The sequence below is a fragment of the Neomonachus schauinslandi genome, chromosome 12 (assembly GCF_002201575.2).
Source record: "Neomonachus schauinslandi chromosome 12, ASM220157v2, whole genome shotgun sequence".
Taxonomy (NCBI): Eukaryota; Metazoa; Chordata; class Mammalia; order Carnivora; family Phocidae; genus Neomonachus; species Neomonachus schauinslandi.
The window spans coordinates 64,500,264-64,788,621 of record NC_058414.1 but is presented as its reverse complement, the minus strand read 5'-3'; the positions used below and the strand labels follow the sequence as shown (position 1 = coordinate 64,788,621).

The following is a 288,358-nucleotide window of genomic DNA, read 5'->3' as shown; positions in this document are numbered from 1 at the left end:
CTGTTTTCAGAAAGATCGGGTTTTCCTTTTAGAAGCTGCAGCCTGCCTGCAGCATGTGGAAAGGAAGGTACGGGAGGCTCAGAGGCGGGCCTGGGCCAGGAGAGAGAAGGAAATGACAACAGCCCTGAATACTGATGCTGCTGATGGTGGTGGTGGTGGTGGTGGACAAGAACATCAGGAAGAGGGGCTGCCGTAGGGGCTTTATACTTACTAATGCAGTTACGTGCCCCACCAACCTCTGGGGAGGTGCCCTATCACCCCCATTTTCCGGGAGAAGAGCATGAGGAACAAAGAGTTTAAGACCTACCTTAAGTGAGACACTTGTTAAAAGGGCGCATGAAATGCAGACACAGAAAAACTGCTGAGAAGTCAGAGAAGATATTACGTCCAGCACAGAGCGGTAACGCTTGGATAGCTTTAGTGAAGTAACATTTACATACCATAAACTCCACCCATGGCAAATGCACAATCCAGTGATTTTTAGGAAATTTATAGTAGCGTGATCATCACCACAACCCAGTTTTAGAAGGCTTCCATCCTCCCTGAAAGTTTCCTGGTGCCCATCTGCAGTCAACCCAGCCCCAACCACTGATCCACTTCCTGTCCCTAAATATTTAAGCTTTCACATTTTAAGTCAAAATACACTTTATCATTTTTTGATTCATTATTTTTCTTTCCACTGAAGACACTCAGAGGGCCTCAAGCTACTTGAGGAGAATCAGGCCGCTTTATTTTTAGGTTGTACAACTTTATACCATATGCTATTTCCCTCCCACCTCTTTTTCCTTACTGAGAATGATTTAGCCTGCTTTTCGGCATTAACAGTTTATTTAGGATTATATTTATGATACAGTCAAGCCCATATCAAATTAGCACGATCTAAAGTCAAATACAATTATCTCTTTGAGATGTTTCTCTGCACACACACAAAATACTTTATTTCAACAAGGATTTTGTGTTTATTTTAAGGGGGGGGTCATTACTAAGGGGAAATTATAATTTGCCCCACAGAAGTACGAACACTAGTGTGCTTGAGTGTCTCAAACCCTGCTAATATTTTCCCTCCACATTCACAACCGCAATAGCCATACCTCCCAGCATCGGAGGACAGAAATAATTTTATTCAAACAGCCATTGCATAAGAGAACTTGCCAAATCCACTAGGCTCCCATGAGACCCAATTTTTCTATTGTAAAATGAGGCCCAGAGATAATGAAGCCTGCCTCTTCTCTCCTTGCAGAGTTCTGCGCTGCACCAGACTACGCGAGGGAAGGGATTTTCTCCAGGCTGCTCCGGCATCGATCTGCAGCCCAGCAGGTGCATCAGCCTCCCCGGGGAAGGTTCACTTTATCCTCTTTATGGAACCTCCTTCCATGGGGCCTTTGCTTAGCGTTCTTGCCCTTCCCGCATCCCAGGCTCACCCTCATGATCAGGGAGGTAGATCAGTTGGAGCTCCCAAGCACCTTCTTCACTCAGTAGTCCCAGCAAGAGTCAGGGGCACAGAGGGGCTTCGGGGCCTTACATCCCTAATCCTGTCTTCTACTCCACATGCAGCCGCTCCATGGCTGAAACCATACCTGCCCCAGCCTCTACCCCACCCCCAGCTCTCCAGCTGCAAGAGGTCACCCACACGCTTTCTTCAACCTCACCGACACCAAGTGGTCTTCCTCTGGCTCTCCTCCTTCCCCATCCAGCCCATACCCCACGGTCCAGCACTTCTAGTGAAGCCAAGGAAAATCAGCCAGGCTGAGCCTTGGTCCCCACAGTGGTCATACTGCTCTCTGTGGCTTCTTTACAAGTGGCTCTCGAGGGGACAGTCATTTGGCAATGACTGTCTGCAGACATCTCTGGTTGTCACATCTGGAGGAGGAGGATGCTCCTGGCATCTAGTGGGTAGACGCCAGGGAAGTCACTAAACACCAGCCCCCACAACCAAGAATTATCTGACTCAACATGTCAGAATGTGGATCTTTAATAACCTCAAAATGAAAGGTCTTTTTTTAAGTCAGAATTGCCAAGGTTGAGAGACACCGCTCTAAAGCGCATCCTTTTTCACATGTGAGGGCGGATTTCACTGATGAGTTGACGGTGAAGTTTTTTATCGTAAAAACTGATGTGTGTTTTGAAGAAGCCTCTAAGAGAGACATGTGACAAATGTCTTTGACTCCAGGTATCCACACTGGTGCAGGGTCTGGACGTGGGCCGGGTCTGTAACCGTTCACCTGGTGAAAGCCATGAGAGATGAAGGCCAGAGTCCTGGGGGCCTGGAAACACAAACCACTGAGGAACCAGTAGCAAACGCCACCCTCTGCCCATCCAGGGGCTGCGTGGCAGAGAAAACAGCGCTTAGGCAACGCGGGCAGCGAAGCAGTGACTGATCTAGGGTCAAAAAACGTCTAGGGCTGTGGATTTCAACGGTGCTTTGCACAGTGGAAGCTTCTCACCCAAAGAAGCCCTTTCAGTGGCTTTTCCTATTGGCTTCCCTGTGAGATTTCATTTCAGGACAGGTTCCGTCAGCTACAAGAGTTTTAAAAGCATGGTGAGGGCCTCTAGATCAGGGTGTATCAGTCACGATTCTTGATGGCAAGAAACAGAAACCAACACCGATGGACTGAAGCAGAAAAGTACTTCATTAAAAGGATATGAAGAAGCTAAGGCTGGACAATCAGGAACGAGGGGCAGGTGTGAGAACCCTACTGCCACAATCCCAAACTCCTGATGTTGCAGCCTGTGTGGCCAACAGAACCACCCGGGGACACCAGTAGCCACACTCTCTGCTGTCCCCGGGACACGATCCTGTGTAAACTGTCCCCAGGGCCGGAGTGAGCTCTTCATGTCCCTGAGCTGTCCGTGCCCCTGGCTCCCCACTCAGAGATTAGGATGGACCCCCCCGCCCCGACCTGCAGAGCGCAGGCCCTAACTGCAAAGGATGCTGGGAAGGTGAACCTCTGCATTTCCAGCTTCCCCCATGGCTGGTGGACTCTGCTGCCCACCAAGTCTTGTAAGGAAGGAAATATTCCAAGCACAGAAGGGGTGGGGTGGGAGGGATCCAAAAGAATGACAGTGGGATAAAAGCGCTCTGAGTCCTCAAGAGAGTAAGATGCATTGACAAGAGGGAGAAAAGGGCCAAGCATTATTTACATTTTTCTGTATGTTTTAAATGTTTCACATCAAAACTAAAGGCCCTGACTTGGACCCCAAAAACAAACGACACAGTTTGACTTTGAACTACACAAAAGACCCAGGTCATGGCACCTGACGTTGACTTTGACAGCCCCCAGGCCATTTGAAGACCCAATTATAGGAAAAGAAATTACTCATTTTCACCTGGGCTGCTTTTAGGTGAAATCAGATGCCAGGTACCATTGGGCTGGGCTGAAACAACTTCAGAGGAGAACTTACAAATCATTAGTTAGAAGGAAGTACACAGCCAACTGCAAACAGGTCCTCCCAACTCGACTTACTCACTTACAGTGGAAGAAGAAAGAAGCAATTAACACGAAAGATAAAGATCTATTTAAAATGATGGGTATATTTATAACTCACACACACCCAGACACTCTGTGGGTGGAGCCATGTACAGACATATGTCTGTGGTCAGACTCACAGGAATCCACGGACACGTGAGAAGCAAGTAAGATTTATAAAAATGAGACTCTATAAATGATGTTTGAACTATTAAAGATAATTCCCAGGTCTCTGATCTCAAATTTGAGCTGCAATAAAATGCAACTCACTGCTAGGGTTGTTATGCACAAATAAAATTAATTTTAAATTTAAACATTTATAATTTAGGGTCACTACTTTTTTGGGGAGGGATTGGTTTGGTTTTTAAGCCAGTGGCATGTCTTTAGATTCTTCCACTGAGTTCACTCATATTTGTATATCTACTCATACAAGGACAATCTGGGGCACCTGGCTGGCTCAGTCAGGAGAGCATGTGACTCGGGATCTCAGGGTTGTGGGTTCAAGCTCCAAGTTGAGTGTAGACATTAGTAAAAGAAATAAAGAAACTTAAAAAAAAATTAAAAAAGGACGATCTGAGGTCTAGCTTATTGATTTATCAGAGAATTGACTTATCCTTGAAAAATACGAACCACGAAGAAAGGCAAAATGAAGTTACATTATTCAGAGCGAGACTATAAGTTGGAAGGAAACTAGATGGAGGACTTCAAGTGTCCAGAGAGAGGCTCACAGAGGTTCTGGCTGGCTGGTTTTTACTTAAACCAGGAAAGATTCGGCAAAATGGGCCTAAACTAGAAGTCAATGATATACAGTAAGTGGAGGATGCTAATAAGGATGGTTAAACACTAAAATGAGTAACAGAACAAAACTGAAACTTCATGCTCTGGGGATTTTAAAAATAAGGAATCAAAGTACCTAAGATTTGACCTAACAAAGAATGCATAGGACCTCTATGGAGAAATACGTGAAGATCTTTCAAATGTTCCAAAAGAAGACTTAAATAAAGGAAAAAATACAGATATTCAAAGAAAGAGCAAGTTAATATTGCAATGATGTCAAATTTTCTCAACTTCATCTGTAAAGTTAATGCAATTCCAATCAAAATTCCAACAGGATGTTTGAGATGTGCACTCACTCTAAAATTTACAGTTAGGGAAATCTTGAAGTAGAAGAACAAAGGACACTCCCCCGACCAGATGCCACGGTATTAACATTATGGGAAAGACACAGATGCACACAAATGGACCATGAGAGTGATGAACACATATAAGGGTGGCGTCCCAAATCAGGGGCCAAAAGATAACTTGTGTGTAGGTGGTATTAGGAAAATTGAAAATAACGAAAGTGGGTCCCCACCTTGTCCCTACACAAAGGTATTCTCCAGATAGGTCAAAACTATAAATGTAGAAGTGAAGAGGAAGATGTAGGTGTGAACTCGGGGTGAGATGGATTTGTGAAGCAGCCTCCAGAAGGGAAACTGGCAGACTCGACCACGTCAAGATGAAGAATTTCTGTTGCATAAGGGCACAGAAACACTGTCCTTGAGACAAAGTGAACAGAGGGTAATGGGCGGGGAGAAGAGCTTTCTGCAATCTCTGGGGATCAGCATCTAGAATGTGCACAAACACTTCCAAACAACTAAAAATAATAATAATAAAATATTTAAATTTGATTTTAAAGTTTACAAAATGAGCAAAAGTTGAGAAAAGGTGTTCCCCAAAGAGGAAACCCTAATGGCTGAAAAGGATGTGAAGGACACGCTGGCCTCACCAGTAACAGGGAGCCCAAGGCAGCCTCGTGTGTCACTGCTGGGGGATGGGTGAGCATACGTGGTATCTGTCCTTGCACATGGCTGGTGACGAAGCAGCCGTCAGGAGTGAAGAGCTAGCTGGCAACCATAAAAACATGAGGTGTTTGCAGGTTAAAGGCACTCCATTTTTCAAAGATATGTCTAAGGACATTGATTTAACACTTTGCACTGGGGATCTATGGAAGGGGATGAAAGGGGATGGGGATGAAGATGAAAATACATTTTTAAAATAAAACCAAACAGAAGTGGGGCCTAGCACTGATGGGTGACACAGGGTGCCATACACTGAAAAGTATAGGAAGGACTCAAATCTCCACAGCTGGGTTCAAAAGAATATATACAAAATTTCATTTGTCTGTGATGACTTAGGCAGAGTCTTATGGAAAGTGCTCCTTCAAGGTTCTTTCCTGGCCCGGGGTCCTGTGATTTGCAGATATTGTCATGAACTATCCAAAGTTCACCTCTCATTGCAAATCCTGGCATAGGGTATGTTACATTTGGCTTTAGATAAAAAGTGCTAAAGTTCCATCCAAAACACATACTTTAAATATAAAAATCAGAGGACACCAAGTACTTCTCAAGGACAGTGTTGAAAGTACAGTGCTGACAGACTGCTCCAGCCAAAATAATGAAGCGCAAAACGGAATTCTCAAAGTTCCTCCCCAGATGGGGCTGGGGCAAAGGGTTGTTCCTGTAGGATGGTGGGCCCTTTTTCCTATTACAAAGTGATTATTCTAGTGTAGGCTCCAGTATAATGACCCCGTGATTAAGGGGCAAGGAAGACGGGGAATATGGAGTAAAAAGGGAGTCAGCATAAAAATATCCTGTATTTTATCAGCTTGGAAACAGGTGTGAAAACAGCCCACCCAGATCTGCACGGACATTTCTCCAAAGAAGATCTACAAAAGGCAGTAAACACATGAGAAGATGCTCAACATTATCATTAGTCATTAGGGAAACTCAAACCCCTAATAAGATACCACTTCACGCCCACCAGTATGGCTATAATCAAAAAGAGAAAAAGAAAAAGAGAAAAAAAAGGGAAAACAAATGTTAGGGAGGATGTGGAGAAATAGGAGACCTCATATATTCCTGGGGGGAATATAAAATGGTGCAGCCATTCTGGAAAACAGTGTAGCAGTTCCTCAAAATGTTAAACATAGAATTACCACGTGACTCAGCAACTCCAACTCCACGCCTACGTACATACCCAAGGGAAATTAAAACATACGTCCACACAAAAACTTGCACATGAACGTTCACAGCAGTATTATTCATAGTAGCCACAAAGGCGACACCACCCGATTGTCCATCAGCTGACAACTGAATAAAGAAAATGTGGTATATCCATATCATGGAATGGTATTCAGCCATTAAAAAAAAGAAATATACATACCACAACATGGACGAACATCGAAACATGCTAAGTAAAAGAAGCCAGACATAAAAGGCCACATATTATGTAATCCCATTTATATGACGTGTCCAGAATACCCAAATCCATAGAGACAGAAAGCAGCTTGGTGGTTGCCACGTGCTGGTGCGGGGGCAAGAGGGGGAGTGATTGCTAATGTGTATAGAGTTTCCTTTTGGGGTGATGAAAATGTTCTAGTTACAATGATGAGGTTGCACAACTTTGTGAATCTACCAAAACCCATCAAATTGTACGTTTTAGGAGAGTGAATTGTATGGTATGTAAATTATATTGCAATTTTTAAAAAATTCAGCACCCCGAAAGCCCCACATTCCTGACTTCACCAGATGATAAATGGGATGATTTCTTCAGTATTAGCTGCGACCCACTCCACGAGTATCCCCCCAATTAAACTTGTCTCTTCATGCTTTCCAGAGACAAAAAGCCTAGGAAATCTTCAAGCTGATGGATTCTCTGCCTTTGAGTATAAAAGGCTTTGGGCTCCAAGTAATTCTTCCTCGCTTTGAAGTTTTGCTCCATGCGCACCAACCATATGACTTTGAGTGAGTTTACTCAAATTCTTTAAGCTAAGTTTCCTTATGTGCAAGGTGGGATACTTTACCTACCTCACTGGGATGGTGTGAAGATAAAAGGTTCAGCCACCACACCTGGGGTAAAATAGAGTCAGTAAACATCAGCGGTGGTTTCTTCTTCCCACAAATCCCTGAGTGTTACGGCGCTGAAAGTAGGTGGTACTACAGTCTCGGAGTGCAGATGACACCACACAGGTTCCCCTCCAGAGGGGACCCTATGCCAACAGGGGAGCCCACAGCTACAGTGCTTCACAATACAAGCCAAGGACAGCTGAACTTGCGTGGACTTCATGGTGGTCCCTCTGAATCTCACCTTTCCCCAGCACTTCTAAAGGGCACTAAATTTGAAAGGGCAGACACACTTGAGTGTCACCATCACTTGCAGCCAAGGGTAAGCAAGGAACTCGGCAAAGTGGAGCTGCTCTCTTGGCAGGGTGGGTAAAAAGTTTCAGGTCACTGCTGCATTTCAGGAGAAAACCAAGGATTGGCAAGTTGCAAAGAGAGACGTTCGAGGATCCCAGCCCCTAAGAGCTGGTCCATGCTGACTGAGGCTGGCAAGAAAGCCATCCCTCTTGTCCAGCAGACTGTCACTCCAGGACTCTCATACAGCATTCTCTAGCATTTAAACTGTTAAACAAGTACCCTGAATCATCACCTGTCCAGGAAAAACCCAGAGATGCAGACTCCTCACAAGGAGCCAAGAAGGAATCCCTGGGCGATTTTTCTTGCATCATTGTGTCCCCAAAAGTCATATGCTGAAGTCCTAACCCCCATTATGTGACTGCATTTGGAGACAGGGTCTCTAAAGAGGTAATGAAGGTAAAATAATCCCATCAGATTGGCCCCAATCCAATATGACTGGTGTCCTTATAAGAAGAGGAAATTTGGTTGGGGCGCCTGGGTGGCTCAGTCAGTTAAGCGTCCGACTCTTGATCTCAACTCAGGTCTTAATCTCATGGTCATTAGTTTGAGCGCCACGTTAGGCACCTGGGTGTGGAGCCCACTTAAAAAAAAAGAAGAAGAAAGAAGGAGAAGGAGAAGAAGAAGAAAAGGAAATTTGGACACACAGAGGTACAGAGGGATGACCATTTGAACACAAAGAGAAGACAGGTCCATCTATAAACCAAGGAGGAAGGTCTCAGAAAAACAAAAACTAACAAACAAAAACCCTATCAGCACCTTAATTCTGGACCTGCAGCCTCCAGAAGTGTGAGAAAATAAATTTCTGTTGTTTAGGCCACCCAGCCTGTGGTACTTTGTTAGGACAGCCGTAGCAAACGAATACACATCTTACCCATAGGAACAAGCGCTTTTCCTTCTCAGAATTGAAGGGCATTTGGCAGAAATAGTGATCATTTTCCCTCTCTCGAAAAAGCCTCAGGATTGGAAGAGACTTTTGTGATTTAGAAGAAATGTATACATTTAAAAACATAACCTTTACCAATACAATCCATCAATAAAAATACCACAGCTGTTTGATGAAGGAAAGCACTGCATTTGAAATCAGGGTTTATGGGTGATCTTGCAGTCATCTCTCACTCTCCAACCCATTTATTTCTGTTTTTTCCCCAAGATGTTTTGGTTTTATTAATCAGCCTGTCGTTCCCATCTAGCAAGTAGTAGTTCCCATCACCTAGTTTATTTCTATACCTTGCTTTGGTAGATCAGTGACAAGCAATGCCTGATACTCATAGATTTGATAAATGGTTGCAAATGGTAACATTTTAAACAACCATCTTATAATCTCAGAAGCTCTTCAATTAAATTTACCCCAAAGTTTAAAGGACAGAAGCAACTTCTCTTTCTAAATTGAAACTCTAGCGATATTTAAGAACTACTTGCATTTTTATTAGAAATGTTGGAAGCATTAACAGTAACATAATTGAAGTCTTGCCTGGCATTTAACTGAGTTCAGCACCTGTGTAGAGCAATACAACAGTCTCTTGTGCAGTTTCACGTGTAGGGACATGTATTTAACATTAACAAAAATTAAACCTGAAAATTAAATTAAATTCAGACCAGTTAAAAGAGAAAGTGCAGAGTTACACATTTGGGGAGGTACTTCACAAGGTACTTTATCTAGTCCAGTGCACTTGCTTAAATCCCTCCCAGCTTACTGTTATTCATGAAATGTCATAAGCAGCCCATCTATGTCACTGAGAAAATGCTGACTAGTATGGGTCTTCAGTCAACAACAACAAAAAAAGCTCATTACTTCTTCACCTCTTTTATTTCTAAAAGTTGCAAGAGATTTTTTGGGGGGGTGGGTGTTTTGGGACAATGAGCCCCCGACCTTATAACTAGTTACAACGTTTGAGTCAATATTCTAGAGAAAAATAATAGTAGGTCAGTACCAACCTACAGTTACTGCCAATGCAATATATGCAATATACATATACGGCAAAATGCAATATATGCAATATACATATACGGCAAAATGCAATATATGAAATATACATATATGGCAAAAATTGCCTTAAAAGGCTACAGAAATAATATCACGTGGGCTCAGGGGCCCCGGTACCAGCAGTTTTCAAAATACCATAGATGTTCTCCTAACCAACCTCTACTCGGGAGACCCAGCAGACTATCCTCAGTCCCTTCGGAAAACATGCTGAGGGATGGATGCCCGTGACACACCCAGGACTCCTGGCCAGATCAACTGTGCATCATGTGCTCACCCAGGCTCAGCTGTATCTGTCCCCAGGTTTGTTTATGTCAGTTGTACATGTGACTGTGGTCTCCTAAAGTGTGACATCAACAGATGAAATAGTGGGCAGAAAGAGAAGTGGTTTCTAAGAAAACTAAGACAAATGCTTGGGAAGCTTCTAAAAGCAAGTTGTTCAAAGAAACTGTTGTCATAATAGGTGTGGGCAGGACAATTGTAAAAGACTGAAAAGTCGTAAAATTACAGTATCCTGCACTCAGATTGCTTTGCGAATATCCTTGCTCCACTCTGAAGAAATAAGGACAAGCTACACACACAGATAACATCATAGATCAACAAACTTACAAAATATCATGACCTAGGGAACTCAAACCAGGTTGGTTAGACTGTGCTCTAGTCTAGTATGCAGGTATGCAGGCTGGGGCGATGCATAAATACAAGTACATGCAAAAGCATTAGTGAGCTCAGAGTAGTTTTTATCATTAAACTTTGGGGACTAATTGCTTGGGTTATAGTCCAAACTCAGCCACTTAAAAGTTGTGTGACCTTGGGGAAAATTATTCCGCTTCTCTGAGCCATCTCTCCGTATCTGTACAAGAGGGTTACTGGTGATACCCACTTGTGAAGCTACTAGGCTCTGGAACTCAGCCACAGGAATGATCCGTGTTAATTATCATTGTTTCTGTTCTTAGTGTAACTACTACCTCCATGAAGACACTGAAAGTACAACCACCATTGGGTGGTGGGAGGGATGTGCAGAATTTTACTGGGTTTTTTTGTTTGTTTGTTTGTTTTAAATGAGTCCTCAACTTATAAATGACTGGGAACCACTTCGTGAAGACCTGACCAGTAAAGCAACAAGTAGCCTGACAAGCAGAGACTGCCCACTCAGTGAGGACGGCCAGATGAGCCATGGCCTGATGCTGATCATTGGTACTTTGAGGCCACCAAAATGTTTACTTTTTCACCATTTAAGAAAATGAAGACTGCAAAAAATGTTAAGTCAGACTGAATTTGCTTATCGAAAATACATTCTGAAGAAGTTTGTTTTTTTCTTCTAACAGGATATTGGAGCAATATTTAAAAAAAGAAAAACAAGAATCCATCCGAGACCTCCTGCTTTAAAAGACACGGTGCTTTTAGCACAAGCTAAGAAAGACAAAGTACAGATGTTACCTACCAACTTTTGGGGGAGCAAACAGGATTTGGATCCCTGGAACACGATAAAACCATGCTCCAATGGACTCTAAGAAACAAACTGAGGGTTCTAGAGGGGAGGGGGGTATGGGGATGGGTTAGCCCGGTGATGGGTATTAAGGAGGGCATGTTCCGCATGCAGCACTGGGTGTTATACGCAAACAATGACTCATGGAACACTACATCAAAAACTAATGATGTACCGTATGGTGACTAACATAACATATTAAAATTAAATTAAAAAAAAAAAAACGCACTCCAAGTGCACGCAGCCTTAAATGCGGCAACATGAACAACGCTCTCTTGGCCGTGGCACTGCATTTCAGGAGCTTACGGTGGCCTCTAGATAAAAGAACTGAAGGCCCAGCACAACAGCTTAATTAGGTAATGGCTGAGCCAAAATAGAATTCGCAGGAAACAGGACTGTTGGAAACAAATGTTAAAGCAACAGAGGTAGGGAGCTGTGCTCGGGGAAGAAAACCCAGGGTTTCTTTACCCAACAGTTTGGTAGGAGAATTCAAGACCTTTCTTTACAATGAAACATCTACTCCGAGCATAGCTCCCCAGGGTTCCTCTCCAGCTGTCTGGCAGCTGTCGATTGAAATACCGCAGCAAGAGCTGCGGTCCAGACCACGCCTGCGTACAGGCACAAGCCTCTGGGTCAGGAAGCTTCCGGGGTCCCTAAATATTTGTTGAGGACTACACATCTGGAGGTGGGGCGGGGCATTTCTGTGGCATCTGCTGGATGTTTCAATGCCAGCCATCACTGGTGTGCAATTTCCACTCAACTGCACATCACTACACCCAGACCGGGGTGTCTACGACGAGCACATCAAATTCTAGTGGAATGCATCATTTTGTTATTGGCAAAAATCGTTATTAAGGAATTCTGAGATAAAATCTTGTGTAAAGTAGGATAATTTTGAGATAAAAATAACACACTGCAAATAACACCTACCTCAATACGATTCCCTACTGTGGGGCACTGTTCGTGGAAACCTGCTGTGCTCCCTGCCCGAATATTTCAGATTATAAGCCTGGGCGGCGAGCCAGCCTGGACCCCTGAGGGGGGCTGCTGACTTTCACCCTGATGGCCACCATGCGCTTATTGCTGAAACCCCACCCTCCTCTCCACATTAGCTCCCTCCCAACCACCTGACTTGGTCCTAGCCCCACATCCTTCCCCTATATGAGAACTTCATATACCTCCGGAGCCCAGCACACAGGTATCAGATCCCTGTGCTTAAGCTTCACCTCCTCCCTCAGAGCCCATGGCACGCTGGTAAGTACCAGTGGATGTGTCCCCTTGACAGATTGTGAGCTCCTTGACCACAGGGGGGGCTCTCCCTATGTCCCCCCCTGGGGGGGGGGGGGACAAGGAGGGGGTGCTCAATCAATGTTGAATTAAATTCACTTAAATATCTTTTAATAGAAATAGGTACCCCAGGGACGCCTGGGTGGCTCAGTCGGTTAAGCGTCTGCCTTCAGTTCAGGTAATGATCCCAGGGTCCTGGGATCAAGTCCCACATCGGGCTCCTTGCTCAGCACGGAGCCTGCTTCTCCCTCTCTCTCCCTCTGCTTGTGCTCTGTCAAATAAATAAAATCTTTAAAAAAAAAAAAGAAATACGTACCCCAAACCCCCCAAATATGCCCTTGTTACATATATAATTGATACTAAAAAGAAAGTGGCCCCATCAGACACCTGGTTTGCACAGAGGACAGACCACAAGGCCTCTTCCTCCATTCACTATGGACGGAGACCCTCCCATCCAGAAGGAGCACTGTGGACCTGTCCACAGGAATAGGCAAGAATAGAGGGAGGGGTGAGGCCGGCAAGTTGCATCATGTCAACGCAATGCAGAGGCGTGCGGGCTAGCCCAGCATTCCTTAACCACCTCTGAGCCTGCCTTCTAGGAATCCACATGGTTAATCCCCCCCAACATCCAGAACACAGGCATGGCTTTGCAGTCTTTGCAGCTAAAGGATGTTCTCATCACCACCCACTCCCCCTTCTCCCCATCACTATCCTCTGTAGTCTTGACTCTGCGACTCAACTTTCTCAAACTGTACCCTCTTCCCAACTTCCAGGACCTGCTCCGTGTGCCTCCCCCAACTCCAGCAGCTAGAACAGCCTGGTAACAGGTAAGTCACCAACCTTTGCTTCTAATCCTCTGTGGCCTCCTCCTGTTAAAATAAGAGCCCTAGAGGCCCCACCCATCTGGCCCTGCCTCCCCCTCCCCCTGTTCTCCCCCCAGCTCCCCGCCACCCACCATTCCCAGAACTCTGGCTTTCTGTCTAGAACAAGCACTCTCAGGGCCTTTGCACTTGCTGGTTCCTCTAGTGAGTACTCTTCCCCCAGCTTTTTCTATGCCTGGATCCTTCTCATCCATCAGCTTTAGCTGAGGCCTTCCTTGACCCCCATCCCCCTCAGCAGGCTTCTCTTCAACTCGCCTCCATCCTCCTCAGCATTCACCACTATCTGTAATTATCTATTAGGTATTGACTTGTCCATCTCCCCACCTAACATGAGAGCAGGGACTGTGTCTTGTTATTAGGAGTCTGATGCAGAACCTGGTACCTAGTGAGAGCTCAAAAAGTATCTGTTGAAGGAATAGTAATAGAGAAATGAATATCCCCTGGGAGAAGCAATACCATCAAACCTCCCAAATCAGATCCCAAATGGGGCCATCTTGTACGACAAACTAACATCTCTCCCTGTGATAAAACAAAGCCTGCCTCGTGCACACACCAGTTCTTCCCTTCAGTCACACTATCTTCTCTTACTAACCAACAGCAGTCTTATTACCGACCACCTTTCCCTCTGGAAACCACCCAGAACGCCTTGGCTCACAAAACCGGAACTCTACCTTGAAGTTGAGCCAAGGTCACAGACTCACATTTGAGGGGTCGGGTACAGAGGCCCTGACGCCCTCTGGATGGCTCCACCTCTGGCCATCAGCCCTGTCCTTCAGAGTAACAAAAACAGGAAGGAAGCCTGACTGAGCCCTAGGAGTCTAGGTGAAGCCCTGGTGCCTGGCCACCCTAAGGTCCAAGACAGGGAGGAAACAGCAGGTGGGCCAAGGGTCAGTCAAAGGACACGGTGTTTGGGAAGAGACACTTCCACTCCCTGACCTAAAATCAGACAAAGCCTGGCTTCAAATCCTGACCCCAATCCACATTTCTGAAGGCCACACAGATGCTATTTCATCACTCTGAGCCTCAGTTTCCACAGTTTTCAGTTATTTCTGCTTTAAGAAGATTCTGGCCATTTTGCCTCAGATGTTATGTCTGGCTGCATCTACCCACCTTTCAATCACCCAGGATAAGCTCATTATTCGGAGGGGAAAAATGCAACTTGAAATCAGTCACACTCAGTGACTCCCCCCCCGCCAAAAAAATCTGGATTTCTCAGACTATTCTGAGACTGAGCCACCCAAGCTGATTCATATTTACTTAACTCAAGTTAAATAACAGGCCAAGCTGGCTCCTGCATTTAGCATATGCATGTACCCAGCAGCTACTCCATACATAGTTTTCAATGAATGAATCAAACGACACGATGGCTTGTGTCCACATGGATCCTACTAATCAAGTCTGATCAACCAAAATCCCATTTCTCACAATCAGTACTAATTCACGTTGTGCTTTGGTACCGCAGACAGACATGTGGCAAGAAAACAGATTTAGAGCATTACAAGGCGGAAGACTTTGACAGGTTCCCTTCTGATAGAGGCCATGGGGAAATGTGCAAGTGGGATATTAAACGTCTTTATTTTTTTTGGAGATTGTCAAAGTCAGCTCCTCCAGGGCTTATGCTTCCATAAACCAAAGGGACTTTTCAAAATAGAACAGCTACTCAGCAAAAAGCAAAAATTAAAAATTAATCTTCATTCCATATGTGGGCTGTTACCAAATTTTGCAGGGATGCTTAGCAGAAGCATTCCTCTTTTTGTTTTGCCTCATAAACACTGAACAAGAAAACATTGCCTATGACTGAGATTTGGCAAAGGAATCCGATGAAAACCGTCAGCTCTGTGCCACAGGGTGATGTCCTTGAGGGCGTCTGGTCATTGTATGATTAGCAAGTTTTCTGCTGTCCTGCCTCAGTCTTCACGCAAAACTCGGCTTCTCGTAGCTCATACATGCTCATCCACCCAGCAGCAGCCTCACAGGGCAAGAAAGGACTCTAACCCTGAGGATCCCACCCCAGCACCCTTTGGTCGAAGAAAACGTACCTATAAAGCAAACCCACGGAAAGGAAAATGAAGAGCCAGCTAGCTATTCCCTTTACAAAAGAAGTTATTTCTTTTTTTTCTTTTCTTTCATTTTTTCAAGGGTTTTTTTTTTTTTCTTTCTTTCATTAGTCACATTTAACAGATGGAAAAACTGAGACTTGGAAAGGTTAAGGAATTTCACCGATTTTATACAGAAAAGGTGGAGCCAAGGTTTTTTGTTTTTGTTTTTTTTAATGCCTTTACAATGGATTTCTTTTCTTAAAATGTGACTAGCACACAAATTGGCAAGTGCCCTTGACTGGGCAGGGGGTGCGATGCCTCAACAAGAGGGAGGGTAAAGGTAGTGTGCTTACAAAACACAGCGTGCCTGTAAAGAGCACTGGACTAAAGTGAGAAAGTCTGGGTCCTCGTCCCAGCTGGGTCACTAATGAGCTATGGGACGGATGCAAGTCACTTCACTTCTTTGGTTTTGGTCTCCTCTCCCAGAGATGGAGAATCATTAATAAAAAACAAGCATTACCTACTTCCCGAGTTAATGGGGAAACCAAATGAATATGGAAGTATCAGAAAATACCAAGAAGACCTGTATTACGTATACACATGTAGGAAAATAAGAACCACCTAGAAAATTACCAGCATCCATTCTTGCTCAAACTACATGCATTTCCTCTTACTAATAAAGGGATCAATTGGAATGCGAGAGATTTTTGTGAATCAGGATGAACACACAGCTCTTGGGGAATGTGCACTGCTGTTCTGAGGACATGTGACCCCTCAGGAACAGGCAGCCATGTTTGGGTGTCCTGGGACAGTCACACAGACATGGATCCACTCCAGCTCTACAGGGGATCAAGCCCTAAGCCTATTACTGTATGTTGACCGGACACTAATAAGATGCTAGGAGTGCCCAGAACACTCTGAACACATTGTGAACAGGCAAAAGAAACCACTATGCCACAGGACAACATAGGTAGCCAAGTGTGAGAAACGTGCTGGAGATATAGGTCACCTTCCTGGTTACTTACAGGTGTCTCCTTCCCCATCCTACCAGGTCCGGATAAGTTCTTCTAGCACCCTCGCCGGAGGACAGCCGTTAAATGTCTTCAACAAATCACCGTCCCTCCAGGAAATCCAAAGAGGAAAATACCAGGACAAATCCTAACGCCACGCTGGCTGAGAGTTGCTAGTGCTCTCCTCAGTGCGCCCTTGGCTGACCCAAGTCTACACTGCAGAGTAGAGCCCACTCTGAGGCCAACCGGCCCCTGCTCTCTCTCCCATTTCCTACCCGTCACATTCATCTGTTCTAGAAGTGGAATAAGTCCCTCAAACTCTGGCCAGAAAGAGCATCGTGAGGTCGAACAACTGCAGGGATGACCAGAACGATCGAAGAAAACATAGTACCTGGAAAGACCTGCGTGGATTTACAGACCTTGTCGGAAAAGCCAGTGCGGGAGGAGGGGCCTTACAGAGCAAACCACAGGGACAGCTGATTGCCCAACAGATAGTACAATGGGGCTCAAACTTCAGTGCGTATTGCAACCACCCAGAGGGTGTGTGAAAACACAGAAACCCAGGGTTTCTGAGTCAGTAGCTGACGCTGATGCTGGTCCAGACACCATACTTGAAAAATCACTGTCACGGTAAATGGGCAAGAGCTGCCCGGTCTGTCATTCTCCCTGGGGCAACTTCAGATCCTGATTCATCCCCCTTCACCTCCCAAACGGAGCCTCAAGAAAACTCAGGATAGGAATTAAACAGCCATCCCTCCTTCTCCCGTCCCCCTGCCTTTCCCATACACACACCTATGCTGCTAATGGATGAGGAGAACAATTATCAACCCATTCCTGATAAATACCACCCAGCGCTGGTCTAGTTCTCACCTGTGTACAAGGTGATTTTGCAAAAGGAGTGAGCTACATACAGTGCAAAACGGAGGACACAGCCATGCAGGAGGAGTGCTCAGGAGCTCTCCCGGTCCAGTTCTCTGCCCTGCTGCATGATCCCTCGGTCCTGGGATGACAGTGCCACGGGGACGGTGCCAGGGAAATGGTGTGACCTGGTTTCCTCCTCACTCATTTATCCTGATGCACTGCGACTGCCCGCTGAGGATACACTTCATGTCACTGAACTGTTGCCCTACCAGGCTCGCTGACAAGCCAGTGCAAAGGAAAAGTAGCTGGTGGCCACAAACATACTACATGTCTGGCGGGTGGCAGGGCACGATCCCTCAAGACCAGGATCAGAGGATTTCTGACGGAGAGGAGACCACTAAAAATATTTCTTTCCTTCCCAAAGCTGATTACATGATACACTACACTATTTTACTAACAGCAGGAGTTACTGCTACAATCATATTGTTTTGTTTTATGGGGGGGGGGGGCAGTTAACGGAAGTTCCTACAGAGAGCGGTGTTGTGAATAATGTAAACATGCTGGGGTAAGAGCCCTTCCTACAAGTCTCTTCCCCTGGGGTTCAAATGGGAAAATCTGGCCAATATTCACCACATGTCAGCCTGACCTTTCCTGGCTACGGGACAAGAAAGGTTACATACATCTGGGGCTGCAGTTGTGGGCCTGAACACCAACTTCAGGCTAAATAAGGAAAAAGAATGAGGAGTGATTCATTCACAGCATTTTGGTGAATATACACAGTGTATAGTGTTTGCAAATAATTGGCCTTTCAGATGATTTTGTGCACACAAATGGGCATATTTGGTGAGACAAATGTCACTCTCCCTCTCATTAAAAAAAAAAAAAAAATCCAACTAGCTCTTTCTCATATGCAAAACTGTGCAATAGTTCCCAGGCCTCTGAGCGCCTGATCTGGTATAAACCCCACGAAGTCTTCTGAGTCAAACAACATTCTCCAAAGCAGTAACACCAACGTAATCTCCACTTAACCCCAAAATTATGAACTGACCTCAGATATACCACGTTCAAGATATGGGCCATAAGCCCAAATGGCTGTATTCAGAACATTCTACAGCACGAGAGCTCAGCCACAGGTGACAGTATCGGCTGGGGCCTCAAGAACACTGATTGGATAATCTTGCCCTCTCCCTACCCCCCCCCCAAAAAGTCCACTCATTTGCATGCACAGATGAGGCCATGCAAGAAGTGCCCTCACACCCCAGGCCCCCGGGGGGTCCCCGCCCTCACCTGTTTTCCAAGAGTGTCATGCACACCACTTCTCGCACCCCAGGGTTGTTAGCCTTCTCCACTGAGCAGCCCTGCAGGTTCCAAGTGGCCAGCCTCAGCACTGGCCGCCCATCCCTTGTGCCTCCGAAGGCCTCCACGGAAGGGCGGGTGGAGATGATCTGGGTGGGCCCCCCTGGTGGTAGGTCTAGGTCCTCACTCTGCAGGCTTAGTGAGGTAGGGCTGGGGTGAGGCTTGGCGGTGAAGGTCAGGCCTCCATTGGTGTGGGTAGACGGGGGCCTGGACCTCTCTGCAAACAGCTGGTGCCGGATCCTGTCGAGGACGGCAGCATTGATACCGCCCATCCTCACTAGGTCCTCCACGCTGCGGAAGGGCCCATGCTCGCGGCGGTAGTCCACAATGCTGACAGCCATCTTCTCCGTGAGGCCTCGAACGCTCATCAGCTGAGCCGGGGTGGCCGTGTTGATGTTGACACGCGGGGTGAGGGGCACGGCCGTGGCAAGGTGGTGAGGCTGCTGCTCCGCCAGCAAGTCTCGCCGCAGGGAGCTGGGAGAGTGCTGCGCAGAGCTGCCCTTGCTGCCCACGCAGATCTCAAACTTGACCTGCTCCAGTTTGGTGGCACCCACGCCGCTGACCAGTGCCAGGTCCTCCACCTTTTTGAAGCCACCGATGTACTCCCGGTACTCCACGATGCTGCGTGCCACTGCACGGGTCACACCAGGCAGGGTCATCAGCTCCTCCTCGGTGGCCGTGTTGATGTTGAGCCGCTCCTGATTCACCAGGATGTTGCTGAAGTTGCAGGCAGCGCTGAACTTGCGGTTATGGGACAGGTCCGAGGGGTCCCGCGGTATGGAGCGGTGGCAGCCCAGCGTGCTCCCCATGCTGGCCAGGGTCAGTGGCCCGGGAAGGCCTCACCCCCACAGAAGAACTCTCTGGCTAGGGAGGAAGCCCAACAACCTTACTGGCACAGAAGGAGGGAAGGTTCAGGATGCAGGGAATGAAACGGTTACCAAAGACAAACGCTAAATCTCCATGCCCAGGGTGTCCAAAAGTACCTTTCACTTGGCCACCTGGAAAACAAATTAATAAGCACACAAATCGATTGAATCAGGTAATCAGTTTGCATTGCACTCCCTAACTAGAGCAGGAGTTTTAACCAGGAGTCCCAGGCTGATGGCCCGTCCGTGAACTCCTGAACAGGCACGAGGCTGGCCCATATGGATTTTCCTCTGGAGAGATGTGGTTTTTGTCACACTAGGGTCCAAAAAGGCTATGAGCTGCTTCTCTTGCAAAGAGACCTATCCTCATCAGCCCACATCTCTGGTCTCTGCCTCTCTCACTTCTCGCAGCCATGAGGCCATCCCCCCTTAGGTCGCCCCCACCTGGGCCCGGGCAGAAGGGAGAGAGCATCCCCCACGCCCACCCCGCCTCCTGACAGTCAGCACCACCTGCAACTTGGGAATCCCGCCCTTACTAGGGCAGGTACCGAGAAGCGGTTTTATCGACCCCCACCAGACCCGCCGCCGGTCCCCGCGCCCCACCTCTCCGCTGCTCCCCCGGGGCGTCCTTCCACCTGAGGCTCTGAAGCCTGAGCCCAACCCAGGACTGCGCGGGCCCCCCGCCTCCAATCCTGGTGCCCGCGCGTGTGCGGGTCAGTGGCTGGGCCTCCTCGGGCCGCGCGTCCCGGCTCTTTCTGCGGGAGAAACTCTCAGAGTCGCTCTCCCAGAGCCGGCAGGAGCTGCAGGGCTGCGCGGAGGCGGCAGCGGCGGCGAAATCCGGCCGCCGTGGCTGCACCAAGTCTTGAGGCTGCACCAGGACTTGCGGCGTCGCCGCAGTTGCGTTGATCGAGGCGAAAAGTCCTGCGCCCGACTCGGACGCGGGATCCGCCAGGACCGCGTCGGTGCCCAGCACCAGAGCCACAGCTCCAGCTCGCCGTCCGTGTCAAAGCCAAAGTCCTGGCCGCGCCGCCCGCGCCTCCGCCGGCACCACGGCCACGCCTCCCCCCGCGCGGCAACTCCCCCCGGGACTCCAGAGGGAACGTGGGGGCGGGGCCCGAGCGCCAGACCAGAGCCCAAGAGAGCGGAACCCGAGAGCGCTGGGGCGGGGCCCTGGAGTGCGGGGGCGGGGCCCTGGAGTGCGGGGGCGGGGCCAGAACGCGAGAGGGTGGAGTGCCGAGCCGGGGAGTGTGAGAGGCGGGGCCCTGCTGCGAGGGGGCGGACAGAGCGCGTGGGGGTGGAGATGGAATGCGGGAGCGCAGGGGCGGGGCCACGGCGGGAGGGAGTGGGCCCCGGGGACGCGGAGGCGGGATTTAGGGACCGAATGGGCGGGGCGGATGCTCCGGCGGCAGCGGCGGGTCACACGGAGGTTGCCCTGGGTCCTGCAGTTCCTGAGTGGAGGTTGCTACCAGAGACCCAGGGCTGGATATGCGGGATGGAGGGTGTTTAGTCTTGCCCGAGGCGAGACCTGCCAAGCTGCTTTACGGCAAGAAGAGCCCCAAAGAAGAGAGGGGCGCCCAAGACGCAAACACTACCAGGCCACCAGCCTGAGTTTACATCATCTTTGGGGCGTGGGGCAGGATCTGGGCACTCCTTGTGGCGAAGGAGACCCTGCATGTCAGGGGCCTCGCTCAGTTCTGCATTCATGCATTCAAGCTGAGAACGTTCCCGGGGGGGGCGGGGGGAGCTGAATGGGATCTTTTTAACTTCTGCTCCCCACTTTCCACCTCCTCTTTTCTTCCACTGGAGAATTACCTTTGCACTGCTCACAGAGAGATGTCCTCAAACAATGTTAGTAACGCACCGTGCTGCTAGGAGAGGGCATGCACCACAGATTATTTAGAGATGTGTTCGAAGACGTCACTTAATAGGGTTGCTTGTTTGAATGTATAGCACTCTGAGTAAATAGCGATATGTTTCTCTAAGTATTAAATCTAATCATTAAGGAGACTGAAAATGCTAGTTGGAAATGGAGATTGCTTACCAAAATTCAAAACAGTTTTTGGATCATACCACTAAATGATAATTTAGTTAAAGATTAAAGAGCCTGCTGAATTACAGCGGATACACGTAGCTAGAGTATTCGATTAAACAAACCACGAGGTGATAGTTTTGAATACTTTGACCCTGGACATTTAGTGTCCTCTGAAGTTTCATCCCCCAACCAATGTGACCAATGCTCCTGCTTTAAATTCCCAGGGCTAGGTCAGCAAAAACAGTAACTCTTAGGGAAGGCAGAAAGTACTCCAGATGTGAAATGAGAGGCAGCCAAAGCTTGGCAAAATGCTATTGCCTTTCTGAGGCACATTCCCCTACTGTGCATACTAGTCAGGACTTAATTGCAAGTGACAGATATCCAAGTTACACTAGCGTAAACAAAAAAAGAGGGGTGTCCGTGTTGTTGTGTGCAAAAGTTAAGGAATGGAGCTTATGTCAAGCATGGCTGCATCCAGCTCAAATGATGCCATCAGGACCTGGTCTGACTCCCTCCTTCTATCCCCTCCACTTACCACCCCACCCCGCAACTCCAGTACTAAACTACATCATGCCACTCATTTCCTCCTGTGATCCTGTTGCGATACGAGAAAAAATGTTCAGGAAAAGCACAAAAATCCCTTGGAGAGGAGGAAAGTCTTTGTTGAGCAGAATGCCTTGATGAGCCTTTGTGGCTGTGGACAGACAGCCTGGGGGCATGACCAGTTGGAATAGAAGTAGAGAAATCACATATTTTCTTACACAAACTAGGACACTTTACAGGGTAAAAGGAACACTATAACGTCACTGGCACAGCAGGCCTAACCTGGTTAATCTAAGCATATGTTAACCTGGTTCATCTAAACATATGTGCCCCCCTTGGTAGAAATGAAGCCAAGAGCTGGCAAAACCTCTGTGCATTGAAACAAACAAAACCACAACAACATGATCAAATTTAAAATGACTGGCCATACCAAATGTTGATGAGGATATAGAGCAATTGAAACTCATACATTGATGGTAGGAGTGTGAGACAGTCTAACCACTTTGGAAATCAGTCTGGCAGTTTCCTAAAAAGTTAAACACTCATCTACCATATGACCCAACCACTCCACTCTTAGGTTTTTACCAAAGAGAAATGAGAGCACGAAACCCAGAGACCTGTACATGAATGTTCTAGGAGCTTTGTTAAAGCCAAAAACCAGAAACAACCCAAATCCACCAGTAGATGAGTAGATAAACAAGTAGTGGTATATGCATATGATGTAATACTACCCAGCAATAAGGACAAACTATTAATACACATATTATTGAAGAATCTTGAAATCATCATACTGAACGAAAGAAGCCAGGCAAAAAAATGAGAGAACATATTGCTTGATTCCATTTATACAAAACTCTAGAAAATACAAGCTAATCTATATGCAGAGAAAGCAGATCAGCACTTGCTTGGGGTTGTGATGGATGAAGGAGTGGATGAAAAGGGCATAAGGAAACTGGGGGGGCGGTGATGGAAATGTTGTTGAAGAGGTCATGTTTTCAGGAGTGTGTGCATGTCAAAACAGAGAATTGAACCCTTTAAATATGTGCAGTTTAGTGTTCTTCAATTATGCCTCAACAAAGTTGAAAAAAAACCTTCAAAAGATAAAAAGGACTGCTCTTTGAACTAGAAGAGGAAGAAAAAGAAGAAGAGGAGGATGAGGAAGAGAAGAAGGAAGAAGGCAGGATTATTTTGGGAGGAGGAGTAGATGAGGTGTAAGGAAGGTGAGGAGGAGGGAGGTGAAGGGGAGCAAAGAGACCCAGGAAGAAGTTGAGTCTGGAGGGAACAGAAGAAAAGACCAGTGAACATGCCCAGTTAGGGATGGGGCGCAGGAGAGGGGATACCAGAGACTTTAAGACTAATGTCATGTCTGACAGTCTGTTTTATCTGCTGTGCTCTTCTCTGATGTAACCCCCACGCTTACCACCCTGCATCTTTAATAAGAAAGGTAATGGCTTTGAATGAGTGCTGTTCAGGAGAAGTCAGGTAGGGGAGCTGAGCCTCTCTGGGTAGATACGGGATAGCGAGAAGGGAGCAGCTGAAATATGCAAGATGAGAGAAAGATCCAGGATTCACGGGAACAAAATCCCAGTCAGAGTGACCTGGCGACATGTCTGCCTTTCACGAATCCCCACTGAGATTGGGAACTTGGCTGGGGGCCCTGCTACCCAGGGGATGGAAGTTGGAGCGGTGTCATGTGACCATCCAAGGACAGGGAGCTAGGGCCTGGCTGACATCTGTGTTACAGGAGTCTGGCAGAGGGCAAGGGTCCCATCATTCCTGCCGAGCGCCACAGCCTGTGGCCACTGGTCCTTACAACAGAGATCTCACCTGGGGCCTTGGTCAGAGGGACAGAGTGATGGAGGTCACTGTCCTGCTTCTTAGTTGGTTTCAAAGGTAAAAGGTGGTTCGGGGAAGAGAGAGGTGGTGGAAGGGAAGAAGGGAAAGCAGTTTTCGATGTTCAGTTTCAACATCCATGGCTCTGGAGATATGGTGATGAGGAAAACACATGATTTCTCTATTCCCAGAGCTGAGAGGCCAGCACAATGCAGACATTAAATCAGTAAGAGCAGAGCATGTTAGAATAAAGGAAAGGGGAAGAAGATACAGCTGTAAATTAAAAATAACTGAGTGTAGGGGACTTCCTTGGGAGGTAAGGATGACAACTGACAGATGAATAAGGAAAGATGCCCCAACCCCCAAGACCTCAGTCCCTGCAGAGAGGCCCCATTTTCCTAGTCAACAAGGGGTTTGGCCAGGCTGCTGACAGCTACAACAGCACCAACACTTGTGCAATGACAGAACTAGATTCTGTCCTGAGTATCTGAGATGTGACCTCAACAGTAGGTTTGTCACTCTCCACCACAGCAGGCTTCTGTGCTCCCAAACTGATGAAACACAAGGCATTGGCAGTTCACTTGAACTTTCTAAATCAGACCCTGCCCCCCGAGAGTCATGGCTTTTGATGGCCCAGAATGACCACAGATGGACCCCATGGACAGTGGCAATGGAAACACCTTCAGCCTTCAAATTTCTTCTGCTGCTCTGCGTGCAGACCCTCGGCCGTGAACCTCACCATTAGGAGCATTCTCACCGGGTTCTCTAAATGAGTCTGTTGCGCTGCTATACAGCAGGGAGTGGAAGACTGTGACATGGGTGATCCCCAGCCATGTTTCCCAGAACTCTCATCCCTGTGTGATCCCTTCCCGTGTTGACTCTGGGCTTGGCCATGTGACTTGCTATGACCAGTGGGACATTAACAAGAGGCAAGCAAGGATTTGATAAGCATTTGCCCATTGGGTCCTGTCCCCCTGGAATGTTTCCTCTTAGACTCTAACTGCCATGCTATAGGGAAGTTCTGGCTCTCCTGTTGTGGGAAGGGGCACCCCAGGCCACAATCAGCACTAAGGCCTCACATGGGTGAGAGAGACCTTCTAGGACCTTCCAGCCTTGCCCAGCCACCAGCTAGATGAACCCACAGGAGCAAGCTGAGGAGAGACCACAAGGAGCAGAGAAAACTACCTAGCTGAGCCCAGCCAACCTACAGGATCATGAGAGAGAATACACTGTTTTAGGCTTATAAATACTGCAAAGGTTGCCTCCGAGCAATATTGATCATACAGGTGTGATCCTCAGGCCTTATTTTTCCAGCAAGAAAAGCCAATGTCATAGCTCCAAATGTAATCCCCTTTACAATTCGTTGACATCTGTCCCATTCTCAGAGTGGTCTCACCAGGCTTCGATTTCCCTCAAAGAAAGTGGTTTGAAGGCTTTTTTTCAATTGGATCACAAGAGAGTTTCGAAGCATTTAGGCTGCTCTCTTTTGAAGTGGTAGATGAGCATCTCATGACAGCTGTAGCAATACAGCAAGCTGGGTTTTTAAACTGTTGTATTTAAACACAATAAATAAGCATTTTTGTTGTGTTTTTTTCTATAGCTCCATTTCCCCTCCCCCCCAGCCATGGAAGACAAGCTGGAGAAGAGCAGGGAAGAGAAGTCCCTGAGTGCCCCAGTCCCATCTCTGGCGTTCCCCCAGGTGGGGCAGAGGGACCAGCCTGCAGTGAGGCCAGGGGCCCCTCCTCCTGTCCCTTGGGTGGCCCCATGGCATCCTTCATGCACAGCAGTTATCTCGGAGACTGCTTTTGAAGGCTATGGAGGTGCCAGGCGTCCTCTCGTCTGAACCCTGTGAACGAAGGCTGGACAGTCAGGCACCTCTGAGCTGTTTGCGTCCAACACCTGGACCATCTCCCACACTATCTCGATGGGCTCCATGGAGCTCATGATCTTCATGCTCCACGTAAAGTAGAGGGAGCATGCCTGCCCTCCTGACATGCTTTCTTGTTTCTATCACTGTTTTGGCTACCTGAGGTTTGGTCTTCTCCACGTGTGGCTTCATGCCAGTTCTTTCTGGCTGACCTCAAACACAGGTGCAGATGAAGGTGAAGGAACTTTCCCTTCCCAATGACCCCTTGCTGGCCCCGGCTGTGGCCAGAGGGAGAGGATGGGGTCACACCATCAGACAAATTCTGGTGGTCAGGCATCTATCTCAACTGCCAATGTGGAAGGTGTTTCCTTTGGAGGATACAACCGGGGGGAAGCTGATTCCATCTGGGACTCCATCACTGCTTCTGGTGTGTGGGTGCTGGGGAGGCTACAGGGCCACGCTGGGGGCTGTGCTGGGGTGGTCTTCCTCTCCAGGCCAGGCAGGGGACTAGCAGACGCTTTGGCTGAGCTGCTGGCCTTCAGTCCTAACTCCGGGTCCTCCTCAAGCTACTGATTTTTCTGTCTTGCAGCTCTGACTATTCTCAGAGTAGGAAGTAAAGGTGGAAGTGGCAGGCTCATTGAGATTCCACTGCTTTGGGTTGGCAGAGACGCGATGCCGTACCTTGCAGGATGAGTATAAAGGGCAGCTGTTAGTGGGATCAGCCAAAGGCTGGGCCTTCAGAGTGATGGCGTAGCCCACCAGCTCAGATCTCTTATAGGGCAGAAGCACATAGATTACCATCACTTCATCATTCTTCTGGCCCATCTGTGAGTCCTGGATCCTTTCCCGTGTGTAGCCCATGGACACCATCAACACAGTCTGCCCAGGCTCCTTGTGGTAAGGGAGTGGCTCTATGTAAGGCATTAGTTCCTTCCCGTGGTCCATGTCTGTCCACAGAACCTTCATAATCTCCTCTAAAGTACCTCCCTTGATGGGATTGAGGACGAAGAATTTCTTGAGGTTTTCACACTCCATGGACATGTAGAAGGGAATATTGTATATTCTGTTCAGTACTCATTCTCACAATAAAGAAAAAAATTAGAAAAATAAAAGAGATTTTAAAAATGAGAAAAATGGAAAAGAATAAAGAAAAAAGTTAGGAAAATAAATGAAATTAACAAAATGAAAAAAGAATAAAGAAAAATGAGAAAAGTAAAAGGTTAAGAAAACAGGAAAAAAATAAAAGGGGAAATGTAGCAGAAAAAATTTAGATTAGAAAATTGTAAATAAAGGAATAAAGAAAAAATAAGAAAGATAAAAAATAGAGGGAAAAATATTTTTTTAAAAATAAGCAAAATAGACAAAAAGCCAAACAAAGAGGAAAATACTTAACTTTGGTGAAAGTCCCTCAGGTGACCAAAAGCCAGCTTCCTGAACTAGAAGGACCAAAAATCTAGGCTGAGCCAGGGACTTATATAGGTGCTTAGAATTCCATAACAGTGGCTCCTAATGAAATCATAGCAAGAAATGGACCTACCACAGCCAGAGATACTCCACAGTGGCTTTCTAACTTTTTTGTCTCAAGAACTCTTTACTATTAAAAAAAAAAAAAAAAAAGCCACTTTTGTTTATGTGGATTATAGCAATAGATATTTGTCTTATTAGAAACTAAAACCTGTAGAATGCTTCAGTGGCTTTTTCACTTCTGGTTTGAAAAGCTATAAAAAATTTTCAGTTTTTAAAAAACTCAATGTCTACACTTAAAATAGTCAATTCTTTTTTTTCTTTAAACTCCAATTGATTGGTCTCAAAATAATACCACTTAACTGACATCGTAATATTCTACAGAAATGTTCTTTTGCATGTAATTTTTTTGTCTGGTTTTGGTATTAGGGTAATGCTGCTCTCACAGAAGCAGTTAAAGGAGTATTCTTTCCACTTCTACCTTCTGGAAGAAACTGTAGAAAATTGATACCTTTTCTTCCTTAAATAACTGGTAGAACGCATCCATGAATCCATCTGGGGCTGGTGCTCTTGCTTTGGAAGGTAATGGAGACTGATTCTTCTTTGATAGAGGCCTATTCAGATGGTCTGTTGTGTAAGCTTTTTTTTTTTTTTCAAAATGACATTTTTAAAGAGAATTAATACAAACATTTCCATGACGGTAAACTAAATAAAAAAGATTGTGAAAAAACGTTTCCCTGTTGAGGTTCCATTTGTCTGTTTGCAAATATGCTCAGTCTATTTGCCACCAGGTCACTGACTGCGGGAGCTTATTTCTTCCGGTGAGATACATAGATACTAGAGGAGACAGTTTCTAATCAATTTCACATGCAAACCTGCAACCGCTTTGGTTTTACTAAAAGGCTTAGCATCAGCCCCCACAATAGAGCTCAATACAAGTTAAAAACAGACACCTCCATTCACAACTTCCAGGGAATTCAGAAGTGCTGTATCTCCTTCCTTCACTGGACTTGGCCTTCTCCCAGAGAAGTGGCTTGAAAGGCAGGAATGAAACTTTGGCAGCACCGGTTTGCGTTTCTTTGCATCAGATTTCTCCTTTAACGCTCATAGTCTACCGGCTGAGACATTGTTTCATTGCATGGCTGACAAGTGAAGGCCTTTGTCATTTCCCAGACATGGTAAAGGCCTCTCCGACTGGCGTTTTATTTCTTACGGAGCATTTGGCTGGAGGTTATTGTAGCAAAGTCCCAACAGAACGAGGTGGCTTCATTAACAGTACCACAACGGAGGACATTTACCATCAGAAGCACTGTGTTGCCCTCCCCTTTTCCCCATCATTATTGCTATTATAGAAAATAATATTCATTAACCTTTCAAGGATGTGATTATCATCATCACATTTGGGAACTCTCACTCCCATTTGCTTCAATCGTTTCCTCTTGAAAGCAACATTTCCAGTTTGTTTCAGACTTCCCTTTTTCACAGAACAGTTTATTCTTTTCTTGTTTATTAAATTTGAGGGTTGGTAACTTTCTTCTTGGTAGAGCCTATTACTTGGGTTTCTGAATGCCTAATTAGGAGCCTTCTCCTTAGCACAGGATACTCCAAAATCAGAACAGGCAATGAGGCAACTATTCCTATCTTAAGATAAATCATGCCCTTGGACCCTATACTTCTGGGGGTGGGTTGAAGGCTCCTTCCGCCAGGCCCTGGGCCAGGAGGAGGGAGCACGGCTGGCTGGAGCTAGGGGAAAAGGCTCTCGTGCACACAGGCAGCAGGGAGACCTCACCTGTTCCTCCTCCTCTTCAGGTTCACCTGGCTGCAGCTGGTCCCCCCTGTTGACCCCCTGCCAGGTTCAACCTCACCATGCACTTTCCTGGTTCTCACCTTGTCTTCTCTTTCTGATGCTTTTTTTGGGGGAGGGGGCACATTTCTCCTAAATATTGGAAAAGTAAGTCCTGGTAAGTTGGTCCCTGACCTCACAGCCCCACTTCCAGTAATAATTTCCTTAAGAAATAACCTCAAAGGCCTTAAAGAGCATCCCCCAAAGTGTGATCCAGTGGTGGTGAGGAAGAGGAATTGAGGAGGTCCCAGACACATCATTAAATATATTGAACCCCTCAAAGGGGAATCTCTCCCTTTTCATTTCTCTGACCATCACTGCAGCTGTGTTGGGGAGAAACTCTCAGTTTGGGGCCACCATGACCAGAATATGTTCTCACATTTGTTCATCTCATAAAGAAAATGCTGACCTCAGGCTCAGAATTTTGGCAGGCACCAGGATCTAGCTAGAATTCAATTATATTGTTTTCCATTTTGGGGGGGTTTGTTTTGTGGCTATCTTGTATTTATAGCAAAAGATACAACTGTTCATATAGTCCATAAATTCCCATGCCCAGATGGTGCTCAGAGATGGAAATAGACCATGGAGGTATACAGGAAAGGCTGCCCAGTGAAGGCTGTGTTTTAAAGGCAGTGATTCCTAACCTCACAGCACCTAGGAATCCCAGAGTAGTTGTCAAAATCCCAATGCCCAGGCCCTTCCCCAGACCAATTCCATCAGAAACTCTGAGCATGGGATCTAAGTAAGGGTATTTGTTAAGCCTCCAGATGACTCCAGTGTTCAGCTTAGAGACAGTGTTTCCAACTGATGTTAAGTCTGAGCATAAATGAGACTAAACCTTTTCTCCACACCAGAGCAGCAGGATCAACGTCTGGAACACGAATAACCAGGGCCGACCACAGTCCTAACATCTCAGTCCAAAAAACTATGGAATTTTAGAGCTGGAGGGAATCTGAGAGCACAGAGTCTAGATCTTCATTTTATCTTTGAGGACTTGAAAGGCCAAGGAGCTTGCTGGGAATTACCCCCTAGGACCCCAGAGTAGGGCTCCTTTCCCAACATCATGCTGCCTCTCTGGTGGCTATAAGGGCCTCATTTGTGGATTGATCTGGAAGAAACTACAATCTTTTTTGAGGAATAAGGTAGAGACACAAGAAGTTGGAAATTCGGCTTCCAGAAAGTACATAGGGAAGACATTATACAGAGAGCCCAAGAGGTACCATGGACATTCTTCAAAGTATGTTCCATAGTAGGAAATTGCCAGGTTAAAGAAATTGAAATGAGTCTCATCATTGCAGGACTTCTCAGGGCTTTCAATTTACTAACATGTATAGGGAATCTCTGGAAGGAAAGAGTACAGGCAGCACTTACTTGCTTTTTTATGTGGAACATCTCACAGAACTAGCATTTCTGGGAGAAATATTAGGTGGGCACAATTTCCTAAAGCTCTTTCCCTCTTACCCTGCTTTCTTTGTCTTAGAAGCACTTATCACTTAAACAATATTTGTTTATTGTCTGTCTCTTCCTCACTAAAATATAAGCTCCTTGAGGAAAGGGAATTTGACTCCACTGCTGTATCCCAAGTACCTCCAACGGTGCCTAGGCCTTAATCAATATCTGTGAAAAGGAATTAACCGATAGTCTCTTGAAACATCAGTAGCCATGACTGGTTACCTAGTGGGATTCCTCCTATTCGTGGTTGTAGGTCTCTCACCACCACGTTAGGCTGAATTTGGGAGTCTGTATGCTGCGGGGACCCTCCCAGGACTGAGCAGCCCTGGTTGGCACCTGGGTGAATGGCCAGGCTCTGGCACTGATGAACTTCGGAATCTTGGATAACTCAATTGACTTCTCTGGGTTCCATTTTCCTTATCAGTAAGGTGAGTGGACTGGATTAGACAATCTCCAAACATCCTTCTCAGTTATTGTATGACAAGTGGCTAAATTAAAATATCTGACATAATTGAGGATTTTTCTATTTCTCCTTGGAGTTCTATCAGTTTTTGCTTCATGTAGTTTGAAGCTGTTATCAGGCCCATAAATATTTAAGATTGTTATATCCTCCTGATGAATTAACCATTTTATCATTACGAAGTAACCTCCTTTGTCCTTGGTAATTCTCTGCCCTGGAATCTACTTTGTATGATATTAATATATCTGCCCCAGCTTTTTGTATATTAGTGTCACCATGGTACATCCTTTTCCATCATTCTACTTTTAACCTATTTGTGTCTTTCTACTTAAAGTGGCTTTCTTGTATAGATAGCCTGTAGTTGCTTCTTGCTTTTTTTACCCAATCTCTCAATCTCTGCCTTCAAATTGAAACATTTAGACCTCATAAATTTAATGTGATTATTGATATTATTAGTTTTTTTTAAATAAGTTCTACACCCAAAGTGGAGCTGGAATCCACCACCCCGAGATCACGATTCATGTGTTCTATGCACTGAGCCAGCCAGGTGTCCCAATACGATTAGGTTTAAATTGACCATCTTATGAAACCAGAGAAAGAGACAAACCATAAGAGACTCTTAATCTCAGGAAACAAACTGAGGGTTGCTGGAGTGGAGGGGGCTGGGAGGGATGGGGGTGGCTGGGTGATGGACATTGGGGAGGGTATGTGCTATGGTGAGCGCTGTGAATTGTGTAAGACTGATGAATCACAGACCTGTACCTCTGAAACAAATAATACATTATATGTTAATAAAAAAAAAAAAAAGAAGATAGTAGGAAGGGAAAAATGAAGGGGGGAAATTGGAGGGGGAGACGAACTATGAGAGGGTATGGACTCTGAGAAACAAACTGAGGGTTCTAGAGGGGAGAGGGGTGGGGGTATGGGTTAGTCCGGTGATGGGTATTAAAGAGGGCACGTTCTGCATGGAGCACTGGGTGTTATACGCAAACAATGAATCATGGAACAGTACATCAAAAATTAATTATGTAATGCATGGGGACTAACATAACAATAAAATAAAATTAAAAAAAATAAATTGACCATCTTATTGTTTGTTTTCTGTTTGTTCTATTTAGTCCTTTTTCCCCTTTTCCTCTTTTTCTGCCTACTTTTGAACTGATCACATTTTTGTAATAGCTTTTTTGACATATAATTCATATACCATACACTTCACTCATCGAAAGTGTACAATTCAGTGATTTGTAGTGTATACACAAAAGTGTGTAACAGTTACGGAACATTTTGATCACCACAAAAAGAAACGTCACGCCTTTTAGCTATCACCCCCAAATCCTCCCACTCCTACCCTTTCCCCAGCCCTAGAGAGTCACTAAGCTACTTCCTGTCTCTATAGATTTGCCTATTCCAGATATTTCATATAAATGGAGTCACATAGTATGGTCTCTTGTGACTGGCTTCTTTCACTTAGCATAGTGTTTTCAAGATTCGTTCATGTTGTAGCGTGTATTAGTACTTCATGCATTTCCACGGATGAGTTCCACTGTATGGACATGCCACATTTTTTGTTTATCCATTCGTCCACTGATGGACATTTGGGTTGTTTCTACCTTTTGGTTATTATGAGTAATATTGCTGCGAACATTCATGTTGGGTGCACACATATTTTTCATTTCTCCCGAGCATAAACCTAGGCATGGCATTGCTGGGTCATATGGTAACTCCGTGTCTAACAATCTGAGTCCTGCCAGACTGTCCCAAAGTGGCTGTCCCAATTTACATTTCTGCTAGCGGTGCATCAGGGTTTTTAATTCACCGAATTCTCTCCAACGTTTGTTAGCATTTGCCTTTTTGCCTACAGCCATCCTGGTGGGTGTGAAGTTCTTATGTCATTGTGGTTTTGATTGCATTTCCCTGATGACTAATGATGGGGAGCATCTTTTCAAGAGCTCACTGGCCATTTGTATGTCTTCTTTGGTGAACTGATTACTGTTGTGATTTCATTTTCTTTCTTTTATGGCTTACTTGCTGTAAGTCTCTGTATTGTTATTTTAGTGGTTGTTTTGGGCTTACAGCATACATCCTTATGACTACATTTGTGTGATCTTGTGTCACTTCATGTATATTCAAGAACCTTAGCAAAGTGCACTTTGATTTTTCCGCCCCTGGCTTCTGGCCGGCTGTCGTCACATCTCTGGTTAAATTACAGGCTCTCCTCTTGTAGCACCCCGGGACTCTGCTACCTTGAGGGAGTAAAACTTGTCGTGGGAAGCTAGAGGAGGGAAAGTAAATGGGTTCGCTTTTTAGCACTTTGCCCTGTTCCTAGAGGGCAGGCCCAAGTCCAGCTGTGAGGATCACCAGAGAGAACATCAAGAGAGGCCTGGCCTCAGATGCAGGGAAGAGGAGAGGAGATCTCAGAACAGTAGATATCCTGAGGAATCCCTGAGGCACACTGGCCACATTCCTGATTCTCCTACAGGTCTCCCTGGCTGCATTCCTCGGCATCCAACCATTGGGTTCATAACTAATACCTTTGTCAGTTGTAGTGATTCCATGTGAGTCAGGTAAGGGCAACAGAGAGTCATGGGCTTGGTGACAGAGAGAGCAGGACTCAAATATCAGCTCTACCACTTACAGAGAGACCCAGGGACAAGATACAAAACTCTCATGAGCTTCAGTTGCTTCACCTAAAAAAGGGGGGGGGGGGGGGGATTCTTACTTCATAATGTTGCTAAAAGGATTAAAGGAGGCGATGTGGGTAAAAATGGCCAGCATGTGACATTACAAGTGCTCCATTAATATTTTATCCCTTCTATATACCTCACCATCTACGTGAGCCAATTATATTCTACTTTTTTTATATTTCTCAAGCATTCATAATTCAGGGACTACATCGCGCTTGCGAATCTTTTTCCTTTCCATACTCTGAAAATTCTAGTGAGTTCAAATGTTTTTATGGAATTGTCACAAACTCCCTACTTTTCAATGTGTATGACTACCATTTATTGGGCTGACTCAATGCCAGGGATGTGCTGGGCTCCCTGCATGCCTCATTTCCAAAGCTAATTATCAACCCCATAGGATGGGCAGAGTTTCTCAACCTTGGTGCCGTTAACATTTGGGGCCTGATAATTCTTAGTTGTGTGGGCTGTCTTGGGCCTTGTAGAATACACAGCAGCATCCCTGGGCTCTACCCTCTAGATGCCAGGAGCACCCCCGCAGTTGTGACAGTCAAAAATATCTGCAGACATTACCATACATCTTCTGGGGGACAAAAATCTCTCCCAGGTGAGAACCACTGGTACGGAATTGGTGTCCTTCCCATCTACCTGTGAGGAAGCCACGGTTCAGAGTGGTCAAGAGCTTTGCTCAGAGTCACATTGCTACCAAGTAGTGGAGGCAGGATTCAGATGAGTCCAGTTGCTCCTAAGCCCTGCATTACGGTGACTTGAGAATGTATTCTTATCCGTAAAGAGAGCCTCAAATACCTTTGACATCCCAGCCTCAGCTCTGTCTTCCGTGCTGCAGACGCCTGAACTCTGAACTCTCTTCTCTGAAAACCAAGAAGAGGCCCCCAAAGAAGGATTAGATAGTCCTTGTTCACAGACAGGGCTCAGAGGGCCAAGTGCAACATATTGCATGTAGCTAGCCCCTGAGTATGCTTTTCCTTGACATCAGGGGTGTTATGATTCGAATCATGTCCCCCAAAAGATATGTTGAAGTCCTAACCCTTGGTACCATTGAATGTCATCTTATTTGGAAATGGGGTCATTGGTGATGTAATCAAGTTTAAATGAAGTCATCAGGGTAGACCCCTAATCCCACAGGCCTGGCGTCCTTGTGAGGAGAAGAACACCTGGGCACAGACTAGGGGGAAGAGGGCCATGTGGGGCTGGAGGCAGAGATCTGAGTTACACTCCCACAAGCCAAGAAAGCTGGAAGAAGCCGGAAGAGCCAAGGAAGCAACCTCCCCTAGAAGTTTTGTAGGAACACAGCCCTGGGGCACCTTGATTTCAGACTTCCAGCCTCCAGGCTGACGAGACAATACATTTCTATCGTTTAACACCACCTGGTTTACGATACATTTGACCCTTGCACAACATGGGTTTGAGCTGCAAGGGTCCAATGATAAGCGGATTTTTTTCAATAAATACGGTACAGTACTGTAATGTATTTTCCCTTCCTTATGATTTTCTTCATACCATTTTTTCCTCTAGCTTCCCTACTGTTAGAATACAGTATATAGGGAGCAAGATGGCAGAGAAGTAGGAGACCTGGATTTCATCTTGTCTCAGGAATTCAGCTGGATAGGGATCAAACCATTCTGAACACCTACAAACTCAACAGGAGATCGAAGAAAAGAAGAGCAACAACTCTCTCATCAGAAAAGCGACCACTTTCTGGAAGGTAGGGCGTGCGGAGAAGTGAAACCGAGGCGATATTCGGGAGGATAGACGGCGGGGGAGGGCCCTCCAGCGGCCGCTTCTGGCAAGTGATAGAGCCGCGGAGCACAAAATCGGAACTTTCAAAAGTCTGCTCCGCTGAGGGACGTCACTCTGGTGGCTAAGCAGGGGGTGGAACCCTCCGCGACAGTGTGGTCTCAGGACCCTCGGGGTCACAGAAAGACCGGGGGTGCCTGAGTGCGGCAGAGCTCCCAGGTATCGGAGCAGGGAAGCCGGCTGCAGAGGCGGAGCCCAGGCGCGGGCTCTCAGCTCGGGGTTGCCATAAACCGTGATCCGCGGCACAGTCGGGCCCCTGCTCCTCCAGCAGGGACCCAACAAGCGGCAGATCCGGGGAGACTCCCCTTCCTCCCCCGGGAGGAGCCGCGGGGGAGTGCGCCGCAGGGATCTGCTGGGTTTGGAGACTCCACCCGGGATCGGGTGCCAGAGATAGAAACGCACAGTCACAGGCCCGGTGAGCACGGAGTGCAGCCAGAGACCGGGAGACGGGAGTGACTGACGGCTTTTCTCTGGGGGCTCACTGAGAAGCGGGGCCCGAGTTCTTGGCTCCTCCGGGGCAGAGATTGGGAGGCCGCCATTTTCACTCTCCGCCTCCAAAGCTGTACGGAAAGCTCGCAGGGAACAAAAGCCCCGGAGAGCAAACCCGAGCAGATTACTTAGCCGGGAGGGGGCAAGGGCGGGGCAATTCTGCCTCCGGCAGAGACATTTGGAAACCACGGCAACAGGCCCCTCCCCAGAAGATCAGCGAGAACAGCCAGCCAAGACCAAGTTTACCGATCAATGAGAACGGCAGAACTCCAGCGCTAGGGGAATACTGCACATAGAATCCATGGCTTTTTTACCATGATTCTGTAGTCTTTCAAAGTTAATTTTTTTTTGAATTTTTCTTTTTCCCCTTTTCAACCAACATCTTATCAATCCCTTTTTTTAAAAAAAATTTTTATTTTTCATTTTTAGAGTCATATTTTATCCCTTCATAGTAGTTACCCGTATTTTTGGCATATATATATAAGTTGTTCTCTCTTTAAAATTTTGAGATAGTTTCTTCTAACAGATCAAAATATACCCTAAATCTCTAGTGTATGGTTTCTACTCCCCTGCCTGATCACATTCTCACCTTTTTCTTTTTTTTTTTAAATCCTCTTCTTTCTTTTTTCAAACAACTTCTTAGCAATTCCTTTTATAAAATTTTTTATAATTTCGATCTTTTCAGTCATATTCCATCCCTTCATCATATCAACCCTTCTTTGTGTACATATATAAGTTTTTCTTTCTTTAAAATTTTGGGAGGCACTTTCTTCTAACAGACCAAAATACACCCAAAATCTAGTGTATGGCACTGATCTATATACCAGCCTGATTATATTTGATCATATTCTGGTTTTCTTTTGTTTTGTTCTGTTTTTGTTTGTTTTTATCTTTATCCTTTTCTTTTTTTTTTTTCTTTTTCCTTTTTTTTCTCTTTCCCTTTCTTGTCCCACTGCTTCAGGTCTTTTCTGATTTGTTTAGAGTATATTTTCTGGGGACGTTGTTACCCTGTTAGCATTTTGTTCTCTCATTCATCTATTCTACTCTGGACAAAATGACAAGACGGAAAAAATCACCTCAACAAAAAGAACAAGAGGTAGTACCGACTGCCAGGGACCTACTCAATATGGACATTAGTACAATGACAGATCTAGAGTTCAGAATCATCACTTTAAAGATACTAGCTGGGGTTGAAAAAAGCATGGAAGTTATTAGAGAAACACTTTCTGGAGAAGTAAAAGAACTAAAATCTAACCAAGTCAAAATCAAAAAGGCTATTTATTAATGAGGTGCAATCAAATATGGGGGCGCTAACTGCTAGGATAAATGAGGCAAAAGAGAGAATCAGTGATATAGAAGACCAAATGATGGAAAATAAAGAAGCTGAGAAAAAGAGAGATAAACAACTACTGGATCACGAGGGCAGAATTCGAGAGATAAGCGATACCATAAGATGAAACAACATTAGAATAATTGGGATCCCAGAAGGAGAAGAAAGAGAGAGAGGGGCAGAAGGTATAATGGAGCAAATTATAGCAGAGAACTTCCCTAATTTGGGGAAGGAAACAGGCATCAAAATCCAGGAAGCACAGAGAACCCCTCTCAAAATCAATAAAAATAGGTCAACACCCGACGTCTAATAGTAAAACTTACGAGTCTCAGAGATAAAGAGAAAATCCTGAAAGCAACTCGGGAGAAGAGATATGTAACCTACAAGGGTAGAAACATTAGATTGGCAACAGACCTATCCACAGAGACCTGGCAGGCCAGAAAGGACTGGCAGGATATATTCAGAGAACTAAATGAGAAAAATATGCAGCCAAGAATACTATATCCAGCTAGGCTGTCATTGAAAATTGAAGGAGAGATAAAAAGCTTCCAGGACAAACAAAAACTAAAGGAATTTGCAAACACGAAACCAGCCCTACAAGAAATCTTGAAAGGGGTCCTCTAAGCAAAGAGAGACCCTAAAAGCAACATAGACCAGAAAGGAACACAGACAATATACAGTAACAGTCACCTTACAGGCAATACAATGGCACTAAATTCATATCTTTCAATAGTTACCCTGAATGTAAATGGGCTAAATGCCCCAATCAAAAGACACAGGCTATCAGATTGGATTAAAAAACAAGACCCATCGATATGCTGTCTGCAAGAGACTCATTTTAGACCCAAAGACACCCCCAGATTGAAAGTGAGGGGGTGGAAAACCATTTACCATGCTAATGGACACCAAAAGAAAGCTGGGGTGGCAATCCTTATATCAGACAAATTAGATTTTAAACCAAAGACTGTAATAAGAGATGAGGAAGGACACTATATCCTACTTAAAGGGTCTATCCAACAAGAAGATCTAACAATTGTAAATATCTATGCCCCTAACATGGGAGCAGCCAATTATATAAGGCAATTAATAACAAAAGCAAAGAAACACATTGACAACAATACAATAATAGTGGGGGACTTTAACACCCCCCTCACTGAAATGGACAGATCGTTTAAGCAAAAGATCAACAAGGAAATAAAGGCTTTAAATGACACACTGGACCAAATGGACTTCACAGACATATTCAGAACATTCCATCCCAAAGCAACGGAATACACATTCTTCTCTAGTGCCCATGGAACATTCTCCAGAATCGATCACATCCTAGGTCATAAATCAGGTCTCAACCGGTACCAAAAGATTGAGATCATTCCCTGCCTATTTTCAGACCACAATGCTTTGAAACTAGAACTCAATCACAAGAGGAAAGTCAGAAAGAACTCACATACATGGAGGCTAAAGAGCATCCTACTAAAGAACGAAGGGGTCAACCAGGAAATTAAAGAAGAATTTAAAAACTTCATGGAAACCAATGAAAATGAAAACACAACTGTTCAAAATCTTTGGGATGCAGCAAAGGCAGTCCTAAGAGGAAAGTATATAGCAATACAAGCCTTTCTCAAGAAACAAGAAAGGTCTCAAGTACACAACCTAACCCTACACCTAAAGGAGCTGGAGAAAGAACAGCAAATAAAGCCTAAACCCAGCAGGAGAAGAGAAATAATCAAGATCAGAGCAGAAATCAATGAAATAGAAACTAAAAGAACAGTAGAACAGATCAACGAAAGTAGGAGCTGGTTCTTTGAAAGAATTAACAAGATTGATAAACCCCTGGCCAGACTTATCAAAAAGAAAAGAGAAATGACTCAAATCAACAAAATCATGAATGAAAGAGGAGAGATCACAACCAACACCAAAGAAATATAAACAATTATAAGAACATATTATGAGCAACTCTATGCCAGCAAATTAGATAACCTGGAAGAAATGGATGCATTCCTAGAGGTGTATCAACTACCAAAACTGAACCAGGAAGAAATAGAAAACCTGAACAGACCTATAACCACTAAGGAAATTGAAGCAGTCATCAAAAATCTCCCAAAAAACCAAAGCCCAGGGCCAGATGGCTTCCCAGGGGAATTCTACCAAACATTTAAAGAAGAATTAATACCTATTCTTCTGAAACTGTCCAAAAAATAGAAATGGAAGGAAAACTTCCAAACTCATTTTATGAGGCCACCATTACCTTGATCCCAAAACCAGACAAAGACACCATCAAAAAGGAGAATTACAGACCAATATCCTTGATGAACATGGATGCAAAAATTCTCACCAAAATACTAGCCAGTAGGATCCAACAGTACATTAAAAGGATTATTCACCACGACCAAGTGGGATTTATCCCTGGGCTGCAAGTTTGGTTCAACATCCACAAACCAATCAACGTGATACAATACATTAACAAAAGAAAGAACAGGAACCATATTATCCTCTCAATAGATGCAGAAAAAGCATTTGACAAAGTATAGCATCCTTTCTTGATCAAAACTCCTCAGAGTATAGGCATGGAGGGTACATACCCCAATATCATAAAAGCCATCTATGAAAAACCTACAGCAAGTATCATTCTCAATGGGGAAAAACTGAGAGCTTTCCCCCTAAGGTCAGGAACGCAGCAGGGATGTCCACTATCACCACTGCTATTCAACATAGTATTAGAAGTCCTAGCCACAGCAATCAGACAACAAAAAGAAATCAAAGGCATCCAAATCGGCAAAGAAGAAGTCAAACTCTCACTCTTTGCAGATGATATGATACTTTTTGTGGAAAACCCCAAAGACTCCACCCCAAAACTGATAGAACTCATACAGGAATTCAGTAAAGTGGCAGGATATAAAATCAATGCACAGAAATCAGTGGCATTCCTATACACCAACAACAAGACAGAAGAAAGAGAAATTAAGGAGTCGATCCCATTTACAATTGCACCCAAAACCATAAGATACCTAGGAATAAATCTAACCAAAGAGGCAAAGGATCTGTACTCAGAAAACTATAAAATACTCATGAAAGAAATTGAGGAAGACACAAAGAAATGGAAAAACGTTCCATGCTCATGGATTGGAAGAACAAATATTTTGAAGATGTCAATGCTACCTAGAGCAATCTACACATTCAATGCAGTCCCCATCAAAATACCATCCACTTTTTTCAAAGAAATGGAACAAATAATCCTAAAATTTGTATGGAACCAGAAAAGACACCGAATAGCCAGAGGAATGTTGAAAAAGAAAAGCAAAGCTGGCGGCATCACAATTCCGGACTTCCAGCCCTATTACAAAGCTGTCATCATCAAGACAGTATGGTACTGGCACAAAAACAGACCCATAGATCAATGGAACAGAATAGAGAGCCCAGAAATGGACCCTCAACTCTATGGTCAACTCATCTTCGACAAAGCAGGAAAGAATGTCCAATGGAAAAAAGACAGTCTCTTCAACAAATGGTATTAGGAAAACTGGATAGCCACATGCAGAAGAATGAAACTGGATCATTTCCTTACACCACACACAAAAATAGACTCCAAATGGTTGAAAGACCTCAATGTGAGACAGGAGTCCATCAAAATCCTAAAGGAGAACACAGGCAGCAACCTCTTCGACCTCAGCCGCAGCAACTTCTTCCTAAAAACATCACCAAAGGCAAGGGAAGCAAGGGCAACTATTGGGACTTCATCAAGATAAAAAGCTTTTGCACAGCAAAAGAAACAGTCAACAAAACCAAAAGACAACGGACAGAATGGGAGAAGATATTTGCAAATGACATATCAGATAAAGGGCTAGTATCCAAAATCTATAAAGAACTTATCAAACTCAACACCCAAAGAACAAAGAATCCAATCAAGAAATGGGCAGAAAACATGAACAGACATTTTTCCAAAGAAGACATCCAAATGGCCAACAGACACATGAAAAAGTGCTCAACATCGCTTGGCATCAGGGAAATCCAAATCAAAACCTCAGTGAGATACCACCTCACACCAGTCAGAATGGCTAAAATTAACAAGTCAGGAAATGACAGATGTTGGCGGGGATGCAGAGAAAGGGGAACCCTCCTACACTGTTGGTGGGAAGGCAAGCTGGTGTAGCCACTCTGGAAAACAGTATGGAGGTTCCTCAAAAAGTTGAAAATAGAGCTACCATACGATCCAGCAATTGCACTACTGGGTATTTACCCCAAAGATACAAAAGTAGGGATCCGAAGGGGTACGTGCACGCTGATGTTTATAGCAGCAATGTCCACAATAGCCAAACTGTGGAAAGAGCCAAGATGTGCATCGACAGATGAATGGATAAAGAAGATGTGGTATATATATACAATGGAATATTATGCAGCCATCAAAAGGAATGAGATCTTGTCATTTGCAACGACGTGGATGGAACTGGAGGGTATTATGTTGAATGAAATAAGTCAAACAGAGAAAGACATGTATCACATGACCTCACTGATATGAAGAATTCTTAATCTCAGGAAACAAACTGAGGGTTGCTGGAGTGGGGGGTGGGGTGGGAGGGATGGGCTGACTGGGTGATAGACACTGGGGAGGGTATGTGCTCTGGTAAGTGCTGTGAATTGTGCAAGACTGTTGAATCTCAGATCTGTACCTCTGAAACAAATAATGCAATATATGTTAAGAAAAAAAAAAGAAGAAGATAGCAGGAGGGGAAGAATGAAAGGGGGAAATCGGAAGGGTAGACAAACCATGAGAGACGATGGACTCTGAAAAAACTGAGGGTTCTAGAGGGGAGGGGGGGAGGATGGGTTAGCCCGGTGATAGGTATTAAAGAGGGCACGTTCTGCATGGAGCACTGGGTGTTATGCACAAACAATGAATCATGGAACACTACATCTAAAACTAATGATGTAATGTATGGGGATTAACATAACAATAAAAAATTTAAAAAAAAAAGAATACAGTATATAATACATGTAGCACACAAAATATGTGTTCATCGACTATTTACATTATCAGTAAGGCTTTTGGTCAACAGTAGGGTATTAGTAGTTGAGTTTTGGGGGAGTCCAAAGTTATATGGGATTTCCAACTGCATGGGGGGCTAGTGCCCTTAACCCTTATGATGTTCAAGCACCGATGGTACTTGGCTACGGCGCCCCCCCAGGAGAGTACTCCCCAGGTTCTCTGGCAGCCCTGAGCACCCCATATTTTGATATGACAGTGCTCCCCAGTCAGTTATAATACCTGGCCATTAATCAGAGTATAAAAGACATTTAACTTCCCTACAACAAACCCACAAGTTAGATGGTGCCTCCTACTTACCACATGGCTGAGATAACGATCTGGCGGTGAAATGACAGCTCAGGGACCTTCCTAGATAGCAGCTGCCCACTCAGATGCCTGCACATGGTGTGTCAGCGGCCTGGGCGTGCCGTGTCAGTGCCTTATCTTTCTTAGTAACAGGAGGTACCCTATGGTCCCAAGATAAGGGGGCGAAACTTCATAGAATCTGACTCAATGGCCTTAATTACCACAGGTCACAAAGAAACACAGAAGGAAATGAAACCCAGAGAACTATGAGTATGATACAGACAGGAAATGACCAAAGGTAGCTAAGAGAATTTAAAATCTAAATCCAAAGCAATTTATTCTGGACGAGTAAACAAATCATTGCAAACAGTCTCATATGAAGTCTGAGATTCTTCAAGGCTAAATCAGCCCTTGGAGGTCAGGTGCATCCCAAATAGGCCTCTCGTCTTTCCCAGCCCAAACCCTGTGGGATGTTCCATGTTTAAAGGAACACACCGACAAGCAAAATTTGGAAAGGGTTCTGTACTTTAATATCTCTCTCTGGAAAGTTCATAAGGCCCATTAGCATATTAAAGACAGAGAAATTCTGCTGGAAAGACATCCATTCAACTCCTTTTGGGGGAGGAAGCAGAATACTCTCTGGACTACTGATGTGTTCTAGCCCATTCACTTTACAGAATTTGAGGCTGAGGCCCAGAGAAATTAGCTGCTTTTTCAAAGGTCACACAGACAGAAAGTGACCTTGGATGACTCGAATAGGGTCTTCAGATTCCAAATCTGGCGCTCTATGTTTTCATTTCCCCATCAATTAGTTTATTAATAAACATTTGCGTGCTACCACGTGGTGAGGCAGGAATATAAAAATGAATAAGGTAGACCTTGCCTTGCATGTAATTTACTATTTCTGGAGTGAATGAGCAGCAGAAAAACAAATAATGGAAAGATTGTGGGGACAGGGAGGGGAGGGAGAGAATGGCTGGCTTCGGGATGAATATAGAACCTGTCAGGCTCGAGGTTTCCCCGCAGGTTAGTGTTGTTCTGGTTAGTCCCAGCACCGAGACCTGCCATCCTTGGCACCCACAGCCTCTACCAAGGCGGGGGGGCAGAGCCCTGCTGACAGGGCTGCCCTGGGGGCTGCCCGCTAACTTGGCAAAGCTGATTGGGTCAGGGGGACCAGCTCACAAGCCTGTCAGACAGGGACAACGTGCTTCCTCCGCCCCACCATGAGCCATCGGAGCCCTCAAAACTGGAACAGGGCCGGGGGCGGCGGGGGGCTACAGAGAAGAGGCGGTGATCAACATCTGAGGGACGGCGTGAGGTCCCAGCTCCCTGAGGGGTCCTGGGCAGAGCCGGGGGTGAGGAGGCAAGCAGCAGGGGAGAGCGCAGCGGAGCCGGGAGAAGGGGCTGGACAGCGGGCAGTGGCCTCCCTTCCACGGCTGCCCTGCACTGGTGGGGGTGGGGGGGCCGGCTCCATCACAGCCCCTGTGGCTGCATTTCTGAGAGCCCCCCCTTCCTTGGCGCCCCCACCCGCCCTACCTGAGCTAGAGGCTCTGCGCTTGCTTAGTAAAAGTGCCCAACTCCTTTTTTCAGTCATGGTCAAATACACATAACATACAATTTACCATCTTAGCCATTCTAAACGTAGTTCAAGTGACATTAAGCACATTCACACTGTTGTGCCACCATCAGCACCACCCACCTCCAGAAGGCTCCTCATCTGGCGCAGCTGCAAGGCCATCCTCCCCTTCCCCCAGCGCCTGGCAACCACCATGCTGTTTTCCGCCTCTATACGTTTGACGGCTCTCAAAACCTCACATAAGAGGAATCATACAGTATTTGTCCTTTGAGGACTTATTTCATTTCATATGATATCTTCAGGCTTCATGCATGTGGCACCATGGGTCAGAACTTCCTTTTTAAGGCTGAATAATATTCCACTGTATGAATAGATCACATTTTCTTACCCATTCATCCACTGATGGACACTAGGATGCTTCCAACGTTTTGGCCATTCGAGTGATGCTGCTATGAACATAGGCATATGGCTATCTCTGAGACCCTGTTTTCAATTCTTGGGGTGTTGAGACCCCTGGCAGGGGTACAGGAAGAAGTGGGGCTACCTAGGGCAGAGGTGGTACGTAGTCAACTGAGGTCCAAGAAGGTGAGGGGAGGAGAGCTTGTATCCTGGCACCTAGCTTTGGGTTTGCTACCCTCCCAGCCTCCACCACGTGAGCCTCCCTTCAGGCAGAGACAGATCAGCCTGAGGCACAATTCTCAGGCACTCCCCCTTTTCCCTCTCTTCTCCATGCTTTTCAAACAGGCTTTCTAGAATGGAAGCTCCAAGAGGGCAATGATTGCCCCATTCTATTCACTCACCCATTCTAGCACCTGTTGAGTGCCCGATACAAGGCACACTTCAAGCAAATGACATTGAGAAGTCATTAACACTTTAAAGCGAATTAAATTGCTGTGTTCTTTTCTCTGTCCTCCCCTATAAACTTCCAGCCCCTTAGTTTCGTTTTTGCTTTGTCAAGCAAAGTCTATAGTTTACATTAGGGTTCACTGTTGGTATTGCATGGGTCTGGACGAAGGTATAATAACATGCATCCACCGTTATAGTATCTTATCCCGCGGTGCCCATCACAATCACCTGCAGAGGGTTCTGAAAAATATTTTAGGTTTGGGTTCCACCTCGGAGATCCCTGTTTGAAGGGAGACCCAGGAACCTGTACCTTTAAAAAGCCTTAATGATTATGATGGGCAGCACCATTTGGAACCATGACATTAAAAACAGAATTTCAGACACCCAAAGAGATGGGAGGATGGTCCTATCATGACACCTTGAGGGTGCTGCCTGCTTGGCCTTCCTACCTGTCTTGTCCCATAGCTCCATCTGAAGGCCTGATGAGACCAGACCTTTATAATTCGTTGCTAATTGGACACCTCCACCTGGCATCTCAAATGTCACTTCTCCCAAGCGAAACCCGTAATGATCCTAATGCCCACCCAGAAACAGACTCCACTCTGACCTTTTGACTTTGGAAGTTGGCTGTTCCAATCTTCCTCCTGCTCAGGACAAGACTCTTGAAGTCAACCTTAACTTCTCTGAGATACATCTAATCTATCAGCAATGTGCCTTGACATTTAAAATAAATCCAGGATCTGACCACTTTCACCCCCTCCACTTCCACTGCTATAACAGGTCTCTCTGCTTCTGCCCTCGCCCCTTCCTGTCTGTCCTCAACCATAAGCCAGAATTGGCCTATAAAAATGAAGTCAGATCACGTCTTCCTCAGCTCACAACCCTCTACTGACTCCCATCTTACTCAGAGGAAAAGCTAAAGTCCTTACAGCAGCCTATAAGGTCCCTCACAAATCCTTGTGGTCCTTACTTCACCCCCAGGTCTCTCATTTCACTTGCTATTTGCCTCCCTGGCCCTTCCAGGCACATGGGCCCCTTGAAGTTCCTGGAACAGGTGGATAACTCTACCCCAGGGCCTTTGCATTGCTGTTTGCTCCTCCTGGAATGCACTCCCTCCAGAGAGCCACTGGGCTGGCTTCCTCATACCCTGAAAATTTTCACAGGACACAGACTAAAATTTCAAATTTCTTGCCCCTTTGCCAGCACTGCTATCTTTATTTTCCTCCTGAGGACTTAGCTCTGGTTATACTACTGCTGACTTGCTTGTTTATTTCTATCTGGGGCTCCTCCCACTAGACGCCAGAGCCACAAGGCAGAGCTACCCGTCTGCTCTGTCCCCCGAGGAGCCTGGGAGCCCAGAACGGGGCCTGGTGCACAGTGGCTCTCATCCTCCGTTGCCCCTCCTTTCCTCTCAGCCTCTGGCTCACATCCCATCTGCCTTCCATGTGCAGAGGCCTCCCCCTTTTAACCCTCTCTCGTAGCTCCTCTACTTGGTCTCCACTCCCCAGAGGATCTCTTCCCTGCTGGGTGTCTTCCCAGCTGCCAAAAGCTTCTTTCTAAGGGGCAAATCTGCAGCAATCTCTCAGTGACACCCCTTAACTTTCAGGACACTGTTCAAACTCCCTGCTTCAAACACAAGGTCCCCACCAATGGGGCCCAGCCTGTCTCTACAGCCAAACCTCTAAGCCCTGTCCATCTCTGTGCATCTTCAGCTCTGTAGGCTGTCTTTCCTCTCCTGCCTTTGCACGTGCTGTTCCTTCTGCCTGTTATGCCCTCCTCCCACCCTGAACCCTGCCCCTCCTATGCTATGCACAGCAAGCCCCAAGTTAGCCTTCAAGTTCTAGCTGATGGAATCACCCTGCAGAAAGCCTTCTAAGAACCCCAGTCATAGCTACAACCCCTTCCACAGCCCCTCAGCTCCCCGAGTGTACTTGAGCAGCACCGCCCTGGATTTACCTGTCTGTCTCTGTGATTAGTGCAAGTTCTCCACACGCCTGGTCCTCACACTGGGTCTGGCACTGAACAGGGGCTCTGCGTATCTTTCCTGCATGAGAAAGTCTCCAGAAATGTGAAAACACGGCCCAAATCAGCGATAATGGTGCAAATGTCCATGACACTTTTGCCAGTTAATTGAACTCACTATTCGCTGGTTTAAAGAATGTTCCAGAATACATCATTGCAGGTATACCTAAAAACTAGGACAGAGGTGATAAATGACCTCTCAGGGTATCTGTGTAGCTCAAACTGGACTGGCTAAACAGTCTCCCCATAGTTTTACCATTCCTCCGTGCGTGTGTGTGTGTGTGTGTATACACATTTACATATAAATATGTTATATACACATGCATCTCTATGGAAATATTCTCCGGCGCACGGCTGTCAAGCTACCCTCTAATCACCTCCCCCCATCTGGCTGAACCTCCTGCATTCACGCAGGTGAAGGGATAAACCGTCAAAACTAATAGTCACTTTTTCCTAAAGTCTCTAGAACTTAAGTCTTTACCAGGACGTATGCTTCTAATTGTAGGGCCTTGTTACAAAATCCTTTCATGTTAATTTTAGTCCGCTTTATTCTGTAATCATAGAAGACCCCCGAGCAAGGTTTTCGTGAAAAAATTCTGATATGCTGAAGACAGTAATGACATCTGTCACATTAACTCTTTTTAACCTTTCCAGACCATCTGTGTGATTGCAGCTAATGATTTAATTTAACGTCTATGAGCATGTTGTTCATTCATTCATTCATGTAGAGGCCCTGCTGCTTGTCCAACAACTGCTCACGGGGTGGATGCAAGGGCAAGTCCAAGCAGACAAATAAAAGAGATGTTTAACTAATGATACATGCTGTAAGGGAAATAAAATGTGCCAGTGTACCAGAGCGCTGGAATGAGGGCGTTACTGCAGGTCACACGGACCTGAGCACCTCTCTGCAGAGGTGACATTCGAAATGAAACCCGATGACCAGAGGAGCCAGCCACACAGCAGGGATTGAAGGGGAGGAAGCAAGGGCAAAGCGGCGGGGACACGGGATGGGACATGGTCCTTGCCAACACAGACGCCCCCCACTCCTGCAGCCTTGACAGGTGCCCCCCTCCCCGCCCCGCCTCTGCACTCTGCTCGTTTGTTTGAGCAGCTCTCTCGGTGTCCCCAAGACTCAGCTCCGTGGGCTGGGCCTAGATGTGGCCCGCCCTTTCACCCTTGTATCCAGTCACAATGTTTGGCGAACAGGTGGACTTCGATAGATGTTTGTGGCCTTGTTGAGTAGCAGTGACTTGCCCACAGAGCTGACAGTGGCCAGTCATAGGATAGAGGTTCACAGTGCTGTGTTGGAGAAAAGAATTCCCAGAGCCGGGAGAAGTGTCTTTTAATTTTTGGATTATCTGTCAGTGATTCTCAGGGGGGGAAATAACATACACAGGAACTATCAGGAAGGAGGGGAGAAACAGTGGCAGCGATATGAAGCATGGCCGAAAACGGGATTTCAGGACTTTGCTGTTCATATCATCAGGTCTTAGTTCCAGAAGCCATTACCATCCATGGCTAGAAGGGCTCTGCGTGCTGGGCACAGTGAGGCAGGCTCCAGAGCCTCCCACCCTCTTAAGTGTGGCCAGAGCCCGACATCATGCTCATGCTGCAGGCAAGATGGAGCAGCTGGGGGAGCGTGACTCAGCCCAGAGGGAACCCAGTGTGCCCGCAGGTGCAGTCAATGTCCAAGGGGCAGCCACACCCCCAAAGGGCTCTGCGAACACTGACCACTTGTGCACTTTGCCTCTGACTACGCAGGCACCTAAAGAAAATACTATAAATATAATTACTTGTGATCTAGAATCCCACAAGTTGGCTCATGTAGGCAGTTAGGTTTGTGTCAAGAACAAGTACCCTTGTGGTATTTCTAGAAGGTTGAGCTCTGGAGATGTGAGTCAGACCTGCTATCAAAAACCTTTGGTTAAAAGTAATAATTGATAACATTTATCGAGTGCTGTCTATGTGCCAGATACTGAGCCAAGTGCCTTATCTTGGTTAATTCTCCCAGCTAACTTATGAGGCTGGTATTATTATTAACCTCATTTTACAGAACAGGCAAAATGAAGCTGGGAGGTTAAAAAGCTGGCCACGGTCTCTCAGTGTTGAGGGGCATTTGTCCTCAGGCCAGGGAGTCGATATCTCTATAGCAAGGGTCCATCCTGTTACCAGGATCTGTACTTTTCTAATCCTATTTGCAAAAGTGAAACAAAAGTGAGAAGTATCTGTACATGTAATGTTAACCTGTAGTGCTCACTGCTGAAAGTGAGGTCCTTTTCCATCAGGGGCGAGCTGTACACTCTTCTTATCAGATCCTTCCCTCCCAGTGCCTCTTCCTTTGAACATCATGGCCCAGCTTCATATCTGTGAACCTTACTCCAATGATGAGGCCAAGATCTCTTTCCAGGATCTCTCCGTGGAAGGCAGTATGAGAAAATCAGCAAGTTCACGGGCACTGGAGATTTTCAAACAGGGGCAGGACAAGACCTTGTCGGGGTGTTCTGGAAGGGAATTGGCAACAGGAGTGACATCCATGTTCTCTGAGATCCCTCCCATAGGAAAGCTCTGACGGCTCACACAAGCAAGGGCCATTACTGTTGATAAAACCAACCGGCTGGTACTGCTTTTAGACTCAGTGAACCTAGGAAGTGGTATTCATTATTATTCACTATTGCAGTAAGCCCAAATCCTGAAGCTTCTGTGGCTGCAACCTTGTCTATTGGGAACCTATGGCCTACAGCACCAGAAGTTAAGCCTACACCTTTATTAATCAGGCGAGTGGAGGCAGCATGAAACTCCAAGACAGGAGAAAATAGATAATGCTGGATTCTTTGCATGGTTGTGCCCTACTCGAACCAGGCTGGGCTTCCTTCTCTTTACCCTAACCCCACGTTGTCATTAACAAGGCCCCTTGTTTACATCACGTTGGGAGCAAACACTGTACCTCTACCTATATTAGGTCATTAAGAAAGTTGTGATGAGCGAGTCGGGGCTCAGTTGTGTCAAGTGACTTACCGAGTGGCAGAGCAAATTTCCAGCAGAGCCTAAATTTGAACCATGCTCTCCTGGCTTAGGAACTCTTTCCACCACACCACAGCCAGCTCTGACGCCCGCGGAAGCAGGGAGGGTACAGCCCCCTGGGGACCTACTGAGCAGCCCCCATGGCGGAAATGGATGTTCTCTTGCCCTTGACCCAGACAGGAGATCTCCTACATAGACGTCTCAGGTCTCAGACTCTGGGCAACCCCTCCCAGCAACCCCCTGACCCCAGACCCTGTGATGTCTTTGGAAGGCCAGTGCCTGGATGAGAGGAACCGGCCAGGGGCGTCCAGACACCTGCAGGCAGGCAAAGAAAAGGGAGAGAAGCAAGAGGCTCACATTGCTCAACTCTCTGTGTTGGCAGGCACTACACTAGACATTTTATTTTTAAAGTTCACTTTGTAGTCAAGTAACACGTACATGCAGAAAAGTATGCAGACCGTAAGTGTAGGTCTTCATGAAGTTTATGTATGCAATATATCCTTCTTGATGTCAAGCTGCTTTCTCTCTCAATGCTGGTAGTGACATTCACCCTAACTGTTGTGTTTAGTGTGTCCGCTCTTGCCGCTGTGCAGTACTTCACTGGATGACTCTACCATAATTTATTTACCATTATCTGTCGGTGGACATTTGGGACATTGCATGGTCGTTGTGACTTGTGCTACGAACATGTGGACATTCTCATATACGTCTTTTGGCAGCTATGTGCACGCATCTCTCTTGGGTATGTGGCTGCAAGTGGAATTGCTGGGTCCCATAACATATGTACACTTAACTGTGTAAGAAACGGCCAAATAGTTTGCCAACATGGATGAACTGACTCCCACTCCCACCTGCGGTGGATGGGTGTTCTGCTTCCTCCTCGTCCTTGCCCATACGTGGCATATTGGCACCAGGCACTTTGATTGATGTATCATCTAGGGGCAGTTGGGGCGATGGTTAAAGAGCGTGGACCCTGGAGCCACACAGCCCGGCTTCTCTTGGCCCCTCCCTTTTACTAGCTGTGGGACCTTGGCCAACTTCCCTAACCGCTCTATGCCTCAGCTTTCTCACTTGTTAAATGGGAATAATAACAATAGTCCCATCCTCTCAGGGCTTTGTGCTCTAATCACAGTGCTTGTGGTGAGTTTACCATTGCACTCATGTTGGCTCTCACAGTCTTTCCGAGTAGACATCACAAGGTTTCCGCAGTGGTCTTTAGGGGGTCCCTGGAAAGGCGCTACCCCTCAGCCTCTGTCATTGGCCATAGCCGGGGGCCCCATGGGGCACTTGTCTCTGTGCTCAATGCTTGGGGAGGAGGATTCCCACACCTGGGGAGTGGAAAAGACCAGGGACCAGGGGGTGGGACAGGGGAGTGGGACAGGAGAAGGGAGGGGGGCACAGAGGAGATGGGTCTCTCTTATCAAAGTGTCTCCCAAAGAAGAAAGGGCCGAAGGAGACTCCATGGCTCGTACTGACAGCTGCCTTTTGGGCTTTTCTCACAACTTTTCTAGCTCCTTCCCCATACACACAGTTAATTGCTTTGGAAGAGCTCGTGGTTATTTAGAGAACAGAAAGAGGGAGAAATGTCTAAAATATTCAGAAGAATGTGGAGAAATTGAATCGCTGCAGCGATTGGTCTGATGGGCTACGCTTTTTAAGTAAATGAAAGCCTAATCAATATTTCTTTTTATTTCTTTTTAAGAAATGATTGTTTCCTACTCCCATTTAGTTCCGTCTTATGAGTTTTGCCAGAAGAGATGTTCTCCCATTTTTAAACCAAGCACTGCTGTGAATCATGCCCCATTAAAAATGAAAGTTTGTACTCACGGCAACTGACAGCGCTGGGAAATAGAAACAGTCCTCTATTAAAACTGCATGAGACTAACGGTGCCCCTCAAAAAAGTTTTTGAAAGAAAATGAGTCCTGCCATTTGTTGGGGCCGAAACATACACTAAAGGCTCCCTTCTTGGAGTCACAGCCAACTGAAAGAGAAGTGGGAGGAAGGACTGGGTGAATCCGTTAGACCCTTGGAACTGCCATTTCCACATCTGTGACGAGGGAGGATTAGACCAGGTCTCCAGTGATCATGTCTAGCTGCACCACTTGGAGATTCTAGAAGTAACTTGGCCATTGGAGAACACCTGCCTAACTTTCTCTCCTGATTTCCTTTCAACACTCTCCTTCTTGGTCCAATCCCCCCATCTCCAGCATCAGAACCCCCAGCACTGCTCCAGCCTCACCTCTTTGCTGTTCCACGGTGGAGGGGTTGACTCCTAAAATGCTGAGTGACTCTAGCAGATCCCAGCAGGACAGCAACAGAGACCTCAGCCTCACCCCCAGACCCAAATCCATCCCTGAAAAGCTGATGCCCTTCTCTCTCTTCAAGACTCCTTTTCAATCCTAAAACTGAAATGCCCAGGAAGGAAACAATTCTTTTCAAAAATTTAAGAGTAAAATAAAGTCCAGTCCAGAGACCAGTCCATCTGCACCTCTCGCGTCCAGGAGAGAAACCCGACGCTCAGGTGCTTAAAATGGTTTCACCAAGGTCACACAGCTGTTAATGACAGCACAGGGACTAAACCCCAGGTTTTCTTGCTTACACAGTGGTATTTTTATTAGCCAGAAAAGGGGGAAAGGAACAACCATCGTTGAGGAACCATTATGTGCCATGAATCTTGAATGACCTAGGAAGAATGATATCATTGTCCCCATTTTACAGATGGGAAAACTGAGGCTCACAATAACTTCCCCAAATTGTTCTTGGTGGCAGGAGAATGTAACACTTTCCTACTTCGAAAACCTTGCTTTACCCTTCCTACGCTGTCACTTTTAATTCAAAGAAGAATTTTTCCCCTGGAAATTTTCTTAGTAGGAAAACTTGAACTTTTTTTTAAAAAAATAGATCTTGGACTAGCAGGTTAGATCTCAAGGCAGCCCAAGTGCAAGGTGAACCACTTAGTGACAAATAACTTGTTTTGGGGGCAGGAGGGTGGAGCCAGAGAGCTGACAGAAGGCCACACGTGGGCTACAATGTGACCCCTCCTGAGACCCCGAAAACTTCAATGTCTCTTCAACTCATGAAATACTTGAGTGTGTGGAGATTTCTTAATGGAAAATGGTGAAGGATGGCCAGAACTGGAGGTAGGTCATGTGGGAAGGAGACTAAGGAGAAAACCCCAGAGAAATCACAGGGAGGGCCCAGCTCCCACAAAGCCTGGGCATTAATTAGGTTTCAGGTCAAATTCTCCCAGGAGTGGGGGTAGGGAGTGGGTGACCACCTGACATCTGATTCCCCTGGTCTGAGGCTGGTGACCCCAAGGAAACGTGTCATCTAGGCCAAATGCCACCTGAAATCTTGGCTCTTGGTTAGGCTTTCTCGGGGGCCAAGGGAGGGGTGGGACTTTGTGTCTTGCTTAGTGGTCACAGCCCCCTCCCGCATGAACACACACGCACACGCACAGCATCAAGCCCACCTAAGGGAGTGTTCACTGAATTTCCTTGCCAGCGACAGGATTTTTACAGGACAGCACGTGTGTATTAGCCTTAGCTTTTGTTTAAAGCACCAACTCACAGCTCTGATTCGGGGAATATTTATTGCGTGCAACTATGTGAAATGCAGAGGATGACTATGTCCAGTGGCTCTGAGGCAGGGAGTGCTCTCCCGTGGGGCAGGAGACCCAGTGACAAATCGCAGTCTGATGGCCACCCAGGAGCCTGTGCTGGGCAGAGTGAGCATGAGGGCGTGGGGGGCGAATGGTGCCTGAGGGCCTCAGGGGCCAAAGACAAGGAATCACTTATCAGGAACAGCGGCAGGAGGGCAGGACTTATCCAGGTGGGAAAACTGAGACCTTGGTTTGAATGTACACACAATTATGAGGCCAGAATCAACTAGAAAAACCGAAAGACAATCAGCAGGGGCCAAAGAAAGACATAACCTGTTCTCGAGAGAGCTGCGGGAGGGCTTCTGCTTCCCACATCATCATCATCATCGTCATTAGCGTTAACTTACCCTTACCATCAGCGGTCCACAGCCATCCACACCCGAGGCAGCTTCCCAGCAGCCCCAGATCTCTGATCTAATTTTACCCTGGAGAAATGTGGATTTAGAAGGAAATGTACAGAAGCCTCCCTTGGGAGAAGGAGGCTGGTGGAAGCCAGGAACTCCAGGCCCCTGGAGAGCACACGAGGTAAAAGGGGAGGGTTTCACGTGGGCAAACCCACAAAAGGCCCCGTGTGTTTGAGTGACAGTATTTTAGGCCACCGCCCAGCGACTGTATTTACCCGGCTCTGGGGAGAGTGACACAAGTCTCTGGAATGTGTACCTTATTTCTGTCCTGCCTGGGTTTGTAGCCATAAAATGAGGTCTCTGCCTTCAGAGCAGAAAGGGCTAATTAGTCTGATTGATCTGGGCAGGAGCCCTGACTGCGTTTCCCTTGGGCTGGCAGCGTTTAGGCCCTATTTAGGTGGTGTCCCAGGAAGGCCCACTGGGTGTCTGGAGCAACATGCCCCAGTGTGGGATTGTGTCTGTGCAGAGAGGTGTGTTCGCAGCTGTACAAGGGTGTGCAGGAAAGGAATGACCACGGTGCTACGACTCAGGCCCAAGGGTGGCTGGAAGAGGAGACAGCACGCATGAATGTGAAAATCAGCCCTTTGTCCTGGGCCAGCAAGACACCAGCCTTCCCCACTCCTTTCTGATGGCAGGCTGTCCCTCAGTGTGTCCTTCACTGATGCCTAGAGGCTTCTCCCCTGAGACGCATCATCAACACAAATTGACCTACGGGTTCAATCCAGTCCCAATTCAGATCCCAGCAGAATGAAATCTTCTGCTCTGTGAAAGACCCTGACGACACTAAGACAAGCCACAGACTGGGAGAAACTATTTGCAAAAGACAGGACTGATAAAACACTACCCAAGATATACCAAGAACTCCTAAAATCCAACAATACAAACAACCCAATTAAAAAATGGGCAAAAAGAAGATACCGAAGAAAATATTTTATACACACGGCAAATAAGCATAAAAAGAGATGCTGAACATAATATTCAAATTAAAATGACATGGGATACACCACTACCTATAAAAATGGCTAAAATCCCAAACACCAAATGGTGGCGAGGATGTGGAACACCATCAAATACCAGTGGGGATGCAAAATGACATAGCCACTTTAGAAGACAGTTGGCAGCTTCCTGTAAAACTGTTTAGTTAGAAACACTCTTACCATATGATCCAGCAATCATGCTTCTTGGTATTTACCCAAGGGAGTTGAAAACTTATGTCCACACAAAAATCTGCATATGGATGATTATGGCAGTTTTATTCATGATTGTCAAAACTTGAAAGCAACTGAGATGTCCTTCAGTAGGTGAATGGATCCATGAGCACGGCTACATTTGGACAATGGAATATTATTCAGCACTAGAAATAAACGAGCTATCAAGCCATGAAAAGGCACGGGCAACCCTTAAATGCATATTACTAAGTGAAAGATGCCAATCTGCAAAGTCTACATACTGCATGATTCCAACGATATGACATTCTGGAAAAAGCAAAACTGTGGAGACAGTAAAAAGATCAGTGGTTGCCAAGGGCTGGGGAGAGGGGGAGATGAATAGTCGGAGCACAGAGGATTTTTAGGGCAATGAAACTACTCTGTATGATACTGTAATGGTGAATATATGCCATTATATGTTTGTCAAAATCCCATAGAATGTACAGGAGTGAACAGTAATGTGAATCATGCACTTTGGGTGATGAAGATGTGCCAGTGTTGGTCCATCAGTTGTAACAAACATACCACCTCGGTGTGGGATGATGCTGATGTGGGAGCCCTATGCAAGTGTGGGGTCAGGGGATACGCAGGAAATCTCTGATGCTTCCACTCAATTTTGCTGTGCGGCTAAAAGTGTTCTTAGGGCGCCTGGGTGGCTCAGATGGTTAAGCGTCTGCCTTCGGCTTAGGTCATGATCCCAGGGTCCTGGGATCGAGTCCCACATCGGGCTCCCGGCTCAGCGGGGAGCCTGCTTCTCCCTCTCCCTCTCTCTCTCTCTCTGTCTCTTATGAATAAATAAATAAAATCTTTAAAAAAAAATAAAACTGTTCTTAAAAATGTCTATCAAATACTCAAAGAAACAAAGTAGAATTCTTACTCTCTCAAACCACAGAGGCAACTACTACCTAGACCGCAGAGGCAGGAACCTGCTCAAAAGAAACTGGGCGGAACTGTAAATAAGAAAGAAAAGTATGGTGAAAACCATGTTCCCCTAGTTTTATAGATGTTAAGAATGCACCTTATTGTGTTTTCTGTGATGGAAGAGTTTCATATAGTATCATAATCCCAGTTAAATTTAAATTGTGGCATCTTTAAAGACTGATCGTTCAGAATTTAAAGAAAAGGGAATTAAATACTCGTAAATACTACGAGCTCTTTATTTATTTATTTACTTACTTGCTTACTTGAGAGAGAGAGAGCGAGCACGTGTATGAGTGGGGGAAGAGGGGCTGAGGGAGAGGGAGAGAGAGAATCTTAAGCAGGCTCCATGCCCAGCATGGAGCCCAATGTGGGGCTTGATCTCACGACCCTGAGATCATGACCTGAGCCAAAATCAAGAGTCACATGTTTAACCCACTGAGCCACTCAGGTGCCCCCTCCAAGCTCTTTAAAAGCCATTATAGCTTTTCAAACCAGAAATAAAAAGGCCACTGACACATCCCACAGGTTTTCATATCTAATAAGGTAAATACTGATTGCTATGATCTACATGAACAAAAAAGCTCTTTGGGTTCCACCTACTTTGTTTTAAGATTAGAAGTTTCTGGATTCCCAAAAGTGAGAAAACCACTGTGGAGTATCCCTGGCGGTGAAAGGTGCATTTCTTGCTATGACTCCTAAGGAGCCATTGTTACTTAATTCCGAGCATCTATAAAAGTCTCTGGCTGGGCCTAGGTTTTTGGTCCTTCTAGTTTAGGAAGCTGGCTTTGCTCACCTGAGGGACTTTCACCAAAGTTAACTTTTTTTCCTTCTTCAATTTTTGTCTGTAAAAGAAAACTGTTTAGGGGCGCCTGTGTGGCTCAGATGGTTAAGCGTCTGCCTTCAGCTCAGGTCATAATCCCAGAGTCCTGGGATCGAGTCCCATGTTGGGCTCCCAGCTCAGTGGAGAGTCTGCTTCTCCCTCTCCCTCTGCCTCTGCCTCTCCCCGTTCATGCTCTCTCTCTGTATCTCTCTGTCTCAAATGAATAAATAAAATCTTTTTAAAAAAAAAAGAAAACTGTTTCTCTACTCACAACCCTGTTGACACCAGATGTGTGCGTTTTTCACACCAAGCAACTCTCCAATTTTCTGCAGACACCGACTGAATGTCCTATAATTTAATTCAATTCTGACACTACCCAGAATTAGTGCAGACCCCACAGATTAAAGGGCTGGGTCCCATAAGACTGACTCCCCTTCAGATGCCAATTGCAAGTAGTTAAGTCGTTAGTTCACCCTCACTTCTAATGTGGCTGCAAATTGGTGGTTTCCACCACCCCATCCTGGGGCTGATCCTTTGCTATAATAGCCCACAGAACTCTGGGAAACACTTTGCTTGGTATTACTGGTTAATTAGAAAGGATCCAAACTGACAGTCAGATGAAGAGCTACACATGACAACATGGAGGGCCCCCAAGCTCAGGAGCTTCTGTTCCGGAGTTTCGTGGTGTTCCACCCTCTTGGCACCTGGGCGCATTCACCAACTCAGAAGCTCTGACCCCTTCACTTAGGGCTTTTTATGGACGTTCCATTATAGGTAAGTTTGATTAAATCCTTAGTCATTGGTGATTAATCCCTAGTCCCTTTTCTCTCCTTGGAAATTGGGGGACGAGGGGGGTTGCGAAGCAGAGAAGTGGCTGAAAGAAGTTCCAACCAATCATGTGGTCGGTTTCTCTGGCAATCTGCCCCCATTCTAAAGCTACCGAGGGGCTCCAAGCCACCGCTCATCTCATTAACATAAACTCCTGTCTGGTTTTGAAGGGGCTTATTATGAATAACAAAAGATGTTCCTTTCACCCTTACCACTCTGGAAATAGTTAGGGTTTTAGAAGCTCTGCCCCAGGGACTGGGGATGAAGACAAAATATATATTTCTTCATATATCACAATATCACAGTATATGGTGCTTGTCATTTTTTCTTCGTCTTCCTCTACTTTTTACCCTTTTTCTATTTTTGTCTTTTTCTTTTTAAATTTTTAATTTTCTCATTTTTTCTTTTTATTTTAGTTTTAAATTTTTTTTCTTTCTTTACTTTTAGTCTTTTCCCAGTGTTGCTTTTTTGCTTTATTCCTTATCACCTTTTGCTTTTTCTCATTTTCAATTTTTTTCTTTATTATTTTAATCCTTTTCACTTTTTGCTTAGTTCTCATTTTCTAATATTCTTTTTTTCTCATTTCTCTCTCCCTCTTCTTTTCATTCCTTTTTTCTTTTTTTATGTAGTAAGTTAGTGTTGTTAGCACTAAGTCCCACACACTGCAGGGCCTCTTGACCATCTCTGCTGAGGAGGAGGCCATGTAGGGCGAATGCTGGTCTCTCAAGGCCATTGGCAAAAATCATGACACTCATACCATATCTCCAGAGCCATGGATGTTGAAACTGAACATCGAAAACTGCTTTCCCTTCTTCCCTTCCACCACCTCTCTCTTCCCCTGAACCACCTTTTACCTTTGAAACCAACTAAGAAGCAGGACAGTGACCTCCATCACTCTGTCCCTCTGACCAAGGCCCCAGGTGAGATCTCTGTTGTAAGGACCAGTGGCCACAGGCTGTGGTGCTCGGCAGGAATGATGGGACCCTTGCCCTCTGCCAGACTCCTGTAACACAGATGTCAGCCAGGCCCTAGCTCCCTGTCCTTGGATGGTCACATGACACCGCTCCAACTTCCATCCCCTGGGTAGCAGGGCCCCCAGCCAAGTTCCCAATCTCAGTGGGGATTCGTGAAAGGCAGACATGTCGCCAGGTCACTCTGACTGGGATTTTGTTCCCGTGAATCCTGGATCTTTCTCTCATCTTGCATATTTCAGCTGCTCCCTTCTCGCTATCCCGTATCTACCCAGAGAGGCTCAGCTCCCCTACCTGACTTCTCCTGAACAGCACTCATTCAAAGCCATTACCTTTCTTATTAAAGATGCAGGGTGGTAAGCGTGGGGGTTACATCAGAGAAGAGCACAGCAGATAAAACAGACTGTCAGACATGACATTAGTCTTAAAGTCTCTGGTATCCCCTCTCCTGGGCCCCATCCCTAACTGGGCATGTTCACTGGTCTTTTCTTCTGTTCCCTCCAGACTCAACTTCTTCCTGGGTCTCTTTGCTCCCCTTCAACCCCCTCCTCCTCACCCTGGCTCACCTACTCCAACCACCCCTCATCAACTTAAAACAAAAAAACCCTCTCTCTTTAAGGGCATTCCTTTTTAAATTATTTTAGGAAGTTTTCTAACTTTATTGAGGTATAATTGAAGTATGCTAAACTGGTTTGTGGCTACAACAAATAAGATCCCAGGAACATTCACATAGAAGTCTTTGGGTTTCACACTCTCATTTCTTGTCGTAAATACCTAAGGGCAGAATGACTGGCTTGTATGGTATGAATGTGTAACTCTTTAGGAAACTGCCAAACTGATTTCCAAAGTGGTCATCCCACCTTACACTCCCCCCAGCCACGTATGAGTGTTTCAATTGCTTCACGTCCTCACCAACATTTAGGTATGGTCAATCATTTTCAATTTAGTCATGTTGTTGTGGTTTTGTTTGTTTGTTTGTTTGTTTCAATGCACAGCGGTTTTGCTACCTTTTGGCTTCATTCCTACCAGGGGGAGCACATGCTTAGGTTTCCAGAGAACAAAACCAGGTTATATCTGTTGCACCGGTGAAGTGAATAGTGTCCCTCTACAGTGTCCTGGTTTGGATAATAAAATATGTGGTTTCTCTCCTTCTAATCTTGTTGGTCATGCCCCCAGGCTGTCCATCCACAGCCACAAAGGCTCATCCAGGCATTGTGGTCAACAAAGACTTTCCGTCCTCTGTAAGGGAATTTCTTGCTTTTCTTTTTATTTTCTTTTTTTTAAAGATTTTATTTATTTATTTGAGAGAAAGAGAGAACTAGCGGGGGGGAGGGGCAGAGGGAGAAGCAGACTCCCCACTGAGCAGGGAGCCCACCTAGTGGGGCTCTATCCCAGGACCCCAGGGTCATGACCTAAGGCAGATACTTAACCAACTGAGCCACCCAGGTGCCCCCTTTCTTGCTTTTCTTAAAACAATGTTTTTCTTATCACAGAAGGATTATGGGAAGCAAGGAGTGGCATAATGTAGAGATATCCAAATAAGGTCAAAACGTATCCACAGAGAAACCTGCACGCTAATGTTTACCGCAGCTTTATTCTTAATTGCCACTATGTGGAAGTAACCAAGATGTCCTTCAGTAGGTGAATAAACAAACTGTAGCATATCCAGACAATGCAATCGTACTCGTCAATAAACAGAAATGAACTATCAGGGGCACGTGGGTGGCTCAGTCGTTAAGCTGACCTTTGGCTCAGGTCATGATCCCAGGGTCCTGGGATTGAGCCCCGCATTGGGCTCCCTGCTCAGCAGGAAGCCTGCTTCTCCCTCTCCCACTCCCCCTGCTTGTTTGTGTTCCCTCTCTCGCTGTGTCTCTCTCTGTCAAATAAATAAATAAATAAACAAACAAATAAATAAATAAATCTAAAAGAAAAAAAAGAAATGAACTATCAGCCACTAAAAACCTGGGGGAGCCTTAAATGCATACTGCTTAGTGAAAGAAACCAGTCTGACAGGCTTGGTAGTGTATGATTCCAGTTACATGGCATTCTGGAAAAGGCAAAACCCTAGAGACAGAAGATCAGTGATTGTCAGGGGTGAGGGGTGGTGAGGGGAGGGATGAAGAGGTGGAGCAGAGGAGTTTCAGGGCCGTATAAACTATTCTGCATGATACTATAATGGTGGATACACGACCTTATGCATTTGTCAAGATCTATGGGAGTATAAGAACACAAAGAGTTAACCCTATATAAACCATGGACTTCAGTTAATTATAGTGTATCGATTCGGGTTCATCAATTTTAATGGTATACCTCACTCATTCACCATGTTCACAATAGGGGAAGCAGAGAGGTGGGCCTTGGCGGTTGGGGCGGGGGGGAAGGAAGAGGTACATGCGAACTCGGTATGTATTTTCTGTTCAATATCTATGCAAACCTAAGACTTCTCTAAAAAATAAATCTAGTATTAAAGAAAAATCCCAGTAGACGTTTTGCAGAAATTGATAAGCTAATTCTAAAATTTAGTGGAAATACAAAGAACCTAGATTTGCCAGGACACTGGTAAAGCAAATTAAAGTTGGAGGGCTTACCACTGCCTGAGTCCCAGGCTGAACGTAAAGCTACAAGCACCAGGACAGTGTGGTGTTGGCGTAGGTAGCCGGGCACACGAGCAGAAGAGGACAAGGCGCATGGAGGTGGACCCCCAGACGCAGTCAGTGAACCCACATGGGGAGAGGAGCATCTTTTTAACAGCTCGTACTGAAGCAACTGGACATACCCGTAGAAACAAAGAACCTTGACCCGTACTTCCTACCACACACACACAAGCCCTCCAAGATGTGGGATGGATCGTAACATAAGAGCCAAAGCTAGAAAGCTTCTGGAAGAAAACATAGCAGAATAAAGTTTTTAAGACGGGACAGAAAAGCACTGATTTTAATAAAAGAAACAATGAGTAAATTGTCTTTCATCAAAATTAAAGACTTTTTATGAAGAAACACTCTTAGGAAAATGAAAAACAAGCCTCAGGCTAGAGGAAAATATTTTATAATTATATGTAAAATATATGTATATATTTTATGCCTGTATGCATATGCCTATTCACGTGTATACACATGAACACACACAGGCGATCTGGCGAAGGACTCATATCCAGAGTATACAGCCAGGTCCACCAAGTGATGATCAAGTGAAAAACAAGACAAGAAGCCTGTTGCTGGGAAGGGACCATCCTCATGGTGTCCTCATGGCATGCATCCTGCCCGTCCATCACGGCAGGGCCTGTTGGCCCCTTCCTGTCTGAAAATGAAGTCTCAGGCCACTGATTGGTAAGGGTCCTTTCTGCTCTGACCCCGCAGTAACCCCATGGTTGGGGATCCAACTGTCCTGTACAATAACAGGATGGAGAGGGGGTTGTCTTCCCATCAATTCTTTCCACTTCAGGGCTGTGCATCCTGCTCGTGAAGTTACTTGCTTAATACAGTTTCCAGAATAAACCTTTGCTCAGATCCCGCATTACATGACCTAATAACAACAAAAATAGCTACTCTAATAAAGGGTTCTCTCCTGACCTCAAATCAACTCTGAATATCAGGTGTAATGAGTCACACTTTATGGATTGGAAAAAATGAGGTTCAGAGAGGTTAGGCCACTTGCTCATGATCACACAGCAAATACTGGCAGAGCCACCCTCCAAACTCAGGTTTTTCTAACCCCCAGAGCTTTCTATACTCCCAATAAGAGAGCAGTGTTTATTTGCTTTTAAAGAGTTATACTCCTTTAATGCAGAGACTGCCTTTCAGGAGGGCCTGCAGAGGTGAATGAGTCTAAGATTCACGACATCTCCAATTCCTTGACACATGGGAAAACAGCATGAAACCAGTGAGGTGGAGGTGGGTGAGGACTTCATACCTACTCAGAGCACTTCTCTGAAGCTTGAAGCAATTCTAAATACAGTTCTTCTGAAACTACCAATAATTAGGATACCTAACACTATTGCATACGATGTTTGAGCACCCCAGTAATCCCATGAAATAGATATGACCTTGCAAAGTTCTCACAACCTCAGGAGGTGGGTCCTATTGGTACCCACACTTGGCAGATAAGGTAGCTGAAACGTGAAGTGGTTGAGGCCTTGCCCATGGTAGCTGCCTGGTGGGTGCGGGAGTGGATGGGTTCCCGAATCCCGTCCCGTTATTCCATTTTACTCCCGGTTTAGCCCCATCACCATCTCATTTATGTGTTTGTTTTCTGTGCTCTTTTTCCCATCCTGTTAGACTTGACTGTCATAAGGGTAGGGAGCTAACACTTTTTTTTTTTTTAGTTTACTTATGTATTTATTTGAGAGAGAGTGACGGAGAGAGAGAGAGAGAGAGAGCAGGCCGGCGGGGGAGGGGCAGAGGGCGAGAGAGAGAAGCAGGCTCCTCACTCAGCAGGGAGCCCGACATGGAACTCGATCCCAGGACCTCGGGGTCATGACCTGAGCTGAAAGCAGACACTTAACCCACTGAGCCTCCCAGGTGTCCCAGGAACTAACCCCTCTTTTTCACATCTGTAAACCTAGCTGCTTGAGACACGATAGGTGCTCCAGCCCTAGTTTTTGAATAAATGAACAGGAAGCATTACATTGCCTCCTCTTAGGTTCTGGGTTCATCTCTTCTAACAGGAAAAGGAGGAGCCTAATTCATAGGAACCTAGCAGATCACTGAGCCCGGGTTTCCATGGGAGGTGACGTGTTTCCAGAACTTGGTGGAGAGTTCTAGGTGAGTTTGTGGAGATGAGGGGAAGCTCATCTTCCCTTCCTTTTGTCTCCTGCTGGTCCCACCCCAGTTCTTTTGCCAGGTTCCTGCAGTGCTGGTCAGGATGGCGACACCCCTCACCCCCCGCCATCACCAGGGCATAACCCCCAGTGGGCCAACCACCATTTTCCTTCCCAGAGAAAATCTGTGAAGCTGTCCCTGCTCTTCTTTCCACGTGTGGCCTGTGCTGTGAAGGTAACAGGGAAGGGGCCCAAGCTGAGACAGAGAGAGGCCCAGAGCTCATTTGTTTGTTTTTAAAGTGAAAGTAAAAATGGGGGCACCTGGGTGGCTCAGTTGGTTAAACGTCTGCCTTCAGCTCAGGTCATGATCCCAGGGTCCTGGGATCGAGCCCCACATCGGGCTCCTTGCTCAGCGGGGAGCCTGCTTCTCCCTCTCCCCACCCCCACTCTCTCTCTTTCTCTCAGATACATAAATAAAATCTTTTAAAATAATAAAAAATAATAATAAAGTGAAAGTAACAATGTTCTGCTTCCAGGGCTGTCACCAAGGGCTGTGATTAGCTGGTAATAGACAGCAAGGTGTGTAAATAAAATCAATTTTAAACACTATTCACCATTCAGTGTTCAAAAAATTCCAGAATGTGTGCTTGAGGGAAGAGCTCAAAACTCATTCAGGGTCACTGGCAATGAATTATAACTCACATTTTCAAAATGTTAATGTCTCACTTATTATCATGCTGAGGAGAATAATCAGGTTCTGCCTTTATGTATCCACTTTGTCTCAGTCGTTTGTCTGTGAAATCTGTTTGCTTTTGTATGCGAAGAATTCCTTGGTTTTATTGAAAATACATTCGCATCGCACAGGAGATTTCCTGTGGCGGTCCATTCCCTTGGTGGCCCCAGTGAGCCGTGGCCCCTGACCGTCCTTCCCCGGTACTCATGCCCCTGTGTGGTCCTGTCCCTTGAACGTGGGCTAGATTTGTGACTCACTCTAACCACGGCAGCGATGCTGTGCCATTTGTGGGACCAAGCTGTAAAGAGACCCAGCAGGTTCTGCTGTTGTGCTTCGGGAGCCCTGGGCCGCCATCTAAGAAGTCCCGTTAGCCACATATAGAGGGAGGGTCCGTGAGACATGGAGAGAGAGAGGAGTCCAGCTGTCTTGTGTCGGAGTTGAACCTAGCTGCCAGGCAACCCACTGGCTCCGTGTGTCACCAGAGTGAGCCCCTGGCCAGCCCAGCAGAGGAGTCACACAGCTGAACCCAGCCCAGATTGTACAATCAGGATAAAACAGTGCTTGCTTTATGACACTAATTTTTGGGGTAGCTTATTAGGCGTCAGTTGATCATCAAAACACTTTCTGAAAGCAAAGCTCCTCAATCTTGGCTGCACATCACAACCTTGCGGAAATCCAAAAGTGCCATGCCCCAAGGTCCCAGCCCACCCAAGACTTTGATTTGACTGGTCTCGGATGAAACAGCGTTTTACGTATATAGTTTAAAATTTTATTTTTAAAATCAATGCACAGGATGAATGGATAAAAGAGATGTGGTACAGTGAAATATTATTCAGTCATAAAAAGCAATGAAATCCTTATCCATGCCACAGTGGGGAGGAACCTCCCAAACAGGCTCCGTGAGAGGAGCCGGTTACAAAAGACTGCAAATTGGGTGATTCCATGTACACAAAACACCCAGGACAGGTGGAGCCGTAGAGACGGAAAGCAGATTGGTGGTTGCCAGGGACTGGGATTGGGAGAAATGGGGAGTGATCACTCCGTGGGGCGGCGAAAATGTTTTGAAACTAGGCAGAGGTGGTGGTTGCCCAACGTTATGAAAGTACTAAATGTCACTACATCGTTCATTTCGAAATGAACATTATAAAGGTTAATTTTATGTTATGTGAATTTCACTTTGATAAAAAAAGAAAAATAGAAGAGGGAGACAGAGAGGATGTTGGAGTAAAGAGCAGGGGAGGGACTGGGCCACTCTTGCTGGCCTGCGAGGGGCAGGACGGTGCTGCCAGCCAAGGATCGGGAGTGGCCTCCCCGTGCCATCGGGGAAAGACGAGGAAGCGGATGCCCCCCTGGCACCTCCAAAAAGGAATGCAACCCTGCCAGCACCTCGACTGTAGCCCAGAGAGACCAGTGTTGGAACTGTAACCCACAGGACTACAATATGATACATGTGTAATGTCTTAAGGCACAGAACACGAGCACACATCCACACACACACACGCGCGCGCGCGCGCACATAGCACGCACACTAACATTAGCTTTTGTTTCTTGAAAAAAATTTCCTTTTTGGATGTATCAGTTCTAAGTTTTCCCATATATATAGTGTCATGTAATCACCACAGAATACAGAACAGTTCCACCACACCCCAAACTCCCTGTGCTCGCCCTCTGCAGTCACGCATTCACCACCCCTGCTCCCTGGCAACCACTGATTCATTCCCCAGTGCTATATTTTTTTCCTTTTCCAGAACATCCTTGCCTTTTTCCAAATCTCAGGGGGGAAGCATTCCTCTTATGGTGGGCGTCTCTTGATTGTCCTTTCCCTCATCATTTGATATTTCTCTTGTTCCTCATCTCCTGAGTAGCTTCAGATTATATCCTAGTCATTTTGAATATTACATTATGAGAATCTATGTCTTGTTTAAATCCTGAAGAGAATGCTGGATTTTGTTTTGTTTTATTTTAGCAGGCAGCTGGATCTGGCTAAGCTGCAGCCTCAAGTCTTGACCCGCCTTCTGTGGACTGTGGTTCCAATGTCAGTTCAGTTTTCAAAGACCTTTGAAACAAGAGTTTCAAAGACCTTGCAGATCTGTGTGGATCTGCTCTCTGTCACCAGTGGCCATTTTGGGGGCCCAGGTGATGCTCTAACCCACAGTTCAGTTCTCAAAGCACACAGAGCATAGACATAAGCCCAGGAGTTCATATGGGGCTTTTCTCTTAAGTTCTGTCCTTTCTGAGATCATTCTGACACTCTCACTCCCTGTGGCCCTCTGGTCAGAGAGCTGGGGCGTTAGCTTCCCTGCTATCCTGGGCACTCCCCGGAGCGTGTCTGAGTATGGGGCCATGCAATGGAAGGCAGGGAGAGAAAAAGAGCAATGGGATTTTGTCCTACCCCCTGAGAACATAGCTTCTGTGGTCAGAAGGAAGATTTTCCTCTCTTAGAGCTTTAGGTACCTTCTTGGTTATTGTCACCACTGCTACTGCTGCTCTGGGCTTAGCTGGGGGTCCAGGTGGGAGGATGGGAGGAACCAACCAGGGGCTTTCCTTTCTCTGACACCCAGGAGGCCCTTTACCCGCTCCTTGGGCCAGAAAGCGAGGGTTCCTTTCACAGCGTTTTCTGTTTGTATCTGGTATGTGTTTCCAATTTTCAGGCTGCCTCTGAGTTGAGAGGCCAGATGGTCCCAGAGGAGAGAAAAGGGGAGACTCAAATCGGGTTTGGTGGCACTTCAAATTCTGATCTCCTTCCCCAACCCACCTGCTCCTGTTCCCTTTCATTTGTCCTCAGATAGCTGCTCCATGGATTTATCGTTGCATTCAATGGGAGAGGCATGGTGGACTATGCTTATTCCATCTTGCTTAGAACAAGAACCGCAATATATATATTTTTTCGAAGATTTCTTTATTTTAGAGAGAGAGCGTGCATGCACATGTGGTGGTTGGGGCAGAGGGAGAGAGAGAATCTCAAGCAGACTCCCTGCTGTGCATGGACCCCCCCCCCCCCCGCAACGTGGGGCTGGATCTCACAACCACCCCCCAAATATATTTTTTAATCTAATTCTATAAACAATAAAGAAACCTTGCTTAAACAGCAGGCACCATGCCCCAAACTAATTGCCAAGATTGCCTCTTCTAGGTGCATTCTTCCTGCTGCCTTGGGCCCTCTGGCCACCTCAGGGGTAGGCTGAGGCAGGCTCTGCCCTGATAGGGTGCTCCTTAGGCATCAATTCCCTCTTCTGTAAAATGGGGGTAACTATGGTGCCCACTTTGTCGTGCCGCCAGGACGAGATTATGGAGGCAGCACGCTTTGCCCAGTGCAGGCACACAAGCAGCACTCAGCAAATAACCATTTTTATTTGTTTCTCCTAGATGCGTGGGCTCCGCTGAACCAGCACATAGAGTTCCCCTTGAATCTCCAAGGACTGGCAGGTCTCTGGGACCAGACTCCATTTTTCGTGATAATTGGATGCTTGTTATCACCTAACATCTGACTTGACAGCTATTTAACACTTCACCGAGAAAAAAACAAGCAGCTGTGTCTTGGTGGCAGTCAGATGGCCAACACATCAAAATGAGTAGGCACGACCTGTACTTTACCTACAGTCAAGTTTTAGAGACCTCATCTTCTTTAAACAATTCCATTCGAATGTTTTTCTCTCAATTTCTGTGAAGAGGCAGGGAAAAAAGAGAAGATGTATTTTCCTCTAGCATTTTAACTTAATGTGTGAGGTCACACTTAAAAGCAGCTTCCACACATTTGGCAACAGTTCAGGGACAGTCTGGGCAATGGCGAGGGGTAATGGCCCCACCTCAGAGGTGGGGGCCACCAGCCTACCCCTGAGGTGGGAGCCAGCGACTGGGGTAGTAATATTCCGCTGCCTTCACAGAGAAACCCAGCAGGGACCGTGGCAGGAGAGAAGGAAGAGGGGAGTGTGGAAGGGAACAGAGCCAGGCAATGGCACTGCAGGGACCCCATTGCTTTGGACTTGTCCACAGTCTCTGTGCTGTTAGCCCTCCCTGGAAACCTCAGGCACATGGGTCTAGAAATGAACCACAGCCAAAGGAATATCACAGCCAGACTGATGGAGATGTGGAATTAGGGAGGGTGTTGACATCAGATGAATCTGTTCTTAGTAGTTACTGCTCTTGTCTGAGCCTTGAGTTCTTTACGTGCAGAGCAGGGAAACGAACAGCCACCTCTTATAACTTGGCAGAGATTAAATGAGATAATGTGTATGGCACAGCCGTGGGGACTCGGTGCCCATGGGACCTTGGTAGTGGTGCTTTCTTTTTATTTTTTTTTATTTTTTATTTTTTTTTATTTTTTTTTAAAGATTTTATTTATTTGACAGAGAGAGACACAGCGAGAGAGGGAACACAAGCAGGGGGAGTGCGAGAGGGAGAGGGAGAAGCAGGCTTCCCGCCGAGCAGGGAGCCCGATGTGGGACTCGATCCCAGGACCCTGGGATCATGACCTGAGCCGAAGGCAGACGCTTAACCGACTGAGCCACCCAGGCGCCCGGTGCTTTCTTTTTAGAGTACAGATGTCCGATGGGACCAATCTGCCTCCAAGATCTAAGAGAGATGATCCCAAATCCCCACCCTGCCTACTACCAAAGGGGGGCTTCCAGCGAAGCCCTGGGCATCAAGTTTCTTGCTTCCACTCCATTGTACTTTCCTCATTTTTAAAATCTAACCCCTAGGTGAAACTGAGCTCCAGACTCTCTCTCTCCAGCTCTCTCATCATCCCTCAAGGCCCCGTGTGTGGTCCAGTAGGACTGATGCCTTGGGGATACGGAGGAGATTTACATTATAAAAACGCAGTAGTACAAAACAGCCTACGGACAGCCTGGTTTGTTGGGGGTTTTTGTCCTTCAGACATTTCTGCCCATCCTCCTCTCCCCTTTCCCCCCCCATCCCGTCTGGTCCCCCTAGCACACTGCTCCTACCCTGAAGGGCTCCCACCACCTCCCTGTGGCCGTCTCCCAATTTAGACCCAGGGCTCTCCCACACCTAAAGTCTCATTGAGTTATTTTCCCAAAGACATGGGGCTCTTTTCCAAAGGCCTCTGGGACCAGCTGGTAGAACACAATCCATCTGTTTTGCTCTGCGATGTCCCCTCTGCCAGGGTGGTGGCATCAGCAGTCTCTCCCTCTCCTGGAGCGCAGGGACTATGTTCACCTCCGTTACTGCCGTCTCCCCAGTGCCCTGCACCGCTCCCCGCACCAAACATACCCCGGATAAACACAACCTAATTGGCTGATGGCATAAATCATTTTGTGATGCAAATTAGATAACCAGTCTTTGAGAACAGTGACACTCCTGTCACCACCACCATTACAGGTCATGGGATGTTACTCCCAATTTGGGCCACACTGAACTGATCCGGATTTGAATGCCAGTTCACTCATGGCTCAGTGTTTGACCTTGGGCAAGTCACTTCAACCTGACTCTCCATTTCGTGACCTTTAAACCAGGAGTGATGATCGCTATACTCAGAGCCAAATTCACCGTGAAGGTAATGAAGCTAAACGGGTAGGTAGCCCTCACTTCTAAATAAATATCTGCTTTTGTATCTGATTTTTGTGTTGGCAAGTCTGTGCTCATTTTCTAAAAAGGCTCCCCAAATTGTATGCAAGTTGGGCAACATGAGCCTGGCTCTTGGTCGGTGTTGTGAGAATGTGAGATGCGCGACGAGCTCGCTCTGGAGAGCTCCAGGAACGAAAGGAAGACTTGTGACCTGGGGGGGTGGGGGGGGGAGGGGGGGGAGGGTGGGAGATGGATGGCAGGGCGCCCCCCCGGGGGGGGGGGGGGGGGAAGAGGTGGGAGGTTGGAATATGTCTCACAGGCACCCCTCCCCCACTGAAGGCCCCACAAACTTGGGCAAACTTCCCTGAATCGAGCTTCTCCCAGGCAGAGACTGACCCGTCCTTTTCTGGCGGTGTCAGGAAAGGAAACTTGGGACTCAAGCAGGTGACCTGGCAGCATTCCACTAGCCTCTGCCAGGCTCCCCTTGCTCAAACCCCTGTCCATTCCCCTGTGGATGACATGGTGGCGTCAAAGGGGAGAAAGCGTTCCAGCCGCGGCCCCCCACACCTTCCCCAACCCAGCAAAGTCCCTGTTGCGGACCCTTGAGACATGGCCCTACCGTTATTTATTCCTGCATTCTGTTTCCTGACCCACAGGTCCACAGAATCAGACTGTGGATTAATCACCATCCTTTGTTCATGACATGCTATTGTCGATGGTCCATATCTGACCTCTTGTTGCTTCCTCAGGCTTTTTGTTTTACTTTTTAATGTAATAAGGACTGAAAAACCATCACTCAAAACCAAAGCTAGAACCATGACAGAAACCTACAGCTTACTCTGTGTGCCCCACCCCACCTGTACTTTCAAACACCGAAGTCCAACCCCATCATACCACACCTGGTTCGAGGCCTCTGCTGTCCTTCTCACTACCTCAGCGCCACCGTGGGGAAGCTGGCTGAGGGGTGGCAGGGCAGGGCTGGGCCAGGTCCAGTCAGCCAGACCAGACAAGTCTCCCTTCTCTTGGAGGAAGGCGAATGGCAAGGGTTGTGCATCCAGAAATTTCTATTCGCCTCTGATGAACCCAAGAGCCCCCCCTCAGGACTGTTAACTGTGTCTGACATCAAGTAGGGGCAATGGCTGGATGGAACAAGGCCCAGGAATTCTGTGTTCCCTGGAAAGTTAGCCATAGACATTAGTCTTCCCTGTAAGCGCAGGAGTTGCTCCCTCGGGAGCTTGCTCTGAGAGAGCTCATGGCCAACAGCCCTTGATGGTGACCCCCAGCCACCTGACCTAACTGGAGGCACAGCGACCACAAGCCGGACGAGCCACATTCCCTCTAATCCTCCCCCTTTCCCTCTCCACCCCAAGACATATTAATTCCTTTAGAATAAATCAAAATGGGAAGAAAGGCTTACCCAAGTAGAACTTACCTGCTTGAAAATCCCTCAGATTTCTTCTATTTTGGAAAACCTTGTTTTCCCCTCCTTCAGTACTGCCTATATTAAAAGCCTTCTCTTGATAACAAAGAGCTTTCGTTAATCTTCAACCCTGGGTAGATTTCCTATACAAGGGCAAAAAGAAGCAGATCAGTGTGGTTCATCTAATTGAGACTTTTTATAAAAGTCTCTGTGTGGCAAAAAGCAGCAGATCAGTGTGGTTCATTTAATTGAGACTTTATAAAAGTCTCTGTGTGGTCCATTTCGGTTTAGGCATGGAACAATTCAGTAGTGATATGGCATATTGCTGCAACCAGGGCAGACTTGAGGTCAAAATACAAGAAGCACCACAAAATCAATTATTTCCTCTCCAAAGGGCTTTTTCCAGGTTGTTCTCAGGCAAGAAGTTTTTACCAGCACAAGTCTAAAAACAAGAAAATTCCTCCCAGAGACATAGCATGACTCAGACAGATAGGGCAGTCAGATTAGGTGAGCATCACAGAGCAGGGGGCCGTCTCAGGGTTCTGGGCAGCCCACATCTCAACATGTACATCTGCACAGACCCGTGCAGTAGCATGTAGTGACCAGGAGAGCGGGGTTCCTGAACAGAGGGCCTAGAAACATGAACTTTGAGCAGTTGTAGCCAGAGAGAAAGAGACCCCTTTCCTATTCTAGTTGAAGCCCTCGCAGAAGGGGTGAGCCATCCAGGGCAGACTGGAGGGCGACAAGGAAGTGTGTGGGTACAGAAGATCAATAGAGAATGAAAGAAGACACTGTCAACCAGAAGGGGCTGAAACATTTCCCACAGCTCCATCTGGCTACGGTTTCACCAGCCATTAGTGTGATGGCCTTGGAAGTGAATATGGGAGATACGCCCTATATTTATTTGTCCTTGGTGCCTTCTCACTGAAGTTAATGATTCAATAGTTTACTCTGTAGCATGTGATTGGCTACAGGAGTGTAACTTAATCAGGGCTATTCTATATACAGATTTGCCTAACCTGAAAGCCCACTCCTCCCCTGGGCAGCAAAGTCTCTGGCCTGTAATGGGTAGATGGGAAGTTGGGTCATCCGTGGGTGACATGAGAATGCAGATGACATGAGCATTGAGTGCCTACCTGTTGGCTTCATCTGGGTTTTGTTCTGGAGCCAGGATGCTCCCAGGCACTCCAGACAAACCGAGACCACTGCGGCTTCTGCATGGCTGTGAGCAAAAGGGAGAGGTGGATTTTGAACTACAGATGACTTATTTTCCAGGTCAACTTTGGGATGCCAGTAATTTCATTCCCAGGACCATCTGCCTAGAGCAGAGGAGGGCGGCTTGCTGTGGGGGAGGGGAGCTGTGCCCCATCTGTAGAGGAAGGTCCTGCAGACAGCTGACAGTCTGCGTGTGGGAATATTTACGGCACCTGCACAAGTGAATGCCCATTTGTATTTGTATTCAAGAAAACGATAGTAATAGATGCTCAATTAAACGCTAGTGGTGTCAGAGCATGAGGCTCATGTCGAGTAAGTAACCTCAAGCTAATGGGCCTTATCGGTGCAGAAGGACAGCAGTAGCAACCACAGAAAGGTGGGTGGTGAGGGCTCCAAGATGGGGGAAGAAATACAGTATTTTTGTTAGAGCTGCATTCTCATGTGAACAGTTAATGAATGTGACGCAGACCTGTGAATAGGATATGACTGAAAAGCAAACTGGTTGATAGAAGAACAGTGTGGAGAATTTTGTAAAAGAATTTTTAAATTAATGTTTGTATTCGTTCCCTATTGCTGCTATAACAAATTACCGCAAGTGCAATTGCTTAAACCAACACCAGTTTATCTTAGTTTTGGAAGTCAGACGTCTGAGATGGTTCTTAAAATCATGGGGTGATCGGGGCTGCATTCCTTCTGGAGGCTTGAGGGTAGAATTTGTTTCCTTATCTTTTCCAGTTTCTAGAGATGGGCTTGTGGCCCTTTCCTCCATCTTCAAAGACAGCAGGGTGCTGTCTTCAAGTTTCAATCAATCTCTCTCTCTCTCTCTCTGTACACACACACGCACACACCCCTCTGCTTCCAACACTACACCTCTGCCTAACCCTTACAATGACTCTTATAATTACAATAGGTCCACCCAGATAATCCAAAATAATCTCTCCACTTCGAGATGCTTACCTTCCTTGCATCTGCAAAGTCTCTCTTACCACGTAAGGTAACATATTCCCAGGTTCAGGGAATTAGGATGTGAACAACAGTGGGGGCCGAGGGCTTTATTCTCTCTCCCATGATGTTGTAAAGGGTGAGTCTTAAAAAAGAACTTATTTTGTAATAATTCTAGATTCAGAGAAAAGTTGTCAAGGTAGCACAGACTACTAAGTCTTTTAAAAACATTTTTTTCATCTCTGTTTAGTCAGGGTGTACAAATGTTTTTGCATTGAAAAACAGTCGAAAACAAATGAGCCATCTGTGAAAGTGCTTCGTGTTCTTTGGGAAAAGAAAATGCTGTTTCGTGCAAGGCGTTTGTGACACCCTGGCTGCCTTCCAAGGAAAACCACACCGTGTTCCTTGATGGGAGCTGCCAGCTTGCTCCACCCCTGGGACTTCCTGGGGCCCAGACCTACCGGCCCATGCAGACCAGTAAAGTCAAGACGACTTCTCTCTACCTGTTGGGAAACACATTCCACTCCGTAAGTCCTTCTTTGTGTTACCTCCTTCCTGTTTCCCTCAATTGTTGCCTTAGATGCTTCTGGGCCTTTGCCACCTATAAGTGGCTGGGCAGGTGGTACCTGGGATCCTTTGCCAGGTAGCTCTGCTGAGTCATCTGTGCCTGTGTGGTGAGCCCGCCGTCCTCGGGGATGCTTCCTGGGAGTCTTAGGGACACTGAGCTCCCTTCCCCGGCTCCAGCCTAAGAATTGTCCCTCCCATTTGCCACAGGTTCTGGCTCTGGAACAGAGCTAACCCCGATGGTGATTTGAGGCTACTGATAGGCACGATGGCTTCCAAACCCAGGTGTGCATCAGAATCACCTGTCGTGCTTGGCAAGAAATACACTGCAAAATGACTCTGGAATGGCCTGTTGCACGAGAAAGCAAGGAATTACTCAGAGTGGTGAGAACATATCCAAAGGACACAGGCACGAGATCGAAGGCTAAGTCTGGGACAATTTGAGCATCGCAAGAAATAGTGACAGTGATGTCTTATAAGCCACTGAATAAAAAAGAAGCCACTAGTCCAGACTCATATAATTAGCTAAACAAGTAAATAACTAAGAGAAGGCTCTTGTCCCATGACAGAGATTCACCCACTGAAATGCTGCCTCCGTAGATCTAGAGTGGAGCCCAGCACTTCCAGGCAGAGCAGTTATAGAAGGGCCTGAAGTATCTGTCGTGTCATCCATTCCCTCGTCCTCTATTGAAACCCAGCGTGTGCTGGGTGATGTACGAGATGGGATGCCAAAGGGGAAACACTTCCTGGCCTCCTGGAGCTCACGGGGGAGCTGCTACTTAGACATTTAAACAGCCGCCCCGGAGGTGGGCTCTGGGGTCTCGGAGCCTGGAAGAATGCAGACGTTGCTGGGTTGGGGCGGGGCGGGGGGGTGGGGGAGAAAAGGGCATTCACGACCCAGGGCAAAGCAAAAGCGTGGAGGAGGGCAGGGCACGAGGGTGATCTTGGCACGCAGGCCATGAGCGCAGTGCAGGTTTGCCACACCGCGAGCCGTGAGCTATGCGCACAGACTGCCGAGCGCGCGCCACGAGCGGGCAGTGGCCCGGGCGTGTTCTGTCACGGAGCCACGTAATCACCACCACCGTCACACTTCACACAGAAGGAAACGGGACGGCGAGACCAAGGGACTTTCCGAAGGTCACAGTGCTGGTACTCTAGAGCACAGGCTTTTAACTCTGGGCTGGGCTTTCGGTCCTTGCTTTTGCACTGAGCGGCAGGCTTGGCCTCAGCCGGGAACTCGGTAGACATGCAGAACCTCCGGAAACCTGCACTTCAACTTGATCCCCAGGACAGTCGTAAGCACCTTGAGGCCTGAGAAGTGCCAGTGTAGGTAGGTCTCTCTGGTGTCTGCTAGAAGCATGGACTGAGATGGGGACAGTGGGTGGGGAGTTAGCAAGACCAGGTCGAGGTCTGTCATGGTGCTCTCATGCGGAGGGAGGGGACCCGGTGGCTAAAGCGGTCTTCTCCACCACGTGGGCTTTCTCTCCGCATCTTGACTATAAGATCCTTAGGAAGGGCCTGTGGTGCTGTCTCCGGCAGATCTAGCATGGCGATGTCCATCCGTGTGCTCTGTGGACGGATCACTCACTCCAGACCTGGAGCCACGAGATTGCCCACAGCGTCACACGCTTTCTGCAATTCCGACTCCTCCATCTAAGTGCTGACCTCACCTCCGCAGGGATCTCTGCCCTTCTGCTGGCCTGTCCAGACACATCCTGGGTTGCGGCCTCAGTCACTCCAGTGGCAGGTGCGAACCACGCGGGTGAGGCTGGCTGGCAGGAGGGAAGTCCGCACGGGAGCCCACACAGTGACAGGCCATCCACTCCCTGCAGATGGCTGGGATGTCACTCATCACCAGATAAAGAAAACCCCATGGCCACTGTTCCTGTCCTCATTTTGGGGAAAGAAAAAAAAAAAAGATATCCCAAAGTAGCATTAACCACCACAGAATTGAGGATTTTCTGTTCTGGGGAGTTTAGTGCAACCAAGAAGTCTACATAAGAATTTATGTCAAATGATGGGTATATTTTCTCTGAGTTTCCACGATCATTGGCAACTTCCACATTATTAAGAACTCAGTCTTCACCCCCAAGTGACCTGGATCCGGGCTTTTGTTCTTGGTTGCGGTACTGTTGGTGTTTTTGCCCATCAGTGTGCCCAGATGGATGCTGCTCTGCATTTCTTTTCCCGAGTTAGGATTTAAACCCTGAGGATTTGAGTGCGAACTAAAATGTATTTCCATTAAAGGCATTTCTATTGCCACAGGAGAAATACCACCAAGTCATTCTGATATCCCCATGGACTCAATCATAATTAATATTAATAATAATTACTAACACTTATTGATGTTCCCTCCCTAAAAATTTCTGTTGTCATTAACTTGCCCCAAATTCCCTAGGAAACAGGAGGGACCTGGCTCTTTCCCTTTAGTGCCCTTTTGTGTGTCTTTTCTCCCTTGAGTGCAGGGACTGTGTTTTTTATCTTGGAATCCCACTGGCTAAGCGGTCAGTGCCATGAATGGACACTCAGGCTGGTTTCAGTGGCAGACACCTGCATCTAGGAAAGGACTGGAACAAGCAGAGAGAGCGCTCTGGGGTAAGGTGGCATGACCCCCGGCCCATCCACACACTCCTTCTGTTATATGGACAGAGGGGGAGCCAGTGGAAGGGAAGGAAATCACTGGAAATTAGGAGATGGACGTGGTAATTTTGCAGAATAATGGATGATCAGGTTTCACGGTAAGCCCCAGTCCTACCATACCACTGAAAAGCTGAGCATCTCCAATCAAGAGAGTCAGGTGACATCCCGGGGGCAAGACATGCTCAGACGAGGGGGGGAGGGTTGTGCATGATGGGCCATGACTGGGGGGGAGGGGGTTAGCTGTGCCCTGGCCCGATTCATCCATATTCTGAACCCCCTGCCCAGCCTTGACCACTGGGGCCCTACCCCTGGGCCACCTGGCCAACTTGTCTGTCCCATCCTTTCCCTTCTTCCTGGCGCACCTCTTCTCAATCACCCAAGTCTATGAGCAATATCAGTCTTCAGTCTCCAGTGCCCCTTTCCCTCTTAGCGACCCCATTAGACGTCCACCACCTTGGAGCCCAGAGAACCTATTCTTGGCCTCTCTGTGGCTCATGCTCTTTCCCTGTAAATGGGATAAATTTTAACTGGAAGAATATGTTGAAGGCATTTTGCTTAGTGCCTCAGAACATTACACAGCCAAGCCTAGCATCCTTCTTGTGTGATTATGCATACTCTGCCTGCTCAGCATCAGCCACAGGCAAGGACACCAAGGGCGGCGGGAACCTCCTGAAGGTTGGGGGGTTCACGAAGAGCTTGGGGTTCAGGAACACAGAGCCACAGTGAGTGGGTGGAGGAAATAGCATCTGGGCCTTCCTGGGTCAGGGTGCCCTCTGCCTTTGGGGAAAAAAAGCCTGTTTAATTTGGGGAAGATCCCCAAAAAAGCAGGTTCCAGAACAAGGGAGGCGGGGTGCAAGAGCCCAAGCAAGTGCCCACCAGCCAAACTGCCTCCTACGGTGGAGTGGAGACAAGGTTCCCCAGGTGCTGGGGTGCCAAGGACATCCATCCGGCCTCTCCATGCCTCGCCTCTGACGGGAAAAAGTAGCATCCCTCTGTATTCTTTAAGGTCTTGTGACAAAAATTAAAACAAACTGCGATACACAAGAACTTACTGTTTGGCACCTACTATGAGTGAAGAATTAAATCCTTAGCTCCAGAGTTAAAATGCAGGACCTGGTGCGCCGAGGAGATATTCCACCACCTCCTGCAGAAATTGAAACCTCAGCCCTGTGTCGTAACAGTCAGTCGGGAAAGGAAAGGTCAGTATGTTCCAAGGAGACGAAGCAGGGCGCCGGGGCATTGTTAGTGCCGGGTGAGACCCGTCACGCGTGGACATGGCACAGCCTTCCCAACCCCCCGTGCTGGGGGCTTCGCCACACCGTGGGACTCTTGTCTCAGAAGGACAAGACAAAGTGTTCTGGCCGTAAGCCTTGCCAGGTGGGAATGGCCTTTACCGTGTGAGCTGTGTCTATGACGGCACGGGGTTTTTTTGTTTTTTTGTTTTTTAAAGATTTTATTTATTTATTTGACAGAGAGAGACACAGCGAGAGAGGGAACACAAGCAGGGGGAGTGAGAGGGAGAAGCAGGCCTCCCGCGGAGCAGGGAGCCCAATGCGGAACTCGATCCCAGGACCCTGGGAACATGACCTGAGCCGAAGGCAGACGCTTAACTACTAAGCCACCCAGGCGCCCCATGAGCTTCTTATAATCAAGGGAAAACGCCAGAATGTCATGGGCAGAGCCTCAGGAAATAAAGGTATGAAGCCAAAACAGGAGCAAAGTGTTCACACTTCACATGCAGTTAACATTCTTACTTAGAATAAAGTCACGGTCAAACAATAATTTGGGATCCCTCGCCCTTGACCGAAGTGGTTTCTCAAGTCTCCCTTTAGATTTTTTTTTTTTAAGATTTTATTTATTTATTTGAGAGAGAGAATGAGAGACAGAGAGCACGAGAGGGAAGAGGGTCAGAGGGAGAAGCAGACCCCCCCACCGAGCAGGGAGCCCGATGTGGGACTCGATCCCGGGACTCCAGGATCATGAACCTGAGCCGAAGGCAGTCGCTTAATCAACTGAGCCACCCAGGCGCCCTGACAGCATGGGGTTTTAAGGAATCTGCCCAGAGCCTGTTTTGTCTTGCATGGTTTTACAATGATCTTCACATGTTCTTTAGGGTCTGAAGTCCTCTCTGGGCACTGGAAAAGCTAAGGGGGTGTGGGCTGGGTTGTTAACAGTATTTCTGAAGGGAGATTCCTCAGCACTTGGTAGTTGACAGGTGGGCTCCCAGGAACCAGCCACTTATTGTTGGAAACACAGACCTGGGCCTTGAAGGCCACTTGGCGTTGGAGAAGACCCCTCCAATGACACCATGGTGCATGGGCCTTATTGCAGTCCCAGATTTCAAAGAAGAGTCTAGGCACCGACAGCTTTCATGTCATCAGATCAAAGGACGTGGGAGGAAGAGAAGGGGAATCCCATTTACAGAGGGCTTTATGGGCTAGATGCTGTAAATCTGTCTGTATGCTTCATTGGAACAGCTTGAGATAGGGTTTATAATGCCCATTTCAGAGATAACGAAACTGAGCCTTACTCTGATGAAGTGAACCGGCCCAGTGTCTGAGGGCTTGTGGCCAGATCCACCAGACTCCAAAACCCCTACCCTTTACACTACATCACAATGGCTCCTGTACACAAGGGTTCCCCGTCAAGGGACCCCACAGGGGTTGGCTAACAATCCACCATCACATGGCGGGGGGGTATGGTCAACCAGTTGTCCAACCCTGCAAACTTTGTGCCTAACCCTGGAGGTGGTCCAGTTGATATGTCCAAGTCCCAACCCCTGGTACCTGTGAATGTGACCTTGTTTGGCAGTAGGGTCTTGGCAGGGTAATTAAGTAAAGGATCTTGAAATGAGATCGTTCTGGATTTAGAGTGAGCCCGCAATCCAATTATAGGTGCCCTTATAAGAGAAAGGAAAGAGAGATCTGACACAGAGACAAAAGAAGCCGGCCACATGAAGATGGTGTCAGAGACGGGAGTGACTTGGCTACAAGCTAGGGAATGCCTTGCCAGCAGCCACCGGAAGGTTAAGAAAGGCATGGCAGACATTCTCCCTCAGAGCCTCCAAGAGGAATCAACCCTACTCACCTTGATTTCAGACTTGTAGCCTCCAGCACTGTGAGACGATCAATTTCTATTGTTGTAAGCCATACAGGTTGCTGTAACTTGTGATGGCAGCCCCAGGACAGTGACACAGGCCTGATCTCCGTGGTAAGAGTCGTATAAGCCATTTGTTATGTAATGTGCAGCCTGTGTGTTCCAGGCACCGAGCTGAACATGCACCAGCTCCACTGAGCCTCTCACTCACTCTGTAAGGTGGGTGCCGTTATTATGACGTTCAGTATCTGGAAAGAAACAGACACTTTGATAAGTCATCAGGTCCCAACTGATCTGGTGCCTAGTGGCTCAAACTCTGACCCAGGCAGTCAAGCCCCACACCCCACACCCTCAGACAGTGATGAGTCGGTTTGGGGGGGGGGGGGGCGGTGGCGGTGGTGCGTAATGCCTGCCCAGGGCACAGAGGGCTGGGAGGCTCAGCCCTGGTCCGAAGGTTCATACAGGCTTACAGTGGGTCTAAGACCTCCACAGGACCACCGGCAGCATCTGAGCCTTCCCCTCTGCCCCCTCCCCACTTAGTAGACCAGGGAGGTGCAGTACTTTCCCTAAGGAACACGCATCTGCCTGGCAGTCAGCGAGAGAGCCCAGCACATCTGGCTCCTCGTTCTTGTGTCTTGGAAATGCCCAGGGAGTGGGCTTTCCTCCTTTGCCACAGCTGAAAGGGCTCCAGACCAAGGTGCTGCTCGTGCCCTTCCCTGCCAGGTTCATCTGCAGAGGATTTATATGAGCAGAAGAGCCCTTAAATATAATCTACAAGTCCACCAGCCCTTAGAGTGATTCCCAAATCCCAAAGGCTCAGAAAACCTTTGGCAATTTTAACTTGGTAGCAAAAACCCGACCTAAATTCATACGCAACTCTTCATCATCTATATCTATCCCCCTCGGTGTGAATATTTCACTGCAGAAATATTAGCGTGATTCATTTCAGGGTGCCTTCCCCAGATGCTACCAGGTACTATGTAATACAGGACATCATTATAATTCCTTTATAAAATCCAAATTATAATTTCTGATTTTGAAACATATCTGCCCCAAGAATTGCATATTAGAGATTGGGGTCCTCTTCTATTTTCTCCAAGCCTGTCCTCTGCCTAAGAAGGATTAGATGAGTGAGGAACAGAGAGCAAACCCAGGCTCCTACTTCCAATGGAGGGGGTGAGTGTGGAAATGTTTGATGCTTGAAAAAAGGTTTAATTTGAATTTAAGGTAGCATTAGGAAGGAAGGTAGAAATTTTCAAGTCAGGGAAGCCTGGGTGCAAACTGAAGGTTAAAAGTTCATAACCCTTTTGCACCTAAGCAATAACAGTTGTAAAACATCTATAAAATGGGAACAATTGCAACTACTATGCAGGACGGTGTGGGTGGGAGTATTAAAAGAGCACGTGCAAGGAAACCACAATAACTCCATAAACAGGCACCCCCCACCTCCTTAATGAAATTCCTCCCCCAAAGCTGGCCAAACTGCAAATTCTCAGAAAGAAAATAATATTCTTTCTAATTCCTAGCCACAGCTATGTGACACTTGGAACCAACAGATTAGTCTGACAGCATCCTAATCAGGCTTTCCATTTGCCAACTGCCTCCCGCTAAATTACCCTAGGACCTGAAGGGCTCTGCGAGCCTCGGGGGCTCCCCCCAGCACATCTGGGGACAGAGACCAAGGGCAGCAGAGGCCACCCCAAGACTTGCAGCTGATTATTCTCTTTCACTATCAAAGGAGGTATCTGTTTTTAATGTCTTTTCACCCCATGTGAGTCCCCAGGAGACTCTGGAGGAAGCAATTTCTATAGGGCGCTGGGCAGAGAGTATGAAATTAAAAGACCCTGCGGATTTGCAGGGTGAGATTTCACAGGAGCCTCTCTCCTGACACAGAAAGAGGGTGTAAGCAATGATGCTGGAGGGAGCAAAAGATCTAGAACATACGTTTTGTTTTGTTCAGTCAGTTTCTTCTTATTTTATTTGAAAATGTAGGGTCTTTTCCTTGATTTATATTATTGTCGTCAAACCAATGGCCTCATCAAGCTAATCAATAAAAAATATTTGGGGTCTTTAATTGTGCAAGGGCTGGCTGGTGGTGCAGGTGTTTAGAGCAGCCCCACACCCCAGGCCCTGGCCCCTGCCCGATGACTCACTGCACTTCACACTTCATATGGGATTGTGAACCTGACCTTGAGGACATTTGGTCTGGGACAGGGGAGATTACATTTATGTTTTATCCTGAAGGCCTACAAGTCTTGAAGTAATTTCGGGACCAGGACAAACTATTCTTATTCCCCTGGTTTCAAGTGGGGGAAGGTGAAGCTTCCTGATACTTCTCTATCTTCACGAGGTAATGTTGCAGCCAAGTTATAGGTCAGTCAGGTTTGGACAAGGATGGAAAGAAAAAGAACACTCTTCCACGCTGACAGTGCTCGTTCTCCACTTTTCCATCTGCCCCTCACGGTAACAGGTGTTCCCGTTTAGAGTCTCCAGCCCTATAAGGGTGGGCCAGAATCTCCTGGGGGGGCCAGAGGATGAGAGGGAGAGGGTTGTGCCGTTTGGGCAGAAATCTACTCACAACAATGATATCTTCTCTCCCCCTGAGAATCACCAAGCATTGGGACAACTCGTTCATTAATTCCTTCACGCCCTCATTCGCTCAACAACTTCCCCATGGCCCACAACACAGACTCGGCTTGTTCACTTCCATGGCGTTGCACACGCTGCTCAAAAGGGCTCTTGTTCATCCTTTAAAACCCAGAATCAAATGCCACCCTTTCCGCCAAATGTTTTCTGCTTCTCTCACCTCTGAAAGCCCTGAACACAGCAGGTATCTAGGACGTTGATTATTCTGAATCTAAAAATCAATTCATTTTTCGGCCTTTGTAGTCGTGCAGCCTGTGAACTCCGGGGCGGGGGGGCGGGGAATGGATCTCTCTGTCTTATTGGTCTTTATATGCCCAGCCCCTAACCAGAGCCCAGCATATCGAAGGTGCTCAGTAAATATTTGTTGAGTGACTTAATGAAGCATTTTTCAGAGCAAACAGCGTCTACGTGTGACCACTTAAAATGGTATGTGTGGGGGGTTGGGGAGGCAGGACTGGCTGCTCATTTGCGAAAGTCTGACAAATGGCCTTGCTCCTGGGACTTCTTTAACCAGGTGCCAGGAGGGCGTGCAGGGAGGTGCCACTGTGCAGTGTCCGCCAGGATCCCCTCAGCTCCTGCTACCGGCTCTGTGTGCCCACCTCACTCCTGACCTTTGCTTTCAGGGCTCATCCTTGGGATCCTTTTCAGAGAACTACCCCTGGGCTCCTGGAGTTGGTTGGGCAGCAGGTGCAAAGCGCTGGGAGCATCTGGGTATCCCCTCCGGGGTGACCGCCAGCACCTGACTAGTGTGGGTGTGAATGCCCAGCTCCCTTGCCTCAAGGGAAAATTCCAAGATTCAACTCATGTTCCAGAACTTTCTGCAGGAGCAGGATCAGGTTGGGGCTGGGACTCTGCCGGAAACGGAGCCTTTGCCAGCTTCCTCCCTCTTCCCCATCCTGTCCCTCTCCCCCTTCCCATGTCCCCCACCAGCACTCCCTTAACAAATAAGGGTCTGCCGCTAGGGTGGGGCCTTTCTGTGCCTCAGCTTCCTCGTTTGTAAAATGGAGACTAGAAGAGTATCTATTTTTATTGTAAGGACTACTTAAGTAATCCTTGTAAAACCCAACACGGAGCATGACACTTAGCAAGCACTTTAGTAATAGAACTCTCACATTGTAGCTAGCAGGCTGGGCCCCCCAAATCAAGACCGCATTTTCCACTCCCCACCCTGTGCAGCTTGATGTAGCTAAGTAACTAAGTTCAGGCCAACTGGATTCGAGCAGAAGTACTGAGTACAGCTTGCAGGCAGTGGCCCTCGAAGGGGAGGGCAAGGCTCCGCTCCTGCTGGCTAGAATGTGGGGGTGACAGTGGGAAATGGCACAGCCAGTCTTGACAATGAGGTAGGAGCAGCGCGCAGAGCAAAGGGGCCCGGGGCCTGGACACCCCTGAGCCACTCTGCCGGCCTGAGACTGCCTACTCAGACAGTTAGTTACACAAGAGAGAAATTTCTAACTGATTTATGACATTGTATTGGCATGGGGAGCTCTTCATAACAGCGGCCAACGCTCTGCCTTACCTTCTTATGGTCTCCCGCTGGAATGATTACTTTAGGAGAAAACTCAGAAATGTCTCCTGAAACAGCCAACTCCAACACTGAAAAGAAGACACTCCTGCTCATGTGCAGGATTTCTTTCCCTTGCCTCGCTTTGTCTCTCTCTCTCTTTTCGCATGAAAAAGGGGTAAGAATAGGAAGGTATATTACAAGAGAGAAAATTAAGGAATGACAACTCTAAAGAGAAGGTAACTTCAAGTACTCGTTCGAGCTGGTGGAAATAAAATGAAAGTGGGCAGGGGTGGGTAAAACCTGCCCCAGAAAATAATTGTTCCCAAGTCCCAGTTCTAGAACGTTTCTATGCTGCCCTTTCGCTCACTTCCAAAGCTCTTCAACAGAAGTGGAATGAATCTGTCACATTCCTCCCACAGAGCCTGTCTCTAATGCAATGGCAGTTGGAGACCCTGTTGCTAAAGCTGCAACACTTTGTAATTTTGTACAAAAGTCATGCAGTGATTGCTGCAATTTGTCCGAAAGTGAAAATAGACTCAGAAGAGAGGAGTTTATTTAATTAGTGAATTAACACAATTACTGTGTTCGTGGTGTTTAGTTGGTCACTGCTACGGCCCAGGGGCACATTGGTGTCCTAAGGCATAGAACAGGGACACTCTTCTTATTTATGAGGGCCTGAGGCACAAGCAAGGAGGCATTAAGGAGGAAAGATGGTTTTCTGGCCTGGCCACCCTCTGGGGCCAAACTTCTCAACTTTGGCACTGCTGACATTTTTGATTGAATAATTCTTTGTTGGAGGGGGCTGTCCTGGACACAGGATGTTGAGCAGCACCCCTGGCTTCTAAATCCAGTAGATGCCAGTAACATTACCACCTTCCCAGGTGTGAAAGCTAAAAATGTCTCCAAATACTACCACAAGTCCACTGGGGTGTATGTGCAAGCTCAGCCCTTGTTAAGGACCACTGCTCTAGGGTCTGGCTGGGGAAAAGCCAGTGGAAGCAGCCCCTTGAAGTTGTGGTTTTGTTTTTGTTTTTGTTTGCCCTAAAAACATCAGCAAATAGTTAGGAGTGGGGAACATACAATCTGTGATGGGCCCAACTGATAGAGTGAAGCTCAAACCGTAGCAACCAATCTCTGATCTTCAACAGAAACCTAAAAAATAGAATATCACCAAGAAACCACTTTGATGGCTGCAAGCAAAGGCAGTGAACATGCTGATAAAGGCGAAGAGCAGAGGAAGAAGAAAAGAGCAGGTACCCAAGAGTACCTGGTTTAAGCCAATAATGCCTGTGTCATTCCTTTCTGCCAGTGATTGGTCTATGGATGCCATATGATCCTGGGAAAGATATTCTGCCCTGATAACAGGTAGCTGGGGAGAAGCGTCCCTTTCTGCTCTTCTCTTCCGATCCCATCCTATGCCAGGATGGAATGTTTGGAGCTGCAGCAGCCATTTTGCAAAAATGAGACAACAATCAGAGGTCAACATCTATTGAAAACATATGGAAAGACTCCAAGTTCTTGATGATATAGCTGAGCCAATGAACCAACCTTTGGATCACCTACCTTTACGGTTCTTGTTAAGTAAACAGTAAATGTCCCTATGACGTAAGCCAGGGTTAGCTGGGTTTTCTGTCATTTACAACCAAAGACATTACTAGTCAATGGAAATGTTTTCAACTAAAACTAGAAGACCCAACAAAAACAAAACAAAACTCATCAAGGGAGAAGGCATTTTCTCACCTAACAGGAAGTCCTGAAGTAGGTAGTTGGTTTGGTGGCTGTGTAGTGTCAGAGTTCTGGGCTGACTTATATGTGATTCTCCTGGCCTTTCCCTCATGGTCACAATATTGCTGCCACAGCTCCAAATATCATGTCCACACTCAAACTGTGTTTAAGACAAGAAAGAAAAAGGAAAGTTTTCTTTGCCTATTCCTCTCTTTTTATCAGGAGGAAAAAATCTCCCCTCAAGCTCCTAGTAAATCATCCCATGGTCTTTTTGACCAAAACTGGACCACATACCAAGACTGTCTGGGAGAGTGAGCCCTTGGCATTTTAAGTCTCTGTCATGGCAGGTGGGTTCTTCCAGAAAAGGCTCTTCCAGAGAAGGATTGTTGGGTGAGTAGACAACAGTTTCTGCCACAAAATAATTGCTCATACCATATACCCTATGATCAGAGTGTATTTCCTTATTGAGACTATTGTCCATCCCTAACTGTCCTCAAAGTAGTTTAGCCCAGCTTCCAAATTCCGGCAGAAGAGAGAACTAGAGCCAATCCATTCAGTTCTGGTGGTCTTCCTCTCTGACATGTGGTGTCGCTGTTGAAGACTATACCCCAGCTCTGTCCACCCCTGTTGAGAAGCCCCTTTGCTGGCTGGGAAGCCTGTCCAAGATGCACTGGTTTTCTTAGGGAAGACAATCACACACCCTCGGCACTAAGCCAACCAAGGGTGCCCTAGTCTCTGCTCCACGTGCTTGACCTCTTCCCAGGGCTGAAGCTGGTTCCAAGTAGTTGGGATGCAGGGCCACATGTCGCCTTCCTCTAAATGAATTCTCTCTCCCAGGACAGCCTGCCTACTATAGGAGGCCATATGCTGTGACTTCCAGGGCTCCAAACACCCCTTCCAGAGGCCGCACTCATGCCTCCAAGACTACTCTCAGCACTCACTACAGTGTGAGTGGGGCCCATTACCTATTGTGCTGAAGTAAAGAAAATAATAAAACAAGTTGAACCTGCAGCAGGGCCTCCCCTTTGATACAACCCACTGATATATGAACACATTTGGCTCCAGAATTTAATCCTGGTTAGAGGTGTCCCCTCTACAAAGACACCTGCTACATCAGATCACAGCCCTGTATAGATTTCCTGTAGGTCTAACTCCCATCCTCCTGCCCCCACCCTCTTTTCTGCCCTGCCATGGAGTCCAGAGTTGCCTTCTGATCCTTTCAAGACTGGCCCTTATGAAAAATGAGGCCTTGAGCGCGCTTTCACTCCCCTGCCAGGACATCTGGAAGCTTGTGTTTGTTTTCAGAAACTGCTGCCTGATAGCTTTTTCATTGACAATAGGGAGCAATTTGGCATCATACGTAATCCTGGATTACTGACTTCGTTAATATTTCATGATGTCTATTAGTCATTTACATTTATAGAAACATGGATCATAAAAAATTAAAGCTTTAATTGCTTTGGGTTTCCTTTTTTTTTTTTTAATTTTTTATGGTTGAGAATTTTTCTCTTAACTGAGCTGTCTTCCAAATCTTGGGACCCGAGTTACTCAAAAGAATCAGGGAACTTGGAGACAGAGTTTGGGGACAGGTTGATAGATGGCAAGACACAGAGGTATCTGAAATAAATGACTATCATTCCTCAGCATAACGGTGAGGCGCTGGATTGAAGGAATGACCCGACGTATCATTTTTCTCTCAGCGAGGATAACTTTATACCAGGGAAGGAAGGTCGAATCTGTCATTGTGGAATTTCAGCCATGAGGACAGCGCAACACTAGAGATCATGGAAAACGACCCTCAGATAGTCCGGCCCCAGGCCCTGGCTTCTGTGGCAATGCCCCTTTGGGATCTTCTGCATTAATTAGGGGTTTCAGATGTGTTTAGGCCACAGGCATCAAACATACAAGACATGGAGTAGCCAGACAGTTTAGCCCAGCCCCGGAGGGTACCTGGGGGGCTAACCTCTGTAGCTGGGCTTCCTGGGCCAACAGATCCAGGGCTTGCTCAACACGGCTGCCGACCTGAGAAAGAATATTCTGCACCTCTATCGTGTAACTGCTCCTCTTCATTTTGGGGGGTTTTGCTTGTATTTGACTTGGCGATTTCAAACAAATTAACTTGAGTCTCTTAGCTTGGTCTCCCTGGAGGTGAAGAACTGTCATGTGAGATGGGCGATCGTGAGGATTTGCACAGTGGAGTCTTTAGTTTCGTTTTCTGAGGACGTGGACTTGGTGGCAGTGGGGGGAGGGGCTGCTATTCAGGGAAGAGGAGGTACATTCTACCCTAGTGGAAAGGCCTGGAAATCAGCCTCAAAGATAAGTGACAGGAAGCAAAGTTGTATGAGGCTGAAGGCATGTGTTTGTGTACGTGGCCGAGAGATGTGTGACCTCTCCAAGTAGAACAACGTGCCCAGGAAAAATCACCAAATCTCTAAACTAATCAGACCAAAGCACAGCATTCTCTCCTCGAATTACAGCTGTGATATAATAGATTTTTAGATGAAAATAATTGTTTTATGTCACTTCACTCCAAACCATTTCACCATGGAAATTACCTCGTTGAAAAGAGAACACTTCTTAACCTCTAAATCAAGCAAAGCTTTACCAAACCAAATTTACAGCAATATAATACTCTTAACCGTGTACTATATAAGACTCGTCGTGGGCTGTCACGGATTTCTGACACCAGCCATCCAGCGCTGTGAAAGCTTCTGCAAGGATAGTACAGCATATGGAGCATAAGTGAACCAGACATTTTGTCTCAAGGATTAATGTCTTTTTAAGCCTCCTCAGATTTGCATGAACACGCTTAAATTAAACTGTTTTTCTATGGTGTTAGTTTCTAGTACTCCATAAAACTCAAAAACATAGGCCATACCTATCACAGACAGCTTACTTATTTTGCATGCCACCATAAAAAATACTATCACTTTATTGACATCTTGGACATCTTTTCATTATGTAGTACAACATGCGACAAAGAGAGGGAAGCAGAGCTTTAGAACATTAGCATTTGACTTCTTGGTTATTTCAACTGATTTTATCAGCTGAATTCCCTGAGGTATGTGAGGCAAGTTGATCCTTCTAATGGGCTATGGGCAGGTACTTGCCAGAATTGTGGTGAAACGAACATGGCAAAGTTCCTCATTGTGAAAATGAAGAAAACAAGCCTGTATTTAGGTTCTTATTTTAGATTATTGAAGAACTGAATTTTGTTATACTGTTATACTGAATTTTGCTACCATGATGCAAATGAGTCTCTGAAGCATTACTTTTTTCTAGAACATTTATAGAACCAGAGACCAAAGACAGTCTCTTTGAGTTACAGCTGCTAGCTACTCCGCCCTCCTGAAAGTCCCTGTGTGGGAACGACACAGTCCCATCATCCATCGCAATTCCGTGTTTTGCAAATAAAGGCAAATCGTCTGCCTTGCACAATCGCCGGGTCCTACTGATGGTGGCACAAGAACATTATCAAGAAAAATGAGGAAACACAAAGATAGCACTTGCAAAACAGAATCAAGATAGCTGTGCCCTTACGTGCTCTGCGGGCCGTGGTGAGCACACCTGGGGAAGGCTGGGGTTGGACCTGTCAGCAGCAGCGAGGGCTGCCCACCCCTCCCATGGGAATTCAGCCATCAGTACACACAGACAAACACACTGCTTTAGGAGCAAGTGCAGAGCCCGCAAATCCAAGATAATAAACACCACCAACCAAACCGGCCATAGCAGCGAGTTTCAACAGATCCACAAAACTGAAGGACATCAATACGTTCAACGTACATCCCCTTTCTGCTTCTCTCTTAATGCTCCCAGTACGTGGGCTTGGACTGACAAGAGGGCAAACGGAACCTCTTCTATCTCTGCTGGTGAAGTTTCAGCCCTGATAGGCTTCCCAGGACAAACCCCCAGGGCTGACAGTGAGAGCAAGCCCTTTAGAAGAGTAACTCCGTCTTCACTGTTATTTGGAAATACTACGTGGAGGATTAACACAAATACACAAATACACACAACCGTATTCACACAGAGAAGACAAGACCGAACTAGATCAACGAGTCATTCTGTCAGTGCTTGTTAGCAGAATGCCAAAAACAATTACAAAGAAGGAACAATGATTTTACGACTCGAGTGGGAGAAGTTTCCTTGTTTGAGTCTCTGCCGTGTGGACTCACAGACGTGGTCATGTTTCCATACTATCACTGACCCTTGCATGAGAATTCTCCAGCAGTTCTTTTCTTCAGTATCAATGTTGGCACTGCCAGGTTGTTCACTTGGAAGATCACAAAACCTCACAGGAACATGCAGAAGTTCACTCAGAAACACATTTACAGAGCGTCTGTAGTGCAAACAGCAGGAGAACGTCGGCATCTGCCAAAAAAAGAGAACAAAAAAAAAAGACCACTTACTTTCCATGAATCTTCTTAGACTCTATGTCTCCATGGCTTCCAAAGAGTAAAGCCCAAAAGGCAAAAAAAACCTCTCTTATCAGGTGAGGAGAGAGCATCTCAGACAGGAGGAGGGCTCGCCAAACTGTCGTGCAGGTAATTAGCTGAAAACCAGGACTGGAATTCCGCTCCCCTTCCCTGGCTTCTGAATCCTCCCAGGTTGTCACTCGCCCCCACCCTTTCAGGTATCGAAGGCCCAGGAGGTACAATTTGGGGGGGAATGGACTTCGTCCCCACCTTCATGGCGCTTACTAACAGATGAGACCACCACCAGCTTTTTAGATTCCCATGATGTATAATTACAGATTGTGCTGTGTTCCAAGAGAAAGAGCAGAGACCTGTCACACTCTTCAGGTGGACAGGGTTGACTTCCATGAGCAGGGGATATCCAAGTAGAGATGGGAGGGTGGACTGGACAGCTCCGAGGTCAGAGGGAATTTGGCTCAGTGGAGGGATTGAGAGAGTAACGAGAGGACACTGAGGGCCCAAGCCTGAAGGAACAGGGAGGTGGCATGCCTCGAGCACTCCTGACATCACCCTGTCCCCATCTGCAGCTCAGACAGCCGTTCGCAAACTGGCCCGTCCATCCGAATCATTTCAGGAACTTAAAAAAAATATTTCTGCCCCTACCCAACTTCATGGTTTAGCAGGACTGAGGCAGGTCCCAGGAGTTGACATACATTTATTTATTTAGTTATTTAGTTATTTATTTATTTTAAAGCTCCTCCATTTATTCTGCTGTGACATGAGGTGTGGGAACATCTGGCTGAGGACATTTGAGGAAAACAGAAACCATTGAGGTTAAGTGATGAGCTGGCTTTGATTTTCTGCTCAGACCCTCAATGTGCTTGTTTCTCCCCAGGGATAGAGGTACCTGCTTCATGGGGTCAGAGCAGGTTTGCACCGGGTGATACCTGCAAAGAAGCAGCTCAGGCCTCGGTACCTTGGTACATGCTGAGTACATAGTGACTGTAATTAAATCCAGGCCTCTTGTTCCAGGGGGGCTATTTTTAGAAGGAAGGATTATTTTTATCACTCTGCAAAGTATCCAATTGTTTTTGGGAAACTCTGGGTTGCACGCCTCCCAAACTGAGAACAATTCCTGTCCCTTCCACCCTCCACGCCTCCCCTCCCCCTGCACCGAGAGCAGGAGATTTAGGGTCAAGGCCAGTTTAAATCTCTACGCCACCCCCACTCTATTCCCAGCTAGCCATATGGGTGAATAATCTTTTCCCTAAAAATAGACAATGGGCACAGGCTCCATCCAGATTGGATTTCACCTCTTGTTTTTAAGGCTGTCAATCTGGCAACCAGTACTGAGGCTAAATTATCTTCTTGAAAATCTTAAATGATGAGAGGAAAGCCTCAGGGGTACGAATTCTTGGCACTGGAAAGGTTATGTGGCAAAATCTCCGGATCTGAAAAACTGAGCAAGAGATTTGAACCACAACTATTTATTCTTGCAAAATCAGCATAGGCTCCTGGACTGTTCCAGCGGGAAGGCGACACCAAGACCAGGTTACACAGCGAATGACTGGAGCAGGGGACAAGTGGGAGCCCTGAGTTTGCTTCCAGATAATGTCAAAATGACTTTAGGTCTAACATCCAGGGCCTTCATTCTCACAGGAGAGAACAAAACAGAGTGCAAATGACAAGGGAGACAGGGAGGGTGTGAGGGGCGGGGAGACAGAGGGGAAAGCCAACAGGGAAAATGGGAATGTCTGGGGGTGAGGTTGGCTTGTCACCGCCCTAGCTTTTCCCATACTACTGAGGCTTCGCTGTTGATGATCCAGACTTTTCTGCACTGGCCCCTTTTCTAAGTCAGCTTCACCCCTCCTAGGTCCCTTCCTTTATTCTCTCAAACACAATTGGCACAAGACAGTGTGTTTACTGTCTTTACTGAAGCGTTAGAGTGGCCTAAGAAGATTACGGTGCAGAACAGGAGGACGTTCAAGCGGGACTGGCAGACCCCACCCAGGGCGGCTAGAGATTATGGGCCATGAAAACATGTAGGATTCTGACCCCTCGACAAAATTGTTGCTCTTGTAGCTGTATTTCCTCGCTTTTGCATTCATTTCTTCATTACCGGCAGTCATTTCTGGCTGTTCCCCCTGCTGGGAATGACCCATCTTCCCCACTTGACCCCCATTCGTGTCCACCCCTCATCCAGGGGCCTGTCTCCACTCAGCTCATCCTCCTCTCAGTCCCCTTCTAGTGACTAACTTCTTCCAAGTCTGGGGGCTGAAGAAACAGGATGGCCCCCCTCTCTGGATGACAGAGCATGCTTTTCAGACGAGCAGGTTGACCAACGTGCCTGCAGCGGGGATGTGATGAGAAGAGCTTCATAAATGCGCGGGGTTGTCTCTGTCGTGGACCCAGGGTGCCAGGCTATAGAGGTGGCCCCAGTGTCCAGCCAGCACAGAGAAAGATGACAACGTCTGAGTAGGAGAGTAATACAACACAAGCCATGTTTTAGGAAGATTTGAATGCAATTAGAGGTGAACAATTTTGGAAAGTTATAGAGGAATCCTTTCGTGCAGTAAATACTTTTTATTTAAATAAAATTTTAAGTCGTTTATGAATCAATTCATACTTCATCAATTTGTTTTATGAATAATACGTAGATGTCAGCTTATTTATGAGTTATTCATGGTTTGAGATTCTTCAAACTTTCCCAAAACTTAATCATTCCTTAAGGATACTCTATGTGCCAAACATTTGCTGAACGCTTCTCACATATTCTCATTTTCAGTTAAGAAAATTAATATAGGTCCGCCAAAGGCCACACAATGAGAAAGTGGCCAGGCTGGGATTTTAAATTCTTACTGACTGACACCAGTAACTGGGACTAGGTTGTGGTGACCTGGAAATGCAATTCTGGGTGAATCTTGAGTCGGCGTTGGAGGAATGCACAGCCAATGAAAAGCTGGCAAGGCTTCGACGCCTTCAGAAGGAAGTTGGTATGTATACCTCGCTGAATTCATCACTGCCACCCCAGTTCAAACCCAAACAGCCCATGCAATATGGCTCTGGGGTGAACTGGAAGTTTGCTTTAAATGTATCTGAAAGAGGGAGCATTGGGTCAAGTGGCCCGAGTGGCGTGGAGCTCTGACCATCCGAGAGCCTTGGGAAAACACAAAGCCCTGCTTGGTGGTAGTCGATGATAATCTTGTAGTCTTCACTGCTGGCTCCAGTCGCCAGGCCTGCAGCTCAGACTTTTTTTTTTTTTTTTTTTTAAGATTTTATTTATTTTTGACAGAGAGAGAGAGTGTAAAAGCAGGGAACACAAGCAGGGGGAGTGGGAGAGGGAGAAGCAGGCTTCCCGCTGAGCAGGGAGCCCGATGCGGGACTCGATCCCAGGACCCTGGGATCATGACCTGAGCTGAAGACAGATGCTTAACCATCTGAGCCACCCAGGCGCCCCTGCAGCTCAGACTCTTGAGTGGGACCTCACGCGGTGTTCAGAGGTGCTGCTGGGATGGCAAACGTGGCCAGTGGGTAACTAACAGTAATCTCCAGCTGCCCCTCCAGCACACAGCCTGCCCTCTCGGTTTCACACACATCACTCTGGTGCACAGCTCAGCCCCTTTGCCGGTTTCTACCCTACAAATTTAAAAATTCACCCACACCAAGCACGGCCTGAAATCAGCCACTGTGGTGAATATAAAAGCATGGTGGGAAATTACGAAAGCAACCCAATGTCCATCAATAGATGAGCGGATACACACACACACAATGCAATATTACTCAGCTATAAAAAAAAAATGAAATCTTGCCATTTGCAACAACACGGATGGATCTAAAGGGTATAATGCTGGGGCGCCTGGGTGGCTCAGTCAGTTAAGCGTCGAACTCTTGATTTCAGAACAGGTCATGATCTCAGGGTTGTGAGATCGAGCCCTGCATCAGGCTCCACGCTCATCGGGGAGTCTGCTTGAGGTTCTCTCTCTCCCTCTGCCCTTCTCCCCGCCCCGTGCTCTCTTTAAATAAATAAATAAGATCTTTAAATAAAAGGGTATAATGCTAACTGAAATAAGTGAGTCAGAGAAAGACAAATACCATATGATTTCACGCACATGTGGAATTTAAGAAACAAAACAAATGAACAAAATAAAAAGAGACAAACCAAAAAACAGACTCTTAACACAGAGAACTGAAGGTTACCAGAGGGGAGGCAGGTGGGGAATGGGGGAAAATAGGTGAAGGGCATCAGGAGGGCACTTACTGTGATGAGCGCTGAGGAATGTAGAGAATTGTTGAATCACTCTATTGTACACTTGAACCTAATAGAACACTGTGTGTTAACTACACTGGAATTAAAAAAAAAAAAAAGGTGTGGTGAGGCTGGAACCAACTCCACACACCCCTTCTCTCACTGTCCCCCTGTCCCTCTGAGGAGAAACACAAGCCTCTCTTGTCCCTTTTACTTCAGCGCTTGACTATGGCTTTGAGGCCTTCCTCTCCTTCCCAAGAGAAGTATCAAGCAATTTCTCCCCAAACAATCTGGTGTTCTCTCCAAGACAAAGCCTGAGGAATAAAATCTCTCTGTCTCACGATGTAACTGTGACTGGGGGCTTTTACAAGGGAAAGGTTTTTCACAGCCCTGATATTTGATCGGTTTTATATAAAAACTGAGGGACAAAAAGTTCACCCACAAAGAGGCTGAGAAATTCACGTTTGGGCCACTATGTCAAACCGCTGACCAGGAGCTTGTAACCGTGACCTGTTTCTGTGTACCGACTGCATTTTGTTCAAGTTGCACCACAGTCTGGGGTAAAGGCCTGATTTCTTAACATGAAATCCAGGGATGCCAGGATATTCTCTTATTTGAACACAGAGGTCATTTTTCTCACTGCTTCCTGTTTTGCATTCGTTCATATTTGACGGTCTAGATTCTGCTGAGGAATTAGCTCGTGTCAGAAGTCTTTCCAGACTGCTGTTTATTGTTCTCTTTTCAATCCAAAGCTTTAAAGTGCTACTTGTCAGCGGCGGGACTGGGGCCACACAGGAAGTAGTCTGTCATTTCTGAGTTCCCAGCGCTGGTGGGGGCACTGAGTCAACCTGTCATCCAGGACCTCCTCACCCCTTCTCTTGCCTACTCCTAGCTTTCCATGCCCACCCTCCATCATCTTGCCCTTTCAAACCAATTAAAGGCAAACAAAAATTTTTTACCACAACAAAAACAAAGGTCACTTCCAACACTCAAACTATTTCAAGGATTTAGAGATTCCATGTAATGTGGAAAATGCATTTGACATGAACTGAGCAGAACGTTGAGCTTTTTTTTTTTTTTTTTAAAGATTTATGTATTTTATTTAAGAGAGGGAAGAGGGGCAGAGAGAGAGGGAGAGAGAGTCTCAGGCAGACTCCGATCTGAGCACAGACCCTGACGTGGGGCTTGATCTCATGACGCTGAGCTCATGACCTGAGCCAAAACCAAGAGTTGGACGCTTAACCAACTGTGTCACCCAGGTGCCCCTCATTGAGCCATTTATAACAAAATACAGGACAACAAGTTCGTTGCTAAAAGTAGCTTTCCATTTACCCCTCAAAGGAAAAATCATAATAACAGCTACTATTTATTAAGTGATTTCGATATTCACAGGAATTGCTTCACGTAACCCCAAGAGGTGGGACTGTTATTATCTTCACTTTACAGATACGGAAACTGAGGTTTGGAGACAAGAGGCGACTTGCCTTGAGGTTGCTTGGTTAGGGCACTTTTAGGGTTAGAGTTCCCACCCCAGTGGTCTGGCTCCAGCCTGTGCCTTTTGCCACATCCCTGCAGTGACTGCGGAGGGGGCCCCAGGTACCGGCCTTCTTGTAAAAACAGGCAACTCCTTTTTCCGATTTCAGTTACGTTATTGAAAGCAGCAGAATTTTCCCTCCCCGTCTTCTGCCAGTGCTGGTCTGTGCCAATGTGGCGGCCGCTGCTTCCCCTGGTGAGTGCCCTTACTTCCAACCCAAGGTATTTATAAGAGGAAGACCATGTCTGTATTTCAGTGTCTAACAATAAAAGCTTCGTTCTATTAACCCACATTCTTTGTCCTTTCTGGACCTTCGTGTTCTGATCCGTAAAACGGGCACAATAATAACTACCTGTAGGCTCATGGTAAATTAGAAATGAGATTACGTATGTAAAGCATAGCTCCCAAAATAGTTGGCCTTTAATCATTCTAGTCCCCCTGGCTTTTTCTTCCCTGAATTCAAAGGATTGAATGTAACCTCCTTTTTTCAGCCAAAGCTGGAAAAGCTGGCCTGGGCAGCCTTTCTGCTACCTGCAGGAAGCCTTTGGGAGGCTTTAGGGAGGTCTGCCGGAGCTTGGAAGCTTTTCTCTCCCTGAAGCCCGAGATCAAAAGTCAGAAGGCAGGGTAGCTCTGTCCCTCAGAGCCAGAATAACTCATTCATTCACCAGCATTCATGATCCCCTGCATGATCAAAGGCGTGGAGATAGTTGCTATTATGCAGAGTTGTTTTTTTAAAGGCACATTCAGGGCTCCACTAACTCTCACTGATGTAGCCCATTATTTTACCCCCTGCAGTGCAGTGAGGCACACTTCAAATCCCAGCCTCACCATTTGGCAGCTGTGCTGCTTTGGGCAAACCCCCTCAACTTTCTGAGCATCATTTCCTCGCCTTCAATTTCCCTCCCACCTTCTACAGCTCCACATGGCTCTTAGAAACCACGCCGCACCTTTCTCTGCCAACTGTTTTGCTGTGAATCTCCTAGTTTTTTTTTTTTTTAAAGATACTTCCTGGATAATCCATCCTGCTTTTTAAATTCATCTGAAGCTCAGAGGACAATGCATGGCATCCAGTGAGTGAGAGAGGGATGTAGCAAGAAACTAGGGAGAGCAGAAGCATCAGAAACCAGACCCCCAGTGGCCTTGGCAGGACTCGCAGGTGATTGCACTCGGGGCAATGCGTGGATGAGTTACATCGGATCCTCCTGCAGCGCTGAGCAGCCTTCAGTGAGCAGCCCATGCTGGGAAGGCAGGTGACGCCGGGAACCCCAGCTCTGAGGACCTGGTCCTTGCTGCCCAGCAGACAAGTCTGGCTGTCAAACCCAGCTCCGTTTCTTAACATTGTAGCCTCCGCTCAGTGATGGGGGTAGGGGAGCAGATCCAGCGCTGGGGCCACTGGTTTTCAGCATAAAGGAAACTTGTTCCTCAGCCCAAATCATTAAGGAACTGATAACAATCTGTTGCCAAGGTAGCTATTCTTTCAAGACGGTCAAACAGAGAAATTACTCAGTCAATAGTGATGTAATTTTGAACCTAGTGGCCATCTGGCATCAGGTCAAGAAGCAGAGCCAAAAGTCCATGCGCATTTTTTCCTTCGCTTGCAATTTTCCTAAGAGCCCAGGCATGGGAAACTTGTCCACACCCCCTTGGCCCTTCCAGCCAGAGAGAGCAACAGTATTTGTCACCATGCCTGGGAAAGAGAAGAGGTCCTCTGTGGAACAACTCGAGAAGGTTCCCGTGCCAAAGTCCCCGTCTTCCAGCCCTTGTCAATGCCGCCTGCAGAGGGGAGCCCAGAGAACAGCCTGTCAGCTCTTTTCAAGGCTGAGAAAGTCAGGCTTTCTGTCGCCTTGGCTGGGCTGAGGGACTTGGATCCCTGGTCGGCAGCCCAGGATTTACAGAGAGGAGCAAAGAGGGATGGGAAGCATTAGACCTTTCACTGATTGAGAACGGGGGACTCAGAGCTGGAAGAAAGCTTCACAGCCAGCCTGGTCTGTCAGCTGATGAGAAATGGAGCCCAGCGGGACTCACACCGCTCAGCGCCCAGGGCTCCTGCCCGCCCAGAGCCAGAAGGCCAGAGCAGATCGGGGCCCCCAACCTGGCCTCTCTGCGTCACGCTGGACAGTCTGCTGCATCAGCTCAGCCTCTGTTGCTGGCTCCTCGTGGCAGCTGAGATGCTCCTGACCGTCGGCTCCAGTAAAAAAAGAGATTTATTCCCCAACTCCCCGTCTACCTCCATCCGGCTGCCCGTGCAGTCGGCCTGCCGCTCCACCGCCAGCCAGCCCGTCCCAGCGCCAGCATCCGTAGGGACTCAGATTCCTGGAAGAGCAAGTCCACACTCTCCCAGAGGTTATTTAAGACCCTGTCCGAGGGGAAAGAGAACAGCCAGACCAGGGCTCGAAATTGGGCTCTGCCACTTTATCACGTTTTATCCTGGTCAGGTTACTTACTTTTGCTGAGCGTGGATGACCTCCTCGATAAAATGGGGAGAAGAGCATGTACCACAGAAAATTTTGAGAACTAAATGAGCATCTACAGAGCACCGACAGCAGCATGCCTGGCACACGTTACGCCCAGGAATTGGCAACTGCTTCTCTTTGGGATCTTCCGTCTTCTCAGGGGGGCCCGTCTCTTGGTGGGTCCCTCCTGGACCCATCACTTTGGCCATCTGCCCTCTGCTTTCTTTGGTGGTCCTGGCTGTCACGGATTTTCGCTCTGGGTAAAGGCAGTTCCTCAAATGTTTGCTGAACACCCACCGTGCGCAGGCCCTGGTTGAATGCTGAGGATGCGGCCACCCCTCAGTTGTACTTCCTGCCCCCTAGGTGCCCATGGCCAAATGAGAAGGCAGAAAAAGAAGTCAAACACAGAGCAGCAACTTTGCAGGCAGAATGGGTGCAAATATGGCCTGGAGAAGTCAGAGGAGGGGTTGGATGCTTCATGACTTGAGTATTATCTCAACTCCTCTCCTGTTCCAGCAGGACTCTGGTTCTTCTCCCTGTGCCAGAGACCTGGGGGCTGGGGTTGGGAGCAAGAGTTGCCCTTGAGGGCTCCACAGCATGGAGCCAAGTCCTGAAAGACGGTGTCTGAGGAGAAGCCTGCATCAAGAACTAAGCAGACTGTCAGTCCTGAGCCGTGTTCCCAAGGAGCTGCCAAGAGCCTGAGGCAGGGATTCAGTGCACTTGATTTATTGGGGGGGTGCTCTCAAGACAAGGGGAGTGAGGGAGGAAGGTTAAGGCAGGGATGTGGTCTCAGCTGGTGTCTAGCTTCAGCCTTTCCACAGGGAGCTCTGGAAGAAGAGTTGTCACATGGAGTTGACTCCACAATAGACAAGGAGGCCCGACTTTTGTACTCAGAGTCTGTCAGTCATTAGCTGGGTTTTGAAGAGGGGCTGGGTGCCCCTGGCTGAGGTGGTTCCTGCTGGCCTAAGGATGATTCTGGAGGGAAGGGGGCAGCTCACGGCTGCAGCTTCTGGAGGATAGCTGCTCTGGGCCTTTGCACTGTCCAGTTAGAGGTTTCAGCCTGAGGAGGCTGGGCAAAGGCAGAACCCGGTGGGGACAACCACATGGAAACTGAATATAGAAGCCTTCAGAATTGCAAAAGAGAGGCCCTTAAATGTTGGAGTGTGTGTGAGAGAATGAGAACTCTAGCAGCTACGGTTTACTGAGCTCTCGCTGTATACCAGCTCTCGTGTCATACTGTATACACACGACCCCGCTTAGCCCTCCTCCAAACTCTAGTATTCAGTTTGTCTATGAGGAAACCAAGGCTCAGAGAGGTTAAGTCAGCTGCCCACGTTCACTAGAGCCAGAGCTGGGAACTGAACTCAGATCCTCATTCCTCTTAGCTGGCACTCCTACACATCTTGCCAGGGGCCTTGATCTTTCTTTAGCTGGTCCCAGGCTGTTTCCCCACATTGTGTTTGCAGCAAGCACTTGAGGGATGAGGTCATGTCTTCCTTCTGGACAAAGATCGGCCTGCTCTAAGGCAGTGGGCTCCCCAGGCCCACCATTCCTTTCCTGTGGGCAACCCACTGTGTGTGGGGGTTTCTAGCTAGACCCAGCTGCACAGCCCCTGTGGGCCTTGGGGCTCAGGAAGCAGCTATGACAGCTGACACTCTGGATCCTGCTGTTGCCATGAGTAATAAGGTCTCTGGTCCCTCACTCAGGAGTCTTGGGTCTTCTGTCAGGATCTACATGGTGGCAGGCTAATTTATGACATTGCAGGTTGGGAAAATCTCAGCCCCATCACAGCCCTTGGCATCTGGCATTAGTCACTACCACTTCCAGCTGCCACAGCCTGCTGACTGAACCCACAAACACATAGACCATTTTTACCCTGGACTCTTACCAACACCCGAAGTATCCACAGGTCTCTCCATCTGTCTCATTTCTTTCCACTCTCAAAGCTGAAGAGCCCCTCATCGCTATTTACTCGCATCAGGGAACTGCATGGCCCCAGCCTCCAGCCTCTGCTTGGTGGTTCTGGCAACCAAGTCTACAGAACACTTTGTGATCTGCCCTTCGCGCTGTCATGGCCTCATCTCCAAGAGCTCGCACCAGGGCAAAACCCAACCTCTTTCCCTTCCCGAAACCCTTTCATGCTGTTCCTTCTGCCTGGAATTATCCTTCATTGTCTTTGTCTCATTCTTCAAGATTTAGTTCCAGAGACACTTCCTCCAGAAAGCCTCCCCTAGAGCCTAGCTAGCTCAGTTGGGTCCCCTGCATAAACAATTTCCCTGGCCACCCCCCGCCCAAATGATCTCATTCCTCCCAACTTCTACTACTTCTACTTCTTCTTCTTTTTAAGGATTTTATTTATTTGAGAGAGAGAGAGTGAGCTAGAGAGCACAAGCTGGGGGGCAGACGGAGAAGCAGACTCGCGGCTGAGCAGGGAGCCCAACGCAGGCCTTGATCCCAGGACCCCAGGGTCATGACCTGAGCCAAAGGCAGATGCTTAACTGACTGAGCCACCCAGGTGCCCCCCTCCCAACTTCTTAATTGCTCCAAACTCCCATAGGACCGCTGTTCTTCATGATAGTATATATAGGGGGGATGATTTGGCATTTCTCACGTGCACCCCTTGGGGGTAAAGACCATATCTTCTCCTTGTTCAGATAGATCTTAGACCACTTTGGAGTTTTTCTAGCTATCAGTTTTATAAATATGTCACTTTTGAATCCCTAAAAACCTAACCCAATGATAGCAAGAAGAGTTATGGAATATGTTAAATTTTATCTGGGTTAATGGATGGATTTCTATCCAGCTCTGAGCACATGCAAATTTGCATGTCTATTTCTAATACAATAACTAAATCAATCTCCTAGGAGGAGAGAAGGGCACTTTTTCTCATTTCCCTCTGCCCATTCACCATTTCTGAGCAGGTTTCAGGAAGTGAATTTATGCAAGATTCAACAAATATTTATCAAGCATCTAATAACATTCCCAGCCCCGGGCATCCAGCCGGCATCCCAGACGGTGCATTGGCAGGGAACGGAGCTCTGCTTTGATTCCTGGATCAGAGACTGAGTAGAGTCTCCAGGGCAGCATTGACAGGCAAGCTTCCAAGTTTGGTTGATTGGAAAATCCAGAAAGATCATGACTAAACATATAGATGGATAGATGGCCTTTTGACAGCTATCCTTCAAATGAGGTTTGTGCTACTCTTGCTCCATTCATCAGAGCACACTTTTCCCAGGAGCAGTCTGAAATGCTCAGCAGCTCAAGTCCAAGAAGGGCTCTCTCCTGGCAGTCACGGAGGGTGGGCGGGCTGCAAACAGTCGCCAGGCAGGCTGCTTCTGTGCGGGAGGCAGACAGTGTCCCGTGAGGAAAGAGCCAGTCTTCCTTGTCAAGCCACCATAAATCTCTTTCAAATTCCAGTTTAGTTCTTTGCGAAAAAAGCCAAACTTCTGTGCTATTTTGTCCGTTCCAGAGGTAAGATGGAAAATAACAATGTGTTGAAATTAGAGTCCAGTCCTCCTTCACCACAGTCATTGTGAGGTCCAATGTATCTGCACACAGCTATTAAGATTTGGAGAAAGTGATGCTTCCGTTAAGAGCAGTAGTGTGGTTCGGTGGTTAAAAATGTGGTCTTTAAGTCAGCGGAGGATTCTAGTTCTACTTCTGCCATTTATTAGTTGGGTGGTAATAGACATGCAAGTTGCAGTTTACCCGTGACCTAATGTTTCCCATTTGTAAATCAGAAGCAATAAAACTTCCTCTCCAAGTCATGCTTTGACCATGTGATGGATTCTACCCCCTTGAGACCGCTACTCTTTTTGACATACCCCTCAAAGCTCTGTGTGGCTTTCCCTGATATATTCCCCATACCAAGAAGAGGTTTGCTGGCTTTTAATCTGTGTTCCTGTCAGGCTACTTTACCAAACAGGGTAAGTACCTGGTCCCATTCACCTCTGTATGATAGAGTTATGTTCTTTCTCTCTTCCCACCCTTAACCAGCTGAAGAGAATCTCACTTTGCTTACTCATATTTTCCCTTTTCCCCACCCCCTGAAAAGAGTTTAGTCTTTACTGGCCAAGTTATAAAATGTTTGCAATACCACTGGAAACATGGGTAGAGAGAAACAGGCCTTGAGCTACAGAAGGAAACTAGGCATCGAGAAAAGGTCAGACAGAATTTGACAAGTGAGATGTTCTGGGGCATCTACTATCTGCTAGAAAAGAAGGAAAAGAGATTTTGAAAGGGTTTGAAGAGTTATGGATTTGTTCCCCATCAATATTTCTTAATTCTTTTTGCAGGTAAAAAATCACTATTTGGGGCACCTGGGTGGCTCAGTCTTTAAGAGTCTGCCTTCGTCTCAGATCATGATCCCAGGGTCCTGGGATCAAGCCCCACATCGGGCTCCCTGCTCGGCGGGAAGCCTGCTTCTCCCTCTCCCACTCCCCCTGCTTGTGTTCCCTCTCTTGCTGTCTCTTTCCCTGTCAAATAAATAAATAAAATCTTTTTTAAAAATCACAATTTGTTTTTAATTAAGTTTAATTATAAACTGTGTGTTTTAAAATGTCTCAGTACATAAACTGAGCCATATAGAGCCCCAAAATGTATTGGGGTTATACCCATATCTTCAGCACCGAGTATAATATCTGACACACTAGGGATTTCAACTGGTGGTTGGAATGACTGCCTGCACACAGGTGGTGGCGGGATGGGGAGAGGAAAGCTTTAATGGCGTTCTTGTCTGAGCCATCCCATCGTCACAGACACAGTGATGCCAAAACGAAGAAAGCTGTTGTAGAAAGGTGCAAAAATGTGGAGGGACATGCTCAATTTGATAATAGAAAACTTTAGGGGTATATTTTCAGCCCTCAATCATCCCCTGGAGCTGTCCTCCCATTACCTGACAGTGACTTCCCTGGCCACAGTTCATCTAAATTAAAACAATCAGATTCTCTCTTTTTGGAGCTTGAGATTGGGATTAATGCATTTGGTCTTAGCCTGGGCAGGTTAGCTCAGACAAAGCAGTGAAGTCTGTCTGTAGAGAGAGAAGGAAAGAATGGAGAAATGAAAGAGGGACCAATAAAGACATCTGTGTGTGAAATTGCTTTTCCAATAAAAGTCAACTTTGGCTAAAGCTAGTTTGACACCATAAGAAAGTAAAAAGACAATCCACAGAATAGGAGAAAATATTTGCAAATTATATATCTGATAAGGGACTTGTATCTAGACTATATAAAGAACACTTACAACTCAATAATTAAAAAAAAAACTAAGTGACTCAATTTTAAAAATGAGCAAAGGATCTGAATAGACATTTCTCCAAAGAAAATATGCAAATGGTCAACAAGCACATGAAAAGATGTTCCACATCATTAGCCACCAAGGAAATGCAAACCAAAACTACAATGTAATACCACTTCAGACCCACTAGAGTGGCTAAAATAAAAAGACAACAATTGTTGGCAAGGATGTGGAGAAATGGGGACCTCATACACCAATGGTAGGAATATAAAATGTTGCAACCACTTTGAAAAACAGTCTGACTTAAGTTAAACCTAAAGTTACCATTTGAACCAACTGAAACCTATACCCTCATAAAAACTTGTCCACAAATGTTCACAGCAGCATTATTCATGATAACCAAAAAGTAGAAACAACACAGAAGTCCATCAACTGATAAATAAATAAAATGTTGTGTATCTATACAGAAAAATTTGTTTGTAAAAAGGAATGACGGGGCGCCTGAAGTGGCTCAGTTGGTTCAGCGACTGCCTTCGGCTCAGGTCATGATCCTGGAGTCCCGGGATCGAGTCCCGCATCGGGCTCCCTGCTCAGCAGGGAGTCTGCTTCTCCCTCTGACCCTCCCCCCTCTCATGTGCTCGCTCTCTCTCATTCTCTCTCTCAAATAAATAAATAAAATCTTTAAAAAAAAAGGAATGACGTACAGATACATGGTGTCACAAGGATGAATCCTGGAAATAGAACGTTGAGCTAAAGAAGCCAGACACAAAGCACCATAAATTGTATGGTTCCATTTAAACAAATGTCCAGAATAGGCAAATTCAGGAAGAGAGAATAGATTTGTGGTTGCCTAGAGCTGGGGGTGGGGGAGAGGGAAAATGAGGAATGACTTTTTTAAATAAACCCTTTATTGAGCACTTGAATGTGCCAGGTACTCTACTGGATACTTTGCCCTCACAAGCTCCAGTCTTAACATTCCTGCAGGGTCACTACCCCATCTCACAGAGAAGGTGCAAGGCCCATAGGAGTAAACCCTGGGCTGGTGAATATGAAGCTGGGAGCTGACCCTAAGCCTCTCTGGCTCCATCGGCCACACTTTGTCAAATTGCAAATTATTGCAAATTACCTCTCCTTTGACAAGGACTTTTGGTCATTTTCCTCCTTATCTCCAGCCCATACTGACATAGTTAAAAAAAACATTCTGCTGGAAAGTTTACCTCTTGTTATTGTTTCAGTTGAGAAATTAACATTTGACTAATGAATCCAAGACAGAAAACTCAGAAAAAAGCAAAATTATTCTCAAAAGGATGGAAAAGATGTGAACAAAGTGAAAGACCAGCTGACTGAATTAAAGGTTGAATATGGTAAGGCTAGCAATTTCCCCCCAGTTAATCCATAGCGTACACTTAATGTAATTATAATAAATATTCCTGTGGAAATTAAAAAACATGTCTAAATAATCCTAAAATTTATCAGAAAAAAAGCATCATTGAAATAGCTAGAATTTTTAGGATAACGAGAGGATCTTGTTTTATGTAACATTAAACAGTATTATAAAGCTATGCAAAAGATGTTCGTCAGTAGAGGTGCAGAATTTTGTGCATAACTCCATGGAATGAAATAGATACCAGTGAAAGAAAACTCGAGTTATAGGAGAATTAAATATTTGACAACATGGCACTTAAATTAGTGAAGAATGAGAAGTTTGTTTAATAAAGTAGGCTGGGATGATCAGTTCATTTCAGGGGGAAATTGAACTTAGGTCCTCACTAAACAAAACTTTAAAACTTCTGTACATTAAAAACACGACAAACAAAATTTAAAGAAAACTTTCAGATTGGGAGAATTTTGCAAGAAATATGATACATGATGGATAGTTTTGATTTATAATGGGTTCTTTAAAAATCAGTGAGGGGGCACCTGGGTGGCTCAGTCGTTGAGCGTCTGCCTTCGGCTCGGGTCGTGATCCCAGGGTCCTGGGATCGAGCCCCGCATCGGGCTCCCTGCTCAGCGGGGAGTCTGCTTCTCCCTCTCCCACTCCCCCTGCTTGTGTTCCCTATCTCGCTGTGTCTCTCTCTGTCAAATAAATAAATAAAAAATCTTTAAAAAAAAAAAAATCAGTGAGGAAATGCTAACATCTCCCAATGGACAAAGGACATCTGTATGTAGTCTAAAAAATATTAAATATAAATAGCCAGTAAACCTATAAAAGAAAGCTCAGTCTCTATAGTAATTGAGGAAATACACATAAAAACAATAAAAAGATATTAACTGTCAAATGATAGTTTTCTATTTATTGTTTTATGTTATAATAGTGAATTTTGACAAAGTTTTAGGGAAACATTTTCATTGCTGTTGGGGATATATATCCATGAAAATATTCTGGAGCCAACTTGAAAATATACATCAGAAGTCTTAAAAAATATCTATTCATTTTGATCCAATAATAAATAGTACTAGGATTCTTTCCTTTAAGAATTAGAGAAAGGAAAGAGAAAAAAAAAAACAAAACGATAGTGACCCAATATGGGATTAGTAAAACACATCAGGGTACAACCATTCCATAAACTTTTGCAGCCTTTAAACAATGATGTGAACAGAACTGGCAAAATGTTTCAGTATAGTATAGGGCTTCTGAAGTCGGCTGCCCAGACGGCTGTGTTGGGAGGGACTCTGAGGTCTTATCTGGGTTGGAGCACTGTCGTAATTGATGGGTTACTTTCCATCCCTGTGGTAGAACCCATAATGATATGGAAAGATGGTCTGTTTTTATCAAAATTAGATGAATATACACATTAACGAAGACAAAAAGACCCTTTGATGTGATGCGGTAAGAAGGGGACTTCAGTCCTGTGGTACTTTCCCAAATCTAGAGCCCGAAGCTAATCATGAGAAAACTGTGAGACAAACTCAAATTGAGGGACATCCTACAAAACACCCCAATCAGTACTTATCAAAAGTGCCAAGATCATGAAAAATAAGGAAAGACAGATATTTTCACAGAGTCGAGAAGATTACAGAAACATAAACATGGTGTTCTGATGTGGTCCTAGAGCAGAAAATGAACATTAACGTGGGGGAGGGGGGCACCTGGGTGGCTCAGTCGGTTGAGCCTCTGACTCTTGATTTCAGCTCAGGTCGTGATCTCAGGGTCTTGAGATTCAGTCCCAAGTTGGGCTCCGAGCTCTAGAGCTCCACACCGAGTCTGCTTGTCCCCCTCCCTCCCCACCACCTGTGCTCTCTAAGATAAATAGATAACAATCTTAAAAAAAAAAAGAACATTAGGGGGCAAACTGGTAAAAATCCAAATAAGATCTGTGGTTTAGTTAGTAGAATGGCACTACCGTGAATGTCTTAGTTTTGACAAATGTACCATGGTTATGTAGGACATTAACACAGGGCCAGTTGGGTGAAGTGTATGTGGGAACTCTGTAATATTTTTGCAACTTTTCTATAAATCTAAAATTACTACAAAATTTAAAATTTTTTGATGGTGAGAATGCATAAAAAATGAATCAATAGTTAATAGTATAGTCATTATAAGGCTATCAGGAGTATTTTTTTCTAATAATCAATAAAGCAGTCAGATTGAACAAAAAAAGACTAGACACATCTAGAGCAAAATGCCAATGGATATTAGTGTAAGGTAGTGGTAGACTTTTTGTTTCCAGGATTTCTAAATTTCCTTCCATGAATATGTATGTATATATATGTGTGTGTGTATAAATTTTTCTTTTTTTAAAGATTTTATTTATTTATTTGAGAGAGAGAGAGACAGAGAGAGCACAAGTGTGGGGAGGTGCAGAGGGAGAGGGAGAAGCAGACTCGCCACCGAGCAAGGAGCCTGATAGGCAGCTCCATCCCAGGACTCCAGGATCATGACCTGAGCCAAAGGCAGATGCTTAACTGAATGAGCCACCCAGGCGTCCCTATATAAATTTGTTCTCATTGTTTTAAAAAGTAAACATTATTTTAAAAATCATTTGGGAGGGGTGCCTGAGTGGCTTAGCTGGTAGAGAATGTGACTCTTGATCTCAGGGGTGGTGAGTTCAAGCCCCACACTGGGCATAGAGCTTACTTAAAAATCATACAGGGTGGGGTTGGGGGGAGGGAAGTGACCTAGGCTCTGGTTTTGGATGGGTGAAAGCCTTGGGGCCAGAAGATACCATCCATTGTAATCCTGCCTGGAGCTGAAAGGAAATGAGACCAGCACTGGAGAGAAAGCCCAGAGCTTTCCAGGAAAAGTGCGGTATTGGAATGCAAAGTGTGTTCAGGCTCTGACACCACAGGAGGACACAAAGGCCTTCAGAAGTTTTGGCAGTAAGTGCACTCTCTGTGTGAACAAGAAAAGCATCTCGGTGGGGTCAGCCACCTCTCTGTGTTCTCCCTGCAACGGCCGGGAGGCAGGACAAGTCTTCCAGGCGCAGGTGGCCTGTTGCCAATCACAGAAACGAGACCGGCAGAGCATGCTCAGTGTGAGGCAAATGGGAAGGGGGCGGGGCAGATGGCTCTGTGACTACTGGGGTCGCGGACAGGCCAGGTCCCGTAACGAACGTTAGCACGCGGTGCCACAGGGGCAAATGTAGGAAGCAGGGAAAGGCTCGGCGGGGAGTTAAAAGCAGCCTGGCTGTGAAAGGCAAATTCAGTAGGCTGAGTACAGACAGGTAACTCTCCCTCCTCCACCTTCCAATGGTCTGGACGAGGTCATAGGACCAAGGGGAAGCTTTATACCACCCGTGGATCTCCTCCCTGTCATCAGCCAGAGAACACAGAGATTCGATTTCCTGGCAGTCATCCAGAAACTCACAGCAAGCGGATTGGGCAAAATGCAACAGTTCAGTCTTGGTGAAAGTGATGTTGAGTCATGGCTTCCCTCATTTAACCCATTCATCCTTAAAACCGGTGTTTATTGAGCACCTTTTATGTACCTGATTACAAGCATCCTAGAGCGCCCTCTCAGCCAAGCTAAGAAAAGGAGGAAGCAGACTGAAGTGGGGGGTCTGGAAGAAACAGACGAATGGGTAAAGAAGATGTGGTCTATATACATAATGGAATATTACTCAGCCATCAGAAAGGATGAACATCCAACTTTTACATCAACATGGATGGGACTGGAGGAGATTATGCTAAGTGAAATAAGTCAATTATCATATGGTTTCACTTATTTGTGGAACATAAGGAATAGCATGAAGGACATTAGGAGAAGGAAGGGAAAAATGAAGAGGGGGAATTCGGAGGGGGAGACGAACCATGAGGGATGATGGACTCTGAGAAACAAACTGAGGGTTCTAGAGGGGAAGGGGTGGGGGGATGGGTTAGCCTGGTGATGGGTATTAAAGAGGCACGTTCTGCATGGAGCACTGGGTGTTATACACAACAAACAAGGAATCATGGAACACTACATCAAAAACTAATGATGTATTGTATGGTGATTAACATAATAAAATTAAATTAAATTTTAAAAAAAAGAAAGAAACAGAGCTCTGAGGAGCAGGCCAGGACAAAGTCTGTTGAGCTCTCTGCTTGGAGAGGTCCCTGGACCGATGAGCAGCTTAGTTAATGGGAGATGGCCTCGGTTTCTCCAGATTCATTAACCTCACCCCTTAAAAGAAAAACAAAACAGAAAAACTCTAGCAAAACAAGAGGTTGTTTCAGAGTCGAAAGGAAAATTCAGATGATACCACTGAAGCTTCAGGAGCCTTCTCTAATTGCTATGGAACATGGCCAAAGGGCAAAAGTCAAATGACAGAATTTTTTTTTTTTTTTTTCTGTACTGACTATTGAGGACTTTCAAGGAGGATGTTAGAGGAGTTTAGGTGGCAGAGCACCTGGAAGTTTAAGACCCGAAGTAAGCTTTCTTCCTTCCCAAAGCCCCCGTTTTCTCTTCCATGGAATGGGGTGGCCATAGCCCCTCCCTCACAGGTTGAGGATGAAAGATTTATGTATAGGCTTCGTTCAGCTCTTGCCTGCCCCTGATCAGGACTCACAAATATTCGATGCTAATTTCATACTGAAGCACTAGGACATGTTGATATGCTAAATTCCGTCGCATAAGCTACAACTAATTTTACCAAAAGAAAACAGGACCATATTCCAGGTAGGCCGCAATTCTCACCTCATTAAAAATATGTAAGTTATTGGGCGCCTGGGTGGCTCAGTTGGTTAAGCGACTGCCTTCGGCTCAGGTCATGATCCTCGAGTCCCTGGATCGAGTCCCGCATCGGGCTCCCTGCTCGGCGGAGAGTCTGCTTCTCCCTCTGGCCCTCCCCCCTCTCATGTGCTCTCTCTCATTCTCTCTCTCTCAAATAAATAAATAAAATCTTTAAAAAAATATATGTAAGTTATTAAACATGTTCTTGAATTTTTAAAAATTCATATTCACTTAGCATTTGTGTATTTATCCACCAGCTGGCAAGCAGAGCAGTTCCTGAAGGCATACAAAAACTTGGAATCATGGAACACTACATCAAAAACTAATGATGGCATACAAAAAACTTGGAGAAGAAACTGAATCTGAGTCCATTCTGTCCACTGACTCATAATTTCCCTGTGACATGGGACACAGCCATCCTTATTTGACAGACTCAGGACTCCTTCATCGGTGTCCTCTGGAAACACAGCCTGAGAGCCACTGGATTGCACAGGATATTTATAACCATTTTCTTGGATTTTAAAGAGAACCAGTTAGGATTCCTAATGAGGCCATGAAAATCCCCCCTGCTTCCTGCCAACCGTTCTGAGAATACAGTAAATCTAAGAATTCCCAGAACTCAAGTAAAACAGTGCAAATGTTCAGGCTGCTGAGCTTGGCAGTGTGACACGGATTCTGCTGCTCAGAGGCCCCATCATTTATCTTATCAAGTGATGGGACACTTTTGAGGGTGAAAGGAGCCCTATTAATAATCATTCCAGAACAGCAGATGTACACACAGCTTATCCTGGGCAAACCAGGGCACGCACTCACCTCCTCCCCAGGCAGCCGAGCTCCCTGGATTTTTGGCAGCAGGGACGCACCTGCTTGTCCAGCCTTCTCCATGTAGTTGGTGGCGGGTCACGGGGTGGGGGAATCTCCACACACATGAGGGCGGCTCAGAGGTTGGAAATGCCAGAGCAGATCAGTACCACACCCAGGCTTTACTTCAACAGAAGAAACTGACCCTTCAGAACAAGCACTGTATTTTCCAAACGAAACCAGAGTTTGGGGTAAATATCAGAGGAGGCCTCCAAAGCCTTCCTCCCATAATTACCAAAATGACTGAATCCAGTTCATGAGCCAGGCCTTAAGTGGTGTTCCCATGCCAGGTGTGGTGGCCAGGGTCTGGGACCCACAGGAAAATCGGGTGCAGTGTTAGAGGAGAGAAGCAGCCCTCTGCCCCATGTGCAGGTTAGAGTGACTGTGCCCAGAATGGGGGCAGCAGACAAGCAATAGTACTGGGAGCACTGGGGCAGGGGTTGGGGGGACTCCACCTGGGGAGGCCAAGGACATTTTGCTGAGGGGCCCACCCCTGGGCTGAGCCTGGAAGGCTGGGCAGGAGAGCGGGAGGCAGACAAAGAGGGAGCACCACCGGCAGAGAGCAGGGGGTGATTTGGAGAACACAGTTAACACATTCGAGAGAGAAGCTGAGTGCTTGGTTCTCTAAGATCAGGGGCACGCGCCAGCCCTGCCCTCGGCAACTGTGGAGCGTGAACACAAACGCAGGTCCCAGGCCCCTGGCCCATCTCAACCACGCACCGCCCGTCTCTTACCGCAAGTGGCCTTGTGAGTTGTGGGTGTCTGGACGGCTCAGCCCAGGCTCTCCACAGCAGCTGGCAGCCAGCCACCCCCTGGCTGCCCCGTGGGAGCACGACTTGATGCACCGCGTTCCCTGGGGAAGGTGAACCCAGGGCGGAGGTCTCACGCATCCGGAAGTAGGCTCAGGGCACTCGGGTGGGTATTCCAGAATCCCAGGGAACCAGGGCATGGTTTCAGAAAGAGTGCGCAGACTCTGGGCAAGTAGGTCTTCTCAGCTCCAGAGGACTCCTGGGGTCAGAGCTGGGTCCCCTAAAGCGCCGAGCCCCAGGCAAGGGCCGCAACTGCCCGAGACTATCGCTGTCCTACCAGAACTTCACCCCCCACCCCCAATCCTAACTCCCCTCTCATTCGCGGGGACTGTGGCCCTACAGGCCTTCTCAATATCAGGAGCACGTTCACAAACGATCCTGCCCCACTCGAGGTCAGCGCCTCCTTGCTGGCCCTTCAAGAAAACTCCCAATTCTGGTAGCTTCCCTCAAGCACGTGATAATCCTCAGAGCCTCACCTGGAGTTTCCATCAGGGCTGTGGACTGTCACCTGGAACTCCCATCAGAGCCCACCGGCCACCCCCAAGATTCTGATTCAATTGGGCCCGAGGAGCCCAAGAGCCTTAAGGAGGAACTGTTGGTCTCACAATTTCCTTAGAAGCAAGAGGCTCTCTGGAGGCCCCTACATTTTGGTTTTTGCTCCATCCTTCGGAGAACCTTCCAAAAGAGGATTCCTGTGGGTGTTTCTGGGATGTTTTCTGTCACCACCAAGCCTGTGCCTTCTGGATGCCCCCGGTGAATCCTGCAGCCTCTGATTCAGCCCAGATTTCCAGGTGTCATCTGTAGAGTCTCCTTCTCTTGGCAGCTTGAGTTCCTGAATCAGTTTTAGGTGATGGAAATGTGTGCTTTGGAGGCTGACAAGGAAAGTCTCCAAAGGCTGGCCTTCCTGCGGGCAAGAGGCAGCGCCCTGGTCACTCAATTCTCAGAAACTGGGGGACGGGCCACCCTCCTTTAGCAGACTCAGCTTTGCTGGCTCCTTCTGTCCCTGGGACGCAGGCTGCGGAGGAATGCGTTTGGAGCCTGAAGCGTGCTGATCACCATGGTGATGAAGACGCACTACTTGGGACAGCACAAAGTGTCCTATATATTTAGCAACGGCAGTGAGAAAGGCTGCAGTTGCATTCAGTGGGGCACATTCCTGGCTGCCATGAGCATCCTGAAGGAGACGCAGGCCCCATAGAGGGGCCTGGAGGAGCTCGTGCTGAGGCCTGAAGGCCTCCTGGTGGTATTATTCGGTCTTGAGCAGTCCCGATTCGGGGGGAGGCAGCCCGGCAGAGCAAGCCTGCGTGGTTTAGAACCAGACGTTCTGACAGGCAGGCCTCGTCACGGGGAAACTGAGGCTCTCCCACAGGTGAGGCTCTACACCACGGCCAGCACTCCCCCACCGGGTTCTTGAAACGACCCCGAAAGGCAGGGATGCTTGTCCCTGTTTCTCAGATGGGAAGTGGGGCTCAGAGAGGGTAAGTTGCCTGGTGTGTGGCAGAGCCGAGAGAAGGCAGTCTTACTTCAGAGTTCTGACTGCGGGGCGCCTGGGGGGCTCGGTCGGTGAAGCGTCTGCCTTCAGCACGGGTCATGAACTCAGGGTCCTGGGATCGAGCCCCGCCTCTCCCTCTGCCGCTCCCCCCGGCTTGTGCCCGCTCTCTCACTCACTCTCTCAAATAAATAAATAAAATCTTAAAAAAAAAAAAACACAAAAAAACACCCAAACTAAAGTTCTAACTGCAACTCTCCAACTCTCTATTTCTTGAATCTGTAAAGTGGGTATAACCAAAGGTCCCGCCTTTCTTGGTAAATTCAAAGAAAACTTACGAGGATACGCGAGACGGAGGGTGGATGGCGCTGGCTGTGGCTACCAGCCCTTGGCGGGGCGGGGGTGCAAGACAAGAGCAGGGAGTTACCGAGGGCAGACGGCTTGGGCAGCCAAGGAGCGGGAAGACCTCACTGGCCAGAAGAGAGCAAAGCTTAGGGGCCCGGATGAGGCACCTGCCCGGAAGAGACTGACAGGTGAGTGAGTCCAGAAGCAAACACAGCGCACCCGGGAAGCTAGGGTACGGCTGCCTTTAACAGGTGGCATTTCACAGCTGTGGGAAGAAGGTGGCTTCCACCAGCAGTGATGCTAGAATGAAGACTGGCTCTGAAGAAAGAAAAATAGCTAACCCAGACTGAGGGGTTACCCCCGCCACCGTGTTCTTTGCTCTACGCACATCATCACATCGTCTTGCTGACTTCTCACCACACACTTACAAACACATTCTGTGGTTTTTCCCATTTCACAGAAGAGGGAACAGGGACACCGAGAGTGTGACTTGCTCGAAGTCATCGGTTTGGATCCACAATCCGTTGTCCTTGGGTTCTCAAAGCAAGGCTCTTGGCCATGTTACAGAATATGGCTGGAATCTTACCTCCCTCCTCACAACGGCATAAACACCCCCAAGGAGAGAAGGCTTTAATGAAGAAAGTTAAACCATTTACATTTCAGAGGAAAACATAGGTGAATATTTTTATAACCTTTGAGTGGGAAAGACCTTGCAAGTATGATGTGAAAGCTAAAAATCCAAAGGAAAAGACTGATAAATTTGGCTACACAAAAGTTTGAAATTCTCTGTCAACAGTAGGACACCAAAAACAAAGGCAAAAAACTAACCACAACCGAGAAAACTTGCATCATATGTTACAAGTCCTAATATCCTAAATCAATAAGAAGTTCTTGCAAATCAATGAGAAAGAAAATGAACAACCTAAGAGTGATAAGGACATAAACAAGCATTTCATGGAATAGGAAATATAGTCTACATCATGAAAATATGTACAACTTCGTTAAGAAGTTCCAATTAAAACAATGACATTATTTTAATCTATAAGAATTGTAAAGATTTTTAGAATGATTAATACCTGATGTTGTTGAGGGTGTGGGCAAGCATGTCCACTCATGTACCACTGATGGGCAATTTGGCAATATCCTAAAATGTGCCCATTCTTGGATCTAGAAGCCTTGCTTCTAGGAATATATACTACAAAAATTTGCAGACAAGTTCACTGAGATGTGTGTGCAAGGATTTTTTTATTGAAGTGGTTTATAATAGTGAAAGCAGGAAGTGGGGCAGTGGGAGAGGATATGTTGGAAAGTAGGCAGATACTGGGCATGCTGGGAATTCAGACATTATACTGTGGGGTGGGATGCTTGTGAGGTATTTTAAATGAGGTAGGTAAAGGAGAAAGGGAGCACGATCAGATTTGGGTTTTAGAAAGATCAGACCGGCTGAAGTTGGAAGCACAACCCAGAAGAGTACACCAGGAAGTACACAGAGCACCAGAAAGGTTCTCTATGAGACTACTTGCTACCGTCCAAGCAAAAGACAACGACTTTGTGAATATATGAAACACCTGAATTGGACACTTTAAAGGGGTCAGTCTAGGGCATGTGGATTATATCTTAGGGAAAAAAAAGACAGTGAGAGAGCCTACACACAGAGAGTGATGATGAGGATGGAAAGAAGGGTGTAGCTGCCAGAGATACTTAAACAGTGGAATAGTTTTCCAAATTTCAACTCCCAGAGCCACATTAATGAAACTAGAAACTCTCTAAGAGCTATGACCCAGCTTCCCATTTGTTGTCCTTGCAGCAAGAGGCAAATGTTATTATCTTAGCAGTTGTATAATGGGCAGGCCTCGGGAAAATCCTTTCCATGGGGCCTGGGACCCCTCATACTACCTATTTAATGCCTTCTCTCCTTGTTTTGAAAACAGTTGAGATTAACAGTCTCTGCTGGCTGGAAGGGGGTGACAAGTACTAATAATATTTTAGTTGTTTACTATATGCTAGGAACTATAAAATGCTCTACTCTTTTTAAAGGTGAAATTCACATAGCAATTAACCATTTAAAAATGTACAGTTCAGTGGCGTTTAGTGCATTCACAATGGTGTGCGACCACCACCTTTCTCTAGTTTCAAAACTTTTTCATCACCCCAGAAGAACACCCCAGACCATTAAGTCGTTACTGCCCACTGCCCCTCTCTCTATGCCCTGGTAACCACTAATCTTCCTTGTCTCTATGGGTTTGTCTATTCTGGATATATCTTAACAAAGGTATCACACAATATGTGGCCTTTTGGGTCTGGCTTCTTTCACTTAGTGTAATGTTTTTGAGGTTATCCAAATTGTAGCAGGTATCAGGCTGCGTCCTTTTTTTGGGGGGGGGGATATAATTGATACATAACATTATAATAGTTTCAGATGTAGGATATACTCATTCAATATATGTGTATTTTGCAAAATGATCCCTATGATTTCTGGGTAACATCCATTATCACACATAGTTACCAAGTCTTTTTCTTGTGATTAGAACTTTTAAGATCTACTTTCTTAGCAATTCCAAACATACAATATATATATGTATGTATCAAGTATTATTAACTATGGTTACCATGTGAGGTATTTTTTTTTCTTTCCTTTTTTATGGCTGAATAATATTCCAGTGTATGGATGTACCCTATTTGCTTATCCATTCATCCACTGATGACCCATACATTATTAAGTCATTTAATCTTCTTTACAATCCTATGAGGACTTTTTTCCTGTTGTTTTTTAATTGAAGTATGGTTGACACAATGTTACATTAATTTCAGGTGTACAACTAGTGATTCACTAAGTCTATGCTTTATGCTCTATAAGGACTTTTTTGTTTTTTACAGAACAGGAAATTGAGGCACAGAGAGCTGAAGTGACTTATCCAGAGTCATACATGCAGGGCAAAGTGGTAGAAGGATTGGAACCCAAACAATTCAGCTCCCTTCAGTGCTATGCTTCCCCACAGAAAAGCTGTCTCTGTTTGGCGTTAGAAAGTGAGACTCTAAAGACACATGTAGGAAGCTTAAAGAGAAAAAAAAATGAATGAAACTATTGTAAATGTTGGTTATTTGTCCACAAGGATGCGCACTGGATAATTATTTATATTAGTGAAAAAGTGAAGACCACCCTCATACCCTCTTATAAAGGGCTGATTAAATTATACATATAGTTTATACACACAATCATACTGTAATAATTGCTAAGGTATATTGAGTTCTTACCATGTGTCACTCTTCATTTTAAGGGCTTTACTTGTATTAACTCGTTTAATCCATGTGATGGATTACAGTGTGACCCTTAAAATAAAATTGCATAGGAATATTTATGACTTGAGAAAATGTTCATGATCTATTGTTGAATAAAGGAAGCATATTATAAAATTCTGTTTAAAAACTATGTTTGGGACGCCTGGGTGGCTCAGTCTGTTAAGCGTCTGCCTTTGGCTCAGGTCATGATCCCAGGGTCCTGGGATTGAACCCCACATCTGGCTCCCTGCTCAGCGGGAAGCCTGCTTCTCCCTCTCCCACTCCCCCTGCTTGTACGCGCTCTCTCTCTCTCTGACAAATAAATAAATAAAAATCTTTAAAATAAAAAAAACTATATGTTTATTGCATCTTTATTCGTAGTTGCTCAAACTTGGAAGCAACCAAGATTCAGGAGGATAAATAGATAAATAAACTAAAACATCAAGATAATGGACTATATTCAGTGCCAACAAGTCATGAGCTATCAAGTCATGAAAAGACATGGAAGAATTTAAATGCATATTACTAAGTGAAGGAAGCCAATCTGAAAAGACTGCATTCTGTGTGATTCCAACTCTATGACCTTCTGGGAAAGGCAAAACTATGAAAACAGTAAAAAGAGCAGTGGTTGCCAGGATTTGGGGGGTTGGGGAAGGAAGAAATAGGCAGAGCCCAGAGGATTTTTAGGGCAGTGAAAATACTCTAAATGGTCTCATAATGATGGCTACATGTCACTCTACATTTGTCCAAACTCACAGAAGGAATAACACCAACAGGGAATTGTAATGTGAGCTATGGACTTTGGGTGATAATGATGTGTCAGTTGTAACAAATGTCCCCCTCTCAGGAGGCTGTGCATGTGTGGGGACGGAGGTGGGGGGTATAGGGGAAATCTGGACCTTCCCCTCAATTTTGCTGTGAACCTCAAACTACTAAAAAAATGTGGTCTTAATAATAATAGAAAAAACCTATACAGATGTAGAAAGACCGTAATTAGTTCTAAAAAATGGAATTACTGTTTTTATTTTCTTCTTTGTAATTTGAGGACTATTCCACAACAATAATCATTGATTTATAAAACGGTTTTAGAGGTGCCTGTGTGGCTCAGTCAGTTAAGTGTCTGCCTTCAGTTCAGGTCATGACCCCAGGGTCCTGGGATAGAGCCCCTCATTGGCCTCCTTGCTCAGCGGGAAGTCTGCTTCTCCCTCTCCCTCTGCCCCTCCGCCCACTTGTGTTCTCTCTCTCTCTCTCTCAAGTAAATAAATATAATCTTTAAAAAAAAATACCTGTTTTGGGCGCCTGGGTGGCTCAGTTGGTTAAGCGACTGCCTTCGGCTCAGGTCATGATCCTGGAGTCCCGGGATCGAGTCCCGCATCGGGCTCCCTGCTCGGCAGGGAGTCTGCTTCTCCCTCTGACCCTCCTCCCTCTCATGCTCTCTGTATCTCATTCTCTCTGTCTCAAATAAATAAATAAAATCTTAAAATAAATAAATAAATAAATAAATAATTTTAAAAAATTTTAAAAAATACCTGTTTTAAAAATAAATACATAGGGGTGCCTGGGGGGCTCAGTCAGTTAAGTGTCTGCCTTCGGCTCAGGTCATGATCTCAGGGTCCTGGGATCGAGCCCCGTATTGGGCTCCTTGCTCAGCGGGGAGCCTGCTTCTCCTCCCTCTCTGCCTCTCCCCCTGCTTGTGCCTCTCTCTCTTTCTAAAATAAATTTTTTAAAAATTAAAAAAAAGAAGGGGAGGCTGAAGTTACTTAAAAAATAAATAAATAAAATAAACAAATGCATGCATAGTCAAGGCGTTAGACCACATGTGAGGGCCTGATGCCCAGAGCAGCCCTCCACAAGAGGCGGGGTCACTGACTAACTAATGGGAGAGGGAGCCCAGATGGCACCACAGACAGGAAGTCAATGACCCCTGGGGCTGACCACGGGAACCTTAATCTGAATTCAGATCCATCTGGAATTCAGAAGTTCATTTGTTCTCTAGAGTACACTTCTGAATTCATCGGTACCCAGCAGAGGCCCTGATGGAAAAGTCACCCTGTGGATGGAATAGCAGTTATGTGTGCTGCGTGTGAATATATAAAACAGTCTCGTGAAAAAGCATCGGCCAATGAGCCAGGATTAAAGAAGAGATTTAAAGTTAAATTTAAGGATGCCTGGGTGGCTCAGTCGTTAAGCATCTGCCTTCGGCTCAGGTCATGATCTCAGGGTCCTGGGATCCAGCCCCGCATCGGGCTCCCTGCTCCGCGGGAAGCCTGCTTCTCCCTCTCCCACTCCCCCTGCTTGTGTTCCCTCTCTCGCTGTGTCTCTGTCAAATAAATAAATAAAATCTTTAAAAAAAAATAAAATAAAGTTAAATTTAAGGAGATAGGAGCAATTATGTTCCTTTTCCTAAAATACAAACAAATACACAAAACCCACTCAGGTCCTATGGGGGGTCCCAGCAAGTCTCCCCATAGTAAAGGTATGCCCTTTGACCCCTGTTATTTGGAACTAAAACTATGTCCAGGAGGAACCCTGTGTTCCAGAGCGGATATGCTGATAAGCTGGGGAACAGTGATTACTTACAGGTTTGAATGGCTTATCTGTCCCCCCCCCCCACCGCCCGCCCTGCCACTCGGGACCATCAAACACAATATCTGATCTACTTTTTCCTTACAAAACATTCTCAGGCCATGAATTTGTTGTGTTGGACGCGCAGGCAGGCCCAGCCCCCTGCTTCACCTCTTCCCTACATTTCTGTACAAATAGATTTGGTTCATTGTTTACTTAGACTTGGCAACTGCCAGTCAACCTCTAGGGGAGACATCAGGTGGCCCGGGAGGGGAACGAATGTTCGGGGAACCCTCAGGCCAGGTTCTTTGTCTAATGTCACCTGTCCCCAGGCCTGGGTTCCCAGTCCACTCTCTGTGGCTCTGTGGCCGCTCAGGGTTGGCAGAGTGGAAGTGTGCCCCAAGCTATGGCTCCCCCTGGAGGAGCCACACTGAAGAAGTCACTAGAAATAGGTTTCTTTACATACGTACTGAACCCTGCAAGCCTCTTCCTAGAGGACGTGGCATTCTTCTTGGAGATGGCATTTATGACAGAATATATGACTACACCTTTTTTGCCTTGTTTTCATACATGGGAGTTGACTAAATTCAAGAATCGACCCCTTTTCACGCGTGCTATGAATACAGACGAGTGACTTTAATCTACACGTGCATCTCTTGCTTCTTAGAGCAATTCATGCCTTACATATGCGGGAATTGAACCACATTTTTAAATACACCTATTAGAAATTCTTTACTTAAAAGAACTATTCTTTTAAGTAAAGACTCTTTAATCAGTCCCTAGGATTTTTTTGGTAACAACTTTAATGAGATATAATTCACACACCTTGCCACTCACCCATTTAAAATGTATAATACAGTGGTTCGTATTATCTTCAGAGTTGGGCTACCATCACTACAATTCATTTTAGAACATTTTCATCACTTCAAAAAGAAACCTGTACACTTTGGGGTGCCTGGGTGGCTCAGTCGTTAAGCGCCTGCCTTCGGCTCAGGTCATGATCCCAGGGTCCTGGGATCCATTCCCTGCTCCGCGGGAAGCCTGCTTCTCCCTCTCCTACTCCCCCTGCTTGTGTTCCCTCTCTCGCTCTCTCTCTCTGTCAAATAAATAAATAAAATCTTAAAAAAAAAAAGAAAGAAACTTCCTAATAGGGGCCCCTGGGTGGCTCAGTCAAGCACCTGCCTTCGGCTCAGGTCATGATCCCAGGGTCCTGGGATCAAGCCCCACATTGGGGGGAAGCCTGCTCGGCGGGAAGCCTGCTTCTCCCTCTCCCACTCCCCCTGCTTGTGTTCCCTCTCTCGCTGTGTCTCTCTCTGTCAAATAAATAAATAAAATCTTAAAAAAAAAAAAAAGAAACCTGTACACTTTAGTTATCCCCCCCCCCCCCTTTTGCCCCCCCCCCCCCTTCCCCCCCCAGCCCGGGGGACCCCCACCCCCCCCCCCCCACCTATCTACTTTCTGTCTCTATAGATTTGCCTCTTCTGGGCACTTCATATGAATAGAATCATCCAATATGTGGTCTCTTGTGACTGGTTTCATTTAGCATAATGTTTTCAAGGTTCATCCCTGAGATAGCACCTTATCAGTACTCCATTCCTTTTTTATGTCAAGTAATATTTCATTGTATGGATATAGCACATTTTGTTATCTACCAGTTGGTGGACATTTGGGTTCTTGCCACCTTTGGCTATTATGAATAATGCTGCTATGAACATTCATAGTCAGGTTTTTGTGTCACATGTGTTTTCAGTTCTCTCAGGGATATACCTGGGAGTGGGTTCACTGGCTCAAATGGTAATTCTATGTTGAACTTTTGGAGGGACCGCCAGACTGTTTTCCAAGTGAATGCACCATTTTCCATTCCCATGGCAGTGTGTGAGGCTTTTACCTTTTCCATCTCCTCACCAACACTTGTTATTATCTGATTTTTAATAATAGCCATCCTACTGGGTGTGAATTGGTATCTGGTTGTGGTTTTGATTTGCATTCCCCTGATGGCTTGTGATGTTGAACATCTTTTCCTGTGGCTTCGTATATCTTCTTTGGACAAGGGTCTATTAAGATACTTTGCCTGTTTTTAAAATTGGGTTGTCTTTTTATTATTAAGTTGTAAGAGTTCTTTATATATTCTAGGTACAAGTCCCTCACCAGATACATGATTTGCAAATATTTCCTCCCATTTTATGGGTTGTCTTTTTTCTTTCTGGATAGTGTCCTTTGAGGCAGAAAAGTTTTAAATTTTGACAGTCTAATTTATTTATTTTTTGTTATTGTTGCTCATGCTTTGGCATCATATCTAAGAAATCACTGCCAAATAAAAGGTCATGGAGATTTATCCCTATGTTTTCTTCTAAGGGTTTTCTCGTTCTAGCTCTCAAATTTAGGTGCTTAATCCATTTTGGGTTAGAGGTTCAAGCTCTTCCTTTTGTGTGTGGATATCCTTGTTCCAGCACCATTGTTTGAGAAGGCTATCCCTTCCCCTGTGAATTGCTTTATCACTCTTGAAATTCAATTGACTGTAAATGTGAGGGTTTATTTCTGGATTCTCAGTTCTACCTCAGTGATCTATCCGGCCATCCTCATGACCATACCACTCTGCCTCCTACCCCCCCGCCCCCCCCCCACACCACCGCTTCTCTCTCTCTCTCCTCTTTTGTTACCACCTTCCTTTATTATTTCTGCGGGACACTTGCTGCGGGAGGATCCTCCTGGCTGAATCTCAAGGAGTTTAGAAAGCTTCTTTCTTGCACTTGCTCAGTAATGTCACCAGCAACACCTCTTTCAGGCCCTATGTGGTGATGCCTCCAACTTGGAGTTCGAGTTGCTGAGATCGACAGGGGAGACCTTCAGTGGGGACAAGAACAGAGGAGCCCTCCGCCTAAGGAAGCCTGCAGGGTCCTGGGGCCCAAGCTTCCCGATGCCCTTCTCCCCAGGGTAGAAATGGGGGTCTCAGGGGCCGCCTGGTTTTCTTGGGCTTTTTCAGATGTCCAAATATCCCTAAATGTCTAGTTCTCCCGGAACTCTTTAACCTGTAGGCCAGGGTCCAGAGACTGTGCTTGGGGCATGACTGTAGGACCTGCCGTGAGAAGGGGGAAGGCACGGCCCTCATGTGCAGCTTGGCCTGGAACCGCCGGGCCCCCAGCCCCTGAACCCTGACCCTGAGCCCTGACTGCGACCTTGCCTCCCCACCCCCAAGGTTTGTGGAGCCAAGCCTTTCCTGCTGTCCCGGGATCTGCTGAGCTCCGGGAATTGCGAAGTCTGTGATCCTGGGGCCATTTCTTCTGGCTCACAAGGTCTGAAAAGCAGACCAATTAGCTATAGGATGGAAACCAGCCAAAGAGTAATTTCCAGTAGATTCGGGTGTGGCCTGTTTGTGCTTCTGCTCTTCTCTCATCAGCTGGTGTTGTGGGGAAGAGGCACTGGTAAGGATTATCAGAATGGATGCAATATGAACCTTTCCCCAAGTCCATAATGATGCTTCAAAAGTAGGATTTTTCATGGGTGCAAAATATTAAATTATCTGCCTATATCATAATTGACTTAATCATTTCTTCCAAAAAGATTGGGATCTCTTTGGAGGACAGAGCACTAAGTTTCTAATGTATCTCCTTGGATAAAGATATGTGTCACCAGCATCAGTGACCAGCACGACAGTCACCCCCCATCTTCCCAAGAAGGACAATCCACAGAAATTCCCATCACTGAAGGGTCAGCAGCCGGGACATGGCCCCAGGGGGCAGCCTGGCCCTCAGTTCTGGTTCTTCTGGAAAATCCACAAAGCCTGATGGTGAAGGAGAATTCTGGCAGCACAGAGAAAGAGAGTTTTTCCAGTGGGATGTATTAGGATCCAACACTTTAAGTAGAACAATTTACTTTCAATGTCATTCCTGAAAGAAATCAAAGAGGAAATCCCCATCAGACACAAGCCATTTGTGCTTATCGGAACCCGAGAAATTGCCAGGGGAGCACATATGAATCCTCCCAAATGCCAGGGTCCGAACAAGTCAACACTGGACACTCAAAATGAACAGAAGGGCAGACAGCCTGGAAAGCTCTCTATGCATCCAGCCAATTCCTTGGAGCCTCATGCATGGCCTGAAGATTTGATGGCATCTGTGACAGAGCCTTCATGGTTAATGCCCAGCATTTTTCCTGCCTCTCACCTCTTTGAGCGGCCTCTGCAGAGAGCTGCTCTGGTCATCCTTCCGGCCTCAGGACCCAGGCATCCCTGCCAGGCCAGGCGGCCCTCTCCTGACACTCTCTTTACCCATGGACTCCCTCTGTCCCCACACCCATCTCCTTCACCAGTGTGAGACCGCATCCTTGAATGGGTGAGTGTCCTTATAAATACGTATCGTGGGTTCACATGTATTTTCATTAATATGAATGGTATTGGGTTCCTCTTCTTCCTTGCTACCCCTCAGTCCTGTGTTGTTGCTGGGTGGGTATGGTTTGTTGATCCTCAGGCCTCTATCAGTTTATGTCAAGAGAACCCAAACCACCAGGTGAAAAAAACACCTGGGCAGTTTTGTCTGGCACTGGTTTGCTGAGATTCCAAGCACACGTAACCCACGTTATCTTTGTGTCTCATTCACAAGGAATTATTCACCTCAAGACACAAATAATGTTAGATGTTTCCCCTCTGATTTATTAGGAAACACCCACTAAGACCGGGAGGTGTTTAACATCTGACTCCCGTCCTTTTAGGACTCCTCCTTTGGATCCCACAACATCTGGGGGTGGGGGGGTCCCATCACCCTGCAAAGGTCCTCCAGGTGTGCAGGTCACGGTGGCTCTCCCCACCTGGACAATGCTGTGGTCTCACCCCACAGCACACATTCACTGGCCTCCTCCCTCTGTCTGGCAGGGCCCTGCCGAGGAGGATGCCGTCACCCTCCCCACTGGGCCTGCCCAGAGCTCTCCACGCAGGATCCCTGCAGCCCTCTCCCGTCCCACAGGTGAGCTCATAGATTGTTCTTCCCAGTCCCCGGGGGCTAAACGGCAGCCTCAGCCTACTGTACCCTTTCCAAGGCTCCAAAACGCAACACGTTCATTCTGCTACTTTGTGCCATGACAGGGCATCAGGCTTAAAACTACAAAGTTTTTCCAGATGTAAAGGAGGTCAAGATCCTAAGAATAGTAAAGTTGGTTCTCTTCCTGGAAGGAGAAAAATACCTTTCATTGTCTCCTCACCAGCCATGGGCCCACTCTGCCCCCACCCCTCAAGGACTAACAGAATTACTTAAATAGAACACCCACAAAACTAAACAACCAAAATGTCTCAATCTTTCAGCTAGCAGCCCGCCACACTGATATCTATTGAGCATTTACGGCGCCCTAGATGCTTTGCCAGGCACTTGATAGGAGCATTTGATCTTCACAAGGATGCTGCAAGGTACGGCCAAGAGTCTCCATTCTCCACAGAAGGTATGCAGGACTGCAGAAGAAGGGAACTTGCTCAGGGCTGAGCAGTGGAGCCAGAACCGGCCCCCGCCTGATGCACGGGGTTGACGTTGGTGTAAATACTCTGGGCTGAATGGACTTTTATAACCTGATGCCTTTTGGAAAATTGCATCCCATCTGCAAAGTGTTCCTCTCGTTAAACCTAAGGACGACTCTGTATGCAAGCTAGGCCTTGCTGGATTCTTCTAGCACCTTCTGCCTGCCCCTCCTAAGGGATGCGTTCCAAACCTGGCTCTGCCAAAACTCCAGAAATTCATCCTGTCATGTCTTGTGCAGCACTGGCCTCACTGCTTTCCTGGGGATGAAGAGGGCTGTGCTCTTTCACAAAAGGCTGACGAAAGTTCAGCCACAAGAAAATCCGTCTCCTACTTCTTCTTCCTTCCCTTTCAGGGGGTCCTTTCTCTTTAGTGATAGAACCAGTAGTGAAGCGAAGTGTATCACAAACTGCCCCCTTACACACATGTGCGTGCACACACACACACACACCCAGAGAGACTCCCAGATGCCCTGAGGTCTTCCACTGGCCAGGTTTGACTTTGGCTCCGGGTTCTCACTTCTTTTGAGGCCATATTAGTTGGTTGCTCTGCCTTCCGTGGCCCCTTGGCTGTGTTGACTTGCAAAAGCAGGAAGCATCGCTCATCTGCTGCATGTTTCCATCTATGGGAGATTAATTCCAAAGGACAGACTTATGAATCCACTTGTCAAGAGGCAACGTGGGCATGTTTCTTCACCATGGGAATGCCCATGACTGTGGGCCAGCAGCCTCGGACCCAGGGAAAGCGTTTCGCATCCACTGCCCCTTTTGGCACGAGAGTTCCTTAAGCCGCAGGTCAGAAAGCAACGGCTGCAGTCTGACACAGGAAGAAACTAAGGCCCTTTTACTTCTTAAAATCCAAAAATGTCAATATAGTCCCAGGAACTTGGTGCGGCTGCAGCTGCTGAAGCCAGAGATTAGTCTGCAAGGGGGGGGGCCTGATGCTGGGCCAGCGCCTCCCCCGTGCCCTCTGGGAGTGGTGTTCCCAATTCTCCCAAGGTGGGGGGGGGGCATAGACTTGCCCCCTCTCCTTTTACCTTCTTCAGAGAAGCGGGCAGGGCACAGGTAGGGGCCTCTACCGACGTACCCATTCCCATAACCGGGCCACCTGCCAGGCAATGCCAACAGGCTTCTCAAGTGTCCAACACAAAGTAACCCTGTAACAGGCCCACTGTGTGCTGTCACAACTCCAGAAGGAGCACGTGAGTGTCCATCAAACGCTTTTTCCAGAGAGGTCCCCTCATCCACTGAGGACATGGTGAGGTCACTGGGGATTCCTAATCCCAGTGCCCCGCTTCCTCCTGGCCAAGCTGATGCTCCCAGGAGACCCCGGGTGGTGTCTGCCCCTCCCCAGCCATCTGGAAGCAGATGCCCTCTTGTCCTTGGTCAGAGCCCCAAATGGGCACCACGAGGGTGCTTGTCCTCTTCTGTATGCTGGCCTCAACCCCAGCTCCTCCCTCACTCCCTCCTTCAGTCTCATCTCTCCTAAGCATTTCCACCGGGCAGCTGGACCACCCCACACCACACTGCACGGACAGCAAACTCCCCTGGGGCAGGCTGAAGGCTCCTTCCACCTCCTGTTCTCCCCACTCTTCCTTGGCCTGGCCTCCCCTGCGATGTGATGGCAGGCCTCCATGAGGGTAAGCGAGAAGTCGGAGGGAGAAGACCCACCTCCGGGGCGGGCTGGGCAGGGCCAGCTCAAGATGCCCGACAGGATATAAACCCTCAAAGACTAGCGCCTCCTACCACCCACCCATGCAGCTCAAAATAAAAGCAACTTAAAACCGCAAACAGGTACAACAAAATCCAGGGTTCCAACAAATCCTGGTTTCCCATAATAAGTAATTTGATGCCCTTTTTTAAAATTTCAAATTTCAAACTCTTCCCCTCCCCAGTTTTTGGAGACACAAGCAGAAGTTTGATGTGCCTGTTGGGCAATGTACACCGGACTGGGGAGGCAGGGAGGTGAGGCAGAGCACTGGGGCCCAGGGGTCCCGCAGCCTCTGAGGAAAGAACGGGCCCAGGTGGAGACAGACACGGGAGGGGGAGAGGGAGATTGAGCTCGCAGAGGGGCAGCGCAAGGGAGGGGCTGCCGCAGGGGTGAAGGTCCATGGAGATGAGGTGGCCACAGCGGCCCTGGCCATACCTCAGTAGGAGAGAGGGGCCTCTGCAAAGCCACCAGAGCCTCCTCCCCATTGGGATGCTGAAGTGATCCCCTTTAAATTTCTTTTAAGGAAAATGCAAGCACAACAGCCAGAATTGGGGGCGTTGGGCCATAATGCAAAATGCAGTGTGTGTAAATATGAATACATAAATATATATTGGAAGATGAGGTAGCAAAAAGGATATTTAAATGGTTTTCATCTTATTAAAAGCTCATTAAATTTCACCAAATTTTTATTATTGTACTGTTACTATAAGGGAATTTCCTTGTTTCTAAAAATACACACCTAAGTATTTAATATAAGGGGCATAGAGCCACAAATGACTCAGAAATAGTTCAGAAAAAAGTACCTTTTGCAAAAATTATAAATTAGAAGAAAAAAGTTCATGAAAAAAATAAATGAATAGGGAGGGGCTATTTGACAGTCAGTTGGGGGTACCAGTAGGAATCTGGGCTGTGAGCCGGCCACGCTGGGTTCAACACCAGTCTCTGTCACTCTCTGTCTTGGGGAAGCTTGGGGCCAGCGTACTAAAGCCCGGAGCAGGCCCCGGCCAAGGCCAGCTCCCCACAGGAAAGCAAACAACGCGGACTCACCTAGGGGCACTGCCGGGAGATGTGAGGCTGGGAGAGGGCTTCTCCACCGCTGCGGGCCGTTTGCACGGGGGCTGCCCCCACCGACCTTGCGTGCTTGGCAGCCTGCCCCTTCCACTTACATGACTCCAGGCTCTGGCTCAGTCACTGCGCTGGCCCTGGCCGCGGGCAGGAGGGGAGGCAAACCCAAAGTTGTGCTAGTCGGTGACATCAACGACACTCCCGACGTCGTGCAGCCATCACCGCTATTTTCAAAAAATTTCAACACCCCAACAGAAACTCTGTACCCGTTAAGCAGTAACTCCCCAGTGCCCCCACGCAGAACCTAGTGGCCTCTTGTCTACTTTCTGTCCCTCTGCATTTGTCTATGCTAGATGGTTCATCGAAGTGTAATCATACAACATTTGTCCTTTGGTGTCTGCCGTCTGGCTTTTTTCACTTGGCATAATGTCCCTCAGCGTTAATTCACTCGTGTTGAAGCATGTGTCAGAATTTCCTCTCTCTTTAAGGCTGGGTAATATTGCCACATTTCGTTTATCCACGCGGGTGTCCGTGACTGCTTGGGAAGCTTCCACCTTTTGGTGGTTGTGAATAACTCTGCTGTGAACATGGGTGTGCAAGTATCTGCTTGAGACTTGCTTTCACTTCTTTTGAGTATACGCCCAGCAGTGGAAGTCTTTTAGGTATATGACCCAGAGGCTGGGTCGCATAGTAATTTTATGCTTCACTTTTTGAAGAATGGCTACGCCATTAACGTTTTCTTTGGTTGTCATGTTCTGTTTCAAGAGTTAAGTTACTTTGGCGACGTTCTTAAACCCTTCCCCAAATACATAAAAGCAACAGAAGGTCCTGAAGTACTTCTGAAGCAAAACAAAATCCGACTGTGGAGCGGTGTGGCATCTAGGGGCGGCCCTCACTCAGGCAGGCCCCTGGGAAAGTCTCCTTCCGGCGCCGGTGCCAGCCTGCGTGGCGATGCTAACTCCTTCTGTCCCAGCGGCCCCCACCTGCCGCTGACGCTGGAATGGCGGCCCGTGGGAGCAAAGCAGGGGCTGTCCGCACAGACCGCAGGCTCCGCTTCACCCCAAGAGACAGAGGCGGGGAGGGACGGGGACTGGACGCGCGCGGAGGGTGGAGGCTCCGGGCCACGCGCGGTGGGGAGCCCGGCCCTGCGCAGGCGTCCACGACCGCCAGGGGGCGCAGGGGGCCGCCTTCGGCAAGCGCGCAGCCGCTCCTCGAATCCTCCGATGGACCTCCCACCAGCCCCCACCCTGCCCCGCCGGAGGTGGCGGCGGGATTCCGGGTTCCCCAGCCGCAAGCAGAGGTCTCAGCGCGGGGCTGGGGACACCTGCGGCCAAGGCCGGGCCCAGCGCCGCCTGAGGCGTGGGGAAGGGAGCCGGAGGGTGTCGGCCATTACCGGACCCTCAGACAGGAACAAATGTTGACCACACCCAGCTGTCCCTGTGGCCCTACGCTAAGAGCGTCCCCCCATCGTGCTTCGTACCTGTTTCTATCAGAGGCCACGTGTTCCTAGAGGACAGGAGCATCAGGCGCCTCAGTCCCGCGCAGAGCCAGCACATGCACCCCGTGTCCCCCAGCTGTCCCACGCATAGGACTTGGAGCTCAGAGAAGGTTGGATGGAATGAATGATGGAATGAATGAATGGGAAAGAATGAATCTGTCCCCACATGGTGTAGCGAGAACTGAACTGGGAGCCTGGCCCCTGGACTCTGATGTCAACACTGCCACTGATTTCATGAGATCAACCCACGGGGTTTACTGGTGCCCAAGGGGTCCAGTCCCACGGATGCTGAAGCGATCCCCTTTAAATTTCTTTTAAGGAAAATGCAAGCACAACAGCCAGAATTGGGGGCGTTGGGCCATAATGCAAAATGCAGTGTGTGTAAATATGAATACATAAATATATATTGGAAGATGAGGTAGCAAAAAGGATATTTAAATGGTTTTCATCTTATTAAAAGCTCATTAAATTTCACCAAATTTTTATTATGGTACTGTTACTATAAGGGAATTTCCTTGTTTCTAAAAATACACACCTAAGTATTTAATATAAGGGGCATAGAGCCACAAATGACTCAGAAATAGTTCAGAAAAAAGTACCTTTTGCAAAAATTATAAATTAGAAGAAAAAAGTTCATGAAAAAAATAAATGAATAGGGAGGGGCTATTTGACAGTCAGTTGGGGGTACCAGTAGGAATCCAGCCCTGGTTGGGGGACTGGGGGAGCATGGGGGGGATGGGGTTGCTGTGAGATGGGCTTTGGGTGCATCCATGACCCATGGAGTAGAGGCTAGTGGAAACCTACATCCAGGACAGGCTGACGGGGGAAGGGAGAGAGGTGCAGTCTCATGAGGGCCAGGTTGTAGGGAAAGAAGGTTGTAGGGTAAGCAAAGCCCCAGATGGCCCAGAGCTGGAGTGTGGGGTGGGGGTGAATTGAACTGGTTCAAAGGCCCAGGCTGGCTGTAGACTTGGCACCTCATTTACCCATAATCCCTAGGGGAAGACAAGGTGTGGAGGGAGCAGAGGTGCTCTCTGGCTCACAGTGGTCCTCTCAGGGACCACATCTGTACCAGTCACCATATTGGGCCTGTTGCAGTTCTTCTCTGAGGTTTGAAAAACTCTAAGGCAGGGGGAGAGATCCTCCTCTCTTCTCTGGTCAAGAAGAGACTGTAAAGAGGTAAGCCTGGACTTACCGAAGGCTGTGGGTTGGGCCCGCGGGGACATCTGGTCTGAGTGAGAAGGGGGCAGGGGATAAACCATTCTACATGATGGCTTCCAGAAACCTTGACAGAGGCTTAGGAAGCTCAAAGCCACAGATTTGCTGGCTTTATTCATATTGATACACAAGCCTGTAGAAACTCTTGCATATTTAGGCAAGAAGATGTATACAAAATGTTCACTGCAGCATTATTTGTAAAAATCATCTGTTAACCAGAAAATGGATAAAATGTGGTAGCAGCCTCCTCATAATCTAGCTCTTGCACAGCTGCCTCCCACATTGAACAGGGCTGAGCTGCAAAAATATATTGTGGAAATGACATTGTGTGACTTCCAAGGCCAGGTGATAAAAGACATTGGGGGCCTGTACCTTGCTCTCTCTTGGATCACTTGCTCTGGGAGAAAGCCAGCCACCATGTCACAAGGACACTCAGGCAGCCCCCCCGGAGACGTCCATGGAGCAAGGGACTGAGGCCTCCTGACATCAGCTTGCCAATGATCTGAGTGAGCCATCTTGGAAGTAGGCCCTCCAGCCCCAGGCAAGCCCTCAGATGACTATAGCCCAAAGTCAACATCTTTAATGCTACTCTCCAGCCAGAACCACCCTGCTAATTTCTGGCCTATAAAAACTAAGATAATAAATGTTATTACAATTTAAATATAGTTGTTACTAAGGCATTTATTAGGGGGCATTTGTTTCTTCGCATGTAGCAATAGCTAATACAAATGTTATATAATCATACATTGAAATTCTAATCTGCTTTTTATTTTTTATTTTATTATTAAATATTTGAGAGACAGCGAGCGGGGGGGGGGGGCAAAGGGAGGGGGAGGGCGAGAACCTCAAGCCGACTCCCCGCTGAGCGCGAAGCTTGATCCCACTACCCCGAGATCATGACCTGAGCCAAAACACAGAGTCACTCAACCAACTGCACCACTCAGGCGCCCCATATTTTTTAAACATTTTATTTATAAGTAATCTCTACACCCAACATGGAGCTCCAACTCACAACACTGAGATCCAGAGTTGCATGCTCTACTGACTGATCCAGCCAGGCACCCCTAGTCTGCTTGTTTTTAAAAAAAGGGGTTAAATAGGCACATCATAGAATTCTGAGCTTTAACTGAGAATCTATGTGAACTTTATGTGTTTGGCACATAGCAGGCACTCAGTATGCTTGTTGCTGCACTCTTCTCTGGTTTTGTTTCCTTCCCTCGGATTCCCAGCTGAATTTCCCCTCATTTGATAAACAGGTATTCTTCCTAGTTTGAATATTGTCACAATATTCTCATTTGGTAGGATGAGTCCATCTGTTCTCACAGTACAAGCTGGAAAAAAAGCCCATCTCCTCTTCAGGACATGAGGTATATATATAATTGGGCCAACCCCATCTGAACGCAGAGATCACAGAAGGTAAGCTTGCCTCGGTGACTTCTACCCCATCTTCCAAGCACCTCACTCTGAAGGGTGGAGTCTAACTAGGCACTAATGAAGTGGAACTTAGGGAAAGAAAATGCCAACCTGAGTTCCTGGCACTTCTACCCAGCAACCCTAAGGTCTCAGGAAGATTTTATTTTGGTGTCTGGGTGAAAGAACTTTTTTTTAAAGTAACCATGCTACACCATAAATTTATTTAATCACATGAGATTTATCCCTAGAAATAAAATGGACAGCTCCCTCCACTACTACTGGACAAAATATAGATTCCTTGACTTCTGAAAAGCAGGGGGGAAAGTTCACATTAACACCAAGGACTGCCAGGGCACCCATCACTTCACCCACCACTTGCCAAGTTGCTTAAATTACTGGCTTATCCAAAATACAGGGAACTTTTCTGTGCCTGCAAATCTAGTGGAGCGTATATTTAAATATCAAAGAGACCAGCGAAATTCAAAGACACTGGAATTAAATGAGGAAAAGAAAAGTTGTAAACCCTTGCTAGACCAAGTCAGTTCAGTACTCCACACTTTGGTGAGAACCAGCCCCTCATCCCACCCCCCACCCCGGGGGGGTTCTGGGGTCCGTTTCCTTGTTAATATCCAGGGTGAACTGTTGTGCCTTGCAACACACCTAAAAGCTAGGAAGCTAAGCAGGACTACTTTGAAGAGAGTGAGAACAAATAGACATTTCTTGGCAGTGTCTTACTATCCCCACATTAACTCCCCATCTTATGCCACATCTTCACAGACCTATTCTCAAGCGTCCACTACTGCCTTTCTCCATCCCAAAGGATTACAGAAAGCCCGAATGGCTTTAGATTTCGGCAGGTCCAAATACTGCACCTTGAACAGTGGCTCTGTGTGGCCAAGGGTGTTTCAGCCTATCCTTTGAGAGCCTGGCACAGAACAAGGTCCCCTTTCACTTGACCCTCTTTTGCTAACACAAAGCTGTTTGGCCGGGCCCAGCACTCCATGGGGCAAATGTTCAGGCCAAGAATAGTTTTCATTCTTCCTGTGAAGCTTTGAAAGGCTTCTAAAGAACACAGGAAATTGTCAACCCTTATTTTCTGTTGAAAACGGCAGACACTAAACTTTGAATATTCTATGGATTAATCTGAAATCATGGAGACCAATTTTCTTGAAAAGAAGCAATTTTTTTTAACCATGTCAGAGATTAGATACTCCGATAAACAATCTCAGCATTACTTGCAAAGAATGATGTATTTTATAACCCCCATTACTGGCACTGTAAAAAACCCACTTTTCACCAAAATAACCTTATTTCCATGGTGTGCCCTACTGTCAAAACATACTTCACTTAGTAACTCCAAAAGGCTTTGTCTACAAAGAAGCAGGTCTAGAGACTTATCAAAGCACCATGCAAATTTACTAAAAATGCACCATCACTTAAAGTTGGGGAAAAACAATACTCTTTGTCATGGGCCCAGCATCACTGCTTCCATCAACATCCAAGGATAATCTCTCAGGGTCCAGATACCCTCACATGAGCAGTCAGAATGTAATCTTTACTCTGAACCAGCAAGGGAAATATGGGCCCTACTTTATAGCTGGAGAAACAAATATTCAGAAAGTAACATGCCCAGTTCACACAGAGATGGGATTTGAACATAGATGATTAGTGTCTAGCACACACCAGGTGGTTGCATGGCCTAAGACTGAAGCACATAGGCCCTGATGTCATCACCAAGACTGGCTCAAACTCCAGCTCTGCCAGTCACCACTTGTCTCCTAGGTAGGTCACTAAACATCTCCAAGCCTGATTCCAGTCTGTGAAAGGATGATACTGGTATCTATTAAGGTTTAAATGAAGAAAATGCACAAAAACTAGTTAACTTACCATCTGGAACATAGTAAGTGTTCAATACATGGATAATTGTCATTATTACAAAGGGGTAGGGAAAATATCCTGAATGAAACACAGGGACTTTTGTTTACATTCGCGAGCTTTTTATTAGAAAAGACTTCAATTTGCTGGAGTGGGAGACAATAATTTTTCCTTTCACATCAAATAGGATACCACAGCAGTCTTCACTAGGACATCCTTGGGGAGTCAACAAAATTATTAATGATCTACATACTACCTAGATCAATGGCTTCCAAAGTGGAATGAGCTACATGATTCACTGGGGCTTGAATACTAAACTTTTTTCCCCCCACTTTAAAATTGTTTCATAATGTTCACAGTAACATAGTAGTACATGCATACAATTTATTATACAATATTTAATAAGGAAACAGGATAATGTTTGGAGATAGTGATCTAGATGATCTGCTAAGTCAACATTCTCCTCTTGCTGCATTATCAGGCCATCTTATATGCTTTCTTCTTGCTTTTTCCTCACCTACTATACACCTACCTCCACATTACTAGGTCAGTTTCTCCAAGAGGGTAAAAGGCACGAAAGGTAGTGGCGGGGAGGGGAGGGTCCTCAGAATGTGCAGGTGGTAGAGCGACACCAAACTAATGAGTCTGAGAGGCAGGAACCTGTATGTATCTCTTCAGCTTTCAAGAGTATGACCTAAGCTATACAAAAATAAGCCATATGTCCAATCAATTCATTTATCAACTTCCCTGGTTACTTGTGAATGTGATAACGAGACAAGTAGAATTCATCCCACTAGGTGGCAGTAAAACTCTATCATTGTGGTGCCCAAATCAAGCCCCTGGGACTAGGATTGACTAATCCTGCATACTTAGAAAGATTGTGGTTACCAAGTTAGTTCAATCATATAGTGTCTCTAGACAATGGAGAGTAGGCATTATTGTTTTGTTGTTTACAAGCTGGCCTTTCCTTATGCCTTCCTCAATGTTACACGTATTATGAGTGATCATATATAGCAGTTCTCAGAAATCCAGAGGCCATATAGCAAAAATAGCCCTCAATATGCTTGAAAAGCCTGGAGTCAACAATCAAAAGACCCAGTAAGGTTGTATAGGTCCCATATCAGATTCAGGTAAAACCTTAGGTATGACAAGGATAAGGATTTGTGCAAATTTTTACTAGGGTAGTAGAATAAAGGTAACTTACAAATTTAACACAATATACAGAATTTTTAAATGGTAACTATAAGGACCTGTTTCTAGGAGTAATCCTTCACTAGTTAGGCAGGTGGTCCACACAAAGTTTTCCATTTTGCAGTCTCCAAATTCAATAGGTTGTTAACTCCCTAAAACCAAACCTTTCTGGTTACAGGTGTTAACCCAATCTCTCTTAACATAGGAACCAAAACAAATAAAAAAACTCCTGTTATTCTGGAACACCTGATTCTAGTCTTGGACTAACAGGCAATTTATTTTTAAAAAGCCACTCATACCATGTTATGTTGTCCAACAGCAGAAGGCATTTTAGGATTAACAAAACTTATCCAAGACAATTTTTAACTAGTGATAGCCATCAAATAAAAATAAATATTTACTATGGTATTCCTAAATCATGTTTTTTTAATGCCTCATGAGATCTACTTTAAATATAGCAACTCTGGGGTGAACTTACATGTAAAGTCAAGATACTGTAACATGAATAATCTATTCATTTTGGATTTATGTATCTTTCAAAAGCAGTAAGAATCTTTCAAGCATACTGACTTATTTAAATCCTTCAGCCTGTGAAGCCAACAAAAATATTAGCAGTTACTTCCTTCTGCTTGGATCATCAATTTTAAAAAGTAACAAACATGGTGAAACTTTTTAAGGTAATGAACTGGGTTGCATTAATTATACTTAAAATGCCATAAAGCATTAAATTGTTAAAATCTCTATCATTTGACCTAGTGAAATTATACCACTTCCTTTCCAGTTAAAAAGTTTGTTTCCAGGGACATGAGAGTTTACCTAACGTGAATGAGTTGGGATTTTTCTGAGAAGAATAACATATTAATGAGATAGTAATGAGTAGAGATACTGTATATCTCATAAATTAGAAAACCAATACATAACCATTCCAAATGAAACAAACATGCAAAAGATGAGATACAATTGTGGAGGAGGCAAATTCAAGTTGAAAAGTTTCTTCCCAAACATATTCTAGTCTTGTCTATCAGCTGTAGAGTATTTAAGAGCCCACACTCTATTACATCACAACATTGTTTATTATGTGAATTTTTTTACAATACAAACAAAAAAAAAATACAGAAATGCAATATATGAATACAGCTAAATGCAGAACGGTGACTTTTTTTCTTTTCAAGAGGCCATGATTCCCATTTCTAATAAAATAAAGAGACGGCACATAGGTAGAAATAGGTTGGTCGTTAGCTTCACAATTTTGCCTAGAAATGATCTATAAATGCATTTTTCCCCCTGCTACTTACCATAAAGTGTAAAAAGGGAATTAAAGGAAAGTTTCCTTGTTGGTTCCTACCATATGAAAGATGCTATATTCTATTTTAGCAGGACCAATATATGGAAAATACCTAAATAAAATGTTATTACAAAAATGAAGCAGTAATGAGATTCCGGCTAAAGAGGGCACTAAATGAGAATAACATATATTTAAAGAATCCAAAACAAACAAATAAACAAAAGAAGGTTGTTATAAAAAAGCTCTAGGTGCATTGTAAGCATATAGGATTTTTTTTCCATGTGTATTTTTAAACAATGGAAGTGTCAAAAAATAGGGTCAACTGTGTTAGACTAAATTACATTATTGTATACGCTGCACTGAATGGAACCTTTGTATTATAATTATCATAGAGAAGCACAGTTTGCATCATATTATGGCAATTTATCCTCAATGAAAACCTTCCAGAGTCCTTTTATTTTGGAATATCCTGTAAACAATCAAACCACCAGAACATGATTGTACAACAGTAAAATGTTTTCTTGCATTAAATTGAAGACATCTGTTTAATAAAAAAAAAGTAGGAAAGGTACTTAGAGCTGTTAGTTTCTAAGTACACACACCCTAGACAATTCAAGGCATCTTAATCTCCATCAAGAACAAAAAAATAATAATAATTTTTGTCATGCTGTTAAATCCATCATTAAGGATAAAACTGGTGCAAATTGGTCAAACGGATCCAACAAACACTGATGTCCAAGCTGGCATATTGGCAACTAATATGTAACTGGTGGTCAATAGAGGGTTTAAAAGATCTTCCCTTTCTTCTTGTTTTTTTCCAAGGTTCTAAATTTAAAGGAAAATAGTCAAAATGAGTAGCCATGTTATAAACATTACAGCCAACACATGATAGTAGCACTGGCTAATCCAGCTACAACTGTGTTAGATTTTCCAACACTACTTTTTTATTTAAAAAAATAAAAGGGGTGCCTGGGTGGCTCAGTCAGTTAAGCGTCATCGGACTCTTGATGTCGGCTCAGGTCATGATCTCAGGGTTGTGAGATCGAGCCCCGTGTCAGGCTCTGTACTGGCTGTGGAGCCTGCTTAAGATTCTCTCTCTCCCTCTCCCTCTGTCCACCCCCTGACCCCTGCTTTCTTTCTCAAAAGTAAATAAATAAATTTAAAAAAATAAGGTTTAGAAGTGGATAATGAGGACAATGGAAATCTGTAATAGACAACTGAATATTTGACCAAATTTCAGGATAAATAATAAAAATAGGACAAAAACCCATTTTTAATGTATGAGAACAATTCTTTCCAAATGAAATAGTGCAAACTGAAAAATACCAACTGACATAAATACAGTGTCCTTTTACGGTCATTTGAATTCTGAATTACATTTGCTTTTACCAATAGATTTTCCTCTTTGCTGAGGAAAAGTTAATAGAAGGACAGTGTTATAGAACAAACATCTAACCTTGAAAATATTTAGCAGTGAGGGTAGACTGTAGTATTTTTACAGGGATATAACTTTTCAGTTTTTAATGGGACTAAAAAGAAAAAGAACAAAGTCAAGGTACAAATATTACTGAGTTTTGAGTAAACTAAGAACAAGTAACTGATCAGTTGTATTTGGAATCAGATATCCAAAATTTTATCTTAAGAAACAATTTTTTTTTTTTAATATTTTATTTATTTGACAGAGACATAGCGAGAGAGGGAATACAAGCAGGGGAAGTGGGAGAGGGAGAAGCAGGCTTCCTGCCGAGCAGAGAGCCTGATGTGGGGCTCAATCCCAGGACCCTGGGACCATGACCGGAGCCGAAGGCAGATGCTTAACGACTGAGCCACCCAGGCACCCCAAGAAATAATTTTTATCCTAAAGAAATAATTCAACACAACTAAAACATACCCCTAAATGTATAAAAGATCTCTGTAGCAGTGCTTTCTAAGTTTGCCAATGATTGAACACAACTATTCTGTCCAACAATTGAAGGGAGGAGATAAGAGATTGATTATGGTGAGTCAACTAGGGAGAATGCTATGAAGCTATGAAATTATAATTAGGAAGACTGTTAAGTCATGGAAAATTTTGTAATGAAAAGAAATATTGTTAGAGTAGACAGATTGCATCCATCTATATAAAAATATTCATCCATGAAATTAACTGTGCTTGGGTGATAATGGGTAAGGTCTTTTATTTATTTTTTTTAAAGATTTTATTTATTTATATGAGAGAGCGCGAGTGCTCAGGAGCCAGGGGAGGAGAAGAGGGAGAGGGAGAAGCAGACTCCTCACTGAGCAGGGAGTCCAATGCAGGACTGGATCCCAGGACTCTGGGATCATGACCTGAGCTGAAGGCAGATGCTTAACCGACTGAATCACCCAGGCGCCCTGGGTAAGGTCTTTTAAAATAAGTAAGATGATAATTCCTTAAAACATTAATACACACATTTCTTAGGAATCTGATATTAATTACCTGGAAGAGTTCTGTTGTTCTAAAATACGTTGTTGGGCTTCCCAGTTTGCTTTCTCATCTTCAAACTGACGACGTTTTTCCTCTAATTCTTTGTGTTGTGCTTCCAAATTCTTTTTCATTTGCTCATGGCGCCTTTGGAGCTAAATCAGAGCACGATACACAAAATAAAACTGTTTAATAAATCAGGAGCAGAAGTATGTTTCACCCAGACATCCTAATGTTATAAATATAAGCACTGAGTTCTTGTGCTGTAAATTCAGAATACCACCTGGAAAGCACTGTCTAGGATTTCTCCTTCTGTAGGACTTGCCACCCAAAAGGCCAGTGACCCAAGAGAATAATTTTGGGAAATGGGGAAAAAAAGTGCAACAAGTTTATAGTTGTGTTGCACTTACAATGGACATACCCTATCTTATTTATCATCTCATTTTGCATTACTCATAAGCATGGAGAAACAAGGCAAAGAAGACATCACTGTCCTCATTGTATAGATGAGCAAACTGCTGCAGAGTTTCAGTCACTTGCCCAAGATTATTAGCCAGAAAATTGGAAGAACCAGGATTGAACCGGTCTCCTAATTCCAAGTTCAGAGAGCTGAGACAAGTGGAAAGAAAGCAGGTAGATAAGGACTTAAAGAGCTTCAAGATCACAGTAAGCTTCCCCGATTCCTATAAAGCAGTGGTTTCTCAAATGTTAGCTTCGTGCAAATCACCAAGAGTGCTTGCTCAAAATATAGAATACTGGATCTCACCCAGACATATTGAATTAGAATCTTTGAGTGTTAAGACTAGAAACCTGCATTTTTCAACAAGCCCTAGTGATTTCAATGCAGGTATTTTTCCTACATTGCGAATTAATGCTGTAAAGAATGCTGGCTGAGAAGTAGAAACACTCTTGCAAAGTAATTGCAGAAACAAAGAGCTTATCTAATGGTTCTTTAAATAATTTCATTTAGGCACTAGTCAATCTATTTCTGAAGAAAACAGTCACACCAATAAAAAAATCAGGTTGAATCTAAATACACTCAATATCTAAAAAGTATTCAAAACCTTCAGATGTCCAGAAATCATGTTCTATTAATGATCATATTACATCAGTGAGTTAACATCCTGAATTTGGATTATAGTAAAATTTTGTATATAACTTGTTTTCTCAATTACTTTGTAAACCACAAAGTATGACTTCATATTTATTCCTACTGCAAATATTTCATGCAATTCCTACAAAACAAAACCATCTAAGATAAACTTAAGCAAACATGAGTCAATTTGAGATGTCATCTTCCTGACTGTAGCAGACAAGTTACTAAGAAAATATCAGAAAATAGGAACACAGGAAAATGCCTCTAATTATTTAAAAAAAAAAAAATGCAAGGGAATCATAAACACACAATTCACAATAGTTACTTCAGAGAAGGAGAAAGAGAACTACCATAGGGAGGTACACAGGGGCTTAAATGAACTAATGAGGTCTTATTTTTTAAGCTGGGTAGAAGTTTGCAGGCATTCATCATTCTTTATCTGTACATTTCTGTAACTGCATGTAGGTAAAAAGTACTGGTTACAAGCCCTCTCAAGGGACCGCTGGGGTTAGATGTCTTCCAAAATTCTGACTTTTTCAGATTTTAGAAAGACAATATTACTTAGAAAGGTGTATATATTACATTTACAGAACACCTCCTGGGCTGTCTAGGGTAGCACCTACCTTAGCATCAAACACATTACTATTTTTTGCAGTAAATTTTATAAATATTCACATTAAGTGGAATAAAACAATTAGTTCTATGTCTGGTTTTGCAGTTTTCAGAGCTTGTTAGGATTTAGGACTTGAATCTGTGGATACATGATTGTGGACTTGCCTAGTGATTAAGAGCAAACTTAAAGAGCTAATGGTTTCAACTTACAACAATATGCAGCACTGACCAAGCTAATTTATCCTTCCTCTCATGTATAAAAAGGGAGATACGCAATAATATCTACCTCATAGGGTTATGATGTGGATTTAATGACACAATAAGGATGCTTAGTACTGTGCCTGATGCACTGTGCTGCTGGATATTAGCAGCTGTGCCCTAAACAAACATTCTAGCACTAATGAACTTGAGAAAAAACTGTATTAAACAAGGTTAAGTAGGTCTCTTCACCTATATATTTATATACCTATATGGCTTACACTATCAGGAGAAACTTGGCAGATCTTTTTATAGGTTCTTCCAATGCTAAGAAAGATTTCATCCTTCAAAGAGAAAGTTTCTCAAAACTCTGTTTTCACCACTCACAGAAATCATAAAAACTCTTGAAGGGTTTTTCAGCTACAGTTTCATTATTATTTGTTTATAACATTTACTCCTAGGAGCAGTTACTAACATATGTCTATAGCAAATGTAAATTCAACTACTTTTAGATTTTCAATGAAATCTAAGTGGAGAGGTAATACAGACTCTTGATTATTCTTGTTTTTATTCCCCTCTGTTACAGATTTTTCAGATTATTCACTAGTGAAAGAGTAAAAACTCAAATGGACAGTTAATAAAAGGCTGATAAATAAAAAGACTAAACTTAATCTCCAAAATGTCATCTTATTAATGACAGATGCTAGAGATGCTATTCCTGCAGTGCTTTGCAGTCTCAAAACAGAAGGAACTATTCCATATCTTTACTGCATTTAGTTTATGACAAATGTAACAATGGTCAAAGTGGGGTTTTTTTGTTTTTTTTTTAAAGATTTTATTTATTTATTTGACAGAGAGAGAGTTAGCGAGAGCAGGAACAGAAGCAGGGGGAGTGGGAGAGGGAGAAGCAGGCTTCCTGCCGAGCAGGGAGCCCAATATGGGGCTCGATCCCAGGACCCTGGGATCATGACCTGAGCCGAAGGCAGACGCTTAACGGCTGAGCCACCCAGGCGCCCCTGTTTTTTTTTTTTTTTTTAAAGTAAGAGATCACATGTAAAGCCTAGTAATTTAAGAATAATCTAATGTGGAATATAAACATTTCCTCGAAATTACTCAATATTTTACTTATTCCATGCATTCTATTTAGTGGATTAAAATACTTTTATTTAGTCAAAGAGGGTTTCAGTATTTTATGCAGTAATTACAAAAGCAATGAGATCCACCATAAGAATGTAAACAAAATAGATCTGAATCCCCTTTTATTTATTTATTAAAGATTTTATTTATTTGACAGAGAGTGAGAGAGACAGAGAGAGAGGGAACACAAGCAGGGGGAGTGGGAGAGGGAGGAGCAGGCTTCCCACCAAGCGGGGAGCCTGATGCAGGGCTTGATCCCAGGACCCTGGGATTGTGACCTGAGCCAAAGGCAGATGCTTAACAAATGAGCCACCCAGGCACCCCGTGAATCCCCTTTTAATATATTTAGATACAAATATTAGTGGAGCCACATATAAACACAGGGGTCTCACTGAATTTTAACATTAAAGGTCATTTTTAAATTATTTCATATTAATATCTATCAAACCAACTATTACTTGATTCTCATGTTAATGTTTTTTTCCTCCATCTTTCACTTCTTGAAGGAAATGTAAGGAAATGTCTTCAAGGTCTTTTTGATTTATAGAAACTAAATGTATGCCTCAACATCCAAGGTAGTAGATAAGCTTGCTGGGATGCTTTGTCACTACTTTACCAATTTGTTAACACTGGCAATTACTCTAACACTATATTACAAATATGCCCAACTCATTTACAACAAAATCACATTCCTTCTGTTTTCTTCCCTTTGGCTGTCTGTAATTTATCCTAGCAAGCCCTTAGTTCAGTTAAAGTTCTTTCTTTTGTTCTCTCATTCATATGCAAATAACTCTGGTTTATTATTATTCTAATACTAGTTTTTATTCTTACATCCACCCAAAACTCTTGATCTTTACTCTTCTTACCTTGAATATATGAAATACCTTATAATTTCATTTCTCACAGTTTGCTCATTAAAACTGATTAATTCATTATAAGTATTCTATTATATCTTCCTCCCAAGTACATGTATGGCCAAACACTTACATATTGAGGTATATAATATTATTATAAACAAAGTGCTTCCTTTTATTTCTCCATTTTATTACATTAGGGCATTATATTAAATTTGAAAAAATATGGGTAGAAAGGTTTTATTATCTATACTATTAGAGATATTATTATTTTAAAAAGAAATGATATGTCTTTAGGATGTGAAAATGTTAGGCTGACTACCTCAGCTTCTGAATCCTTCAGTTTTTGAACTTTTTCTTTGACCTTCATCTCAAACACCTGCTCCATCTCCATCTCCATCTTCTTCATCTTAGCTACATGCTCCCTTCTTTCTTCTTCCATTTGTGCAAGAGGGCTCCTGTTGTGAACATTAAGGATAAACATCAAAAGTCTAAATATGAATTCAAGACAAAACTTTGAAACAGTGATGAAAACAAATGATAAGCTGAATCCAATTACTAAATTGTTTCTTGAAAATACGTTTGAAAATAATTTTTCAATTCTTCTGACACCATCTTCAATGACACAGAACACAGATTTAAAGTTTTATGTATAAATGCATTAAAAATTCTTTAGAAGCTTTACAATTCATAAATATTTATAATAGAATTTCCTTCCATAAAGTTTTATATTTAAACCTGAATCTCTAACGAATAATTACTATGAAAATAGATATAAAAAAACTGTTAGGAGGATGTTTCTCTTAACCTAGTGCATATCAAATCTAAAGATGACACATAAACTGTAGGAGGAAAATGGAAAGGAAACATTCCCAAATTATACTAACAGAATGGAAAATGAGAAGAAATTTAATTTTGTACTTCAAACAAAATTTCAATGTGAAAAAAGGAACAGATCTAATGAAGTTAATATATGTAGAATATTTTTAGCTCTACAAATTTCTAAGTGTTACAATCTCTTCTATGACAACTACTGACATCACAATTATAAGTTAATTAACATTAATTCAAATTTATTTTAGTAACTGAATTACCATGTTCGAAATTACTACCAGTGAATCCCTAGAAAGTTTTTCATTTAGGTTTGCAGAATATTTCTAGGCCACTTACGGTAATTTCACTACTCATGAAATACATTCCACCTAACTCAAATATTTAACTGTCTTAATTTTTTGTCTTTTTTTTTTTTTTTAAAGATTTTATTTATTTATTTGACAGAGAGAGACACAGCGAGAGAGGGAACACAAGCAGGGGGAGTGGGAGAGGGAGAAGCAGGCTCCCCGCAGAGCAGGGAGCCCGATGCGGGACTCGATCCCAGGACCCTGGGATCATGACCTGAGCTGAAGGCAGTCGCTTAACCAACTGAGCCACCCAGGCGCCCTAATTTTTTGTCTTATTTTAGAAAGATGTCTGGTGATAAAACACATACACAGATGATACATGAGAGAATCAGAAGCAAATAAATATCCTGATAATTATTTTTGAAATGCCAGAAAACAGACACAAGCATAGTTAAATGCAAGTGTTTTACTCTACTGACATTAAAGTCCACAGGCTCAAATCTCTGCACAATTTTGATCAAAATTTTCATGTTAAAAATACTGCAAACAAGCTTTATCTTAAGGCTAGTATACTTAAAGAGACACAAGTGAATGCCAAAGTATCAGTAACTCACTACAGTCCCAGGGAGGAAAGAACCCTTTGCTTCGTGACTGACAAACCTTTGCAATTAGTGTAAATGTTACACAACCCATATTTTGAGTATAACAGAAGACAACCACATTTCATTTAAATTACCATTTCCACCTTTGAAAACTATTCAGTACACAGGACAACTTAAGAGAGACATGTCCTCTTCTGACTTTGTTGATAAAACATGTTTATTTTGCCTCCATATCAGCAGGCTTTGACCACTGAATAGCACATTTTAAATTGGTGAATTTTATCTCAGTAATGCACTTTAAGAAATTAAATCATGGCTTACAAACAAAAACAAAATCAGGTCTTGGATTTCACCTTTAACTTCTAGGGTTAGTCACTTTAATCCTGATCTGACACACTTTGATTATGGTAGACTTCTCTCCTTATGAGGCTGAGTATTTTTTTTTTTTAAATTGTGGCTAAGTATTTTTACAGCACTCTTCTTCCCTGTCAAGGAGGAGGACTAGAGAGCCAGATGGACTATATTAAATAAGAGCAACAGGACAGAACATTGACTACTGATTTTTCTTAGCAAAAAGGGAGGACGAAGACATCAAGTATTGCTGTGATCAAGATCTGTTTTTGCAATTAGTGTAAATTCGAATAAAATGTTAACTAAAGGATATTTCTTCACCAAAAGTAAACTTACAAACCTGCAGTATATTTTAACAATTAAGCAATTAATCAGAAGTTCTGAAAATGAAACTAAACCAAACATTAACTTAGAACAAAAACCTGCATTCAAAAAGTGAGGTCAACTGAAATAAGCTTTTAAATATAAATACCATGGGCGCCTGGGTGGCTCAGTTGGTTAAGCGACTGCCTTCGGCTCAGGTCATGATCCTGGAGTCCTGGGACCAAGTCCCGCATCAGGCTCCCTGCTCAGCAGGGAGTCTGCTTCTCCCTCTGACCTCCCCCTCTCATGTGCTCTCTCTCTCATTCTCTCTCTCAAATAAATAAAATCTTAAAAAAAAAAAAAAAATATATATATATATATATATATAAATATCATTATTTCATTAAAAGTTAGGGTCCTTCCTGATAACATAGGTCTCATCTTTATGGCAGGTGGTTTTTTTTTTCCCACTGAGAGATTTTTTTATTGTTATGTTAATCACCATACATTACATCATTAGTTTTAGATGTAGTGTTCCATGATTCATTGTTTGTGCATAACACCCAGTGCTCCATGCAGAACGTGCCCTCCTCAATACCCACTACCAGGCTAACCCATCCTCCCACCCCTCTCCCCTCTAGAACCCTCAGTTTGTTTTTCAGAGTCCATCGTGTCTCATGGTTCGTCTCCCCCTCCGATTTCTCCCCCTTCATTTTTCCCTTCCTGCTATCTTTTTTTTTTTAAACATATAATGTATTATTTGTTTCAGAGGTACAGATCTCAGATTCAACAGTCTTGCACAATTCACAGCACTCACCATAGCGCATACCCTCCCCAGTGTCTATCACCCAGCCACCCCATCCCTCCCACCCCAACCCCCACTCCAGCAACCCTCAGTCTGTTTCCAGAGATTAAGAATTCCTCATATCAGTGAAGTCATATGATACATGTCTTTCTCTGACTGACTTATTTCGCTCAGCATAATACCCTCCAGTTCCATCCACGTCGTTGCAAATGGCAAGATCTCATTCCTTTTGATGGCTGCATAATATTCCATTGTGTGTGTGTGTGTGTGTGTGTGTGTGTGTGTATGTGTATATATATATATATATATATATATATACACACCACATCTTCTTTATCCATTCATCTGTCGATGGACATCTTGGCTCTTTCCATAGTTTGGCTATTGTGGACATTGCTGCTATAAACATTGGGGTGCACGTACCCTTCGGATCCCTACATTTGTATCTTTGGGGTAAATACCCAGTAGTGCAATTGCTGGATCGTATGGTAGCTCTATTTTCAACTTTTTGAGGAACCTCCATACTGTTTCCAGAGTGGTTGCACCAGCTTGCATCCCCACCAACATCTGTCGTTTCCTGACGTGTTAATTTTAGACACTCTGACTGGTTCACGTGAGGTGGTATCTCATTGAGGTTTTGATTTGGATTTCCCTGATATGGCAGGTGTTTTTAATAAAGGGGCTTCGGATCTCCTGGGCTGATGCCAATGAATCCCCTGAAATGACATACCAAATTTGTGTGTCCATGCAAGCATTTTTCTGGTGAGAAGGTCCAAAGCTTTTGTTAGATTTTGAAAGGGTCTATAAACCTCACTTCTCCCACCCCCCAACATGTCTTAAGACTCTAGAAAAGAAATAATCTAATAACTATTTTTTTAGTTGACAGTGTTAACTGAATATGTATGTTTAAGCAAGAGAGATTATCCAACAATACTGTTGCAATTTGAAAACATAGCTCGAAACTGTAAATATATTAATTAGAAACTAAGAGTAATTTTAAAATTTAATATATATTCTTACGTACAATAACCTATCTATAAAATGCTCATTTAATTTTATCCTTGGGAGGAAGAAGGCAATTCATGTAAATTTAAAGAATTTATCATATAATTTGCACATGAACAGGCTACCAACTAACCAAAAGTAAACACTGTCATCTCGATTTTTATTTAAATAACTCAAGGGGGAAAATAGAAGACTCCAGACCAACAGGCTATGTTTTGAAATTTGCTTTTAAATTCAAATTTTAAATATTAAAAATCTCTACATCCTAAAACTGCTTGTCTTTGGAAAAACAAATAACCACTTACATGCCTTCAACTGTGTCATATCTAAAAGAACAGAAAATAGAGACTTGAACACTTAAGAGTAAACCATACTAAAAGCAACAATTAAAGGCAAATTCAAAGATTTCACAATTAAGTAATTAAGGTATGTGCCCTAAAACATAAGTTTATGGCAAAATTTGTTAAAGCTAGTTAATTTCTTTCCAAAAATTCCGTTAGTAATTACGATACCAAATTATGAAAATAAACACACTGTGCAATTACCTTCTGAAAGCCTGCTCAAATTTCTAGACCTATTTAAGTATGTGTACTTTAAAAAAAATTTTTGCAGTATTTCATATTGAGATACTTTTAAGTTTTTCAGTCTTGTCAAAATACTGGACTCCTGACCAAATGAAATGATATTCCAGTGTTTAACAAAAATGGTCATAAATGGATTTTCTGAAGCCTCTTACCAGTAAAAATGATCTTTCGAATCTCTTTAATTTTTAAATTAGCACCTCATTGCTAGTCATCTTTATTAAAGTGATATTTAAAAAACTAATACAAAATTATGCTTACAATGTAGAAAACGCAGGAAGAAGGGTCATTTTTTCATCACATTAAACATTTTTTTCCAAATAAAACCTTTTTACTAGATGGCTGGAAAAAGCATTTAATTATAGCCTAACTGCTTTTTAATGGAAACTCTTCTTTACATACATAGATATGCTAAAGCTTATACACTTAAACTTCTCAGAGAAATTTAAAGCAACTCAGCCAAAGAAATGAAAAGGCCTGGTGAAAGAATAAAAAGAAACGAAAAGGTATGACATAACCTGCATATACGCTAAATCCACAAAGATTTAACGTAACTCCTTCTAGGCATCTCTTTAAAGGGTTATAGTTCCTGAAAGCCACCAGATGACTCACCCTTTCATGTGACAAACAGCAAAATCACAGCAAGGACCACACAAGGCTGACCTAGTAAGTTCTAACTGTGGTTGTGTTACACAACCCATATTTTGAGTATAAGAAGACAACCACATTTCATTTAAATTACCATTTCCTGAAGAACACATTAAACAAATACATTCACGTACTTTTGCTCCAATGGTCAGCAGGCCACTATGTACACAGACATGCAGCAACTTTCATACAAAAATTTTCAAAGGAATTTCATTTAGATGGATTTCAAAGAGCAATAAGAATTACCAAAATTTCGGGAAACAATACCAACATTTCATTTTGCCAAGTGACAGCATCATAGCCAAATGTAAAACAATACTACTCATTATCATTATATTTTCAGGAAAGGACATTTTAACAAAGAGTAAAAGATACAACTGAATAAATAATTTTTTTTAAAAACTTAGGAAGATTTCAGAAAATTGTCTTTATTTCTCGTTCAATGAAAACTTTTATGTACCAAAAGAGTGCTGAGAATCAGCTTTTGGAAACCTGTATTTTTAGTCATTTCTAGGAATTTGTTATCCATAAAGTTTTCCCAAGCTTACAGATGGAGAAAGCTGTTCAAAACAGAAAAATAACATATGGGAAAGAGGTAACAGGGTATGCCCAACTTGGAACAAGATACCAACTGTCATAACTGGTGCCAATGATAGACAACAGTTCATAAAAGAGTCACCAATCAAATGTGATTTTAAGTAAAACATACAAAAGACAACCAAGAAGAACTTGAAAAAGTAGGTTTATCAAAAATAGTAATAGGGGCGCCTGGGTGGCTCAGTTGTTAAGCGTCTGCCTTTGGCTCAGGTCATGATCCCGGGGTCCTGGGATCGAGCCCCGTATTGGGCTTCCTGCTCAGCCAGGAGCCTGCTTCTCCCTCTCCCGCTCCCCCTGCTTGTGTTCCCTCTCTCCCTGTCTCTCTCTCTGTCAAATAAATAAATAAAATCTTTAAAAATAATAATAATAATAAATAAATAAGGAAGCAAGGAAGTTAACCTTCCCCTTATTGGGAATCACCTTCCTTTAAGAGATCTACCATTTGGATATTGCTAATTCTTCTTCCTTTTCCTTTACAACCCCTTGTTGAATCTTCTTTGATCTGGAACTTGACCTCCCTTTCTGTTACTTTCAATTGCCTACCACCCTCCACACTCTCCAGTCAGGGGTGAACAAGATACACACTCCCTAAGGATTTAAGAAGTATTTAAACTGGTGACTTGATATGTTCTTTGCCAATGATACAGGCAATACCTGAATAGCTGCTAGGAATAGTGCCCACTTTCCCAGACTTTGGTCTTGAAGCAAATTAGTATTTGATGAGATAAGCTCAGCTACTTTTCAGATTTTAACCACATAATCTAAACCTTGGTTTCTTCCCAGCTTTACTGAGATATAACTGACATATAATACTGCATAAATTTAAGATGTACAATGTGATGTCTAAATCTTGTTTTAGGATCTTTCCAAAATATAATCATTCTAGGACTACTAACCTAACAGAAAGGCACATTTTCAGATATACAAATAACTGAAATACAAAACCAAATATTTTTAACTACTATTCAGTATATTCTATAGTCCATCCAAAACTGCCTCAGAAAATTAAATGTAACATTCATTAATGGGGTGCCTGGGTGGCTCAGTTGTTTAAGTGTCTGCCTTCAGCTCAGGTCATGATCCCAGAGTCCTGGGATCGAGTCCTGCATCAGGCTCCCTGCTCTGCAGGGAGTCTGCTTCTCCCTCTTCACCTCCTCCCACTAGTTCTCTCAATCTCTCTCTCTAATAAATAAATAAAATTTTAAAAAAAGAAAGAGTCATTAACCTAGTTTACTACCTAATGCTTAAAAAAATAGCTTATATTCTAAAACTGTGATTAGCACTTTGTGGAGTATACACTGCCATACAAAGGTTAATATAACTGTATATTTTTAATAATTTGTGCATGTATAAATACTGTATGAGGGCAATGAAAAAAACATAGGTCCATTAGCAATCAGTAGATAAATAAATGACCTTATTATCAATTTTATTTCTTCCTCAAATTGCCTGCAGATGCTATTTAGAGACCATGCAAAGTTATAAAGTGATAAAATGACCACCTTTCTTTTTTTAAGGACCAAAGAGATTGTCCAGTTCAGTGGTCTTCAAACTATTTATATCAAGTCTTCCAAGAGTTACTTGAGCCTGTATAGTTTTAAGAGAATCAATTTCCAGATCCTCAACTTCCACACAAAGTCTTGCCTAAAGTGATTTGACTGAAAATTTCCAAGTTATAGATAGCCCATTTCTCACTTTACAGAAGAAAGACCTACTCCCTCTTAACCAGACCTTACCTGAGGTACACTGTGCCAGGTGTAACTGGAAGTCTGAAAACCCCCAGGTGACAGGAAAGCAATCTCTTTCAGTGATTAATCAAAGTACTATAACGTACTCCCACAGATTATGTATCTGTATCTCCCAGTATTAAACATGCTTCTATTAAGGGCTAACTGTGATGTTAAGGTGTTAGAAATGCAATATTTGGGTCCATGCAGGGATGCTGAGTTCAGATTCATAGTAGAGGGAGGTGGTTGGAGAAGTGGCAATTTTTGTTTAATGACTCTGCCTCTTCCATTCCAAACCCCCACAACCTTAACCTCTCCCTGTCAATATCATCAAAGGATACACTGCTATGGAGGGAAGAGTCCCTTGAGAGCAATACAACTAGAACATCACTAAGAAGCCTAAACTCATATTTGCCTGTATCACATATTTAAATAATTGCCATTCTTTTCAGTTACTCAGGGATGACTCCTTAGCTTATAGCACTTAACATCAGCTAAAGCACCGTAAGTTGATACTGATTTAAACAACAACAAAAAATTCAGCTGAAATGCTTTCTGAAATTGCTAACATTTTCAAGATAATATAACATATACTCAATGGATAAACCTTCCAAGTGACTTATTTCAGATTCAGTATATTATTCAATAAAGTAGTAAAAACCTATTGTAATAAATTATACCAATATCTATCTAATCATGCCACTCTCCATTTGGTTCAATCTTTAAACATTTTTTTTTTTTTTTAAAGATTTTATTTATTTATTTGACAGAGAGAGAGAGACAGCTAGAGAGGAAACACAAGCAGGGGGAGTGGGAGAGGGAGAAGCAGGCTTCCCGCCGAGCAGGGAGCCCGATGCGGGGCTCGATCCCAGGACCTGGGATCATGACCTGAGCCGAAGGCAGACGCTGAACGACTGAGCCACCCAGGCGCCCCTTGGTTCAATCTTTAAAAAGATACTTTTCTACTTACTACTAATATAAAATAATATACTAACTCCTAGGGCAATTTGCTTTTTAGCAGTACATTTTTATCATTTTCATAGATAAAAGTCTGGACATGATTCATTTCATTAAGAAACAGATTTCCAGCAGTATTCTACTTTTTATGTTTTTGCCTGGGTTATATAGTTTAACTCAAGTAATCCACACTGAATTCTATTTATGCAAAAGAATTTTTAACAACACTATAAGGTTTACGATTTTTCTCTGAATTGTCTTACCTGAATCCAACAGCAGAAATATCACAATAGCACTGTTTTAAAAGCCTTATATTTGAAATGTGGAAACAATTCTTTATTTGTAGGACATGAAAAAATGTGTAGAAGAAAAAAAATCAAACATTAACTGCATATATTTAATGAATAATAGGTACTGACAGTACATTTTCTTTTCACATATAAAATTATCAGTGGCTTTAACTACTCACATTTTTCTTTTAAATAGTTAAAAAGTCCATAAGCTAGTGAAATGCATTTAGAATGGATTAGGAAATTATGAACAATATTTACTATGATGGATCCTTATGTTTTTCCGCTAAAGTTGCCCAATACAAATTTTGCTTTTAAAAAGAAATAGATAAAAGTCTTTTTCTCATGCACTGAACCTTACCTCAAATAGAATCTTGTACATTAAATATAAACACATTGTTGAAATATTAACCAAATCAATTTTTAAAACAGCAGTAATAAATTCCTAAAACTCAGTGTTTTGCAAAGCAGACACTGAATAAGGACCCTATATCAAAACCATACAAGGTACTTATTAAAAATACAAGCTCTCAGGTCCATCCCACATCTACTGAATCAGAATCTCTTGCCAATGATTAAACCTAGAAATTTACCTTTTTAACAATCACTCTCAGCAGACCACTAAAACTAGAAAACCTAGGAGGTGATCAGTAAAGTTCCTCAAATACAAACATGTTAACAGCATGTGGAGAAGTTCAAAGTTAAGTAACAATATAAGAAGAAATCTAATTCAAAGGGTCTATGACTCCAACATCATTTGAAAAACACAGAAGGAAATAAACATAGAATTAGATCTAAGATCAGTTTTAAAAGAGAGCTGCCAGTGACTGTTAATGCTTTGCTTCCTTCTGGAATTTAGGGCCATTGTGGAGACATAACTAAAAAAGAAAAAAGGAACACTCTTCTTTTCCATTATAAGGAATGCTGACCACTATAAAACACAGTACTATACTGCTACTTTGCAAAACTTGCCTTTTTCATTATTTGTACAGATGATCCTTCAGGATTATCCTCTAACAGTAGATAACATCTGGCTACAAATGTACACATATTGTTAAAATGGTTTGTAAAATACTTATGATCTTCAACAGTCCCAAATAAAGGAAAAATGGGGCACAGGTACTGCTACCAAGAATTATACCAGCTAACTCACAGCCCTCCTTACACATCTCATTTTCCTACCCCATCATAAACCACCACAGCTTGAGATATATACTAGCTTAGCAGTATATAAGCTACACACTTGTCAGTCACTCACACTACTTTAACAACCAAGAGAAGAAATCCAAACTCAAGCTAATTTACTCCCTAGAAATACAGAATAGGGATGGAGAAGGTAAGCAAGACTACACTCACCTAAATATTCCTTTTGTTTGGTCCTTTCCCTTGTTTCTGTACAATGTTAGTGAAAACTCTGCTACAAAAATGGTTTATTCAAAACAGACATAATAAAAGGTAGAAGCTCTGTATTTAGTCTCCTTAAAGAGAGTACAGAATGTTTATCTTAAAAGCAAAATGGGTTAAGAGATCTTGGTCGTAACTGTCCTCTTCCCTTAAAAGAATGTATTCAGTTTCATGCACCCCTACATTTATACCAGCATTATTTACAATAGCCAAGATATGGAAGCAGCCCAAGTGTCCATCCACAGATGAATGGGTAAAAAAGATACGGGAGTATATTATTCGGCCATAAAAAAAGAATGAAATTTTTGCCATTTGCAACAATAGAGATGGAGCTAGAGAGTATAATGCTAAGCAAAATAAGTCAGTCAGAGAAAGACAATACCACATGATGTCACTCACATGTGGAATTTAAGAAACAAATGAGAAAAGGGAAAAAGAGAAAGAGAGAGATTGAGGGAGACAAACCAAGAAACAAACTCTTAACTACAGAGAACAAACTGATGGTTACCAGAGGGAAGGTGAGTGGGGGGATGGGTGAAATTGGTGATGGGGATTAAGGAGTGCACTTGTCATGATAAGCACCGGGTAATGTATGGAATTGTTGAATCACTATATTGTACACCTGACATGAATATAACACTGTATGTTAACTAACTGGAATTAAAATAAAAACTTTTAAAACTGTATTTGCAAAAGGAGCCATTTGATTTCTAATTGGGGATCTATTAAGTGAGTGGTGTATGGACTACAAACACGACAGCAAATGACCAGAAGAGAATGTATGGCTCTTTCACTTAAGGAACAAGGTAATAAAATACTTCCTGTGACAAACAGTAAAATATAAAACTGCCAAAACAAAGCTTAACAATAATAAATTTCTGCTATTGTGCATAAAGAATATTATCCCAATTTTCTATTGAGTAGCCAAGAAGAATTTGATGAAGATGAAACAATATGATTATTTACTACATAAATGATACCCTTTCTGGAAGAAACAAGGTATACTTACTTGGTAAGCTGCCCTTTATTCTTGTTATTATCAACTCCATTATAAGTCACAGCTGCCAGTTTTCTGCTTCGGTAGTTCTCATAGTGTACATTATTAGTAACATCTTTCAAGTCCTGCATGTGTGTCCTGTCATAAATAAGTATCATATCAACAGTTTGCTTCTATGAAGAAAGCTTTGATGTAAATTCAAAATTTTACCAAAACAAAAATTTCTAGACTTAAAACAAGCAAAAGACTATTCTTAAGGAAGAGCATTCCTCTGTCTTCATTTACACTCAAGGCAGAGCAAGATACAACATACTAAACTTGAAACCAGTGGATATTTAGGTTCCAAATGAGTTTAAGAGTTATAAATCTCAAAGCAGTTACTAAAGGATGGCATTTCCTCAGAAAAGTATTCATAGTACATAGTATATATTTTATTTTATTAGAGAAAGGAGATTAGCTCTTGCTGAAACTCATAAAACCTAAAAGAAACTGGTTGTTTTTATTATTTGAGTTTTTACTAAAGTAATACATATGAACACTTTAGATCACATATCAAGTTGGATTCAAACTGAGGAAAATAATTTACAGTAAATTTCTGTTTCTTCAAACTGTTCAGTGAATGTGGTATTTTGTTTAAATGAATTTTGCTCATAGTATTTCTATCATATATAAAATCAATACATATATGAAATAAACTATACATGAGACAATTTCCTCACTCCTTGATGACTCTAGAAGCTAAGGAAGGACACTCTGAGCGGCTCAATGATATCCTTTACCAAATGAGGGAAAGGACACACCTGGAGGGGCAGTACTCTGTATCGTCTGATTCTCCCTTTCCTCATATCATCCATGCCTGCCTCTGCCATCCTCCACCTCCCTTCCAGGAAACAAACAAAAAGGTGTACTGTTGGTGTTTTTTGTTTTTTGTTTTTTTTTAAGTAGGCTGCACGCCCAATGTGGAGCCCAACATGGGGCTTGAACTCATGACCCTGAGATCAAGACCTGAGCTGAGATCAAGTCCAACACTTACCTGACTGAGCCACCCAGGCGCCCCGAGGTATACTGTGTTTTCACTCTTCCTGATATCCAGAAAACATTTACTATTACTTTCCCTTTGTGAACATAATGTGATTTTCAATTACTCTAATTTATCTACTACTAATGGACATTTTCATGCAGTTCTCTGATAGTTCACTCATCCTAAGGAGTACTTTAAGTCTGGGTTTTCCCCAAGTCTCATGGTTCCTTTATGCTCTATTCCTTGACGCATTTATCTTCTCCATGGCCATCACCATCCCTTTCCACTTCAGTCAAGTGAGGCAGCTCCTTAATTCCTAGCATATCCACTGGCTGAGATTGAATAGCTCATGCTAATTTGTCACTGACTCTTCAAACTTAAGAGTCCCACTGCTCTGAAAGCTCTCTTTCCAGCCTTGAAATCAAGTCACTCTAACCCGTGACAATTTTCTCCTTGCTTGTCATTCATTTTTTGGTACCAATGTATACCTCTTCAATTTTACTGTAAGCTCCCCTTTATAAGAAACACTTTTGCCATCACTTCTTGTACTTTTGATACAGATAGCACATAATAGGCCCTTAAGGGGCACCTTGGGTGGCTCAATTGGTTAAGCATCGGCCTTCAGCTCAAGTCATGATCCCAGGGTCCTGGGATGGAGCCCCACATCGGGCTCTCTGCTCAGTGGGGAGCCTGCTTCTCCCTCTCCCTGCCGCTCTGCCTACTTGTGCCCTGTCAAATAAATTTTTAAAAAATCTTAAAAAAAAAAAAATAGGCCCTTAATCGGTAACTAAATATTAAAGCTGAGGTAAGGTAAACACTTGATTTTCTGGAATAAACTACTGTTACTACTTTCTCTAAGTAGAGAATAAAAATAAGTAACTGTGCCAATGTAAAGTAAGTGTTTTATAATTTTACATATAGATGATACCTCAACACTGAATCACTGAAAAATCATTAAAGGACTTGAGGTGGATGGAGCACTTAATAGTTGAAATAAAAGATGCATGAAATAAAAATAAGCCGGACTTACTCATTGTTTAAGCAACTTTCGTTAATGCCATCTAACATTTCAGACAATGAAAGATTTTTTCCTTTTACTAAAATGACCTTCTTTATAATTACCTATTTCTGATTTTTTTTTTCCAGGATATAAAAGGCTCTATTTCCACTTATTTAAACATGTTCACTTTATTTTTTTTAAGATTTGACTCAATCCTCCACTCTTAAAATCAGTAATTAGCAACAGTTTTCTCCAGTTTCAGGAACTTATTCATCTTTTCCACTTCCCCCTGTTGATATCACAGCCCTCTCTTCTCTCCTTTTGTTTTCTTTCTCTATTTGATTTCTACACTGTCCATCACCACACCTTGAAAATATCTGTATCAAGTTTTCTTCCTTTCCATTGTCTTCCTTGGTTTGTCTGCAACAGCCAGTTCTCTTAATGAGCAAAATGACACTTCTTTGAACTTGGGTCTTTCATAGAAGCAACAATATTCCTAACTTTAATCTGCAAGATTTCAATTACTTAGAATTTATAGACATCTGGAATATTGGTGTTGCTATTTCCTTCCTTTCAGTATTTATTAAGTATCTACTAGGTGCCTTTAAAGATATGAACTACATTAAATATATATCTTTCTTACCTCTACTCCAAAGTTACAAGGAAAAGTAATAAAATATTCTTAAGCTTTTCATTTTTTTTAAGATTTTATTTATTTATCTGAGAGAGAGTGAGAGATAGAGAGAAAGGGGGAGGAGGGGGAGAGGGAGAAGCAGACTCCCCACCGAGCAGGGAGCCCGATGTGGGGCTATATCCCAGGACCCTGGGATCATAACCTGAGCCAAAGGCAGACGCCCAACCAACTGAGCCACCTAGGTGCCCCAAGCTTTTCATTTTCAGACTATAATACTCTTCAAGGATGTTTTACACACTTAAATGTAAAAACTGTAAATGAAAACTTATGAGAAGAAGCAAAGTAAAACCATCTCGCAAAAGTGAACATTTATGCTTTAGGAAAGAAAAACAAATGTGCTGCAGCAAATTGAACAAATAAATTTCTCATTAAGTGAAATCACCTAACCATCTACCTTCAGGAGCTGAAAAGCAAGGTCTTCATCCTACTCATTGATAAAAATATTAAACAGGACCACTCCCAATCTCACAATCATCACTGAATGACTGTATTTATCCTAATCTATGTTAAGACATCTATTTCTATGAATCCTTTCTTACCTGACCCACTCCATGAAATATACCACTTACTCTGAGTTCCTTTAATACATCTACGTATTCGTTTCATGGCACATATCTGCTTTATATTATATAACTTCAGAATTTTTTTTTGTATTTTCATACATGTATGACTGTCTTGCAGCTTTCCTATGCTTAATCTTCCTGCAGGAATGGTCCATTTGTTCTGTAATCCTTTTATACTAGTGAGTCCTACTCACCAGCTGCCAGGCTATGCACCTTCAAATGTTCAAACTCTAGCTTCTGGCTCAGTAACTAGCCTTCCCTTCTACAGTATTTTAGCTATGCAGGCAGTTATTGATTGCATATTTAAAAAATACACAAGATGAAGTTATAGAATACCACTGTGTCAAGCACTGGGCAAGCTGCATAGGGGATTTAAAATTGAGGAAAAGAATAAAATCAGAGAGAATGCACTGACAATATTTATAAAAACATTCCCTACATATATACTGTTGTAAGCAATTATTAGTTCTTTTGAAGTCACATCTTAAGAATGGAAGACAAAGGGAACAGTTCATAAGAGAAACTGAATTGCTATATTCTCAAAGCTGAGACAAATGACCCCCCCCCTCTCGTATGCATCTGTTCTCTCATGGTGTGAGGCCTGGCAACCCCAACTGCTGAATCAACCCTATCATCTCCTTCCTACCAAAAACACCCAGTTATAAGCTTCTTTAAGAAAGACTAATAACATGGCAATCTCTTTGATTTCAAAATTTACTCTGATATTTAGTGTACTTCTTGAGGTAGCAGTCTGACTCACTTAAATTTCCCCCCTCACTCATAAGAATAACCTTATTGTTCCATGATTTACAATTTATCATCAATATGCATGTTAATAGTTCTATGTAGATAAAGATACTCCTGTGTATTGGGAAACTGGAGGTTGAAGGGAATATGTGGTGAGGGCCTGGAGAAGCAAGCAAGATGGAAGTGGAGAGAAATGGGGAAAGGGTTATGAGGTGGCAAGAGGAAGGAATTTATCTCAACATGAAAACACTGAAGCTCATTTTGATGCCCTGTTTCCTGCCCAGTAATGTCTCTGGCTTCCTCTTTGCTGTTTCTTTTTTAATTCAAGTCCCAGTCCTCTAATCAGGATTAGCTCAATGTCCTACTCTCACAGGCTTTCCTTCTCTTTCATCAGCTGCACAAGGTACAATTTAGGAGTAATGTTTTCTCACCTAGGAGGAAGATCAGTTTTGTTCACTGTGTTCCAGTACCAAAAATGCCCCACTCATCAGCTGCCAGGCTGTGTACCTTTTAACTTCAAAGACTAGCTTTTGACTCAAAGCCTAGCCTTCCCTTCCACAGTTTTCCCAAGTTTTTCACATGACAGAGCAAAAGCCTCTTCCTTTCCTTATCTCGTTTACTATTAACAATAAAGAGACTCATTTTCTCATACATGTCTAGTAACACAGCTTATTTTGTATTTTTGCTAACAAGTTTAAAACCTTGGCAAAATAATCCAAGTTGTCTCCAAGCAGTGCTTACTTAGTGCTAGAATGAAAATATCAATTTAAATTAGCTATATTTATAGAAGTCAAAAACTAAATCTAATTCTAACTTTATTCTGAGAAAGAAAAACACTTATTTTCATCATTGCTCAAACTTACCTTATCAACATATTTCTTAGAATTGTAAAATCACAATGTTCACCATTTTCAACTATTTAAAAAAAAAAAAACACACATACATTATTTCTACTAAGCCAAGTCTTTTCAAAGGAAATTTCACAGAATATTGGGGGGGGGGGGTTACAATGAGAGAACACGCAAAATTTCATTAACTTTTCACTACTTTTCATTAGATCAAAACTTTTCATTACAGTTTAAACACTAACACAGTACTTAATTTAAGGGCATGCCAAACAAGTGTACTATAGTATTATTTATTGTAGTATAATCCTCAATGATAAAATATATAAACCTAATAAATGAGCTCTCCAGAAACAAACAATTTTGAAATTCTGAAAGGGGAGACTGTGTATTCATTTGTAAGACACTATATTTATTCCCTAATAAAACGTATTTTAAAAGCTTAATGTTGTGTTGAGGGGGAATCACTTCAGAAAAGCCTCCTTAAGGTGGCCAAAATAAAAACATGAGTCAAGAACTTTAAAGGTTCTTTATTTTTAAAAAATGAATCACTAATAAGAACATTCTGGTTTGGGGTGGGTACTAAAACTAGAGAAACAAAGCAATTTCATCACATATTTCCAAGGAATGTAAAAGTTCTAAAGCCTCAGCTCAGCAACTGAAGGTTACCAGGGGATGACAGAGAGCTGGGAACGAGTACAGTCTCTCACAGATAGGGAAAACTGCTGATAAGGACAATAACTTGGAACAATCTGCTAAAAATTATAGAATTTTTCAAACTAATAACAAGTAGATAAAACAATCATGATTCAATCTTGATTCCAAGTTACCATAACACAGAAGATTAAATATTAGGTCAAACCCAATACAATAAACACAAATTTGGGGAAACATGTCTATTGCCAAGAAGACTTCTGAGGTTTGGTGCTATAAACTAAGATTTTACTGGTATTTGAAACTCCTTAAAAAATTAGTACAGTATCTCTTAACAGTGATTTTTTTTTTACTCTAAAGATGTGATGCCAAGAAAAGATGACTTTTATCCCAAGGAAAGGATATTATGAATGTTTTAATTCAGCTTAAAATGAAAGTTGTTCTCAATCATTCTTGAGGGTCCCAGACCCATCTGAGACTCAGATAAAAGTGAGAGCCCTTTTCTCCGAAAGTATTTTCAACTTTAGAAGATTTATTTTCAACTTTAGAAGATTTATTAGATCCCTTGGCAGCAACCTTTGGGCCCCAGCTAAAGAATTCTTGCACTGTAAGTATGTTTTCAAACAAGAAAACAGGAGTAGATTTAATGATGGGACGGAGGATACTGACAAGTAACTTGGAAAGTATTACAAAATTAACACATACTTACTTGTCTGACTTGGTAGAACACAAGGTCTGAAAAACTGGAATGTACTTAGGAGCATATGAGGCTAAATGAAACTGAATTCAGAACTATCTGAAAATCTAGAATATATCAATGTGAAATACAAATTTTTGATCACATTTGTGAGATCTTAAAGAAAGCCATTCACTGAAGAAAACCTTACCTTCAGCAACACCCCAAGGATACTGCCTTCCTCTGACCCTTTTGCCATTAACTTCAATGATAGTATTACTACCTACCACAGCGAGAGGTAAACGGTCCTATAAAACAAAGTATTCTTGTTCAAATTCAAGAATAAAGAAGTTTACATTACTCAACACATTACCAAAAAAAGAAATTATTTTGACAGTTACTGTACTTACTTTTATAGGCCATTCACAATTACTATTTATTATTAAAACTGTCATTACATGGTATTCTCATCAATGTAAACAATGAATAAAATTATATTTTCTCTGAAAATTTAAGAATACTAAGGCATATATACTTCACTCATCAAAGTACCTGTTAAAAAAATAATCTCCAAATGAAACTGTCCCATATTGAAAAATTTAAAAAGGGTAAAAAAACAAATGGCAGTTGGAAAAAATGAGGCTTGTGACTAGCCTGCCTATTTGATCACAAACTAACCCTAAAAGCCCTGGAAGCAGGGAATAGTACATGTGCTAAACTCAATCTGTGGAACGCCGGCTCTGGGGGACTTGATCTGTATTCATCCAGACTAACTCACACTACAATCTTTCAAAATTCTTGTAGCTTCCAGAAATATTTAAGAATATATAAAATATATGACTATTTTATAAAACTGCAGAAATTTTTCATTGGTCAGGTACATGTATTTCCTTATTCCAAGATAATTATTTGCTTAGATAATGCCATTAACTAATACATCATTTTAAGGTTCAGGGTACTTAGGAATGACTATAAATTAAAAAACAGAAAATTATGTTGGTATAGGTTTTGGGTTTTTTTAATAAAAAGACAAAAGAAAACATTTTTGTCTGGCTCTTAAAGACTATGCATAGCAGTACTTAGGAACAAATCCTCTCCCTTCTCATTACCTGTTTTTTAAGGAGGAAAATTACATAATATAAAACCAGTTAACTGAAAATCAAAGACAGAGATTATAAAACAGAGATTATGCCATTCATCTATTCCACACAATGTCTTATTACATATAACAGCCACTCAACAAAGTTAATTGCAAAGTTGAATTCAACAGTGAATAATCTCCCTATTCATTTTGTAAGCCAACTACTTAAAACAACTGATACTTTTTATCTTTTCAGTGGATATTTCAGTGGTTTTAAGGCCCTAAAACATTTTAGTGTATATATGGGAATAAACCTACCTTTATCTTTTTAACAAGCTTATTTTCTTCTTCATCATCTGTCTCTGGAAATTCATATATTTTAATTTTATGTTCTTGGATTTCTTTCATTATCTAAAATGAAAGAGGAAGTTAGCAAAAGTGCACCACACATAATTAGTAGATTGGCTTTATTTGTATTATACTCTTCTTAAATTCCTGATTCCTCAGCTCCAATTCCTTTACTATTTTTCAGTGATGCAAAACTATAATCTAAAAGCAAAGAACTATGCTGATCTTTTTTTAAACTATGAAGTTGATATATAAATACTATTCCCCAAATCTGATTTCTTCAGAAGTATTAAAGTTATATGGTTATAATACCAAAAGAGTTCTAAAAATGATGTAAGATTCCAGAAAGGGCTTTCTCTAGTTGATTTCTACTATAATGGTTTTACATCATTTATTTATAATTTGACTGACCTTCTTTCTCTAGAAAGAACCCTCAAACTGTTTTATTCAGCTGATTCAACACAGCTTCAACTCACCTAAATTTTTAGTAAAATTTGGTAAAGGTAAGTGAAACTAAGTACAGCCCTGGCTCCAGGAGAAAAATCTGCATGCTGACCAAAAAATATCCTTGCATGTACATTTCTGTACACACAAATCAAGGAGCAACAGATATAAGATCAGGCAAGTACACAGAGAAAAAACACACCCTGGAAATTAAGAAGCTAAGGAGTTAATAAGGAAAATGTAGGGGGGATAAAAGGCTACTTATTAATAACATCAGAAATTACCTACTTCAAACTAATTCCAAATCACTCCAAATTCTAAACAGAACATAGACACCCACATAATGTTCAACTACCTACCCTACTCAAACTCACAATAAGCCAATGGCCAATATACCCAGAACTAAGTCCTTGCCTATATGGGTATTCCAGCCAACCATCACTGTAGGGGGCCCCAGCAGCATAAAGGGGCCCTAAACAAAGTAGGTAGAGGTAAAACTGCCACAGAGAAGGACCACATATCTTTTACAATTGGGGTATGTATCTATATAGAGAAAAACATGAGAATAAATGATGAAGTGTCAAATATATGACTAGGAGAAAAAAAAAGAAACACTAGTGGCTTGCTCTAAGAGCAGTGGTTCTTAGAGGTTGTACATTAAAAATGCCAAAGCTCTACCTTAATCTATAAAACCAATTGGTAAGGATACAGTCCAAACCTCATTTTCCTTCTCTGTTGTTTCTTTTTTTAGAGAGAGCAAGCAAGTGGGGGGGTCCGGGGGGGAGGGTTGTGTGTGGAAATCCGAAGTAGGCTCCATCTTCCGACCCTGAGATCATGGCCTGAGTCAAAATTAAGAGTTGGGCGCTCAACCAACCGAACCACCCAGGCGCCCCCCCAATAGCTCATTCTAAAAAAGTTCTCCAGATGATTTTGATAGGCATCCTGTAGTTAAAAACCACTTTTAAAGAATATTAAAAAAAAATATTGTACAACTACTACAAAGTGACGAATTTGGAAGAAGACTTTATTGTTTATTCATCTTTTTTATCCCTAAGTTTTTAGTACAATTCCATATCAAGATACACACAAACCAAGAGGAGTTATGTTGGTATAGGTTTTGGTTGTATTTTATAAAAAGACAAAAGAAAACATATTTTTGTCTGGCTCTTAAAGATTATGCATAGCAGTACTTAGGAAAAAATCCTCTCCCTTCTCATTATCTTAAGTAATTGGATTTGGGAAACAATTAGTATTTGAACTTAGAAAAAGCACATTACAAAATAAAAATGGGAGTGAATAAATGTAAAATAAATAAATATATACTCCTAATAGAAATACAAATACAATAAAAATGATGAATTAAAACATTCCCAAAATATACAGATACAGCATAATCTCAAAGCAAATCTCAACAGATTTGGGTTTTTTTTTTTTTTTTTTAAAGATTTATGTATTTGAGAGAGAGAGAGCACGAGCAAGCAGGGGAAGGGGCAGAGGGAGAGGGAGAGAATCCTCAAGTAGACTCCTTGCCAAGTGCAGAACCCGATGCGAGGCTTGATCCCAGGACCCCAGGATCATGACCTGAGCCGTAATCAAGAGTCAACTGAGCCACCCAGGTGCCCCCAGATTTTTGTTTTTGTAGTAGGTTTCAAGGTATTCTAAAATTCATATTGAAAAAAGTGGAAAAACAAAGTATCTTGTTACAAAGGGGACTTATAAAGACAGTAAGAGATAACTAAGACCTATTTTTAAGTATTATACAAGGTAGCTACAGTATGGGACACCTGGGTGTCTCAGTTGGTTAAGCACTGGACTCTTGATCTTGTCTCAGGTCTTGATCTCAGGATCCTGAGTTCAAGTCCTGCACACAGGGCTCCATGCTGTGAGTGGAGTCTACTTAAAGTAGCTGCAGTTTAAAAACTACAACTGGCATAAAATAAAAAACAGACTACTGGTATAGAAGCATAGCTCCAGAAATTCACACTACATTTCAAAAAATGTTATATATAACAAATCAAACACAATGAGGAAAAAGTAAACCCCTGTTTTAAAAAGTGTTCAGCCTTTCTGGGAAATTAAAAGTTAAAGAAATAATTAAGTGCCACTTAATTCCAAAAAAAGTTTTAAAAATAAAATGACAATGCTGGCAAGGCATTGAAAAAATACACTCATTATAAAAAAATCTGTTTTAGTGCGAAAGCACCATGACAAAATGGGGGGGAAAAAAGAACTATAAAATAATCATACCCTTTCAAAAAGTAATCCTCTTCCTGGGAATTCAGTCTAAAAAAATAATTCTAGGGACACCTGGGTGGCTCAGTTGGTTGGGCGTCTGCCTTCGGCTCAGGTCACGATCCCAGGGTCCTGGGATCAAGCCCCTTGTCATGCTCCCTGCTCAGCGGGGAGTCGGCTTGTCCCTCTGCCGCTCCCCGCACCCCCACCCACGTGTGCGCTCTCTCTCTCAAGTAAATAAAATATTTAAAAAAATATAATTCTAAAGGGTGTGGAGAGGAGTGATGTAACAGTAACATCTAAAAGAGTCATTTAAATTGACAAAGGATAAGGGCACTACTGATAATGGATAAGAGCTCTGAGGAGAAAACAGGCAGATGATTTTCAAGAGTTATTTTTAATACAGTATAAATGACCATATAGTAAAGTAGCAAGAGAAATACACTGTAACACATTAAACTGAAAATACAAAAACTGCAAATTACATGAGTGGTATAAGAAACCCAAGAATTCAAGCTCCTTTTCTCACCTGTTTTTTAAACTGTTGGCACTCCTCTGGAGTGAGTGTGTCTGCTTTGGCAATAAGTGGAATGATATTCACTTTTTCATGCAAACGCTTCATAAACTCAATATCCAATGGTTTAAGTCTGAAATACACAATATTTAATATGATTGAATGATCAATTTGGCGGAAGAGATCATTCACATCCCCAGTGCTCAATTAAATACACTGGGACTACTTACTTATCAGAACCACTCTCTGAAGATGTATTGGGCCAGCAACAGTTAGGTAGAACAGGACCTCAATAAGCATTGGAGTGGCTAAGAAGGCTTTGACTCCTCCCCGAACACCCTGGTCATAGGATTTTGGCCCTAAAGAGGAATTAGAAAAACCAGAGAAGCTCCTAATAGGCTTTCCTAGAATAGCCTCTGTACTTACTACTCAAAATTTGGGAAATCTGTTTTGTTTTTAAATAAAAAATGATAGTCCTCTTTTGAACCCCACATTCCATTCTTGATGTCAGATAAAAGGCTCAAAAGAGAATTTTCTTCACTATCCCTCTTACCCATTACAATCTGGCTGCTGCTCTCACTTTGTTGTTATACTTTCAAGAAGGTCACCATATACTGCCATGCTCCTAATATAATTAGCATCAGTAACTCATAGATATTGTGGTGTTTACCATTACTTTTTATATTTACCCATTACGCAGCACTTGACATTACTCTCTCATAAGCGGTTTCCTTAGGGTACTTATTAGGATCGTCTCTGTAAGTTAGTCCCTTAAGAGTTACCTTCCTCAGAGTACTCTATACTACATTCTCTCTTTACTCTGCATTCTGTAGTCTTAGCATTGACCACAGTGACTTCTATCACCCTCTAGGGAGTCTCAAATCTTCCATCCTGCCCAGATCTCATTCTTAGGTTGCAGACTTGTGTCCACCCAGTAGAAATACCACTTAGACATCCAATTTTAGCTCAAAATCAAAAGCTCATCTGAACCCCCAAATTTTCCCTCCTCTTCTGTGCTATTTTTGAGAATGGTACTACTACAATCCACCCAACTACTCAAGGCTGAAACCGAGGGTTCCTCCCTCCTGATTCTCACTCCCAAAGATTTCCTAAAACCTATTGAACAAATAAATATATTATTTCGGTTCAGGCCACTAAGACCTTTTTAGCACAGACAATTTTTAGAATGCACCCAGTTTCCCTCCAAACCATACACACTACAATCAGAAAGGTCTTTCTAAAATCCAATCTGAATGAGTCATTTCCCTGACTGAAAACCTTACCAAAGGCCAGATTCCTTGGATAGTGTGGCCTACAAAGCCTGTGAAGACACAGCCTTTCTGGCTGTCTTCATCTCCTAACATCCCTTACCATCTTTTGCCACCTCCTACTTGTAATGTGCCAGCCTTTTTGAACTTACGATTCCTTGAAAGCCCCATACTTTGACCACTGGTCATGGGCTAATGCCTCTACCTAAAACACACTCCGTTCCCATCCCCCTTCTACTTGGCTTGCCTAATTCCTTTTTGTCCTTTAGGACTTGGCTTATAATTCTCATTTCCTCTGGGAATATTTCTCCAACCTAACGCTAGGCATCTTCTAAGAGGTCACAACACTTAATTTGTCATATATTGTGTATCTGTTTTCCCCATCTTCTCACTAGAATATCCTTAAGAGCAAGGCTTTGTCTCATATCTATATCTCCAACACCTATTACAGTTCGACACCTGAGGTATCCAAATATTTGCTGACCAAAAAAGTAAGGTGCTGTGATTTTCCTTATGTTCTTGAATAACTCTAAATGAAAACCAAAGAAATTCTTCACATTTAGAATATATTATAGGCTAAAAATTAATATTCCACAAAAATAAATGAAGATGGGAATATTTTTCATAGAAATAGCATTCTAAATTGTTATTCCTTAACTTACAAACCTTAAAAACAACTGGAAAAAAGATCTAGTTTAATCATGAATTTTATTAATATAAAATAAAGAGAAAGCCCTTGTTAGAGTTCTTTTAGAGTACTATAGTTAAATAAACATATTGTGTGTGGGAGTATATACATATATGTATAAGTAGCGGGGAGGTCGGGGACCCAGAGACTAAAGAGGTATTCCTTTTTACTAACAATTAATAAATAATACTATACCTCTTAGTGGTAGTGATGCTGACTGGCAGAAAGATAGGGATATGGAGTAGGAAGGCAGGTATGGAGAAGACACCTACCTCCTATTCTAATTCTCCTTATCCTGAATCCTTTGAAATGTGATATTGGCATTCAGAGAATAGGGAACACTATAGAAAAGAGATTGTCGCTGGAATAACACTGTATTATCTATAAACAGCACCTTTATTTCATAAGTGCTAACTGAAAGAACATAACCAACTTTGAAAAAATTTAAGTTTTGCTTTTTTTCATCAGTCATTACATACAACATTAAATATAAAAGCCATGGCCTGGTCAATCAGTCTCAGATCTGTAAATTTTTATAGTTCATTTTCCAGATTATACTCATGACAAATTTAAGTTACCACCAGTACCACCTCATTAAACCAGTAACAGACAAGAATTCAGTTAATCTAATATTTTAATATTTTAATATAAAATATTAAAATCAAAATCTAAGTTAACAAGGTTTTACACTTAAAAGTAAAACAGCACTTGCTAAATATTTATTATCTCAACTTTTAAAGAAAAAGACACTAAAAAACAACAATGAGAAGGAAATGGGTAAAGTCAACTTCTTAAATATAAAACAACAAGGCCGAAGAACATTTAAATCAGTTTAAAAATTAAACTTTAGGGGAAAAAAGGTAAAACCTTTATAAAAGCCCCGATAAAACCCTTCTGCCCTTTTAAATTAGAATACAAATTTCAGAAGCTTACAAAATGTCAACAGCAGAAAACATTTAGTTCACATGTAGATTACATTCTGGTTGAAATTTTTCCTCTGTCCATTTAGTTTTATTTCAGGTCATCTTTTCCAAGAAATTTAGTTTTAAACAATGGAAAGTCCTTTATAGAATTTCTAGAAGATAAACCCACATTAGAGGGAAAAGACTATTTTATTTATTTAACCTCAAAGCCTACAACAAAATAAAATGACTACAGGGCAAATGACAAATATTTATAATATATACACATACATATATTTCTAAGGGGAAAAAATCTTCTGTATAAAACTCACTGAACGACACTGATTTTTTTTAAATGGAAATCAATATACAAAAGGGTAAAAATACCATTTTAAAATTCAAGTTCCAAGTCAGTTTTTAATTTTAATAGCTTTACCAATCACTGAACAGAAAATGAAGCAACAATTCCTGAAATCATAAATCAGTCTTGTGTTTAGTGATGACACTAGGTGGGCTGAGGTGGGGGACACTGAAAATACAATGTTGGACCAATTTATAATTACTCCAAAACAGGACCCCTCAAAAAAGGGAATCTAGGGACTATCCAGATAAGACAGAAAGGCCCTGATTCATCTATTAGACTGCCTAGAATTTCAGTCTGTAGTGAACAGGAGATCAAGAACTCTCTACATAAATTCAGCGTTTTATTCTTTTACTTAATCCACAGTAACACATACCAATGGGCAAAACTTTGTTCCATGCCTAAAAGTAGTTAAGATGAGAAACTATTCAAAAGCACATTTTTATGCCTAGAAAATAAAAATTTTGAACCCCCATCTCTCATGACAAGTAAGAAATGGCCCAAAGCTACTACACATCGTTTGAATCATTAAAAAAAAAAAAAAAAATTTTTTTTAATCTTATTTCCCATGTAATTTTAAGAAATATACTTTCCCCCAGGGATGGAAGGAATGTGATTTCATGAGAATTACTAAATCTTGGAGAGGGTCCAAAAGATCTAAAATAATAAAACTGGATAAAAACTGACCAATTTCTAGTGACTACAGTGTAGTTAAGATTTTACTTGTTGGCTTCCAAGAAAAAGCCCTAACAAGTTAATGATATGATAAAAATAGATAGATACAATAGATAAAATAGAATGATTTAAAAAAGTATATAAATTCAGGAAGAAGCTAGCAAGTACTCATAAAAGGCTATATATAGTGTGTTGTTGTGTTTTTGAGATTATTTTTTTGAGCCTTTTAAGTAGATGAGTCAATTTTGCACATTAAATATGTAAACTTCTAAGAACACTGTAGAAGAATATTAGAAACAAAAGAAGAAACATTTGCACCACTACAATCTGACAGTGCAAAAATGGTAAACTACATAATTAAGACTTTTTGCTCAACCACGATAATGATAATGAGCATTAGCTTATCTAGGAAAACGGTGGAGAAAGCAGCAGAAAATAGAAGAGAAAGGTACTGTTATGAAGGAACTGGTTTATACTACTGTAATCTGAGGTGGTGTAATGCTATTTAGTGTGATGCTATATAATATTCCGGTTCTTTTTGGTAGAGAGATAGCAGCTCTAATCATCAGGTGGCTGAGCTATGCAGAGTCATCTACCCAAAGAAAAAGACTGAAGGAGAATAAATACAAACATCTGCAGTTGACAGTGACATATATCTACTCAAATGACAGAGGAAGTACAAACTATAAAAAAAGGAATAGAGGCTGGCCATACTAACAAAAAGAATAATCAGATCATATGAATGTCCAGATACTTACACTTAAACTCCTAATAAGTAGAAGGTTAGCACGGATGATATGAAAAATAATATGATTGTGATAGCTAAGATGAAACAGAGTCAAAGAAACTTAGTGAAGAAATAAACGGCACATAAGAACTTAGGTACTTAATTTTTTTTATAACCTTTTCCATCAGATCCATAGTAAAAACATCTTTGGAGTTTCTTAGAATATGTCTAAGCTAATTGTTATAGCTGTTCCTCATTATTTGGTAGTTCAATTTGTGGCAAGAGGTCAAAAGGGGAAGCTAAACTAGCCACACTGAGACATTAAACCATGATGGAAACACTGTTTCTTACAGTGAAGCAGGTAAAAAAGCCTTATGTGTGAACTAAGAAGTAAAATTAGCTCATCTAGGACTTAAAAAGTGTTTTTTATAAGCCATTTTTATATAGAATTTGGGATTTCACAACTGGTGTAGTTAAATGTACTCCACAGAGATCTGGATTACTAAAACATGCACCCAAAGTTCAGTAATAATAAGCAAAAGCAAGTTATCAGAAGTATCAAAGTACTGACCCATGTCCTGAAGGAGCAATGAAGTATAAACAACACTGCACCCTGTTATCAGGCATCTGACGTCTGTTCACTCGAGATTCTGCATTTAGGTAGTCCTCAAATTTACTATCAATGTAGTCAATAACAGGCTGCCAGCTATAGAAAGCAGATAAATAAAATAATTAAGTTTCAATTTACATATGAATGTGCAACTGATGACTGTTCGAGTAATCAATATTTTTAAATGGGCAAAACCAATCAAACCAGTGGAAGAGATCTCAAATTTTTCTACCTATACTGATTCAAAAACAAATATTAATTACATTGAATAAATCTTGATTCCATTATTTCTAAACTTTCCAAATCAAAGAAAATTAATTATATAGAGTCAAAGCACAACCAAATTATCATATTATTTGCACTGGTAGTATAAGATTAAATAATACAAAAACCTCATGATGAACCTATTTAGGTATTTTTTTTTATTATTATGTTATATTAGTCACCATATAGTATATCATTAGTTTTTGATGTAGTGTTCCATGATTATTTAGGTGTTTTAAAAGTTGACACAGAAATTTACTTCAAAAACAATGTGGTACTCAAAGAAAAATTTAAATATTGTTTATAAGATACTAAGGTATTATTTCCAAATAGAATGTCATGAATGTTTTCTTAACTTATGACTTGGAAAAACTGAACATTTAAAATTAGGTTTAAATTAGGATGTGATAGAAAATAATATATACAATAAATGGATAAAATTATAGTAGACAATGGAAAGTTTTAACTTCCTTATAATAATGAGAATTCTTGTATCTATACTGTTTTGGAATTTGTCTTCAAAATAATTCTATGACAGGTATTATCTCCATTTTATAGAAATCAGTTCCGAGAAGTTAAGCAACATTTTCAAGTAAGTGGCAAAGTTGGTAAAAGAACTCGAGTCATATCACTTAAAAGTTCAGTGACTTTTGCTAAAATGAGTAGTTTAAAAATCTTAAGCAGAAAAAGTCTAACCACCGATACTCCAAATGCAATATAAAGCAGGGACAACAACCCTTCTTACCAATTACTATTATCCACCGCATCTCCAAATCCTGGGGTATCAACTATTGTGAGCAGCAACTGAACACCACCTTCTTTGATTAAAACTTTGGATTGTTCCACCTGTAAGAGTCATTGGTACAGATATTAATACCACACATTACACCTGTGGTTTCCTACAAGGTAAGAGGCAGGGGATGAGCATTAATCTAAACCAACTGGGAAATTTTTACAAACAAAATACCCACCCCCACATTTTCTTTAGAATCAATTACTGCGGATACTAGAAGTCCTGGTTACTTGAAAGAAAAGCACATATATAAATAGTGGGATTATGGCTTATAATTGACATAAAGAAGGAAAACAGGAACTGAGAAAAAGTAATAGTCACTAAAGCCATATAATATTCATATAATCTAAATGCATATCTAATAATATAAATAATGTGCTTGAATGATTTGGTAATTCACAGAAATCAAATGCAATTAACCAGACAAGTATATCTATGTACCATTTACAGTAAATGTTTTCCTGGACTATCTCCTTCTAGTTTGGTCCAAATCAATTACTCAAGTTAACTTATTACCATTCCCAAATCTTTCTCAGCATGGCCATAATTATTTACACTTGTGTTTATGATATGGCTAAGATCCAATTCTCTTCTCAAATATTATACTGCACATTTAGACCAAAGCAATCAGCAAAGGTGCAGGCACTGAAAAGAAAAAAAAAAAATCCTACTAACTCTGATTAAAATCTTTGGTTCTCTTTACAATTTGTAAAAATATTCTATTTGAGAAAGGGTATTGGACTTAAACAATGCCAACAGTTCCTCCTACAATCTAAGATTTTCTGTAACCCCAAGCTGTGTATCAGAACATATAAATCATTCATCTTGGGCATATGCTCCTCCTGCTAGATAAAGTAAACACTGATTCAAACAGAAAAGGGGAATACTGCCCCAGAAAAACACAGGTTTTCATTCAATGTACATTTATATCAAGGGCTAATTAAGACTACAGGCTCTACGTATACTGACAGGCTAATTTAAGAGAGAAGAATTAGACTCAAATTTTGAGTGTTAACTGCCATAAGATGGTATGAATTAAGGAATTAAGTACTGTAAGATTTAAGGGAAAAATCATCAACATGTGAAAAGCAACTTCAGCTATTTACGTTTTGGAAAGGAAACGTGACTAATTTCTAGGTAGAAAAAGTCAGGTGTATCTTTTGGGATTACAGATATGTCTTTCCATTTTCCTTTGGCAATTTTTACAGAGGCTAGCATAAAGACACAGAAGAACTAAGACTGAGATTGCTGAGCAAGAAAGTCTGTGGTAGCACTGTCCAACAGAACTTTCTGAGATGATGCAAATGTTCTGTATCTGCACTGTCCAATATAGTAGATGCTTGCCATGGTGGCTACTTAGCCCTTGAAATGTGACTACAGCAACAGAGGAGTTGAATCAACTATTTAATTTGAATCAACTTTAATTTAAATAGATACATGTGGCTTGGTGACACTGAATTGGACAGTACAGATCTATGGCAACCAAAAGTTTTCGTTTTGTTTTTTTTTTTTTTAAGATTTTATTTATTTGACAGAGAGAGACACAGCGAGAGAGGGAACACAAGCAGGGGGAGTGGGAGAGGGAGAAGCAGGCTCCCCGCAAAGCGGGGAGCCCGATGCGGGGCTCAATCCCAGGACCCTGGGATCATGACCTGAGCCGAAGGCAGATGCTTAACGACTGAGCCACCCAGGCGCCCCAAAAGTTATTTTGTTAAAAAAAAAAAAATACAAAAAAATATCTTGTTAAAATTGAAAACACTGCCTGAGATTTGGACATGTATGTTGATGGAGGGGCTTCTAATCTTTTAGACAAATAAGAGGCAAAGGTCTTATCTTTTAGACCAAAGGTCTTTATACTGCTTTAATCCTAGTGTGAACCACCAGTGGAAATTCTGAACATCCCAAATATATTTATTTATATCTACCAAATATATACAATTGGAAATCTGTTAATAAGTATTAACACAGTATTAATTCTCTGTAGATTAAAAAAGTAGATATCAATAAATAGGGTTCTTAATATTTCCTGGCCATTTTCAGTATCAATAATGGATGTGCATTGCTTAGAAGACCACTGTTTCACACCACATAGCTAAGATAATACATCTAGTGTGATACGAGATTACTCTCATAATATGAGAAAGCAAAATGAGGAAATAATCAGACTTACCAGTGTTAGATTTTCAAAACTTAAAAAAATTATGTTAAGTAAAAATTATTTAAGAAAATTTAAAAATTATATTATGTCATGTGACTTACAAAGTTTGTATTTTATATATATGGTTGTCCTCTAGTCAAAAGACAATCAAGTTGTCATTATATATCAACTAAAAAAATGGTCAATCTCCAACATCTCAATATATTTTGAATTTGCTTCCATTCCTTCATAAAAACAGCTTATTCATTTATGGTAACTGTCACTAAAGCAGAAATATCCAAAGTAATCATTCCATCCCTGTACCTAATAATTCTTTTAAATGACACAGCACTATATATTAGAAACTGATGCAAAATACAATTGTTCTACATGAATCATCTCCCAATTTTACTCCAAACCATTTCTGGTTCCTTATTACTAAGCAAAGCCCATATCTTTTTTTTTTTATTTTTTTATTGTTATGTTAATCCCCATACATTACATCATTAGTTTTAGATGTAGTGTTCCATGATTCATTGTTTGTGCATAACACCCAGTGCTCCATGCAGAACGTGCCCTCCTCAATACCCATCACCAGGCTAACCCATCCTCCCACCCCCCTCCCTTCTAGAACCCTCAGTTTGTTTTTCAGAGTCCATCATCTCTCATGGTTCGTCTACCCCTCCAACTTCCCCCCCTTCATTCTTCCCCTCCTGCTATCTTTTTTTTTTTTTTCCTTAACATATATTGCATTATTTGTTTCAGAGGTACAGAGCTCAGATTCAACAGTCTTGCACAATTCACAGTGCTTACCAGAGCACATACCCTCCCCAGTGTCTATCACCCATTCACCCCATCCCTCCCACCCCACCCCCCACTCCAGCAACCCTCAGTTTGCTTCCTGAGATTAAGAATTCCTCATATCACTGAGGTCATGTGATACATGTCTTTCTCTGATTGACTTATTTCACTCAGCATAATACCCTCCAGTTCCATCCACGTCGTTGCAAATGGCAAGATCTCATTCCTTTTGATGGCTGCATAATATTCCATTGTATATATATACCACATCTTCTTTATCCATTCATCTGTCGATGCACATCTTGGCTCTTGCCAAAGTTTGGCTATTGTGGACATTGCTGCTATAAACATTGGGGTGCACATACCCCTTCGGATCCCTACTTTTGTATCTTTGGGGTAAATACCCAGTAGTGCAACTGCTGGGTCGTATGGTAGCTCTATTTTACACTTTTTGAGGAACCTCCATACTGTTTTCCAGAGTGGCTGCACCAGCTTGCATTCCCACGAACAGTGTAGGAGGGTTCCCCTTTCTCTGCATCCCCGCCAACATCTGCCGTTTCCTGACTTGTTAATTTTAGCCATTCTGACTGGTGTGAGGTGGTATCTCATTGAGGTTTTGATTTGGATTTCCCTGATGCCGAGCGATACTGAGCACTTTTTCACATGTCTGTTGGCCATTTGGATGTCTTCTTTGGAAAAATGTCTGTTCATGTCTTCTGCCCATTTCTTCACTGGATTCTTTGTTCTTTGGGTGTTGAGTTTGATAAGTTCTTTATAGATTTTGGATACTAGCCCTTTATCTGATATGTCATTTGCAAATATCTTCTCCCATTCTGTAGGTTGTCTTTTGGTTTTGTTGACTGTTTCCTTTGCTTTGCAAAAGCTTTTTATCTTGATGAAGTCCCAATAGTTCATTTTTGCCCTTGCTTCCCTTGCCTTTGGCGATGTTTCTAGGAAGAAGTTGCTGCGGCTGAGGTCAAAGAGGTTGCTGCCTGTGTTCTCCTTTAGGATTTTGATGGACTCCTGTCTCACATTGAGGTCTTTCAACCATTTGGAGTCTATTTTTGTGTGTGGTGTAAGGAAATGGTCCAGTTTCATTCTTCTGCATGTGGCTGTCCAATTTTCCCAACACCATTTGTTGAAGAGACTGTCTTTTTGCCATTGGACATTCTTTCCTGCTTTGTCAAAGATTAGTTGACCATAGAAGGCAAAGCCCATTTCTATCTTCAATAATAGGTTATATACTAATCACACCATACCATCTTAAATTTTAAGATCCTTGTTTCCTTGTTTTTGTTTTTATCATCAGTTTAACAACGTAATTGTTTACAGACATAAAAAAATTAAGATCTGTATTTTAAATACTTTAAAGAGTCTGTTTATAAAAGGACTTTTCTGGCCTATGAAATTCTATGTATCCATACATGGTCAAATAGAAAGAAGAAGGCAACATATGGAAGAGATCCAGAAAACTTAACTGTAAACTAGTGCCATTCACAGTATCTGACTGTATCCTGTCATCTGGTTTTGCAAGTTTCCTCATGGGATCCATGGAAAACAAATTAGTTCAAGTCCAGGAATTTCAAACTTTTCTTAAGAAATCTATTCCAAATGGCCACTTTCCCATGCACTTTACTTAAGCAGGTCACATCAGCATATTTTATGGCATCACTCAAAGTTCTCTAAGATTAAATGCATAATTTAATACTGAAGGAATGAATCAAGGGTATTTTCAATTACGTGTTTCTCTCTGAAAAATAAAATTACAGCCCATTATATTGTTTATGTATAATTAATTTACTGAGGCCTCTTTTGGACTCCTAGTTCCCAGAAATCCAAGACACTCTTTTTTCTAATGTTGTTCCGTTTTTCAATCTGAGAAAAAAATTAAACCTTCGGTGTTTCCATAGCTTCATTTCTTTCATTTTCAAAAGACCACTAGAAGTTTTATAACCTAATGTTTAAGAGCTACTTGTTAAGTAGAAAGTGTTACTTAATTACCTATATTAAATTTCAAGGAGAGGGTTAAAGTTTTCTGTCAGGAGCTTACCCCTCTACCCAAACTTGTTCAGGAGGTGGCATTACAGCCAAAGCTCTACAGGAACTTGGGACAACAGAGACTTAAACAGCCTGAGATATTCCACTTAGCTCAAAGACAAAAACTATTTTGATTATTTAATGCCTGATAATTAAATAAGTTAGATAGATATTTAAGATAAATAAATATAAGATATATAATATCTATATTAAATACTTAAAGACTTCATTATGTTCCACAAGAAACTACGAAGCAATGACCAACAGAATCGTTATGCCTAAAGATTATTTCCTTCTAATCAAGACCCTGATCTTGTTTATTAAGAAAGCTGATCCAGGGACGCCTGGGTGGTTCAGCCAGTTAAGCGTCTGCCTTTGGCTCAAGTCATGATCCAAGGGTCTGGGATCGAGTCCCGAATCGGGCTCCTTGCTCATAGGGAGCCTGCTTCTCCTTCTACCCCTCCCCCGCTACAAATCACTACACCTCATTTCCCCTGACTCCTTACACTGAGATCTTAAGTTCCTTGTCCCTTTCATGTTCTATTAGCAACCCCCCTCCTAAACCCTTTACTTCTTTTTCCTTTCCAGCTCAGATATCTTTCTGTTCCACAAAATTCATGAACTTCAATTTGACAGGAATTTCCCTGCTATCCAATAATCCTTCTATGTGCTCACTAGTCTCATGCCTCTCTCTATGCCTCTCTCATGGCTCCTCTCTACCCTACTGTCACCATGCTCAGCAAAGTACCTCATCTCTATATGAAGACAAGAGCATCCCCAATTTGTTTGAAGCAACAGTCTTTCCTTCTATTCAGTGGAATAGATCCCTTTCTTCGAAAAGGATAATTTCTCAATCTATACCAGGAATCTGATTACTCCATATTAGAGTCATATTGACAACTGTTTAGACTATTTACCCTTTATTTTCAACTTCTCATCTCTTAGGGATTAACTCCCCACAGGATATAAACATTCTCAGGAATTTTTGTTTTCTGGAAACAAAAACCAACCGACTCTCTCAGTACCCTACATTCAACCTCTAGGTATTCACTTTCATCACCTCCTTCATAGCCATCCCATCATCAGTGCCTCATTTACTACTCACTTCTCAAACCAGTACCATCTTGCCCTCCATTCCTACTACTTCACTATAAACTACCTTGCCAAGTAATCTATAGCACCTTACAGCAGCATATTCTCACTAAATCATATTTGCTATATCCTTCTTGTGACTGGCTTAAGAACTTTGATCATGTCTATCATCACTGTAGCCCCAAAACCTGGTGTAAGATAAACATTCAAATGTCTGTTCTTTGAATGGTTCAAAAAACAATCAATATTGGACCAATTATCAACAAGAGAGTTTCCTAACCGGGGTTTATATAAAGGTCTCAAGGAGTCTATAAAACATTACCTTAGGGATAGGATTCATTGCTTTCACCCTTTCTCACTTCCAAAATTTCTACACCCACTTAATCTGCAAAAGTGAATTGCAGGACTTCATAAACCAAGAAAAAAAGTTTTAAAGGGGACAATATAAGGTTGCCAACTAAGGACTTAAAAAAAACAAAACAAAACTAACACTCTTGGGGTGCCTGGGTGGCTCAGTTGGTTGAGTGTCTGACTTAATTTCAACTCAGGTCATGATCTCGTGAGGTCGTGAGATCAAGCCCCGCACTGGGCTCTGTGCTCAGCGGGGAGTCTGCTGGAGATTCTTTCTCTCCCTCTCTCTTTGTCCCTCCCCTGCTCTCACACACACTCTCTCTCAAATGAATAAATAAATCTTAAAAAAAAAATCTAACACTCTCATTTCACAAAAGAAATTGAAACGATTTAGTCTCAGAATAAAGGACAGTCTTTCCCTTGGAGATAGCTGGCAACCTTTCACGGACTTGAAATATGATTCAAAAATTTTCAAATATAACAAAATTATAAAATTTGCTACTATACATACAACACTGTATGTAATATTTTTCTTAAAACTTTGTTAATCTGAGGATCTATTTTTGAGAATGGAACATGAAGTAGAACAAGTGTTCAATTCTTTCTATCACTTCATATTTGTCAGTCTATTAACAAAAAAAATATATGAATAAAAACAGAAGTTACAGGTACTATTTCATTCAATGTGAAATATTCTGAAAGAATGAAGGATAAACAGTATCCTCTCTAAGCTTCTTTCCAGAGAGACAGGATAAAACCTGTTTTTATCAGGCTAGAAACACTGCAGAGCAGTGGTTCTCAAAGTATAGTATCCGGACTGGCAGATGCATAGTCTGGGAACTTATTAGAAACATAAATTCTTTGGGCCCTGCCTCAAACCTATTAAATAGCAAACTCTGAGGGGAGGGGGACTCAGCAATCTGTTTTAGCAAGCGTTCCAAGTGACTGTGGTGTACACTCAAGCTTGAGAAACACCTGTATAAAGACCTCTAGGACTACAGTGATGGCTCACATTTGGAGTTGTAGCACTCAGTCCTGAGGCCCAAGACAGGACATTGGGTATTAATCACAAAGGACTTCTATTTAATACTGAAATTTTCATTCAAATCAGAACCACTGATATACAGGAACCTCAGAACCATCTCTCTATTCAGTATAGACACCTTCCCTTTCCTTCCAAGACTGCAAATGTGAAGGAATTTCTTATGATACCAGTCTCTTTTTTTTTATTTGACAGAGACACAGCGAGAGAGGGAACACAAGCAGGAGGAGTGGAAGAGGAATCCGGCTCAATCCCAGGGCCCTGGGATCATGACCTGAACCAAAGGCAGATGCTTAACGACTGAGCCACCCAGGCGCCCCATGATACCAGTCTCTTATAAATAAATAATGCTCAGGGAGATTATGAGATCACGGTCTTTATTAAAATCTCACTCCTTACCTTACTACATCACAGGATTTTTCTTTTTGTCTTTTTTTTTTTTTTTCCAACAGTTTGGAAGGGTTTCAGAAAGCCTTCAGGTCAGGGAAATTGCACTTGCCTTTTGAAACTCAGGACTTTATGTTTCTCCTGGTCTGATATGTCTGGGATGAAATGTAATACTTCTGACCACCCTCCACTGAAAGAATTTATGAGCTTCCAAGAGGAGATTATCTGCTAGATTACTGAGCTTGGTGAAGAGCCAGTCAACTGTAAAAGAAAACTATCTTCTATTCTCTAAATAAACAGAATGACTCAGGACATGTTATGTTCTCTCCTAGATAAGTGAGGAAGAGAGTACACAGGATTCTTCAACTTGTTTCAAGTATATGAAGGAATACCTCCATGGTACAGTCAGGAAAGAGTACTTCTCTGTGATTCTAGTCAGAATCAATCCAGTTCTCAGATGTTATAGGTCTTAACTTTTGGTAAAAAGAGGAGATTTAAGAGTGATAACTCAGGCCTTTGTCTTAAAAATCTTACTAGAGATACTATCAAGCCCTAATTAATTACTCCTTTGTTTAAAAAAAAAAAAAAAAAAGGAGAGTTGGGAAGATATTCACAATTGAAGAGAACACTATTGAAATGTTACCTTAAAAGAAGGCTGAGTTTAAACAGGATTATTTGGGAGACAAGCAAATGTAAAAACAATTCTAACAAACTGAGAGCCTCTCCCATCGTCTTTAACAGATGCTAGCCTGAGAGAAATTATCTTCAATGTCTGAAATGTAAGGGGCAATTATCTAGATAAGGAACTCCTCCAAATCAAGGAGAAAAAGATAGGAAATATTAAGATGATCAAAATACTTCAATGAAATCTGAATAGTTAATGAGTATAAAAGACATGTTCAACCTCATAAGAAATCAAAGAAAATTAACTGAAACAATAAAATACCTTTATACTTAATGTACACAGACATACAATAGAAACGAGTGTCCAGGTCCACTAAAAGAATGTATAAAAATATTCATAGTGGTAAAAAAAATGAAAACCCAAATGCTTATCTACAACAGAATATAATTTATGATATAATCATACAATGGAATATTATACAACAATAAAGAAGAACTATAGCATAGCACAAATACCACATAATATTCAGTGAAAGAAATCAGACACAAAAAAGTATGTATCTAAATGAAGTTCAAGAAAGGCAAAATTAATCTATGGAGACAGAAGTCAGAAAGCTATTTATATTTGGACTTGGGTGTAATATTGACTGAGAGGAGGCACAAAGAAACCTTCCAGGGTGCTAGAAATGTACTACAGTATCTGAATCTGCGTGATAATTACCTGGATATATGAATATATATACAAAAGTTCATCAAGCTTTATGCTAAAATTTGTGCCCTTTTAGTATAAAACTACAAAATAATTTAAAAATTTTGCTCAAGAAAAAAACAGAATAAAACTTATTTTAAAAAAGCTGTCAAAGTTAAAACCTCAAAAAATCTCAAATTTAAAATTATTTCGTTTATTCTAAATAGTGATTTACAAAACTTCACAGACGAAGAAAATAAAAACCTTCAAAGATCATCAAATTTTAAAATATCCCAACTAAACGCTAAGTCTTATATATTTTTAGAACTGTTTGTTCAATCATTCAACAAATACTGGATGCTAATATGTAACAGATGCACTTCTAAGAACTGAGTTTAAGCAGTGAATAAAATGAAGTTCCTGCCTTCACAGAGCTTACAAATTTAGAGCCAGGGTAGGGACTGGCTGGAGATTATAAGGTGGCCAGGAAAGGCCTCACTGAGAAATTAACTTTTAAGCAGAGAATTGATGAAAATTAGGGAGCAAGCCATGAGGAAATCTCAGGGAAGAACATTGCAGGTAGAAAAACAAGAAATGGAAAGGTCCTGAAGTAGGACTGGCCTATTCAAAGAACAGCAAGGAAGTTGGTTTAGTCAGAGGAGAAAAAGCCAAAATCGGAAAAGTGTAGGAAACAGATTATAGAGAGGGATGGGGGCAAGTCTTATACGGTCTCCTAGATATTATAAGGACTTTGGCCTTGCTCTGAGACTGTAAAAGAAGACTCTCACTGCTTTGTTAAAAAGATTGGGATGGTGGCCAAGGATCATGTCAGAGAGACGAATTAGGAGGTTATTGTAATAATCTAGGCAGAGAGATAATGGAGCCCTGCATATGAGCAGTACAAGAAAGGAGGATTCTGGATATATTGTGAAAGTAGAGGTAACAGGATTTGTTGATGGGACTGCCTGTGGATTTAGAAAAAGGGAGTTAAGGATGGCTCCAAGTTTTCTGGTCTGAGCAACTGGTTTAGGGTAGACAGTACCATATAGTCTATCAGTATTTTTAATAAATTTGTTTGGCAAATTAATTTTTGGCATAAGGACTTCTAGGGGACAGATTTTTGTTGAACTGACCTAGAACCAATTCTTAATATAAATCTTATTCCTCATAAATACTTTTTATCTTTTGGTATTTATATTTTCTTTTCTGAAAGGCATTAAAAAAATTGTAAAAGTATGTTCACTGTATAAAATTGAGAAGATAAAAGGAAAAATATTCAGTCTCACAATATGGAGAATCACTGATGATAATATGATAATGAATCCTATTTAATATCCTTTTTACAACATGTGGACCTTGACAGAACACACACTGTTGTAACTACATTACAAGCAATCTCTCATTATTTAAGCAAATACTTTGCTACAGAGTATGACAGGTTAGATTTCTATATGTTGAATTCCTAAAATTGCAAGTGTTGATACTTTCATGTGTTCAGGCACTGATAAAAATCACTACATGGATGAATTAAGAAAGCTAGAATATTGTTTTTTTGTCTTTATTAAGCAAAGTAAAATTAAACATGGTAAGGTACAAAATTTTCATGAGTTAATTTGCTTCCTTCCATCATCCACCCAGCAGTAGTTTATTGGAATTTCAAGTTTAATATTTAAAGGGAAGTCCTTACCCTTGAGTCCAGACTGCAAATTCAAACCTAACAAGCAATAGCAAACACCATGTATGTACTATTTGAGATTTAAAAAGTAAAACAAAAAAAATCCCTTCCTGTAAGTATCCCTTACTAGTCAGCATCAGCTGAATCAGCCCCTTATTGCTTCTAGAGGGATTTTTTATGTTATTTTAACTATTTTCACATATTAATAATTATGATGAAGAGATGACTTCACTGATCAAATCATTTTGTCCTCGTTTTGTCTAAATTGCCTAGGTGGGAAACTATCTCCGTTTGTAGGATTTTTAAAGGAAAAGGTTAAAAAAAAAAAGAAAACCAAAAACCTGTTGGATGAAACATTATTAAAAAGGGACATGCAGTAAAGGAAAGCTAATCCACCTATTAAGAACTGGTTAACCTATGAAACTAGCTTATATTAAATATCAACAGTATAGAGACAGCATAATTTGACAGAATATACACTAAACCAGAGCACTCAGATTTGTATCCAGTTCTGTCACTCTAATTACATGATCTCAGGGATATGACTGTGTCCGTACCTCAATTTCCACATATGTAAAATGGCGGTAATAGTACCACTTGCCTCATAAAGTTGTTCTAAGAATTAAATAAGTTAATGCACGTAAACTGCTTGGAATAGTACCTGGAAGATGCTAATGACTTACTAATGCAAGCCTGGAGTTACACTACATGCCAGAACTACAAAGAGGACTCAGAAAACTTTCTCACCAGCAGTAATTACCAAGAACACTACTGGCAGGTACATGACCATTAAGATCTAACATATTTTAGACTAAATATTCTTTTTTTTTTTTTAGATTTTATTTATTTGAGAGAGAGAGCATGAGTAGGGTAAAGGGCAGAGGGAGAAGCAGACTCCCCGCTGAGCAGGGAGCCCAACACAGGGCTCGATCCTGGGACTCCAGGATCGTGACCTGACCTAAAGGCAGATGCTTAACCAACTGAGTCACCCAGGTGCCCCTAGACTAAATATTCTTGAACTTGGGAATCTATACTGTGGGATTTCTTTAACATTTCTACATACATAGTTTACTTATCTTGAATTTAAATACCTAAATTAAAAAATTAAAAGTTCCTCTTCTTGCTTAGGGTTAAAATATCCAACACTGATCACGAAATAAATAAGCAATGTAGTGTCAAGGTTTTAGAATACATTTTTGCAAGTAATTTGAAATTTCAAGCTCTATGAAGGATACAAAAAAATTCCTAAAACAGAGAAAAACTTTAAAAAAAGAAAAAATACTCACTTGACAAAATTACTTCAAGAATTTAATTACTAAACTGTACCTTGCAGTTTGATATGAGTTTCTGCCCAGATTTCCAGACTTTCCTTCCACCTTGTGCACTAGAATAATCACTACCAATCCTTCCAATCCACCTCCAGCGTGAATAAAGCCTGCTCCAGCGAGAACTATTCACTCCCTTCCTCTCTGCTTATGTGCTATGTATTACTACTGCACCAATCTACTAACAATTTTTCAATTAATAGTTTAGAGGAGTGCTGTCTAACAAAAATGTAATGTGAGCCACATAAGTAATTTAAAACTTTTCAGTAGCCACTTTAAAAAGTAATAAAAGGTGAAATTAATGTATTTTATTTAATACAATATAACCAAAATATTATCACTGCGAAGTGTAATCAATATAAAAAATTAGTAATAAGATCTTTTATATTCTTCTTCATCACATACTAAATTGTCAAAATCTGGGATGTATTTTATATTTGCATAACATCTCCATTTGGACTACCCACATTTTAAGAGCTTAACAGACACATGTGGCTACTGGCTACTGTATTAAACAGTGCAGATCTGGAGCCTAGAGCATTCTGTCATTTGAAGTGTGGTCTATGGGTCAGCAGCATCAGCATCACCTAAAATTTTTCAGGAATGCAGAATCTCAGCCCATCTCAGATTAAACTAACTAAAACAGGAACTAAATTTAACAAGCTGATCTGAACACACATTAAAGACTGAGAAGTACTAAATTAGACTACACATAGCTTGGGAGCCTTAACGAATTCCAACTGCCATTCATCTATCATATGGGCCTATACCACTGAGTAATATAGAACACTGTATTTAAATGAATTAATAAATTAAATTAATGGCTTTTCTGCAAATCATGTTTTCTCCACACTGTCCATTACTGCATTCTCCAACAGTGGAAATACATCCATACTACCCAAAATGGTAGCCATTGGCCACATATGCCTATTGAGGACTTGAAATGTGACTGGTGTAACTGAGAAACTAAATTTTAAATTTTATTTGCTTTTAACTTATTCAAACTTAATAGCTAAATATGGCAAGTAGCTACCATGTTGGACAGTATAACTCTAGGGGTATTATTTATTACATATAATCTCTAGGAGGGTCCTAAGGACAAATTTAGAAGGTTCTAGTCAAGATAATTCCTCTAATTACCTGTGCTCACCCTCTCTCTTTTTAACATCAATCAGGCTTACCATTTTATATCGGATGAGGCCAAATACAAACCTATCTCCAGGGAAGCATAATAAAACTATTAGCATGTGTTTTGTGTGAACATTACCCCAGCTTATCATCAATTAACAATACTAATGTACATACCTGTACAGTCTTTTTTATTCTATGGGATGGACCTGGATACTCTGGAGAATACAAATCTGTGAGGAATAATGAGTTGATTAATGTTGACTTCCCGAGTCCAGATTCACCTAAAAGAAATGGGGGAGGAAAAATGTGTTAAACTCGGCCACTTTATCAATCTTAAATATTCAACCAATACCATAATCAAACTTGCTTTATACAAGTAATTCTTGATGGAACAAAGAAGTGACATTAGAAAACATACTATAAAGACTCCCTATTAGAATAAGTTCTTTGGGGCACCTGGGTGGCTCAGTTGGTTAAGCGACTGCCTTCGGCTCAGGTCATGATCCTGGAGTCCCGGGATCGAGTCCCACATCGGGCTCCCTGCTCAGCTGGGGGTCTGCTTCTCCCTCTGACCCTCTTCCCTCTCGTGCTCTCTGTCTCTCATTCTCTCTCAAATAAATAAATAAAATCTTAAAAAAAAAAAAGAATAAGTTCTTTGTCCTCCTTTTCTTATAAAATTAGACTCATGCTTCCAAGGAATCTTTTTAGCTTTTTAACTCTACAATCTGTGCTCTTTAAAAGTAATGTATCTAATTCTAGATACATCTAGATAAAAGTATTGTATCTAAAATCTAATGCAATAGTATCCATTTTTAACAGTAATATATTCCTAGAGACCAAAGTTAGTTATGAAAGAAACACCCAAGTTTGGATATATATTGCTACTTCAGTGAAATAAAACATAAAAGTTAGGTGTAAACATTTATTATAGTCAATAATTAATGAGTGACCAAAAAAAAAGAAATCATGCAACTATAAAAAGAAATCTGCTGATAAAAGAAGAAAAATTAATCACAATGCATCTCAGTATAAAAGTGAACCACAAACAAAGTACTTCCAATTTATTCACCCATGTATCAATCAGCTTAAGTATAAAGGGTACCTTTCCATAAACCAAATTTCAAAAACATCAGAGGTAATTACTTTTTATGGTGCTTCTGATTAAGGTAAGAGGTAGGAATGGAAGAAGGCAGAACACAATTTCCACTAAGATGCACATACTCTTCTTTAACCCTCTATGTCAAGTTTAGTACAACATACCGAATATATAATTTTTACCAAAATATAAATAGCTTCAAGATATACATAATATAAAGCTAAATAAATTAAAAATCTTAACTATAATTATCAATTAATATAGCACAGGATTAAAGAATCTAGTTATTGTTAATAGTTCAGTTGGTTTAATAGGTACCTCTAGCCTAAATAACTGATGTCACAATATTAACATTACCATTTCTGTCTAGGTTGAGTTCTTTCTCTTTATATTGGCTCTCAAGAAAGTTAAGATCCATACTAGGTTGTCATGGCTTACCCCTTTGAATGAGGGGCTGTCACTTTTTTCTAGATGTAAAAATTCCAGAAATTTCTAGGACAAAGGAAAATAAATTATAGGTTCTTCATACCTACTTCTTTCTTAACTCTTATGTACTGAATAAAGGAGTAAAGACTGGAATAAAACCCAAGCCTGTGGGGATAATCAGAAATACCTAGGCCTTGCAGACACTGCTGCCCTAGACCCACCCTGCTGTCTAACCATGGTCAACCCCACCATGTTCTTCAACATTGCTGTGGGCTGCATCTCCTCCAGGCTGTTTGCAGACAAAGTTCCAAAGACAGCAGAGAACTTTCATGGCCTGAGCACTGGGAAGAAAGGATTTGGTTCTAAAGGTCCCTGCTTTCACAGGATTATTTCAGGATTTATGTGCCAGGGTGGTGACTTCACATGCCATATAGCACTGGCAGGAAGTCCATTTACAGGGAGAAATCTGATGATGAGAATTTCATCCTGAAGCACAGGGTCTGGCGGCTTGTCCATGGCAAATGCTGGAACCAACACAAATGCTTCCCAGTTTTTCATCCACACTGTCAACACTGAGTGGCTGAATAGCATGCGTGTGGTCTTTGGCCAGGTGAAAGAGGGCATGAATACTATGGAAGCCATGGAGTGCTTTGGGTCCAGGAATGGCAAGACCAGCGAGATCACCATTGCTGACTGTGGACAAATCAATAAATTTGACTTGTGTTTTATTTAAAAAAAAAAAGAGAGAGAGAGAAGAAAAAGATCTACAATATTTTCATTTAGAAGCATAAATGAAAAATTTGAGTATCTGTAAAAATATTTTGGGATGTCAAATGTAAAAGTACACTAAATTCAAAAATTAACACTGTACTGACTAAAAGTATGTTTAGAGACCTTATTTTATTTAACTTTTTTTTTTTTTTTGTGGTACAGGGTAGAAGAACAAGAGAAAGCAGGACAAAATGAAAGGTATGACAAAGGGGAAAAAAGCCTGAAAGGCAACACATCAAAATGTTAATAGTGGTTACTACAGAGTAGAATTGTAGGTAAGATTTTTTTTTTTTTCTTAGCTTTCTACATTTGTGTGTGCTCTAAATTTCCTTCACTAACTTTATTTTATTTTTATAATTTAAAAAGCATTCTTGAGTGACATCAGCAAAATGACTAAGAAATTCCAAGCCCTCACAGACACATCAAAAACGACTAGAAACTGGCTGAATTAACCTTATAGGAGCTCTGGAAAAAGTCAAAGATTTACAGCACCAAACAAATGCCCAGTCAAGAAAATGCCATGAACAACAAAGTTCAGGTCATTTTCATTCGTTCTTGCCCTATTCTCTATATGGTATGTCTGGGACTCAAGGAGACAGCAACCCAGTTCCATATTCTCCCCTCAAACCAGACGGAATAGGGCTGACTTTACTTAAAACAGATTCTAACTTCTCTAGGATCTGCCAGAAGGACTGGTCTGTCTTATCTAACTGGGATTTTTTTTTTTTTTAAGATTTTATTTATTTGACAGGAGAAACACAGTGAGAGAGGGAACACAAGCAGGGAGAGTGGGAGAGGGAGAAGCAGGCTTCCCGCCGAGCAGAGAGCCCAATGTGGGGCTTGATCCCAGGACCCTGGGACCACGACCTGAGCCAAAGGCAGATGCTTAACGACTGAGCCACCCAGGCGCCCCTTGTCTAACTGGGATTTTAGGTGGAAGAAGCACTGAACACCAATGGTGAAAGCTGAAGGGGAACTAGAAACCCACAGATGCCTGGAGAAGAAAATTATGAGTGGATAGATACACAGTAGACACCTGAGGCCCTAAGGAGAAGCTCGAGTGAGACCCTTTGGAGAATTAAGACATTCAAAAGCAGCCATGTACACAGGGGGAACTGAGAAATTCACACACAGACCCAGGCCAAACTTTCACTGCAGGCTGATCTCTAGGCTCATAACATACCCAACTAATCATCAGATGACTGCCCTGACATTTGGCAGTCTGCAAAGATGGGAAAGGTGACTGTTTTTCCAAATGCACATTTTTCAACAAAAAAATCACAAAGCATGCAAAGAAACAGAAAAAGCCTATAGAAAGGAACAAAACAAATTCCCAGAAACCATCCCTGAAGCAGTACAAATATTGGATTTACCTAGATGAGGACTTTAAAATACCTGTCTTAAATATATTCAAAGAGCTAAAGGAAAAAAAGGACAAAGAAGTACTGGAAATCAGGAAAACAATGTAACACAAGAATATCAAGAAATTGTAAAAAGGAATGAAACAAAATTCTGGAGATGAAAAATACAATTGAATTGAGAAATCTGCCAAAGAGGTTCAACAGCAGAACTGAGCAGGCTGAAGAAAGAATCCATAAACTTGAGGACAGGACCTTTAAAATTGTTGAGTCTATGGATCAGAAAAAGAATGTAAACACAGCCTAAGGGATTTGTGGGACACCAGCAACTGGACCAGTATATACATTAAGGGAGTTTCAGAAAAAGAAGAATGAGAAAGGATCAAAGAGATTAAAGAGAAAAAAATTTTTCCAAATTTGATGAAAAGACATAAAACTAAAATCCAAGAATCTCAACAAACTCCTAGCAGGATAAACCCATGGTGACCCACACCAAGACACAAACTGAAGAAAGACAAAGAAAAGAGAGAATTCTGAAAGTATCAAGAGAAAAGCAACATAACACAAAGAAGGAATGCTCAATAAGATTTCAACCAATTTCTCAGCAGAAAACTTGGAGGCCTGATGGCAGTGTGATGATACAACTGTCAAATGAGAATTCTGTATCTGGCAAAACTGTGCTTAGAAACTGAAGTAGAAATTAAAATACTCCCAGATAAACAAAAACTAAGGAGATTCATTAACACTACACATACTGTATAAGAAATGCTGAAGGGATTACTTCAGGTAGAAAGGACCCTAGACAGTAACTCAAAGCCATGTGAAAATATAAAGATCTCCAGTAAAGGTAAATACATGAACAAATATACAAACCGGTATTATTTTAATTTTGGTTTGTTAACTCCATTTTATATTTTCTGTAAGATTTAAAAAAACAAATGAATAACAAATAGTTATAAATCTGTTAATGAGTACAAAATGTTTAAAGACAGTTTGTGACATCAATAATAAAAAGTGGGGGAGGGGCTATCTATGAATAGTTTATGTATGCAATTAAAGTTATGTTGGTATAAATTCAAATTAGGTTACTATAACTTAGGATGTTATATGTAATCTCTATAACCACAAAGAAAATATCTAAATAATATACAGAAAAAGGAAAGGAGAAAGGGAATCAAAATGTGACACTACAAAAAAATCAACTGAACACAAAAGAAGGTAGTAAAGGAGGAAATGCATATACAAAAGCTTAAGACATATAGAAAATAATAAAATGACTAAAGTTAAGTTCTTCATTATCAGTAATTACATGTAGGTGGATTAAACTCCCCAAAGGCAGACTGCCAGAACTACTAAAAAAAAAACATGATCAAACTGTATGTTACCTAGAAGACACACACAGAGGTTGAAAGTAAAAGGATAAAAAATATTTTCCGTGCAAGTAGTAACCAAAAAAAGGTGAGATGGTTATACTATTATCAGACAAAACAGACTTAAGTCAAAAACTGCTACAAAAAAAAGATATTCTATATAGATAAAAAGTTATTCATGAAGTAAACATTAGACTTATATACATATATACACCAAACACCAAAGCTCCAAAATATATGAAGCAAACTGACAGAATTGAGGGGGAAAATAGACGGTTTACAATAATAGTTGGAGACTTCAATACTTTACTTTCAATAATGGATAGAAGAACCAGACAGAAGGCAAACAAGAGAACTTGAACAACACTATAAAACAGACAAAACACTACATCCAACATCAGAACACATTTTTCTCAAGTGCACATGAAGCACGTTCTAAAACTGACCATAAAACAAACAAGTCATAATCAAAAACCTCCTCAAAAAAGAAAAGTCCTTAGACCAGATGGCATTATCAGTGAACCATACCATACATTTATATCATAATTAACACCAATCTTCTTAAACTCTTCTAAGAAACTGAAGAGAGAACATTTATGAACTCATTCTATTAGGTCAGCATTACCCTGATACCAAAGCCAGACAAAAACACAAGAAAATTATAATCTAACATCCCTGATGAATACTGATGCAAATATCCTCAAAAAGTATTAACAAACATAATTCGGGCACCTGGGTGGCTCAGTCGGTTAAGTGTCTGCCTTCAGCTCAGGTCATAGTCCCAGGGTTCTGGGATCAAGCCCCATGTTGGGCTCCCTGCTCAGCGGGAAGCCTCTCCCTTTGCCTGCCACTCCCCCTGCTTGTGCTCTTCCCCCTCCACCATCAAATAAATAAATAAAATCTTTTAAAAAAACACAAAACATAATTCAACAGCAAACATTATTAGAAGAATTATACACGATGACAAAGTCGGACTTATTCCTGGAATGCAAGGATAGTTCAACATTCAAAAATCAATATAATATACCACATTAATCTAATGAAAGGAGAAAAAGCACATGATCATCTCAAGTGATGCCTTTGACAAAATTCAACACCCTATCATAATAAAAAAAATTCTATAAACTACAGTAAGAAGGAAACTACCTCACTATAATAAAGACCATATATAAAAAACCCACAGCTAACACCATAGTCAATAGTAAAAGATTGAAGGTTTTTCCTCTAAGATCAGGAACAAGACAAAGATGTCCACCTTCAATTCTTCCATTCAACACAGTTGTCAGAGCAATTTGGCAAGAAAAAAAAACACCCAAATTGGAAAGGAAGAAGTAAAACTATCTCTGTTCACAGATGATACAATCTTATAGGTAGAAAACCCTAAAGATTCCACAAAAATACTGTTAGAACTAATAAATGAATTGAGCAAAGTTGCAGGATACAAAATCAATACACAAAAACCATTTGCATTTCTATACATAAACAATGAACAATACCAAATGGAAATTAAGAAGACAATTCTATTTACAACAGTATGAAAAAGAATAAAGTACTTATTAATAAACCTAACCAAGGAGGCTAATGACTTGTACACTGAAACTATAAAACATCACTGCAAGAAATTTTAAAAGACCCAAATAAATGGAAACACAACCAGTTTTCATGGGGTGGAAGGATTAATACTGCTATAATGTCAATACTACCTAAAGCGATCTACAGATTCAATTCACTCCTTACCAAAATCCCAAAAAACTTTTTTTTTTTTTTGGTAGTAATAGAAAAAAACCATCCTAAAGATCATATAGAACCTTAAGGGACCCCAAATAGCCAAAACAATCTTGAAAAAGAAAGTTGGAGAACTCACTTGCTGATTTCAAAACTTACTAAAAAGATACAAAACAGTGTGGTGGTAGTATAAAGACAGACATATAAAACAGTGAAATAGAATAGTCCAGAAATAAAACCTTTACATAAATGCTGAAATGAGTTTTGACAAGGGTGGCAAAACCATTCAGTGGGGAGAGGACAGTCTTTGCAATAAGTGATGCTGGTTAAAGTGAATATCCACATGCAGAAGAATCAAGTTGGATCCATCCCTTACATCATAACAAAATTTAACTCAAACTGGATCAAAGGTAAAACTATAAAACTCTGAAAACACAGGGGGAAAGCTTTTATGACACTGGATTTGGCAATGATTTCTTGAACCTTTCCTTGAATCATGATGGCAGCAAAAGGAAATTAAACAAATGGACCATCAAAATTAAAACCTCTGTGCATCAAAGGGCACCATCAGACACACAACAGAAGGTATCTGCGTATCATAAATATAAGGGATTAACAGTCACAGTATGTAAAAGACTGCTACAATTCAAAAACAAAAAAACCCAAACAACCCAATTTAAATATGGGCAAAGGTCTTGGCTAGACATTTCTTCAAAGACAACACACAAACAGCTAATAAACACATTAAAAGACACTGAAGAGGCTGGGTGGCTCAGTTGGTTAAGTGTCTGCCTTTGGCTTATAGGTCATGATCTCAGAGTCCTGGGATCAAGCCCCACGTTGGGCTCCCTGCTCAATGGGGAGTCTCCTTCTCCCTCTCCCACTGCCCCTGCCCCTTGCTCATTCTCTGTCAAATAAATAAAATCTTTAAAAAAAAGATGCTCAGCATTACTAGTCATCAGGAAAATGCAAATCAAAACCACAATGATATCACTTCAAATCCATTAGTATAGCTATTAGCAAAAAAACAACCAAATCAAAAACAGAAAAAAAATATTGGTGAGGATGTACAAATCGAAACCCAACGGCATTCTGGTGGGAATGTTAAATGGTACAGCCAATGTGGAAAATGGTATGACAACCCCTCAATATTTAAACATAGGATTACCATATGATCCAACAATTCTATTTCTGGCATATATCCAGAAGAACTGAAAGCAGAGAACTGAACAGACATATGCATACCAATGTGCACAGTAGGATTATACACAATTAAAAGGTGGAAACCCAAATGCTCATCAACAGATGCAAGGGACAAAACAACCCACATGACCATCAACAGACAAGCAGATAAACAAAGTATAGTATATATATACACTGAAATACTATTCGCCCTTAAAAAAGAAATTCTGATATATACTACAACAGGGATGAACCCTGAACACATCACAGTAAGTGAAATTAAAGAGACACAGTAGGATAACTATCGTATGACTCCACTTATATGAGGTACCTGGAAGAGTCAAATTCATAGGAACAGAAAGTAGAATAGTGGTTACCAGGGACTAGGGAGAATGGAGGGTTATTATTTAAAGGGTGTGGAGTTTCAGTTTGGGCTGATGAAAAAGTTCTAGAGATCAATAGTGGTGACAGCTGCACAACAGTGTGAAAGAACTTAATGCCGCTAACAGTAACAAGAATGGGGTAAATGGCATGAGTTAATTGCTGAAGCTCTACTTCCATGTTTGAAGTTTTTAATATCAAAAGTAAATACATATGTGTATATATATTTTTTATCTATTTTATAGTTCAACTATTAAATTTTATAAGCCCTGATGTTTGTATAATTCAGTAATAAAAAGTAAAGGTAATTTTTCCTTAAATATCTTCCAAATAATTCCTTCAATTCTCAAAATAATCTGTTACCAGTTCAATGTGTATATTTCCATGCTTTCTCTTTCACATATAAAAATATAAATATATATATGAAGGGATTAAATATACACACAGAAAAAAAAATTGACTCATTACATGCATTTTATACTGTAACTTCCTTTTTTCAAAAGGTAACATATCATGGCCATCCTTTTCAATCAAAACACATTGAGCTACCTTATTCTTAATAGGTATCAAATACTCTACACTATAGACATAATTTATTCATCCCTTCCTTTTAATGTACATATTTTCTATTTTTTGTTCCTACAAATAATGCTATAAAAAAAACCAAGATGTCTATCTTTATGTACTCTTAACTTGGATATTATATCTTTGTATACTGTTATTTCCATTTGCCACATTAAACTCTCAGAAATTAGATTCTGGATTCAAAGAATATGTATACTTTCAATTTTGATAAACAGATACTTTCTCCAAAAAGTTATAGCAATTAACTCGATGAAAAATGTATATATGAGAAACTCATATATGAAATCCATGAAGAATTGCATGATACTGAATATGAGATCCTTTGGGTGCACTGAATTTAAATTATGAACACAGAGGGAGAAAATTACAGAGGACTGAAAAAATTTTTTTGGAGAAATGAGTAGAGATGTGGGACATGTTTTGGAAAAAGAGAAAGAATGCAGGATAAACATAAAGAAGAATAGCAAGGCTCCACGGATTCTGGCAATATTGTGTCCAGTACCCAGGAGTCTAAAAATTTTTGAAAGCCTAAGAAAGCATGAGTCCTCTGACCCTCAGAGAAAAAAAGGGGTATGTTTTTTCTGAATGTGTAGTAAATGAGTTAACATCCCAATTTCCCCCCACTCAGTTTACATTACCTTTCCTTAGGACAGACTTTGTCACTGTACCTGCCAAACAACCTTTTGAGATAGTTACTTACCATTGAGGAAAAAGACCTCAGGGATGTTAAATGACTTGCGTAAGGTAATGTAGCACTTTAGTATTATAACTTACACTAAAGTCCACCCAACCTTCTTTCTTCCAAGTTCAAGTAATAAAGCTGGCTTAAGTATTTGGGAAAGAAATTTAACAACAGATATTCACAGAAAAGTGGTATTAAATTCCAAACATTTTTACCTACCGATTACGGTTCAGAAAGTTCCCTAGAGTTTAAATTAGGGTAAACTTCAAAAAACTTTAGAAATGTACAGGTTAAAAAATCCTAACTTTTCCACTTAATGGATGTGCAACCTTTACCACTGTATGCAATCTCTTGGCTCAGTATGCTTACCAGTAAAATGAAGAGAACACTACTTATTGAGTGGTGAGCACTAAAAGAAATAAAAATTAGCATCTAGTATACATTTTCTTCGTATAGTAATACTCAGGTTTTAAATTCAGAAAACTTCCTGTCCAAGTAGTCCAAATCAAGGTAACCTCTTTGTCACAAACGTGATTTGTTAATAAAACTAATTCCCTCAAAAATGGCTATCTTTAAAACATGATCACACACCAAAAAAATCAAATTTGAAACTGTTTTATAAATACCAACTAAAACCAACTTTTAAGTTTCCATAATTGTTAGCATTTCTATTTTAGGCTCCTTACTTCCCACTTTGATCTTCCTACCATATTACCTTGGAAAGGAATTTGATCAATTTCTTCATCTAAGTTTAAAAGGAGGTGGCCGTAAATTTCATATTTGGAAATTGTATTGTCATAGCTGAATTAATACCTGTAAGTTTCTTTCCTCTTGTAGTATCATAAGGAAAAAAACAGAATGAAAAGTAATTATATCTCTATGTTTATAAGCTTGCCTTCAACCCTTCAACAAATGCTCACAGGAAGTTATTTTATAGTTGGTGAATAAAATATACAAAGAAAACATATAATAAAGTTAAGTATATCCCGGATTCTAGAGATCTTAGGCTCATGATTTTCCTATTAAAGAATAAGACTATTGGCTTTTTGTTTTTGAGCAATTCTCGTTTTGGGAACAATGATCAAGACTGCTCCTTTAATTCTAAATAGCATGTATCTTGGGGCACCTGGGTGGCTCAGTCGTTAAGCGTCTGCCTTCAGCTCAGGTCATGATCCTAGGGTCCTGGGATGGAGCCCTGCATCGGGCTCCCTGCTCCACGGGAAGCCTGCTTCTCCTTCTCCTACTCCCCCTGCTTGTGTTCCCTCTCTCGCTATCTCTGTCAAATAAATAAATCTTTAATAAATAAATAAATAGCATGTATCTTATACTATTATAAAACTTCAAAATGCTGTCTGCTTTTTTATACTCACTAAAAATTCAGAAAATACCTAACTATACTTTCACTTACGATTTTTTTTTTCCCCAGTGAATTTTTTTCTCTATCTTCATTGAAACTCCCATGATTCACTACATGAAGTAGTAGCTTGCATACTCTGAACTGAAACTTAGCTCTGGTCAATTTTTGACATGTCAGGCAGGAGGTATCTAAATAAGTTAACTGCCATCCATTCCTAGACAACTCACATTGAAATTAAAGCTTTAAGATTCAATTCATATGTAATGTCCCTGAAGGTTGGGTATAATAACAAAAGATGGCTTATTTTGCTTACAATCAAGATGAACATTTCAGGAAACTACCAACAGTTACAGAGGTTTAAAAAATGTCAGAGTAAATTATTAGTCAGTATACGGACAGAAGTAGCTGACCTTCAATTTAAAAGGAAGTAAATTTCCTATTTGACAAATTATTCTGTATATTTTATATTCTTTTAGACTGATTTACAATGTAAACAATAACTATAGTAACTGGGTGATCTCTGTCAAAGGAAACACAACAAATAATATAGAGTATCATTTGGCCAAGGAAAAGAATTTCAGAATCCAGTTTAACATTGCTCACATATAACTGGTTTTTCTCTACCTCTCATCGTCCACATTTATGCCTGTAGTCATTTCTAAGTTTAGACTTATTTCTAAACTGTTCTAGGCAAAGTAAAATTTTTTTCATGAACTGCTCAATTTCTTTAATTCAGAGATACACATTCCCCCATCAACATTTCTAAAAATGAACATTTCTTGTAGTCAAAATGTGTATTTACTGTACTATTTTTTCAGCATCTTTTTATTTTTTAATAATTTTTATTTTTTCATCATGATATGTGTATTCTTTAATCCCCATCTCATATTTCCCCCATCCCCCCACCCACCTCCTCTCTGGTACCATCAGTTTGTTCTCTATAGTTAACAGTCTATTTCTTGATTTGTCTTTTTTTCCCTTTACTCATTTGTTTTTTAAATCCCACATGTGAGTGAGATCATATGGTATTTGTTTTTCTCTGACTGACTTATTTCACTTAGCATTACACTTTCTAGCTCTAGCCATTAATGTTGCAAATGGCAGGGTTTCATTCTTTTTTATGGCTGAATAATAACATTCCATTATATATAAATATATAATTGTATAATAATATATATAATGGAATACTAGAATATAAAGAAATATGGTATATAAATAAAAGTATATATATATATACATACACACATATACTTTTATTATATATATATATACACACACACACACACTTTATCCATTCTTCTCTATCCATTCATCTATTGATGGATACTTGGGCTGCTTTCATAGTTAATAATGCCACTATAAACATAAGGATGAATCTATCCCTTTGAATTAGTGGTTTTGTATTTTTTGGGTAAAAACCCAATGTGCGATTACTGGATCGTAAAGTAGTTCTATTTTAAACTTTTTGAGGAACCTCCATACTATTCCCACAGTGGCGGCACCAATCTGCATGAGGATTCATGCAACAGTGCACGAGGATTCCTTTTTCTCCACATCTTCACCAACAGTTGTTGTTTCTTTTTTTTTTTTTTTTAAAGATTTTATTTATTTGACAGAGAGAGACAGAGAGAGACAGCGAGAGAGGGAACACAAGCAGGGGGAGTGGGAGAGGGAGAAGCAGGTTTCCCGCCGAGCAGGGAGACCGATGCAGGGCTCGATCCCAGGACCCTGGGATCATGACCTGAGCCGAAAGCAGACGCCCAATGACTGAGCCACCCAGGCGCCCCAGCAGTTGTTGTTTCTTATGTTTTTGATTTTACCCATTGTTTTTGATTTTTACCCATGTTTTTTATTTTACCCATTATGTTTATTTTTACCCATGTTTTTGATTTTACCCATTTTGATTTTACCCAGTGATGGTATCTCATTGTGGTTTTGCTTTTTATTTCCCTGATGATGAGTATCTTTTCATGTGCCTGTTGGCCATCTGGATGTGTCTTCTTTGGAGAAATATCTGTTCATGTCTTCTGCCCATTTTTAATTAGATTATTTGTTTTTTGGTATTGAGTTCTATCAGTTCTTTAAATATTTTAGGTACTAATAATATTTTAGAAAAAAACCTGTTATTTTCAAATATCTTCTCCCATTCAGCAGGTTTGCTTTTTAGTTTTATTGGTAGTTTCCACTGCTGTTCAGAAACCTTATTTTGATGTAGTCCCAATAGTTTATTTTTGCTTTTGCTTCCCTTGCCTTGGGAGACACACCTAGGAAAATGTTGCTACGACCAATGTCAGAGATTCTTGCCTGTGCTCTCCTCAAGGATTTTTTATGGCTTCAGGTCTCACATTTAGGTCTTTAATTCATTTCTTCAATTCTAAATTCAAATTCATTTGAATTTATTTTTGTGTATGGAGAAAGAAAATGATCCAGTTTCATTCTTTTGCATGTTGCTGTCCAGTTTTCCCAACACCATTTGTTGAAGAGACGCTTTCCCATTGTATATTCATTCCTCCTTTGTTGAAGATTGATTGACCATATAATTGTGGGCTTATTTCTGGGCTTTCTGTTCTATTCCACTGATCTATATGTCTATTTTTATGCCAGTACCATACAGTTTTAATTACTACCACTTTGTAATATAACTTGAAATCTGGGTTTGTGATACCTCCAGTTTTGTTTTTCTTTTTCAAGACTGCTTTCACTATTCGAGGTCTTTTGTGGTTCCATACAAATTTTAGGATTCTTTGTTCTAGTTCTATGAAAAATGCTGTTGGTATTTTGATAGGGATTGCATTAAATTTGCAGACTGCTTTGGGCAGTACAGACATTTTAACCATATTTGCTCTTCCAACCCACGAGCATGGAATGTTTCCATTTCTTTGCATTGTCTTGAATTTTTTTTTTATTTTTTTATTATGTTATGTTAATCACCATATATTACATCATTAATTTTTGATGTAGTGTTCCATGGTTCATTGTTTGCGTATAACACCCGGTATTCCATTCAATACGTGTCCTTTTTAATACCCATCACCAGGCTAACCCATCCCCCACCCCCTCCCCTCTAAAACCCTCAGTTTGTTTCTCAGACTCCATAGTCTCTCATGGTTCGTCTCCCCCTCCAAATTCCCCCCCTTCATTCTTCCCTAGCTACTATCTTCTTTTTTTTTTTTTTTAACATATAATGCATTATTTGTTTCAGAGGTATAGGTCTGTGATTCAACAGTCTTACACAATTCACAGTGCTCACCATAGCACATACCCTCCCCAATGTCTATCACGCAGCCACCCCATCCCTCTCACCCCCCACCACTCCAGCAACCTGTTTGTTTCCTGAGATTAAGAATTCCTCATATCAGTGAGATCATATGATACATGTCTTTCTCTGACTAACTTATTTCGCTCAGCATAATACCCTCCAGTTGCATCCACATCATTGCAAACGGCAAGATTTCATTCCTTTTGATGGCTGCATAATATTCCATTGTGTATATACACCACATCTTCTTTATCCATTCATCTGTCGATGCACATCTTGGCTCTTTCCATAGTTTGGCTATTGTGGACATTGCTGTTATAAACATCGGAGTGCACGTACCCCTTCGGATCCCTACATTTGTATCCTTGGGGTAAATACCCAGTAGTGCAATTGCTGGGTCGTATGGTAGCTCTATTTTACACTTTTTGAGGAACCTCCATACTGTTTTCCAGAGTGGCTGCACCAGCTTGCATTCCCACCAACAGTGGAGGAGGGTTCCCCTTTCTCCGCATCCCTGCCAACATCTGCCGTTTCCTGACTTGTTAATTTTAGCCATTCTGACTGGTGTGAGGTGGTATCTCATTGAAGTTTTGATTTGGATTTCCCTGATGCCGAGCAATATTGAGCTCTTTTTCATGTGTCTGTTGGCCATTTGGATGTCTTCTTTGGAAAAATGTCCGTTGATGTCTTCTGCCCATTTCTTGATTGGATTCTTTGTTCTTTGGGTGTTGAGTTTGATAAGTTCTTTATAGATTTTGGATACTAGCCCTTTATCTGATATGTCATTTGCAAATATCTTCTCCCATTCTGTCGGTTGTCTTTTGGTTTTGTTGACTATTTCTTTTGCTGTGCAAAAGCTTTTTATCTTGATGAAGTCCCAATAGTTCATTTTTGCCCTTGCTTCCCTTGCCTTTGGCGATGTTTCTAGGAAGAAGTTGCTGCGGCTGAGGTCGAAGAAGTTGCTGCCTGTGTTCTCCTTTAGGATGTTGATGGACTCCTGTCTCACACTGAGGTCTTTCAACCATTTTGAGTCTATTTTTGTGTGTGGTGTAAGGAAATGGTCCAGTTTCATTCTTCTGCATGTGGCTGTCCAATATTCCCAACACCATTTGTTGAAGAGACTGTCTTTTTTCCACTGGACATTCTTTCCTGCTTTGTCGAAGATTAGTTGACCACAGAGTTGAGGGTCCATTTTTGGCTCTCTATTCTGTTCCACTGATCTATGTGTCTGTTTTTGTGCCAATACCATACTGTCTTGATAATGACAGCTTTGTAATAGAACTTGAAGTCCGGAATTGTGATGCCACCAGCTTTGCTTTTCTTTTTCAATATTCCTCTGGCTATTCGGGGTCTTTTCTGGTTCCACACAAATTTTAGGATTATTTGTTCCATTTCTTTGAAAAAAGTGGATGGTATTTTGATGGGGATTGCATTAAATGTGTAGATTGCTCTAGGTAGCATTGACATCTTCACAATATTTGTTCTTCCAATCCATGAGCATGGAACGTTTTTCCACTTCTTAACTGCTAGAACTCATACAGGAATTCAGTAAAGTGGCAGGATATAAAATCAATGCACAGAAATCAGTGGCATTCCTATACACCAACAATAAGACAGAAGAAAGAGAAATTAAGGAGTCAATCCCATTTACAACTGCACCCAAAACCATAAGACACCTACGAATAAATCTAACCAAAGAGGCAAAGAATCTGTACTCAGAAAACTATAAAATACTCAAGAAAGTCTTGAATTTCGTTCATCAGTGTTTTCTAGTTTCCAGAGTACAAGTCTTTCACTTCTTTGGTTAAGTTTTTTCCTAGATATGTTATTACTTTTGCTGCTATTATAAATGGGACTATTTTCTTAATTTCACTTTCTGCTGCTTCATTATTAGTGTATAGCAATGCAAAAGATTTCTGTACATTGATTTTGTATCCTGTGACATAACTGAATTCATTTATCAGTTCTAGTTTTGGGGGTTTTACTGTACTATTTCTTACCTCCCCCAAATCAAATCTTATTTAAACATCTTCATCATGCAAAAGATCACAATCAGTAATTCACAAGTAGGGTCCCATGTAGACAAGAAATCCATAACCAATCGATAATGATGATTTCTCCTTATAGTAATTTTTCTTTTACTTGCCCTGATAAAGACTTTAAGATCAAACTGAAAAGTTTTTGTTTTTACGATTTTATTTACTTATTTATTTATTTGAGAGAGAGATCGTGCAAGAGCGAGAGAGAGTGCAGCAGAGGGAGAGGGAGAAGCAGACTCCCTGCTGAGCAGGGAACTAGGGCCCAGGACCCTGAGATCATGACCCAAGCCAAAGGCAGATGCTTAACCAACTGAGCTGCCCAGGTGCCCCAACAGTGTCAAATTCTGACTATAAAATATCCTCAGGAAGCAATGTGAAATATTACATGCTGCTTTGCATGAAATAGAATTCTGTAAATACTTATTAATGATCTACTATGTACCAGGCACGAGGGATTAAAAAGGCAAAATAAGACAGAACTCCAATTCCCACTGAACTTACAGACTAGTAGGGGAGAGAAACAAATAAGTAGATGCTATGAGCTCTATATTTAGCTATATTTAAAATGGTAGAAAACACGGAAGACTTTTAAATCAGATGGGAGTTAAAGAAGGTTTCCAGAAAGAGGTGACAACAAAGCTAGGCCTTGAAGGATAAATAAAAACGAGCAAAATAAAGGTACAGAAAAGGAAGAACTCACAGACAGAAAACAGAAGTCTGAATCAATGTAATTTATTTGGATAAAATACTATGTCTGGGTTTCAGCCTCACAGCTACTAAATCAGTCTCCAGGGCCAAGGCTTGGGAACCACAAGTGATTCTGCTCTGCAGCCAATGGCAGAGAACCAATGGCCGGCATACTAAGAGAGGAAGGCTTTAAAAAAAGAATTTAAAATATATTTAGGGCTTAACGGGGGGCGGGGGGGGAGGGAGGGAAAAGTGAGATGGAAAACTCTTAAGATAACTTAACGAATTTGGTTTGGACAACTAACAGAAGCAATATTATAGTGGTTATTAGCACAGCATTTAACTTTAGGCTTTCTGGATGAGAATCTTACCTTTATAGCATGATTACAGCAAGCAAGATACTTGAATTTTTATGTTTCTTCACATATCAAATTAAACATAATAGATGAACTTTGAGAAATAAACTAAATAATACATGTGAAACCTAAGCATAGTGCCTGGTACACAGTAAATAATAAAAAGTACTTTTTCTTTTTTTCTTTGAAGAAACAAAACAGATGAACATAGAAAAGGGAAGGAAAAATAAGATAAAAACAGAGAGGAGGGCGCCTGGGTGGCTCAGTTGTTAAGCGTCTGCCTTCGGCTCAGGTCGTGATCCCAGGGTCCTGGGATCAAGCCCCACATCGGGCTCCCTGCTCTGCGGGAAGCCCGCTTCTCCCTCTCCCACTCCCCCTGCTTGTGTTCCCTCTCTCGCTGGCTCTCTCTGTCAAATAAATAAAATTTTAAAAAAAAAATTAAAAAAAAAATACAGGAAAACGTGAGAAGAAACAGGATGAATTAAGATAATGACATTTTAAATTTAACACCCCTTTCAAATTAAAAGTCAAAGATTTTACATCAATACAGAATTAGAAGAATTAAAAGTCACTTAACTTCAATCTATATTTTATCGGTTTAAAGATGGGTATAAATCTTAGAACAGGCATGGATGAATTAACAAAAATAGATGCAAATTTATATACAAGTCTACACAATTTGTTCCTATGTACAACGCACTGTAGTAGAGGCTTAGGTTATGAAGATTTAAAAACAAGTAATTCATTCTTACCCCTCCCCCACCATACACACTCCCATACAAATCTGTACACATACCCATATACACACCCTCTATTTGGGTGGGAGAAAGCTACAATTTACCATTTCATTCAAACATGGTATAATGAAGATACGCACAAGGTACTACAGCACATAGGAGAGGCAAGAAACACAAGACTGTTTTGGATCAACGAAAAGTTTCCCAGTGAAATAAAAGCTAAATTTTGAAGGGTGAGTAGGATTTAGGCAGTACTCCCAATATTGCCAAAATGAAACAAAATTTGACCTAAAAACTTAGACAACTTCAACTTTCTTAAATATGGCACCCTGCTTCACCTACCCTAACATAGGTACAGTTCTTAGCTGCACACCACCATACCAGCTGTCTGTTGTAAATGGTTGCTGCCACAAGGGCCCTGAGCAGAATATCCAAATAGGCAAGACTGGTATCTAGACTTGTAACCTTCTCATGCTAATGCAGTTGCTCAAAGCCACCACTGCAGTATTTTCCCTAAAGCAAGGAGGATTTGAATTTAAGACAGTTTTGAATCTGACTCCAGAGTCCAAGTCATGTGTAGCTTCTTGAACAGCTCTCTAAGGGTAGTACACTCCTCTTTTTCTTTCCTTGTTCCTGCTGACTGAAATGTAACCACGATGCTCAGAGCTGAATTAACCATCTTAGACTATGAAGTATCTTGGGAAGAAAGAACATGCTCAGTGAAGCAACAAACAAGGAAGTACCTGGGACACTGAGAACTTAAAGCACAGCTATCACTTCAATCCAGAACTATTCAACTCTGGATTTTGAAATAAAGGAAGAATAAATTTCTATCTTGTCATACACTGTTATTTTAAGATTCCATTATTTATAGTCAAATTTAATCCAAGTAATATTAACAAACAAGACAAGCAAATGTAACAACAACAAAAACCTAAAAGTCTCATTTCAGTAAGACAAAAAATTAAAAACTACACAAGATTTAAATTTTTAAGAATATTAATGCAATAAACATGTCATTGAAATACATATTATTATGTATTAATTAATCCAAGGAGAGAACGGGAAATTCAGTATTAAGTTTTTGCTGTGTTTTCTTAGATTCTACTAATTCTATCTCTCATTTACAAACTTTACTTTGATTTATTTGAAAGTTTCATATGATAGAAGCAAGAATAAAAACAGCAACAAAACTTAAAAATGCACAAGGCATAAACTTAGAAACAATGATAAGTTAACAGAGCATCCACAGTGAAAGACTAATAGGCCTCTCAGATACAGATAAACTAAGTGGTTAAAAAATGGAAATGCTCTGAAAAATTAATATGCTTGTCAAAAATAAATGCAAAATCCCTACCCAGAGAATGAACATATTGTCCAATTACCTATAGATTACTGACATAATCTGATCATATATCTGGCTACAAAGAAAATCAATCAATACTGAAAAATACAGAAATCTACAGGTCACATTCTCTGACTACAATACACTGAAATTAGAAATTAACAACAAAATAACACAATCCACCTGCCCATATAGACATAAAACAGTGTCTCCCCTCAACTCCTCTTAATCTGAAAAACTACTCAAATACAAACAAAGTGAGTACTACATATGAAAACCTAAGCACTATGATTACAGCGGTATTCAGAGAAAAACTTGTGCTTAAATAAGCCTAAAGAAAATAGATTAACCTTCAGAGTGACTTGGTGATACTAAACTGGTACAGTTTTTCTGACAAATACATACTATAGAATACCACTTAATTCCAAAGAATGAGGTAGCTCCTTATGTACTGATATGGATGTATATACAATATATTAAGTGACAGGAAAAAAAAAAATTCACAGAACAGTATTTATAATATGGCACCATTTATATAAAAAAGAAATCTACATGGGAATGACCAACATACATAAAATTACAGAAAAATGCCAGAAGACTTGTAATAACTTAATGATGCCACCAGAACAGGGAATGGTACTGAAGGAGAAAGAAAAAGGAACTTCACTTTTTTGCTAAATGTCTTCAGAATTTATATTTTTAGAAAAATAATGTTTATTTTTATAAACTTTTCTTTTTTGAGGAGGAATAAACATGTGAGACATCAAAGAATGGAGTAGAAGGGTAAGGCTGGCATCGCAATGACTTTAAAGGGTCCTAGCCTCAAAATAAATAAAAAGGAATGCTGAATGTAGTGAAGCGGTGTCTGAGTTTGGACATTAAATTATTAATTCCTACTTATATTTATTAGAGTAATATTTACTTCCATACCTAGCTGTCAGATATCCTAATCATAAGTCAAAATACAGCAGTCTTGTCCTAATGCTCTCAAGGTGACCTAAAACTACAATCAACTCCTGGGGCACCTAGATGGCTCAATTGGTGCAGCATGTGACTCTTAATCTCAGGGTTGTGAGTTCGAGCCCCATACTAGGTGTAGAGATTATTTAAAAATAAGATCTTAAGAAAAAAAACTACAATCAGTTCTTACCACTGTGCTTTACTAAAGGGAAAGCTACTACTGTCACTAATGCAAAATAATACAGAGCTAAAATTAGTTCCATCAAGTCAAACTCTAACACAGAATTTGTGGAAACAACTTCAAGTTTACCACTGTATTATTTAGGAAACATTTAAGAATAACACAATTCAGAATTCTACATCCTAGCTTAAGAAAACAAAATTATTCGGGCGCCTGGGTGGCTCAGTTGGTTAAGCGACTGCCTTCGGCTCAGGTCATGATCCTGGAGTCCCTGGATCAAGTCCCGCATCGGGATCCCTGCTCAGCAGGGAGTCTGCTTCTCCCTCTGACCCTACCCCCTCTCATGTGCTCTCTCTCTCATTCTCTCTCTCTCAAATAAATAAATCTTAAAAAAAAAAAAAGATGAAAAATGTTCTATAAAAAAAAGAAAACAAAATTATTCAATAAACTATAAACAGAATGCCTATTTGCAACATTTTATATTTCTTTATAATATTTTATTTCTTATATGAATAAAATATGTAATATTTGATTTCTTTATCACTAATATTTTAAGATCTGTTAAGTGATCCAAATTAACAACTATTTTACATTTATTTGACTATGAAATGCACTATATATGTTCAGGAACAAAGTCATTATCTTTCCCTCATTTTACTGGACTTTAAGAAATAATTGGATTTAATATTTTTTCTGTCCTTGTTAAAACAAAGTATTGTAATACTTAGATGTTAAATACTTTAAGAAAATTCTAACATAAGAGTAACTGAGTTTGTAATATTGCACTCATACTTTAACATTAGATACAAGTCAAAATAACCCATGTCCTCTTTGAAGCCTAACCCATGAAAGCCGTGCATATCCTATCATCATTCAAGATTATTACATTTCAAGTCTAAGAACAAAACATTCATGAAATGTTTGTTCACAAGGTTTTGAAGAAAGTCATATCAATAATTATTTATAATAGTTACGGTCAGGTTCCTTTAGGTCCTTGGGATTATAAAGGCTCTCAGAAGTCCTACAATTAAAGAGACAGTTTATCTTTGTTTTACCCAACAGCTCCTCAACTTTGCAGCCTTAGACTGTTTCCCCCAACCCCCTAAAATATCTAGTAACATATGAAACACACTTTGAGAAATACTGTGTAGTTCTTATAAATTATTTTTCCTTAATCATACATAGTTATAGAATACACAGACAGCTTAAACCTTGAGGATTTTTCATTTGTATATATCACATAAACACTAAAGCACAGATGCTCCTCAGTTTTATCAATTAGTGGCTTGGAAAAACCCACCTCATTACACAAACTGTGTAATGAACACACATAATGGGGTTTTATTACCAACATCAATTTGCTAATTACGTAAAGTCTCAGAACATTAGAACAGTCCTTAGAGATACAAATCAAACCACTTAAACATTAGAAAATGAAGCCAAAGAGAAGTTAACTGACTATGCCAAGAGCACACCAAGGTAAGTGGCAGAGCAAGAACCAGAACATCCCTGTTCCAATCCGCAAGCCCTGGGGTTCTGCACTTCATGTAAATCTGCTTCTAAATGAAGTCTCTGAGCTTCTCCATGGGACTCTCCCATTGAGTAGCTGTTTTCAAACTCACATTACCACAATTTACAGAAAATAGAGAAGACTCCTCTACACACACATTTCGCATCAAAACCCAGTATACACATACATACTAGTATATTTATCTGTACTGTATAAATATATGTGCATATAAATTTAAAAGTTTAATGAAACAATACTTATGTTAAGCAAAATACACTCTATTTTCAAATAATTTCTATTTTTCATTTTTTAAAATGACTCACTAAATTGATGTAATGATCCAGTTTGAAAAAGCCTGCCAAGGAGGATTCAAAGTTTCATTCAGATAAATAATCTCACTCCCAACATCCTATAGCTTCTCCGTCCCAATAGCTATCCTCTGATGGACTATTATAACTGACAGAAAATACAGATATAAATAATTTCATTTTATGATTATTTATTAACAGCTGCTAAATGTTAGAACTGGGGACATTTTACCCTCAAAAGTTTAATTTTGTTGAGAAACAAGCCAAAGTTAAACAAAAAGTACAGTGGGTATACATGAAGAACACTTCAATATAGCTTGAAGAATCAAGGAACACTTCACAGAGCAAGCAGCATTTCACTGAGACATGCACAGGAACTAACCAAGCAAACCAGTGAACATCTAAATAATGCTTAGATGTGGAGTGGCTTTTTAGAAAGGTGGAATCTCCAAACTCCGGTTTAGCATTTAGATAAAGAGAAAAGAAAGCATAGGAGGACAAATAAGTTTAGGAGTAAAGAGGATAAAATTATTTTTAGAGAAATAAAAAGCATCTACTAAGAGCAATCAGGCAACTTGTGAATACAGTTTTAACTGGAGACAAAACTAAAAAAAAAAAAAAAAAATCAAGGAGCCTACAAAAACTATCACAAAGTATCAAGGCTTTTTGCTTTTCTTAAAAAAATGAAACTGGAAGTCACCAGCAATAAATATTATAGGTACAGCTTTATTAAAGAGTGAGGACATGGAATGCCACTGAGCAAACACACAATCAAAGTAAAGGCCTTACATTAAAGGACTGGCTAATGTTTTGTTAAAATAAAATGGTTATGGTATTATTTTTGATTCCCTGCTCTGACAGGTTTCATTAACTGAACAAGTACACTTGCTGTGGGGTAAGAGTGGTTTATTATTCTGCATTATGCTGTAATAAACACAAACAAACCTGGATCCTAATTCCTTCTCTGTCACTAGGAGCTTAATGACATGGACCATGTTTTATCCATTTCCAGACTTTCAGGGACTAGAAAAGCGCCTGGCACTTTGTAAGTGGTCATTAAATTGTACTGAATAAATGAATGGGGAATACAAAGAGAAGATGCTGTCCTACAAGGTAGAATTTGATCAAGACCATGAATGAGATATCCAAGAGTAAAAGGATTTCAGAAAACTGAGGACCTCAGCAGCCTAGAAAAGAGGTCATATTCCAATGAGGTTTTGAAGGCTGAAGGAGCATTTCAACTATCTGGAATATCTGTAGATATAAGAGGCCACTTTTAACCATCTTGCAGCAACAGTGTGGGAAAGAAAGCAAAGGATTTTTAAAAAACAGGATCTTTAACTCCTTTCAGGAGGTCTAACCGTGTTGGAATTTAAACAAGAGGAAAGCCTGGTGCTTGAGAGATGCTGTAGACCACCTTGTAGAGCTTTTCTATCTTATCCATTGCTTGCCTACTCTTCTTTATCCTGAGGTTTGAAATCAGTTTTATACAAATTCAAATCCTAAGTCAACCACAATACAGTAATGACCTTGAAATTCAAATCCTAAGTTGACCACAATACAGTAGTGGCCTTGATCAAAATAATAAGCTAATTAAGTTATTTTAATAAAATTTATTAGCACATTACCTGACATTAAAAAATCATCTCAAATGTTATGTATTAAGGCACAGGTGTTAATTTCAGCTGAGGTAGAGATGAGACAGTGTCAAACTGTATGCAGTTCTTAACCAGAATGCACCAGTGTTATTTAAAGAGCTATTTCAAAACAGATGACTATACTCTACCCCAGAACTAAAGCCCAGAATATCCAGGCAAGGATTTCCATATATGTTTTGGAGATGCTTCCCAAAATGATTTGAAAGGTAGATGAAATTGAAAAACTCTAATAAGTAAATGATGACAGGGCAAAATGCCAGATTCACCAACATTTAAAGATGGCCAGTGAAAGGGATGCTAAACAACCAGATAAATCAGGAGGCAGGAACACAAAAAATAAGAATTGCAAGGAAAAAGTAGTCAACAATACCAAATAACAGGTTAAAAAAAGTGGCCCAGGGACAATGAGAAGTCCTCTTACTGACCTTTAAAAAAAGCAGTTTTGTATTAAGAAACCAAATGGTAAGGAGTTAAGTAATGGATGGAAAATTAAACAGTACAGATTTATTCTTTCTTTATATCTGGCTGAAAAATAAAGAGAAGGTGCTATTCTTTGTTTTGCTTTTTAGTATGCTTATCTCTGAAGATTTAATCTATCGAGAACAGTCTAGACTACACTAGATATGGATTACTTCTTCCAAGGTATTCCATTAACATGTGATCTGAGATTTGCTATAAGACTATTTCATCTCCTCGAAATGTATTAGGACTGATGTACATGCTAATACTAAAATGCAAGCTGAACAGGTTCCCTGCGACCTGGCTCTTCAATTATCTAAACAAGGTTTACTTATTTTAATTACAGTAACTGACCGCCAGTCAGTCTAAGTAATAATTCTGCTATGTAGCCAGTAGCAAACATTCCAACCAGCCATCCAATAATTACCTTCATCTACTGAGTCAAAAAACTTTCACGTGCTATGTGTCTAAAGCTGGGAGGCCTTAAGGAGGATGTTTATGATATTTCTTGCTATACTCAGAGATAAAAGTACTCTTTATACAGCTCAGTTTAAGCAATTCACTACCTTTTTCTTTATCCTCGTGTTAGAAAAAAATCTAAACGTCTACTTGGAAATTATTTTCATGACTATTTCAAAAATGGATTACCAAAACTTTTTGGTAAAAATGCACTGCCTTTACTTAGGCTAGGGTCTGCAGCCTTTCCTAGACTGTACATCAAGCTTCTGTCAGTTCTTCCGCTAAACTGAAAAAGAGCTGAAATTGACAGATATTATTTACAAACTCTCCCCTCATGTTCCTCCAAAATCTTCACATTACTGCCTAAAATTCTAATGATCATTCAATAAATATTCCCTCTTAAAAATCAAGTACTCTTGTGAATACTATAGTCCTTCATAACTTGGTGGGGAAAAATCAGACATTTCCTCTAATTTCTAATTAGTAATGTCACATAAGTAACTTGAACAAAACATTAAACTTCATATTTTGATTGAAATGCACAGAACAGGCATGTACAAAAATCGTATTTTGTTAGCAAGAATGCAAGCTACCTTGTTTAAAATGGGAAATAAGAGCAAATTCTCAACCATCTTTCAAATTAGCTAAGTCTGACTCTCACCAGGAAAGAGCTTTGCTGTTATACTGAATTGCAAAGTAAAAGGAAAACATGCGTGCCCTAAATGTTTATAATCAAAGGAGTTCAACCAAAGCAAAAGTTCAAAGTAAGAATTAATCAAGTACTTAACCTCCTAGCTGCCATATCATTCTTTTTTTTTTTTTTTTAGATTTTATTTATTTATTTGAGAGAGTGAGAATGAGAGAGAGTACATGAGAGGGGGGAGGGTCAGAGGGAGAAGGAGGCTCCCCGCTGAGCAGGGATCCCGATGCGGGACTCGATCCCAGGACTCCAGGATCATGACCTGAGCCGAAGGCAGTTGCTTAACCAACTGAGCCACCCAGGCGCCCTGCCATATCATTCTTAACCACTCCTGACCTTTCTTTTCTCTTCATCACAGATATTTGGATCTTAAAACTAAATTAAGACATAAAAATGCACTAATAAATATATGCTTAAAATTAATATTTTAAGTAAAAATATTGTTAAGTAAAAATTTGATTTTAATATTTTACTTATTTACAGATTTAGTAAATAGATTATATATACAAAGTATATTCATATATATAATTATCTCAAGCCCTCTGTGAGACAGTAGTTACACATAGCAGACAGCATTATTGTCCAATTGTCTCCACTCTAACACCATCCTAAATCCTCAGATTCTTAGGTGGTATGTCTCTCTCTTTTTTAATCTTAGCCCTATGCCTGACTTAGAAAAACTAGGTAAATGTCTGTTGTGATAAGAAATTGAGATTCAAAGTGATCTATCCAAGGTCAGAAAGCTCATTTGTGGCAGAAATTAGAGTTTAAAAGTAGGCTAAGTACATGTTCTTTTTTAGTATAGTAGCTGTTGTACTAAGTATTATAAGGTAGATTTATGTCAAATATAGAAACCTGATTTTTATTATATGCTAAAAACATAAATAAAAAGCAAATCTATAAGCAGCTCTTCTATAAAACTGCCAAAATAAATTATACATTTGAAATTTAAGCAAAACAGAGAGTTACTGCTTTCAGAACTCTATCGCATCAGGCAAATAAGATATTATTCCCATTAAGCCCAAATAATAACTCCCCTGACTCTGTAGATAGCACTTTAAATGTGTACTACCAAAGCATTTATTAAATTGTTATCAGTAGCATGCACTTCCTGGAAATTCCTTTGAGGGTTGAAGTGGTCATTTTCATTTTTATATTATCAGCTTAATCCATAATTCCTAGTACCTTTATTGCTGATCAGTTGTATCAGATGAATTACTACTGATCATTCAATTAAAATCTATTCTCAGGACCATGACAAGGTACTATAGAAATCTCACCATTATGTTTTACTGTAATTATTACCACTTGTAACATAATAAACAATTCATAGTCCCCTATAAAAACTTTAGTTAAGAATGAACCACAAATCATGCTTCACATTTGATTCCTTGACATGCACTATCATCTGTTTATTTGAGGGTTCTACGTGCAAGAACAGAAGCCCTAAAGTCTAAAGCTTTCTTCCTTCTAAATATTAACCTATTTGTCTCAACTGTTAATAAATTTGGAAGCCAACCAAAAGTTCTCCAAACTCAGTTTGCCAAAATGTATATAAATGGAACCAATGGTACCTCTACAACACTACACATCCCTGCAAATAATTTTCACTTCCAAGCTAAATTTTTCCAGGGTTTTATCCCCATTAGTCATTTTTATGGCAGTCCCAAATTGTAATTTTACAACCTTTCTTTTAAGCATCAAAAAAAGGTCAAATTATTTCTTCTCCTCATATGCCAGTTAATTCTATAATTAAATATTAGTTTTTAAACCTTTCAAAATTATTTCACCTACTTCTCTTCCACTTTCCTCCCTGAAAATTCAGTCCAAAAATCATTATCCGGGTCTGAGAAAGGAAGGTGACCATGTTGGAGGGAGAGCTACAGTGGCCCAAGAGCAGTGTGTTAGAGACTGCAAAATGAAGATGGCTTCCAAAGGTGCCCTGGGAGAAGGCCTGAACCGAAAAAGGATGAGGAGGGCATCTGTGTGAGAAGACTAGCGTGGCATGGAGTGTCATAGCAATTGAGAGGGGTGAGCAGGGCCACTGCATCAGAGAGTAGAGGGGAGAGAAGAGGGGAATATAGCTGATTAGTTATCTAGAGGGGGAAATGATCAAGTAAGTAAACATATTAGGATAATGGTTTCTTACCTCAGAAGCACAAAGAAAAGATGAAAGGTAGAAGGACCCCTGTGGTAACGAACTGAAACTGGAAATATCGGTGTTAACAGTTTTCAATACGTATGTTGAGAGAGATAGATACAGATTAATATAAATGTAAATGTATATGTGTCTATATGTAAGCATATACATATGTATAGAAACATACATTTGTTATTTTCTGATTTTGATAGTGGATTATGGTTATGTAAGAGAATATACCAAGGTAGGGAAACACACAGTATCATGCATCTCAAATGTTTGGGGGGAGGGAGAAGAAAGTTATATACTGTACCTGTAACTTTTGTGCTTAGAAACTGTTTCAAAATTAATTAAAACATTATTTCAGCACAAGAATCACTATAAATCAATTCCACAGGTTTCTAATTACATTAAATACTTTGTACCTACAGTTCCCAATTTTTGAGAATCTATGTATCACAAACTATCCCCAGAAAAAAATACATGATAAAAATCTCAGTTATATTTCAGGAAGTTTAGTCAGTGAACTCATTTTGTGCTCCTGTTTCCCTAAAAAACCTGATCCAGAATCTTCAGTAACTTAGCTACTGCCTTAAATTATCACTCCTATAAAGAAGATGTGGTATATACACAATGGAATATTATGCAGCCATCAAAAGGAATGAGATCTTGCCATTTGCAACGACGTGGATGGAACTGGAGGGTATTATGTTGAGCGAAATAAGTCAAACAGAGAAAGACATGTATCATATGACCTCAGTGATATGAGGAATTCTTAATCGCAGGAAACAAACTGAGGGTTGCCGGAGTGGGGGGTGGGGTGGGAGGGATGGGGTGACTGGGTGATAGACACTGGGGAGGGTATGTGCTCTGGTAAGCACTGTGAATTGTGCAAGACTGTTGAATCTCAGATCTGTACCTCTGAAACAAATAATGCAATATATGTTAAGAAAAAAAAAAAAAGGAAGAAGAAGAAGAAGGTAGCAGGAGGGGAAGAATGAAGGGGGGGAATCGGAGGGGTAGACGAACCACGAGAGACGATGGACTCTGAAAAACAAACTGAGGGTTCTAGAGGGGAGGGGGGTGGGAGGATGGGTTAGCCTGGTGATGGGTATTGAGGAGGGCATGTTCTGCATGGAGCACTGGGTGTTATGCACAAACAATGAATCATGGAACACTACATCTAAAACTAATGATGTAATGTATGGGGATTAACATAAGAATAAATAAAACAGTAGTTAAACATTAAAAAAAAAAAAATTATCACTCCTACATAGTAAAATATATTAAAAAAAAAAAGACTCAAATGTAAATGCATGAAAATTATATACTTAAATGTGTTTCTGTTCATTCAAGAAGAAAATTTAAATAAAATTAACAAGGTTGACTTTCCCAACTTTAACCACCTTTGTAAGGTCTTTCATGGCAGACAGGTTATACCTTTCCAACCTTTAAAATAATTCTGAGGTTCTGAAGCTCAATGGTGAAACAAGTATGGTTTGTTGGCATAAAACTATCTTTCCAACAAATCTACCTGTTGTGTACCAAAGCATGAAATGATAGAGAACTTCCTGCTTTGGAACAGAGTAAACCTGGTTCCTAACACAAAAACCACTCAATCTATAAATGCTCTGGAGAGAAAAATGTACTAAGAGTATGAAGGGGAAATTCTGACCTCCTGTCTATAGTTATAGCTAGAAAGAAGAAACATTAATACTATTTCATATTTAAAACAATTTCAGAGACATGTGACACATTACCTAGGAAAAGGATGGACTCACCTGACCAACAAATAGTACCTGATCTCCATGCCCTAGATTATGGATGATTTCAAAATTGCCCCTTAGGATCAAGAAACAGCAGCCTGCCATGCCAAAAGAAAAACCACACACTAAAAGAATCTCTCATGGGGCGCCTGGGTGGCTCAGTCTGTTAAGCGTCTGCCTTCAGCTCAGGTCATGATCCCAGGGTCCTGGGATCGAGTCCCACATGGGGCTCCCTGCTCAGTGGGGAGTCTGCTTGTCCCTCTGCCTGCCGCTCTATCTACTTGTGCACTGTCTCTGTCAAATAAATAAAATCTTTAAAAAAAAAAAAATCTCTCCTGTGTGAAAAGTGAAAATTCCACAAAGAAGTTACACTGACAAAGGTTTCCTTTATTACCTTGTCTTCAAAGTCCTAAGTACCTTTCTTTGCATATAGTACCATCTTTTTAAAATTTAATATTGTTAGTGGCTCAGTGAGTTGGGCATCTGACTCTTGATTTTGGCTCAAGTCATGATCTCAGGGTTGTGGCATCGAGCCCCATGTAGGGCTCCAAATTCAACAAGAGTCTGCTTCTCTCCCTCTCCCACTGCCCCTCTGCCCTCAAACAAATAAATCTTTAAAACAAAATTAATATTGACAGACTATGTAAACTTCTCCTTTCTGTCCCAAAGTCTAATTAAAATTAAAATTAAAAGTTTCATAACTTTTATTTCAGTCCATCTATCCAGTGAATCTTGAGTATATTCAATATCAAGAAAACAATTTCCCTATGGCTGGAAAACATCAGCATTCTCACCTCTCTTCTCTAATTCAGCCCATTTACTATAAAGTTTATTTTAGGGCTCTCAGAAAGGCTGTTAAAAGGGTGACTATGTTTTCCAACATAAAGTATCTTAAATGATCTTTTATTTTTCTTATAATTTTTTTATTCATAAATGTACTCTTTTATCCCCATCCCCCCACCCACCTCCCTGTTTTCAAAAGACTATGATCTATTTTCAAAGACCGTATTACGATAGAACGTGTATGAGAAGCCAAAATAGATTAAGAATTATAATTCAAGGATTAACCTATATATATTTTAAAAATCCCCAACTTTTTTTTTTTTAAGCCTACTAAATGAAACGGGGATATTATCCAGACTACATTTCTTATATATGTCAATCCAGGCATTACCTCTCTTACAAAATTGAAAAACTCCCAATCTATAAAACTGTTTTGTGTTTTTCTGAATTATACTGTTCCACAATTAAGACACTGAAAGTAAATCAGATAAAGAATTAAGTGTATAAAACATGAATATATTAACTACTAAAAATATCATGTACCGTTTTCCCAGTTATTAGTAGTGTATGATTTAAGACAGTGGTGTGTGGTTTTTAGCTATGGTCTTATTCCTCTAACTCCCACCAGCATGTGGTTTGTATATTTCTTATGCCAGTTATCATTTAATGATGTAGTTAACTTGTATACTTTTATCCTCCTCTACTATTCCCTTACAGTGCCTTCATCTACATTTACATTCTTCCCTTCAGCATCCATGGAATGAATAGCCCCAACTTCAATTATACTATACATCTCAAATTCAGGCAGAAAATATTTTCTCTTTTTTAAAAGTATATATTTAGTAGAACAAACTTTCAAGAAAATAATTTGCCAATATGTGTCAAGAGCCACAGAATGTTGAAACATTTTGCTACAGTAATCCTACTTCAGGGACTATTAACAAATCAATAAAGATACTGCCCTCTGCTTCCCAACACACATACACAGACTGTGTGTTTAAGGATCTTCACTGCCATGTTATTTGTACCAGTATAGGGGTAAAAACAAACTTAATGTCCATTAGTGGAGAAATAAATTACAAAAATTATGGTATATTCAATCACAGATTAGAATATTATGCAGTCATTAAACATCATAGTTAAAATGTGACCAAATTTTCCATTCCATAAATTTTTACTGTAGCATTATTATGAGGTAAAAGAGAGAAAATCATTCAAATATCAAATGAAAAAGCAATGGCTAAAATTTGAGACAGCCACCTTTGGAAAAATTATACAACTGTCAAAAGTAAAATATTGAGGATAAATATAGCAAAATGTTAATGATAATTATCTCTTGTCATTTTTGCTTTTCTTTATTTCTTTTTAGTATTTCCTAATTTTCAGATGTTTCAGGTATTGTTATGGAAAAGTCTCCTTTTCAGAGAGGCAGATCTTCCCTGGATAACTCTAAACAGATCCCATCATGCTTATTTTCTTCCTAGAAAATAACACAATCTGTAATTATTTACATATTGTTTGCCTATCTCCCTAAATTAACATACCCTAGTAATCTTCCTACACAAGTCACAACATAATTACTGTAATTTATAACTCTAATAATATGGTATTTATATAGGAAAAACTATAGAATGACCTAAACCAAAGGTTGGAAAGAGAACCAACCGTGCACATATATTTTTAAAATTCAAGCTTGTAATAAATGGTTTGGGGACAACTACTTAACCATGTAAAAATAAAATAAACATCAAATTCCTGTCTCATATCTCACATCAAAAAAAAAAATCCACATGGATTTAAGATTGTAGAATAAAAAGTTTAACCTATAAAATACAGTGGAGGGGCGCCTGGGTGGCTCAGATGGTTAAGCATCTGCCTTCGGCTCGGGTCATGATCCCAGGTCCTGGGATCGAGCCCCATGTCCAGCTCCTGGCTCAGCGGGGAGCCTGCTTCTCCCTCTGCCTCTCCCCCTGCTCGTGCTCTCTCTCTCTCTCTCTGTGTCTTGAATGAATAAATAAAATCTTAAAAAAAATAAAAAATAAAAATAAATAAAATACAGTGGAATCCCCAGTAACTTCAATCAAGCAGGAAGACATCAAGAACAAAAGCCGTAAGAAAAAAGATTGCATGGACAATATAAAATCAAGTTAAAACACAACACAGAAAAAATTCTGGCAAAAAATGCCAATACCTAGTAACAAATACTACTACTACTAATAATAATATGAATGCTAATAATAATAAATACCCTAGAGTACCGGTATCTTATTAAAGAAAAAAATGAGCACAGCTTTTTAAATTAAACTAGAATATGCTACTTACAAAAGAATCAATACCAAAGATAAATAAATACTAAAAAAAATTAAGTTAACCAGTAACAATAAAATACAGATGAAAATAAGATACCAATTTTTAGGCATTAGATTGGCAAAAAAAAAAAAAAAAACTATAATATCCACCGTTGGCAATATGCAGAGAAAGGAGTATTATCAACACTAGGTGAGTGGGCAAAATGGTATACCAACTATTTTAGGGCAATTTGGTATTATCTGTTAAAATGCTTCGGGGCGCCTAAGTGGCTCAGTCGGTTGAGCGTCTGTCTGCCTTTGGCTCAGGTCATGATCCCAGAGTCCTGGGATCGAGCCCCATGTTGGGCTCCCTGATCGGCGGGGACCTGTTTCTCCCTCTCCCCTGCTTGTGCTCTCTCTCTGTAATAAATAAAATCTGAAATAATAATGATAAAATAAAATAAGATAAAACCCTTAAACACAGCAATTCAAACTTTCAAAGTTTTATCCTAAGGAATTAATTAAAAATGCAAGGACAGACAGAACTATAACCGTGTTTATTTGTAATCATCCTGATGTTGAACAACCTGGCAAATTATGGTATATCCAACCTATACAAGCCATTAAAATTTATGACTCAAGCATAGCTAGGTTATCAAAGAATACCTAACATCAAAAGATGATCACAATTTACTGCTAATTTTAGAGGGCAATCACAGAACATCACAGATACATAAACAAGAATACTGTATGATTCTATCATTCAGTTATCACTGAGTGACAGATTTTGGTGATATTTATTTTCATTTTACTTTTCTGCATTTCTTAATTTCTATGAATGAAACATATTAACTTTATTACAAAAGCACCTTTTAAAATACACGGATGAAAACCTAGAATTAATTAAAAAATTAAAATAGTGGATATGTGAAATTATGTGATTTCTTTTTTCCCAAAACTTCCTCTGCTTTAAATTACTTCTTTTAAGATAAAATTCACATACCACAAATTTCACCATTTTAAAGTATACAATTCAGTGGTTCTTCTATATTCACAACGTTTTGCAATCATCAATTACTTTTATTACTAAAAGTAAAATAAAAATAGAGCTCAAGGAAAAAATTTTTGAAATATTACTCAAAGCATTTCAAGTCTCCAACATAACTTCAGAATTAAACATAATACCACTGAATGCCGAATAACCTAAAAACAAAATGAGTCAATATTACCTTTCAATTTCTTCAAATAACTCTGGAGGTTATTACAATTCAAACACCAACAAGAAGGTGAGAGAAAATGACAATTATGACAGACAATGTATATCCTATTACCGACTAAACGTGTCCTAAACTTTAGCTTGTAAGTCATACACAAGAAACACATTATGATAAACTTGAATCCCCAAGATGGCCAAAGCAGCGTAAGTTCCCTCCCACTGAAAAAAAAATAGAAATGCCAATCCTGCTACTAAAGACATCTGGTGGGGCGCCTGGGTGGCTCAGTCGTTAAGCGTCTGCCTTCAGCTCGGGTCATGATCCCGGGGTCCTGGGATCGAGCCCCGCATTGGGCTCCCTGCTCGGCGGGAAGCCTGCTTCTCCCTCTCCCACTCCCCCTGCTTGTGTTCCCTCTCTCACTGTGTCTCTCTCTGTCAGATAAATAAATAAAATCTTTAAAAAAATAAAATAAAGACATTTGGTATAGGTCAAATACATCATTACAAACACTAAATAAAGAACACCTCTACCATAAAAATTGTATGAAATTCAAGATTACAGAAATGATAGAACTGTGGATTTTATCCTCTTAAGAATTAAAAGTACAAACTTCCGTTATAAGTCACGGGAATGTAAAGTACAGCATAGGAAATACAGTCAGTAATACTGTCATAACTTCGTATGGTAACAGACGGTAAGGTCATTTATTCATGGTAATGCACAGAACTGTCAATTCACTGTATAGTATGCCTGAAACTAATAATACTGGAGGTCAATTATACTTCAATTTTGAAAAAGAATTCAAAATAATAGGTTTTTTAATTTTATTGTTATGTTAATCACCATACATTACATCATTAGTTTTTTTATTATGTTATGTTAATCACCATACATCATTAGTTTGTGATATAGCGTTCCATGATTCATTGTTTGCGTATAACACCCAGTGCTCCATTTAATACGTGCCCTCTTTAATACCCATCACCAGGCTAACCCATCCCCCCACCCACTCCCCTCTAGAACCCTCAGTTTGTTTCTCAGAGTCCATAGTCTCTCATGGTTCGTCTCCCCCTCCAATTCCCCCCCCTTCATTTTTCCCTTCCATCTTTTTTTTTTTTAAACATATAATGTATTACTTGTTTCAGAGGTACAGGTCTGTGAGTCATCAGTCTTACACAATTCACAGCGCTCACCATAGCACATACCCTCCCCAATGTCTATCACCCAGCCACCCCATCCCTCCCACCCCCATCACTCCAGCAACCCTCAGTTTGTTTCCTGAGATTAAGAATTCCTCATATCAGTGAGATCATATGATACATGTCTTTCTCTGACTAACTTATTTCGCTTAGCATAATACCCTCCAGTTCCAACCACGTCGTTGCAAATGGCGAGATTTCAGGGTTTTTTGATGGCTGCAAAATAATAGATTTAATATCACTTGTTTTCAAAACTATTTTCTGGTAAGATAAAGCAATCTATAGTCTGAGTTCTACTTCCTTGGAGAATTCTGGTAAAATCAGGATTTTACAATTAACTTTTTACTTCTCAGCATAGTCAAGTATAATTAAGAAGCACACAAGAGACAGTCAAATTTCAAGCTCAAATATGGTTGACACTTTGCTGAATTAGAGACCTAAGTGTCTTCATTATTTAATATGCCTGACATTGAGTTTTAAACTAAATTTTCAAATAAAGATTCAAAATCAAGAATTCCAATCTGTTTATCCTGGTGGCAATCAAGTTCTTCAAAATCTAAGCTAGCCTACCTTTCCAACCTAATTTTCAACTATTATAACGTCATGTCTTGGGAGTCAGATCCTAAAGTCAATGTTCAGTGCAGATTAATCTTGAAAACCCCCTATATCATCCATAAACCGCAATTACATACAAAACTGACAACCTGTTTTTCTTCCTACACCAAAACAGATACTTGTGTCTGAAAATATAAAAAGTAACTAGTTTATATTAACGCACCATATTGTCACTATACTAACATTCAGCAACGTAAAATATTCACCATATGAAAGTATGTGGAAGCTGAAAATGACCGGGGAAATAGAAAATTTACCTCTCCTACTTCATGCCTGCCCTAGGCTACACAACTCATTTCAGTGGAATGGCAGAAAAAACCGCTCACACAAGTATTTAAGTTCTCTAATTCTCAATCATTCCTGCCCCGCTATCCCCTCTCACTTCTCTGTCTCTTCCATTTTTTTACGAAAAACAGAACATCCAGATGAAATCATATAAGTTCAAGGCATACTGGACTCACTCTACTGAGCTCTGCACCCTACCCAATACCCCCAAATGAGCCTCTGCATAGTACTTAAGAACACACCAGACTAACTGAGAAGTAGACTGGGTTTGGTTTTACCATCTGCTTAGCAATGTGACCATGGGCAAGTAACCTAATCTCTCCATGCCTCAGTTTCTCTCTCTCTAAAATGGGGATAACAATAATACCGACTTCACAGGGTTGTTGTTAAGGTTTGTATGAGTTAGGTACGTACTCAGAACACTGCCTGATACATAATAGGTTATGCAGGCATTAGCTATTATTTTCCCAACTGGACCTTCCATTCAATGTCTATCCCAATTCTATTCTTCAAAAATCTGTCCTACTACCTCTCCTCCTCAAACAAGGCAAAAATAATCTCCAACTAGGGACAAGTTTTCCAAAGCCTTCAACTTCTATGGCCCTTAATTTTTGTATGCTTCCACTGATTCATATGTACTTCCTAGAAATGTTACTTACCTTTTTATGTATACTTTATGTTGTCACATAAATTATAAACTCCTTTAAGATATGGGAATATACACTATGCCTCCCTGATACAAGGCACTTAAGTAAGTACTCAATAAATTTTGCTTTTGAGGCAAGGTTACTAAGTAAAGGTTTCCCAACAAAAGACAGAGTTACATAAAGAAATCAACTGTTAAATATAGATTTTTCAGTTTGTAAAAATATATTAAGTCTTAAACCAAGAATCGTGGGGTGCCTGGGTAGCTCAGGCGTTAGGCGTCTGCCTTTGGCTCAGGTCACGATCCCAGGGTCCTGGGATCGAGCCCCGCATCGGGCTCCCTGCTCCTCGGGAGGCTGGCTTCTCCCTCTCCTGCTCCCCCTGCTTGTGTTCCCTCTCTCGCTCTGTCTCTCTGTCAAATAAATAAATAAATAAAATCTTTAAAGAAAAAAAAATAAGGATCGTTATTATGCTAAAACTACTCTGAGTTTATATCTCAAATACATCTCACAGGATGGCTAAAACTAACAACACAAGGTGCTGCTGAGGATGCAGAGAAAGGGGAACCTCTTGTACTGTTGGTGGGAATGCAAACTGGTGCAGCCACTCTGGAGAACAGTTTGGAGGTTCTTCAAAATGTTAAAAATAGAACTACCCTATGACCCAGCAATTGCACTACTAGGTATTTATCCAAACAATACAAAAATACAGATTCGAAGGGCTACATGCACTCCGATGTTTATAGTAGCATTATCAACAATAGCCAAACTATGGATGGAGTCCAAATGTCCATCCACTGATGAATGGATAAAGAAGATGTGAGATATGTGGGGGTGTGTATGTGTACGTGCGTATGTACGTACACACACACACAGGAATATTACTCAGCCATCAAAAAGAATGAAACCTTGCCATTTGCAATGATGTGGATGGAGCTACAGTGTATTATACTAAGTAAAATAAGCCAATAAATACCATATGATCTCACTCATATGCGGAATTTAAGAAAACAAATGTACATATGGGAAGGGAGAAAAGAAAAAAAGGAGAGAGGAAAACAAGCCATAAGAGACTCTTAATGATAGAGAACAAACTGAAGGTTGATGGGTGATGGGTATGAAGGAGGGCACTAGTAATGAGCACTGGGTGTTGTATATGATAAGTCACTGAATTCTCAGAAACCATTATTGCACTGTATGTTAACTAAGTAAAATTTAAATTTAAAAAAAATGAGGACTTAGCTTATAAGGAATAAGTAAAGAATAATAAAGTAAGGTTAGCTTTATGTTTGTGATTTGCAAACAAAGCTGTTAGATTTGGCCTAAAGTCAGAAAAACCAACCATGTGTTAGACACTCCCAACTATGTAGATGAAAAGACTTACTCCTTGCTTTCAACAAGTCTATACACAGACAGCTAATTAAACAATAACGTTCAAGGTGAAGTGGGTCAGGATATTAACACCCATTCTCCCCCCCCCCTCAGCTGAAGTCATATCGAGGAAAAGAAAAAACAAAAGTTGTAGTTCACAAAAGGACTGACCAGAAACTAATAAATAATATACTTTCCGAGATTGCATATTTCCTCTAAAAATCATTTCAGCTGACTTAAATCTTTTTCACCTGGAAAAATGTCAGAGATTTTGAACCAAATATCTGGCCTTGATCCCCAGATATTATTCTACTAAGTATATGTTCAAGAAGTTATCCTTCGAACTAAAATTTTAATATCGAAAATTTTTTTTAATTGTTATGGTGCTCCTAACAGACCTAGAAACTTTTCTTACAAATTACAAAATGATCTTATATTTGTTTACAGTTTGTCATTTAAGATCATAAATGTTATATATGTAAAGGTAAGATTTACTATTTCTTCACATATAATGATGTTAACTGCCCTACAAAAGGAAAAGTATGTTCTGAATGTTTTATCCATCTATCTATCTAGACCCACCTCTGCTTCACAGCAGCAATTTGCAAGCTGGGTATACTACGCTTCTACTCAACCAGAGACGGGCAAATTAACCAACTCTACCAAACATCAAGTTTGCAGACTTTGTACCATGTTTTAACTATTTAAACTATCGTAACACAGATATTTCCAAACAACCACAAAGTGACCATCAGGTAAAATATTCTGGTCAATTGATAAAATATTCTTCCCTTCAATGAAGGAGTATTTCAGAGTTAATTCAATTAATCTAATTCAACACCCAAATAAAAACAACAGGAGCTGAATGTAATTAGCAAAAATTAATGAACACTACAAAAAAGACCCAGCATCACTCAATTGTCTTTGTCAAGGACAGTGAATCCATTATCCTGTCTTTCACCTTCTTAAAACATATAGAGAAACACAGTTTCATCATCCTCAGGATTTACATTCTAAAGTCAGCCTATATGAGGTGAAAATATGATACATTTAAAATTACTACTCTTATATATGATATACTGTTTCTTCAAATATAACAACAATGGTACCAACATACAGTCAAAATGACCTTCGACAATCTCTTAAAATGGACTTCATGCAGGGTATGGTGTTCACAGGATAAAACACATAAGAAAAATGAGACTGAATTAGAGAACAAAGCCATATTTCACTCACTACAGAGCTTATACTCATTGAATGAATTTCCAGGGTAATCACTTGCATGATTATGAACCTCTACCCCACCCTTCTTTCTCAAATTCAGAGCATGTATGTTTAAGTTAAATGCTCATGTGATATGACTCCACTACAGTATATAAGCCAGAGAACAAAATTATCCTGTAATAAGTAACCACCAGACACTATTTCCTTTTGTAGCATTACCAATTGAAGAGAATTTCTTTATAGTGTTCTATTCCTCTACCACCCCCACTGCTTTTCAACTTTTACTTAGTTTCTAAAATTGTGCCACCTTAAAAAAAAAAAGAGGCAAGAAAATATATAATTCCTATCATGCCACCAAGTTAAACTTTAAGATGTATTCACATAAGGGGTACCTGGGTGGCTCAGTCGGTTAAATAACTGATTTCGGCTCAGGTCATGATCTCAGGGTCCTGGGATGGATCCCTGTGTGGAGCTCCCCACTCAGTGAGGGGTCTACTTGTGCCTCTGCCCCTCCCCCCTGCTCATGTGCTTGCATGCGTGCTCTCTCTCTCTCTAATAAAATCTTTTAAAAAAATGTACTCACATAATAAAACACGATTCCTACAGTCATTCAGGCTATTGTCTTCTTAAATTCATTGAGCTGATTAATAACTTAAAACTCATATCAAAATCCAATTTTAGTAAGAAAACATATCTTACCCACAACCATAAGTGTGAATTCAAACCCTCTCTTCACTGATTTTCTGTATACTTGATTTGGGAGATTTGCAAATCCCACATAGCCTTCAAGGTTCTTCTGTTGCTGAGAAAAGCAAAAAGGGCCAAGTTATTCATGTATCAACAAAAGTCTTCCGCCACACATTCCAAATTCCCGTCAATAACCTATTTTAGAAAACTATACAAACTATTATTCAAGGCAAATCAAATAGATTTTATAGTGTTACCAATAAAAGTATTAATTGCAACAATAAACAAAATGAATTAGGAATATGAGTGATTTGACAATATAATGGTCAATTATAAAAACACATGGGCAAAAAGTAAAAACTAAAGAAACCTGCCTCAGAGCAAAGATTTCAACTTACAATGAGTCAATAACAAGACTCTGACCAATCAGCTAAAAAAAAAAAAAAAACAATAAAAAATAAAGGGTTTTTCATAATAAAAAAATTCAAATCCCCTTATAGTAAGAACTCTTTTTTTTTTTTTTTAAGATTTTATTTATTTATTTATTGGAGAGCGAGTGAGAGAGAAACAGCATGAGAGAGGAGAGGGCCAGAGGGAGAAGCAGGCTCCCCGCTGAGCCGGGAGCCCGATGTGGGACTCGATCCCAGGACCCTGGGATCATGACCTGAGCCGAAGGCAGTTGCTTAACCAACTGAGCCACCCAGGCGCCCAGTAAGAACTCTTTTAATTATCCCTTTGCTCATACTAATTACCACAGGTATGAATTCCTTGAAATTTGTCTACTTATTCATGAAATGAAATCAAATGTTGAGTTTAAAACAATTTTCTCATAAATTCTTAAAACTCTCATAGTCAAGGCCAATCAGTAAACAATATCTTTCAAGCTATTAATACCAGGTCCAATTATGCCATTTCAGCATTTCAATTGATCCTGTTGCCTCCCTCATCAGGGACATCAGATTTATCCATATTTTAAAGAAAATCAGAATTCAGTTTTCCGCATGGTTTTTGATTCTTTGATGACCTCAACAATAATTTCATGAGTAATTCAAAGAAGCCTACTTTTAAATTGGTGTAGTAATTAAATCTGACTTTTAACTTACCCAATGGTGAGAAAAACTGTCCATAGTTCAGACCATCTGAGTGAGTAGTCTTACTGGTTAATTTTACTTAGAGGTAGGTCTTAGTCATCATTAAAATACAATGGCAAAATATTCCTAAGAGGTACATATTTCTCTTAAAAGTTTTTGACACATTTAATGTCTCATTAAAAAAAAATACTCATGAGATCAAAGATTAACTCAACACACTTGGATTTAACAAATAGCAATCTGCATTCCTCACCAGTATCACATGTAACAAAATATTCCATCCACCACCTTTTAGCCTTTTTTTTGGGATTCATATAAACTAATCTTTAAGCCAAATGCTGACAGGATAACCAAGCCAATTAAATGGAAAAGCTAGTTTTAAATACTAACTAGGATACTGATCAGAGTATAGTATTTTAAAACCAAATATTTGAAAGCCTACTATGTATAAACTAAAAATATGTATTAAATTTAAGGCTTCCTTAGCTCATATTTCATTCAACTGTAAGTTAAATTTAATTTAGACTGAAAACATCTCTGTAAAAATTATCTCATATACTCACAGCTACTTTGTAAAGAACACATTTCCATCATTCCAGTGTTCCAGATTCCAACAGAACAGATCCACAGAAGAACAGTAAATGAGGAATTCCAAGAATTGTATATGACACATTCAGTCCAAACAGGAAAGGCAAATCCATTGGAACATAGCAAAAAATAGAGGGAAAAATGAAAGTTACTTGCATGTAACTCAACAAATTAGAAATAAATTACAATAAAATAAGGACAGACTTTGTACATGTCAAAGTAATACTTTTTTTGTGGGATATAAGTCCCAGTGAGTTTTAATTAATGTGCAGCAGCTCTCCTGAAGACCTCTTATCTTTTTATAAAAACCAATTACTATGCCCTGCACTTAAAGTTTTTTTAAAAAAATGGTAGAAAAGCTGTCAAGTATGAAGTTTCAGCAAGGTATATAGGGACTGAGTTTAAAACCCAGGGAAAAAAATATAACTTTCATACAATTTTGCTTTGTCAATCCCTGAATTAAGACAGCCCATATCAGATAAATGCAAATGTTTTAGTTAAAAATCTTTATACATTGCTATATTTCAAGTTCTACTGATTAAAGTTCAGAATTGGAAGAAATACAGACTTGTGGATACAGGAAAGGGAAGGAAGCTAAAGATAGCAAGCAACAAATGGGAAGATGAAGTTAATGTGAGCTGTGAAAACTGAAAGGCAACCAACGAAGCACAGAGAAGAAAGTAGACTAATTTTGGACACAATGTCTGTGAAAAGTGTACATCTATATTTTATATTGACACAAACCTATGAGTTATATCACAACCTGGAGCAGATGATGATATTCAAATGTCAACTTCACAGAGGCCTGCCCTGACCACCCTATCTAAAATTACAACTCCATTCTCCTCCGCACTTTGCTGCAGCTTTATGTTTTTCTCCTCAGAACTCTTTTTTACCATCTAACATATATTTTACTCATCATATTTACTGCAATCTCCACCCTACTCCACCTCCAACTACAATGTGAGCCATCAAGGTAGAAATTAAATAAATTACATAAATTGTGGCATCAAAAAAGAAGCCACCATCTGGGAGAGTTGAAAAAGTATCAGGGAGAGTATTTTAGGTTGCATATTCAAGGACCGCTCCAAACAAAAGATATGAGAAAAATGCCCGAGAGTATGTCCCTGTGTCTTATTCATTGCTTTACCCTCAAGTCCTTGAACAGTCTTTGGCATATAGTACAATATTGGGAATGAATTAAGAAAAGGGGGGAAAGATGTCTAGGCAAAAGGCTGGGACCTAAAGTGGAGATGAACTTAGTACTTTTAGACCAGAAAGAAGGTACATGAACTACAATGAAGTAAGGCGGTGGATCAGGCAGAAAAGTGATAGAAAACGAGGTCAGGGAGGCAGGCAGAGGCCCGATCATGTGGGACCCAGCCAAAGTAAGAAATTTGGATGTTATTTTAGGCATGATGGGAAGCCACTAGAGGGTTATACACAGGCAAGTGACCTGACCTGATTTGTGTTTTAAAGATAGCTCTCACGGCTAAGAGAAGAAGTGGAGATAAGAAAACTAGTAAGGAGCCTACTGCAATAGTCCAAGAAAGAAAGGGTATACTGAATTTAGATGGTGTGGATGCAAGAAGAGATAAGAAGGATTCAGAATATATTTTGAAGGTAAAACTGCCAGGACATTGCTGATGCACTGGATGTGACTGGTGAAGGAAAAACAGACCAAGATAACTCCTACGTTTTTGGCTTAAACAACTCAATGGAGTGGTATCTCTAAGGAAAAACAGGAACAATGGGGGGGAATAAAAGATTAGGTGGTGAGGGCCCAAATCGTCAAAATCATAAACAAGTTTGAACATGTGAAGTGTGATGTGTCCATTATACATTCAAGAAGGCCAGTAGGCAGTTAAATACGTAAGTCCACAAAATGCAGGGTTGGTTGGTGCTGAAAACATAGATTTAGGAATCATAAGCATATAAGTAGTATTGGCAGAGGGTTGGATTCTCGGGGAGAAACTACAGATTATGGGGTCTAGCCAGACTCCTGGAGCACTCCAACACTGAGCTGTCAGGCAGAGAGTGAGAAAGATCAGTCAGCAAGAAGGAACACCAGGAATGGCTCAAGGTCACTCAACTGTGTTAAATGCCACTGAAAGGTCAAATGAAATACCAAAGACATAACCATAAAAATAATGTTACTGGTAACTTTGGATAAGAGCAGTCTCAGTAACATAGTCTGCTATGAGTGAGTAGGTTGAGGGTACACAATTATTTACACATAAATATTATAACATTTTAAATAATTCTGTTTTAAATTAAATTATTTTAAAATTAAACACATTACTTATCAGCCCCCTATAATTATTTCCCAGAGGGAGAAAAACATGTCCTACTCATCTCTATATTCCTAGCAAAGTGCTGATACATGAGAGCTATTTTAAAAAGCTAAATGGCTAAAATATATACTTTCAGGAAAATTCCTTCTAAGGAAAAAAACTGTGTCCAAAGATCAAAAAAAAAAAAAAAAAAGGACTTTGGGAATATACCAATAATATAACATGGGTTGACTAAAACATATAGACTTTTCACATTTCATAAGAATCATTCCTTACCCCAAATTCTAAAATCAACCATAGTCTGTAATTCAGAAGACTTAACCACCCACTGATTCTTTTCCTGGCCAAATAAAATGTTCACAGTACCAGTGTGAAATGTAATCTCTGGATAAGAAACATTATTTATAGATGTGAATGATATAACTGTGACACTTATAAGCATGTGAATATAGATAAAAGTATATTCTCACGCAGGCTTCTACCAAAATACCTTAGGGTCTCAAAAGTGTTACTTGATTTGAAATATGAGTTACATAAGAAAGAACAGTTATCAAAATTTTTTTTTATAAAAAGTTTATTTATTTATTTGAGAGACAGAGTACAAGCAAGAGAGTACAAGCAGGGAGAGCGGCAGAGGGAGAAGCAGACCTCCCACTGAGCAGGATGCCCAATATGGGGCTCCATCCCAGGACCCCGGGATCATGACCTGAGCCTACGGCAGCCGCTTAACCAACTGAGCCACCCAAGCGCCCCCAAATCATATTCTCTAAAGGCATATATTTACAAAAATCTTTTAGTTACTATGCCAAATCTCTATGGCAAAATTCTTATTTAAGAAAATCAAATCACAACAATTCACTGCTTGTTATTTCACTGTCTGTGGAAAAATCAACTTAAATACAATATCCAGTAATCTCAGTGTTTAACTTAATTAACCTTATTTCTAGAAATCAATTATATTTGAAGAACAAGATGCTTCAAGTAAGTTCCGACTGATAGATTACTGGAACCCTTAAGAATACTTCACCTTCTCTTGCCATTTGTTCCGATTCCAAAGAATAAAGTTATGAAAATCTTGGCATCTGAAATCCATTATCATTTTTAAAGGTCTGAACATTAATGTGTTTCAACAAATTTTCCAGAAGAGAAAAGCAGCAATTTATTTTGAAAAATGCCAAAAATACATTTCCATAACAACAAAAAAAATCGAGCAAGGGGAATTGTAACAGAAAGGAAACCTGACAAAAACCAGAATTTGAGGAAAATTAAAACATACCCATGCTACATGTACTACAAACCTTCAACTTCCCTCATCTTTACAAAATGAGACATTCAGCCCCAAATTACCTTAATATCACCAGAATTCTATTCCTCCCCTTAATAACTGCAATTTAAAAAAAATCAGGCTATAAACATCCAAGCTTTTTATCCATAACTTTAAATTTCAAAGATAAACATTTGGTCTCTTCCTAATTAACTTCAAGTTCAATTTGTGCCATTTGGAATTTAAAACATACATATATTGTACATTGTTTTATACATGGACAAAAATAATTTTCTTTCTTGTAAAATTTAAGCAATTCTAAGTACAAAAAACTATGCACTACAAAAGGAAAGGTTATTGATACATAATTTTATCTGTCTACTCCTTAGTATTCTTAAAAGTCTTACATCGTATACATAGATATAACTCTCCAGCACTTGCTTAGTCTTACATAACCCAATGGAAAAATTAAAGAATGTCACCATTTAAATGTTTTAAATATTTTAAGTATAACTGGTATAAAAATACCTACATTCCAGATTTAATAACAAGAACACTAAAATGTTACAAGATTACAAGGGTATGTCCTAAATGTTGGCTTTAATGTCCCCTCACCCGAATTTTTTTGAAGAGTTCATGTCTTAGTTTGCCTGCCCTCAGCTCCTCCCTTTACACTGAGATGAGCAATTATGTACTGATGAAACCAACTTTTATTTTCTCTATTCTGGATTCCTAGTTAATATGCTTAAAATATTTTAATATTTTAATCTATGAATATATGTAAGAATAAGATGACTTATAATTTAAAACTTTTTTTTTTTCTTTACTCTGAACCTGGAATCTAGATCTCTACGTATATAGAATTACCCTCTCACTCAATCAACATAGTTACTGGACCTTCACAATGTATGTACTAGCAATTAGGTACACAAAAATTAATAAAAACAAGATCCCTACTTATGAAACTAAGAACCCAAGGTCAGGTAAGTTAGAAGGCAATTATAATAACAGTGATAAAATACTACGATCTAGGCAAACATGAAGAATGGCTATGAGAACAAAAAAGGCAGGGGGAGGGGGAGGAGCTTGGTTCTATTCTTAGGTCAGATGCTTCAGATCCTAAAGGACTAGCAGGTCTTAGTCTGATGAGAAATGTGGGTAGGTGCTGGAAAATACGGGTCTCACGCAAACTAGTTGGTAACTGCAAAGGCTCAAAAGCAAAAGGAGAGCATGATTCTCTATGGGAACTACAAATTTAATACATCTTAGTTTCAGTGTCTGGGAGCTACAGCATAGGAAACTTAAGCAAAAGCCAGATCATGAAGGATTTTGTTAGCCACACTAAGGATCTTAGATTAGACTTCATCTTGGGCGCCTGGGTGGCTCAGCTGGTTAAGCGACTGCCTTCGGCTCAGGTCATGATCCTGGAGTCCCAGGATCGAGTCCCACATCGGGCTCCCTGCTCAGCAGGGGGTCTGCTTCTCCCTCTGCCCCTCATTCTCTCTCTCTCAAATAAATAAATAAAATCTTAAAAAAAAAAAAAGATTAGACTTCATCTTGAAAGCTTATGGAGATCATTAAAGGACTTTAAGCATAAGAATGCACAATCACATTAATTCACATGCAGAATCACATTCTTATTTTAGAAAATTACCACTAACAAGAATATTGAAGATGAACTATAAGTGTTCTCAGAATAATAGCAATCCCAAAAGCTGGTGCAGTAACCCAGGGAAAAAATTAAGACTTGAGCCAAGAAAGAAGTGAGGATGAAGAGAAACAGAAGCTAAAATTCAACTGTCTATTAAGGTAGCCACTAGCTACACGTGGCTATCAAAAACTGTGAAATTTAGCTAGCCTGAAATGAGATGGGATGTAAATGCAAAATACATGCCAGATTTTGAAAACTTAGTATGAAAAGAATTTTGAAAAATATCTTAATTTTTATAGTGACTGCATGCTGAAATGAAATTTTAGTCATATTGAGTGACATAAAATATGAACTAAAGTTAATTGCACCTGTTTCTTTTTACTTTTTAAATGTGGCTATTAGAAAAGCTTAAATTACATATATGACTTACATTAATTTCTACTGGACAGTGCTAGGTTAGATATTAATGAGATGAATTTACAGGTCTCTATAACTAACCCGGGGGGTGTTAAGATTGAGATTTCTGAATTTAGGTTTGAACAACTGGATTACGGTGGTACCAATCATTAAAAGCAGGAATCACTTTAAGGTGTTAACTGGACTTTAGAGAGACAAATGTCTAGTACACAGCTTGCATATATAAAAGTTAGAAGTTCTAGAAATGTCTGGGTGAAACAGATAAAACATTTTAAACCAACACTTAAATGGTAAGAAGGCCATGGGTATGAATCCAAATATAGTACACGAAGTAGGAAGCAGGCCAGAACCAACACCAACATCCCACCACCTACACAAATCTAGAAAAAGATGAGCGAGAAAAAGAATGAGGAAAAAAGAGGTTCCTAGATGCAGTTTAAAGAGATCAATTATAGTGGCCTTTTCCAAGAAGTGGTCAACTGTACCAAAAGCTCTGGAGTGATCAATATAGATATAGAAGAATCTACTTACTATCAGGGACCTTTGTCAGAACAGGGGAAAGATAGAAGAAAAATGCATATTGGAAGTAAATAAACAGTGAATAAATGCAGGGAATGAGTATAAACAATTCTTTCTGAATGCTCATCTGTGCAGAGCAATAAGGTAGAACCTGGAGAATAACAATGGGTCAAGGGAGGGTTTTAAGGGGAAAAAAAAAGATAGTTGCATCCATTTAAATGCTAATAGAAAAGATGAAGTAGACAAATGGCTGAAAAAAGGGTAAGTCAGGATACAATGTTCTAGAGTGAGGGATGAGGTTTTCTCCAAGGGCCAAAGACAAAATCATGTACTAATTCTAAGGAGAGGAGGACCAGGGAATATTAAGAGGTAACATTTGAATGAGCAACCACAAGAATAGAGAGAAAGACTAGGAGTCCATAGGAGACAGCCAAGCAACTCTATATGCAGGTTAAGGCTGAAGACCACAAATCTGTGTGAATGTATCCCAGAAGCCATAGAATCTTTTTGTCCAGTACCAATCTGCAACTTCAGTACAAGCAAACAGGCGTAGGAGTCATATGAAACTCTTATTTTGCAGAAAGTGTGCACAAAAGTACAAGGAATTACAGGAGCTGACAAGTATAGCTGAAGTGATTCAGTGAACAAAAATGAAAAGGGTCAAGGAAGAAAGGTAGGAAACAAGGAAATGAGAAAGCTAAAAGAATGTGAACTTGTGGTTAGAAAAGGCCATACAATTAAAATTTTAGAGGTGGAACAGAAGTTCTAGATGATAACTACATGGGACCGTTAAAATGATGGCCCAAGCACAACCCAGAAATTGTGAGGCTAAATTACTGAATTAGTTGTACACATGGGCACTAAAAATGCCCCAGAATGATGACAGAGCTTGGGGAGGAAAGGAAAACTAAGTTTTTTGTGCCATCTTGAATGAATAAATACAAACTGGCAAATTTAAAAAGTGTGAGAACATGCTGCTGTTAAACAGCATAAGCTTTAAAGAAGCAGGGCTTTTTTTAAAGGAAGAATGGTCTAGAGTCTAATCAGCACTGCCTAATAAAAGTATAAAATAAATCACATATGCAATTGTAATTACCCCACTAAACACATTAAAAAACTAAGAGTAAAAAGAATTTAACTTTAATAATATGTTTTATTTAACCAATGTATATACAACACTATTTCAACATACAATCAATTAAAAATTATTATGATTCATTTCACATATTCATTGCTCTGCATCCTTTTCTTTTGTAGTAATCTTTGAAATACAGCACACTTCATTTAGGACTAGTCACATTTCAAGTGCTGAGGATCCATGTGGTTAGTGGCTACTATACTAGATATAGATATAGAACATTTCAAGGATATAAAACATTTCCATCGTGCCAAAAGATCTCCTGGAGCACAAAATGAAATTAATAATAGTACCCAGTACTGGGTTAGGATGCTGGCAAATAAGCATCTCCTACATGACTGGTGGAATATAAATTTAAACCATTTCCCTGAAGAGCAATCTGGTTTTGCAGACCAAAAGTGTAAATTTTCATGCTCCCAGACTCAACACATTCCACTTCCACACATTCATAATTTTGAGAATATATTTAAGATTTAGCTATAAGAACATCTAACAAAACACAGTTAATAAAAGTAAAAGACTGTAAAAACCATGTCCCAAAAACAAGTGAAAGAAACAATATATCATGGTATTCCCATATGTAAAAATACCATACATTATAAGTTTTAGAAGAATAAGCATGACAGATAACATTATATTAAGTGGAAAAACTGTTTTAGACAGCTGACACAGTATTATGTACCTTTAAACATTCTCTTGTGTGCACACGGAAAACAATTAAAAGGATAAAGACTGGAGTGACAGTAAAGAAACTGACAGGGTAAAGATCTCAGAAAATTCTCTCCTTCAAAAGCAATGAGAAAACTGTCAAAATCAACTTCTTCAAAACTCTGGAAGTTAACAAAAGTCTTGCAGCCATCCACAGAGCACTTATCCAAAATAAGGGGGCTGAATCTGGGTAACTTGCCTATTCTCATCTCCCCTCCCAGCTCCACAGTAGCCTTGAAAACCAACAGCACACAATCATGGCAAAAATCAGCATCTTGACAGCAACTGGAGGAGGCAGGACAGGCTCTTTTGAAGCCCTATTCCCAGACAACTATCATTATTTGGCCTGTCTGGTGTTGCCCTAGAAGACTCCATAAATAACCACAAAGATAACCAGAGATTTCAGTGACAACACACAGCACAGAAAGCAGAATTTACAGAAAGTCACCAAACAAACAACAAACAGCAATAAGAAACCCTGGAAGGAGATCTGAGCAAAGTTGCCATGTTGTATTATTTAAAAGATCCAGTTTTTAACAAAAAATTATGAGATATGCAAAAAACACAAAAAAGAATGTCCCATATACAGGGGGGGAAGCAATCAATAAAGACTATTTCCTAAGAACACCAAAACATTAAGCAAAGGCATATTTTTCTTACATATGTTCAAAGAACTAAGGGAAACCATATCTAAAAAACTGAAGGGAAGTATGAGAACAATGTTCACCAAACAGAGAATGTCAATAAAGAGACAAGAAAGCATTAGGGGCGCCTGGGTGGCTCAGTCGTTAAGCATCTGCCTTCGGCTCAGGTCATGGTCCCAGGGTCCTGGGATCGAGCCACATGGAGCCCCGCATCGGGCTCCCTGCTTGGCAGGAAGCCTGCTTCTCCCTCTCCCACTCCCTCTGCTTGTGTTCCCTCTCTATGTCTCATTTATATCTGTCAAATAAATATATAAAATCTTAAAAAAAAAAAAGTATTAAAAAGAACTAAATATTCTCAAGTTAGAAAGTACAACTGAAATGAAACTTCAGTAGAGAGGCTCAATAACATATCTGAGCTAGCAGAAGCAGCAGCAAATCTGAAGACAGATCAAAGTAACATTAGCCAGTCTAAGGATTAAATATTCAATAAAAAGGCATATATTGGCTGAGTAGATTAAAAACCATGATCCAATTATATGGTGCCCACAAGAAACTCTTTTTAGAATCACAGACACAACTACCTTGAAATAAAAAGGATTTAAAAAATAAAAAGAGAGCTGGAGTGGCTCCAGTACACAAGTTAAGACAAAATTGTTACCAAAGACAAGGATCCTTATACTGATTAAAACATCAATTTATCAAGAAGGTATAACCATTATAAACACATATGCCCCTAAAAACAGAGCCCCAAAATACACAAAAACTGAGAGAATGGAAGGGAGAAATAATACAGTTCAACAATAATAGCCTGACTTCAATACTTCACTTTCAAAAATGGGTTAAACAACTACAAAGAAGATAAATAAGGAAAGAGAAGACTTGAACAGAGCAACTAGACTTAACATATGTAGAACACTGCACCTGAAACCAGCAAAATACATTCTTCTCAAGTGCACATGAAATGTTCTCCAGGACAGACCATATATTAAACATCTTAGTCTCAATTTTAAAGGGTTGAAATCAGCTATTGTGGATAGTCTTCATATACAAAAGAATGAAATTATAAATAACAAAAGGAAATTTGAAAAAGTGACAGCTGTGGAAGTTAAACATTACACTCTGACCAATGGGTCAAAGAAATCACAAAGGAAACTATAAAATTTGAGATTAATAATACTACTATTTTAAAAAAGCACAACATACCAAAACTTGTTGAATGCAGCTAATTCAGGGCCTAGAGGAAAAGTTATAGCTATAAATGCCTATGCTAAAGAGAGAAGATCTCAAATCAATTACCAAACACTTAACCTCAAGAAACTAAAAAAAGAGGAAACTAGATGCAAACCAAACAGAAATGAAGACTAGGGCAGCAATAAATAAAATATGTAACAAACATAATACAGAAAAAATGAACCAAACCATAAGTTGGTTCATTGAAAAGACGAAAATTTAACAAACCTTAGCAAAGACTAATCAAGAAAACAACAGAAAACACTCAATAATGAAATTCATAATGAAAGAGGGCAAATCACTACTAACCTTACAGGAACAAAAAAGATTATAACGATAAACCTCTGAATAAGTGCATGCCAACAAAGTGAATAACCTATAGAGAAATGAAAAAATTGCTACAAAGACACGAACTACCCTAAACTGGCTCAAGAAGAAAAAATCTTAAGTCCTATAAAAAAATAAAGATGGGGCGCCTGGGTGGCTCAGTCGTTAAGCGTCTGCCTGCCTTCAGCTCAGGTCATGATCCCGGAGTCCCAGGACCAAGGCCCGCATGGGGCTCCCTGCTCAGCGAGGAGTCTGCTTCTCCCCCACCCCCTCTCAAATAAATAAAATCTTAATTAAAAAAATAAATAAATTACATTAGTAATCAAAAACCTTCCCACAAAGAAAAGCCCAAGTCCAAATGGTTCCACTAGTGAATTCTACCAAGTGTTTAAAGACTGCTCAATCCTTCACAAACTAATCCAAGAAACAGAAGAGGACAGAACATTGCCCTGTTTTACCCTGATACCAAATCAGACAAACACATCAAAAAACAACAACAGACAAATGCCTTTTATATACGTGCAAAAACCATCAACAAAATACTGGCATACCAAAACCAGCAATATAAAAAAAGAGTATACACCATGACCAGTGGAATTCATCCACTGATTGGTTCTTCATATGAAAATTAACCAATGTAATACACCATATTAAGTAAATAAAGCAATAACAATAACAACAATAAAAAAAAAAAAACCACATGATCATCTCCACTAGACACAGAAAAAGCACTTGACAAAAAATCCAACACCCTTTCATGATAAACACAGTTACCAAACAAGGCATAAAAGGGAACTTCCTCAACCTCATAAAGCATGTCTAAGAAAAACCCACAGCTAACATCATACTCAGAGGTGAAAGACTAAATGCTTTCACTCTTCAGGAACAAGGCAATGATGTCTAGTGCCACTTCTACTTAACACTGTTCTGGAGGTTCAAGCCAAGGTACTTGGCAAGAAAAAGAAAAGGCAATCAAGTTGGAAAGAAGAAGTAAAACTATCTCTATTCACAGATGACATGATCTTATAAATAAAATACCTTAGCAAATCCACTAAAACACACACACACACACACACACACCATGAACTAATAAAGTTGCAGGAAACAAGATTAACAAAAACTTACATTTCTGTATGCTAGCAAAAAACCTAAAATGAAACTAAAAAAAAAAATTCATTTGTAATATCAAAAAATAAAATACTTAGAAATAAATCTAATAAAAGAGCAAATATTACACACTGAAAACTATAAAACACATCAAAAAACTAAAGATCTAAGTAAATGAAAGCTCTTCTGCATTCATGGATTAGAAGACAATTTTGTTCAGATGGCAATACTCCCCACACTGAAAGTCCCAGTTGGCTTCTTTGCACAAACTAGCAAACTCTCTAATTCATGTGGAAATTCAAGAGACAAATAGCCAAACAATCTTGAAACCATACAAAGCTAGAGGAGTCACACTTCCTAGTTTCAAAACTCATTTACAAAGTTATAGTCATCAAAACGGTGTGGTACAATTGTAAGGAGAGATATACAAATCAACGGTGGCAATACACCCTTACATTTTATGGTCAACTATTCTACAAGGTTGCCAAGACAACTTAATAGGAAAGTGTTTTTTCAATAAAAGATGGTAGGATTACTGGATATTCATATACAAAAGAAAGAAAATAGTTACCCACCTTACACCATGTACGAAAGTTAATTCAAAATGGATCAAAGACCTAAATATTTGTAAGATCTAGATCTATAAAACTCTTAGAAGAAAACAGTTGAAAATCTTCATGACCTTGAATTAGGAATGGTTTCTTAAATATGACACCAAAAATAATACATCAATAAAAAAAGGTAAACTGGATTTTCTCAAAATTAAAAACATTGTGCTTCACAGAATACTGTCAAGAAAGTGAAGACAACCCATGGGAATGGCAGAAGATATTTGCAAATCATCTACCCAGTCTGTTCTGGACTTATATCCAGAATATGTGAAGAATTTTTACAACTAAATAAAAAGGCAAATAACCTGATTAAAAATTGGGTAAAGCATTCAAATAGACATTCTTCCAAAGATTTATAGAAGTTGCCAATAAGCACACAAGGAGATGCTTAACATCATTAGTCATTAGAGAAATATAAAATAAAACCACAATGACAGCACCTCACAGCTACTAAGATAGTTTAAAAAGACAATGTCAAGTGTAGACAGATGTGGAGAAACTGAAAACCTCATACATTGCTGGTGGGAATGTAATATACCACAGATACTTTGGCAAAGAGTCTGGTAGTTCTTCAGAAAGTTAACATACAGAAACCCTTTGATCCAGCAATTCCACTCCTAGGTATATATCCAAGAGAACCAAAAGAATAAGTCCACAAAAAACTTGTATTTAAATGTGTACAAAAGCATTATTCACAATAGCCAAAAAGTAGAAAGAACACAAATACCCACCAATGGGTGAATGGATAAACAAAATGCAGTATTATCAATCTAATGAAATACTGCTCAACAACAAAAAAGGAACAAAGTACTAATACATACTACAGCATGGATGCATCTTGAAAACATCATGCTAAGTGAAAGAAGCTAGTCACAAAACACCAAATACTGTATGATTCCATTTATATGAAATGCTCACAACAGGCAAATCTATAGAGATGGAAAATGGATTAGTGGTTGCCAAAACCTGGGAAGCGGAGGGAATGGAGTAGTAATTACTAATAGGTACAGGGTTTCTTTCTCTGATGAAAATGTCCTAAAATTAGACAGTGGGATGGCTGCACAACTCTATGAATATGCCAAAAACAACAGAACTGTACAATTTAAAGGGGTGAATTTTATGGCACATGTGAATTACACCTCAATAAAGCTGTTATAGCAGGTATGTAGTATCTACAATACACTACCTTTCACATATAGCTTGTGTATTTCCTTCGTGCAAAAAGATAGGAAGAAACTATTAACATTGCTTACCCATACAGATGGGTGGAAAAGTGATAGTGGGGAAGGAGAATAGGGTAAAAGAGATGAGAGGTGGGATGGATACTTCTGGACATACTGTTTTACAGAGTTGACTATTAACACCATAGTAATGTTTCAAATATCCCCCCCAAAAAAACCCAAATCAGGGCGCCTGGGTGGCTCAGATGGTTAAGCGTCTGCCTTCGGCTCAGGTCATGATCCCAGAGTCCTGGATCAAGCCCCACATCAGGCTCCTGGCTCAGCGAGGAGCCTGCTTCTCCCTCTCCCTCTGCCTCTCCCCCTGCTCATGCTCTCTCTGTATCTCTGTGTCTCAAATGAATAAATAAAATCTTAAAAAAAAAAAAAAATCAGCCAAGATGTGAGAAGAGCTCAAAATGGACTTGAAACAGTAACAAATGAAACAAACTGTATTTCAAACGAATAACTCCACTGAACACGGTAAGGAAGGAAGAACACAAGTATCTTTGGAAAACAGTATTTTGACTACAGAGTTTAAAGACAAAAGAAGTATACACAAATACTAGTCTACTAAGTATATCTATAACAGCAATTCTGAAACTACAGTTATATATGTATCAGATATGTACAAATATGTAATAAAATGTGGATGAGGGCCAGGTTGTTCGATGTTGGAGAAAGGACTCACAAATAAGGGGGGGGGGGGAAGGCTAGACTGAACCTTATGTTAGTGCAGGGTTTCTGGAATCTGAAGACAAAGTATCAGATTCGTTCAGAATTATCAAAGAATTGGTTTATCGGTATGAATTCATGGTTTTTAATATACATACACACATATATTTATATATACACATGTGTATAAATATGGGTGTGTAAATGTATATAAATACACAATTTCCTAGATCTATCTGCTCCAAACACCTAGAAGCAATGACAGCCTAATAGCAATGAACACTTCCAGTGCTCAAATCTTGGTTTCTAAATACTATTCTCAAATAAAAGTAACTTGGTACTCTTTGGAAAAATGACTGATTCCAGGACTTAGGCAGGAAAAATACAAGATGAACCAAAAAGTAAGGAAGTGCTCCCAAAAACTGATAAGGCATGTTGAGATGAATAGGAGCCAACTTTAAAGAGCTACCAATGGTCAAATCCAGGACAATTTGAGCAACAAAAGTGATCAAGTTAATTTCATATGTCCATACCAATATAAATAAATAACTGAATAAATGAACATGAGACACAATAGCTCTTTCTTACAAAAGAATTCCAATTCAAAAAAGGTAGCATAATGGAAACAGAAAATTATATTAAAGCTAACAGCACAGTAATAACTGTGACAGGCAAAAATTGACAGTGGATAAAAAGTATAATGAGAAATAAGTTATCTGAATAGTTCAACAGAAGACTAGTATCTAAAATATACAACTCATTAAGAGTTGTATAAAAAATATACAACGGACCAAAGATTATAACAGACCTCCAAAGACCTATGGATGGCAAAAAAGCACATAAGACCCTCAATGAGTCAGTAGGAAAATGCAAATTAAAATCACAATGAAGTATTTCCAATTCTACTAGAATGACTAAAATTAATTAGAGTGACCATCCCAAGCGTTGCTGAGTATGTAAAGCAACTATTCTTATACACTGTTGATGGGAACGTAAAATGTTACAACTATGTTGGGAAACAGTTTGGCAATTTCTTTAAAAGTTAAGCACAGATCTACCAATGACTTAGCTTAAGTATTTACCCAAAACACATGTAATCATGTGCCACCATCATTACAGCTTTTTCAAAAGTTTACAAAGAAAAAAGCCAAAAGAAAATATATCCAAATTTTAACATAGGTTGTATTTTGCTAATTGGACTCGGAAGTAATTTGGTTTTATACTATCTTCTATGTTCCAAGTTTACTATTAAAGAACTTGAAGCATTTCCATTAAAACAAAAAACAAAAGGATCACATAGAAAGAAAATGAAATAATGTTAACCACAAGTCAGTACGGATTTTTATTTTTAATAAGTAAATCAAATGTTTTTTATTTTCCATTTCTGACAAGTTCATTAGACTGCAAAAGAAGAAATTATAGGAGATAATTCTCGCAAGATTTCAATCACGATGTGAACTTGAGCAAGGCGGAGAAACAAAGGCTGGAATACTTTAATAAAATAAGGTGGATTAAGAGCTGACCAGAAGTATGTCAACTTCCATAATTATACACAAGGATCCATCCTTAATTAAGCCCAGATAACATTATTGTACCCCTTGATGAAAACATAATGCTAACACTTGTCAAACCTGCATATGATAAAAGCTGAAAAAGATAACAAATACTTTATATGACATACTCAAAATCCAAATGAAATTTAATATGGAAATATATGGATACAAACCATGTCCTTTTTCACCACCCTGAACTGGAATCTGAAGACAAAGTTTCAGATTAGCTCAGAACTATAAAATGGAACTGCAAAAATAAGAAGCCAGTGGGGGAAAACATTTCACCTATCAAAAAACCCCCCTTAAAAAAAAAAAAAAAAAAAAAAAAGTGTTGAAGAAGCAAGATAAAACAGTAGCGCAGGAGGAAAAGGTAGAAAAATCTTAGTTGACATTATGCTCCATAGGTCAGTAAGAAACTAAAAGTCACCCTAAAACGTAGTTTAACTCCTTAACAAGTTTATACAGCATGTACAAAAGATTTATTCTGATCTGTAATTTTAAGATCAAAAGATACTCAGTTCCTTATCAAAAGGTAAGTGAGCAGGGATATGTACCAAATGAAGACAGTTCAGAGGGGAGTAACAACAATGGTTGGAGGTATATAACCCTGTCATAAAGAAAATGTAAAGACTAAAAGTCTCTACAAAAGACTCAGAGAAAGTTGTATTCAGACTATTAAATAATAATATTAAAAAGAGAAGTTAGACTTACTTTTTAGTCTCAAGGAGTAAAAGAGAACTTCTGAATACAAATATAAAAGACAGATTTCAGATATATACAAAAATAGGAAGAAAAAATTAATGGTGACAGCTATTCAAAGATAAAATGTGCTTCCTCAGAAGGTAGTGAGTTTGTAACACAGGCTAAACCAGCTCCATCCGTTAGAAATACAACACAAACCACACATGCAATTTTAAATTTTCCAGTAGCCACATTTTTAAAAAGTAAAATTAACTGTAATAATATATTTTAACTCAGTATACTCAAAACATTTCAAAATATAATATAAAAATAAGTCATGTTATATTCTTTTTTCAAAGTATTTTCAAAATCCTTTGTGTATTTTACCTTTATACCAAATCTCAATTCAGACTAGACACAATTCAAGTGCTCAACAGCCATGTATGTTCATGGTTACAGTACTGGACAGGGCAGGGTTAGACAGCCACTTGACAGGTATGCTGCAGAGGAGGAAATTAGAGCACTTTCTGCATAATTAGATTAAATAACTTGATCCATCTTCCAATCCTGAGATCTTGTAAAAATATCAAAAAAATAACAAAAGTAGTATCAAAAACATACTCAAAATTTTCAAAAGATTAACTTTATTCCATTTTAATCCGTCACTGTTATGCTTTTTACACTCATGACAGACACACATATACACACACACAAAATCTGCATTTTACTAGAATTCATTCTGAACACAACACAGCAATTTCATCAAAGAATTCAAATTATTTCAGTATATATCTCCCAAACTAGCTTCTTAAAAGACATCAAAGCCATTTCTTGTCATAATACCAAATCCCATGACTCATAAAATGTTTAACTGATATTCATCCTAGTATTGCTTACCTAATAAAAAGAAATCAATAAAAATATTATCCATTTTTTTAAAAAACTTTCTAGAGCTTATCTACATTACAAACCATATAGGAAAATAGAAATTTGATTCCTCTTATGGACTGAATTGTGTCAATATGTTGAAGCTCTAACTACAATGTGACTACTATATTTGAAGACAGGGCATTTAAAGAGGTAATCGAAGTTAAAGGAGGTCTTTACAGTAGAGCCCCAAACACATTCAACTGGTGCCCTTATAAAAAGAGGAAGAGAGGGGCGCCTGGGTGGCTCAGTTGGTTAAGCGACTGCCTTCGGCTCAGGTCATGATCCTGGAGTACCTGGATCGAGTCCCGCATCGGGCTCCCTGCTCGGCGGGGTGCCTGCTTCTCCCTCTGACCCTCCCCCCTCTCATGTGCTCTCTCTCTCTCATTCTCTCTGTCTCAAATAAATAAATAAAATCTTTAAAAAAAAAAAAAAAAAGAGGAAGAGATACCTAAGACATCTCACTCTCTCTTCACGAACAAAGGAAAGGCCATATGAGGACACACTGAGAAAGCAGCTGTCTGCAAGCCAGGAAGAACCTTCACAAGAAACCAAACCTGCTCACACCTTGGACTTCCAGCCTCCAGAACTGTGAGAAAATAAAAGTCTGTTGTTTAAGCCACCCAATCTGTGGTATTCACCCAATCTGTGGTATGATAGCCCTAGCAGAGTAATACAGTTCCTAAGAAAGTACTTTTTAAAAAAATTGTATTGCAGGGGTGCCTAGGTGGCTCAGTTGGTTGAGCATCAGACTCCTCATTTCAGCTCAGGTCATGATCTCAGGGTCATGGGATCAAGCCTTGAGTCTGCTGGCTCCATGCTCAGTGGGGAGTCTGATTGAGATTCTCCCTCTCCCTCTCCCTCTGCCCTTCCCCCACCACGGTCTCTCTCTCTCTCTCTCTCTCTCTCTCAAATAAATAAATCTTCTAAAAATTTGTATTGCAAACCAAATTGTATTACTGTTGAAATTACTCATAAATTATAAATATATCTGTTAAATTTACCCTACAACCAAAGATTTTAAAAGCCTGCCTTAGTGAGCTACTGAAGTAACCAAAATAATTTGATATCTCAAAATTGTAAGTTCTATTTTAACCCATAACCAAGGCCTTCAACTTATACTTCATTATAAAAAAGAATTCTATTCAAGATCAGTACTATATACACAATAAAGCTAGAGAGTGGTAGGGAGCTCAAAAAAGTATGCCACACATCACAATACTGCAAACACTACTCCACCAACAATAATTAAACATGAACAGTAACTGATAATACATAAAAAACTGTGCTATTACCTACTAAAAACGTATCTTCTAGGAGTTCAATGAAAGGGAAGGATCATCAAAGACTCAGATAATTTGGAAAAATCTCCCTGAATGAGTAGTTTTGAGCTGGACCTTCCTTAATGGATGGATGGGGCTTCAAGGTAGATAAGAACAGCATAAGCAGAGGCAAAAATACAAAGAATATTACTCAATCTGGGTAGAAGAAAAAGTCCAACCAAGGAAATTCTAAAATGACTGCCTAAGTTTTTAATGACAGAACACATAAAAGAATAATAAGGCAGTACAAATATACCTAGAAATCTGATTTCCAATATCTGCTGTAACTTAGAACTACACTCTGGTAGTAGTTCTAAATTACTGGAGGGTAAATTACATAATCTTTCTGAGGCTTAGACCAGGATAACATCTTTATGAGGTTACTGCAAGGTATATATGAAATATTTGGTACTTCACATATAATGAGTATAATAAATGATGGTCGTTGTAGTGGTTGTGCAATAGATGACAGCTATTATTAAGGCCTCTGGACTTTTATCTTGCAGATAAGTGATTCCCAAACTTGGCTGTAATCTGAAGCATCTGGGAAGCTTGATAAAAACAGATACCTGGGCATCAGCCTAGAAGTAGGGGATAGGAATCATGCTGATAATTTGTTATATGGACTCCACTAATGATGAACTATACTTAGAACACCCATCCTTCAATCAAAAAACAATGGAATCTCCCAGCCCTACCCAAAAACTCTGAACAAAGATTCCAATTAAAGATGTTTCCATCAAGCATAAAACTCCTCTCTTAACTCCCTTAGTCCTGGCCAGCACTAATGTTGATGGTTACTTCATATAACATTTTGTATCTGCATGTCCGTGGTATTATTTCTGCATTTCCTCCACGTTGACCAAATATTTAACTTTCAATAAGTTAGGGGCTGCAACTTTTCAAAAAGTCTAAAATTATTCCAAAATTTCAAAAAAAAACAAATTACATCTGTGTAATTATCATTTTTTTTTTTTTTTAAAGATTTTATTTATTTATTTGACAGAAAGAGACACAGCGAGAGAGGGAACACCAGCAGGGGGAGTGGGAGAGGGAGAAGCAGGCTTCCTGCTGAGCTGGAAGCCCGATGCGGGGTTCGATCCCAGGACCCTGGGATCATGACCTGAGCCAAAGGCAGACGCTTAACGACTGAGCCACCCAGGTGCCCCTGTGTAATTATCATTTTAACAGCACAGCACAGCACCAGGGTCAAACACAAACTTAAGTATATTTGATGGGTCCGCTTGCCAGTTAAGTCATTCCAGTTATCTTTCTGGCTCACAGCTGAATTTAGCATCTCATAAAGTAACTCCTAGTTGTACTGTATTAGACCAACTTTAACATTCTAACACAAATTCCAAGACAGGACATACTACAGTTCTATCTAGGATCACTAATTTCATCCCTTCATGCCAAGTTCTCATGTCTCCAAACTTAACACTAGAGAAATGTTACTCAATTCACCCTTCTCAGCAACAAGAAAAGTAAGACTACAAGCCATCCATTGAGAATTAAGGTCTTTGCAAATTATACAGTGACTATATAAAGAACTTTTGCAGTTCTTTTCTATTTGCACATTTTATACATCCATGGAACAGGAATCATTTCCACTTAAATTTCTTTCCTTTTCACTCAGCATATTAATTCTACAGATTATAGCTGGGAACCAGAAATGGAAATCTAACTTCATGCTTAACAGATAGCAGACCTTCAATAAAGAAATGAACCAAGAAATAAAAACAGAGCAACTAAAACACAGAGATTTGTAACAGTAAACTAGATAGCTACAGACTCAAGGACAGAAGGTAGGTACATCCATGAAAGGAGAAATATGTGAAAAGCTTTACATTGTTAAAAAACAAAAACTACTCCCATATTGCATTATTTAATAGCCCCATAACGCAGAGCATAAAAACAAATGTTCCTGATGGTGACTTTAACAAATTCAGTATATTCCACTGAAAGTAGGGAAGCTAATCAGTTTATACGTAACAAATCTCTCTCTCCAAAATGTAAGAAATGTAAATTGAAACAAGTTTAAGGAACTAAACTAACAAATACCCTAGGAAAATAATGGGAAGGCAGAAGAGGTTTGTTTAAAGATACTCTTTCAAACACTTACAATTCTAAAATACTGAAACTACAAAAGGTCTCAAAATAATAAAATGGCTACACAAATCATGATACCAACATTGTAACACTATATACATATTAAAATAACCTGCATATAGATTAATATACCAAAAACTATATTAAATATTAAGTGAATAATATCTTGGTTTTGTGTAAAAATTTAAGAGTTTACAGAGTACTTTTACTTATATTACTTATATTACTTCATAATATATAATTCACACCAGAGTTTATGAACTCTGGTTCTTCATCAAAATTATCTAAAATACTTAAAATGCAAATTTCTGAGCCCGACCTCACAGCTAGTGAACTAATAAGCTTCCAAGGGCGTTAAGCATTGGAAGTGTTTTCAATGTCTGACCAGAGTGAAGAACCACTAACCACTAATACACCACTAATTACAACCATGGAAAAAATATGTAATTAAGAAAGAACACAAATTAATCTTCAGCAATTGAAATAACTTAATGGCTTTTTTCCTCGTAAATTTGTTTGAATTCATCATAAAAGCAACTACACATATCTATTAAAACTTTTTAAAATTAAAAGCGGTTCATTCATTACTGAAAAAAATTTCCTTGTATAGATCACCTCACATCCCAGAATGCTACATGTAACAAATTTTTACAATGCCAAATGTATTACCCTGGTTACTTTAATAACAGCATAAACAGAAAGCACTAAGATAAAATTACTATGAAGATTCTGCCTCCTTTGCTGTGCAGAAGCTTTTTATCTTGATGAAGCACCAAAAGTTCATTTTTGCTTTTGTTTCACTAGCTTTTGGAGATGTATCTTGAAAGAAGTTGCTGTGGGCGATGTCAAAGAGGTTACTGCCTATGTTCTCCTCTAGGATTTTGATGGATTCCTGTCTCACATTGAGGTCTTTCATCCACTTTGAGTTTATCTTTGTGAATGGTGTTAGAGAATGGTCGAGTTTCATTCTTCTGCTTGTGGCTGTCCAATTTTCCCAGCACCATTTATTGAAGAGACTGTCTTTTTTCCATTGCATGTTTTTTCCTGCTTTGTCAAAGATTATTTGACCATAGAGTTGAGAGTCCATATCTGGGTTCTCTATTCTGTTCCATTGGTCTGTATGTCTGTTTTTGTGCCAGTACCATGCTGTCTTGGTGATCACAGCTTTGTAATGTAGCTTGAAATCCGGCAACGTGATGCCCCCAGCTTTGTTTTTCTTTTTCAACATTTCCTTGGCGATTCAGGGTCTTTTCTGATTCCATACGAATTTTAGGATTGTTTGTTCCAGCACTTTGAAAAATGTCATTGGAATTTTGATTGGGATGGTAGTACAGTGCTCTGGATAGCATAGATATTTTAACAATGTTTATTCTTCCGATCCATGAGCATGGAATTTTCTTCCATCTTTTTGTGTCTTCTTCAATTTCTTTCATGAGTGTTTGGGACTTCATCAAGATAAAAAGCTTCTGCACAGCAAAGGAAACAGTCAACAAAACGAAGAGGCAACCACAGAATGGGAGAAGATATTTGCAAATGACACTACAGATAAAGGGCTGGTATCCAAGATCTATAAAGAACTTCTCAAACTCAACACCCAAAAAAATAATCAAGTCAAAAAGTGGGCAGAAGATATGAAAAGACACTTCTCTGAAGAAGACATACAAATGGCTAACAGACACATGAAAAATGTTCATCATCATTAGCCATCAGAGAAATCCAAATCAAAACCACATTGAGACACCACCTTACACCAGTTAGAATGGCAAAAATGGACAGAGAAAGAAACAACAAATGTCGGAGAGGTTGTGGAGAAAGGGGAGCCCTCTTACACTGTTGGTGGGAATGCAAGTTGGTACAGCCACTTTGGAAAACAGTGTGGAGGTTCCTCAAAAATTTAAAAATAGAGCTACCCTATGACCCAGCAATTGCACTACTGGGTATTTACCCCAAAGACACAGATGTAGTGAAAAGAAGGGCCACATGCACCCCAATATTCATAGCAGCAATGTCCGCAATAGCCAAACTGTGGAAAGAGCCGAGAGGCCCTTCAACAGATGAATGGATAAAGAAGATGTGGTCCATATATACAATGGAATATTACTCAGCCATCAGAAAGGATGAATACCCAACTTTTACATCAACATGGATGGGACTGGAGGATATTATGCTAAGTGAAATAAGCCAAGCAGATAAAGTCAATTATCATATAGTTTCACTCATTTGTGAAACATAAAGAATAGCATGGAGGACATAGGAGAAGTAAGGGAAAAATGGGGGGAGGGGGAATTGGAGGGAGAGATGAACCATGAGAGACTATGGACTCTGAGAAACAAACAGGGTTTTAGAGGGGAGGGGGGAAGAGGGACTGGTTAGCCCGGTGATGGGTATTAAGGAGGGCACGTACTGCATGGAGCACTGGGTGTTATATGAAAACAATGGATATCGTGGATCACCACATCAAAAACCAATGGATCGTGGATCACCACATCAAAAACCAATGATGTATTGGTAACTAACATAACATAATAAAATTTAAAAAAAATAAAAATAAAAAGATTCTGCCTTCTCTTATACAGATAATGATCTCAGGCAAAGTATTTATAGTATTTGCTATAATTAAAAATACATACCAAAATCTTCCTCAAAAAGAAAAGAACTCTAATTACAATCTGTATGAACATTTGAACATTAAGGATACAAAATGTTATTCATGTAAAGAAACACTAGTGTGACCCTTGGTGTGAAAGAGCTATTGCTATGAAATATATCAGTAGAAATTTTAAATAAGTAAACATCTTAGTACTCTTAAGAAATTGGAGACCCCAGTCTGTCTAACTTTGAAGGACACTGAAGTTTCACACAAATCATTTTATTCCAATTTCCTTCAACTCTTCTCACCAAACCACAAATACAAAGTCTTAAAAAAAAACAGTATCAACAGGAGCACCTGGGTAGCTCAGTCGGTTAAGCGTCCAACTCTTGATTTAGGCTCAGGTCATGATCTCAGGGTTTTAAGATCCAGCCCTGCAATAGCTCTCCACTGGCCGTGGAGCCTGCTTAAGATTCTCTCTCTCCCTTTCCCTCTGCCCCTCTCCCCAACTCTAAAAAAAAAAAAAAAAAGGTACCAACAAATTTACTGGCCCAACTACAGTATCGCTTTTGATCAATATGGTGGATTCAGTTAGTAAATGTAAAAATTCAAAGCAGAAATGAATAAATTCACAATAATCTTAAATTTTTATTTTCCATCCTAAAGGTCTCTCCTAGTATTAAAACTACCAGACATGCATACTTAGATGTTCTCCAGGCCTCTCAATATCATGTTTTAAATTACCTATTTCAATATATGATACCTACTAATCACCCATTTACTCAGGTTCAGATATTCTGGGTTCATTACTCCCCACCTACATCCCCTCACAACCCTCCCCTTCACTTCATGTCCCTTGCCACTACCCTAGTTCTGTCCTTCATCTTTTTTATATATTTTTTAAAGATTTTATTTATCCATTTGAGAGTGAGCATGAGTAGGGACGGGGAGTAGAGGGAGAAGCAGATTCCCCACTGAGCAGGGAGCCCAACACGCCAAGATGGGGCTTGATCCCAGGACCCTGGGATCATGACCCAAGCCAAAAGCAGACGCTTAACCGACTGAGTCACCCAGGCACCCTTGTCCTTCATCTTTTAGTCCTAGGACTGCTATGTTAACTGCCCTCAATTCGCTGGCCCCACCCTGGTGTTCTAGCTATCCCTACTGGAATTATCATCATGATGTTCATGGTTACTATTCTTCTCCTTTTAAAATCCTTCAGTAAAGATTTTTTTTTTAAATCCTCAGCACAGGACACCAGATCTCTACTTACCTGTATAGCCTCATAAATTACCATGACTTCTCAGCCTAGAGTAAGTATCCTTCCTCCTCCTCTGCCTAATCACTCTTATCTACCCTTAAAGATTTACCTTTTCCAGTTCAGAAAAGGTATCCTGCTCTGTATTTCCACTGTATACTCTATATACCTTAAAATCCTATCACAAATGATTTACTAAGTAAATGTCAGGTAGGGAAAAGTGAACAAAACACAGTCCTTGACTTTAAGAAACTTAAAAATGAAGGCAGAAAAGTAAATAGTCACTTGCCATATAGTCTGATAACTTTTTTTTTTTTTAAGATTTATTCATTTCTTTTAGAGAAGGAGAGAGAGGAGGAGCACAAGCAGGAGGGGCAGGAAGAGGGAGAGAGAATCTCAAGTAGACTTGGAGATCAGCACAGAGCCCAATGCAGGGCCTGATCCCATGACCCTAAGACCACAACCCGAGTGGAAACCAAGAGACAGATGCTCAGCTGACTAGGCTACCCAGGTGCCCCATGATAACTTTTTTTTTTAAAGCTAACATCTGCTCTTGGGGCACCTGGGTGGCTCAGTTGTTAGGCGTCTGCCTTCGGCTCAGGTCATGACCCAGGGTCCTGGGATCAAGCCCCGCATCGGGCTCCCTGCTCCGTGGGAGGCCTGCTTCTCCTTCTCCCACTCCCCCTGCTTGTGTTCCTTCTCTCGCTGTGTCTCTGTCAAATAAATAAATAAAATCTAAAAAAAAAAGCTAACATCTGCTCGATATGTAAGCTAAGAACCTGCCACATTATCATCTCATTTAATTCTCATTTAATTATCCAGTAACTTTATGATTCCCACTTTACAGAGAAGGAAACAAAATTCTGTTATTTGCCCAAGATTCAGTTAAGATTTAGACATGTGAATCCAGGTCTAACTCCAGAACCTAAGCTCTTAATCACCTTCTATTTTGACCATCGTGGCATTTAACTCAGTATCCCCAGTGCCCACCACACAGCACAAGGCACAAGACATGTTTGTTAAATGAATGAACTTGAGTGCTGAAGTCCTAAGCTGGTAATGACTTAACATCAATACTACAACTTTAGTTAATAATGTCTTGTGTCAAAGGGTTCAAGAGTTCTAATATACTAACACATGTGAAATAATCAATGTCCCAAGTTACTCACCACATTATGGTTTATAATAGCAAAATATTGAAAATGAATGTCTTATCAGAAAGGGACATGTAAAATCACAGCCTACCTATAATGGAATTATACAGCTGTATAAAAGAATAAGAATGCGCTTCATATACTGATATGGAATATCCTAAGATACACTAAGTAGAAAAAATTAAAAGGTGAGGAAGAATGTGTCTGATGCTACCATGGGTGGGGAAAGGAGGAATGTATGTTTTTTGCTTGTATATATAAAAATCACCTCCAGAAGAAACATAAAAGAAACTGTTAAAAAAGGTTGCCTGAGGAGGAAACTGGGTTACTTGATAGGAGTAGAAAGATTTTCACTACGTATCTCTTTTTAACCTTCTCAATTCTGAACAAAGTGATTGTATTACTTACTTGACAAATATAAACTCGCCCATAGAATAAAAAGCATTTTCAGAAATGAAAACACAAACACTATGTTAACATCCATAAAGCCATGGGCCATAGCTTTCTTGATTACTACTATTTTGCAGTGCCTGACACTTTGTTGGCAGTCAAGTATTTGTTACATTTACAAAAATCTCAAATTGCCACTGCAGGAATATTTCAAATATATTTTACAAAGTAACACTGGAAAAAATGGTTTTAATCATTCTGAAAAACAATCAGGGCCTTATCCCAAGCCTACTGTTTATGAAACTCTGGAAGACTACTACAATCTGTATGCTTTTAAAAGTACCAAGATGATAATTTTACTATTGTTTCCTGTTTTCTTCATATTTCAAATCTGTCACAATAAAGAAGTTAGGGGGAAAAGACTTTAAAAAGCTACCCAGAAAAACCACTTTAAATGAGTCGACTGCATGTGAATTATATCTCAATGAAGCTGCTTCTTTTTTAAAAAATTCTTTAAAAATTCATCTGTGGACATTAGAAATCAGACCAGTGGTTACCTGGAGCAGTAGAGGGAAAATGGCACAGGGGCACAAGAAACTCTAGGGTGATGGAAATGTTATTTATCTTTAAAATATATATATATATATTTATTTGAGAGAGAGAGCGAGCATATGGGGTGGGGGGGTGGGGGTGGGGGCAGAGGCAGAGAATCTCAAGTAGACTCCCTGCTGAGCACAGAGCCCTAGGCAGGGCTTGATCTCACAACCCCAAGATCATGACCAGAGCTGAAACCAAGAGTCGGACACTTAAAGGACTAAGGCACCCAGGTTCTCCAAAAATGTTCTTTACCTTGATTGGAATAAAAGCTACAAGGCATATATATTTGTCAAAATTCACTGAACTGAACACTTAAACTCTGTGCCTTTTATTGTATGAAAGCTATACCTCAATAAAGTTACTTAATTTGGAAAGCATTTAGAAGTGCAGATTCCTAGGTCCCTCTCTCAGAGACTGAATCACTGCATGTGTGGTGGGAACTAATTAATCTGCATTTTTAACAGGAGGCTGTGGTTGTCCCTCATGCATGAGGTTTATCAATTATATTTTGGAAAATATTGACCTAGCATAATGTTATGTATCCAGTTAACTACTGATTACATTTTACAAAAATTCATTAATTAAATGATAAACTTACATACATACATGCATACACACATATACACACACATAAGCTACCTAGGTGATTCTGATTCCCAATTTTGGGAAATATGGTGAGAGCACTAAGAGGAAGAATTATGGACTAGATGGTAAAGAAAGACTTCTTTCTTCTCCATCTCCTATGATCCTTCAAAGGCTTCTCCATCACCTGGCACAGTGGTTCTCAATCCGGGGTGATTCTCTCCTCTCCCTCTCACCCCATGACATTTGGCAAGGTCTGCAAACATTTTTTTTGTCACAACTGGGGTAGCGATACTGGCATCTAGTGGGTAGAGGCCAGGGATGCTGGTAAACATTGTACAATGCAAAGGACAGCCCCCCCAAACAATTATAAAACTCCAAATTACAATAGTGCCAAGTTTGACAAATTCTGACCTGGAGCCTCGCTTCTCAAATGAAGCTACCACAAGTACTCAGTTGTGGCCCCAGAGGTAAACAGAACAGAATTAACGTGTCACCTCTTCAGGAGAGTCAATTTTTACTTCCACATTGGTGAGGAAAGAGGAGGAAGAAAGCCTCTTTATACTGCATATAAGGCAAACAAATAAAATGCAAATGTCACATGAATAACAAGATTTTTTTAAAAATTCAAAATAATGTGAACAGGAACAACTTCAGGCTTTACTCCGCAAACTCTGGGGATACTTATTTACTCTCCTCAGCCTACAAACAAGTACTTTTGAAGTTAAGAAACACCTGCCTAAATAAAGTACATAAACTTTAGAATGACAGGCAAAACCTCATCTTCAGCTACCTTCACTTAGATTTTTTTAGGGCTATTTCTCACTGCAGCATAGTCTAACACAGTGCTATTTAAAGTGTGGTGTGTGGACCAGTGAGCCAGTCTGAACTGTTTATCGGTTTACTTCAGTGAAGTATAGAAACTGGAGCACAGAAATGAAAATTTTTATAGCAAAAATAAGTTTATGTCTGTTGGACTGAATAAAAAATTGGGGCTGTATTTCCCCTTTTTTTAAATGCATCTTCATTTTTTAAAATTTTGCAGTACTTTTTGCAACAGTAGAAAAGGGAAGGAAAGAAAAGGTCCTTCATCAGTTGGAAAAGCAGTAACCTAATTGTATCCTGATACATCTAGTAAGTGGGCAATGCCAGGATTTAAACCCATGTCTGCCTAACACCAAAGCCCATATTCTTAATCATTATACTATATTTGTTATCACTTTGAACTCAAATCCGTATATATAATCCTACCTCTGGAGAGCTGGACTGCACCAGGCACAAATCAAAAGATCTTCTGTATGTCTGGCCTAAAGCCTTCAACACTGAAAGCAAATCAAGCTGCCTCCTTGGCCCCCTTCCCCCCAGGCTCATGCCCAAATCTTGGCTCTCTTGATTTCTGATGATGCATATGGACAAGACCAAAAAAAAAAAAAAAAAAAAATTAATTTAATTTAAAAAATAAAATAAAATATATATGTATATATACACACATATACATACATATATATACATATATACATATATATGTATATATAATTTTTTAAAAGATATATATATCTTTTAAGATATATATGACATATAAGATATATACAAAAAAGATATATATATATATATATATATATATATATATATCCTCAAGGCCTGGAGCAAAGTCACTAAACAATACTATCTTCTTTTGGGACCCATCCTGTATGGTGACCTCCTCTCAAGGAGTAGGTCCCAGATCTCTCTAACCACACTCCATGTATGGAGTACAGAATAAATGAATCCAAGATAAGAAAAAGCCACATGGACTTAATTGCATTTAAAGTCCTCCCTTCTCCCCTGGGTGGCTCAGTCGGTTAAGCCTCTGCTTTCAGCTCAGGTCATGATCCCGGGGTCCCCAGACCAACATCTCCACGCTATACCATAATGTTTAAAGACCTTTGATTTGACCCACCCACACTGCACATCCCCCACGTGTTTTCCTATTTTTGACCACAATTCCTAATAAAAATGCTATAACCCAACCCAATACACAATACATATAAAACAAAATTTAACCCCCCTAAAATTCATGCTAAGTGCAATGTACTGCTATCTTCTTTCTTTCCTACTTTTAAAAAATTATTACAAGTCCACGAAATTGATTTCAAGACCCACTAATAGGCCTCAACCTGAAGTCTGCAAAGCACTGCTGTAGAGACCAACAGTCTGCATTTAACACTATGCTCTCATCTGGCAAGCCTAACCCATAATCATGGTACCTTAAAATTCTACTCCTCAAAAACACATTTTTTTCTACATCAGTTTCATGGCACAATAAACCTAGCGTCATTTAAAGTCCAAATTTAGTTACAGGGAAAACACACACACACAGTAAAAAAGTTTTGCCTCAAAATTCAGTAAAATACATAAATGTTAAAGTTAAAATCTTTCAACCTCTAATAAAAAAATTGAAGAGAGCTCATTAGCTCAAAATGTAAGACATGGTTCTCAGCTGGTAATTTAGTCATAGAACAGTACTCTACTGGCAATTCCCAGAATAGAATCTATAGCGAGCATGTGTATCATCAAATTATAAGAAGTCTGAAACCAACCTACTCTACCACTATTTTCACTCTGACTGGTTTATGTCATCTGACCACCCCCCATTATTGAGACCTTGGAAACCACAGATCTAACTCTTCCTCCTACCCATGCTTGCATGTATGTGTGTGTCTGTGTTGTTGACATTAACCCTCTACAATTGCTCTAACATCTGTCAGGAGTCCTACCTTGTGTTAGACTAGCTCAGAACTTCTAGCATAGACTTATTTAAGATTATTTCTATGGGAAAACGCACAAATGCAAACAACCAATTTTACAACAAACTTCTGAAACAATCTATTGATAACACTACCTTTCATGTAGTTAATGTACTGAAAACCAAAAATTCTTAACTAAATTACAAAAATATCCTTTCTGTAAATTAAAATCTACTTGACATAAACACAAAAAAAATTTCTATTATCAGTTATGATCTTCAATTCTGTAAGCCTAAGAGGGTGTGTGATATTTTTAATAACTGTATTTTTTTTTTTTTAAGATTTTATTCATTTGACAGAGACACAGCAAGAGGGGGAACACAAGTAGGGGGAGTAGGAGAGGGAGAAGCAGGCTTCCCGCTGAGCAGGGAGCCCGACGCGGGGCTCGATCCCAGGACCCTGGGACCATGACCTGAGCCAAAGGCAGACGCTTAACGACTGAGCCACCCAGGCGTCCCTTTAATAACTGTATTAAGAGGACTTGGCTCCACCATGTTGTCCCATCACAGAATGGCACAATGCTACCATACAAACCATCTATGTAGCTTCCACATTTATTTCATAGCTCCACTCAACCCTATCTCCTCTAGCCCCACCCACTGAACAGCTGGGTGGGATGAAAGATTGTTTCCTGCCCTCCCCCTGCCCCTTCACTTGCTATTTGGAGGAATAAGGGATCCAGGCAGCAGTAAGTAGCTTAGTAACTGTTTTTATCCTACTAGGGGACCATCCTTTAGTCTATCAGGATTCCACAAATTTCATCCGTACCTGTACACTTAATGCCTAAAAACTTTCCTCCTCGAGTTGCTTTTATATTACTTGGGGAGAGGGAGACGAAGACGACTGACTATACTCATCACGTAAATATGTAAAACAAGTAAAATGCTTTTCAATCTAGATTATCTGTTCATTTAGATTCTCAAGGGCACTCACGAAGGTATTCTTCCATTCCATCAGAGTAACAAAGCCAAAAGAAATCTTAAAGTTTAACTATAACCATAAACTCGCAAGTTATTTCAGTAACTAAGCAAACACCTGGACGTCACAAATTCCTTCCCTACACTATATTAAAAAAAAAAAAAAGATTTGAAACAGTGCACTCTCAAAATTTAACTTAGCAAATGAAAATGTGTTAGAAAAATCTCAGTTGCTTATTTCCTACTACACAAACAGTATGAAATGGAACTCAGGAGTGGAAAATGTGAATGAAATGGCCTTGTTCTTTTTCCAATATGTGGGGGAGGAAAGGAAATGAAAAGGTTTCTGAAGAGAATAACCGAGAATACTGAAATATTTTCAAAATAATTAATTTCATTAAACATCACCAGTATTTCCAACTCCCTCCCTTTTCCAGCGACCCTTCCCACCCTTTCCACTCCTCGGGGAGGGGTGGGGGCGCCCTTCCCAGGCGTTCTCTTTCCCCTTTTTCCTAAATATTAAGCCCAAACCAGCTCCTTAGCCTCCGCACTCAAGCCTCGCCCGCCATCCACCGGCCTTCGGGGCCGCGCCTGGGGAAAGGAAACCCCGAGAGGCCGGGAGGCGGAGCGAGGAGGCGACGCGGTTGCTGGAGCCTCTGCAGCCGCCGCCGCCGCCGCCTCCACCTTAGCTTCAGCCTGGTGCATCCTCCTTCCTCCCTCCTCGCCGCCGCCCTCCCGGGCCGGCCCACACAGCACCCTCACCCGGGCGCGCACAAACGTCCCCACCCTCCTCGCCAGGCCCACTCCCCACGAGGGGAGCTCCGCCGTGGATACAGCGGCCGCCGACCAGAGGAAACAGGGCCGCGGGAGCCTACGGGCCGGGCGAAGACGACCCCGCTCGGGCCGCTTCGGCGGGGCGGGTGAGGCCGTGGCTCACGGCTCCCCACTCCCCGCTCCTCCGGCCCGCCCGCCGCGGCACAGGAAATACCGCCGCCTCGGCTCTCCTCACATTCAATTCAAACTGTCACCGCCGCTTTCTCCCCTCCCCCCGGGCCCGCCGCCACCGCGCCCCGAGCCCGCCGCCGGCCCACGCCACCTCCTTCGGCCGCAGCTCCCCGCATCGCCTCAGGGCGTACCCCCAGCTCGGTCTGGCGGCCGCAGAGCCCCCCCCCAAGTCCGGAGCCGCCGACCTGAGTCGCGGCGGCCCAAAGCTGAGACTCACCCATGGTGCTGCTGTTGACGCTCCTCTCCTCAGCAGCAGCGGATCTCGCACTGACCGACATCCCCTCCCCCCTCCGCGACCAGCCCGGGCGCAGCGCAGCGCGCCGATTCTCCAAAGCCGCCTACGCCGGTTCCGCGGCGTAGCCGCCCGGCGTCGCTGCCCCGCTTACGCAGGCGACAACAGGCGGACTCCTCCACTGGCTCTCGCCCGAGTCCCGCTCCCTCCTCCGCCCCCGCCCCCTCAGACGAAGCTTCCGGGCCTAGCCGACGCCAGCTTCGATCTCGCGAGATTACTTCCTCTGCCCCGCCGCCTCTCTCCATTTCGAACATGACTTCATTGGCATCAGCGCTCTTTTGCTACTCAGGTTTAGCCGCCATGTTTAAATTGGCAGGATTTGGCACCTCCGGGGTCATGGATAGTCAGGCCTCTATGCGTGTTTCTTCAACACTGCCTCTAAGGTTAAGCCGCGTTACGTTTGTCCGTGAAAAGCCTGGGGACGATGAGAGGGAGTGGCCGGTGGGCTATGAGGGTGGGGTTTTGCCCGAATTAAAGATGGCCTCTGTCAGTGCCGCCCCGCGCAATTTCACGTCAGGTTTTGGAGCTGCGGAAGCCGCCTGGTTGGCCTTAGCGCCTCCCTACGGGTTTGACGTAAAGCAAAGAGGCGCAGTTAGCAGAGGCCAGACTGGGAAGCTGCGCTCTGGGCGGGGGCCGCGTCCTAGCCTCTGTTCCCAGCTACTGACCTGTGGGTGCGAGTGGAGAGACGCTTCAAGCAGATGTCTATGCCTCCATCCATCCTCGTGTCCTCAGCTTCCAGGACTCTCGGGGTGGAAAGTGAGATTAGGTCCTGGTTGCTCCGACATTCGCCTGGCGCTGTCACTTTCTGGTGGCCTGGCACAGCCAAGAGGTCGCCTGCTGCAGCTTCCACTGCGGGCTCTTCACGGTCACACTCGTGTTAACTCACTTTGTTGGTCCCCGGTTCCGTCCTGGTGGAGCTATACTCTAGTTGAGAAACTGAATGAACACACGTGAAACTATTGGACAACAGTGAAAGAGTAATTAAGGACTGAAATTTTGTGGTGTCATACTGTAGCAGTGAATGTCGCTTGATCCTTGAGCCTCCCCCCCCAAATGCTTAGTAGTCAAAGTAGCCTCACTTTGCTCAGAACAACTCATGGTCTGTTGTACCTTTCTTGAAAACTAATGCCTGTCTTTGCTGTATAGTTCATGCACGTTATTATCTTTATTACATAATATATGTAATATATAAATAATTATCGTGAGTCCGTGCAAGAATATTCATAGCAGCGTTACTTATATTAGTGAAACAATTTTAATGCCCACTTACAGGAGAATGGATGAATAAGTTACACTATTGGACAAACTGACATACGTGGGATACTAAACAAGGGAAATTAATGAACTAAATCTACTAGTATTGATTTAGATAAAGTTCATTAACATAATGTTGAGCAAAAAAAAAGCAAGTTGCAGAAAGATGTATATGGTATATCATAAATAAAGGTTTAAAAACAAAAAACTGAGAGCAAATTGGGAAAATCATGTAAGGAAATGATAGATAAATTCAGAATAGTGGTTACTTCCTGAGAAGAGAAGGGAATGTAATGGGAAAGGTTCACGCCTATCTATAATACTTTATTTTCTGCCAAAAGTGATCTGTTGAAAATGTGGCAAACCTTAAAGGTTAGGTGGAGGATACTTGGGTACTAAATTGTAATTATTTTCTATACTCTGGTATACTTGAAATGTTTCCAAGTATTTTTTTTACAAAGGAAATTTTATCTAAGGAAACAGCTTATTTTGTGTCTTGGTATCTACTGTTTCCTTAGTCTCCACTTGTACTGAATTGCTCATAACGTCTTTTAACAACTCATCTGTCCAAACAATCATTGTTAATTTTCCAAACTTCAAAAGGGCATTTTACTTTAGGAAATTTCATTAAATTTCTACCTTGAAGAGGCAGTATAGGTGGAATTTAAACACGTGACCTCTGAAGTCAGACAGCCTGGGTTCTAATCCCAGCTCTGCCATTTATTATGGATATATCTAAGGTCAAGTTACTCAACCTTTCTGTAATCCAGTTCCCTCAGCTATAAATGGGAATAATACTTACCTAATGGAGTTTTTGTGAAAGTTAAATGTGCCCAGTCCATAATAAATATTTAATGAATGTTACCTATATACAGCACATTTTAAAATATAAAATTATCCTGAATACTATTATTGTTTTATGTAATCTAATAGTCTATAATGAAAATCTTTGCCTCTCATCTCTACTGATATATCTCTTGGAGGGGAATCTTTCAATGGATATGAAAGAGGTGAATTTTGTTATTTTGCTCTCTGAAAATGGATAAATTCTTTATATAAAAAATAAGTTGTTTGCCTCAGGTTTGTTCATGCTCTCCAACAAACTACACCCGACACAATAATAGCTTCACTACTTTCCATTGAAAATTATGTGGAAGGTTACAGGCAACATGATGATGACAACCTATAGAACTTCCTCCTTAAGGAGTTCTAATAGTGTTATATAATTGTGTGTGTGTGTGTGTGTGCGTGCACATGCACATATGTGTATCATAAATTTTATGTTGGGGTGGAGAGAGTAAGAGAATTATTGTATTAGTTTTATGATCTCTACTGCACTATCTGCAGTATTATATTTGCTAATAAAATATAGTCTAGACCTTAACCTTCTGATTCAAAAACAGATTTTTTAAAAAATGACCTGAAATCCTGGATAGACAGTATAGATTGTTTTCATCGCATATATACAGTGTCCAACCTCCAATGAACCTTCAACCTTGCCAAATAATACTTGCCTCTCCCTAGTTAGCTCTCTTTTTCACAACAGCCACTTCAGATTTTCTCCATTGTTTTTAAACCATCTCCCTCATTTATTATCAGCAAAAAATCAAACCAGTCAGAGAGGAATTCCAACAACTTCTTGCTTCCATATTCATAAGCCTACCTGCATCCGCATTTATCCTTTCAAACATCACAATGAATCAGGTATTCCCCCAAATCTGAGGCACACATTTCTACATGTATCCCCTCTCTTTGTGCCTAGTCTCTGGATTCTGTCTCCTGCCTTCCCAGGAACTTCACTCAATGGATTATTTATTCAATAAATAAATGGATATTTATTCAATTTATCCCTACCACTCCACTGAAATTCTCAACACGGTCACAAACAATCACTCTGTTCAATTTAGTGGCCCCTTTTTCTTTTTTTTCACACAATTTTTAAAAATTTTAGTTCCAGTATAGTTAATGGACAGTGTTATATTAGTTTCATGTATACAATATAGTGATCCAATATTGTGATCCAATAATTCTATACATTATTCAGTGCTGATCATGATAAGTGTACTCTTAATCCCTTTCACCTATTCCAACCATCTCCCCACTCACCACCCCTCTGGTAACCATCAGTTTGTTAAGAGTCTGTTTTTTGTTTTGTCTCTTTTTTCTTCGTTTGTTTTGTTTCTTTAATTCCACATGTGAGTGAGATCATATGGTGCTTGTCTTTCTCCGACTAACTTGTTTCACTTTGCATTATGCTCCATAGATCCATCCATGTTGCTGCAAATGGCAAGATCTCATTCTTTTTATGGCTGAGTAATATTCCATTGTGTATATATACCACAACTCTTTGTCCATTCATCTGTTGATGGACACTTGGGCTGCTTCCATAACTTGGCTATTGTAAATAGTGGTACAGTAAACATACAGGTGCATAATTCTTTTTGAGTTAGTGTTTTCATATTCTTTGGGCAAATACCCAGTAGTGGAATTATTGGGTCATATCGTGGTTCTATTTTTAATATTTTGAGGAACCTCCATCCTGTCTATCACAGTGGCTGCACCAATTTGCATACCCACCAACAATGCATGAGGGTTCCTTTTTCTAGTGGACCCTTTTTCTTATTTTACTTGACATCTCTGTAGCATTTGATCCTTGTGACCACTGCCTGCCACATTTCCATCCTCTGATTTCTGAAACCCACTTACCTAGTGTTCCTTCTAGATCTCTGGCTTCTTTATTTTACCTTCCAGGACCTCCATCTTCTTCCTGTCACTTAAATGTCCATGTACCTCAGCATTGTGTCCTGGTCAGTTTATTCCTATTCTCACTTTTTATACTATGGTGATCTCATTCACTTCCAAGGTTTCAGTGACCATATATATGCTAATAACTCCTAAATATAAATTTCTAGTCCAGTTCTCTCTCCTTACTAGAAACCTGCATACCTGACTGCCTTCAAAATACATGTCCTGATAGGCATTGGATTGTATTTGGCGTGTAACAAATGTCCTTCTAAATTCAGTAAGTCTACATAGTTGTCTTATGTCTCCATTGAGAGAAGGGAAAATATATGTGTCCTGGAAATGTGTATCCTTAAAATTTCTTTATAAATACGATTTTGTATTTAAAAAAAATACATGTCCTGATATCCCAAGATATCTCAAAACAATATATCCCAAATTAAACTCTTCATTTTTATTATACTTACTTTTATGTTCCCTATCTCTAAATAGTACCATCATTAACTCAATTGCCTAACCCAGAAATATGAGTATTATATTCAGCCCCACGGTGTCTCTCTCTCTCTCATCTCCTACAGCCATCAGAAAGTCCTGTCCATTTTTCCTTCTCATATACCTCCAATCTCGCCATTTCTCTCCATCTCCACTACTACTGTTCTAGGTAGGCCAACATCATCTCCTGCCTCAAATCTCGGCAATAGCCTTTCTGCCCAGTGCCTTGTTCAACTCCAGTTCATTCTTCATATTGTACCCGAAGTAACCTTTCTAAACTTTAACTATGTCAGTCCCCTGTTGAAAGTCTTCAAACTTTCCCTCAGGAAACTTAAGTGATACAGTTCCCCTCATTTCTGGCCAACCTACCATCCCTTGCTCTCTAAACTCTAGCAAGCCTTGCTGTTTTCTCTGTGTGAAACACTTCATTCTCATTTTACACTCACTTTCCTCACCTGGCTTCTCCTTAAAGTCTCGGCATAGCCATCATTTTCTCTAAAAGGCTTTCCTGATCTCCCAAAATTGGGCAAGGTGCCCCCTCCTCCCCCATAGTATCTTGTATTTATCCCTAGGGTGGTACTAATAGCAAAGTACTATAAATATGTGCCTCTTCTTTTTTTTTAAATTTTTTGTTATGTTAATCCCCATACATTACATCATTAGTTTTAGATGTAGTGTTCCATGATTCATTGTTTGTGCATAACACCCAGTGCTCCATGCAGAACGTGCCCTCCTCAATACCCATCACCAGGCTAACCCATCCTCCCACCCCCCTCCCCTCTAGAACCCTCAGTTTGTTTTTCACAGTCCATCATCTCTCATGGTTCTTCTCTTCTACTGGAGTCTAAGCTAAGTCCCAGTAAGGGACTCTTGTCTTGGTTCGTCCATGTATCCCCAGCACCTGCCACAGGGTATGGTATTACTTCATTCAGCAAATATTTCTTGAGTCAAAACTGGGTGCAAGGCACTCGCACAGTGGTTGATATATGGAATGGGAAGCCCTTGGGGAGGTCTCTGAGATGAAAGGGTATCCATGAGGTCAAAATTATTTTAATTATAATACTAAGAATTTTTTTTATCTCTTTCATTCTCATTCTCTCACAAGCATATAGTGGAGTTTTCCAGGGACTATGTGAAGTGTGATAATTGCCACAGAATGCAAAAACACATAAATAATCCAGTACCGTCTAATATTAAGCCAGACATTAAAGAGATTTGCAAAAATGTAAAACAATGACACTCTTCAAATTAATTTTTTGAAGGATACAGCTATTTTTCATAAAAATAATTTATGTTAACTTGTAATTGTCATTTTTTAATGAATAAGTAAATAATATTTTTAAACTTTCTGAGTTTTAATTTCTAGTAGAGTAAGTATCAATAGATATGTTCCACATAAACAGAAACTTTCCGGCGTCCTCAATAATTTGTAAGAATGTAATGAGGTCCTTCTTAGGAGTCCTTAAAGTTTAGGAATTGCTGCACTAGCACATAGTATATGTGTTCAATGTAGATGTGTTGAATAATTAATGAATGTCAGTTTGCCAAAATTCTGGTACACAGCTGCTTAATATTTCTTAATCAAAGCTTCCCCCAAATGCCCAGAATTAATGTCTAAATAGACACACACACACACACAATTAGGCTTAATATCTGAATATCTATAAATGAAAGTATTCTTTAAGTGATTGTGCTTTGTAAACTAGGGAAATATCATTGTTTTGGTAACTGTCTATGATAAATATAGGCCAATTTTCTAGCTTTGGTAGTAGAACCAGGACTACTTATAATATTCTGATGGTTGACTGGAAGATGAGAATTTTTATAGCCTGTCATTTCACATCAATCTAATTTAATCTATATAACAGCTTTGTGAAATAGATACTACCCTCATTTCTTAAACAAGGAAACCAATGTTTAGAGAAGTGAAGTGATTTACTCAAGGCCTCAGAATTTGTGAGAGCCTGCTTCTCCTTCTCCCTCTGTTGCTCCCCCTGCTTGTGCTCTCTCTCTCTGTCAAATGAATAAATAAAATCTTCTAAATAAATAATTTGTGGGGGCGCATGGGTGGCTCAGTCGGTTGGGCATCTGCCTTCAGCTCAGGTCATGAACCCAGGGTCCTGGGAGTGAGCTCCACACAGGGATTCCTGCTCGGCTGCCTCTGCCCCTCTTCCCAGGTCACACGCTTGTGCACGCTCTCTCTCTCTCTCATTCTCTCAAATAGATAAATAAATAATCTTAAAAAAAAAAAAAAGAATTTGTGAGAGCCTGAGACATGGTTCAAAGGCTCATGCTTTTCCAGTACACAAGACCTCAGGTGAAGAGATTTGTTCCTCTGTTGTCCTGAATCCTATCTTCATTTGCTAGACATTTGGTCTGGTGAAAGGGTTAGACAATTTCTTACAATTTTCAGGTACTTCAACCTTTAATGCAAGAAGAAGGAGACGTCAATAGTATTAGGTCTATATATAAAGGTTTTTCTTGAGGGCCGACTCAGAACATGGCAGTAAAAATGAGATAGCACTTCTCATTATTGCCAAAACTTAGCAAACATGTCAGTTTAGGTGGTAGGGGTGGAGCTTGAGATTTCAGTTGTGTGTTTTGTGAAGTGGTTTAGGCAATTTGCAATATTCCCCATTAACAGTAATGTTCAAATATCCAAAAACCCGTGAGTGCTTTTTATTCCTCCCTTGAAGTCTAGTAGAAGAGGATTGAGAAATGATTTGGAAAATAAAGAGCCTTGACTAACTAAAACTTTATTTCTTGTGAAAATTAAAGACATACAACTTATTCATAAAAGTTGAAACTATGAAATCATATGAATGATTATGGGAATATATTTTGTTCAAATCAAGCTTAAAATATGAAACCTCATAATTCAAGATATTCCTCACAAGAAATATCCTGCCATCCACAAAACCTCACTTAAGTATCATGAAATACAAACACAGGGAATCAAGGTAAGTACGGTTTAAAATTTTGTACTTAACTTTTAAATATTTGAAAACTAATATCCCAGTGTATTCTAGTGTTAAATTCTTGATTAAATAACATAGATATTAGAGAAAACTTCTATTGAGATCAATCTAACTAAAATAATTGACAATGTTAATGTTCTGCAAATGAAAGGGAATAGATATTGACAAGCCCTTCTATAGACTTAAGAATCCATATTGTACAGGAAGTCAAGTGACACTTGCAAGGTTATACAACTAATGAACAAAAATGAGAAAACATCAAGCCTCGTACTTCCTCTTCCTTTGTGAAGATCAAACTTCACCCCACAGAGGAAGAGAAGCCAAAAGACACAGTAGTAATAACAAAACAAAAGAAGATAAAATGAAAGAACCATGTAACTTGAAGACCAGAGATTTAAACAAGCAGCAAAATAGCTGTTTAAACAGCAAATAGCTCCCATTCTTAAATTCTTTACCTTAGAAGGAGGAGTTTTTCTTTTTCCCACCAGCCAAGGAGGGAGTGGAGGAGAAAGCACAGAAATAGGATGTCTGAATCCAGACTGCCCCGGGAGGCCTAATTTATCTCAACTTATCAGTGGAGGGTCAAGGAATTTTCAAATTCCAGGGCCCTCCTGGAAGCTTCATTCCAATGCAGATGAGATCCCCAGTTCCCTCTGGGGAAATCCCTGGTAACAGACCGGCAGCACAGTTGCCTCTGGGTCTGCGGGAAGAGAGGAAGCCATTTACCTGGAGGTTTTCTTGCCAATCAGCACCTCGTAGAGCCATCGGATCTAATTACATGGCAGAAACACCACTGAGCGCAATACTGGAGAAAAATCCAAAGTGCATAAAAGAAAATCTATTGTAAGTGGAAAAGGCCATTGTTGCCACCTCCCTTTGGCATTTCCTACCACTGAATCATAACCTGACTGATACAGGAAGTAGGGAAACATGGTTCTATGAGAAACCAGCTGCCCTCAACAACTAGACTTAATATACTGACTTTGGCGACGACTGAATGCCTCCTGCTGTATAAGAGGTTAGTGAAAGTGAATTGAATCAAACTTAAGTTTATGTAGATGGAACAGGGTAGGTTAGAACAAAGCTATCTTTTTAGCAAACAGTAGAAACCTACCCTCTCCAAATCACTCTTCCTAGCAGACCGCTGAGTGAGTGACTATTTCCTGAAGGCACACCTCAGAGACCTCATATCTAGGAAAACAGGAAATTCAGAGAGGAAGCAAATGCCTGTACCAGACTAATGTGCTTACTTTATGTGGAGCAATTGCACTGGATTACCATGGAGACTGGGAGGACAATGCTTAGCAATAGTTAAAATGGTATGTCATTACTTCCTTCCTTTCTGAGACGCCCGACAACTGAGACTCTTTCTACACTATACCTCTAATCATTTGACATTGTTTGGATCTTATTTTAGGGAAATACTTAAGCATCTAATAAAAAATAGCATCTCTCTCTGATTGGTGCCCATGTTGCCCATCCATTTCAGGGGAGGAATCATGATTGAGACTGATTTACGGTTTTCAGTTAATACTCTTTTTTCCCTGATTTACTTCCAGAAATTTGGCAGTAAATGATAACATTTTGCCAGTCAACCACAATAAACAGATAAACAGATTTTATGAAACCAAAATAATGGCCAACTTTAACATCCAAAATGATAGTAATACAGCATTAAACTAGTGTTGAACTACAGATATTTCCATGTGGAGTTCTATTCTAAAGGCTACATTTGTGTCCTAATAGAATCTAGTATCTTAAGAGTTGGAAGAGACATTGTAACCCTAAGCAGCTACCCACCAAATTCAAGAACTTGTTCAAATATTATTTTTTCCATGTCATGTATAAGACCATAGTACCAACTACTGAAATTATAAATGTTAGAATTTGAATTAAATGAGGCAGATGTATTACAGATGATAAATTACTTTATAGCCCCATGGTTCACATATGGCATGGGTGTAACTCTTTGTTTCCCTTTTACAATTTATAACACATTAGTAAGCCAACTCTTCTGAAATCCTTGTTTGTGATAAGAGTGTTCATTTAATTGCTTATTATTTCAAATTATGTTTTCGGTTTGAGTTCAATGTCAATGACATTTAAATGCTATCGATGAATGCAAGACAATTAAAGTGGTTTCTCTTGTAAAAGTTAGCTGTTTTTGCAAATCTGTAAGCAAACATGATTATGAATTACTTTTGCTGTGAAACTGCAGAGCTTGAGCATAGACTAAATCTTAGCCATCTTTTCATCTTGAGCAAACCTAGCATAGTGCCTTGCCCATAGTAGGCACCCAAATATTTTTTGGAAATAATTACACATACCTTCAGGGATCATATGTGGCTTAGGAAACTGAATGGAATAGAAAAAAAAAAAAACAGGCCCCAAAAAAGGGCAAAAATAAAATACAACTTGAGTGTTGCAATTAGGAAGTGATTATTATATTATCTTCATATTTGCTCCTTAATTTATCCCCAACTTCCACTGCACACACATACAAACACATTGGCGGTGGGGAGGACCCTTTTTTACACAATTTCCCTCCAGATGTCAAATGGCAGAGATTTCTGTGTTTGTTGGGGTTGGGTTTTGTGTGTGTGTGTGTTTCGTTTTTAGCGTCACCATGAGGCTTTTGTGTTGGCTCAGCTTGGTTTAGTTTTTTTGGCATCTCTTTGTCAATCAAATGAGAGCACCTTTGACAGTACCACTGGCAAGGTTGGACAAAGAGGGGAGGCGCACCTTTACTTCCCCCAGCCCAGCTCCTTCTTGCCCTTCTCTTTCCCTCTTCATCAGCAGGCAGGCCTGACTTGTAGCTTCCCAAGATATACTAAACGGTTAGCCAAACATAAGCACAAGCTTCCCAGACTTACGGTGCTTAGGCAACCAACGTGAACATTGGCAAGAAACCAGGCAAGGAAGAGTTCACCAAAGAAAGCCCTCTTTTTCAATCACGGGCAGATCCTCCCCCTCTTCCTTTCCTCTGGTCACCAACACGCAGCTGTCTCCAACAAGACGATCGTTCACTTTACAAGTAAAGAGAATTGCTGACGGAAGAAAGAAATATTAGGAGACCCAGAGACCAATTATTCCATCTGCTGTGGCTATGTGATTCTGGGTGAGTCATTCTTCTTCAGGAAATCAAAGGAATGTCAAGTATGTGGAGGTTACTGAGGATGGCCGTGGAGCAGAATGTAGATCTTCCAGTAACTTCAAGTTGCCTTCCTGCCTCCTTCTTGCAGAAGCACACACCCCAGATATAATGAGTTTGAGGGAGGACGGTTGGTCAGGGAGAGGGAATGTGTTTCAAGGGGTGCGTTAACTCTACTTGGCCACTAAGTTGATGTAGGGAGATTTCATTATCTTAATCTAAAGACTTGACTAATAAATTTGAAGTAACCTACAAAGGCTGAGCTGTTTGCTCTCATCAGTCAGAGGAAGAAATGTGAAGAAAATGATATGGGAAAAATTTTCTTCTCAATGCTTCCTAGTTCATATAATAAAAATAGAGGATAATTCAGTGGGAAAATACCCCAGTCAGTACTTCCTGTTATCTTAATGCCATGCCAGAATGAGGCATATCAAAAAGCAAATTATTCAAAAACATCCAGGGGCATCTGGGTGGCTCAGTTGGTTAAGCGACTGCCTTTGGCTCAGGTCATGATCCTGGAGTCCCAGGATCGAGTCCCGCATCGGGCTCCCTGCTCGGCAGGGAGTCTGCTTCTCCTTCTGACCCTCCTCCCTCTCATGCTCTCTGTCTCTCATTCTCTCTCTCTCAAATAAATAAATAAAATCTTTTAAAAAAAAAATCCAAAAATCCTTGAAATTCCCCAAGGTTCATATTAAGTGCCCCCTTATTAAATAAACTGCAATGAGCAAGGAGGGTGAAGACAATGAAGGAAGAGACAGTGAGAGCATGGGATCAAGAAAGTAGGGAGCAGTGGCCAGAACAGCTTGCTCACACTACGGGGACTTCAGCTCAAGGCAGAAGGGCCACCACCGCTTTGAGAATAACCCTGCTGTATTAGTTTGCTAGGGCTGCCATAACAAAATAGCACGGCTGGGGTAGCTTAAACAACAGGAATTTAGTTTCTCTCGGTTCTCTGGCAAGAAGTCTGAGATCAAGGTGCCAGCAGGCTTGGGTTCTCCTGAGATCTCTCTCCTCGGATTGCAGATAATTACCTTCTCTCTGTGTCTTCACGTGGTCCTTCCCCTGTGCATTCACATCCTTGGTGTCTTTTGTGTGTCCAAACTCCCTCTTCTTATGAGGACACCAATCAGATCAGATTAGGGCCCACCCTAATGGCCTCATAAACTTCAGCACCCCCTTTCAGGGCCTTATCTCCAGAGACAGTCACATGCTGAGCTACTAAGGGTTAGGGCTTCAACATAGGAATTTTGTGGGGACAAAATTGGGCTGTTATGTCAGCCCATAACACTCTCCCTGCAACATGGCAGAGTCTAGTTAATATATGTACCCTTTAACGTGGCTATTCCTCAAGAAGTTTATCCTAGAAAAATAAATAGTGTATACGCCAAGATGGTATTTACATAAGGATGTTTGTTGCAACACAGTTGAAACCGCAAAAAATAGTAAATAACCTAATTTTCCATTAATAGGATGTTTGTATCATAAAGTCTGACTATACAAATAGAATCCTAGGTCTGGCAAGATGTCCACGATATTACATCAAAAACTCAAGTCACAGAACACCATGTATAGTGCAAACTCGTGTTTAGAAATTATATCATGTATTTGCACAGGCCTAGAAAAGGTCTGAAAGGATATATATTGAACTGTTAACAGTAGTTACCTCTAAGGTATCGGCTCTGGAGTAGGACCTTTTGCTTTTTATTTATATACTTATGTAATTTCAATTTTTTTAAAGATTTTATTTATTTATTTGAGAGAGAGAGAATGAGAGAGAGAGAACACATGAGAGGGGATAGGGTCAGAGGACGAAGCAGACTCCCTGCCGAGCAGGGAGTCCGACGCGGGACTCGATCCCGGGACTCCGGGACCATGACCTGAGCCGAAGGCAGTCGCGTAACCAACTGAGCCACCCAGGCGCCCCTGTAATTTCAATTTTTGCAGCAGATGTGTTTGCTCTTGAAATTAAGAATGAGACCATTAATTTTTTTCATTATTCCTGAGGAACATGGGATAGGCAAGTTTAAAGCCTATAAAGTTTGATGAGCATTCTAATAAATAATAAAAACTACCTACCTTTATTGAGCATCTATTATTTATGCGTTCAACAAGTATTTCTGAGCCCCTGTGGCCCAGGCATTGTTAGGTACTTTGCATATATTACACCTAATCCTCACAAAAACTTTTCAAGGCAAGTTTTACTATTTTGATCTTACCAGTGCAGAAAACAAGGCTCAAAGATGTCAAGTAATTTGTAAAAGCTGCACCGCTGATAAGTAACAAAGCTTTATCATGCTGCCTTGTAAAATTACTTACTTCACTTGTATACACAGGATACAGAAAACCACAATCCAGCTTGATGTTATCTTAGAATCACATTTACAGGTCATCACTGTATTCTCTTAGCAAATAAACTACCACCTCTAAATCTAAATCAATATCTATCTATCCATATTTCATAACCACTAATCTCAAGTATTTGCCAGAACAATTTTGAACTTACAAGTGATTTGGTAAGTAGAGAAAATTCCATGATTTGAGCCCTCATTGTATGATGATCAGGTGATGTGGGAGGGGGTGACCAGGAGAGCCTCTCTTGTTTATTTTGTTTATTGTAGGGTAGGGCAGTACTGGTGTTCGGGACGCTAATAAAGCCGTGTTCAGGTCTATAACTTCAGTTATCAAAAGAAAGAGGCTCTGATGGATTATGTGCATTGATTACCATCTCTGGGAGAAGCACACACATACATACTGTTCCCTGTGAAAATGAGAACTTCGTACAGATAGGCTGGTACAGTGGTGTGAAAAGTACTTCAAGAGAATCTCTGAAGCGGCGGGACTCTTGATGACCTCATCTCCTGAAATTCCTATCATTTCTCTTCAGATAGCTGTAGGATCAATTCCAGATAGCAATAGGATCAATTTGAATTGATCCTTTGCTATCTACAACCTATCTACAAGTGTGATTAAGGAGAATTCGGCAAGTCTTCCAGATTCTTCCTAGCTCCTGCCTCTGATACTAACTTCAATCCTCTAAACACCTGCTCTTTGTTTAAAAGCAGTAGGTCCCCCAAAACACCGTGCTTTCATCTATCAGACGTGTATTACTTGGCGCGAATGAAGGTGAAGAGCATGAGGACAATAAGCCCCTCCTCAGGGATTGGGGAAGAAATGGGTAAAACTGGGGAGGCTGGGGGCACAAAGACAAACCTGCCAATTTCCCTTTGTTGCCTGAGACGTAACACTGGGACTAACCAGAACCCTGTCAGTCAAGAGTCACTGGAAGTTGAGTGGAGCATAGAGATAGCTGCCTGACGCCTTCTGTGAGCAGAGCCCCTTATACTTACGTGGTCTTCTGAGCTATCGCCCTCAGTGAGCCTGACAAGCCTTTGCCCCAGTCCCTGTAAGTACCGTGGAGGGACAGAAAGGCTGTAGGCTTTCAGGCAGAATAGAGTTAGGTTCAAATACAACTCACCCACTTACAGGTCATCTGACCGTAGGCAAATTGCCCTATCTCGCAGGGCTGTCATGAGGATGAAATGAGATTATATAAATAAAGAGCTTTGCACAGTGCCAGCTACACAAAAGGGATCCACTATCCAATCCGTCCTTTCCAGGCCCCTGTCGAGAACTCCACAGGACCAAAGTCCAGGCTTGAACCTAAGCCCAGTGAGCCAAGTACTTCTGGCTTTCCCAAATTCTGCCGAATCCTTTCTCTAGGCTTGCATCCTGTTTTCACGTCCTTTCTAGCATCGGGATGCAACTTCAAACACATAGCTTGCCTTCCTTACACTCACCAACTACACCCCATGGATGGCAGGGCCAGCTTCAGTCAGACTAGAGTCTGCTCTGGTCCCCCTGAGACCTGGTGATGTAGACCAGGGCTTCTCACTCCTTCCTGAGACCTCCCCAGACCTGAACTCCTTTGTATGCAGAGCCTGGAGATCTGCATTTTTTTTAAAGTTCCCCTCCCCTCATTGCAAGGGCCACATCACAAGTCTTCAGCCATTCTTGCTTACGTGCAGAAGTTCGCGGGATGCTGTGTTACGGAGACCTTGGCATCTACTCTGCAGATAGTGGGTGCTTAATAAATGTTTATCGAGCAAATGAAGGCTTTCTTTTGAGTGTTACTTTTTTCCTTACAAAGATAGTTAGCCATGGAGTTTTAAAATAACTTCAAAGTAATGGCACATGCTAGTTGTTCAATACAGATTGGCTCCTGAATGATTAAAGCCTGTTTTCTTTTGGGATGGATTTTGGGAGGGCAGTTATTTGGGAGAATGTCTGTGAGTACAATTTTTCCACGGAACTAAATGAAATGACAGCACATGAAAGAGTTTTATGAAGTGTGAAGGACTATGTGGAATAATAATGATGGTATATCATCCAAATCTCAGTGCCAGTATATTCTGATTTGTTCTGGAGTAAAAGAAACTAGGGTAGGGGCGCCTGGGTGGCTCAGCCGTTAAGCGTCTGCCTTAGGCTCAAGTCATGATCCCAGGGTCCTGGGATCGAGCCCCGCATCGGGCTCCCTGCTCCGCGGGAAGCCTGCTTCTGCCTCTCCCTCCGCCTGCTTGTGTTCCCTCTCTCGCTGTGTCTCTCTGTCAAATAAATAAATAAAATCTTTAAAAAAAAAAAAAGAAACTAGGGTAAGCCACTACTCAAAGGTTATAGTGTATGTCAGCTGGAAGGAGAAAAGCAAGAAAGGCATCTCATTACTCCCAACTATATATGCACACTAAAGACACTTATCTCCTTTTTTCTTGTTTTCCTTTTACTTTTTTATTATGAAAAATTTCAAACATACCAAGTAGAGAGAAACGTATAATAAATTCTCATTTCTGTCACACAGCTTCAACAACGATTAACATTTTGTCTATATTGGACTAACCTATGTGCTACAACATAGTACTTCCGAATTTACTTTAAAGATTATTTGAAAAGAATGTGTAAGTAAATGCTTTAGGACTAGGTCAACATTCTTTGGGGAGATGTAGAGATAGCATGTACTCCCGGAGCCCATTTACATATATTTTTCAACATCTGGCTAACAATTCCTCTTTGAGTTAGAGGATTACAACATCCCAAACTCCGCACAATCTCCTGGTGAGTGTAAATAATAGAGTCACTGTACTTGTCTCTAAAAAAACAACTTATTTATTTTTAGAACTTTAGAAAACTGTGGCTGTGTCCCCATCTAGGGTACAAAGGCCCAGTGAGCCCAGTTTGCTGTGGTTCTTGCATTCGTTGGCTCCAAATGTGCCACCACCAAGCTAGTCTAATGACAATCTGGAGGGAGATGCGGTGAGATGGGCTGCAGGTCTGGAGTCACCGATGGTAGAAAGCATTTCTGGAGAAGGATGATGACCAGGTTGACTGGATGCTCTAAACTTCCTTCCAATTGGGGAATTCAACAACACTGGGGATTCTTTTTCTCGCCTCTCATCAATTCACTCTTAAATACACAGAGCTGTTGTTCCAGACTTCGGCACTCCTGTTGGCTTTCTATACCTACCTCTTTTCCTACCTGCTTACGAGGAGCTGGAGATCATCTGCTATGAACCCTATATAAATTCCATTTTGTCCAAATTATTACCCATTCCCTTTATCTTCTCTCTAGTCTCTGAAGAATTTTCCTGATTTCCTTCTAAAGCCAGGGTTTCCATCTGTCCTTTTCTTTCCTCCCTCTCCCATGTCCTTCTTGACTTTACTCCCCTTCATCTATTCCTCTTCCATTTTATGGATCTCCCTCCCTGCTCATCTCTCCCCCTAACCCCTTTGATACCTAACACACCTTTTCTCTCCTGGCCTACTACTCTCCCTTGATTCTAATTTTCTAATTTCTGTTAATGGTGTTTCTGTCTCTCTCCTGCTTTTTCATCTATAGACTTTATCCACATTGGTTTCTTCTCCTTCTTGATCCTCAGCAGCATCAGCCTATCTGAAGTTCTAAAGCCGAAACCTCTTTATAGACCTTCTGCTCAAACTGTTTTCAGCAGAATTTGGTATTACTACACCTTCCTTACTAGAACTTTCATTTCCACCGGAGCCCATGGGACATTCTTCTGGCTTTCCTCCCTCCTGGAATGCTTCTGTTTGGTTTCCTTCCAGGATTTTTTACCCCTTCCCCTTTCTCTTGAAACAAACCCTTTAAATATAAGCTTTCGGAAGATTCAGTCTCCAGCCCTCTGTTTTAACTCCTGACAATCTCTTGGTAATCTCATCTATCTTACAGCTCTGTCTATCCAGCTCTCCCTGTTATGAGAATGACTCCCAGCCCTACACCTTAACCCTCATCCATCTTCCCCTAATCAGACCCTGTCCCTCACTATACTCTGAGCATCCCACACCTATGTGTTGCAGACATCTTAAACTCTGATCTAAATTAAACTCATCACTTTTCACTCCTACGCCTTTGTTCTTGGCTAATCAATTCAATGGTCTCCTTCCACCATTATCTTTCAAATCAGTCTTCTGTTCACTATCCTTCTTCAGAACTCATTAACTCTTGCTTGGACCACTGCATATTTTCCTAAATGGTCTCCCTGCTTTCAGTTTGTTTTCCCTCTGTTTAGTGGAAAAATAGCAAATCAAATTTGTTACTTCACATCTTAAAGCTTTTGCATTTTGAAAGACTCTGTCCCATTCTTTGGCTCATTTAATGGTTTTTCCCACCAATATCTTTAATGTTGGCTTTTTTGGACACTGCCAGAATCATCTTCCAAAGGTTTAGATCTGGGTATGTCCCTTTGAGCTCAAAGACTTTCCTTTCCTAACATTGCCTTCTATAGTCAAAGCCCTCCATGATTTGGTCCAAATCCATTACTGTAGGCTTATCTCCCACTTAACTCTTGCAGCCTGGTCTGTGACAAGTTCTTCTGAGCTCAGTTCCTTTTTCTTAAACTATGTATTACCTCTGTCAGGTGCCCTTCCTTCCAGATCAGCTCTTGTAAATTATCTGTTCTTCAAAGCTCACTTCAAATCATTCTCCAAAATGCTCTCTCCCCACAACCAAAGTCAGAATAAGAGCCTCCCCACATTATTAAATACTTGGATGATATCTGTAACACAGAATTTTCCACGATCTTTTTTGGCATCCAACAGTTTGTTGCTCCTCTCCATTAGACCATACACTTAGAGGAGAGGGACAGTCTAATTCATCTTTGTATCCAACCCAACGACAGAGGAGCACTCCCATAGTAGGTGATTTCTCACTTATTGAATTGTCGAATTCGATAGCAAGAGTTGCCTTGATTTAATCTGTAGAATTAAGAACAAAATTCAGGGGATGCCTGGGTGGCTCAGTCGGTTGGGCGTCTGCCTTGGGCTCAGGTCATGATCCCAGGACCCAGGGATCCAGTCGAACATTGGGCTCCTTGCTCTGCCCCTCCCCCTCTTGTAGTCTCTCTCTCTCTCTCTCTCTCTCTCTCTCTGACATTAAATAAATAAAATCTTTAAAAAAAAAAGAATAAAATTCAGCTTATTTGGGAAACAAGACTTTGACTTTGTTTTCCTCAATGATTTGGTCTTTATTATAATATAATTTTTTCCATTTATATAGAACTTCTATAGTAGGAATTATTCAGTGGACAAAAAATTCATGATTTTCATCATATAAAAGCAAGTCACTGACTAATATAAGAAATAATAACATGTTGTAGGAAGGTACTGTGCAGATGAAAGAATATATGCGAATATCAGGGGAGTTTCTGATTGTAGTTAAAAGAAAAAATGTATGTGCAGTGCTTACTCTTTTTCTGGGACAGAGTAAGCACCTGGTAAATGTTACCTAATATTATTATACAGCAAATAAAGTAGCTGGAAAAAAATAATTTCCTTTATCCCATGTAGTCCACAGTTCTGTGTGACAGCTGATATTAACTTTGAAATGCATTCAGTTTTAAGTCTGTCAGAGATGTGTTTTTAGGGTAATTTCAAAAGCAAGTAGCAAAGAATAAGGCATGTGGGGAGATAGCGTGATGTAATTAACCACGTGCACTATTGATGAGGACTTGGCTTCCCTCTGTACCACTTGATATTCAGTGAAGTAAATAATGGTGATAATTGTCACATTCCTAACAAAGACATCTGCTAAACCAGGCAACTGTTTAGCAGTTTGCTACTGACAGCTTGCTTCAAATGTGAATGTTGCCATTAAGAAAAAATAGAGTTTCTGTATTTATCACATTACCTAATATGTTGTGTTGGCAGTGCTTCATCTGGGGACCAAAAGATTTAGGCCTGATAATTAAATTCAACATTCAAACTTCTATATTTGCTTAGGAGACCATTAGAAGATCTTTATGTTTGTTGCTGTTGTTCAAACGTAAATGCAATATATCTACATGATAAAAACGAAAAATCCAACAGTTAAGAATGGTATCAACTGAAGAGTAAGTCTACTCCATTCTCCCTATCCCCCCATTCGACCTCTCTAGAGAGAGTCTTTTGAATCACATACTATGTAAAAACTGTACTAAATCATACAAATCAACCAACTCCACTTTATTTTATACACGACCTTGAACTTCAGAAAATCCCAGTGTTGCACAATGCCCAAAGACAAATCATTATATCTTTTGATTTTTCTCTATTGGTCAGTATCATCATAACAAGAATCTCCATTTCAAGGTGATGTTTTGAAGGACCCAGAAGACTGAAAGTTTTACTCTTTATTCCCTCATCTGATGATTAATCACTAAGAAATATCTGAAACAGTTTCACCCTTAGACCAGGATGAGAAAAGTCCCTGACTCTGGCCTCAAACTTTTGAGGGCCCTATTCTTGCTTTCCTTTGGCCATGCCTCTCCCCATGAGGTGAGGGGTCTGTGTTGCCAAGGGGACATGCCTACTCAGAGCTGTATGCCCTCTACCAGACCCATATTTGGGGTAGCCTGGACAGAGGAATTCCAAGCTCACATGGTCCAAAGAACATCTGTGGCTTCTTCCCAACCTCTATCCTCACAAGGCTGGGTAAGCCATGGGTTGGGACTACAAACTAGCTCTCCTCTTCCTTCCTGCTGGTTTCTGGCATGGAACTCTGAACATCAGTTTGAGAAATCTAAATTCAGACCTAATCATTTAGGTTGTTATGAAGATGCCAAGGTAGGAGGATTTAAATATTTATTTAGCAATTTGCTAGCTTGATCTATAACTTTAAAATATTTAGATATATACATGTTCAATTTAATATGTACTTTTGCCCTGGACCCCCTCGTATGTTAGAAGGCAGACCTGATTTAAGGATAATGTCATTGTGAACCTCATATAATTAAATGCCTTTCCATTTGGATTGGGTTTCTAACAGCTCTTTGAAATAAATGCAAAATGAATCTTACTCTTTAAATCACTTTTTTTAAATGAATAACTTCCAATTTCAAATTATTCTGTCCCTCATATATCTGTTGTTGGAATATTTAGTGAAGAACTTCCTTTGTTAATCTCTTACTAGAGGTAGAACTTCACTTTGTTAGTCTCTTTAGAAAATAACAAACTTCCATAGCTTGCTCTTCATTTCAAGTAGTTTTTTATGGATCTGCCATTCTGCACTCGCACTGCTTTTTTTTTTCCCTATCCAAAAATTATCTCTCTTTCAATCAATCACACAAGTTTCTCAAAACAGAAACTTTGACTTAAACTTACCCTCACTTTACAGAAAAAGAAACTGAGGATACTACAGAAGAGGGTAGCATGATCTTTTAGGCAAAACCATTCAGGAGTTTGGGTCCATACAAGTTTGGCAGGCTCAGATCAGTTGGGTTTCCATTTTGTACTTATTTTTTAAAATGAATCCACAGAAATGCAGGGTGTAAAAAGATTCATCATTCAGGAAGGGAGGTGGCTTCTCAACAATAATCATAGTTTACTCAGGAGTCCATCTCATTGTTTATTCATAGAAAGTCCTATAGGCAGCAGCTGATAAATTAGTTAAATTGGGTATTCCAATTCACATCATTAATGTCTCTGTGTGTGTGTGTGTGTCTGTATTTTTTCTTTCCACCTTATTCTCCATCCACTCTGTTTTTCCCATTCTACCCCTGACAGATGACCACTGTTACTAGGTACCTGTATGTGCATGCAGTGTTTCTCTAGAAAAATGCAAGTTCTTATACAACTGATTTTTTTCCTTAACAACCTTGGAGATCTTTCCTTATCAGTTCAGGCAGAGCTTCTTTATTCTTTCTTGAATGTTGCATAGAAAGCCAAACATTGTATGGCTATCCTATAATTTATTTTTATCAATAACTTTCATTTCTTAACAACAGTCTTACATATTTTTTAAAAATTGTGAAGATGGTACAGAGAATTCCCATATGCCGGTCTATTATTAACATTCTGCTTTAGCTTGGTGTACTTGTTACAATTATTGAACCGATACTGATACATTATTAACTAAAGTCTATACTTTGTTCCGATTTCTTTAGTTTTACTGTTTCTCTTTCAGAGGGTCATATTACATTTAGTCCGTCTTAGTCCATCTTGTCTCCTGAGGCTCCTTTTGGCTATGACAGTTTCTTAGACTTTCCTTGGTTTTGTTGCTCTTGACAGTTTTGAGGAGCACTGGTTAGGTATTTTGCAGAATGTTTTTCAACTGAGATTTATATAATGTAGTTTTGTACAAATACATTTTTTACCAAAAATCTTTTGATGAATGCTTGATTCCTTCCCCCCACTCCCAAACGGCCACTACAATGCTGCAGTGAGTGACAGTGCACATCAGCCTCTTCCCATGGCTAGAATAAATTCCTAGAAGTGGCATTGGCAAGTTAAAGAGTAAATGTATTTGTAATTTTGACACTGTGGGCAAATTGCCTTCCACAAGGACGGTGTCAGTTTATACTGCATATATGAGAGTACCTGTTTCCGGACAGCTTTGCCAACATGGAGTGTTCTAAAACTTTTGGATTTTTTTACCTGATAGAAGAAAATTAGTACCAGCGTGGTATAAAAGTTTTAATAACATTCATTATGACTGAGGGTGGAGAATTTTATGTATGTTATTGCTTATTAAAAATAGTCTTTGCTTTCATTGTATTTCCTAAGCGTTTTTTTTCATGTATATGAAAGCTATTGATTTCTGCATAATAATTTGATAAGGTAGAGATAATTTCAGCTCAGTATCTCAGGGATGCTTGCCATGTACTTCCATGTTAGATCTATGTATATATTGACTCCTGTTCTCAAACGCAATAGTTGACAGCAAGTTGGTTTCTATTTAGACATACTCACATACTCCAAAGAAACTGCTGCTAACCATCTCAAGGGTTGTCCAAAGAAGGTTCATTTCGGACTTCTTGTAAGAATGTTGTTCTGTAGTGTATTTCCTTTGCATCCCGTACTTTCTTTTCTTTTTTTTTAATGTAGGTTCCACCCCTAGTGTGGAGCCCAACACGGGTCTTGAACTCACAACCCCCAAGATCAAGACCTGAGCCGAAATCAAGAGTCAGACGTCCAACTGACTGAGCCACCCAGATGACTCTGGCATCCTGTAATTTTTAAACTTATTGTCAGCTAGGAGCTGTATTGGCCCATCATCCTTTCTGGAGAGCAGAGATCATCACCCAGGTATAGAAAACTGACCTCAGTGCTACCTCCGTCTTTATCAGCAAGCCACAAAAATGCAGCTGTAATGTCTACAATGGAGGTACCCTCCAGGTTTTGCATTTACTCTGCAAACAAAGAATGACACATTATAATTGCTCTAGGAAGCAAATTAATTCTGAAAGATTTTGAAAGAAAGGATTGCTATCTACTTTTTCATCTCTGTAGAGAACCCTCATGTGTGTTTGGGAAGATCTTATAAATGATCTCAAGAAGAAGCTTTTCAAGCACAGGTGATGACAAAATCACAGCTTCAAGGATCAGAGAAAAATCACACAGTTCTTTCTTTTCCTCTAACTTCTGTAATTTCCTTAATTTCATAATTCAGCCATTTATTATAGGCCTACCATGCTGTTAGATCCTGGTAAGAGCTCTGAGGATATAAACAGGCTATGACACAGTCCCTGCTGTCCTCTATGTTTATAATTTAAATGAGGGAGATAGATTTGAAGAAAAACAATCATGAATTTATGTATTAAGTGCTAAAAGAGGTATGCACAATGAAGTGTTACAGAGACTACAAATAATTCTATAGGGCACTGGAGACGGGAATGAGAAGTAAGCAAGGAGGTAGGAGATTCCAGGAGAGAAGAGATGACACCTAAGAAGTGAGAAGATTGAGAGAGACTGAGCTATCTCATCCTACATAAGCCCTGATTCAGTTGATTCTTTTAGGAGAGAGCCATCTTCCCCAGAGAATGGCACCTTGCCTTGGTCAGTTGTGGGATGTTTTTAGGTGGCACACTGATATGCCTTTAAATTGATTTACTCAGAGAATTATTCTCTTTGAATCCTTCTGATTAAATTAAGGAAAAGTTCTGTTTGTAACTGGTATCCTCTTTTATATCTTTTAACACTTGCATTACTTTTAAAATATAAAGATAGGGACGCCTCGGTGGCTCAGTTGGTTGGGCATCTGCCTTCGGCTCAGGTCATGATCCCGGAGTCCTGGGATCGAGTCCCGCATAAGGCTTCCCTGCTCAGTGGGGAGTCTGCTTCTCCCTCTCCCTCTGCCTGCCATTCCCCCTGCTCATGATCTCTCTCTCTCTCTCTCTGTCAAGTGGATAAATAAAATCTTAAAAAAATAGAGATATTAGGCTTCAGGTTCAAAGCATTCAGGAAGCAACAGCATTTAATAATACTGTGTTATTTGTATTGTATTTATTTTGAAGATTACTTTCTATTCCTGGCAAATGATGCTGGCTTTCCATTTACAGTTGTGTTGTAAAGGTTTTAATTTATTCCTTCAACAAGTGCTTATTGAGTACCTTCTGTGCGCCAGCCACTATTCAATGAACTTGTGGTACATCAGTGGATAAAACAAACATCCCTGTCCTGAGGACCCTGTAGAAGAGCTTATTATTTTGTTTAATTATTGCTTTTTAAGTTTAAAATAAATGGGGTCAATTTTAAAGAAATAGTGAGTAAATAATGATACAAGTGATAGCAGCGTTAGGTACAGGGGGAAGGTAGTATGGAGGAGAGAGAGAGCGTTTGTGTGTGGGGGGGGGAATGGGAGAGCCAGAGGGAGAATCTTAAGCCCAGCACAGAGCCCCACGCAGGGCTCGATCTCATGACCCCGACATCATGACCTGAGCCAAAATCAAGAGACAGACGCTTCGCTGACCTAGCCACCCAGGCACCCCAACATTAACGTTTTATATGACCATGGTACAATGATCAAAACTAAGAAATGAACACCGGCGTAAAGCCATTACTAACTAATCTACAGACTTTATTTGGATTACCCTGTTTTCCCTAACACCCTTTTCTATGGTCCCCATCCAGGGTTTCACATTGCATTTAACTGTCCGGTCTCCTTATTCTCCAACAATGTGGACCGTTCCCCAGTCTCTCCTTGTCTTTTGCTACTTCAGTACTTTTGAAGAGTTAGCTTTTTGCAGAATGTGCTTCAATTTTGCTATGTCTGCTGTTTTCTCATGATTAAATTAAGTTTATGGCATTTTTTTTTTTACCAGAATACACAGAAAAGACGTGGCCTTTGCAAGACATCATAATCCAGGAGTTCACGATGATGACATCTTATTACTAGTGATGTTCACTCCCATCACATGTTTAGGGGGCTATTTGCCAGGTTTCTCTACTGTAAATTTAATGTTTTTACCTTTGTAATTAAATATTTGGGGAGACACTTTGAGATTATGAAAATATTGTTTTTCTATTCCATTGATTTTAGCATCCATTGATGATCTTGCTTGCAACAAATACTACTATGGTGTTCTGTTTTTGGTTTTCTATTTTTCTCATTTCTTCCATACTTATTAATTTGGATTTTTTTTTAAAAGATTTTATTTATTTATTTGACGGAGAGAGACACAGTGAGAGCAGGATCACAAGCAGGGGGAGAGGGAGAGGGAGAAACAGGCTTCCCACAGAGCAGGGAGCCCGATGCGGGGCTTGATCCCAGGACCCTGGGATCATGACCTGAGCCGAAGGCAGACGCTTAACGACTGAGCCACCCAGGCGCCCCTATTAATTGGGATTTTTATGTGAGATAGACTGTCTCTTCTTTCCCATCTATTTTTAAATTTAATTATTTGTTCATATCAGTATGATTCATGGATATTTATTTAATTCTATGGATTATAATCCAACGCTATTGTTATTTATTTTTTTTGCTCAGATTGTTTCAGCTTTGGCCACTGGGAGCTCTTTCTGGTTGGTGCCTATGTCCTTTTGATATGCTGCCTTTGTTTTTTGAGCACTCCCTTACTTTTTTGGTATCACAAGATGCTCCAGATTCACCTTGTATTTTTCCTGCCCCAGTGCTGGAGTTAACCATTTCTCCAAAAAAACCTAAAATAAAATAAAATAAAATAAAATCTTATGGTATGACTATTAAACATAGAAAAAATAAAACATAAAATTTTAATTTAAAAATATGAAATTGTGTATATGTGAATTTTTTTTTCTGGAAAAGTGTCCACATGTTTCATCAGCTACTCATGAACTTTGTAAACTTGAAGGGGTTAAGAACTTTGACTGGACTTCTTGAATTCTCTGACAACCTGTTCACGTGGAGTGGTTATTATTTGGATGTTTTTTTGAAGAGCCATATTGGGGCAATTCTTACCTTGATGGGAAGAGAGCGAAAATTTGTTTTCTTATCATTTTTCAACCATTCACAAAAGTGCAACCCCCATATGCCTATCACTCAGCTTTGAAAATGTTCGACATAAAGCCAATCTCATTTCATTAATAATCCCCAAACACACACATTCCCCTTTCAATTATTTTAACAAAACCCAGCATCATTTCATTTCATCTGAAAATACTCGAGATTGTCATGTAACTAAATCTTAGTGTAATCTCAATGTACCCTAGAGAACCAATTGTAAAGTCTGTTATTCATTCAATTGCCTATTTATTCATCAAAATTTTATGACGTGCCGAATACTGTGTATTATAAGGCACTATAAATAAGATTTTTAGTAACCTTAAGAAATTAAAGTTTCACATCACTTGGTACCTTTTAAAGTGCCAAGATTTGGGCCACTAGGTGCCTTGAAAGTTGCTGAGGACCCAAAGTCAGGAGGCATCCTCAATTTCTCACCTTTTCTCAGCAACCCCTCCTCCCTGTCAAAGCCATCTGCAAGTCTAATCAGTCACATCTTCAAAACATATACCAAATTTCTCCATTTCTCCTCACCTCATCCTATAGCTAGTCACCACTGGTGTGCTACCAATGAGTCTTCCAAATGGGTTTTGGGTTTCCACTCTTGTCTCTCTATATTCTATTGTCTGCCCAGGGAGATGTGAAGAGAAACATTGAACAGAAACAGAAACATTGAAAACAACAGAAATGCCCATTAACCAAAGAATGGATAAATTGTGGTTTTTTAATATAAGAAAACACTAAATAGTCATTAAAAATTAATGAATAAGAACTCTCCATATCAGCCTGGATAAATTTCAAAAAAATATTTAGAGGGGAAAAAAAGCAAATTGTAGAAGAATGTGTACAGTTTGGTACCATTCATATCAAGTCTTAAAATATGCAATGTCAATTATATCTCAATAAAAAATGTAAGGCAGTGTCACATATATTATTTATGGATATGTATGTGTGTATGTGTTAAAAGCACAAAAATATGTGTGGGAATTATGAACATAAAATTCAGAATAAGGTTATCTTTTTTTTTTTTTTTCAGAGAGAGAGAGAGAACATGCAAGTACGTGGTGGGGGGTAAGGGGAAGGACCAGAGGGAGAGGGAGAGGGAGAATTTCAAGCAGGCTCCACTCCCAACACAGAGCCCAATGGAGGGCTCCATTTCCCGACCCTGAGATCGTGACCTGAACCGAAATCAAGAATCAGTGGCTTAACCGACGGAGCCACCCACATGCCCCAGAAAGGGGTGTGAGTAAGGTAGAGAGGAAAGGGAAGGGAATAAGGTAGAGAAGGGTAACATGGGGATTTCAAGAACACAATTTCTCAAGGTATTCATTTTATTGTTATCTATACATTCTTGGATGCCTGAAATATTTTATAATTAAAAAAACATAAAAATCAGATCAAAGTCACATAAAATTCTCCAGTGACTTCTCATTGTTCTTTAAAAGAAATCCAAACCCCTTACCAAGATACAACAGGTCCTATATAACCTAGCCCTCACTACCTCTCTAGCCTCATCTCTTCCCCTCTCCCCATCAATCACCATGTTCTGACCTCATTGGCTTTTTTTCTGTTCCTTGAAGAAGTCAAGCTTGTTCCAACCACAGAACCTTTGCACCAGCTTTCACTTCTACCCTTAGTACATTCTCCTGTATATCCATCAATTTGACTTCTTCTCATTATTCAGGCCTCAGCTGAAGCAAACTTTTCCTTGACCATCTTAAAGTGGTTCCCACCTATTCTGTTTTTCTCTACACATCACCCTTTCATTCCCTTAATAGCATTAATTACCCTCGAAGTTCTCTTCTTTATGTATTTATTGACTGACATTCCTACTAGAACATAAGCTCCTTGTCTGTCTTTCCCACTGTCATATCCCTGGCAATCACAACAGTGCCTCATGCATAGGAGACACTTAACAAATACTTGTTGAATGAGTGAACTTATTCTTATTCTGAATAACAAGGAAAATCTCCCTTGCTTTCTGTTTGTAAAGGAGGAGAGCCTAGAAACTAAACTACTTTTTTGATTTCTTTTCCAGATGTTACAAGTTTTCCTTACAATCATCTGTGTCAAGGGATAATAAATCCAATTTGTATTTTGATGATAGGCACGGATATCAGCTCCTTTTCATTGTCCCTGATGTGGACTATAAAATTGGGAGATGTGATGAGTCCGTCTGGATATTTATGTATTATCATGCAACCAATGCTGAGCCGTGTTGCACTATATGATCCTTACTCTAAAACACTAATCTGGAACCACCTAAACCACCAGTTCCTTCCCAGAATATAAAAGTAATCTCAAGGGCATTTTGCCACATTCCTACTTGTCTTAAGAATTAGGAATAATTATTAATATTGTAGAATGGTCTTAAGACATACAGTGCTTAGTGAATTCAACTTTGACCTTTCATAGCCCATGGAGATTCTTTTATCAGGAATGTTCCCTGGATTAACAGTGACTTCTCTGAGGAGTGGTTCTGCTTGGCAGAGGCCACCCTGAGACAGTAGCTCACTCAGTTAATTTTCCTCTGGAAGTTACTTCAAATTTTAATTTTTCTAATAAAGGTATTTTTTTTCTCATTTGAATCCACGCTGCACATTTCTTGACTTCATCACTTAATTCAATAGGAATTAAAAAAAAAAAAATCTTCCAAGGTTGGTAAGTTTGATCTTTGGGTTCATATATGAACCCAAAACATGTATGCTTTTCTTCTTTCTGCCTCGGCCTAGCTCTCCAGCTAAGAAACAGAGCATATGTCTTACATTAGAGAACCTTATCAGGCTCAGAAGATGTACTCCCATTTCCTGTTCATACCACGCTTATGTGCTGCGGAGCTAAATTATAATCATCACTGCTGTGCTATTTTTAAAATGCAGTTACAGTTTGAGTTCCTGGCTCCCTTTTAGAACCAGGACCATACTGTCACTTTCTTCTCATCGGCGCTATTTTGCAGTATTTACGTGGCTGAAAGAAGAAACATCTTTATGTTAACATCCTTCCGGAAACCAATAAACCTTGCTACCTTGCTGGGAAGTTTATTTGCTAAACGAGACGTATAAGACGTTTCTTTGAAAGCTGAATAAAGTGACTTGATGTCTAAGTTACATTCGTTCGTTTATCCTCAAGACGAGGGTGGTGGTGGGAGTTAACCTTTCGAGCTAATCAAGAAACAACCTTGTTTTGGAATTGAACCACCCTGATCTATCCTTCAAACCAAGTAAAGAGGGATTCGGCCTTTATCTGTTACCTATTTACTCTGGGGGAAAAAGTAGCTTGTAAAGGGCAGTTTGCTTATTTATTGTCAGTGGGAGTTGGTGTTGGTTGGTTCTTGTTTGCTTGCTCTAAATACCTGATCTGGTTGCTTACAGGGACGACATTAGCTAGATAATTCTGTGCTATGTAGGTTCAACCAAAACGTGTTATTGGTTTTCGTATGTGAAAGTTTAGGGATAAGTAGTGTTCAGAAGGGTCCTCCTCCTGGTTTCATAATTCAGTTTAGAGGCAGAGTGCTCAAAAGAGAAAGGAGATCCAAGTCAGACCTAGAAAAGAGGCTTACATTTCAGTTACTAATATTTCCATTTGACAGAAATTTTTCTCGCTGAGAATATAAATGGGCACAGATAAAAGGGTAGGGTCAGCAAGCCACAGAATAAATCTCTTTCAACTGTTGCCTGGAGAAGAGTTACTGACGTGGTTCTTCATATGTTAAAATTCTAAGTTGCTCTTCAGAGCCCTAATTTTGGCATCATGAAGTTGGATCATTTGGGTTCAAACATCTGTTGTTTCTGGATGGCTTTAAAATTCCATTGCAAGCTCAAAAATGCTCAAATTGCAAAGCATGTCCTTATGGGAAGCATCTACTTGGTGTATGTTTGTCCTTCTCCCTCAGAATCTTCCACAAACACTTCCTCTGGGCCTACAATTTCTGCTCTGTTTCTCTACATGGAGCAGTAACATAAAGTGTTTCTTTGACTAAGACTCAATTCGGGGCATGGAATGCCTTTCCCCGTTCAGTTTATCCTTCATGTGCTTGGAATGTGCTGGAATGTATGTAAATACTTTTCAAAGTCCGGACTCGCTGTTTTTTTTCCCCTCCTGGACGTGCCATTGCCTGACTGCTTCATTCCAGTTTCTGTTAGAACTTTGCAAGCTCCAGCAAGATTTTTTTTTTTTTTTTAAGAAAGATAATTGCAATCAGATAACCCTTAAAGGGCGAATGTAGTAGAAACAAACGGACTTTTTTCCCTGAGGAATGGCTGCATTACAGCTTTTTTACCATCCCATGCAGCATCCCAACTAAGAGAGAGGATTGAGGGCAGAAAATGAGTTAGTAGAATAAGTGCCTTTGTACTGAAAAAACAGAGTCCCTGACGAACATGTGTTGAAGAGGGTCACATTGCTGTGATTCTCCCACCAAACTACTGAACTCCTTACCTCTGCAATCTTTCAAACATGTTTAAATGTGTTTTAAAGTCGAAATGGAGAGACCTTACGAAAAGTAGAATTTCAGCGGGGGAGACCATTCCCTTGCCAGTGTGACTGGGGTTTGGAATCATTTTAAAACTTTTGGAGTTTAGGCAACGCTTCAGAAATGCATCTTGGCATTGATTCTCCCCCACACAGCCATGCATCTAAAGAAAACAATTTGGGGAATTCTTTTTTTTCTTTTGTATACAAACTCTGGGTTTTCTCTCAACTCGATAATGGTCACAAATTAATACAGGGTGTCCTACCCTAAGAACGACAGTATGAAGTAAATGATTTATAGCAAAGTAAAATAAACAAGAAAAAGTCTTGTTGGCCTTCAAAGGTCTTCCAGTGTTAGCGGCTAATTCTTAAATGCTCAGTGTCAGCGTTATTCTGATGGTAAGAGCCACCGAGCCAGTATCGGGGGTGACTGCCATGTGGGTCAGTAACTCTCATCTTTCCTGGCCCTTCTGCCTCCTTTATCTCCAGATGCACAGAAGTTTTAAACCCATTTCAGGCCACTGGCTTTCTGGATTTTAACCCCCGCCCCCCCCCCCCCCCCCAACCCCCGGTCTTAGCTCTGCTTTTCCACAGAAGTAATTGTGATGTTTGGAAGGCAGCCTGTCTCAGAGCATGATCTGTGGTTTCCTCTTTTCTCCAAGCTCTTTAAAAAAGCATTGCACGCAAAGGAAAGGTTTGTTCTTTTTCAGAAATCCTTACTACTCCCTACCTGTTGGGCCCAGAAGACAATAGTAGACTGTGTTCTGCTCTTTATTATTATACTTGTGAAGCTTTAAAAATCTTTGCTACAGGATTCCAAGTGCCTTGCTAGGCTATTTTCATCTTTGTCTTCTGCAGAGATGGCCCAGGGCTTGTCACTGGGGGCAGAAGTGCTGAGAGCTCAGGCCCTGACAGGCGGCCCACCTCTGTTGGAGAGCTGGCTCAGCCACATACTCTGGAGTGACAACTGGGCTATTGTTTAACCCTTAAAAGGCCTGGTGAAATAAGATCATGTATGTAAAATCTTAGCATGTGGGGGTTTTTTGGTACAGAGGCACTACTCAAAATGTGAGCTAATAGAAGTACGGATGTATGTGCTGCATCCAAGGAAGAAGTTTAACCGGTGCTTGGCTAATCTTTTGATCTTCACGATTTCTGGAGCATGAAGAG

At 41.2% G+C, this 288,358-nt stretch overlaps 2 protein-coding genes across 6 annotated transcripts in view; both read right to left on the bottom strand.

Moving 5' to 3' along the window:
• The window catches only part of EEPD1 (endonuclease/exonuclease/phosphatase family domain containing 1), a 108,827-nt gene extending 88,311 nt beyond the window's left edge, over positions 1 to 20,516 (bottom strand). The window contains exons 1-2 of one of the 2 annotated variants that reach the window (XM_044919907.1): positions 20,111 to 20,516; positions 18,541 to 19,607 (exon numbers count right to left, since the gene is read on the bottom strand). In XM_044919907.1, the coding sequence (XP_044775842.1) occupies positions 18,541 to 19,418 (878 nt within the window). In that variant the 5' untranslated portion in view covers positions 19,419 to 19,607; positions 20,111 to 20,516. Of the gene's footprint in view, positions 1 to 18,540 lie in introns of both variants that reach the window. The other variant, XM_044919906.1, reaches the window with a different exon arrangement.
• Positions 20,517 to 135,450: 114,934 nt separating this feature from the next.
• Positions 135,451 to 257,463, bottom strand: SEPTIN7 (septin 7). 4 transcript variants are annotated; one of them, XM_021699444.2, is made up of 15 exons: positions 232,516 to 232,522; positions 228,970 to 228,974; positions 225,375 to 225,379; positions 223,733 to 223,835; positions 184,088 to 184,194; positions 170,576 to 170,676; positions 169,528 to 169,662; positions 164,351 to 164,468; positions 161,116 to 161,208; positions 159,928 to 160,024; positions 158,405 to 158,456; positions 153,529 to 153,654; positions 142,451 to 142,586; positions 138,247 to 138,386; positions 135,451 to 136,613 (listed from the first exon to the last, which is right to left on the bottom strand). In XM_021699444.2, exons 2-15 carry the CDS (start codon positions 228,971 to 228,973, stop codon positions 136,574 to 136,576), a joined length of 1,257 nt encoding a protein of 418 aa, XP_021555119.1. In that variant the 5' UTR covers position 228,974; positions 232,516 to 232,522; the 3' UTR covers positions 135,451 to 136,573. The 4 variants fall into 4 exon arrangements, with proteins under 4 accessions (XP_021555119.1, XP_021555118.1, XP_021555117.1 ...); XM_021699443.2 differs by lacking the exons at positions 225,375 to 225,379; positions 228,970 to 228,974; positions 232,516 to 232,522 and adding exons at positions 255,756 to 255,757; positions 257,290 to 257,463 and having other exon boundaries at positions 223,733 to 223,829; XM_021699442.2 differs by lacking the exons at positions 225,375 to 225,379; positions 228,970 to 228,974; positions 232,516 to 232,522 and adding exons at positions 255,756 to 255,757; positions 257,290 to 257,462.
• Positions 257,464 to 288,358: the final 30,895 nt, after the last annotated feature.

Bases quoted from the DNA above. Each gene is read 5' to 3' on its own strand.
- SEPTIN7 (XM_021699441.2), bottom strand. From the start codon at position 257,350: ATGTCGGTCAGTGCGAGATCCGCTGCTGCTGAGGAGAGGAGCGTCAAC. The intron at 170,677-184,087 runs GTATGTACATTA...TGACTCTTACAG, and splicing joins GAATAAAAAAGACTGTACAG to GTGGAACAATCCAAAGTTTT. The intron at 136,614-138,246 runs GTAATTAATATC...CTTTAAATTTAG, and splicing joins GAACAACAGAACTCTTCCAG to AACCTTGGAAAAAAACAAGA.